Below are 288,358 nucleotides of genomic sequence, written 5' to 3' on the forward strand. Positions count from 1 at the left end.
TGAACAATTTCGGCACAAAGTGGAGAGAGAGAGGATCCTGTGCTGTGGAAAGAACACTGCATCTTGATCTCTGAATTCTGGATTCTCATACTGCCTCCAACTCTGAGGCCTTGCATGAAGACTTGCACTTCTGTGAGCCTGGGGTTCTTAATTTGTGAAATCATTATTTTAATAAATTTTATAACAAATGAAAAGTATGTAGCACAAGGCTTGTCCCATAGTTCAATGAATGATGGATAGTGTGGTTGTGGTTGTTAGGAATTCTTTGAGCTTAGGAGAGGGCAGAGCAGACACTCTGGCTCTCGTTAATCATTAACCTCTAGTTTACAGCAGATGCCTCTAGGCCACTTGCTTCTTGGGGACTCACTCCAGGTACATGTAGGGTAGGAACCTCCCCATTTCCTCTTTGGAGGCCTAATTTAACACTCTTAAGTCTTGCCAACTCATGTGCTCCAAAGAGAACATCACTGACTCAAAGGTGTTCCTCTCCAGAAGCCTTCTAGAGCTGGGGTCCACCAGCTGTGCGCTCTCGTCTCTCTCCAGCCAAGCTCACATGGCTGTCACTGTCGTTGCCCATGTGCCTGTCTCCCTGTTGGAATGCCAATGCCCTGAGAGCAGTAGTCTGCTTAAAGCAGTGTCCTCAGGACCTAGTCCAGAGCTAAGAAAAGAACAGTCATGCCATCTATGTTTAAAAATAAATTAATAAATGGATAAGCACATGTATGGCCTCCTGGAGGCCATGCTGACTTTTCTCCTCGGCATGCTCAACACTCAGTCCTCATTGTCCAGGCAGTGTTTGATGTCAGAGGGAGACAGGGCTGTGTGTGTGTGTGTGTGTGTGTGTGTGTGTGTGTGTGTGTGAGAGAGAGAGAGAGAGAGAGAGAGAGAGAGAGAGAGAGGAGACAGAGAGAGAGGAGAGAGATAGAGAGAGCGAGGAGAGAGAGAGAGAGGCAGTTACAATTGTAAGTATTTTGCGTCGGGCAAACAGGAACATTTCCAGCAGAGCTGATGCTATCTTATCACACCTGTTAATTTTCATACTGGTCATCAGGTGTGTATAAAGGACCTTTGACATGAGGGACCTGAAGTGCTCTGGCTTTTGCGCTCACCTCTAACACTCTTGTGTTCATTAGCATCTCTTTTATTTCCTTCCCTAAAAGAGAATCACAGCCTGGCTCCCAGCTTGGGTTCCTAGAGACTGTTGGCAGGGACCGACAGCAATGGCAAAGGATGCCTCTTTGGGAACGTCTACATTTTTCCAACGTCACAGAAGACATAGGCCATGCTGGTTGTGGTTGCTGGTGGGGAGCGTGGATCCAGGAGAGTCAAGTAAGGGAGAAGCAGCCTCTGCCTCCTCCTCTATCCCCTCTTCCCCCCTGAGCAAACACTGAGGTTTTGAATCCCAGCTCTGCCAGAATCTAGCCCCTGCTAGGATCTCTAGCTGTTGACTTGGTGCATAGAAGTCTGATCTTGAGTTTTTGAAGCTTTACAATGGGGACAGTAAGAGTCATTTTTACAGGGTTGGGGAGAAGCTTTATTCATCAATTCTGCAAGGCTCTACTAACTGCCAGCTGCATGCCAGGCACTGCTCTAAGTCACAGGAATGCATCAGGGAATAAATCAAACAGAAATTTCTGCTTTCATGGTCTTTACATTCTAGAAAAGGGAGACGGGCAATGAACAAGACGATAGGTGCTGTTGGTGAAAATTATGTCAGCAGGGACACCTGGTGCTGGGAGGAGGGGTGTGTGGCATTAAACCAAGTGCTCAATGACAGGAGGGCTCACTGAGATGACAGTAAAGCCAAGCCTGCAAGTTATAAGGAGGTGAGCCATTGGGATACCTGCGGGAAGGCATTCCAGGCAGAAGGGAAGATAAGTTCAAAAGCCATGGGTCTGGGGGGGGGGGGGCGCCTAATTTGTAAAGCTACAAGGAGGCTTACAGTTGCCCAGTGGACAATTATCTAACAACAACAACAACAACAAAACTGAAAAAAAAATTTTGTAAGTTAAATTTGAAACTTTATTTGCATATAGTTAGGGTACCCAACTTTATGCAATAAAAAGGCAGAGACAGGGCAGCAAGGGGAGAGAAGAGAGGTATGGGGTCGAGGGGGTGGGGGCAGAATCTGTAAGAGCGTTGTGAGCAGAAGACAGAACCGATCTGGCTCGAACTTTAAGAAGGCTCCTCTGATCACAACGTTGAAGGAGGCCATAGGGCTGATGAGTGAACCAGCAAGGAGGTCGCTCCACCAGGTAGGGTTGCAAACAACAACGTCGGGAACAGTGACCAGCAGGTGATGGAACATCCGCAAATGTTAGTGTTTCTATTACAGTGTTAGTGAGAGACCTCTGCTTGGTGCTCATGGCCCCGGTGATGGAGATCCTCAACCACCGTTTCTTGGCCATGCAAACCTGATATGCTCTTTAGGACAACAGTCTCCTGTGCAAGCAGGGGAAGAAGGTAAAATAAATCCATGACTTCTGTAGTGAGACAAGTCTATACTCAAATCCTGGCTCCACAACTTTCTCTATGACCTTGGGAAAATTCTTTCACATCTCCCTGAGCTATATAGTCTCCTCACTGGCAAACTGAATAATAACAGTCCCCTCCATGTAGGGTTATTGTGAGCACTTATTATAATGATACATATAAAATGTCTGGCAATAGTATGCACTCAAAATGCTAGTTCCATTCACCAACTCTCATGCTCATTCATGCTGGACTTATTTATAGTCTATATTTCTCTAAATGATGCTTATTTCTTTTAAGTATTTTCTGATTCAGAGTCTTTCTGAAATAAAAGGTCTTTAATGTTTACTAAACTTTCATGTTTAATAAAATAGCCTCTTTAATTTTAAAAGGACAATGTTAGAGGTATGTACTAATCACTCTTGGCCTAGTGCCGGTGGGAAGCTTGTTTGTTCAGATTACAAGGCTGACCCAGCACCTGAGTGCTGGGCACATATTCAGTGCTCAATAAATGTTTGTTGAATGAATGCATGAGGCTATAATCAAAGACCCATCACTCATGTAGCTGATGACATCTGACCCTAATGATAGGCAAAAAGGAAGCTAAGGGATAATTATACTAATGATATTTTATACTTCCAGAAGTTTTCAGTGTATTAGCTAGATTGATTCTTCCACAGTTTTAAATTTTGGTATTTTAAAATGTATTTCTACATTATACAATTTTGTACCCTCATGAGAGCACTGTACTTGGAGTCCAAAATTCTGGGCTGCCATTTGGATTCTCTCTTAGTGCTTGCTGTGTGGCCTTAAACATGTGACCTATAGTGTCTAGAAACATTGTAATTAAAATAGAATTGACCTTACATGACAATGAAGCTGACGATATCCCAGAAGCAGATGGTCCTGAAAGACCTTTATGGATCCAAACTATAGTGTCTGAGAAAGGGGCGGTGGGCAGGGGTGGGGGCTTCAGCGCACAGATCACTCTTTCCTTTTTCACTATCTAGCACTGAGGTGGAGAGTAAGTAACTTTGGGCAAAATATTTCTTTAGCATGAGTTGCTTTCTTCATTTGGTGCTTTCAAATTATGAGAGTAATACATCCTTGTCGTAATAAGACCAGTGATGCAAAGGTACAGAACCCCAAAGCTCTCTTTCCCCACCCCACTCCCTCTACCCCATCCCACACAGCCAAGGTCCACAAACTAACTTGAATCCTTCCACCATTTCCTCTTTTTTCATGCATGCATAATCAATTATAAAGACACATACATAGGGCTCTATTTTTTCCCTGAAATAGAAACATACTATGCTTATCATAAGTATAAGCATAAGTATATACATAAGTATATACATAAATATATACCCACATATACAGCTAAGAGGTTTGTTTCATTGGAAAAAATATGGGATCATATTATAGACACTTATCTGCATCTGGCTTTTGTCTCTCAACATGACCTCTAGAAAAAGGCTTTCCTAAGTCAACTGATATAGTTTGAATTTGTTCTTTGTGATGACAATTAGTTCATGGTTAAGAGAAATCATAATTTACTCAGCCATTTACCTACTGATGAGCATTCTTAGCTTCTAGCTTCAAGGCAAATTACTTCAATTCTCTAAGCCCTATCTTCTTCTAAAAAGTGGGGTTACTAATAGAACTTGTTTGATAAGGCTGTTTTAAGAACTAAATAAGAATACACATGTAAAACAGGAGAATTCTGGCATGTTCTAAGCACTCAAGAAATACTAGCTAATTTATTATTTCCCATGAAATGCTTTACTGGAGTGTACAATCCTTTCTTTTCTTTTTTCTTTTAGATTTAAACATTCAACAACCGTGATATTTTGGTTTCTTAGACTTTGCATACCCAATTACAGGTTTCTTTCTTCTTATGTTTCCCCTATCCTTTTAATGGAACTCCATCAAAGTCTTTCTCTGTGGCTAATTTAATCACCCATTTCCCCCGTTATCTTGGTTTCTCCCTAGGGCATGGCAAATCTTCAGCTCAAAACTTTCTATTTGTCCTCATTGAGTAAGGCTTCTTGGGAGAGAAAGAGGCTTCTTGGGCAATATGGAGGAGAGGCCTACCTTCCTAGTTGGAGGAAATATTGAAGGGAGTGAGTGTCCACAGTTCAAAGGGGCATGCTATTCCAGGAGAGAAGTTCAATTTAGCACGTAGGGAAGGAGGGCAAAGGACGCTCAGGTATGATGCTTCATTGAGCACATAGGTGAAAGAGCCCTTGGAACAGCCAATACAACATCAGTTGGGAGGTTTCTGGTCCCTAACATGTGGCAACCAGAACCCCAGTCACCATTGGGGTTCCCTGGAAAGTCTAGCCTTTGGAGTGAGAGTCTGGCATGAGCAGGTAGACTGGAAGGATCCACACAGCAGGGTGAACTCCAAGGCAATAGCAAAAAAGAATTGGGAAACTGAGACAGAAACCCAGTCATATGGACTGAATTAATGCACAAGGGATGAGGCCCAGGACTGGCAGGCAGTGGGCATGGAAGTATATGATCTTCCCCAGGGTTCTCTGAGGCTAGATCCGATTCTTCCCTTGTTGTAGACTGGACTCAGAGACAGAGGACACAGGTCATTCTAGCTGGATGGGTGTGGATAAAGAGGAAATGGTGCCACTGTCTTAACCAAACATTCCACATGGCTCTCTGTCGCCAGGCTGCACCTTCCAGACAGGTAAACAAACAATGATACCCAGAGTGACACTTGCTGTAATAGATGTAAGTGCAGGGGATTATGGGAGCACAGTGCAGAGTGTATACTAGGCGTTCAGCAAATGTTTGTGGATTGACTATTCAATGCAGCCACTGTGCTTTGAGAACAAATAGGAGAACGCCTCTGCTTCTTCCTGGAGGAGTCAGGAAGTCTTCCAGAAATAGTTGGGGTTGGGTGGGCCTTAGGGTAAAGAAGAAGGAAAGAGAATTTAGTGCAGAGGGAGCTATGCCCATGGGTAAGGAGATAAAAATGAATATGTATATTTAGAAAAAGCCTAAAATTTGATGTGGCTGGATCACAGTCGGAATGAGACCAGGAGGAAGCAGGAGATAGAGTTAGAGAAGCCAGTAAGGTCCTAACATAAAAGGCTTTAACTGGCATGCTAGACAGTGTGATTCTTAAAGCAAATAGAGAGCTAAGAGAAGAAAGTAAGAAAGTCAATGCCACTGCCAAACACATCAAGCATGTATTTCTGAGAAACTATGTACGAGTCAGATAGAGACATACCAAATTATTTTCCCATTCTGTTGTGGTGCAATGTTTTCATCTTTATGGCTACTTGAATAATTTGGGCTGCCAATGCTTTAGCCTTCCATGTCTGGGTCCTTGCCACTCTCAAATATTAACAAAATATCAGAGCAGTCATCATTTAATATAAGAAGGCTTACCAATGAGACCATCAGAAACAAAGAAAGTACTGAGTATTAGAAAGATACAGAACGTGCAATCAGGAGAGTTGTATCACCATTACTGGGAGCCCCTGAAAGATCTAGCACATCTATTGGTTATTAATACCTTTGGTAAAGGAGTTCCTTGAGGAGGTAGGAGAATGTTAAAGATACTTGCTAAAGAATCAGGAAATTAGAGTTACTGTCCTGCTTTAAATAACCCAAGAGTAATGTGGGACTTGGACCCCAGGCACTGAGAAACACATCCTGGAAGGTGTACTTATTGAATCCTACAGTTTTCTGGAAAAATGTGAACAGTTCCCCCATTTTCTGAGCAGAAGTGGTATATGGAATAGCATGACAGACTGAGTAGATCAGGAGATGTCTAGTGCCAGACCCCGAGCTGGTGGCCCATGAGACAACTTGCAAGCTACTAGTTAGGGTTCACTTTGCACATCAGGTAATATGGCTACTTAATGGAGAAACAGTTGCTGGTTCTTCTCTCTGCTAGGCTCAGGGAACTTTCATCTTCACTTTGTTTTCTTTGAGTATTTATTTGTATCTGCTTTTAAAAGTAATACGCTCTCACTATTTAGAAAAAACAAAACAAAATGGAAGATCATCAAAGTAGAAAGAAGCAGGAAGTGTTTTTATGCTTTGCAAACCAGAAACAACCATTGTTTCCAAACATTTTACAATATTTTCTTCTTGCGTTTTTCTATACAATCGTCCTATCGTTGAGTTTATAAAACTTCCATAAGCAACAAGAGGGCATCTAAAACGAATAAGCTCAATATAAGGAAAATTGTAATAACAGCATATTTTAAAAAAAAATTATGAAAACATGGGAATCAGGATAACAGTTGTGTCTAAACTAATAACCCATGTCTGGTGGGTTCCAACTCCTGTGGTCATTCCAGCTCACCCATCTACCCACTCTTTTTATGCTATATAGCTGCTTTTTGCTTCTAGAATTTAAAAACAAATCCTCTTAGGTGGACTATTGAAACAATCAAGTTCTATTAAGTTTTATTTTGAAATTCTATTATGTATATATAATTATACATATATATATACTAATATCTATCTATCTATCTATCTATCTATCTAGATATATTTGGTTTTTAGAGTTAATTTTAATATACATTTTTTCCCATTGGGCACTAATTTTAAAAATTTTAATTCCTGTGTAGTTAACATATAGATATTTTAATAGTGGATGTTTGTTATATTTGTGGCTGCCCACCATCTTTTTTTCTTAATAGACTATTCTTAGATCAGTTTTAAGTTCACAGCAAAATTGAGCAGAAGATACAGAGATTTCCCATGTACGCTCCTATGTTTAAGGAGATGTTATAAAATTTTCTTTCCATACCAGTAGATAGATTATCTCACCTGCCAGCTGCCTTACCAGCTGCCAAGACTTTTGCTCTTGCTTGGCTCTCTGTGCTGATGCCAGAGCGATCTCCACATTGCAGATCTCACCGGGTTGGTTCCCTGCTAGAGCCTTCTGAAGCTCTTAGGTGAAATGGACTTCTCATCATCTACCTAACTGCTTTCCCAGGTAGTGGGATATGAGCCCCTCTTCGGCTTTGTCTCAAGACAAAGTTACACAGGCTGGTTAGTTGGTTTCCCTGAATAAGGCGAGACAGTACATTCTCCAGCACTTGGTTCCTTTTCCGTCTCTCCCACCCTGGAGAGCCATCCCCATGGATCCGTACCTGAGCTCAATACACTCAGCTTCACCCACCAGAATGCAAAACCCATATAACTTTGTGCCAAATGCCTGGTGAGTTTCATTAAAACCTTTTAAAAGTATACTTATCGAAACTTCGAATCAAATGACTTTGACGTGTGTATTATATTTACATTTCTCAGACTATAAGTTATGGAGGTGGTAGGTATCGTCACCCTCCTTTCCAAAGGGAAAACTGAATTTCACCAAAGTTAAGGGACTTGCCCAAATTCACATAGCTATAGAAGCCAAGCTAGACCTGGTGTCCAGATTTGGCTCGTTCCAAGCTCATGCTTTCCTCACCATCCACTGCTCCTCTGGTAAAATAATGAGAAAAATGAGTCTACAATTTAGTCCAGCCCTGGGGCCTCCCCTCCCACCCCATACTAGTCACCAGCTAGAGCCCCTTTTCCCCTTAAATCCTAAGTTCCCAAATGAGGATAGACATCTACACCTTCCCACTTAACAAGGCTGCTGGCAGGATTAATGAGCTAATGTTTGCAAAACACTTTGAGCTTCAAGAAAAGCCAGGCGCCAAATAACTACAAAGGGTTATTAAGAGGGTAGACTTTAAATCCCCTTAACAAGCTCCCTCCCCTCAGAGCTAATCTGGGGTGGATCCTCCTTTTCCTTCTTAAAGCCTTGGAGAATTGCTCACCTCTGTATCTTGAAGGTGAGAGTGATTTCTCTTCTGTTCACTCTATTTCTAGGACTCTCACTGCTTATAAATCCTTGAGCCACAGGTATTTTAATATGGCACATAGAATCCTTATAATGTTCAGAATCCTATCTTGATAAGGGCCCTTTGAGATAGCATCTAGCCCAACTCTTCTTTGCATAGATGGGGACAAAAGGGGACAAAAAACCCAGAGACTAGTGGCAAGATGAGCATAGGGGCCATGAGCCTTGAGTTGCCCATTCCCATGCATTCAGGAGCAAGCCTGGAGAGGCTCATACAGCCTGCCCCTCACTCCTCCTGCAAGGTCAATGACATGCCTATGAACTGAGACTGGCTCTAGGCTGATAGGGTCCCCAAAGGTATTCAGCCAGTCCCAGCCCAGGTCTAGATCCCAGACTGGGGAAAGCAACATGGTGGAGGGAAAGAACACACACATAGGCTCACACCACCCTCAGTTCCACCCCCAGCCCCTTCCCTTTGTAACTGTGTGATCACAGACTGGAAATGGTCCACAGATTCTGGTTTCCTGACCCCTGTTCTAAAGCACAAATCTGGGCATGTCACTTCTATGTCCAATGCCCTTCAACTATCCTTCCATTGCCTGCAGGAATCAGAAGTTTTTGATACAGATGTTGTCTGCCTCATCTCTTGCTACTGGCATTCCTGCCAATGATTCCGTGAACCTGCCCTATTTTTTCCTCATCCCTGCTTCTTGTCTTGTCATGCGCCATTCCTTCTTTCCTCGCAGAATACTCTTTCTCATCTTATTGGCTTAGAGAACTCTTTTAGTCAACCCAAAGTTTGTAATTTCCCATCTCCATTTACCCTTCTTAAGATTCTCCCACCGAGTAGTTATTTCCGTAACATGCACCGTGTATGTACCGGTGCCAGGGACCCGATCAGAACCCAGGGAAGCAGGAGCGAGTGGGACTTGCTGTCCTCCAAGAGCCAAGCTGTAACCAGATAACTGTAAGAATTCCACAACAGAGGATAGGACAGACTGTTGGCAAAAACAGAGGAGGAGTTGGGCATAGGGTGGAGGTGAAGGAAAGCTTCCTGAGAGAGGTTCACGCGAAGCTGAGGTGTGAAAAACACACGGGATTTGGCCAGAGGTGGATGGGGGACGAGAAGTAGAGGAATTCAGGCAAAGCAGCAGCATGGGCATCGATGACAGGGTTCTTGAAAGGGTTTCAGGTTTACATGTCTTTTACCCTGTTTGCATATGTCGCCATTAGGATAACAATTCCTCCTTATTCACTAATGGAAAGAGCATAGCGTGGCTTAGGCCAGAGGTCAACAAATGATGGCCCAACACCATTTATTATATGGTTTATGAGGTAGGAATGGTTTTATATTTTTTAAATGGTTAAAAAAATTAACAAAATATTTTGTGACACATACACATTCTATAAAATTCAAATTTCAGCGTCCAAAAAGATAATTTTATTGGAACACGGCCATGCTTATTTGTTTTCATATTATCTATGGGCACTTTTATGCTACAATAGCAGAGCTGAGCATCTGAGACAGAGAACAGATGGCTGACCAAGCCTAAGCTCTTTCCTATCTGGCCCTTTACAGAAAACGTGTGTAGATTCCTGGCTCAGGCCATGGAATCAGAATGCCTGGGATCAAATCCTGACCCCTCTTCCTACTTCTTATGTGACGTTGGGCAAAATTCTTAACCTGTCTGTGTCTTCGTTTCCTCACCTGAGGATTAAAAATAGGGTTGTTATGCAAACTAAGTTAGCATGCTATTAAAATATGAAATATTTAGAATGGTGCCTTGCATGTAGTAAGTACTCAATAAATGGTAATTATTACTGTTGAGTCTCTAGAAACCAGCAGCGCGCTTGGCACACTCTATTATTCAAAGGGTATTTATCGAAAGAATGAATGAGTGAGTAAGTGCGTGGAGGTGTATTCTGCCTCACCTGGTTCCGTCTAGCCTTTTAAAAAAAGGCAGGGAAGGGAACCCTGGCCGCAAACTGCCTTATTCCACTTGGGTTTTCTCTTGCCAGCACCCTTCAAGCATCTGCTAGCAATCTGGGTCTTGTGGCATTTTCCTTCTTGTGCTGTTAATTTTTAAATAAATTTTCAGGCTGCGGATGATGGAGGGAAAAGCAGTGGGTGAGGGGAGGGAATCCATAAAATATGGACAGTGGGGAGCCGTAATTGTGGGGTTTATGCACAAGGGATCGTGTTTCCAGAGAGTAGGGAGCCCCCCAACATAAACAAATTCTCTAAGAAAAAGAGAAGAAATAACCATTTCCCAGAGCCCCCTTGAGTCCCATTGGGAAACGGTCTTTTTTCTCATTTGGAACTTGTTTCAGCCTTCCAGGGAAGCCCAAGGAACAGAAGGGCAGCGTCACTCATGTGTAAGCTGAAGCTTTTGTGGCTGCAAAGCTCCGTTGTGGTTTGGAATAAGGCTCCTGTCCCTGATGAGGCATTTGTCCTTTAAAAACCAGCCCAGAATGCTCTGAACCCCTCCAGTAGGTCTCTGAATTCATCCTTCAGGGAACATTTTGTCTACAAATTGACTGGCATGCCAATGATTCTGAGCCTCCCCGGGCTGGGTCACTACAAACTCTGCTTCTAACTAGCTTTAGTTTCTACATTCATCCTAGCCTTAGTGTGCGAGCCCCTCAAAGGACAAAGCCTTTGGATTCATGTCTGCCTGTCTACGTATTCCCGAAAGTTAGCACAGACCGGAAGTGTAGACGCAACAAGCGTAGACAGAAGTGTCAACACAAGCAAGTACGTGTTGACTTGGAAAACACACACACACACACACACACACACACACACACACACACAGAGCTAAAGAATCCTTTTCAATGTACTGAATCTCCAGAGGCTCAGACCTGTCAAGAGAAATACCGCAGCCTGTGGTTCGACTGGTGATCGTACTGTTTTTACTTCCACCTTCATTCCTTATTTTCAGCCCCACCGCCTATTCTGAGATGGGAAAGCATGTAGCGTGTGACTCTTACTCACTTACCTCCCAGTACATCGAGAACTGGAATCTAGCTTCAATAGTAATTACTATGATTATAGTTCCCTGTGGAACTCGTAGGGTGAGCTCCAAACACAATTCCTCAAGCTTTTCAAATCACTGCGTCGATTTGCTTATGAAAGGCAGTTCTAATCAAGAGGGGTAATTACAATATTAAGTGCCAAGCCTTGGTGTGCAAACTCTTGAGTCATAAGATATTAAGCCTAATTTAACTCCACTGAAGGAGGCGTGCAGCATCATGCACTCAGCTTTCTGAGTTGAGGTGAGCCCAGGCTGAAAACTTCACTCCAGGAAAGTGGACAAATTACTTATCTATTAGCCATTCAACTATCACATATTATACAAGCCAGAGCACCTGCCTTAGGGAGATGTTTCCTCTCTGAAATCCTAATGCTACAGGGGTTGGTGAGCAAGATCCCACCCTGCCTTACAGCGCTTTCAGTCTTTCTTGGCTATAACCACACATTCATTCATTCATTCAATATGTACTGAGATTCACAGTATGCCACGTCCCGTGCCAGGCACTCTGGATGCTGAGACAAGTAGATGAAACATGGGAAAGTTAGGTTCATAAACAAGTGATTAGCCCACAATGTAGAAGTTCTGTAGTAATAAAAATATTCAGGAGGAATAGAAAAAGGAATGCCCCAGCCAATCTTGAAGAAGTCAGGTAAGGTTCCACGGGGAGCTACCACCTGAGCTGGTTCTAGAAGGATGTGTGGGCATGACAGGCTATAGGGTATCTCAGTCAGAGGGACCACCTCTGTCATATGAGATGTGACAGAGTTGAAGAACTCTACCTATTTCAAGAAGCTATAAATGGTTCACTGAGATTTTTAAAAAATAATATGTACACATACAGGCCTGTACACACAGGCACTTGGATAGAGGCTGTGAAGAGGCCCAGGAGAGGGACGAAGGAGCTAGTAATAGGATGAGTCTTATTGGTCATATGAGGGTTATTCTAAGCCTTCTCTCAAGTGCTATATTTTGAGGAAATTACGCAAAAATATGGTGGCAATCAAGCAGACTGCACAGATTCAGACCCTGACACACACCCCACACATAGACGTAACTGCCTCGCCCCCACAAAGCACACAGGTGCTTCTGCTGGGTGTGGTAGCAACCAAATGGAGAGTACACTTTTACACATACAGAAAATGACCCGAGTGCTCTCGGGGACACACCCTCATCTTACGACCAAGTCTGATCTGGGGTTCATTAGCAGCAAAGAAAGTTTTCCCATAAAAGGAGCAGAGTGATCAATCATACTAGCTGATAGGGTGCCTAGCTGATGAATGTGCTTGTTGCTTATAATCACCTGTTTTCATTAACAATTGAGTCAGCCTTCAATTTGGCCAAGGCACCAAAAAGAAAGCACACATTTGAATCCATTTAGCTCAGGACTTTTGATTTTTGTTGTTTAAGAACATGAAACCAAAGATACTGGGAGAAGGAGAAGAAAAGAGACATTTATTACATACTCTTGATGTGCCATGCTCTTACTATTTTTTAAAATCTAATAATCAGAGCAACACTTGTGGTGGAGAAATTCCAATTCCTATTTTGAAAATGAAGACACGGAGGCTCAGAGAGATTAAATGATTAAGCAAAGTCACCCAGATAGTGAATCAAGCACGGGGACCTAAGGCAGTCTGATCCCTATACCTGGCCTCTCACAATAAAACCTTGCTTTCTCTTCTGATAAAAGTGGAGGAAGATAATTACATTGTTTTTCTCATCAAATAAATCATTTAAGTAAATCATTCAATATTTCATTAAATTAATGATTTGATTTTGTCAAAGTCAGCCGTGGGCCTGGTTGAGCCATGGCCCATAAGAATTGCAGAACAGTAGGTATGTGCCATTGCCCATTGCATTCCTTCCAGAAGAACCCAAATGAGACATGTTTAAACCAGCCGACATGTCTGCCACTGGTCCTGAGCCATACTGTTTGTCATGTTAACAGATACACAGCAACATTTAGAAAGGGGACATGCTGTGGATCCTCAGCTGAGGAGGTATTGGGGCTAAAGAGGCCAACTTCATGAGCCTGATCTTGTCTTGATCTATTAGCTTCACCATATTCTTCTCTTGCCAGACTGCAAGAGAGGCTGGACAGTGTGTTGTACCTAAATCCATCCATCATTAGAAATAATCATTCTGAGCTTGGATCTCAGTGTCCTGTACAGGCCTAATGATCTGAGCATCTGGACAGTCCTCAAGGCTCAAGGCTTCCAAAGTAAAGCTTGATAGGTAGTCCTTTGCCCCTCTGGGTCAGGAACAACCAGAGATATTTTTGGTTTGATCATGTTGGATGGATGAGAGTTTTTCTTTAAGCTGTTCAAGTGAATAAATAATTGCCCAGAATTCCTTTTGTTCCATTTGAGACTTTCTTTTGGTTACTGAATGAACAATGGCAATAATTAGCTGGTGCCTTGCTCATTACTTCCTAAGGTCATGAGTAATCTGTCCTTGTTTTGAGCCAGTTTGATTCCTTGGCAATGAGAAAACAAAAACAAAAACAAAAACAAACACAAAAACAATGAGCTTTCCTTTGATTTCTCTCCATTTCAATCCTAAGTGAGTTGCAATACAAGGAGAATATGTTCTTGCTCCTTCTGGCTCAACAGTTTAAAAGCCTAACTAACATTCCCATCCCAGGAATAAACCAATGGTGCTGAGCTCTTCCTTGGGAGGTTATCAGAGAGGCCTGGAGATTTAGCAACAAGGTTACACTCGGTCATACCATTCAGACTTTCTGATAGCAGATTTCCTGGGAAGCGGGTATCTTGGATTTGCCTGTCGTTTCCAGGCTTTAGTATCTAGTGGGGAAAGGGCAGTGAGAGATTCATCAAAGGACAATGTTTCTAGACTCAGTCTATTCCAGTCAGTAGCTCAGTGACCTTGCATCGTTCATGTCCACTCTCTGGACTTCAGCTGTCTTCTCTGTAAGGTAAAGGGTTGTGGCAGAAAGCTTCCAATAGTTAGGAAATCTTAAGTTTAATAACACAGCAAACATTTATTGAGCATCTACATTTTTGGGGACACTGTGCTAAGTGCTAGAAATAAAAAGGTGAATCATAAGTGGTCTTATCTTCTGAGTTTTCTGGATCTAGGGGGAGAGGCAGATACAGATACTGCCGACATAATGTGTATGTTGTATCAGAAATTTATATAATCTATTATCCTACAAAATGTTCCCTTTACACGGACAAAATGACTTTTGAATCAGTCGAGTAAAAGGAAATTACATTATAGAGGTGTCCGAATGACAGCTGGAATCAAAGCTTACGGGAAAATGGATTTATTTGGGGGAAACTCATTCAGCTCTCAATGTTGTTGTTTTTATCTTAACACAACAGAGTCTCCTGCATAAAGGCAATGACGAGCTATGAAGATGGACGCTCTGTAAACAAGCCTGTTATTAATCATTATCATAATGATCTGAACCAACCTGCTGAGCTTTTTGATGTTTGCTCAACTTCAAGGATTAAGATGCAAATCGGGGTGTGATTTCTATCATCGCTGCATTAGGATCTGTGGTCCATTAATCTCAGGCTACAAGTGACCAGAGGTAACCTCAAATAGACACATGGCATTTCACCGCCCACCCCGGGAGGCTCTGTGCACCACTCCTGCCCCCTACCCCCACACAAAACCTGGGGAAGGCTTTTCTGGATGGAATTTAGCCAGAATGGTGTACTTTGCCTCTACTCCAGAGTCATCAAAAATATTTTCCTAACGCTTCCCTTCAAGTTGAATCCCCAGTGGCCATGGGAACTTGCCAAACAAGATACTTTCCAAGAGGAATATCTTCACAACAAAATCTGTAAAAGATGAAAGAAAGTGGGGGAGGGGGGTGCTCAAACATAAAAACCCCAGGCATGAACCCAAGATCTAAACACATGGCAACAATGTCAGGTGGCTGCTGCTTTTAGTCCTTTAGGAGAGGAGATCTAGGTTCGAATCTCCACCCTGTTCCTGTTTCATGTATCACCTGAATGGTGGGGCAGTTAGGACCACAGGATTTAGAAACAGGTAAATGTTTGGGTTCTGTTAAGTGCTCTATGACCTAGCTCACATAACCTAATTTCTCTGTAAAACAAGAACATTAATGCATCCACACTGGGGGGGCCTGGATTGCTCGGTCAGTTAAGCGTCTGACTTCCGCTCACGTCATGATCTCATGGTTCCTGGGTTCGAGTCCCGTGTCAGGCTTTGTGCTGGCAGCTCAGGGCCTGGATCCTGCTTCGGATTCTATGTCTCCCTCTCCCTTAGCCTCTCTCTCGCTTGTGCTCTCTCTATCTCTCTCAAAAACAAACAAATAATAAATTGAAAAAGTATATATCCATTCCTCGTAGGCTGGTTGGGATACAGCGATATTTCTGTAACCATTAAGCATAAATTGAAAGGAAGGTGTCTCACAGACAGGAGCTGTCTGTGAGCTCAGAGCAAAGGTAGTGGAGGGTAAACAAACACACCACACATAATTAGAAGCCCCCTGTCACCTCTGCCCCATCTCCTGGCTCCCAGGAGAGTGCAGCGGGATTTCCTCCTTTCCAGAATCTATCACTCAGGTTAACTTGAATGGAGTTCTGACCATGCTGATGGGCTTGCCTGGGGAATGTGGTCTAGCCTGGAATGTGGGCTCCTCTGAAGGGGAAGGGATGATAATGTGGGAAGCTCAGATTGTGAACACTCTAAGGTTCTTTCCCCAAAGTAGATTCCTTGCCTTTTGCTATCTAGATCAAATTATTTGTGCACTTCAGCCACATGCCCTGCGAAATGCTTCCCTGATTGCTCTAGTTTCCTTTAGGCCAGACATCAACCAGTGGCCAACGGGCATCAGCGACGTTACAAAGGATCCTGGAATACCAGCCTTGTGCCTGACCTACAGTGACACTTTCCCATGTCAGGCTTTTGTTTCTGAGGCTGAGAAACAGACCACGACAATGAGAGAAGCCCCAAAAGGCTAACGGAATGGAAGTTAGCAGAGTGTAATGAGAAAATGATAGGAAAATGTAAAAGCTATACGGAACAAAAGTGTAGGGAATGCCCCACCTTTTAGTGGACAAGTTAAGAGCTTTATAAACTGTCAGGTGTCTGTGCAGATAGCTGTCTGGGGGGGCTGTTATACCACGTGAGGTCAGCAGTCTTGCTCTCCTACTTCGGCGGCCCGAACGAGTGGGCTCCTTGAGAAAACCCTGAACTCTAATGGACAGCCTGGTTGTAAGCTGTCTTAGAACTAACTGAAGGAAGATGACTCACTTCAGATAAGCAAACGGGATTTCCCCGAGGAAATTATCTCTTTGCATCTATCCCCACCTCTCCCCAGGCCTGATAGAGTGACTGACACAAAGTAGGTACCCTGTGAACTAAGAATTTTCTCTCATTCTGTCAGTTTATTGGGTATTCCAAAAGATCCTTCACATTATGTTTTATTCTTCTAAACACACTTAAACACTCCTTTTGTGATTCACCCCCCACCCCCACCCCCAGAGAACGCTACAGCTCACTTTTGAGAGACCACCGGCTGTGCAAATTATGCTATGCCCTGGTGGTTCCTTTAAGACAACCAGGAATTTACCTGCCAGGGCTGTTCCCTTAAAGGAAGTCTCCCTTTAAATCTCTCAGTATACACAGATTGCGTGTGTGAACATATGCTCGGGTCCCATGTTTTATGGAAACGACACTGAATCATTTTGCAACAAAGGAAGGGCTTTGGATGCTTTGGGGAGGTGTGGCTGAGTGGCAGGATCTGGGCAAACCAGTTGAATGGGTGTGCCCCGAAGCAGCCAATGGCCTACTCTGGAAGGAACTGGGTACAGAAACCAGAACGAGCTATGATTACAGACGACCTAAAGCATTCCTACCCATAATCCTGGGATGCTGTCTTCTTTCCAACACATGGAAAGAGGTTCCTAGCCAGTGAACGGCCTGTTGCTCACCAGACTGAGAGTTACTCACACCTTTCCACTTAGATTCTCCTAGCCAAAGAGCCCCTTACAGAGCTCCCCACCAGCAGTTTCAGGCTCCAAGGAGCCCCAGAGTTTCTCAGAGTTGCCTTTAGGTCAATTGTAGGAGCAAGGAGATGGGATGAGATCATTCTTGAAGTTTCTGCTTCAGCTATAGCAGCTCTGATTTTGTTTTGTTTCATGTCTTGGGGTTCTTTTAGTGAGTTAAGAAAAGAGTACTTCTGGGGCGCCTGGGTAGCTCAGTCGGTTGAGCGTCTGACTTCGGCTCAGGTCATGATCTCACAGTCCGTGAGTTCGAGCCCCACGTCAGGCTCTGTGCTGGCAGCTCAGAGCCTGGAGCCTGTTTCAGATTCTGTGTCTCCCTCTCTCTCTGAACCTCCCCCATTCATGCTCTCTCTCTCTCTCTCTGTCTCAAAAGTCAATAAAGGTTAAAAAAAATTATTTAAAATAATAAAAAAAAGAAAAAAGAAAAGAGTACTTCTGCTTTTAAAATGTTTGAAAACCATTCTTTTCCTTCCTTCCTCCCTTTCTTCCCCTTTCCTTCCTTCCTTCCTTCCTTCCTTCCTCCCTTTTTCTTTCGACACACGGAGTCCAAGAGATGAGATGTGAAGCTGAAAGGTCACCAAAGGATTTCCATGTTACCAAATCTAACCTTCTTCCTAATTCATCTCTTGGCAGCATTTGACCCAGTTTACCAATCCCTTTGTTTTGAAACATTTTCTTCTCTTGGCTTCCAAGAACATCTCTCCTGGAGTTCATGCTTTGATACTGGCTGCTTCCCTTTGGTATATTTTGCTGGACCGCAGTATGCCACCTTCAAATACTGCCCTTTCCAGGGTTCTGCTCCGGGATCCTTCTTCGACTATATACTCGTCCTAGGTGATCACACCTGCCCCCGTAGCTGTAAACGCTATGTGAGGCCAGTGATTCCTACTTACCTATCCGCAGTTCTGACCTCTTCCCCTGAACTCAAGACTTGGGTACGTAACTTCATGTCTTTTCCATTTGGATATCTACCAGGCATCTCAAATTTAACATTTTGAAGACAGATGTCTTGAATCTCCTACCTCTATTCTGTACTTGCCCAGCTGTCCCCATCCAATGACTGGGAGCCTTGTATGCCACCTGGAAGGTGAACTGGAGTAGTATTCCTAGGTGCGGAATGTATTGCCCACAGGATTTCCTCAAACACCATGGGCAAAAACTTAGGAACCGTTCTTGATTCTCCTCTGTCTTTACCCCTACATTCAATCCGTCAGCATCAGGACTCTGGTTCACCAAGTCCTACTCCACAGACACCACCTGAGCTTGTGTGCTATTCACCCCCGTTATAGGAATAGCCTCTTATCTGGTCTCACGGCTCATTCTCCCGCCTCTGCTTATCTCGTAATCCATTCTCCTTTAGGCTCTTCTAAAAGCGGATATCAAACCATATTACTGTCCGGCTCAAAACCTTCCAGTGACCACCTGTTGCACTTAGTATAAAATCCAGTTTCTTTCCCCCGCCTGTGGGGCCCCTGCCTTTCTTAATGACTTCAGGTGGTATTACTCTTACCCTCCCAAGTTCCAGGCACACGGAATTTCTTCTGATCCCTGGAGCACTCCGAGTTCAATTTTACATCAGACCCTTGCAGCAGCTGCCCCCTCTGCTTGGACTCTTCTTCCCCTAGGCCTCAACCTCAAGTCTAAATGTTACTGTTGGCCTTCAGAAAAGCCTTCCTTGACCTACTTTTTAAATGTAGCCTTTCCAGGCACTTTCTCACATGTTTTCTTATTTTATTTCAATCATAGCACTTAAAACTATCCAACTTTTTTTTCTTTCTCTTATTCATTACTTGATACACTGTTTCCCTCTACTCGGGGTCCTCGCGAATAGGAACCTTGCCTGTCTTGCGCAATGCTTTCTCTCTGGTCCCTAGAACTGACACATAACTCACGTTCGACAGGAACATTTTGAGCAAACGAATGAAAGTGACTTGTTCAAGGACACACAGTCCCTGGTAGAACAAAGACTCTGATCAGGATGCCATACTCCCGCTTCATGGAGGGACTCATGAGACGGACTTCAAGTGGCTCTGTGCAGGACAGAGTGCTTTACGGATTTATGTAATGTCTTCTTTTCCGTGGAGCAAAACAAAGAAATAAATAAAGTTCCCTGAGATAAAATCTCTGGAGTCATGGGGATATTTTACTGCCCAGAAAATAATCTACTTGTTCAATAAACATTTATTGCGGGCCTATTACATGGAACTGTCAGGCATCAGGAATATAGCCATGAGTAAGACACAGTCCCCACCCTCTTTTCTAGACAAGGAGACACCTAAGCAGATGATGACAGTACTCAATTTTTAGTGGACAGGATAATAGCGAGCACGCACTGAGCATTTATTATGAATGGAAACTCTTCTGAAAGTTTTAAGTGCTTAACACACTTATTTCCGACAGCAATCCTATGTGGTATTTACTATTATTACTCCCACGTTTTACAGCTGATGAAACTGAGGCATGGGTGAGGTACTTTGCTCAAGGTCAGAGAGGTAGCATGTACTGAGCCGGGCTTTGAACCCTGGCGATCTACTATGGAGTGCATCTTTGTGGCCACTATGCCATAGTGCTTCTCTCATGGAGGTGTGTGGAAAACTTCGCAGGAGCATAAGGAATTATCCCCTCTATCCTTGGTGGCAAGGGAGATGCAGTGAAGGCTTCACTGTGGAAATGACATTTGCGTTTGGCTCTTGAAGGAGGGAGGGGGTTCCCACAAGGGAGAATGCGAGGTAGACAGCACAGCTTGTGCAAAGCCACCAAGTTGGGAAGGACCGGACTGTCTCAGAAGTCTGGTGGAATTTTGTGCAGCTGGCACATAGTGAGCAGTCGGGAAGGGATGGCAGGTAAAACTGGAGAGAAATGCAGGGGCCAGGATGAGAGGCTCCTTCTACTGCAGGCTAAGGAGAAGAAGTTTTACAGCCTTGGCGATGGGGAGCAAGTGGAGACTGCCAGGCCAGTGAATTGCACATTCTAAGTCTGCTTTTAGAAATGCTGCAGGGTTCATGCCAAGGGTGGATGGGAGAAGCGGAGAAGATAGTAGAGGGACTAGGAAGTGCTCGCAGCGGTCCAGGCAGCAGATGCAGGGGGCCCGCGGGACATCGTGGCCCCTAAGTCTCAGGGAAGAAGGGGGTGTCTGATGCTCCATGTGGAAGGAGAGGAAAAGAACAGCTGCCTGGGTAAGCTAAATGTGCTTGCCTAAGGCATGTGTGGGCCATCTCTCCAAAGTCTCACTGGCCCCTGGCTCAGCTGCCCCACCCTCTGACTCTAGCCAGCTGTTGCAAGGGCTCTGGGGACATTGCCTCCTGGGCCCCGTTGTGGCTTCAGGACCTGCTAGGAAAAGGCTACTGTCTTCTCAGTAATGGCCGCACCTCAGCCCAGTGCAGAAGTGATGTCAATGCGTTTTTGTCCTGCCTGTCTGTCACTGTTCTTTCACAACAGGTTTTACAGACATGCTGAGGTCACACAGAATGTGTTAACGTGTTTGGGAGATTATTATCGTTTTGTCATTCCTGTGTTTGGTTATGGGGGATGAGTTCTTTTGGTATTTAGACAAGAAAGCATTGGAATTACCATGATCTCTCTCTACAGTTGATACATGGAAATGACCAGAGAAGAACATGTCAGTATCCACAGACCTCTGCAGACCACACTACGCCCCTCAGCAAGAACAGTAGCTAGAGATTTTTCCCATAGTACTCAAAATTAGTAGGAAGAAGGGTTTTGGGTTTTAATTTTGTTTTTATGGAGCTATTTCTGCCTCTCAAGTTTACACTATTAAACTGGCCACGATGAATTTTTTTATAAGAAAGAACTCCTAAATATAAAGAATTCCACTGACCTTCCCAGTGTGAGAGTTGTTCTCTGTGGTAAAGACTTGATTGGAGCCAGCTGTGACCAAGCTATTTCCTCATCGCTTGTCCTGCCATCAGTGAAAATTGTCCTTCCGTCAACTTCCCCTCGCCCCTCTTCACCTGAGCATTTCCACGAAGCTTACCTGTGTCACAGGTGCTGTCACGGTGAGATGTCTCAGAACAACATCCAGGAGTTTAGAGGAGTGGCTGATGGTGATTTGCTCCCAGGATACCCTGTTAGTTTTAAAGAAATGATACTTCTTTATATAAGAAGACGGGATATTTATTAGCTTTATGTCAATACCTAATCCCAATGCCTAAAAATCTAGTTACTATCGATACGGTGATTTTAACAAAATCTCACTGTCATCAATTTGTTGTTTTTGTGACTCGGTATATTTTGTGATTCAGCCTCCATAACACATGCCTGCAGAGAGCTGCAGATGTTTTCAGACTTAGGTATCTTTTACCAGCCTGGGGCTTCCACTGATCTTACCACATTAGGGAAGGGTGTGAGCTACGATGCTGGAGGACTCATTATGCCGAGGAACTGTTACAATAGATTAAACTACGGTTGGAATTGTTTAGGGCAGAACTTTTAAAAACCTTTAAAAAGTTTGAAACACAAGCTGTAGGAGATATTTTAAGGAAAAAAAAATTCCATTATGTACTAACTTGGAGATATGGTACATAATTTTTATTTTGTCTTAGAGACTCATAATAAACTGTTCTGTCTGATTTTCTTTAAACATGGCATTTGCTTATACTTGTAATAACCATAGAGCCATGGTGCATATGTGTGTATGTGTAACAGTGCAAGAAATCTGCAATGAATGATTTTCTAATGTTTGCCTAAAAAAATGCAAGATGCAAGCCCACAACTGACGTACTGTCCTACGTGTGGATGTTCCATTCAGGTTGTGCTGCCTATTAGCTCTTTTTCTGATGGATTTTTCAAAGCTCAGGTAGTCCCTTGTAAGTTCATCTTCACGACCTTGTCCAGTCTCGCTACCGCCCATACCGCGGCATTTTCCTTCCTCATCAAATTGGTGGGAAGAATGTTCTAGGTTTTTTCCTCCTAGTCACCTTCTACTTGCTAGTTAATTGCACTGCACCATCCAGCAGGTCCCTATCACTGCTCTCTTGTTCCACAGAAAAGAAGCTGAGATGCCAATTCCAAAGATTCTTTTCAGGTGCCTTTACCTTTCTGAGCCAGTTGATAATGCTACAAAACGATTTAACTCTGGGAATGGTGTCTTCCTCAAGCTGTTAGGATATTAACCTACCTTTTCTTAGTATCTCAGGCATCCCTTCTCTGCTTCTATACATCCCACCTTCTTTCTCCCTCATCCAAACAATAAACGAGCTGCCTATTAAACATCTGTTATTCCCTTTATATATTTTATCTCATTTGACCTTCACAATGGAGGTTGGCAGTAGTGGCCCAATTTTAGTGTTGAGAAACCAAAGTTCAGAGAGCTCAAGATACCTGCTTAAGGTCACACAGCTAATGAGTGGCAGGATAAGAAACTGCATTTGTATTTGTCAAATTCCCAATTCTGTATTATTTTCTCTACTCCTGTATCTCAAACAAGGGTATGAGTGCCCTGGATGAGGGGGTGGGCAAAACTGTTGGCCAGTAAAATTGAATCTACTAGACTATACTGCTTAAGCATTGTGGGGAGAAAGTAAATAAATACTTTAAAATATTTTCATGGCAAAGCAAACCAACCCATAATATGTGCTAAGCTACATATTTCAAAAGAATTTTAAAGATGAAACTTGCAATTGCAATGAAAACTGCTTTTTGAGATAGCTTTGAGCCGAGCATCTGGATTCCCAAGGAGCTCAGTTTATTCTTCTTTACCAACCGGGCTACACCATGGAAAATATGCTTTGCTTGTACCTTGTTACTCTTCATTGCAAGAACCACTACATAGGGTTCTAAACTCAGCTCTCATCTCTAGATCTTCTTGTCGTGATTCTGTTCATCACCATGATTCTGTCTCTAGCTTCCATTCTCTTTCGACAGATGCCACCGATCCACCTATTCTTTGCTCCATGAGAGTTTTTCTGTACATCTATTAACTTATAGGACATCTCTATCTCTACACGTGTCCAGAAATAGCAAGCAAAGCATTTAAAAAATGAAATTCCTTGGGGAGCCTGGTTGGCTCGTTCGGTTAAACACCTGACTCTTGATTTCAGCTCAGGTCTTGATCTCATGGCTTGTGAGTTCAAGCCCCATGTCAAGCTCTGTGCTGACAGGGCAGAGCCTACTTAGGATTTTCTCTCCCCCTCTCTCTATGCTCATTCTCCATGAATTTTACTGCCGTTTTCCCAACCATTCATACTTGAAACACATTTGCCTTATCCTCACATTTGTAAAGTTTAAAACATCAGCTGTCTGGTGGCTGTCCTCCTTTTCCTTTGTGGCCACCCTGGGTCAGTCCCTCTTTAGTCCTTGTTTAGCTCAGTTGTTCTCAAACGGGCAATTTTGTCCCCCAAGGAACACTGGCAATGTCTGGAGACATTTTTGGTTGTCCCAGTTGGCATCTAGTAGGTAGAGGTCAGAGATGCCACTAAACGTCTTACAATGCACAGGACTGCCCCTCCCCCCCAACATTGAGCTCCAACAGTCAAAAGTGTGGTTGGGAAATGTGGTCCTGGTCTATGAGAAAACTTTGCTCCTTGGGTTCCTTCTACCTGCTCCTGCTTCACTCTCCATTCAGCTGCCAGTACGGATCACTCCACCAGTGAATGACCAGTCCATGACTCCTAGTAAATCTTTAATCCTGTCATTCAAGAATCTCCAAGAGTTCTAGTCTTACTTGCCACTCCTTCCCGTCATAGCAGACACCGTCACACCAGATATTCCCCTGGCCGCATCCTCTACTCTTGATGCCTTTATTTTCCTCCCCTCAGCCTCACCCTTCCTATCACTGCCTATCAAAGCCCTGTCCCTCTTTCCAGCCCAAATCCAAAGGCTACTTTACTTTCTGCAGCCTCTCCAGATTCTCCCAAAGGGGTTATGCCTTTCTCAACTCTTCTCTGGGTGGAATTCTGTCATCAGCAAGTTGTATGTCCTTGAGGACGGCACCTGGGCCCGGATGCTCACACTCGGATCACACACCATTGAGCCTCATCTGGCATGTTTCAGGATGGCAGTTGAGGAGGGAGAAGTGGAAGAAATGAGAAGGGAACAGACATTCATACAGAGAGGAACAGAGAGGAATATGAGGAGCAGAGGTGGCCCCATCACAATGCTGACAACTGGTGGCTTGGCTTCATCGGCTTCTCCCGCCATCATCTTCCATTAAGGCATCTCTACAGCTCCTCCAATTTACTCTTCCTTCCCTCCCTCCCTCCCTCCGTTTCTTCTTCCCTTTCTCCTTTCCTCTTTCATTTCTTTTAGGACATTTGTTCTTGAATGGAGGATATTACTGCCAAAGGGATAAAAATTGCATCTTGGATGTGAAAGAAAAAAAAAAAAGAACTTAGGTATTCCCATGGTTTGTGGCCCCCCAAAGCTCTACTCTACCCAAAGAAATCTTAAGAATTTTTCTCATTAGGGAAAATTTACATCTTAATTTATGTTTTCTCTTTGTTGGGGATTGGTGGTGATAATTTTTGTTTTAAGTGGAGAAATGATGATTTAGTATAAAGTAAAGGGTGGGGCACCTGGGGTGGTTCAGTCAGTTAAGCGTCTGACTCTTGACCTTGGCTTAGGTCATGGTCTCGGGATTTACGGTTTCAAGCCCAGCATCGGGTTCTGTACTGGCAGCATGGAGCCTGCTTGGGATTCTGTCTCTCCTTCTCCCTGCCCCTCCCTCTCTTTCTCCCTCTCTCTAAATAAATAAATAAACTTAAAAAATTTAAAAAAATTAAAAAATAAAGTAAAAGTGGCTTTATATACACATGCTTATAATTTTTAAAACCCATGGAAAAATTAAAAAAAAATAGAACTATGCTATGACCCAGCAATTGCACCACTAGGAATTTATCCAAAGGATACAAAAAAAATGTTTATTCAAAGGGGCATATGCATCCCAATGTTTATAGCAGCACTATCAACAGCCAAATTACGGAAAGAGACCAAATGTCCGTTGACTGATGAGTGGATAAAGATGTGGTATATACATATAATGGAATACTACTCAGTGATGAAAAAGAATGAAGTCTTGCCATTTGCAACAATGTGGATGTAACTAGAGGGTATTATGCTAAGTGAAATAAGTCATCAGAGAAAGACAGATATCATATAATATCACTCATATGTGGAATTTGAGCAACTCAACAGATGGAACACAGGTGAAGGGAAGGAAAAATAAGATAAAAACAGAGAGGGAGGCAAACCCTAAGAGACTCTTAAATACAGAGAACAAACTGAGGGTTGCTGGAGGAGTTAAATGGGTGATGGGCATTAAGGAGGGCGCTTCTCGGGATGAGCACTGGACGTCATACGTCAGAGATGAATCACTGGGTTCTACTCCTGAAGCCAAGACTATACTGTATATTAACTAACTCGAATTTAAGTAAATAGCAATAAAATAAAATATTAAATCCTTTCATTTGTGAATCGTTAAAGAAAATACAAAGTACTTCAAATTTGGTTGTGATTTTCTCACATGTTACTTTCTCCATTTTGTCTATAAGGAAAATGATGCTCAGAGAAATTAGGTACATTAATTCATCCCAGGTTGTTCAGGTTTAAGAGAACCGGTTCAAGAAAGCACTTAAGAGCAAGACTGGCACATGCTTCACACAATGACATTAGCTACTGGTATAAGCTGCACCAGCACCAGCTCCACTGTTACTGTTTTTACAATGTCCCATTTCTGTAATCAGGTACTAAGAGTGAGTTCACACTCTATAGATGAGGTAGGAAGTCACCACAGGCTGCATAATTGCAAACTATGGTAAGTGCAGCGAACTAGGAGAGTGTGTAACAGGAGGAACTGAGTTAGTGGTAGGGAAGAGGGGGCAGGAGGAATGAGGAAGGCCCTCAAGGGCAAAGATAATGAGCTAAGATCTGAAGCATGAGTTGAGTTCAGTGGGTGAATTAGGATGTGAGAAGTATTCCCTGGGGAGGACCAAAGTCTCTCAAGGCTTCAGAGCAGAAAGAAACATGGAGTATTTGAAAGATAGAAACACCAGTGTGACCGGAGCCCAGACAGCAAAGCAACAAGTGGCTCAGGATGAGTCTGTGGAGGTATGCTGGACCCTGGAGGCCGTAGCAAGAGATTCCATTTTATCCCAAGATAAATTGGAGCTGTTGAAGGGTTTTAAGTAAGGGACTGACATGCTGTGACTTCTAAGGTGATATCGGTGGGGATGAAGAGTGTGCAAACTTGAAGATATTCAGAAGGCAAAATCTGTAAGGGTGGATTACATGAAGAGTGAGAGGGAGGTGTTGAGGACAAGCCATGGGCTTTGCGTTTGGACAACTGCATGGATGGTGGTAACATATCAGAGGTCACCTAGTTAGTAAGCAGCAAAGGCAGGCCTATGACCCAACCTATGATCCAAGGCTTAGGTCAATGACCTATAACAGCATATCTCAGCCTGTTCGCAGTGGCTGTGGTTGACCTACATCTGCCCCATTTCCTGTTGAAGCATTATACCCTTGGATATGGACCTTATAGAAATGTTCTTCCCAAAGTGGAAGCTTCTAATAACCTTGGACTTGGAGTTAGGGGAGCTGGATTAAAATTTCTGTAGCATGGACAGGCCACTCAGAATTGTTGAGCTGACACCCTCATTTTGTGAAACACAGATGGTCAAAGTACCCACTTCAAAGGTTAGTGCTGGGGACCAGGTGGTGGAAGGGAGCCAGTCTAATGTGTACATTTGAACTTAAAGTCTGGGCACTGAATTCCATTCTACTCCTCAAGTTATGGTTGTATCTTTTTCTCTATGGTTTGTTCTTGTGACATATGGGCCAAGAAGAGCTTTTGGTTGGGCCAAGATATTTTTGTTCCGGAGTCCCAGGTGAAGTCAGTTGCAATTTCCTGCATGTTAGAGGCTCAAGAAATGTGTGCTGCAAATGTGGTGTGGTGGCCGCCATCACCAGGTGGGCCACCAAGTTGTGTTTGAGGTCCAGAAATAAAACACCATAGTTGGTTAGGAGCCAAAGTAAGGCAGATAATCTCAAAGTTACAATGTGTCAGAGTCACCTGTGATGGCTTTTTAAGAACACAGATTCCTGGGTCCTACCACACTAGATATCATAATTTTGTAAGCCAGCAGGTGGCCAAAGAATTGAATTTTCATAAACTCGTGAGGTGAAACTAAGCCTGGTCACGTGAGTGCTGCCCTGAAAGAAACATGAGCCTGGAGTGTACCGATTTGGTTGGGATTCTTTGGGGCAGAAACCCTGTCTGGTTCCCCACACCATGGTCTAGTAGGGTGTTAAACAAACATTTGAGCTAAGTTGAATAAACATTGAGTTTTGTCAAATTGAATTACTGTACCCTGCTTTATTTTTCTTCCCATCCATCCCAAGTCAAATGTTGACAAATCTGCTATGATTTTAGGAACAATGGATTTTAGACAGAGGGGTAAAGTTCAGGAAAATGTGTGTGTGTGTGTGTGTGTGTGTGTGTGTGTGTGTGTGTGTGTGTGTCTAGTTATGGAAATTCCACAGTGCTACCAAGCAAGTTAAAAGGATTTGGGATTCCCGTCCATGAGGACCTGCTGCTGATGGGACTCCATTCCCATTCCATCTCTACCATTCACTGGAAGTTTTCATGGAGACACAGAATTAAAAGTAAATGAGGCCAGGTCCAGGTTGAACAAGGCACATATCTCACCTGTGATGCATTCTTCCTGGGAGCAGGTGGCCAAACCCTGGAGCCCCCCTTATGCCCTGAGGGCAGCATTGTGGGGGCTGTCTGGCTTCTTCCTGACCACATAGGATTCCATTCTCTCCCCTGTGCAGCAGCCCATCCTCACATCTCCCTCCCTCCAGTATTGAAATATTTTACAAATTGTGAAGTTAAATGTTTTAATAGCTGGGACAGAACAACCCACCGGGCTTGCTTTACTGCCACCACAGGCATGGCCTCTGACCAGCTTTCCTATATAACACAAGTCCTCATACATATTTGAAAAGCAAAACTTAAATCATGTACTTGGTAGACATATGATTTCAAAATACCATGTACAAGAGGATGTACTTACAGGAAACACAGGGTAAAGAGCAAAAGGGTCTTGGAAAGGACAAGGCAGGTAACTGTAGTGACTAGTTGTTTTTTTTTTTTTTTCTTTATCACAACTAAGCTACCCACTAATGTTGATTCCTGTCACCTAACCCTTTATTCTCACAATCGCTGTCCCACTTCTTTCTTCCAGACTGGTTCATGCTTTCTGAAGGAACCTGATTTTGCCTGTAACTTTTAATTGATCATGGGGTCAATGTCAGCCTTTGGAAGGCCACCGGATGGACAGGAAGAAATTGGGAGCAGATGGAAGAACAAGGTTTGAATCCTGGATTCCCTACATGAGTGATCGTGGGTGAAATCTTCCACCCTAAAAAATACCTATGTCATGCTCTATGCCCTCCTAGAAGTGGAGTGAACATCAGGGCAAGAAGAGTTTAGAACTAAGTCCATGATGCAGAGGGCATTATAGGCCTGTCTTTTATTAGGGCAGGCCTTATGAGCAGGATGTAGCCTTGCTGGCTTAAAGGAGATGCTTGCTAAGCTTTATTTTAGCACCCGAATTCCTCTTCCCCCTTTAAACATGTTGAGTTTTAAAAACGTGTTTGTTTTTCTTATTTGTATTCTGTAACTTTATAATGTACTCCACTGTATCTCTGAAAGCTCTTTATAAAGAGATTGTTGGATGGGCAACTCATATATATGTGGAAAGCCACTTCATGCAGTTGACAGTTAGTGAGTCCTAGCCTAAATGGAAGGCACACCAATGATAATAATTTTTTTTATATGATGTCACCCCTTGCATTCTGAGAGAGACTTGGTTCCCCAAACAGTTACTCAGCAGAAATCTCCTGTTGTTCTAAAATATGATCAGTTTCTGGATGAATATCAAGCAGTTCTGAGATGCCATGGAGACAACAAGGCCATCAACCACTTTTCTTGAAAGTACAGTCCATCTCCATCTGCCCACCTCCCCAGATTCCTTGTCTGAATCGAGTCTATGCTCAGAACACACGCTCTCTTTTTTTTAGAATGTGCTTTGGAACATCAATGCTTTAGGAAAAGAATAACTGATCTCCCAAAGGTCCAGGCTATTACTCAGTGGTCCTATTTGCCAGAGAGTTTAGGTTGAAGAACATTCTGGGCTCCACCCAACCCCACATAGTAAGAAATGCATTCTCATACAGGACAAAGGGAAGGTATGTTATCAGACCAGATTTTACCATTTAGGAGGAAACCAATGATTTAACCCAGACAGTGTGACCAAAGGAAAGAAACTACTACTCTATCAACCTATAAACCCTATTTCTGACATTCCAGCACCAGCCATATTATTCAAACATCCAGATTCCTAAGAGTGCTCAAGTTTGGCCTAGAATATGAGTCATTTATTGAGAAGTACTGCGTACCTTATGCTGCATTAGGCACAAAGAAAAATGAGAAAACATATATGAAGTGCCTTTGAATAGTTTCAGGTTCTGAGGAGCCTAGCTGGCTCAGTTGGTTGAGTGTCCCACTCTTGATCTCGGTCCAGGTTGTGATCTCATGGTTCGTGAGTTCGAGCCCTGCATTGGGCTCTGTGCTCGCTCTCGCTCTCTCTCTCTCTCTCTCTCTCTCCAAAAATAAATAAGTAAACATTAAAAAAAAGAATGGTTTCAGGTTCTGGAACACAGCAATTGTTTAAAAGTGGTATTATTGTTGTTGTCGTCATTGTTGTTTATTGTCATTGTTGCTGTTAGGTGTCATTGTCCCTGGGCAAGTTCTGTATCTTGTACCAGTAGTGTTTGACATCACTGATTACCCCCTTCTTAAACCTCTGTCCTCTTAGATTCTCCTCCTACTTCTTGAACCATAACTTGTTTCATTTGCTTTTATAAGAGATATGTTATCTAATTTATCCATTGATCTATCTATCTCCCACATATTATTCCCATCTTTTCTCTCTGGCTTTGCTGTGAGCTAGTCTGGTGAAGAGCAGAGACTTCTTTAATCTTCCCTTCTCTCTAGTCTATAAGACCCTTAGGGCAGGGACTAAGACCTATATGCCTGCATATGCCCAGAGTCTGAAAGGAGCTCGGTAAGTATCTGCCAAGTACATATGTGACCAATGGATCAATAAATGAATGAATGAACTTAATCTTTTCACCATTAGTCTTTCCCTCTCCAGCTAGTCATGCCCACTGCAGGCAAAGCTACCTCCTGAAAATTCCATCTTTACCCATTTATTTCTTGCTCAAAAATATAAGTGTCTCTCCTTTACTCTACAGGCCAGCTTTCAAGCCACCCCCTTCCTGTTATCTTGCTCTAATGTCCTGTCCAATGTCACCTCCTACTCTTGATTGCCTAAATCCTGGGGCCAGGCAGGTAGGGGTCCTCTCAGGCACTGAATTTTTGTGTACGCACTCTTTCCAGATCCCTGCTTATGGCTTTATAGCCTTTTTCTCTGCCTATCAAAATGTGGCCCATCCTTCAATGCCCACTTATCAGGTCTTTGTAACGATAGAGCCCACACAGATACAGCCCCTTCTCAGAACTTCCCACATCCACACTGCCTCTGGTTGGCTTCTCATCAAATGCTGCCCTGTATTATTAGTGGCAGTCAATTCATAAGGCGTTGATAGTAGATGCCTTATGTTTCTTTTGCATCTGGACCATTGTTAAGGAGTCTTGTCAAGGTAGTCCTATCAGAGTGCACCAAATGCAGCATGAATTTTACAGAAGAGAATTCTATAAAGCGTAAAGCTGAGCTTGGCCCTTCTGTTCCCATTGAATCACTAAATTTACTACTTTGGATATGGAGCAGAACATAGTGAAGTCTTTGGGTCTCCAGTGTATCTTGCATAACACATAGATCCTAATGACGGTGATAGAAGTGGTAACAGGTAACATATTTGAGTACTTGTTCTGTGTGCAAGGCCCCGTGCCGAGGATCTTAATATTTTAATTTCATCATAAAAAATCCTTAGAAATATATTCTATTATCCCACTCTACAGATGAGGCAATGAACCAAAGCTTCAAACATTTCTCAAGCCCATTTTTCAAGTCTCAGTCATAGACTTGGGCTCATGCCCAGTGCTAGATTCTGAAGATAAAGAGATGAATCAGGCTCAGTCTCTATCCTCAAAGAGTTTACAGACTAGAAGGGAAGAGGAAAAAAAACAACAACTATGATTCGGTTTAATAACTGCAATATCAGAATTAGTATTAACCTTTCCTCTATTAAACGAAGGCAGTGACCAACCCTGTCCAATGTCCAAACAATGCTTTACAAATAATGTCAGTACTTAACTTCTGTAGTGTTTATCCTAATAACCTATAACCCTATTTTAGTATGAGAAAACATCAGCAAATTTCAGTAGGATATTATAGAATATACCTGACCACCAGTAGTCTAACCTATTAAGCTAATTAAAAACAAAGAAAGCCTGAGGGATTCACAGCTGAGAGGAAACTAAGGAGACATGATTACAAAATGTAATGTGGTGTCCTGGATGGGGTCCTGGACAGAAAATGGATATTTTATTTTATTTTATTTTATTTTATTTTATTTTATTTTTTAACATTTATTTACTTGAAAGGGAGAGGGCTAGAGAGAGAGAGAGAGAGGGAGAGAGAGAGAGTGGGGAAGGGGTAGAGAAAAAGGGAGAGAGAGAATCCCAAGCAGACTCCACATTGTAAGTGCAGAGCCTGATGCAGGGATCAATCTCACAAAATCATGACCTGAGCTGAAATCAAGAGTCAGATGCTTAACCAACTGAGCCACCCAAATGGCCTAAAAATGGATATTTGAGGTAAAATCTGAATAAGGTACGGACCTTAGTTAACAATGCACCAATACTGGTTTATGACATGTAACAAATGAACCACGCTAATATAAGATGCTCACAAGGAAACTAACTATGGGGTATATAGGCACTCTCTGCACTATCTTCCCAATTTTTCCGTAAATCCAAAACTGTTCTCAAACATAAAGTCTACCAAAAAATAATAATGTTAACCCTTACAATAAGGGTCGTGAGCGACTGTCAGGATAGTGGGGCTGGTCAGGCGGGGAATCTGAGCGAAGGAGCGCGTTTGTGCTGGGAGGCGAAGAGGGGAAGAGGGTGAGCTTGGTTTTGGAGACATTGTCCTGGAGAGTATTGGTAGCAAGTCTGCATGTCCAACAGCAGCTGAGGAACTTGATTCGGAGTCTAGGGGAATGGGAGAGGAAGACCTGGGTTGAAGACACACACTTGGGAGTCATCATGCAAGGAGGTGGTAGTGGAAGCATTTGATGCCCTAAACACCATTTTGGAGATCGGCAGCCACAGCAAGTCTGTTATTACCGTGTGATGGATGAGCAGGGGGAGACTGAGGGGGGAGTCAGTTTGATTATAAGTGCAGAGCAGCTGGAGCCTTTCATCGTCGGGGGAGCCAAATCATCCTTGTGGGCACAGACGCTGTGTTTTTTTGTTTTTGTTTTTGTTTTTTTTTTTAATTCTGGAAGGCATTTCCTGAGGCGAACTCTGGATATGATGATTATGCTTGTTAGTAAGTTGATCTAGCCTCAACTGCATGGACAGGGATCCCACCACAGAATGCTTCCTTGTTATTCGATACATTGGCTTTCTTTAGGAAAGAAACATTTTAATTCTTTCTTCTAGAGTAGGTGTAGCGTAATTGTGTGAGATGAAACTATTCTGATAACCATCTCTCTTGAGGACACAGCACCTCAGTCGTTTTAAAACCTAAGTTAATTAGATATCTGATGTTAACAAAAGCTTCCATTAAAAAAAAAATGCTGCACCCCCCCAGACTCCTGCTATAGCAGAGGAATCAATGTTAAGTACAGCTTTTATCATCAAACTGGCACTTTTGTATAGTTAATCATAGATGTCTGCGGCCTCTGAGATGAAGGAGGCAACCCCCCCACCCCAGTTCTTACCCCCAAGGATGAAAGACCCATCACTGTGGTAAAATCTGTGTTTTTCACATGGCAATCCTAGTGGGCTGGGTCTTTCGTGCACTAAGATTAACTTTGCTTGGCATTCAAGGATGGTCTAGTTTGTAGAAAAAGGAAAAGAAACATAAGAGAGATAGTCTGAATTAAATCTAAGGTAAGAATGAAAGAACGTGCAGAATGTTTTATCTAGAAACTTGGCAAAATGAGCAGTCTCCTAGAAATGCTCCTAGCAATGGATTCTCAGAAATTTAGAGTCTCCTGACTAAAAGCAAATGAAGTAGAAAGGACTGCCATATACTCTATAAATCCTCCCCGAACACCCAAGCATGTACAAGCACGTGTGCATGCTGACATACACACCCCCTTTGGACATCCAAGTTGGGCAAATAAATGCAAGGGCAATTTTGTTAACTCTCTTTAGTTCAGAGAAAGAGTTGGTAGCTGGAAAGGCTGCTGGGCAGCTTCAGCTCCAGGCAGAGGACAGACTGGGATCTGTGGCCACCAGCAGCCTATGTCTGAGCTCCTGCTCTGCTACTCACAGGCCCTATAATCTCAAGTGTGCTGGCTAGCTCCTCAGAGTCTTGGGCTCCTTCTTTAAGAAATGGGGATAAAGATGAGCATCTCAGTTCAACTGAATGCCTTCCAGTGTCAGGCACTGTGCTGGGGATATAGTGGTGAACAAGAAAAACGTAATCGCCCCACCCCGAGACAGGCAACTTTCAAGGGAGGTTGCTGTATCCTGACATATTCAGTGTGCATGTGGCTTGGTGCCTGGTCATTGAGTACACAAGGTTGCCGTACTTTTCTCCCACCCCAAACTGAGTGGTTGCATTTGAGTAAAAGGACAGCCTAACTACAGGACATTTAGGAGCACTAGGACTTAAGTGTATTAGTTTATGGAGCCTCAAAAGGCTTTGATAGCAAACACGTTGAAAAGGCAATGGGCTTTGGAGCCATAAAGAGCTGGCCCCCAAATCTTTGTGTTGTCCTTCACTATCTGTACGACATCGTGAAATCTGTATCATCTCTTCGAAGCTAAATTTCCCCATTTGTAAACTAGAGTTATCGTTAGAGATGCTTACCTGAGGCTTATGTAATAGGTGATAAAGGAAATCTTATATATGAAAATGGCTTGTTTCAGGGCAAAGTGATACCCACGTGTTGGTTACTATGGAGTACTTTCATTATTATTAATGAGAAAACACCAGCTACGACAGCCTCTGCCATGTGGTGCCTTTGGGGCTGGTGTTCTGGACTGAGATACTACAGCAGTGACGTCAACACATTTCACAGGCATTAGAATGACATCCCATCACTGGAAGGGTTTGTAAATAAAGCCTTGACCTAATTAGGAGCAGATCCAAGGACTGCGACTTTCTTCTGAGTAACAGCAGCACAGACCATGGCGCAGGGAGAAAGCTTGGGAATGGCTTTTCCAAAGAGCCCATGAGCTCTGTTGGTAGTGCTTCACATCCACTGTGGCTCCCACTTGCTCTCCTTCTCAGTTGACTCGCTCCCTCTCCATTTCAAGGATTGAGGGGAAAGCATTTATTTATTTTTTTTTTTTTTAATTTTTTTATTTTTTTAAATTTTATTTTTTATTTTTATTTTTATTTTTTTTTCAACGTTTTTTATTTATTTTTGGGACAGAGAGAGACAGAGCATGAACGGGGGAGGGGCAGAGAGAGAGGGAGACACAGAATCGGAAACAGGCTCCAGGCTCCGAGCCATCAGCCCAGAGCCTGACGCGGGGCTCGAACTCACGGACCGCGAGATCGTGACCTGGCTGAAGTCGGACGCTTAACCGACTGCGCCACCCAGGCGCCCCGAGGGGAAAGCATTTAAGAAACACAAGTGTATATCATTCTCAGAAACTGGTCCCCCTCACCAGTAGTCAACCAGTGCATTCCAATCGGAGGCCAATTTCTCTTGGGTCTTATATTCCAAGATGAATTCCAGGCTCGAGTGAGGACCCACTTGAAGAACATTCGTGATCTCTGCAAACTAGCATTTTAATCCTGATAGTCCTGGAGACGTGAGCCAGTCAGGAAGGTCAGCTTTGCATTTTCCTTCAAGAGGCTATGGAATTCTCATGCCAACATACTCTTGGAGAGTATCTCAGATGTTCCAGAGTTTTCAGTGAGCTTGCAGGAATCCTCCTGTACTAAAAGGATATAGTAGATCTCACCAGTTTGTTATGCCAAACTACCATAGTTTTATGAACTCATCGGTTTCATACCCCCATACTTTTGCACATGTTTTCACTTTGTGTGGAGGGCCTATTTCACCTGTGTCTGCCTATCCATTTCTGTTAAGCCTTTAAAACCTAATTCAAGAGTCCCTCTGTGAAGACAGCCCTGATTCTCACCCTCTCTCCACTCCACCAACAGACCTGGCTTCAAATCCCAGGACTTGGCCCATTTAGTGAGTTCGTAAGAACTGATTATTGTTTTCTCAAATTCTTGGAGTTGACCTGGTTTCTTCTCTAGTCTCTGATAATTACACTAAGTGCAATATGGGATGCTGGAAATCAACTATGCAGTTGTGAAACCTTTGATTTGAAGCAAGATTCTAGGTTGCTCAAAGCGAGTTATGTAAGATTTGCATTATGCAACAGGCAGGAGGACCTCACCGTGAGCAGAGATTTGGAGGCATTTCTGGTATAGCAGCACCTCTGCCTCATTTCCACGGAGGCCATCACATCTCCCAGCCTCAGCACAGTCCCTGACCCAAAGCGGGCACTCAACACAAATGTGCCATTTCTGGGGGCCAAGAAAGCAAGCTCAGAGAGGGAGGGAGGATCCTGGGACTCCTCTCTATGAGGCTTAGTGACCCACTTACAGATCCCATCTTGGCTGCCCTGGAAACATTTCCCCACTTTAAGATAGTAATCAGGACAGGGAGGCAGTCTCCTTATTGATGATGAGGCTGCCTTGATTGTGAGGTAGGCGTTTGGGTGAAAGATGCCACCAGAGCTCGAAGTAGTCATTATTACTAATCAAAGGTGGGTTTTTTGATAGTATGCAAAACATTGTGTAATATTCTTGGAAAACTATAACCATTCCATAATAATTCCTTCTACTTTTTCTATTTGGATATCCTTCTGCCAAAGATTTCTGCCAGAAGATTTCTGAACCAAAAGAGAGAGAGAGAGAGAGAGAGAGAGATTGAGAACTAAGACCCCCACACAGCAAGCCAGGCTAAGGCCATCATTGCTGCTTGGAGATGTGGAGCAGTTGTTGGGCCATGGTTTTTAATCCCTCTCAGCCCCTCCCAGTGCTTCCCTCCCCAGGAGGCCTTTCTTTACCTTCAACCAGAGATGGCCTCTCTTCCTCCACACCTTGTCTTCCTGAAGACGCTCCATAGCTGTTTATATGTCTTAATATTCTTAGTAAATGAAGGGATCCTTAATTTTGGAGAATGTGGCCACATGAGTTGGTGGAAAGAACATACACTCTGGAGATAAACAAGCTTGTGTTCAAATTTTCATGTCACTGGTTAGCTGTGGGATATTAAATAAGCTACTTAACCTTTCTGACTCGGTTTCATCATCTCTGAAACAGGGATGACACAGCCTACTTTGCAAGTTAGTTGTGACAACAGAGTAAGACAATGTGAATGAAGGGCTCTGCACACAGCTTAGTGCTCTGGGATCAGACAGCCTCCCCACTAACTAGCTGGTCATTCCTGTCAAGGTATTTAACTTCTAAGCCTCAGGTTCCCCTTCTGTAATAGAGGGCCAACAGAGCCCTCCTCATAAAGTTTTGAAAGGATTAAATGAGTGAATAAATAGAAAAAGCTTAGCACAGAAAGTGACATGAAGAGAATGCTTGTTAAGCGCTGGCTATTATCAGTGCATCCATTTCGTATCCTTCCGTCCCACCTTGATCTTCTGAAGCATCTGGCACAATGCCTGGCAGAGGCGATAGATATGGCTGAACGGAAATGATGTCACGTTGCATGGCTCACCACGTGATCACTTGAGCGTTCATTTCCCCTGTTCCAGTGTTTTATAGTGTCAAGGATTTTTCTTAGTTTTTCCTTGAAATCAATTTCCATATCTAAAAGGAAGTCCTCAGCTAAAATGTCAAGATTTAGAAAGTTTAGAAAAGAAGGGAAATAAAGGTTATGATTGAACACACAGGAGAGAGACAGAAAAGTAGAGAGAGGAGGAAGAGGAGGAGGAGGAGGAGGAGGAGGAGGAGGAGGAGGAGGAGGAGGAGGAAGAGGAGGAGAAGGGAAGTGGCTAAAAGGTGAAGGAACAGAGACCATTCTGGAAGAGTAATAAACATTTGGCAAGATGACTGCTAGATTAATCCTGCCCAGATCACTATGCTCCTCTTACACTCATATGTCTCGGATTTTGAAGATATGGTCACTGCCCCTAGGCTGTGATGGTGGTTAGAAGATGGTTGGCAGCTGGCACATTCCTTACCAGGAGGGTTTGGCATCCAGGAATCTTCCACCAGGATGGATCCAGCCCCACAAGCATTGCTTGTAAGAAGCCCAGTGAAGTCCCTGCTAGCCCCTCAACTCGGCGGCCACAATGGCTCAGAGCACGCTTCTTCAGAAACGAAGTGTGGAATTCTTAGTCAAAATCGTTGGGGGACATGGCCCGGCTCCTTCACACTCAGTCTGGCAGCAGAGTCCAATCAAAGGCAATTGCCAGGCCGCGGCCACACTGGTCTTGGCCAGCTCCCTCTGCTTCCAATGAGTCAAGCACACAGGCTGCAGACTGACTTAGAGCCCTGGGTCTTTGTTGCAATTAGAGCATGTAATTGGAAAATCCAAGATGATTCTATTCGGGAGAATTCTCTTTTCACCAAATCCCCAAGCAATTCTTAGAAACCATCAAAAAATCCAGAAATCCATGCCTGCAGCTGTTTGCTTGTTTGTTTGTCATCTGAGAACAGTCTCTGGGGAGCATGGGCTAGGAAGAGAACAATGCCACTCTACAGAGCTTTTATTCCTGGATGTAAAGAGAAATCTGCACCTACCCTGGAAGGGTCTTCATGGTCAGGGACATAAAACATTCACCCAGGAGGTTTCATCATACCAGAGCTTTCTACCAAAATGTTAGGTAACTCCTTTGGCCCACCACCAGACCACATACCATTTCCTCGAGGATCCCACAGGAGATATGACCTACTCATCCACACGTGATGGCTCCAGATTTTTGGAAATCATGCTTTAGAGTAAAAAGCAGTTTCGCTTTTCCAAACCTTGCTAGTACAATAGGTCATGTTTCACTTCATTCTTTGACTTGTAAATCTCCTAAGAAAATGTGGGGCTTTGCATTCACCCCTTCCCCAAGATGTTCGGGAGATAGCATATTTGTGATTTCATTGTGTTAAGCAGAATTTCCCAACTTCCTTTCTTCCTTCCATCCCATCCCGGAGTTGGGCTTTGCTCTGCAAGCTTCTACTGAAAAAGGTGCTAGTCCTATGGTCTTGCTGCCTCCCTTGACTCTGCCACAAATGTCCACCTGGTATGTCCCCCCACACCCTTTTTAATGTTTATTTATTTTTTAAAGAGAGAGAAGAAAGAGAGACAGACAGAGAGAGAGAGAGAGAGAGAGAGAGGGAGAGAGCACGTGTGGGGGAGGGGCAGAGAGAGAAGGGGACAGAGGATCTGAGCAGGCTCTGCCCTGGCAGCTTTGGTGCTGATGGCAGACAGCCCGATGTGGGGCACGAACTTCTGAATTGTGAGATCATGACCTGAGCCAAAGCTGGACGCTCAACCAACTAAGCCACCCCTGTGTCCCTGTTATGTTCTTATTTTGCTCATGGTTCCACTTACCAGCGCAATGCTGGAAATGAACACTTCCCGATGCTGATTTGTTTTTTGTCCCCCTGCCCCAACTATTCTTCTGTTTTTCTTCTAAGATAACATTTCTTTTTAAAATTTAAAAAGCTGTGCTGACAGCTCCGAGCCTGGAGCCTGCTTCAGATTCTGTGTCTCCCTCTCTCTCTGCCCCTCCCCCGCTCGCACTCTGTGTGTGTCTCTCTCTCTCTCAAAAATAAATAAACATTACAAATTAATACAATTTAGATATACCATACAGGCAATAAAGCTCACAAATCTCAGGTGTAAAAGCTCGGTGATTTTTCGCTTACATATACGTCTGTGTTAACAACTATTCTGATCAAGATATGGACCATTTCCAACACCCAGAAGCCTCCTGTGTGTCTCCAGCCTGCCCACCAAAGGTACTCACTATTCTGAGTTTCTTGAATATTCTATCTGTTCTTGAACTTCATCTAAATGGAATCATACAGCATGTACACTTTTGTGTCTCGTGTCCAGTGCTTTACTACTGGGGATTTACCTTCTTCCTTGGCATATGAGGGACACTGAACAAACAAGTCACTGGAATGAATATATAAAAGCTTCATGTAAGAAACTGATTTTTAAAAGGACATCTGGTTTTTTTAACTTTATTTATTTTTTTATTTGGAGAGAGTGAGAGAGAGAGAGTGAGCAGGGGAGGGGCAGAGAGAAAGGGAGAGAGAGAATCCCAAGCAGGCTCCCACACTAACAGTCCAGAGTCCAACGTGGGGCTTGATCTCATGAACCAGGAGATCATGACCTGAGCTGAAATCAAGTCAGATGCTTAACTGATGAAGCTACCCAGGTGCCCCTAAAAAGACATCTGTTTTAAAGAAAATACCTTCAAGGTTGGACCAGATCTTCTCTAATAAGGAAAAGAGGGTATTAGTAAAACCATTGGTCATAGGTAACATTACAAACGAAGAATATGAGAGGTATTCCTCAGTCTTATGCCCTCCTCTTTGGCACCCACAATAATAAATTCTTTTGGCTGATAGGTTCACATCAGTCTTTCTTTTTGGATTATTATTTTCAAAGACGAGTCTGACCCCAGGGAAGGGGCACAGCTCTGGAGTCTGGCTGTGTTGGCACCACTGTGAAATGGGTCAGAGAACCTGGTCAAGACGCTTCCTAGTTGTGTCTGGGGGGTTACTCAGCATTTCGACCTCAATTTGCTAATCCACAAAAAAATGTATGGAGTGGATTAAAAGAAAGAATAAATAAAGGCTAAAAATTTGCACTGAAATTACAAAGCACTACACAAAGACTACTGCCATAAATTAGTTGTGATGGTTTGCTTTATGTGTCAGATTGGCTGGGCCATCGTGTTCAGGTATTTGGTCGAGACGTTATCCTGGATGTTTCTGTAAAAGTGAGCTTTGGAATTCATTAACATAAATCAGTGGACTTCTGAGCAAAGCAAATTACCCTCCGTAATATGGGTGGGCCTCATCCAATTAATTGAAAGCCTTAATAGAACAAACACTGACCTCCCCAGAGCAAGAATGAATTCTTTCAGTAGCTAGCGTTTGACTTTGAACTGCAACTCTTCCCTGGGTCTCCAGCCTGAAGGTCTATCCTGTAGATCTGGGACTTGCCAAGTCCAGCCTCCACAATATATGCACCAGTTTTTCATCTAGTTTACTGATACTAATGTTTACTTATTTTGTTTCCACTGTTATTTCAGATGACATCTGGTTTATTATTTCTTTTCCAAATCACTGAGGGATAGATTTGAATCACATTTTTGTTTGCTTTTCATTGACGATATTTCAAGCAATAATTTTTCTTTCCACTATTGCCTTGGCCACCCTCCATGAGAAAGGAAAGGGAGATAACTTTTTTGTAGACACACTGTACTGTCCTCTGAGTTAGGTTGTTAGTGACATTCAGGAACATTACTTCTCGCCACCCCGTGGATTTTGGCATGCTTTGCTTATTGGTCACGTTTCTAGACCTGTTGGGTCCCCGCTGGACATACTCTACCCTCCATGATACCAGAGTCATGCTTAAATTTCCCTGGAAGATTCAGTGTATACTCAGGACTCTGGTTCTATTTGAACGGAGAACACTCAGTTTTGTCTGGTGCCTACAACCCCTCTCCCTTCCTACTGTAATGAACTGATCAGGTCAAAATGTGAAACTTCCTGACATCTCTGTGGTCCTCCCCTAACACAAAGTTTCAATCCAAACTTATTTCCTCCAACTGCCCCCTCACTTTTTCTTGGTCATCTCAATCTGACAGCCTCCCAGGCAAAGGCTACACCCAGTCCTGCCTTCCCACTCTATGGGGCCTGTGGAAAGGGAACTAATGGGCTTTGGAGGAGAAATTCTGTCTTCTTACCTTCTAGTGAAGGCCCCACCCCTACGTGAAGGCCAGTTGTGTCTCCGATGACCGCAAAGCAGGTCAGGGTTCTGTCAGACAAAAGGAAGTGGGGCCACTGTGGTCAGTGTCCTTTGTCATAAAAACTACCGTTCATGTTCTGGGATTGCTCACTCAGACATGAATGATTTTAGATTAGAAAAAAATTCCCGTATGATCAGAATTCGGTAGCTTTATTATTTTCATCTAACTTCTTTTGGGATTATGAGTTGGGAACATCATGGATAGAATTTCAGCTTACACTGCAGTTCATCTCAGGCCTCCACGAGCTCTCTTCCTCCTCTTCCTCCTCTCTTCTTATCCCTTTCTTCTTTTAAAGAAGGTGTAGTGGGATAGGACACAATTTCCCAGATTTTAAACGTAGTTTTTCCTGATGTCAATCAGATCTATATAAATATTTCCTTTTGTATTTGTAGCAGGTGTTTTTCAGTTCTTTGATGACTGTGTTGCTCTGATATCTGTAGATTTTGAAGCATGCTAATCTAAGCCACTCAAGCAAATGTTAATCGCCTAAAATGGCGTCATGTGTTGTGTGGCCTCGGATGGTGACTTATACTCTCCATGCCTCACTTTCCTCATTTGTAAAGAAAGGACAATAATATTTATCTTTCAGCGGAGTTGTGGTGAGGATTACAATTAATGTTTTTTTTTAATGTCTTATTTACTTTTTAAAATGTTTCTGGGTTTGTTTTTTGTTTTGTTTTTTTTTTTTTGACGGAGAAAGAGAGACAGAGTGCGAGCGAGGGTGGGCCACTGAGAGAGGGGGAGACACAGAATCCGAAGCAGGCTCCAGGGTCTGAGCTGTCTGCACAGAGCCCGACGCGGGGCTCAAACTCACGAACGGTGAGATCGTGACCTGAGCCAAAGTTGGACGCTTAACCGACTGAGCCACCCAGGTGCCCCAATTAATGTTGTTTTTTTTAATGGCTCCTTATATCATTAGCTTTCATACTTACAGATATATATTTTTGTGTTTATCAAATACTTTATTTAAAAAATAAATAATGTTTGTAAGCACTTAGTGGTTACCAAGCCAGGTATAAATTCAAACTGTCTGGCTTTTACGCCCTCTTTACCATGTCCTATCCATGTGACCCTGGGGAAGTTACTTAACCTCTAAGCCTCAGCTTTATCAGCTGTAAAATAGAAACACTTTGACTTACTGCTTTAGTCTGTATCAGCTTTGGCCTTAGTGACCTTTGACAGCAGGTTAATTCCTTGTTGTGGGGGCTGTCTTGAGCCTTGCAGGAGGTTTAAGAGTCTAGTAGTCTCTACACCAGAAACAACAGTTCCTCCTTCCCTCGTTGTGAGAACCAAACCATCTCCGGGCATTGCCACATGTCCCCGGAGGGGAAAATCACCCCTGGTTGAGAACCACTACTCTATGGAGACATCTGGAAGGCATCCGCCTGGCACATTAGCACTGTGATTATGCCTTGGGCTCAGACCCATCTTTGCCATTTCGGAAAAGCCACTCAAACTCTCTGAGCATCATTTCTTCATTTAAAAACGGGAACATCATTCCTATTGGGTCTGCCTCACTGAGCAAAAGTTAAACAACAGCTCTGAAATACAAATGCCACGTCAGCCATCGAAGCTGCCGACGGCTGCTTTGACACACTTAGTACCATGGGCGGGAGGGTGGGGGGATGGTTTGGTAAGGAGGCTGCACGGCTGAGTTTAAATCCCTCCTAACACTCAAAGTGCCTGGCAACATTGAAGCACTCAATACATTTTAGCTTCTATTGTTATGGCTTCTGTCTTGCAGGTGAAGAAGCTGAGGCTCAGAGAGGTAAAGGAATTTGCCCAATGTTACCCAGCACGGGGCATGGAGTCAGGGTTGAACTCAGAAAACATCAGCTCGAAAGTTGGTGCCATAGCCACAACATTTGTGTGCTTCCCAACGGTCACAAGTGCCATGATTTAAATGACAGCAGCCCCTTCTGCTAGCGAAGGGAGCTGTCATTTATAAAATAGGCCTCTGTCTTATGGTTGGGCTTGTACCACAGGACAAAAGACTAAGATAATTCAGATACTCTTCTCCTGCTTTCAATTCAGAAGAGACATCTCCCTCGGAACCTCTTGAAGGAAGCTGAAAATGAAAGGGCAGAGCCAGCCCCACCTCCATGCTATGAATCACTCAGTTGGAGGGCTGAGCTATGCCTTCCACATCTAAGCTCTTATTTTTAACTTTGCAAGCCTTGGTTATTCTGGCTTCCTAGGGAAAACCCCCCTGGTGCCTGCAGCCTCACTCAAAGTCCAGGCGAGCCTCTAGTGGGCAGAAGGGGAGCACGGAGCACGCTTGTCCTCTGAGCCAGCTTCTACTGGGGGAAGTTCCTCATCTCTGGGAGTGCTAAAGCCTCAGCTCAACAGCCACCATCACCCCTACCTCTTGTCCCCAGACATGCTCAGTTCATACTCACTCAGAACTTATACCTGGCATTCGAGAGGGAATCCCCCTCTGGGTCTGGTCTGGACTTGGAAATTGTGTGGAGCCAAGGGAGCTTTTTCGAGCTTCCGAGTTTTGGTTACGTAACCCTAAGAAGGGCAGCCTACCCAGGGCACAGGGTTCCGTACCGGCACACGCCGCTTCTGTCCTAAGACTCCACTCTGGACCCAGGACTCCGGGGCTCCATGCAGCGGAGAGCGTGGGCAGCATTTGACGTGCAGCCACAGCCCCCTTTCCGACAGACCCCGTCACGTGGAAAAAGAGGAAGTGTCCGTGAGCTCGTGTCAGTGCCTCCAGGAAGACGCCCGGCAAAGTCCTGAATGTGTCGGGGAGTGGAGTGTGGGGAGGGGAGGCGTGAACTCTGGAGTCGGAGAAACCTGGGTTGGGAATCTCTGATCCAGCCACACACGAGCTGTCTGACCTTTACTAATCCTTAGGAAGAGTTAGCTTTGTCTTTTTTTTTTTTTCCTTGTTTTTGCTGAAGCATATTGAGAAAGTTATTTACCCTCTCCAGCTGTCTGTACCATCAGGTAATGCTACCAAACTCAGATGAGGTGAGAGCGTACAAACATAGCACAGCACACGGGGGCGCTCAGTAAGTGCTGTTTCCTGTCCTTCCCCTGGCAAATCTTTGTGGAGCACCTGCTGGATGCCACTGTCCTGGGCCCAGGCTCCGGAAGGTCACCACTCTGCACGTTATAACGCCACAAGGATGGGATGTGCGGACGGTACTCACCTCAGCATTAGTCCCTCCTCCCACAAGCACGCCACACTAGGCAGGTCATCTGCCTTCTCCGAGTCCAGGTCTCCTTGCTGTGACACGGGCAGAACATTCCCAGGGTGGTGGTGACTCTGTGACATCGCATACCTAACGCAGTGCCCGGCGCGGCGAATGAGTTAATACATCTGTGCTTTGCTTCTTCCTTTCTACCATCTGCCAAGAACTTGAAACCGCTCAGAGATGGGGAACTTTTGAAACTCTTCCCATTGTTGCCTAAACCAGGACAAATACTGCTCCTCCTCCCAGCAAAGTTCATTAGTAAGATCAGGGGCTCCTCACAACAGCTGATACAGGTCACCATGTCTGTCTTCGATCTTAGAGGCGCTCAACTCTGGCCATCAGATCACCTAGGGGACCTTTAAGAAGTATCAATGCTCAAGCCTTTCCACAGAAGGCTTTAATGGACAGCCAGGAATGAAAACCACTGGCTCTCTTCCAGGGGTTCATTTTTCATTTGAAGGCATGAAAGCTCAGAGAAGTTAACTGTCCTTGAGGACAGTCAGCTACTACGGACCCTGGATTGGAGTCCAGGCCGGTTGTCCCCAGCAAAACAATCTTCCCAGTATCGTATGTTCTCTGTCACTGTCTTGGCAACTTTTAAGCATTTGATTGGTTTGTCTGATTCAAACAATGAATGGGACTTGAGGAGGGGGTCCCTGGAGTTGGCCTCCATGGAAAAGAGAGAACAGGTCTCTCTGACTGGCTCAGAATTCCCTGGAGTATCTTCATTCCACAGATAATTCCTGAGACATCTGCCATGACCCATGCTCTGGGCCAGATCTGATGATGTAGCATGAAGGAGACATAGGGCCTGTTCTCAAGAAGCCCAGGGCTGGTTGTTAGGAGCCGAATTGTATCCCCATCCAGAATTCATATGTTGAAGTCTTAAACCCTAGTGTACTTAGAGATAGGACTTTTATTTTATTTATTTGGAGATAGGACTTTAAAAAGTAATTAAGTTAAAACGAGGTCATTAGGGTGGGCCCTGATCCAACACAACCGGTGTCCTTGCAAGAAGAGGATATAGCTCACAGAGAGAAGGCCATGTGGACACGCATGGAGGAGAAGATGACCGTCTACAAAAGCCAGGAAGAGGCCTCAGAAGAAACCAAGCCCGCTAACACCTTGATTGTCGACTTCCAGTCTCCAGAACTGTGAGAAAATAAATTCATGTGGTTTTAAGCCACCCAGCTTATGGCGCTCTGTTATGGCAGCCCCAGCAAACTCTGTACCCTGGTTCTAAAAGGGAGACAGACCAGTAAGGAATTGGCCGATGAAAATACCCCACAATAAACATCAGGATGGTCATGAGCTAGGGTTCATGGGAGCCCAAAGGAAGTCTCCAACCCTGGAGGGAGGGCTTGGGAGGCTGGCAGAGAAGACTCCATGGAGAGGAAAGACTTAAGCTGAGCTTTGGAGAAGCCTTGGAGAAGGAGGAATTTGCTGGGGGAAGAGGGAGAGTGGAAGTCAGGAAAGCAGACTAGGGAATGTGACGTTGCAGAAATGTGAGAGAGGATGGCCTGCTGAGCCTGTACGGTGGGTCAGGGGATGGGGAGCGTCATGCGGAGGCGACAAATGAGGCTTTGAGGTAGGCAGAGGCAGGTTATCTGAAGCCTTGTTGTGTCCAGGTAACGGGCCAAGCTTGGATGAACGGGAACCCACGAGGGGCATTACGCAGGGCAGTGCCAGCTCAGGTTTTGTAACTGGTCACTCGGAGGCTGGATTGGGATGGAAAGAGCAAAGGCAGGAGACCATCGAGAGGCTGCTGCTGCAGTCCTAGGGAGAAATGCTAGGGGTAGGAACTAGTGCACAGGTCCAGGGCGTGCAGAGGACCTGGTGAGTCCTCTGGTGGAGCTCCAGCAGAGAACCAGGCAGGTTGGAGAAATGTGTTTTTTTAAGACACTGTGGTTGATTAGGTGAGGCAGGTAGAAGGAGGAGGGGCGTCAAGGACGACTCTCGGGGCTCTGGCTGGGACATGCGGGTGGACGATGGTGTCAACGCTAGAGAAGAATCGTCTTTCCCTCCTGTGTTAGGCAGCTCAGGCCGCCATACCAAAAGTCCCTAGAATGGGAGGGTAGGCAACTGTAATTTATTTTCTCACAGCCCTGGAGGTGGCAAGTCCAAGGTCAAGGAGGCAGTATGGTTGGTTTCTGATGAGGGCTTCCTTTCTGGTCTGCAGATGGCTGCCTTCTCACTGTATGCCCACATCACCTTTCCTCAATGTGTGCTTACAGAAAGACAGAGAACAAGCTCTCATCACACCCTAATTACTCAAGATCTCATCTCACCCTAATTACTTCCCAAAGGCCGTATCTCCATCACTTTGGAGTTAGGACTTCAACATATGAATTTTGGGGGATACAGTCAATTCATAAAACCTCCCCACTAGAAAGAGAGAAATAATAGTGCCACATATCCCAGTGAGCTCCCTGTTGCACCTCTTTGATGATTTCAGGACGAGGTCTGCAAGCACATTTGTGTCTCTTCGTTCATTTATCCTTCCATCCATAAGGGGAGGTGGTAGAAAAGGAGCCTCCACAGGCAAGTTGTGGGTAAGCTAAGAGTTAATAGTGAAGACTTTTTTCTGACACAAGCATGGAAAGCCAGATTCCTGAGGACTCAATATTTGACCTAGAAATGGGATGTTGGCTGGATCAGATGGCCGCCTGCTCTCATGGATCTCGCTGTTTCATAGATCAAGGGGCAACTCATCTGGGAGGCTGGGCTCAGGTCACGAATATCTTGCTTCTGGACAGGAAGATCCCTAGGGATGACCCCATCACTCTCCTCTTTAGGACAGGCGTTCATCTAATTCACCAGGCAGGGGATGGTTTGCTTGCCTGACGCCTAAGCTCCTGGGTCTAAGTGAGCCCAGCTCAGTTTCTCAGGCTGCCAGAAATTGTAATCCAAGTGAACCAAAAGCATTTAACCTGTCTGACATAGCATTTGCTAAGTCCAAAGACATGCAGGCTGAAGGTCATCGAACAGGAAGACATTTTTTCTGAAAAATGAAAGCATAGGGCAAAGGCTTTCACCTCAGACTCTGCTCTCCCTTCCTGCCATCCCCTGGGACCTGTGCTTGCCCAGGGTTATCTATGGAGTCACCAGGTCCATATGGAGTCACTGCTGGTCAGAGCAGTGAAAGGGAGAGAAGCCAGGGATTACTACAGTTCAGGTCCTCGCTTGCTCTGTCTCACTCAATTTCCTCCTAACTCTTCCTTTACGAAGTGGCTGTGGGAGCCCATCTTACAGTGGAGGAAACTGAGGCTCTGAGAGGTGCAGGACTTTGCCTAAAGGCAACAGGCTAAACTTGCATTTGAGCCTGAAATCTGTTCGGCTGCTAACTCTGTGCTCCTTTCACCATCCCGTATCACCCATTGGCACACACATAGCACTTTCTATGTTTCCTATTCTCCTGTAAGTCATGGCTATTAAGATCTAGACTTTTCCTCTCCAGTAGAAATGAACAGTTTGGGGGCAATGACCTTCTTGCTCAACTCTTCATTCCCCACCAGATTCAGCAAGGGACCCTATAAATAGTAGGCACCTGAAAATAGTTTTCTTTTATTGATTTAAACATCTAGATGCGCATATACCCCATGGTTGGTTCTGTCCAAAGGCCAAAACCCAGAAACTCTGGGTGGCATTTTCCTGTACCCTGAGCTGATTGACTGTCACCATCCCAGCTGTATTTCTTGCCCCTCCTCTTGGGTAACAGGAGCATCTTTCAAGCAGTGAATTCTTCTACCCAACAAAGCTCTAATCAGAGGTACAAAGGGATGCTATGTTATCTGGGGCAGGTTATATAGGACAGTGGTGCTTTGGACTCTACAAATTCCCAAATCTATGTTACAAGGTCTGTTTTCAATCTTCAGGCATTGTAGGCATCTCCTGGGGCTATAAGAAGAATGCTCTCATTTCAGGACACAGTATAGCCAAGAGCCAACTTGGCAAGGGCCAGAGGGATATAAATTCAGAGTGACAACCTAAGGAACATGGTTTTAATAGAAACATACTTCTATTTCTTCTCCAATCACATGTCGACTGTCTGTTTGCATGGGGAGACCTGAGCTAAAATGAGGATTGTCAGAATTGGTAATTGAGGGGCTCTGCTTTTCCCCTAATGCTCCCCTGTCCTCCAGATGACAACTATGAGAGATCACTTGGGTGGCTGGGGACTTAGTGAAGTCAGAATTACAGAGCAGCCAGGGCAAATGTAGGTATGATTTCCTTTATGCCATGGGGTACAATTCTGACAAAGTTTATTTGAGAAAATGCTAAGGAATCCCTGGACTATAGTGGTCATGTGCTAGGTGGCAATGTTTCAAAGGTGAATAGGATACCTTTTTAAGGAGCTCGTGGTCCAATGGAGGACATGTAATTTACAGACATGTAAAGAATTACCTTCATTAGCATTGTGAATGTCTCACAAGTGACATCTTTGGGCATAAGCTGGGGAGTAGAGAAAAGACAACAGAGAATGCCTGGAAAGGCTGAACGGGAGTCTTCAGGATGAACAAGGGAGAAAAAGCATTGTGGGAAGATGGAAGAATTAAAAAAGAATGGAGTGTTTGGGGGTAACTAATGTAATAGAGCTTGGCTGGAACCAACGTTGTGTTTTCAGGCATGGTGGGGAAGTAGGAGATGTCCCTGGAGAACTGGATGGAGGCTAGATTACTCACGGCCTCATGCACCACACCAAGAAGCTTGGACTTTCCCCCTTGGCAACAGCATGGGTAACATGGTCAGAGGCACACAGTGGAACAATCCCTGTGGCTGCAGCGTGAGGGCTGAAGGAGACCAGGATCCAGGAGAGAAAAGGAGCAAAAACAGGGCTGATGTGGTGGTACAGGAAGGGGGTGATGGTGATCGGAACCAGGACAGGACAGTGGGACTGGAGAGACAGGAAGGACCAGGGAGATAGATAACCAAGAGGCATCCTTCAGAGACTGTTAATAAATCCTCTGTAGCCTACCAAAAACTTTCCAGGGCACCAGGACCTCAACATGGACATCCTTCTTACTGCAAGATGACTTCATACAAGGAAATGCAGAGGTTCAGAAAGGAATACATTCTCATGTACATACAGGGTTTACTGTTTATAGTGCTCCTTCATGTGTACTATCTTATTCGTCATTACAGGAGTCCTGAGAGGCATACATTATTAGTAATGTATTTAAAATTATGTTCTGATTTTTCTGATCATAAAAAAATTACAGAGGGGTGCCTGAGTGCCTCAGTCAGTTCAGAGTCTGACTCTTGATTTCAGCTCAGGTCACAATCTCATGGTTGGTGAGTTTGAGCCCTGCGTCAGGCTCTGTGCTGACAGTGAGGAGTCTGCTTGGGATTCTCTCTCTCTCTCACTCTCTCTGTGCTCCTCCCCTGCTCGCTGTTTCTCTTTCAAAATAAATAAACATTTTTTAAAAATTATGGAAGCAATAATGGTGGAATGCTTAAAATAGTTTTACAAAAAAGGAGGAGGAAATTAGAATTGCCCTAGTCCCCCAGATTAATAATGAGTTCATTTGTTGGTAACCAGTTGCTTATAACACAACATTCAGTGAAAACATACAAAATGACATTTCAATCACAATTTTATAACAATAACAACAAAAGAGATTTTTCTAGTTTTTATTGTGGTTATAAAATTGGGATTGGAATATAAATAAGTTTTATTCTTTTTTCTTAGCATTAGATTGCAACCCTTTTTAATGTTAGTAAATCAAATTTGCAAGTCTAATTTTGCATTGCTGCATAGTAGCCAAACATATCCAAACACAAGGGTGTGCTGTAATTTATTAACACAATTATCTGCTAATAGATGTTGAGGGACATGTAGGTTATTTCCATACATGGAAATTTTTGCTTTCATAAATAAGCTTTGCTAAACACCATTTAACATACATTTTCCTGCCGTTTATGTCTCAATTATTTTCTTACAGTCAATTCCTAGAAGTGTAATCTCTGGGTAAAAGGATATGTGAATTTCAAAGACTTGATGCTTAATTGTTGACTTCAATCCACCACACCCACCCACAGTCAATGAGCCAGCTTCTATTATCTACCTTCATCAGCACTGATCATTATCTTTTATTTATGTATTTATGTATGTATGTATGTATGTATGTATTTGTTTATTTATTTTGATGTTTATTTATTTTTGAGAGAGACAGAGACAGAACGTGAGTGAGTTGGGGCAGAGAGAGAGGGAGGCACAGAATCTGAAGCAGGCTCCAGGCTCCCAGCTGTCAGCACAGAGCTGGACGCGGGGCTCAGACTCACAAGCTGCGAGATCATGACCTGAGCTGACGTTGGACGCTCAACCGACTGAGCCACCCAGGCGCCCCTGATCATTATCTTTTAAAAAGCTTTGTCAATCTGATACACATAAAACCATATCTCATCATCGGGTTACCTGGAGTGTCCTTATTAGTGTGGTTCAACGCTTTTTCTCATTTTACAGATGAGGGGATTGAGGGTTCGTGACTTGCCCCTACCAGGGATCCAGTAAGCAGCCCAGAGTGGATGTAAGCCAGCCCACGCGGACTCCCTGAGCAGTTGACTCCCCGCTGTGTGATACTGCTCCTTTGGTGTAGGAAGAGTCGCCTCGACTTCTCTGTGTTGACTGGGTTTCCTTTCATTGAGGTCATACCCTCAGGAGCTCCTGGCCTGCATGTCAAGGCAAGAACACACCCTTCCTTCCGAGGGGCAGTGGCTCCCGCAACCTGTCAGGGGACTCAGCAGTGGGGACAGTTCACACTGTGCTCTGGGTGGAGGCCATGGGTATGGTATGTGCTTAGGTGGCTGGTTCCTATGGAACTCCTGGAGAGAAAATGACATGAGGAACGGAACCCCATGTCCCTCGGAGAAAACCGGGCTGTCGGCCCTCTGCCTAAACCCTTCTTCGCTGCCTCGGTGCAGGCTCTGCGGTCTGGCACATAAGGCCCTGAGAGCTGGCCTGGCCTGCCTCCACCACAGGGTCCACGTGGGCTGTCAGGTCAGCGCTGTTGGTTTCCACTGTGCGTTTGCCTAGTCTTCCTGTTTCTTGTCCTTCCGGCCTCTGTTCCAATGTCTCCTTCTTCAAGAAGCTGTCTGCCTTGTCTGTGCTATCACAGCCTTCTGAGCTCAGTCACCTTAAATTCCGCTCCTGGGGGACGCCTGGTTGGCTGAGTTGCTTCAGTGTCTGACTCCTGATCTCTGTTCAGCTCATGATCTCACAGTTTGTGAGTTCAAACCCTGCGTGGGGCTCTGTGCTGACAGTGCGGAGCCTGCTTGGGATTCTGTCTCTCCCTCTCTCTGCCTCTCTTTCTCTCTCAAAATAGGTGAACTTAAAAAAAATTAAAAAAATTTTTTTTTTAACCTTTATTTATTTTTGAGACAGAGAGAGAGACAGCATGAACAGGGGAGGGTCAGAGAAAGAGGGAGACACAGCATCCAAAACAGGCTCCAGGCTCCGAGCTGTCAGCACAGAGCCCAACGCGGGGCTTGAACCCATGGACCGTGAGATCATGACCTGAGCCGAAGTCGGCCGCTTAACCGACTGAGCCACCCAGGCGCCCCCCAAAAAAATTTTTTTAAATAAATAAATAAAGTCCTCCCCGGGAGGTAGGACTGGTTATGCGTCTGCTTTTCTTCTCAAGGGGAGAGAACACGTCCGACTCATCCCTGAGCCAAGCACCCACACAGCCTTGGCCAGGGGGTCATACGTTCTAGAGGTGCATGGACTGCATGGGTGTTGGAAGTGCCACAGGGAACATACAGGATTCCACCAGAGACTGGCTGCAGATTCTTTCATTCACTCGCTGTGTGTTCACCGAGGGCCACGGTAGGCCAGACACGATCGGGCACAGCGACATGGCACACAGACACTCCCTGTTCTGGCACCTAGGCTGTCGTGTTTCCAGCAGCTGTGAGTGTTGGCAGACCCTCAGCTGTGTCCCTCTCTGGGAACGTCCTAGGCTGGAGAGAAGTGCCTGGCCCCAGGTTTCACTCCCTCCCTGAGGCAGCCTTCATCCAAGACAGGTCGATGGGAGGGTCTTGTCTCAGACAAGACAACTCTGAAGGGCCTTCCCCAGCTCACAGTTTCCACAGGACCAGCTGAGTCCTTTGTTGCTAGTGCATTGCAATTTGGCTTCTCCATCGGCCCAGACCTGCTCCCCCCACGATCCCAGAGGGCTTGATCCCAAAGACGCTCCCCAGTAAAGTCCTTGCATGGCCATCTCCATCTCAGAGTCTACTTGCTGGGGGTCCCAACCTGTGACAGTGGTAACAAAACAGACATGCTACCTGTTCTCACAGAGCTTCGAAGCTGGCTTTGTCATCAGATCCGCCTTCGTTTCTCCCCAAGGATAAACCAAGAACATCCAGCCCCATTATAGGTGTGCTCACGGTGACACTTGCCATTGGCCCGAGAGCAAAAACCCTTGCCACCACACCTCTCCCTGCAGTCATAATTAATGCAAGAACAGGGCTGACTTTGCAGCTTACGATCATTCATATTTGTTCCATAATAGAGTGTCCTCTGTGTCCCAGGTCCCTGCACTGGTGCCAGGGACAAAGATACATAAGGTGTAGCTCTTGACTTTTAAGACCATCTGCTGGACGGGAAGATGGACAAGTAACCAGACAGCTGGGGACATACAAGGGATAAGGGCCCCAGTGAAGTCGGCAGATGCTGTGGGAGCTCAGAGGATGTGGTGATGGCCTACCTAGGGTAGGGTAGGGTTCCCAGAGGGTGCCAAGGAAGGGTTCCCAGAAAAACAGAAGGAGGGGAGCAGGGTGAGGGTGGTGTTGATGAGATAAAGAAGGAGAAATAAATTTCAGATTGAAGAAATGTGTCATAAAAGCACAACTAGGTAGGGGTGGGTGAACAAGCACGTTCGTGCCCGTTATTCATTGAGCTCCACCACATCTGAATGAGGCTGTCTGTAGGGATCCTTATCCCTACTTTATAGACAGAGAAACTGAGGCCTGGAAGGATAACAAGCTTACATGCAGCCGCTGGACTTGAACCTCAGTCTTCCGACACCAAATCAATGGCTCTGTTTATTACCCTGCCCAGCAAACACTGGGTCTTTTTTGCAGTGGCCAGCATTGTGCCCAAAGAGGATTAAAAGGCATATAATATCAAGGCTCAACTCCTGATGTGCTTGCATATAGCATCAAAAAAAAAAACCAAACCACGATAAGGTCATGGGACATATTCTGGAATAAAGGTTCATGCAAATGCCCTGGGATCATGGCAGAGGTAGGCCCCAGAGAACAGTGCTTAGCCCTGTTTAATATTTGGTACCAGTGATTTGGACAAAGACATATAAAGTCCGCTTATCACATCTGTGGCTGACACGCAGCTGGGAGGGATAGAAAAAAATGATTGATGACAAAATCAAACTTCTAAATGATCTCAGTTGGCTGGAACGATGAGCCAAATCCAGTGAGATGAAGTGCAGCAGGGGTCCATGTGAGGGCCAGCATTTCCCTTCGAACAATCAATTGTGAGAGAACAGAAGGGAGCCCGGCCCAGCCCCCGGCCATAAGGGAGAGATCTAGGGACTTCCCCAGGTCTCAAATCGAACTTACACCAAGTATTTAAATTAAAAGTGTAACAAGCTAGCACACCCTTAGTCTGTGTGAAGATTATGGTCAGAGCTGTGGCTCACATTTAATGGGACATTTCCTGAATCACTTTGGAGGTGGCCTGATTGGGGAACAGCATCTTCAGATGGAGAAGGAAGCTACTTTTGTATTTCTTCATCTGAGCAATTCTCAATTCTCCCTGTGCACCTGCCATACAGCCGGTCCTGGACAACATGGAATGTTGGTCTAGGATACATTGGGATCTGGCAGAAGGACTTGCACTTACATTCTGCCATTCATCTGTTGTGTGACTCTGGGAAAGTCATAGAAGCTTGCTAGGCTTCGATGTCCTTATAGAATGGGCACATTCATCTCAATTTCACAGGGTCTTGTGAGTAATGAATGAGGTCATGTATGTAGAACGCTAGACACAGGGCTTAGCCTGAAGGTGGTATTAAATAGCACATACTATTTACTATCCAGATAGATCCAGAGACATCTACAATAGGCAGTAGGACCCCAGGTCCCTTAGACTTAGGTTTAGGGTGAGGCCTTTAGTCTTCAGATAAGTTTCAGGAAAAGATGATTTTTCTTTCTGTAATTATGCCTTTCTGCTCTGGGCGTGTGTGTGTGCATGCGTGCGTGCGTGCGTGCGTGTGTGTGTGTGTGTGTGTTCAAGTGCAATAAAGTTCAAGATTGTGGAAGGATCCAGCTTTGGAATCCCTGGGGCATTTAACACATTTAACACATGAGAGAGGCAGTCATTCACTTACCAGAATGGCGCTCCACGGCGGGCACAGTGCCTCAGGCATGAGAACATATCTGAATGAGGGTAAAAGTCAGAGCTATATTGGCAGTCAGGGAGATGTGGGCCTGATTTCCATAATTCTGACTGGAGCATCCTCAATCCACTTTGATTCAAGTTGATCTCTGGGCCCTGGACCCCAGCTTCCTCATCTGAAAAGTAAGAGGATTGGACTAGATTAGTGGTTTCAGATATGCACGTCTGGAAAAGTGCTGTCTGTGTCGAAGTCAAGTCCATGGCACTCCACTCAGATACATTCCAATGGCTCCACGTTAGGCTACAGATAAAGTGCTCCTAACTGTGGGTAGCCAGGCAGAAAACAAAAACAAAAACGAAAACAGCCTGGCAGGTCCTTCCCTGCCAGCCTCAGCAGTCAGACTCCTGGGCCACCGTCATGAGTTTTGTTCCCTGATCTGGGGGAAGAAAAGAGAAGTTGCGGAAAATATGGTAAGCGGAGTTGCTCACACATTTCTCTGAGTGTGCTCAGGATATTACAAATTGAATGAAGTAGCGAGAATGTATGCTTTCCATCAATAAACCTCTTGGCGATTTTATTTTTGATGACAGTATTAATAATGAAGTGACAAAAAGGGCTGGGGAGACTCAAGCTCACTTTGTATTGCAGTGTAGCCCATATATACTTACCTTGATTGACAACTTGTGTCAAGAAAAATATTATCTGCAGCATAGATAATTAAATGCAACTTTACATTGTATTTTTATTTTAAAGTTTTAAAAAATGTCCTTTAAAATGAAAGTGTTAGATGGCCAACTGTCCTTTCCTGGAAAAGATGGTTTTTCTTTCCAAGATTATGCCTTTCTCTTTTGAGGGGGTAGGGTGTTAAAACTATCATCCTTTTATGAAATGATGTCACAACTGATGGGAGATGTTTTATTTTTATTTTAAATTAGTTTTAATTGAATTACTTGGAAGAATAAAAGGTTAATAACCTCATGATGATTTCCCTCTTTAAAAAAAAATATTTCCCTGTCCCTGAAATACCAAAAAAAAAAAAGCCTGAAAACAATTTTAGAAAGAATTTATGCATTATATTCCTAAAGAAAGGGGGTATATTTAAAACTATTAAATAAAATACATGATTGTGATGGTTAATTTTGTGTCAACTTGCCTGGGCCACAGGGTGCCCAGATATTTGGTTGAACACTATTCTAGGTGTTTGGGGGATGAAATTAACATTTAAATCAGTAGACTGAATAAAGCAAATTGCCTGCCTTCCATGATAGGGGTGGGCCTCATTCAATCAATTGAAGGCCCACCTGCATAGAAAAAAGAAGGTTGGCCATCCCCAGAGTAAGGAGAATTTTTCCCACCTGACTACTTTCAAACTTGGATATTGGCTTTTTTGCTGACTTTGGACTTGAACTAAAGCATTAGCTCTTCCTGGGTCTTGAGACTACCTGCCTTCAGACTAGAACGAACCATCAGCTTTCCTGGTTTTCAGGACTTTGGACTGAGACTAGAACTAAACCATCAGCCACCCCTGGTTTTCCAGCTTGCTGACTCACCCTGCTTGATCCTGGGATTTGTCAATCTCCATAATCATTACATGAGCCAATTCCATATATACACACAATAATATATACATTTATACATTTATAATATATGCATTTACACACACACACACACACGCGCGCGCGTGCGTGATTTATCCCTAACTCCCAAACCCAGTGTATTTAGAATCAACCAGGCTTCATTTCTTTTAATATAAGGCTTAAAAACATCACCAGAGGTCCCTAAATAGCTCATGTTAAATAAAAATAGCAACTGTTCTCTGAATCTACTTCCTTGGGATCTTTTGCCTCCTTCATTTAACCTCTCTGTTCTTTCTAACTAGAATGACCTCTTTCCCATTCCATCTTTCTATGTCAAAATCTTAAATGTTCTGGAGGGCCAATTTCGAATATCATTGCCAAAGGAAGCCTCTGTCCAGTCCGGCCTCCCCTAACTGCATGTGATCTGTAAGTCCATAGAGACATGAGCATCACTTCCTAGCATCACAGTCTGCTTTACTGTGTGCTTATCTGCATATTTCCCTTTCTTCCCTTCCCATTGATCAGACAGATGCACGAGAGCAAGAGCTAATGTCTTTCTCTTATTAGCACAGCTAATAAATATACGATGAGTTGAACAGAATTAAAGAGTTCTCCCTAGTTCACCCAACCCACATAGAATGCCTGGGCTATAAATTTGAACAGGAAATTTCAACACATCAAATGTCATCTCCTACTTGCTATTTCCCTACTTTGGACTCAGCACAAGCCTGAAATGGCCCTGTAGGAATTAGTTGCCTTTGTCTGGAGTCCTGAAAAGACCTGAGGTGTGAGTAGGAAGAAAAAAAAATAAAAGTTTTCAAATCTGAAAAACAGTAAGAAGTGTCGGGATGGGTTTTTCTGAGGTTTATGAGGAAGACGTGTTCACCACCACTTTATTTACTCAGGAAGCTCCTTCTTTCTGTAAGACAACCCTCAGTGGACATTCAGAACCTGGGGGCTACTCAAGGCGGTGGCCCTGGCAACCCACTAATTATAGACAGATATGCATACAGCTTAGCTTGGCATTCAAGGCTCTTTGTAGTCTCACCCTAACCTACAGTTACAATCTTTATTCCTCTTCCCCTTCGGCTTACCAACTTCAGCTCAGTGCAGCCGAGCCAACATCTACCATATCCTGCACTGTGTCAGGAGAACAGAAAGGCTTTGGGGATAACAGGATGGAGAAGGTCCAGGCCATATCTTCAAGAAATCAACATTAGGTGTTTCTCAAGAAGGAATGATGTTAACCAAACGGGAAAGGGGGAAAGCAGATGCTGTTAGGACTCAGTCACAGTGCAGAACACAGTGACTCCAGACAGAACTGGACCTGATTGTCCTAAGTCCTATAGACGCCAAATGTCATGCTTTTAAAAATAGATTGATATTTACCTTCTAGGGATTATATTAACTTTTTAAAAATTATGTCTTTTTGTTTTACAGTAACCTTGGTCAAATTATTTCATATTTTCAAGCCACATCTATTCAACTTCACGATGAATGTTAATAAACATAGTAGCTGCTCAAAAAGTGTTTTACCAATAGTGGGTAAGAGTGCTCCAAAATTACCAAACATTACTTCATTTCCACCAGCTTGTGTACACATGGGGTAAAGCAGTGTTTGACAGGCCGTATTCCTACCGAGGGAAAAGGAGGCATATGCATAAGAACCAAGACCTCCTCCAAGTCACGTTCGTGAATTGCTTGGTGACCCCACATGGATCACTTTGTCTTTCTATCTGTCCCTCCTGCCTGATTTAGAAGACAAGCGATATTGTCTCTGCCTTATATCTACCTCCTCCAAAGACAGAGAAGATGATTTAGAGTCCAGGAGAAAGTGAGTACCTTTGGGAACATGGAAGGCAAGATTTTTTTGTCATTCTCTATCTCTCATTCCTTTTGTTTTTGTTATTCTTTGCCAAGGCCAGTTTTTCATGATGTGTTTTTGTTTTTTAAGGCTGGTAAGACCTCCAGCTTGGGAAGCGAAAGTACTTAACTGTTAGGATGACCTGGTTTAGATTTCGAACTTGGAGAAGCTTGACAAATACGTTGAGGACAAAAGATGTATGTCTACCTTAGAAGTAAGGACAGCACTGGCAGACAGCTGTCGTGGAAAAGACCCTGGGGTCAGGACACCTGGGTTTGAATTCCTGTGCTGCTTTTCATCAGCTATTTGACAGTGTGCAGATTAATTCACCACTCTGGTTCTTACTTTTTGTACCTAAAATAATATTTTGTCTATCTATCTATCTATCTATCTATCTATCTATCTATCTATCATCTATCTATCTATCATCTATCTATCTTATAAGGTTTCACATCCACATCAGCTCTCAGTGTACCTGCTCTTGTAGTTCATGCTCTTGGAAGATGACATTATGTTGAAGGCTTTACTAAAGCTCTATACATCTTTGAGGCCCCGTGGAGAAACATCTCTATCTTCTCTGCCATCACTCACTCCCATGGTGATCTAGTGTTTCATGGTCTCAAATACCGTCTACATGTTTGTGATTCTCATCTACCTGGATACTCTGCACCTCCCCCTGAATGTCTAACAAGCCTCTCAAACTTAACCTGCTTCATCTGGAATTATCCCCATCTCTGCACGTGGCCGCTTCTTCCAGTTGTTTATACTCAGAACCTTGGAATCTCTCTTGACTCCTCTCTCTGAAATCCATATTCAAGCTATCAGCAAATCCCGGGGGCTCTCTTTATTTTCATAATACATTCCAGAACCCCACCACTTCTAATCACCTCTCCTCTTATCATTCTGGTCCAAGACACCATTTGCCTTCACCAGGATTCTTGCAACAGTCCCCTGACTAGTCTCTGCTTCTGTACTTGCAAAAATAGAAACTCTTCTCAACGTGACAGCCAGTGCCATCCTACTTAAGAACAACTAACTAACTAACTAACTAACTAACTAACTAACTAACTAACGTCCAATCTTGTCACTCTTCTGTCCAAAACCTTGCCAAGATGCTCCACTTGTACAGAGTCAAGCCAAAGTTTTACCATAGCCCCCCATGCCTCTCTGACTTCTGGCTCCTTCCAGTCCAGCTACACTAGTCTCTTTGCTGCCCTGAGTACTCTAGGCTCTCTCCTGCTCAGTGTCTGCACTCCAGTGGTTTTTTTCTGCTTTCAGTACTAGCCTCCAAATAGTTCCATGTCTCACTCTCTCACTTCATTCAGCTTTTGTTCAAATGTCACCTTCTCAGCAAAGCCTTCCCTGACTACCCCGTTTAAAACTGCACCCCAGTACTGGCCCTCCTGAACCCCTTCCCTATGTTTTTTTTTGTATCCATAACACTTTTGACCTCCCAACATTCTATGTTTTACTTACAGCTAGAGTGAAAACTCTATGAGAACAGGTTGTTTTGTTTTTTAGTCACTGATTTATTCCTCTGAACCATGCCTGGCCCCTCATAGGTACTTAATAAATATTTGTTGAATGACTGAACAGTGTATTCTATCCTGTAAATAAAGGTAAGGAGCATCAGTTCATGTACTCTGTTTTAAGAAAAAAATTTTAAGTTTATTTTTGAGAGAGAGCAAGCATGAGTGGGGGAGGGGCAGAGAGAGAGGGAGAGAGAGAAAATCCCAAGCGGTCTCCGTGCTGTCAGCACAGGGCCCGACGTGGGGCTGGAACTCACAAACCGTGAGATCGTGACCTGAGCCGAAACCAAGAGTCTGACACTTAACTGACTGAGCCACCCAGGTGTTCCAGTTCATGTACTCTTAAAAACAACCACTGGGTACATTATCTTCCATTTACAGACTAATGAATGGAAGCTCTGAAGAGATAAAACAGCTTGCTTATGTTTATACAAAGAGTGTGTGCATGGACAGATTAAATCAGGTCTCACAACTTTCAATCCATGCTCTTTCTATTATGTTATAAAGCAGAAAAGATTTGAAAAGCATCCTAAAATTTATGCTTAATTTTTTTTTTTTGATTTCTGGCCTTACCTCCTTGTGTATAGTTCCTTCAGGCTCCAGCATCTATCAGGATGTTTAGGTAAGAAAGGATTCTGTGCCCCAGCACACATCCTACAGAGATCTGTATGTGTGCTGAGCCTTGGCTCTGTTCCCAGACAGAGTCTTCTCTGTCCCTTCTCAACTGGACCATCAGAGCGTAGAAAACCAGGCTGGGGAGGGCTGGGCTTTCATGCAAACGTTGACAAGTCCCTTGGCTTCATGTCCCAGTGCCCGACACCTCATCCCCCTGTCAGGCAGGCTCCTGTCTCTAGGCTTCTGAAACAGCTTTTTCCTTCCTTCACACAGCTTTTGTCTTCCTGCTCTTAGCTTGATGTTGTGTCTGGCCACACAGGCCATGTTGGCTATTTTTACTGACAGCAGCCACCAGCACATATGGTTCCCATTACCGCAAACTGTTACCTTCATTGAAACCAGTTTGCAAATGAGTGGACTGCAGACAACGGGGAGGTCAAGTCCACGTGGCCACTCACAGGGCCCCCAGGATTGGCCTGGACAGGTACGTTGGTCTTCATGAATGTCCTTTAAAACCAAATTGGGTTGGACAAAATGCTGATTAATTACACAGATAGTTTTTTTTCCTTCTCCTTTTCCTCCATGCTCAATTCAGGAGGTTTTCGACAGGGTCAAGTTTCAAAGACAGGCCACTTTTTATAGAGAGACAAATGCGAGTTTTGTTTCTTTCCATCTTGGGAACTCACTCCAGGATGATATCTAGATGGGACATGATGCACGTTAACCCCTTGGGGAGTGACAACGACACGCAGCTGTCAGCGCCGAGGACACGAGCAGATGGCGGGATGTGGTGGATCCTGAGCACCTCCTGTCTCCAGAAAGATGGTTAGAGATACCCAGAGCTTCAGACAGCACCTCCTCCGGTGTGTAAAACACCCTCTCACTCACAAAACGTTCTCGAACGCATGATCTCACGGAGTCTTACAGCCTTGCTTCGAGATTGGGTTTTTCATTTCTATCTTAGAGGTGAAGCTTTGAGGAGCTAGATGGCTTTCCAAGGCTCTCTGGCTAGTAAGAAACTTCAGCCTGGAGCTCATGCCCCAACACCACAGTTGCCTGAGTGGCCTGAAACAAAACCAGGCAAAGCTTGTTCAAAGACATAAAGCTAGTAGCTTACAGCAGGGCCTGATGGGGCTTGTTTCATCGAAACTGGAAGTTGGCATTGAGACCCAGGCTCACTATGCCACTATAAAGCTGCTGCCACTCTAGCTGGATGACATCAAATGGATGTAAACAAAGGGCTTCTTCCCACAGGTGTTGTATGTCATCTTATGAAGGGCCAGGAGTTACGGTAATGCCCTGTGCACAAGCCCTCCAGAGCGGTGGGGAGGTGAAAAGGAGAGCTCTGGAGAAGAGACTGAGTCTGGAGGCAGGGGCCAGTCATTATAAGACTGCTTCCACGCTGATAAGCTGTGATTTGAGACCTTCCTACCAGGACTTCCAAGGTCTTCTGGGCTCCACTCCCCCTTGCCGACCAGGTTCCAGATCCGCTGTGTCCTTTTGGCTTCTCAGACACACACAGCTTTTTCCCAATTCCAGGTCTTTGAGCATGTTATTCTCTTCACCTGGAACACTCATCCCCTGTTCTTTGCAAGTCCGTTTCCCACATAAATGTCCCCATCTCAGAAAGTCCTTCCTTGGCCACTCCATTGGGTTGAATAGTGACCCTTCCCCTACCCCCAAATATGTGCATATCCCAATACCTAGAAACTGTGAAGGTGACCCTATTTGGAAAAAGGGTCTTTGCAGATTTAATTAAATTCAGGATCTTGGGATGACATCATCCTGTATTTAGGGTGGGCCCTAACTCCGATGACAGGTGTCCTTAGTCCTTATAAGAAGAGGAGAGAATGTGGAGACACACAGAGAGAAGGCGATATGAAGACAAAGGCAGGGACTGGAGTAATGCAGGTCCAAGCCAAGAAATGCTGATAGCCACCAGAAGCTGGATGAAGCAAGGGACGATTACCCTCTGGAGACTCGAGAGTGCAGTCCTGCTGACGCTTCTGTTCTTTTGAAGCCATCAAGTATGTGCTAATTTGCTACAGCAGCCCTACCCGTGGAGTAAGTAAGTTCTGACTTTTCTGGCTTCATGTCACTCCCCAGGTCCCTCCACATTTCACGTCTGCCACGCTCCTCTCCCCACCGTCCCCTCCCTCCTCAGTTCCTTTACACATGCAGCTCGCTCTGCCCAGATGCCGCCAGCCCCTTCTCCACTCGGCAAACCCTAACTAGTTCTTTGAGACTGTGATACAGCCTTCCAATGGAAGCATAGCCTAGTTTCCGTCCCCGTGGCCTATTGGTCCCGTGTCTGCTGTAGCATGTAAAGGAGGGCGTGCGATGCCTGAGCACTTGGCTGGCTTCCCAATAGGCTCCAAGCTCTTTGGGAGGCCAGGGCCAGGCCTCATTCCTGTCTGCAACCCAGCACCCGACACAAGGCCTAGGACTGAGAGTGTACTCCACACAAGGGCGTTAAATAATGACTTTTTGCAGAAAATGGCTATTATAATCCACTTTTTAAAATAGACTTTATTTTTTCGAGAACAGCCTAAATTTACAGAAAAATTAAAAAGACTGTACAGTTTCCATATATTTTGCACCCCCGTTATTAACATCTCACATTGGTATGGTACATTTGCTTCAATTAATGAACCAAAATTGATGTCTTGATATTAACTATAGTCCATGTTTTGTTCAGATTTCCTTAGCTTTTACCTCATTTGTAGTTTTTGTTGTTCCAGGATCCCATCTAGGGCACCGCATTACATTTAGCAGTTGTGTCTCCTTAGGCTCTTCTTGGCCGTAACAGTTTCAGACTTGGCTTTTGATGACCTTGACAGTTTTGAGGAGTACTGCTCAGGTATCTTATAGAATATACTCCTATTGTAATTAAATGTTTTTCTCATGATTAGACTGGGGTGATGTGTTAGTAAGAGGAAGGTCTTACACACGTACAGTGCCACATCACATCATCACAAAATATCAAGGGTACATACTATCAACATGATTTATTACCATTGATACTGACCTTGATTACATCACTGAGGTAGTATCTGAAAGGTTTCTCCATTGTAAAGTTATTTTTTCCCCCTTTTCCATACTCTGCACCCTGGAAGGAAATCACTACCAGCAGTTGCAATTTGTTCTTTAAGCTGTAATTATGCTTTGATTTACTAAGTGGTGCTCTAAATAAGGTCCACCATTGATTAATTGTCACAGCACTCTAAATGGGAAACTGAGGGTCAGAGGAGTTACATTATATTCCCAAGGTCGTACAGCTAGTAGGAATGGAGACAAATTCAGTTAGATCAGACTCCAAATGCCTTTTCTATACTGCTTCCCTAGAGTACTAATCAACTAAATCCTTAGCATGACCTTCCAAGTGTCCTGGGTCTTGCTTTGCAGAGAGTGAAATGGAAACCTGGATTGGGAGCAATAATTTACCATCTATGCTGTCTTTGGAAGCAGTTTAACATGCAGATCCATTCCGTGTACCAACATAAACCTCTTTATTGCCGCTCCTTCCCCCCACCCAGTACCATGAACAAGAGTCATAAACTCATGTCAGCTCTGCCCGGAACGGTGCAAGGATGTCAGACAATGGCTCTGGAAATCTAGCTCAGGTATGTAACACATTCAAAGCTGAGAGAAGTGGAGGGCAGAAAGTGCTTTAGGATTGTTGTCAAGGGTATAGGGAAGATAGGCAGTATTACATCCCAGAAAATCAGTAGTTAAGGGAGTTGGAGGCCCAGAGAGTGGTAGTGACTACCATAGGCTGGATCCATAGGGAGATATTGGCAGAGCTGGTACCAGAAACAGTGTCTTCAGTGTGGCTCAGGACTCTTTTTATTTGAGAAAAGTGGCCTCCAAGAAGCAAAGTCATGGTCGATCATTGTTCACACTCAGCAGGTTCCATTGGTAAGAACAGGGTCTAAGAAATGGGCTTTCCATGACCAGTGAGCTACTGTGTTCAGAGCACTTTGGCACCATTTGGGGAGCCAAACTATCCCTTATGAGCCTCCTTTGGGACATATAACTATCCCTTATGAGCCTCCTCTGTCCTCTGTGAGTAACTCCTTAGCCTCTAGGTTAACCAGGACTAAAAGTGTAGGACCCAGAATAGAGTATATAAAAAGATTGGAAACACTAAAGAAAAAGGGGGAGACTCAATGATCCAAGATCTGTTATCTTCCCTTCTAACAGGGAAAACATCTTACTTCTCCCTGAGGCCATTTCCAGAGCTTGGATGAGGACCAGTGACAGGATTGCAGGTCCACTGGTCTATATGACCATGAGCAGAAATCAGGTGACACAGATTGGATCCTTTTGTTTTTATAGGGTTTATGGGCTAACAAAATCAAGGGCTACAATTATAAGTCAGGGGCATCCAGAAATGTTCAGAAAAAATTCCTTTTAAGATATTTGTATAATAATAACCTTCATAGTACCAAACACGTGTAGAGAAATTTCTCTCTTATATCATCTCCTGTGTGTCTTCCAATGAATTTGACATGATTGTCTTCATTTCACAGAGGAATAAATTAAACCTTAAAGAAGTTAAGTCTCTTACTTAAGACTATGGAGGTAAAACTAGACTCTAGATTTCAATCCTGATTTTTTGACAATTTGATAGTGATCATCTCGGTCTCTTATTTCTGCTTGTAACACACACCTATTGATTCTAAATATCCCACGATTCAGTCTAAGCCCAGATATTCTAATCAGTAACAACTGAAGAGGCAGTTTCAGCAGATGGATGACATGTTCTATTTCTACAAATTGAATACTAAAAGTAGGAGCAGGAAGCTGAGGGGCTTGGGGGTGGGGGGTGGATTCGAAAGAGATCTTGTTGCTCCAGGGAAGGCTGAAGATGCCAGATGCACTAGGGAACTGGCTGAGGAGGAGGCAGAGATGAATATAGTATAAGTAAAGCTACCAAAAGAGCTGCAGTGAGTTTTAAGATGGGGAATGGAGTGGGCAGGGGTTTGATTCATTTCCACTAACCTATGAGTGCCCTGCAGCTAACCTGACACATGTGGATGTCAGACTAGTGCTAGTTGAAAGAAAGAGAGAGAGAGAAAGAAGAGGAAAGGAAAGGAAAGGAAGGGAAGGGAAGGGAAGGGAAGGGGAGGGAAAGGAAAGGAGGGAGGAAGGAGGAAGTAAAGAAAGAAAGGCAACTGAAGAGATAGGATGAAGCAGTCCCTAGTTTACCATCTTGGGACTTTCCTTTCTGGGACATATTTCAAACAAAGTTTTCTTCAAGTGTAAATATAAAGGCCAATCAATGCAGAAGGAATGTCCAGCAACAACGATAGACAGACACAAAGGGTAACTAGCTCAGTGGGCTAAGAGTGGGTGGGGAACTTCTTTAGATAATGGATCAAATGGATACAGCAAAAAGACAATGACATTGTGACAATAAAGTTTTGGAGACAATGACTGGACAACTGAACTTGTCAGTTCAGAGTGTCTTGAAGAGAAAACTCATAAGACTATAGGGATAGATAGAGATAACACACAAAAATGCAAATAATTGTGTAGAAGTCTAAGTTCCAAGTAATAATTGAACTTCAAAGTGAGAAACCTAAGAACAGGGAGGATTGTACAAGGGGTTTATAGGAAGAGGCATTTTACTCCCCCTCCCAGGAGGTTGTGGTGCAGGCGTTGAGTCAAGGAGCACTTGGAAAAGGCTCCCTGTTCACTAAAGGGAAGATGTGGAATACAAGGAAAATGAGGGTGGTTTCCAGATGACAAGCAAATTCCACCAGCCAGTAAATGAAGCCATTCACACTCCCTTTTTCAAGATTCCTTTTTGTTTAAAAACAAACTAAAGTAGCTCTCCTAATATACTGTTTCTGGTTACAGACGTGACAATAGACTCTGCTCACCTTCCCCACTTAGGTCCTTTCTCCCGTGCCTGGGACTCAGGGATGAGGAGGCTGTGGAGGGAAGAGAGCTGAGGTTCTTTGAAGAATACTGAGGGAGAAAAAACTGGTAAAGAAAACTAACTTTCCATGTGCTGGGCACCGTACGTCAGATTTTCACATGGATCATTTCATTTGATCCTTACCACTACTCTGTGACACGGGTGCATATATTTTGGGCGTAGAGTCGAAGAAACTAATGAAGTAATTTATCCAAGCTCACGTAACTCATTACTGATGGAGTGAGGATTCGACTCCAGGTTCTACGTTCGTAATTGCTGTGGTGATCTCAACCCTCTAGTCTTCACTGAATATCAGTGCAATAATGACTGATGTCAGTGAAGCACGTGTCACTTTGGAAATAAAAATCACTCAAACAAGAGATACCTAAAAACAACTGGAGAATACAATGCCTAGCACATTGCCGTACATACAGTAGATTTAAATCAGTTACTTCCCTCCCTTTGCTCCATCCCATACACAATGCCCTAATATTAGCACTTCCATTGACAAATGGAGGGGTAGATTTAATGGATGTTGTTTCCTAAGGTTCCCTTAGCGTAGATAGAGGCCAGCGTTCCAGTGTCCATTACACAGACAAACCAGGAGAGCTCTCTGAGACAGGGGTACTGGCTTGGTGTATGTGACCTCAGACCCATGGTGGGGCCCAAGTACCGGCCATCTGCATGCTTCCTTCTTGTTCTGTGTCAGTCTTCCATAGATATATGATTTAGTAAACGGACTAGGAATTTTGCCTCTAAGATGAGTTGCTCTACTACACAGTTCTCATATACACAAGATTACGTACGAGTAAGATTTGAGCACTTATGGGACTCTAGACTTCAGTGTACAGAATGTATCTATGATAAACCACTTGAAAAAGGAACTGGTAGTAAAAATGGATAAGGGAGGTAAGCAGCTGGGAGAGCAGAAGTCAAGGTGTTTGCTATTGCTTTACATATAGTAGGTGATGCAAAAAGATATTAGGGACCACAAGGAAAAGAAGCGAATTATAAATGTTCACCATCCTACTTTCTTTCCCTTTTACTCGGCCCATTAAAGGCGATTCTTTCCCAATTCAGCTTCTTCTCTTTTCCCAGTTTATACCATGCACGGAAGTGTTCAGCTGCAGGAAACTGATATTGAAACACAGTGGCTTAAATACTCAGAGGGTGATTTTCTCACATATGTTAAGTCTGGCTTTTGGAATTGGTTCAATGTTTCATCAATGTCAAGACCAGGGTTCATGCAGTTCCTCTGGCCTTTAATTCATTCTCAGCACCTCATAGTCAAAAAATGGCTGCAATAGCTCCAGATATCACAATTTTTTCAAGACAGGGGGAAGGGAAGAGGGACAGCATATACCCCTTTTATCAGAAACTTTAATATTTCTACACAAGTTAAAAGAAATATGAACAGAGATTGACCTATAGTATGATCCACTGTGGCACCATTTATGAAATGAAGTAACTAGAAACAAATTTAATGCCCAAAGAGAAAGGGACTGCTTAGACATGTTATAACATCTTTACAATAAAAAATTAGGCGGACAATAAAATATTTTTAAAGAGTCCTTAGAGATATTGGAAAACGCTCATTTAAATTTTTAAGTGAAAAAAAGCAGGACATGAAGTATATGGTTTCAATTACGTATTTAAAAATAGGTATATAGAAAGAAGATCGAAAAGGACTATTGTAGGGGCACCTGAGTGGCTCAGTTGGTTAAGCATTTGACTTCGGCTAAGGTGGTGATCTCATAGCTTGTGAGTTCGAATTCCACGTCAGGCTCTGGGGTGACAGCTCAGAACCTGGAGCCTGCTTTGGATGCTGTGTCTCCCTCTCTCTCTCTGCCCCACCCCCACTTGCACTTTGTCTCTCTCTCTCTCTCTCTCTCTCTCTCAAAAGTAAATAATAAAACATAAAAAAAAAATAGAAAAAGAAAAGGACTATTCTGGGATCATCAGAATTGTTCCTTTTCTTTATTTCTGTATTCTTTGCCTCTTCCACATCTTCTCCAACAAACATATTTAATAACCAGGAATTATTTAATTAAAAAAGAGCTCACCCCTACCAGATCTCCACTTTGTCCACTCCTTGATTCCCATTCCTCTCCTGCTAATAAAGGCTCACTCCCACATCTAATTCTCAACCCTTGACCAATACAGAGAGCTTTGGATTGTCAGCTACTAGGGCAAATCCGATATTCACTCTCCAGGCTGATTTTTGTAGGACTACCATATGTCCCAACTTTTACCTGCTGCACAGGTGTAATTATTAATATACAATTCAACACTTTCCTTTCAGAAATCTCCAGTAAGGATGATAAATTGTATGTTCTCCTTGGATTTTAGGGATGAATAGGGTCTCAAAGCGAGGCTGGGGATACAAATTGACCCATCAAGGCCTTCCAATTTGCTAAGTTTACAATACCCACTAGGTGCCATGGGACATTGAACAAAGCACAGAGCCTTGGAGGGATGGAGATACAGATTCAAATTTGAGCTCCATCTGACAAGCTGCATAGCCTTTGGGTCTCCAAACTTGGGTGTCCTTTCCTACAAACCAACCATTGTAACGCCCATCTCACTGAGCCATGGCCTGGAGTGAGTGAGAGAGTCCACATTAAATGCCAGGGGTCTGGCCTCCTGCCTGGCAGGCAGAAGCCAGCTCTCACCCTCTCTCCTGTCTTAACCAACTCAAGTCAGTAACCTCAAATGAATCCCAAGGATCCCCTAGGCTCTCCTTGGTGCAGACACAATGAGGAGGTGTCCTAGAATCAATGTCAGGGTGATTCAGAGAAGCAGAGTGGTGAATGGCATACTCATATCTGATTTATAGTCATGAACATGCAAGAAAGAATGTGGGGGGATTAGCGACAGGAATTAAAAGGCTTTAAAAAACATGGGTGTCACTTCCATCAGTCAACAGTTCCCCATGCATGTGGGCTATCTGCTAGGGGGTTCTGATATGCTCTTGATGTCTTTTTGAGACTGTCCTTTTGGGAAAGGCCCAGGGGAAATTCAGAGGGGTCACTGAGAAGCCCTGTGTAAAGGGATGCCCCATCCCAAACCTGTGAAGAGCAAAGAGCCTGCGTTGACTCTTCCTGGGTTCAGCTTTTGGACCTAAAACCCTGGCATCCATTTCCCTGGGAAAGAATTAAACAATTTCTGAGCAACAATCCAAAGAGAAGAACAGCATTGTACCTGACTTCTTCCCCTTGGTTGCAGTAAGTCAAGAGTCTTAGAATCCAGATTTTGTTGAGAAGAGAATAAAAAAGACTTCAAAATCCCCGAAGCTTCCTTATTTATCAAGGGCCACTTCTACTGCATTACCCTGAGCAACTTGGAAGATAGGGTGGGATAGGTTCCTGAGAACACAAAGAGGAAGAAGAAATGATTCCACTGGAGGGTTCGTGGAGAAGTCAGAACAAGGTCTCCAAGTCAGTGTTCTTACTACCTGCTCCTTTTGAGGGAGTCAACACTGGGGAGAGGGATAAAATATTCCAGTATGAGAGAATCAGAACATCGCCTTATTTCCTTGATAATGATGGGAACAGCACTGACAGTAACATTAATAGCAAAGAGATGGGCTTGCCTATGGGCACGTCACGAGGGCCAGGTGGTGGTCTAAGTCCACTCCATACAGGAGCCATTGAACTCTCATTTCTAGTACTAGTACTAGCCCCATTTCGGAGATGAGGGAATGAAAATACAGATTTTTAAATATATTCTCCCAGGCCATTGGCTAGAAAGTGACCAAGCTTCGTTCCAAGCACAGAAAGAATGATCCAGAGTCTATGCTCTAAATCACAAAACACCACTGCTTCTTGGTCATGACATGAAATTATACTTCTTTGGAGGCTTATTATGAGCCACAGCCTGTATTAGGCGTATGACAAATATTATCTCATTTAACACTCAAAACCCCTAAGACATAGGTGCCATTGTCATCCCACTTTACATGTGAAACAGAGGCAAAGAGCAGCTTCAAAACTTTCACAAAATCATAGAGCCAGCACGTGCCACAGAAGGATTTAAACCCAGACTGTCTGGATCTGAGTCCCTGCTGATGTGGCTGAGCCTCGGGGTTCCGCAGTGCCAGAGAGAATGGACATTGGGAAGACACTGGGCCCTAATGAACCAGCGAAGGGCACTCAAGCCCATCAGCCCCCAGGAGGCAGCAGCCTTTGAAAAGACTTGGTCTTCTGGTTCAAAGATAGCACTTATCTACATTTCTCTGTTCTTCTCCATCACCATCAGGGCTCATCCAGACTAATGAAGGCAGAGCTAATATGCCCCTCCTCCCCCATCATCATCAAAACTCAGCTGGAGTAACAGAAGGAGAGCACTCATGCCCCATCCCCTCCTCTTCTGCGTCCTTACCAAGGTTCAGAAGGGTTAACAGAAAGGCCTCCCAAATGACTTATCTATGATCTCTTCCCACACAGCCGGACCCTCACGTGTCACTTGAAACATAAATCTGACCCTCGTCCTTCTCAGGTTACAAACCTTCGATAGTTCCTATTGTCTACAGCAGTGTTGTCCAATGGAACTTTTTGAGATGACAGAGATGGCCTGTATCTGACCTGCCCAATGTAATAGCCACTAGACATGTGACTGTTGAGCACCTGAAATATTACCTGTGCCGTCAAGGAATTGAATTTTTAATTGTGTTTGATTTAAACTTATTTAAAGAGCCTCATGTGGCTAGTAAGTACCACATTGGACAATCTAGGTCTAGAGGATGAAACCCTACATCCTTAGATTGATAATGGGGCCACTTCTGACCTGGGCATTGCCTTCTCACTCAGCCTAGAGTGTTCCGATCCCCCATCCTTCACCTGCAGCTGCTTGTAGTGTCGTGATTCAGCGGAGCTAGTTTGGGCCTCCATGCTTTTGCACAGCACTGGGACTAGGGCAAGAAAAGCCAGGCACTCACTCTCAATGTCGTGAAATGCAGAGTTGGGAAAGTCCTTCAGTGCTTTCCCTTCTCCATCAGTCCCCACTTGATCTTCAACCCCCCTCTCAAGCGCCTCCCCCACCAGAGAGCCTTTCCCAGCATCCCCAGCCAGAGCTGGGTCCCTTCCCATCCAGGTCACCAAAGCTTACACAAAACTTGGCCATTTTTCTTCTGACACCAAGCCCCCTGTTTTCCTATCTGCCTGTCTTCTGGCTGGTCAGTTCTTGAACACCTGGGACCACGGGTCATTCACTCCTATGTCATTGCATCCTAGACAGAAAAGGGCTCATTCGGCAAATGTAAATTGAATGATCACAATGGATTTTTGTGTCAATAGAGGTATTCCATTGATTGGGCCTGACCCACAGTGACAGCTGCCCCCCCAAGTTCTCAGATGTGTTAGAATTGGGGGTTAAGCCAAGACGTGATGTCAGCAAATGGAAGGGAGGGGACGAGAGGTTATCTTCTTGCATTCTCTTCTAAGTCTAGCTAGACTTCTCCCCTGAAAACCACCCCATTCCCCCCATGCCTGGCCCCTCCACAACCCATCTAGCTACCTTTTCTCCCCTCCCTGCCACAACATGTCCTTGCTCTGTTGGCCTCTGCCAGACTTTGGACTCTGTCCCACCCCCTCTTACCTCCAGTGGAATTGGATGCCATTCGTCTTGGCAACAACCTGGAGGCTATACTTGTCCTTCTACCAGCACTAATTAGTTACTGAACAAACAGCAAGAGAGCCTCAGGATAGGCCCATATGCAGGACTTTCAGACTGGGTGGAAAATGTCAACATGTAATGCAACTTCTGCTCTGAATCATGTCTGGAGAATGAAATGTGAGAGAGAGCCAAGTCCTGAAACACATGAGAAAAATAGGAGAGTGGAGCACAGTCCTCCCAGAGTGTCAGTGCCTTCGGAACATGATTGGGAGGGGGAACAATTCATGTGGCCGGGCAGAGCCAGGACGCTGCTTTGCTAAGCCTCCCCTTGCTCTGGGTCGCGCTGCATGAATGCACGGTGTTGACTGAAGTTTCGTGTCTGTGGATGGTTCAAAAGAAGTAAAAGGGTTGAAGATGCTTTTAAAATGTGGAACACCTGATATGGGATGGGAAGTTACAGCCAGGTAGGTTTTGCTTGGGGTCAGGGCTCATCTCAAACACACTCACTTATGATCAGAGGAACCACAGCCCACAGAGGGGAGGTGACTTTTCTGAGTGCACACAGCATGTTAGTAGCAAGGGATTCTGGGCCTTGAACCCACTTTCCTTGGTTCCTGGCAAGTGCCTTTTCTGCTGAAGCTCACAGAGGGATGTGGGCTCAGGGAAACACAAGCTGACTTTCTTTTTAAAGTGTCTCCCCTTCCATCCTCACAAAGGAGGATGTGGTACACGACTGTGTGAGCCCTGCGGGAGCAGTCTCCGGCATCACAAGCTCCTTGTCCCCAGAAGAGAGGAGAGCTGAGCCCCGTTGGCTCTCAGCTCTGATGTGGCCACACCGTCTGGGCGGGGTGGTCCGGACAAACTCAGAAGCTAGGGGTAAACGACGTTGGGTCAAGTCCTGGGTCTTCCACTTGTTTGCTCCTTCCTGGGAACATCATTTCACTTTCTGGGCTTCCGCTTTTCATCTGGGAAGTGGGGTGGGAAACCTGATCTCATAGACAATTTCTGAGATAAATGAGATGATGGTTACTAAGGTACCTAATTCAACAGCTCTATTTAGCAAACTGAGAAGCCACCCTGTGCCTCCTCTGGGGATTCAGGGGTGGCAGCCAGATGCCCAGGAGGTGGCGGGCATCCATCATGGCCCACGGGTAGAGGCAGGGCAGGGGTGGGGGTGGGGATGCGGGTGAATGTGGCCCCACTGGCTGCAGACTCTCAAACCTGAGGAGTTGTTCCCACCCCCTGTGTACCCTGCTGCAGCTCCACTCTCCTGCTGGCTCTGCAGCACCCCCTCCCCATCTCCCCAAGCATCTGGAGCAGCTGACTCAAGCACCAATGAGATCATGTTTTTATTTGCTCTGTTTGTTTTTTGTTTATAAAGCTGGGCTCCTGGGAGAAGCCCGATCCAAAGGCAGGTCTGAGAAGTGAAGGTCAGCCCTGAGGCTGACCACAGGACCACAGGGCCCGGGCCCAGCTGGGGAAAACACCAGGCCACCACACCTAATGGGCCTGTCCCAACTTGCACTGTGACAGCACTTCTCCTCTGCGCCCAGCCTGGGGCAGGAGGCTGGGGAGGTAGAGGCAAAGCCAGCAAGGACCCTGTCCTGGAGACCCTCAGGGGCTCACAAGAAAAGTGTAGAGACTATTGCATAACGCAATATGATCAAGCTGTGATGACAACAAAAGCTCATCAGCTCATTTGAGGATTAAATTAGTTGTAGCAAGTCCTTGAAAAAAGTTAACAATTATTCTTACAAAAACTTTAGTGCTTTAGAGTTCTGCCTTGGGGGTGGGACCGTGTGTGGTGGGGATTCTGTGAGGCATGTTGATTGAGACCAGGGAGCCTTCTTCTTCTAGGCTGGTGTATAGCCTCGTCACATAAAAAAAAATACTTAGTTCTACCTGCTGTGTGCTGGGATCTATGCTAGGTTCTGCTTTGAGGAGATGCCAGAGATGTGTAAGACTCGATCCCTGCCCTCCAAAAGCTCTTAGGTCTGGTGAGAAAGAGGACACATGAATAAACACACGACCGTGTGAACCCTGCAGGAGCACTCTCCAGCATCACAAGCTCCTGAACCTCCCATAGCTTGTTGCCCCAGCTGAACCCATATCCTTGGTATCATAATTATGCTTATCCTACAAGGCTTTTGTGAGGATGAAATAAAACAGGGGCGCCTGAGTGGCTCAGTCGGTTAAGCATCCAACTTCCAACTTCAGCTCAGGTCATGATCTCACAGTGCATGAGTTCGAGCTCCGCCTTGTGATCTGTGCTGACAGCTCAGAGCCTGGAGCTCGCTTCGGATTCTGTGTCTCCCTCTCTCTCTGCCCCTCCCTGCTTGCACCCTGTATCTTTCTCTCTAAACAAACAAACAAACAAACAAACAAACAAACAAAAAAAGAAAGAAAGAAAACAGTTGATGCAAAGTAGTTATTAGAGCTCCTGGCCCATTGTAAGAGCTCAGTAAGTGGGTGGATATGTGATGGGCACGGGGGTGCACTTGGAAGCATCACAGGGATGGGGATATTTGGGTTGGGGCATGAGAGATGATTAAGAGTCCAAAAGACAGAAAAACCAATAGGAAAAAGACACAGAAGGTATGAGATGACACGACATTCTTGGAAGGGAGTGGAGTGTTAGTGGAATGTTTAGAGATAGTTGGAAAGTTAAGGAGTCACTTCATGGGTTTCAAGGACCTTGAATGCCAACGGAAGTAGTAAGGCTTTTGTCTTATTGGCCTGTGGTTTTCAGTTCTCCATCCCTCTTCCTCCTCCTCCCACCCTCCCTTCTTTCCTGCCTCCTTCTTCCCTCTCTTCCTTTCCTCCTTCCTTCTTGCCTGCCTGTTGCCTCCTTCTTTCCAGCTCTCTCTCCTTTTTCCTTTTGGCATGGAATCCTTTGTTTAAAAGCAATCTTACACAGAAGCCCAATATAAAGAACAGAATGTGGTGGAATTACTCTGTTTGAAAAATGGCTAGGGAGCTGTCATAGCGTGGGTCACCCTCTAAGAAAGCAGAGTTTGGGCAGGTAGTTGTTTTTTGGACATAATCTCAGGGAAAAGTAGTAAGGGGGCTGGAAAGCAGGGGCACGAGGAATAAAACAAGGCAATACAAGTGTGCTGTATATAGCTGACCATCACTATGGGCAGTGGGGACTGGAATCTGCCCTCTGAAGAGCATATAGGAAGTATATGCTTCCTATATGCTTCCTAGCATAGATCCCAGTACACAGCAGGTAGAGCATAACTGTCTGAGGATGAAAATGGGGTCACAGGAATCCAACTGCTTCCCTTCCCCATTGGTTAAGGGGGATGTTAACCCCCTTTTCAGATTTGCCCAAGCATTAAGTGCTGAGCAGGAACCCATGGATGTCCTACTTCACGACATTAGAGAAACCCTAGGGTGGCAAGCGAGAGAGGTGGCGGTATAGGTGGGGGACCCCACCAGCAATGGCTGCAGTGAAAGGTGGGTGGGAAGGCCGTGAGTTGGGACACAAGCAATGTGAATGCAGGATCTGTCCCACAGCACAGGTGTGCAGAGAGGAGAGTTAGGAGAGGTGACAGAGCAGGTGAACACCAGTGAGGAAGGAAACCAAATCACTCGGAGTGGAAGGGACGGGGCGGAGGGGCACTGTTTTGGAGAGTGCTTGGAGGCAGAATCCACAGTGCTTGGTCTGGACATGCAAGATGAGGGAGAGATGGTGACTGGGAGATAGCCAGGCTTCCAGCTGGGGCTGCTAGATAAATGGCGATGCTCCCCACCCAAATAAGGAAATGAAAAGGGGGAGGAGGTTTCTTCATTTGTTTGAAATGGGGCAGGGGTTTCCCCTTTGCCAGATGAAGAGACAATGAGTCCTCAGCTTTCCTATGAGGCTTTACCTGCACGAATCAGAACACAATGCCAAAATCCAGCTAATGGGGCTGGGGCAGGGGTGTTTGCCCAGGGCTTGGTATTGATTTCTTTTCTTCACCACTTTCTCTTGCATCTACAGAGCTTTCACCTTCTTGTAGACTTAGAGCTTCCCTGCCTTGTAGACTTATAGACATTTGAAGCTGGAGAGACCTTGGTTTTTTACGCATGATGAAGCTGGCCACGATGAAGAGATATACCTGTGTATCAAAATGCCAACTGTAACCCAGACCCAATTCCTGTTCCTGTGCCTCTCCTCTGTACCTCCCCTGGACCCCGTTTTTGTATGCTGTCAGCTTTCTCATCTTAGAATGAGCCAAGGGACAGTCTGAGGCTTCGGATCAGCATCGCTCACTGAAACAAGCACACAAATGAAAAGCTTTGCCTGTGTACACCCTTTAGCATGGCCAGCGCCATTTCCCACTTATTACCTTTCTCAAGCCCCAGTTCTCTCCTTGTTTCATCCAGGAAGAAAATAAAGCAGTTTCCCCCAAAGTCTCATGGGCAGAGGTGAGACCTAGGCCTGAAACCAGGTCTCTTCCTGGATCTTCCCTTAGTTCTAACATGGGGTCAAAATCATGTGCATATAGGAAGCACACTAGTGCATAGCGGGTACCCTTACATGCTGTTTTCCTCTTCCTTCTCAGGTGATCTCTTACATCAAACCATGCTGTTCTCCTACCTCCTCTGGCCAGTGCATTCTGGAGGATTTTCTGGATCATTTTGTCCCTTTATAAAAGGACAAAAATGGGATAGAGACTCCCTGCTTCTCTAATTGCTCCCTGCCTTGGTCTCACAGCCCCTAGGATAAAGTCCGGATCCCTCACCCTGACGTGGAGGTATCCCATGTGTACTTCAGCCCCCCTGAATTTTGCCTTCACTTTTGAAACAATCCTGACCACTCTGGGCACAGTGCCCTGCCCTCTCAGTTATAGTTCTATGGTGAGAGCACTCAGTACCCAGGAAGTCACTGCCTCTTTGGGGAGTTGTACCCATCACTAGCCCGTGCCTCTTGACAGTTAGACAAGTCTTATGCATATCATGTTCCTCTGTTGATTAGTACAGAGCGTGGCACGGGCTAGGTAATCAGTAAATATTCATTGAATTAGTGCAGCAACAGATAAATGTAAAAATCAGTGAAGCAACAAATGGGGATAATGATAGCCGCCCTTAACGAGCTTGCAGATCTATCGTGGTAAAGATACAAGATGAGTGAGAGCAGAACAAAGTATGAGGTGCCAGACAAATATGGACCATTATTCCCATGGGTTTAGAAAACAGGCCCTGAAGAGTTAGCTTGTGTGCTCACATGGGCTGTGTGCATTGCTGTTTGGGCAGCAGGGATTGAACAGAACCTTGTAAAGTAACTGTGTTTATTGTTATGGAAGGAACCATGTTGTAGTTTCCGAATAGAGGTTGGCATAGAAAAGCATTCAGAACATATTCAGATCAACAGGGAAGTTTCACGCCAAAGGGCAGTCTGCCATCCTCACTTAGTACGTCACCTGGAAATTCCAAAGGGCTCAAGATGATCTTAATTTCTTAACTTCACTCAATTTCTCCGAGTCCCAACTTTTCAACGATAAGTGGAGACATAATAGCAACTGCCTCCCAGAGTGGTTGTGCTAGGGTTATGCAGATTAGACAATGCATGGCTGGAAGGCACCTGTCCTGGTGCCTGCCCCCTAGGAAATGCTAAGTAATCGGCAGTGATGCTGGTGATAATGATGTTGACGAGGCTGAGGCTGGAGATCTATCCCTCTCAGAACCCAGTGCAGCACCTGGCTTGTAGATCAAGCTAAGTAATATTTGTTGAAGAACAAATAAAGCCAGATCCTCCAGGAGAAGTGAATCAGGCAAGAGGGACAAACATGTGGAGTGAGTTACTCAGGAAAGCAATTGAAGCCAAGACTCTAAATGAGTTCATGAGAAATCAGGTTTGTTTCTTTATAAGAGATGGATGAAAAATATGGTGAAAAAACAGGAAACCGGGATCCTGATGAACCAGAAAGAAGGGCAGTAATTGAAAAAAGCCAGATGGTTTCTTCTTTTTCTTAGCGTTAGGTCCATCCCACAACAAATAGGGAACTGCTTCATATGAATGATATTATGATCATTTAACTGGGCTGGGCTGCAAGGCATGCTGGGATCTCAGTGATCTTTTGGGATCCTTTGAGATCTTTCGGCTGGGTAACTAACCAAGAGGTGAGATAAGGTCAATCCTTGATGAAGTATGGCACAGATGAATGCAGGGGATTGTAAGTACCCATCTGAGTATCTAGTGCTTTGGGTATAACTTGTCATGCTCTTTGCACTGTGACTACCCTGCTCCAGAGACAACTGATGAGACCAAGATTCACTCTCTGGCTAGAGTCTAGATATCAGGTAATGAGCAGCAGCCTTGAGAATCTGGCTTGACCACCTACCCTCCAGGAATAATCCATATTATATGCTGATAAAGGGACATGATTATGTTCTCTCCAGCAAAATTATGAATATGACACATAGAGAAAAATCAGTGAAAAAGAGTAGAAATAGCAGAGTAACCAATGAGTAGAGGCAGAAACGTAAAGAAAGAGACAGAGAGGAAGCCCTGGAAGAGGAGTACCAGAACAGGGAGTCCAATGACTGCTTCTAAAGACAAAAATTCCAGGCTGCTATTGTTTCTTATGCCACAGGGCATTGTGAGAGTCATTCTTCTTGAAGCCTGGCAGAGCAACTGCCAGTTTCTGGGACTTCCTTACTTCCCTGAGTATCTTTCCACAAAACCTCTGTACCTGAGGCAACCTGGATTTTTGTTATTTGCAACCTAAAAGAGACACCTGTCTACGTGTTCTGTTTCAGGCTTGGGGAACACCTACACTGAGTTCTATAGAGAAGGTCTGCAGATGAGAGCCCTGGGCCAGGTATCTTCATCCCCCCAATCTGCCTTCATGATTCACTCTGGGTTCGCCTAGCTTAGGAAATATCCCCATCCATTGACAGAGTCCTGGGGTGGTGGGGAGGTCCCAGGACTCAGAAAGAGGTCAATATGAAAGACATAGGCTCTTAGGACCCCAGCTGATAGGTCTAAGATGTCAGAGCAGAAATTTGTCCAAGCAGGAGATGGGATTCATGTCAGGAGTGAGAGGGATGCCTGCGATATCAGTGGGTATCCCTTGTCCTAGATGGGGGTGTGCTCTAAGCAGCCCATGGGCACAGAGATGCCCAATGGCTACAGTCAGGCTCACCAGACATGAGACACTGTTGGCAGTGACCAGTGGCAGATCATTGCTCTTGGAGAGGGGTGTCAGCACTTGTTGTACCATGCTCAATTATGAATACTACTGCTAAGTTGACTAAGGCAGGATAGGGATAAAGCTGAAGCTTCATGGGTTGTTGGAGAGTTGGCCTGGGAGGGCAGGAGCTAACAGCTGCACTTGGGTTTATCCATTTGGTGCAGACTCTGGCTAGATATATTCTCTGCTCTTCTCTAAGCTGCGGTACTGGTAAAGACCTGTCCCATTCTTCTCTCTATTTCCAGCATCCAGCATGGTGCATGGTACATGGGAGGTACTCAATAAATCACTGCTGAATTTATGAATAAATCATTTAGGGTTGGGATTGCTGTCCTAAGAAAAGCATAAATCTAAGATTCCAAATATTATAATACTCTCCAGTGTGAGACCTTCTCGGGTAATCGTAGGCAGGATTCATTAATACACTTCGTGCTTGAAGTAGAAGTAGCTGTGACATGGGAAAAAAACAATTTTTTATCTGGAGACGCTGGTTCAAATCCTGCCTTTGGCAGTTACTAGCTGGGGGGCCTAACAGAGGGCTACCCAACACCTCTGTGTCTGTTTTCTCATCTGTAGAATGAGGAGAGGATGCCTATTCATGAGGTAACTGAGGATTTGGTGGGATGACATGTGAGAAAATAGCCCACAGCATAGCTTGATAAATAAATGTTTGTTGGATGGCAAATGCCATTCTGGTGACTAAAGTTCACCATGGCTCAGTTCTGCTTTTTGCCTTGACTCATCTCCCTGTTGTCTGCCAGGAACCATGCTGTGCTCAGCCTGTTTTTTTCTTAAACTAAGAGGGACATTCATAGGGCTGGCTGGCATCTGGTAGAAAGCCACTCTTGATCATCTACTGCCCATGCTTGCAGTGATAGACAGACTCTAAAAGGGGAGTCTTGGACACTGAACATGTGAATCTGTCACTGAAGCCACTTCTTGAGGACAGTATGGACACAATCAGAGAGGGAAGGATTCAGCAGCGTCAGCTGGCTGGCACCCCATGGCAGCAGGGGATTCTTATTTTAGAAATGCCTCTGAGCTTATGGAGGTATCCTGTGGGTTAGAGAAGCCATGAGTTCAGTTTGCTAAATACATAATTAAATAAGGCAGAATGTCAAGAGACAGGCAGAGATGAATGTTATGTATTTATGGAGTGATATGTTGGGAAAAGGCCATGATAACTATCTTATAATCTTTCTTGACAAATCTTTCCTGCTTTGTAGACAAAGCAGCAGATTTCAACTGCAGAGAGCATGAGGATTCACATGGAGGACCAGAGGAAGATTGCAGGTTGGGATGCGTCTCTGAAGAATGGGATACAACACCACATTCATTGACTGGACAATCTGAGCCAGGCTCTTTCTATATCTTATCTCTCATCCACACTGTGGTCCTACACAGTAGAGGTTATTATCTCTACTTTAGTGAAATGGAAACTGATGCCCACAGTTGTGAAGTGGCTCATCTGAACTCATGACGCTAATGAATGTCAGAGATGGGACTTGAACATCCAAAGGGTATTGTTCTATTGAATCACACTGCCCAGGGATCATTCTGGTTTATAAATTACATTTGAATGTAAATGTTATGCACTTATTCCATCAAAAGGTGGAGAAGCAGGACTTCAAGGTGAACCTTTTATTTAAAGAGGGTGTTAAGAATACTCTAACCAATTTTCTGTTGTACCTTACTACTCTGTGTATTTGGCATGTCATCACCACAACACAGTTGTCCAATCCGTGGTGCAACTGAGAGTTCTTGATCTCTTTGAAGCATAAAATTCTGTTGACCGCATCTCTCCTCTTGGTTGGCTCCACCAGCCATGGATTAAGTAATAACTGTCTAGTTGTTCTACCTGCTCCAGGGTGTCTCGGCTCTAGTCCATCTTCCAACATGGAAGCCAAGGTGATCCTCCCAAAGTCTGACTCGGTTCATGTCTCAGCTTTGCGCTCAGATCTAGAAGGGCTGTCTCTTGCTAATCACATCTTGTCCAGTTTTGAGGTCTGGCATGTGAGATACTCTCAATCTCCAACCTTTCTGATTCAGCCCATCAAAACTACTGGTTACTGATCCCTATACTCTGTCTGCTCTTCCTCATCCCTATTCTTTAGCTTATTCCATCCCTAGATATTTTTCCTAGGGATAAGTATGAAAATCATACCAATCATTCAAGCTTGAAGATAAATACTGCCTCTTTCCCTAATTCCACATCCCTTCCCCTTTGCACTGAATATGCTTGGAAAATGACTTATGTTCGAGAAATTCCTAAGCGTTCATAAGAATATTAATAAAACCCCTATTATGCACCAGGCACTGTGCTAGGCAATGGAGAACTGTTGGCCTGAATTGCAGGAAACGGAACAGTTATTATCTGCATAGACATGTTAATGTTTAGAGTCTATTCTTGGGTTGTATTAGCTAACATTTGTAGTGAACATTGTGATTCAAAAAGCATCTTCACACTCATACACTCATTTGATCTTCAGCATAATCTGGCAAAGATATACAGGTCACAGAGTGTTACGTTTAGGTCAGGGTTCAGAGACAGTGGAATGACTAGTTTCAGGTCATTACACCCAGGAAGTAAGGAATTAACTTTTCTATCTCTTAAATCTCTTAAAGTTGAATTGTTTGTGGTTTTGAATCTCAATTTCTACAAAGCTTGAGATACATGTTTTTATTTTCCTTTTTTAAAATCAATTTTCATTTTTTCAACTAGATAATGTATGAATATAGTTTTTTAAAAAAATGAATACTACTAAATGTCTTATAACAAAGAATGGTAGTCACTTTTCTCTCTGTCCCTATCTACCGGTTCTGATGCCATATTCAGACATTTCAACTAGTTTGACTGGTTTTAAGTATATGTTTCTAAGTAAAATTTGTATGCTGTTTTTTAACCTAACATTTTGAGACTTCTGTTGAGCTCAACATGATTTGCTGCCATTATCCTGATATGGTAATTGAATAATTAGTTTTCATACACCATCATCCTGACGGGTGTAAAGCAGTATTTCGTCGTGGTTTTGATTCACATGTTCTGTAACGGCTAATGAGGTTAGGCACATTTGCATGTGCTTATTGGCTACATGTAGAGTTTATTCAGAGAAATGTCTATTCACTGAGAAATGTCATTATTTCACTGGTTGTCCTTTTATTATTGAGTTGTAAGAATTATTCATATATTCTGGATACAAGTCCCTTGTCAGATACATGAATTGTGAATATGTTCCCCTTATCTGTGGGTTATTTTATCACTTTCTTGATAGTGTTCTTTGAAGTACAAAAGTTTTAAATTTTGATCGTTCAAATTATTTTTATTTTCTTCTGTTACTTACATTTTGGCATCATATATAAGACTTTGCCTAACCCATGGTAATTAAAATTTATTATCATAATGTCTTCCAAGAGTTATATAGTTATAGCTCTTAAATTTAGGTATATATAAATGCTGAGTTATATTTTGTATATGGTGCTATTGAATTTATTTTCAATTGTTTCTTTCATTTGATTTATAAAATGAATTTTTTCCTATTAATATTTCAATTGCCTATAGCAGTTATATAGAAAACATATTGATTTTTATATATTTATTTGCAAGCAGTAACCTTTCTAAACTCTATTAATAAAGTGTTTAGTTTTTTTTTTCTTTTGGGGTTAAGAAACAGAAAATAATAACTGGGTTTTAAATATCCTTTTTTCTTTTTTTTAAGTTTTTATTTATTTATTTTGAGGGGGGAGGGGCAGTGAGAGAGAGAGAGAGAGAGAGAGAGAGAGAGGGAGAGGAGAGAATCCCAAGCAGGCTCCACACTGACAGCAATGACAGGGATTCAGTCTCACAAACCATGAGATCATGACCTCAGCCAAAATCAAGAGTGGGACACTTAACTGACTGAGCCACGCAGGTGCCCCTGAAATATCTTTTTTAATACATATATCTCTTTCTATGTTATTTCACAGACTCAAACTTCCACAACAGTGTTAAATCATAACAGACGAGATAGTAAATGTCTGTTTTGTTCTTGAATTTAATGATAATGCACCTGCTGTTTCATTAACTTTTAAATTTTTTATTTTTTATTTTTTTTAACGTTTTTTTTTAATTTATTTTTGAGACAGAGAGAGCATGAACGGGGTAGGGGCAGAGAGAGAGGGAGACACAGAATCGGAAGCAGGCTCCAGGCTCTGAGCCATCAGCCCAGAGCTCGACGCGGGGCTCAAACTCACGGACCGCGAGATCGTGACCTGAGCTGAAGTCGGACGCTTAACCGACTGAGCCACCCAGGCACCCCTCATTATTAACTTTTAAATTGACTTTTCACATTCTTTACCATGTAAGAACTATCCTTCTATTCCTTCTGTACTATTTCTAGTTTAATCAGGACAGTATGGTAAATGTCATCAAGATGACCACATTTTTTCTCCTTTATGACCATGTTTTTTTCTCCTTTAATCTGTTGTAATAATGTAATGTGGTTATCGACATATTTTAATGTCAAGCAGGGGAGGAGCAGAGAGATGAGAGAATCTGAAGCAGGCTTTTGGCTCCAAGCTGTCAGCACAGAGCCTGATGCAAGGCTGGAACTCAGGAGCAGTGAGATCATGACCTGAGCTAAAGTCAGATGCTTAACCAACTGAGCCACCCAGGTGCCCCCAACATATTTTTTTTTTTCAGTATCAAACCATCCTTGCATTTCTGGACTGAATCTTGCTTGGTCAGATGTGTTATTTTTTTGAGATACTGCTGGTTTGAATCTACTCACATTTTATTTATTATACTTGCACAAATGATATTGTTCAACATGAATCAATGCCAATTTCCCTTTCTTGAGCCAAGCCAAACAACATTAAGAAAGTAAGGGGGGAGGTTACCAAGAAAAGGCCTAGATGAGATTTCAAGATCTCATTTCTATTCACTTTTGGACAACCTAGTCATTGCCCATCTGACAAAGTGCTTGTTCTATATCACAGTTTCTCACTCCAAGGTTCTGCCCCTATTTTAATAAAGCACAGAAAGAAAAGGGCCGAAACATCCCAGGACAGTCTCAGTAACATAAAAGTGCAATTGCTCAATAGTTATGCTACCATTTATTAAGATTTTTCAACATGTCATCCTGTACTTGATACTGTATATATTATTTCTTCCTCTCTTTATTCTCCCCCACCCTTCTTCTTCTTCTTCTTCTTTCCTCTCCTTCTCCCTTTCCCCTTCACCTTCTTATTCTTATTTTTGGCAGGAAAACACATTGTCACATCAATTTGTGTTTTCTATTTGACAGGAGATTGGAAACCTGTCTGAAGTACACATTCCCTCACCTTGGCAAATTTATTAAAAGCTTTTGTGTTGCGTCTCTGCAGAGAGAGGGCTTCTAAAAGATACCCTCATATCTATTCACACCCTCAAGGCTTTGTTTGAGATACTTATTGAGGGAAGTTAATATTTGGGGTGGAGAAGGAGGCAGAACTAGAACTAGCCCCACAAGGTGAACAAAGGTTATCATCTCCGAGTTGGGGGGATGGGGGAGATGCTGTGGCATCACATGTGGCATCCTGAGAAGTGCCAGAGTCTCTGATGGGGCGGTGCATGGATGCCACAGAATTGACCACTGAGAGTTAACACCTTGGGATCCTCGCAAAACAGCCCAGTGCTCATGCTTAGCATGATGGCAGAGAGTCTCCTGTTTGAAAATGGATACATTTTCATTTTTACATCTCAGTGAAGAGCTATAGAGTTGAGAACAGAGGACATTCTGCCATTTTTCAGGTCCCATGAAAGACCCCTCAATCTTTATACATTGCCTAGAAAGAAGCTAAGAGATCCCCCCAATTCCAGCTTACCAGAGTAGTGGCTTGCTTCTTTCAACTCAGTGTTGGGGAGAAAATTCCTGTCTTCTATCTATAGATCTATAGATCTATTCTATCTTCTAGATATATTCTATATCTAGAATATCTATCTAGATATTCTATCTAGATATCTATATAGATATCTAGAAGATATCTATATCTTCTATACTCTCATTCAAACCTCAGGAAGTATTTTGGGTTTAAAAAAAAAAATCATTATTCCCATTTGCAGGTGAAGAAACTAATACCCAGAGAGGTTAAGTCACTTGTCTAAGGTCCTGATATCATTTTAAGTTGTCCGGAGTTCAGAAACCATGGCTCAATAATTACACTAGTTTGCCTTACTTAAAAAAAAAAAAGATATTTCTTACTGAAGGGACTACTTTGTGCCAGCAAAATGCTAAATGCCATATCTATGTACCTAGAGTACATACCCATAAATGGATATATAAATATCTACATTGATTAATTAATGTATTTAATCTCCAATCCCTACAAGAAGGTCTTCCTATTATATTAATCATCTCATCTTATCATAAGGCAAAAGGTGGAGAATCATGCTGGTAGTGTCCAGCTCCAGTCCTGCTGCTGACTCTGCACTCTAGTTTCTTCATTTATGAACGTGAGAATAGCAAAACTTGCCTTTCCATGATTATTATGGGCACTGAGTGAGGTATTGGAAATAGCAGATCTTGTTAACTGTAAAAAGATGTGCACATGTGGACCTCGCCTTCTATCGAGATTGCAGCCTGTGTTGCTCATCTTGACTGAGAGCCTCTCTCAGCAGTTACCAGGATACTGAGACATACATTACAATGCAGAGGGGACCAAGACACCGGGAGTTGGACACCGGCCTTGGAAACTGATTGTTTACATTTGTTTGCAGTCTCCCTGAAGCAGAGGTTAGGTCATAGTTCTTTGGGCCTGGCAAAGTCAGCTGGAAACTGCTCGTGGTCCGGCACCCCTTCTGATCGCTTCTTTCCAGTCCTTCCCTGCATTCAAGGAAGACAGACAGCAAGATGCGCTCTCATCACCACACCGAGGAATCTCCTCTTGGCGGCCTTTCCAAACAGCAGAGGTGCTGAAGATCCGATGTATGCAGTGCATCCACGGGGCCCAGAAGGTGATCTTCCAGTAGAAATCAAGCCGTCACGACGAAGGTCTAAAGAGACTTGCTCCGCAGGTGTCTGCACTCAGGATGACATCAAGGCACACGTCTATGCTCTGAGGTTGCTGCTTAGTGTTGGCTACAGTGAGTCGCTCAGGACAAGCGGTCAATCCTGGGTAGTGAGGGAGGGGTCTAAAGTGTCTGTGAAAAAGTTACTACAGTCAGCCTCATTGGGGTGAGAGTTCTGAGGCACCCCAAAAAGGCAGCCGTACTATGTCAAAGGCAAAGGGGGGTTCCAGGAGAAAAGCAGTAGAACACCACTGGGAAAGAAGGCATCTGGGAGACAACAATAACCACCCTGAGGATACAGACCCATGATTCGCTCTGCTCATGCTGCACTCCAAGGGACCTGACAATGCCCGGGGCGTACTTGATATGCTATCAATATTGGTCGGTCACTGAGTGAATGAGTATGTTGGCAGTGAGTGGGGTTGACCCCACTTAACGTAAGTCTTTTTATAAATTAACAATTTCTACTTGTGTAGGAATAAATTCCTCATGAACCCACAATTTCTTTCTCATCAAGAATTATAATGTGAGGTATGAAAGGAGAAACAGTCCTAGGCGCAGAATCAAAAGTTCTGGGCCTGAATCTTGACTCTTCCTCTGACCAGCTGGGGGGCCATGGAGAAGTCACAGAAAGATTTTAAACTTCAATTTCCTTATCAGAGAGTTGAACATAATAATTCCTACCTCATGAGGCCCCCACCGCCCCCCCCCCCATTTTTAAATAATTCGGTGACAAAATGTGTGTCATCTGCCAGTACCGTCTCTGGGAAGTGGCACTTAAGGGTAAGAGCCCGTGCTCTGGTATCAGCATGTGCTTGGCCGCTTATCAGCTGAGTGTCCTTGGGCTGGCTATTTCACTTTTCTGTCTCCTCTTCTTCATCTTTAAAAAGAGGACAGTGATATCGCTCCATGGGGTTGAAGGGATAATTAATGCAAAGTAGTTAACATGCTGCCTAGACTATGACAAACATATTATTATTATTAATATTATTATTATTACTACTTCTATTGGAAAAAGAAGCAATTTTCATTTGCAGATCAGCTTTTGATACGATAAAGATGCTTATTGTTTCTAAGGATTTTTCTTGAAAAAAATATATACTTTCAGGGGCGCCTGGGTGGCTCAGTTGGTTAAGCGTCCTACTTTGGCTCAGGTCATGATCTCATGGTTCCTGAGTTCAAGGCCTGCTCTGTGCTGACTGCTCTGTGCTGACTGCTCAGAGCCTGGAGCCTGCCTCAGATTCTGTGTGTCCCTTGCTCTCTGCCCCTCCCGTACTTGTGCTCTCTCTCCTTCTCTCTCTCTCTCTCTCTCTCTCTCAAAAATAAACATTAATATATATACACTTTCAGGGGCACCCGGGTAGCTCAGTCAGTTAAGCAACGACTTTTGATTTCAGCTCAGGTCATGATCCCAGTGTTGCGGGATCAAGCCCTGCCTGGAGCTCCATGCTGAGCATGGAGCCTTCTTGGGATTCTCTCCTTCCCGCTCTCTCTCTGTCCCTGTACCTGCTCATTTTCCCTCCCTCCCTCCCTCTCTCTCAAAAATAAAATTAAAATAAAAAAATATATCAAATATAATAAAAAATAAAAAAAATTTTTAAATATGTACTTTAAGAACATAGCCACCTCATACTTCTGAGTTTCAATGCAGCGTGTCATTTTTTTGCATTTTTATTCTTTTGGAATAGAACCATGAAAACATGCAAGGACTTTACAAAGTGGACAACATCCTCTGCCTTTCCCCAGATCTTCAGGATATAATCCAAGTTTGTGATGCAATTAAGAAAGAAGTGTAAACCAGGGGACACCTATCACACTGAGACAGCACGTGGCTGTTTTCCAGCGTGATCTCACAGAGAATCCTTAGGTCATACCTGGTTTCTGCGCCCCAAGTCTCATCTCTCAAACGGGGATCCCTGATTCACAGTGTTAGGGAGTGGCTCAGAATATACCTTCTGTATGGAAAAGCTCTTTAACCGGCAGAAGACTGATGTACGTGCTATGATGCTGTCCTCAGGGCAAACCCCTCCTGCTCCCTCCTTCTGGGTCCCTGCTGGTTGAAACACCCCCTAAGGACCCTCCTCTTTCCTACTCACTGAATTTTCCACAGCTCTCAGAAAACATGATTTCTCTTTCTACCGTGGTCTCTGCCCAGGGGGAAATGGTAGCATTTTCATGACAGCTTCCTAATAGCTGACATCTCCCTTCTTTCTAATGCAAAGGGGCTGCTCACAGAAATTCTGAAGGTCAGAATCTTCAGTCACACAGTCCTGCTGCTTTGCAATCTTAATGACTTACAAATGGCATTCCCATAGGGAAGACTGTTCTTGCAAGAGCTGGCTGGAACCCCAGAGCCACCTCCCTTCCCTACCTTTTTTTCATTTTCCTCTCGCTTCCTGTGAGGCCCTGGGTGTTTGAATCAATCTTCAGGTTAAGGGGTTCGGGAGAGGAGCACGGCCCAGAGGACCCAGAACTAGAGCAGGTTCCTGTCTGGGCCACACAGAGCTCAAGACCCAGAGGCTTCGGCAAGCCAGGCTCCGTACCCTACTGTTTTACCGGATGCTATGCTATAGCTAACTTGATTCTCACAACATTGTAAGGTAGGAATGATCTGCCAAGTTTTCCAGATTAGAGAACGGAGAGACAGAGAGGTTGAGCAACCTATCTGAAATCACACAGCTGGTAAGTGGCAGAGCTGGAATTCAAATGCGAATCTGCCAGACACTCGACCTCAGGTTTTTTGCCCCCATGACAAACTACCTCCTGACGGTAAGACAAGGTAAGTCTGTGGGCTGAATCCCAGGAGTATTTTGCCTTGGTAGCAAAGACTTTTTCCAAATGCAAGTAGAGTATTAATGAATGATTTCCCAAGGAGATTTGCATACAGGGAGGGCTGGAATACCAGTGAGGGCACTCATGAATATCAGCAATTGCATCAGCTGGGCAGTGTTCCTCCTGAACCTTCTGGTCTCAAAGACCCAGAGGTTATTTCTGATTACATCAGCAGCTGCACAGATCCAGTTTAGGAATCTTGAAACCACATATGTGACTCACATGTCGTTGTTATAACAGTAGGAAACACATTAACTCAGCTTTAAAGAGCGTTCAATGAAAATTTGGGCTTCCAGAAACCAGTTTCTCGGTTTGTGAAGCACACAATCTGAGCCTGTCTCCTGATGACAGTGTCGTAGTGTTAGCCTGTACATTATGTGACCTGACAGCTTAACAAGACTATATTTGCTTTTGGAGACTCTGTGTTCCAGCACATTCCACTGAACTTATAGCAGGTGACTAATGAGTATTTCACCACCATGACATTTTGAGTTTCAAGCCATAGGGATGGTCATTCGATTGAATAATATATTAAAAATGTTTCTAAAAACTTGTATTACAAAATCATTCTGTGGAAACCATAAACAAAGGCTCTTTCAGTCTCGTTCAAGACCAACGATACTGCTGGTCTGTTACAGACATTTCTGAATGAAGGAAGGTGTCACTTCTGTTTTCCAAGTAAATGCTGTTGATTCTTTTCATAGACTTTGTGTGCTTAAAATCAGAGTTTTCCCATAGTCGGATCACCAGTGTGGGGTCTCAGAAATACATGACATTCTGAAGTGTTCGCGTGGGAGTTAAAGACCCGAAGCATATTCTAGAGAACAGGAACTGAGGCAGGACAGAAATGATTAGATACAGCCCAACACGAGTTCACTGTCAAGTTCTGCTCCTGTCCCGGCTGTGTGATCTTAGAAGGGTCACTGGACTTCTTTGTACCTCAGTTTCCTTGTATCTAAAATGAGGAAACTAATTTTACTTCACGGGGAGCCCTGTGAGGATGGATGGAAAGTGCCTGGTATATAGGAAGTGCTCAGGTATGTGGTTTTATTCATTTCTTTGTCTCTGTGGGAGGAGGGGACAACCGGATAAATAGTGAAACTGCGTCTCAAGTCAAGACATAGGGGTTGCTACAGAGCCTACGGGATGGGAGGGAATTTGGTAGAGCCAGAGTTACAGGAGGGGAAGGAGGGAGGAACCAGCAGCACACCCGTACTGAATGACTGCCACCATGCGCCAGGGATTAGAGTGGGTGTCAGACGAAACAGGATAAGTTCTGTTAAAAGACATGAGAGTCTAACTTGTGCAGACTGGTTTGACTTAAGAGCTTTGCTCTTTGGGGTTTTCTGTCTCCTGCTTTTTTAGGTGATGTAGAGAGAAGGGCAAAGGAACATATGCTTTTATTTACTTGAGAAGGGGAAAAAAAGGGAGAGAGAGAAAACAGAAACTAATGTTGGGCCATTAAAACTCTGGTAAAAACTGAAATCGTGGTGCGTTGAGATTTCCTTGTCATGTTAATAGGTTCTTGGGTATAAAATGATGGAGTACCAGGGGTCTAGTAGTTATTATTGGAAAATTAAATAAAAATATATCCACAAAGATAAAGACCTGATGTGATAGTTCTCTAGATTTTGGTTTGTTTACGGTAAAGAAAGTAAAAGCAGCTTGATTTGAGTTTGTATTTGGCTTTGTAAGGAGTTTTATGTGGGTGATTTTGCATATACACATGCACTGCCTTCCAAGAAATGTCAGCATCTGCACAACTGGGAGACAAGCTTTGGTTTGCTCATAAAAGTCTTTATCGTCTTTTGGGAAGTGATTCAACTGGACTTGATGGGCAGCTGGATAGAAATTCTAGTGAAAAAGGGGACAAGACCAAGCTCATATGCACACAGAGGCTCAGCAAACATGGCTTTGCAACAGCCTCTATAAAGCAGCTTCAAAAGATTTATTTGAGCAGTGTCCATCAAAATGTGAATGCATGCCAAAGAACCCGTGTGGACCTAGACTGCATTATATCTACTCAGTGGGGTGTATGATGAGGCAGAACTTTTTCAGTCCCACCCTACCCTGAGAACTCCATTAAAAGTTTGTTGAGCATTTTCTCACTGTAGAGATACCACATTAGACATACATAAAGCCTAGGGCCAATCAAACTCACTGGTGGTGACATGAATGAATGAGTGGACATGTTGATGCTCTGTCCAGATCCCCTCAGATTCCTTTTACGTTTCTACACACTTTCTCTGGCTTCTGGTGCCTTTGTTTCTAACAGATGGCACCCTTGGGATACTGGAGCCATTCTGCCCAACAGCACAGAGAACTGGATATACTCAGGATTTTACAATGTGCTGGGTGGCCCTCTGCCAATGATGAATTGTAGTGAAGAATTTGAACACTTAGCTCCATTGCCTTGAATCTGAATGAACTCAGGTGTCATTTCTACTTCAGAGCCTCCTGTGAGATCAGGCTGACATTGGACTTTCCCTGGAATCGTACCCTTGTTTGCCTTCTTCCCCTTCACTCACTCCGTTTTCTTTAGGTTCTTCTGGGGACATTTCCCTGATAAATCACTTACATTTGAATTGTGCATCTGCATCTAGGCAAACTGACTTAAGGCAATTTATTAATCCAAATGCTTCATGTTGAAATGATGTGTCTGTATGTGTCCGAGTGTGCAATTTTAACTCTTTTAAGTTCTTCTCCTGGCATAAAAGGGGTCTGGCTGGTAGGGGGATGTTATGGCTCCCCCATGAAGGAAAAAGTTTATTCTTGCCATCCATATGTTGGGAGTGAGACAGAGATCCCTAGAATGGGATTACGGACTGTGGGTGCTGAGAATAATCTCTACTAGGAGCTATGAAGAAGGTGGTACTTTGACTCACAGTGAATCAGGAGAGAGAAAGAGAGAGAGAGAGAGAGAGAGAGAGAGAGAGATTTTGAAAGAGAGAGCGAGAGCGTGTGCGAGCACGCCAGCAGGGTGGAGTAGCACAGGTGATGTAAAGTGTCCTGAGACCCCGACAGCAGCTACTGTTTCAAGCAGTGATGGATGGAAGAATTCACACGTGTCTACCTTCACAAACGTGTGGAGCATACAGTTTTCCTTGGGAATTCTGAGGAAATAACGGGGACCATGAGATCCTGATATTTTCCGAGAGACAGCTACCAGCTCAAAAGGCATTCAGGCCATATCATCACAGGTTTCTAATAATACAAATGGTCCAAAGGAATATCATGCATGTCTATAGACTCAGCTGCCTCTGGAAGTCAGGGGCTCACTATCAGTGGAAACCCCCAAACAGAGATGGAAAGAGCAGCCAATAGGCACATTATAGCTGGGATTCCAGTGTCAACGGGGTGACAGGGGGAATCAATGAGGTGGTCCAGTCCCCTCCCTCACTTTTTTAACTCCCCGATTGATGACTGAATCTTTGAAAGAAGAATGCCTATTTGGGCCCAGATCTTATTCAAGAAAATGAAACTTCACATACATGATTCATTTTCTTTTAATATGAATGCTCACTCTGGGCTCTGAGCTGAGGTATCTGGTGCCTCCTCATAGTGTAGTGACTGGGACCCGTTCTTTCTTTTGGAAATTGCCAAAAAAGCTAAGAACTCAAGGAGAGGTGGAAGGTAGGGAAGACATCGCTCCTCACTTGGCTAGTACTGTCAAAGTTGAAGAAAGGATAACTCTTTCTTTAATTTTTTACAAATGTTTGTTTTGGGGGAGGGGGGAGGGGCAAAGAGAGAAGGGGACATAGAAACCCAAGCAGGCTCCAGGCTCTGAGCTGGAGCCCAACATGGGGCTCGAACCCACAAACTATAAGATCATGACCTAAGCCGAAGTCGGAGGCTTAACCGACTGAGCCACCCAGGCACCCCAAGAAAAGGATACTCTTGACGGAGGTGATAAATGGTCCAGGAGAGAGCAAGCAAATAGTTTCATGGAAAATGCCCAGCTCTAAACTGCGGTAACTTTTCACAAAACAGGGTGGTTACAGGAAGGAGAAAAAGACGGGTCCATGCCCTTGACCTTCCCGCGTAGACAATGCGGTCTGGAGAAGAGAGGGTTACACTGTGTGCAGAGGACTCACTGCTTTCCCTCTCCATTCACCCAAAATCCCACTGGGATATTCTAATCTCCTTGGAACAAGCTGCATTATCTGTACTCTCAGCACAGCTCACGTTTCAAATGGCAGGCTGCGGAGCGATCTGATTGTTTTATAGGCACAGCCAAGAGGGGAGCTCCGATTCCTGTCTCTTGGCCAGGTGCCCTCTTTGAGGGAGAAGACCTGTGGTGTATAGAGACCAGCCAAGTGCTTAAAGATTTCAGGAACTTCAAAGGCAGGGGAGGGGCCAGAAACAATAAAATGGAAAATGATAAACATTCAGCTTCAAGACGAGCCGAGTTAAAATCCCTGAGAAATTACTCTGAGCAGAGTGAGGGGCTGATTCTCAGAGGCCCGTGGCAACATTCCACAGCATTACACAACGTTCCAAGAAGCAATTATTAGCTTTGTTTTAGTAGTGATTAGCACAGTTAATGACTCGTAGAGGCGGAAGACAATGCAAGTGGGAAGGTGAGCCCAGAAAGGGGTTTCTGCTCCAGTCCCACACTCTCCAAATAAGGGGAGCTCATCTCACCTTTCAGGGGTCTATGACACCTTCACCCATTTCGAAATTTCAGTTCTGAAACTATTGTATAAGGAGAAACCATATAAATATAGTATATATTTTAGGTCAAAAGCCATTGCTGTAGAATGGCTGGATGAGATATGCATTATTAAAGGATTCAGCACTTCCTGTGAGCAAAGCTATGCCTCAGGACTCTATGTCATTAGATCCGGGGAGAGTCAAAGTGATCAGCTGAATGTTTAGGTCCAAAACATTGGAAGAACTCAGCCTGACTGTCCTGAGGGACTTCAAATAGCTCAAGCAGCATCAAAAAAAAAAAAAAAAAAAAAAAAGTTGATGGATGTAATTCAATTAAGCAACTGTATGTGAACATTTATTATGTGCCTGCCATTTATCAAGGAACATGGGGTACACCAGTGACCAGAACATAGAGCCCTTCTCTCATGCCGCTTACATTCTAGGGAAGGAGACAGACAATAAATGAACGTCACAGTCATGAACAGTGTGCTCTAAGTTGATAGCGCTGTGGGAGAGAAGAAATGGTGAGCACGGGTAGGAGTATCGGCAGGGCTCAGACGTAGGCTGCAAAATTAAGCAGGTGGTCAATTTGGAGTCATTAAGATGGTGAGATGGAAGCAAAGACAAGAAGGAGGTGATGAAGTTAGCCTACAGGCTTCCGCAGGAGGAGCATTCCAGAAAAAGAGAAGAGTTCCTTCAAAGAGCCAGGCCAGGAATTGTGGTCTGTGTGTGCTGGAATGGAGGGGAAGCCTACGGGGCTACCATGGAATGAGTGATGTGGAGAGAGGAGGGAGACTCAGAGAGGTGAGGGAGCAAGGGAGGTCCTGCCACGTCTTTGAGACCATTATGAAGATACCGTTAAGGTACAATGTTGCAAACACTAAGTCTGAATGCCTAGGGGACTTGAATAGCTCAGACAGAAAATTAGAGACAAAAAATCCTACAGTCCGTCCCTGCCTTCAAGAAGTCGAGTAGGAGAGATAGAGAAGTAAAAATATAATAGTAACAATCCATGAGATAAGCAGATAATGCAGTCAATAAAGTCTATGATGTAGGGATACAGAGCAAGGTCCATGACCCTGTTTGGAAGAGGCAGGGAGGATTTCTTAGAGGAGAAGATTGGTTGAAGAAGGGGAAGACACACTGACAGGTTAAAGTCAAGGCTAAGTTTGTCAGGCCTTACTTTACAGATGTGCCCATGGGGACACTGAGATTTAGGTGGCTTGCCCGGAGGTGGCCAGCTAAAGTCGGCCTTCAGTCCAGGCTGCTTTGTACCAAGGTAGCTGCCTCGCCCATGCATGGAGCCAGTGGGAGTTCTGTCTGAACTGATTCTTTTCCAGCTTCCTGCTGAGGTCCCGGGATGCAGAGCTTTTGCTTGGCTTGTTGTTGGTGACGTTACCAGCTGCATTCCATAACGGTGTCTCTCTCTTCTCCTTCAATAAAGGCTAGACAGGGGATATTGTTAAGATGATCCTGTGCAAGTGAATCTTCCATGCTGGTAAATCTTAGAGCAGAACAAGGAAGAACTAATCAAACAGAAAATATGTGGGTAATTTAGTTAAGGATTCACTAGAAACTTACAGTCTTCAAAGGTCAGCAACCAGAGCATTGAAATGTATTCTTCTTGGTGGAGTAGACAGTTAGCAAAAGTAGATGTTAAGAAGACCTGGGTTCATGTGCACGTCCAATCACTGGCTAGCTGTGTGACCATGGGACTGTTCTCCTTCTCTGTGACATGGGATCATAATACTTGCCTTCCCCACCTCCCAGGACTATTCTGAGGATCATGGATATGAAAGCTTGTGGTAAACTGTAACATGCTATACTCACGTTGCATGTGTTCATTTCTAGAGGTGACACTTTTACAAATTTTATTGGCCTATTTGGATGATATGACACGCTTCTGCAATCTTTTGAATCCACAGCACCTTTGTACTAGGAATTTAAAATCTCACAAAGCTTCTCTTCTAAACCCTTCCTGTCACAGATGGACAAATGGGCACCCATTTAAATTGCACAGCAAATTTGAGGCAAAGGCAGGCCTGGGTCCCCTGACTCATCCTTCAGTGTTCTTTCAGATAGGTTACAGAATGTAGCTGGTAGAGCATGTGAATGAATGTTCTTCCTGCTTCTGGCTGAGTCAGAGAGACAGGAAGTACCATTTCCTCCTGGGGCTCTTCCACTGGAAGCACCTTGCATTTCCTTCCCTGACAAGCACTTTCACTGGTTTTAAAAGCATGCCTTTTTAAACTAAAAGACTATTTATCACACATCTGTTGAGCACTAGACTGATGTAAATGCTTGTGTGAAAAGTGTTCTCTCTCTCTCTTTTTTAATTGTTTAATGTTTATGTATTTTTGAGAGAGAGACAGACAGAGCATGAGTGGGGAAGGGGCAGAGGGAGAAGGAGACACAGAATCTGAAGCAGGTTCCAGGCTCTGAGCTGTCAGCACAGAACCCAACGCAGGGCTCGAACTCATGAACCATGAGATCATGAGCTGAGCCGAAGTTGGATGCTTGACTGACTGAGCCACCCAGGCACCCCGGAAAGTGTTCTCTTTAATCCCAGTAACCCAGTGAGTTATTTGTAACCAATCCCAGTTTGTAGAAGAAGAAACTGAGGCTCTGAGCTGGTGTGACTTTTCCAAGGCCACATGGTTAAGATGCAACAAAGCTAGAGCTGGAGACCGCCTTTGGAGGCACAGTGCCCAATATCTTTCCACTTTACCAAGACTGTAGATGCTACTTTCTCTTTTCTGTGGCAGAAGTGAGGAGTCTGGATTAGAAAGAACCTACGAAAAGGAAGCAACTGAAAACGTGAAATTGTCTTCATGGACAGACCTCATTAGTAGAACTAACATCACAAATTAGACTTTGGGGATGACTTGAGGGTTTTTTTTTTCTTTATGAAGATGCAAAAACAGAGCTAACAATATATTCTGCGTACACAGTGACTTATCCAAAGCAGTTGCATAAACACAATGTAGATGAATCATAGGTAGAATTTACGAGTGAGTCCAACATGTAGCAATGTGGGAGGCCTATTAGAGACTGTGTCTATGTCATAACAGAAGCACTGAAATCACAACTGCTTAAGTCACAGACACATGGCAGACGGGATAAATTCATTGCTATTGTAAATACATCCACCTATAAACAAAAGAGTGAAAATCATCCCAATTTCGTTATCTAGAAGCAATCACTTGTGACATTGCAATGTATTTTTTTCCTTTCTGTCCCTGAATGTTGCTTTTCAAAAACACTAGCTGGAATTAGACTGTATGTGAATTTGTGTTTATGCTTTTTTTACTTGGTGTTATTAGTATTATTTACTGTGATAGAAAACATGCTTCAAAAGTAATGTTTAGTGGATAAATCATACTCTGTTACTAGAATGGAAGAAAAAAAATATTGAAGAAATACTTTGGAGAGGTGAAAAATGAGGATAAAAACCAAATGTGGGAAAAGAAAAGGTTAGATGAGTTCCAGGTTTTTGAAGCAAAAGATAATAAGGTCTTTATGAGAGAAGACAGAAGAAGGGACTCTCTCATTTCAGTGACAGACTGGGCTGCCTAATTCTAGTTAACATTCGTGTGGCAACATTTTGACTGACTTTGTTAAACTGGCTGGGTGTCACAGTGCAGGGCAGGTAAAAGTTTTCTGTCGAGGGCCAGATAGTGAATAGTTTAGGTTTTGAGGGTCATATGTTCTCTCTTGCAACTACTCAACTCTGCCCTTGTAGCAGGAAAGCAGCCATAGATGATACATAAACAAACGAGCATGACTGCATACCAATAAAACTTTATTTACAAAAGGAGCGGAAGGGATTCAGCCCTCCATAGGGACTTTATTTTATTTTACTTTGGGGGAAAATGGGTGATGGGCATTGAGGAGGGCACTTGCTGAGATGACCACTGGGTGTCGTATGTAAGGGATGAACCACGGGAATCTACTCCCAAGACCAACAGCACACTGTATACACTGTATGTTAGCCAATTTGACAATAAATTGTGTTTCAAAAAAAGCAGTTTTTGTCTGGGCTGGGCTCTGTGCTAGACTCTGAATAGATACAGAGAAAGATAAACTTTTTGTCTTTGCCTTCAAGGAATGGGGAGCGATAAGAAAAGGGATCATTACAATGTGGTATACTAAGAGAAATAAACAAGGTGCATAGGAAATGCGGTGAGATCAAAGGGAGGAAGCCAAGTGGCCTTCTCTGAGCAGTAAGAAGCCTCACCGACAGCATGATGTGCCTCCTGGATTCCAAAAGCAGAGTGGGAACGCGCCTATGTGTGCCCATTCACTTGCCTGTGTTTTAGGTGTGGGGGTGTCCCTATGAAAATGCCCAAGTCCTGGCCCTGGCCCAGACCGGTAAAATTTCCCAAGAAACTGGTGGGCACTTTCCAGAGAAAACTTTACTAAACCATCGCCCTGGCTTATTTTCCGCCCTTGTTTGATCAACCTACAAAAAAGTAAACACCAGTGCCTCTTTGAAATCCTTCTGTGTTGTGTTTGTTTGGTGTGCATACATGTTCTACAAGGTACTAAAGATTAAATCATGGGGAGTTGTTTCAGGATACAAATTCCACCCCCAGGTATGGAGCAACTATGGCCTCCATTCAATCCCATAATGAGTGCCTACTATGTGCAAAAGGTGGTTTTCCAGGGCTCCTGTCCAAGGTAATTATCAGCTCTCAATTTCCAGCACTCCATCCACCAGCAGCTGAAGGACAATTGTCAAGGAGACAGTGGGTCCCACCATGCTTGGAGAGGGAGCACAAGGAATGAGGAAGTAGAAGGAAAGGGCAGTTGTGTTGGGGTTGGGTGATGACTGTTTCTCTTTTACCAGGAATTCAGCTGCGGTGAGTGTTAATGCTTCTATTTCTAGTCTTGTTAAGAATAACCAATCTCTCCAGAGATTCTTGAAACAACAGTGCTATCTAAATAGCCAGTGTTTTTCACATACTTGCACATGAATTCCCGCCACCCACCCCCCCCCAGCTCTGCCTAAACAAGCTGCTAAGAAAAACTTAGCACAACCCCAACAGATAATCTGTGAGGGCACCAATGAGGGAAAGACACGAAGTTGGAGAATGAGTCGATGTGCTGGAAATCCTTCTTCTTAGGGGTTAGGAAAATTTTAAAATTTATGTCTAACTAAAACAATTAAAATATAAAAAGACATTTAATTAAGTGTTCAGGTCTTCTGCTTTGAAAATTAATAGGGAACATAATGTTTAAAAAAAAAACAAGTGAATATTAGATATGTACTGAGAAGTTAAGAGAGACCTATGGAGAGGTAGAGAAGACGACCACGATCCAGAGAGGAGTTGAAAGGAAAGCAGGGAGTGGAATCCATAATAAAAGAGCTAAATTTTCTGTAAATGGTGAAGGGAAGAGGGTTCAGCTTGAGCAGACAGAATCAACTCGTAGTAAAGAAAGAAAAAGAGGGGGCGCCTGGGTGGCTCAGTCGGTTAAGTGGCCGACTTCGGCTTGGGTCATGATCTCGCGGTCCGTGAGTTCGAGCCCCGCGTCGGGCTCTGTGCTGACAGCTCAGAGCCTGGAGCCTGTTTCGGATTCTGTGTCTCCGTCTCCCTCTCTCTGACCCTCCCCCGTTCATGCTCTGTCTCTCTCTGTCTCAAAAATAAAATAAACGTTAAAAAAAAAAATTAAAAAAAAAAAAAAGAAAGAAAAAGAGGTAGAAGGAAGAGCAAACGATGGGAAAAGAGTTACAGACATATAAAATGTTACAGGAAATTCCCATCTGGAATCTCCATGGGTAGAATGAAGGCCCAATGTTTTCAGCTCTTTACCTTCTCATCCTGAATACTCCAGAGGCTCTAATCTTGACAGAATTGCCACAGCAGCCCGTCCAGGGTTTATTCTGGGTCACTGTGGCATTTCTCAGAACAATATCATTTCAGATGCTGATGTGGACGTGGCTCTCTCAAGTGGACTGGTGATGAGCTTGTACCCGAGGTTACTGGCTATCAGCTTAACATCCTTCATGTGACTCATACAAAAAAAAAAAAAAAAAAAAAAAAAAAGGAGCAAGATGCTAAGTCCTAGAATTTAGGTTGAGCTGAAGAGTGGGCATTTTAAAGCATTTTTCTGCACAGATAAAAGCCTCTCTTTGAATCGAGAAAAACTACATTGGAGCGATGAGGATACTTACATCTAAGTCCCCACATATTTATTGAGCAACTGTAGCGTGCCAAGCACTGCATTTGTCTTCTCACACACATGTTATCTCATCTAATCTCCAAAACAATCCTATGAAGTAGTCATCATTACCTTCATTTTCTTGGAAAGGACACTGACGCTGAGCAAGCTTGTATGTGATTTGTCCAAGGGTCTGAAGCTACTAAGTAGCGGGGCTGGGTTGCTGCCCAACGCTGAAGTCCAAGAGCTGTCCACCATCTCAACATCACTAGCCTTTCGGGCCTGCCACCAGTCCACTGAGAGAGAGAGCTTGGCTCAAGGGCCCACTAGACAAGGGATTCTCCAGGGATTCTCGGATATTCTTAGTAGTATCTGAAAACATGTTTGGTGTCACAACTGGTTGGAGGATGCTAGTGACATCTAGTTCATGGAGGCCAGGGATGCTACTCTACATCATTGCACAGGACAGCCTCCACAACCAAGAACTATCTGGCCCCAGATGTCAATAGTGCCAACGCTGAGAACCCTGAATAAGACAGAGGCCATGGCCAGCACTACTCTCCTCTTTAGAAGACTGTCTGTTGCAAGAACACTCAGACTGCACAAATTATAGCACTTGCAGCACTTGGAGGCCTCTCATGGGAGAAACAAGTGGGAGAGTTGCCTTTTGTTCTTTGTTTGTTGCATAAATAGAAGACTTTTGGCCCTGCAATCCCCAATACATTCCTTGTAATATAGTGTATTAGGAACAAAAGAGAAAATGCTGACCAAAATAGTTCTGAAGCTTTCCTTCGACTACAACCTCCCTATGCCTATTAATCTTCTGCTGAAAATCTCTGCCACAGTGACTTGACTGTTCTCCCTCTCTCCCTGTCTGGCTTCCCTGGAATCAACTCCCCACCCATCATCTTTCTAAAATCCAGGCAAGGTCATGCCATGGCTAATGCCTTCCAGGGCTCCTTCCTAGGCCCAGAATCAAGATAGTCCATCCTGGCTAACCCAACATTTGGGGATTCTATGATGCTGACCCAATCTGATTCTCTCAACGTTATTCCATTATCTTTCCTTTCCAACTGTTCTTTATTAAAAAGTTTTTTTAACACTTATTTATTTTTGAGAGACAGAGAAAGAGCATGAGCAGGAGAGTGGGGAAAGAAACAGGGAGATACAGAATCTGAAGCAGGCTCCAGGCTCTGGGCTGTCAGCACAGAGCCCGACGTGGGGATCAAACCCATGATCCATGAGATCATGACCTGAGCTGAAGTCAGATGCCTAACCGACGGAGCCATCCAGGTGCCCCTCAAACATTCTTTATATTCTGATCAAGTTACAACACTTACTCTTATGGGTTGGTGATGGATGAGTCATAACCTGTATTTTCTTGTCTCTGTCATTTGGCTAAAGCAATTCTTTTTTCTTGGAATGCACTCTGATTTGTCATTCATGACCAATCCTACCTCAAGACCAGCTCAAATGCCACCTCCTCATCAAATTGTTCTCTGATTTCCCAAACTACAAATAAATTCTTTTACCTCTGAAATCCCATCACCTTTTCTCAGTACCTCCAAATTTGAATGTGTGTTCAGGTATGTGGATTACATGTGAAATATATAATATGTAATATATGTATAATATTATACAATATATCACATATGTTATAGTAATTAAGATAGTTTTTGGTACTGATGCAAGAACATCTATTTAACTCAATGGAAGAGAAAAGAGAACCAAAAAATAACTCGAGTGTAGAATCTAGTAAGAATTTAGTATATAGTAAGAGGGACATTTTAAATCAGCAACTGACTATTTATTAAATGTGTACAGCACTTTCTACTGGTTCAAAACTAAATTCAGATGGATTGGCAGCCCAAATATTTAAAAACTGCTATAATAATATTTAGGAAAATATATTTGGGATAGGTAAGACTTAAAGTACAAAAAAAAAAAAAAAAAAAAACCAAAAAGGAAAAGGAAAAGGGGAAAAATGACAAATGTGACTTAATTTAAAATAAAAAAAATTTTCATTTGAAAAAGAACCTGAATAAGATTAAAAGATAGGAGACACACTGGTAAAAAAAAAAAAAATATTTGTTGCTCAGGACACAAAGGGTTAGTATGAGTTATATATAAAGAGCTTCAATAGTTCGATGAATAAAAAATGTTCCAATCAAAATAACAGGTAAATGACATAAGAAGGTAGTTAGTTCACAGACTAGAAAAGACAAATGGCTACTGAACACAAGAAAAGATAGTGATCCTCACTAGTAATTAACAAAACAGAAAACCATCTACGACATCCTCTTTTAGTCCATATGGTTTGCAAAACATGAAAAAGGCTAATCACATCAAGTTATGGTAAGGGTGTGGAGAAGTAGCAAACTCATATACCATGGATATGAATATAATTGATAATTCTTATTTTCAATAAACAGTAATTTATTAAGATTTACTACAATGTAAAATGTGGAGACTCTGGTCTAGCAATATCATCCTAGGAGCGAATCATTCAGAATTTTATATGCATATACATAACTAGATAAAGTATAACTTTTGTAATTTTGTAAATGATAAAATCAATACTTAAAAAGACAATTACAACAGCCACCATCTGTCAATCACCTAGTTCAAAGTATCATGACAATTTTCTTAAACCCATTATACCATGCAATTTATAAGCAGCCTTGCTAAAGGTAGGCATTATGTCATATTGTGGATCAAGAAACTGAATTTCAGAGAGTTAAAGCATTTGCTCCCTGGAAACATGAAGAGTAAGCCTTGGAGCCAGGTTGGAACAAGATCTATATCTAATGGCAAAGCCAACAGCCACGATGAAAGAAAGAATGAGAGTATTTGGGGAGAAGGGTGCCCTGGCAGCAGTATTGGGAGAGGTGGGCTGAAGTACATGAACCAGTCAAGGGTGGGAGAGCCAGGGAGAAATACAGGTACAAACCTTAGAAAGCACCAAAAAGCCACAAGTGTAGGGGTATGTGTGGGCAGCAGTGTGAGTCCTGCCCAGTGAGAGGCATTGTACCTGTAGTGGCCATGTGGTGGGGAGAGATGGGTCAGGTAGTTTGAAAGGCATCAAGTCAAGGCTCAGAGATGTCCTATGGAAGAAACTAACTTGTTCCAGGATGGGGAGGGGAGTTGAAACGGGTAAAAGCTTTTGGAAGGCAGATTTCAATTCTATAAAAAGAACAGATAGATGAAGAATAGATTGCTAGATGGACAGATGGATGGATAGATGATGATAGATAGATAGATAGATAGATAGATAGATAGATAGATAAGATACATAGATACATAGATAGATACATAGATATATAGATAGATAGGTATTTTTAACATCCAGAGGATATGGAGAAAAAATGAAAAGGCTGGGCTGACTGGGTAAGGAAGGCAATCCCTGTTACTGGAGAAATCCTATCTTGGTCAAAGATGCTGTATGAAAACTGAAGCATGACCTTGCAGAATACCTCCAGGTGTCCGAAGTCTATATAAATAGAACAGTGGGATATACTTTCTCATGAAAATGAGCTGGTGTAAAAAGCTGCTTTGCTTTTTCCTGCCTAGCAGTCCTCTGTCCACTTCCCTTTTTTGTTTGGGGAACTACTTTTACTCCACTGGCTGCAGTCCTGGTAAGTCTATCAAGATGTCCCCACGTCTCCTAAAGTCCATGAGGCCAATCCTTCATTTTCCCTGGAATTTGAATCTTAAGCAGAGTCACCAAAGGACTGAATAAAGAGGTTAAGAGTCACCCAAAAGACAGTGACTTGACCAGGCTATCTAGTTATCTAGCCTGTTCCCTGGAGTCTCTCAAAGTCACCCAATTGCAGTTCTCTGAGAAATTCTCTCATTCCAATAAATCTCATGTTTGACTTAGGGTGGCCTCAGTTGGTTTCCATAGCATCTTACCAAAGAATTTAATACAAGAGGATTTATAAGTTACTAGTGCCTGGAATTGGTCATTCATTCATCCAGAATCTGAGAGATATTAGGTTCTGTTCTTGGCAGTGGGGATATAGCACCCAAGGATCCTAGACTGATGAGAAAAACCACCTCAAGAAGCTGAAGGGGTCCACCAATGAGGTCCATAACCCATCCTGGGAGGTATGAGGAAATATCTCCTGGATGAGTTGACACTTGAATTAAGTCAAGGAATAAACCTGCTCCGTCTCTGCTTCTTTTTCCACCCTGCTGCCATTTCTATATTAGCAAGCATGTTTCCATCAGCTACTCAGTGCCACTGAACGTGTGTCCCTAAAAGCCCTGGTGAGAATAAAGGAGTTAAATAGATTTTCACAGGAAAGTTTGGGAAGCTACTCATTTGAAAAGTTTCTTTGGGTTTGAGTTTCAAAAAAATAACCAGAAAATGAACTCCTGGAGTCCAGCCCAATTCTGATTTAGTGAGGCAAGGGTCACTACTCTTTTATTACAAAGATAACTGAATCCTAAGCTATAAAGCACACTGGTAAAAGTTACAGATATGACCCAAATGTGCCCACAAAGAGTAGCTTTGTGTCAACGACATGGAGAGGGGTGTGGTACCTCCCTGACTTCAAGATTGTCGATCCTGCATGTTTTATACATTGTATATTTGTGTCTCATTAATGATGACTTGATGAAATTCCATGACACAGTGGGAGATATAAGTGCGAATTTGTGTTTATACAAACAGTCATTGAAGGTAAGCAGGGTTCAGGGCAGGCCTTTGGAATGATAATGTTAAACTATAATATAAGTCATTTGAGCAAAAATCTATTAAACACCTTCTTTGGGTGCCTGGATGACTGTCGGTTATGTGTCTGACTGGCTCAGGTCATGATCTCACGATTCGTGGGTTCGAGCCCCACACTGAGCTCTCTGCCCTCAGCTGGAGCCCACTTCAGATCCTCTGTCTCCCTTTCGCAGCCCCTCTCCTGCTCACGTGTGCAGGTGTGTGTGCACTCTCTCTCTCAAAAATAACTTAAAAAAAAACACCACACCTTCTTTATGTCATGCTCTATTGCCACCATCAGAGGATTCAAAAATGAGAAGGGCATTCTGCCTTTGAGAAACTCTCTGTCTAGTGGGGAAGACAGATTCAAAAAGAGCTAACAATGCGATTGAAATGAGCTCAGGACTATAAGATAAAAGCAGTTTATTTCACCGAGGCTACCAAGAAGGCTTTACAGAGGAAGTAACATTTGAGGAAAGGCAAAGATCCTTGAAAGTGAATGAGCTCAGAGGACTTGCCTGTCACTGTGTGAGATGCAGAGAGGGAGTCAGGGGGCTTTACGTGCACCTGTGATGGTTTTCCCTGTCCTATTCTTTATTATGAGATTGTCACCGTTATGCTTAGCACTGTGTGAGTGCTTTGCTTCAATGCTTCATTCCTTTCTTACATAAGAGCACATCTTCACTTAACAGTGTCTATAAATTGGTGGGTTGAAAATGTTGAGTTTTTAGGGGCACCTGGGTGGCTCAGTCGGTTGGGCTTCCGACTTGGGCTCAGGTCATGATCTCACGGTCCGTGAGTGTGCTGACAGCTCAGAGCCTGGAGCCTGCTTGGGATTCGGTGTCTCCCTCTCTCTGCCCCTCCCCCACTCATGCTCCATTTCTCTCAAAAATAAATAAAAATTAAAAAAAAATTATTTACAAAAAAATGTTTAGTCTTTAAATAAACATCCTCCATATACACCGCCACATGGGTTTTCAGAATATTGTTCTTCAGGCCCAGTTACAGTTTTATATTAAGCAGATCACTTAGGTGATCACTGAAAGGTAGTCATTAGAACACAGAGGAAACAATGTTTGCAAAACATCGTTCATTTGAGGGCCACTGTTTTGAAATTTCCTGTTACAGTCAGTGACTGAAGATTTTATTTTGCCTTATCTATGAGAAAAAATTATGAAGAAGCAAATAATGATAACATGCACAATTATTAGATTGGTCTTCCATCTGATTGAGGGAAGAAGCTTTTTGAATGGCCAAAGGAACTATTTCCAAATAATTAGACCAAAAAAAATTTATTCCCTTTCACTTCTTATCCACTCCTGAAGCTGGTACATGAAAGACTTTTTATAACATGTGTTCTAGTTCCTGCAGCTAGACTTGGATAGTCATTTAAGCATGCACAGACCCACATCATGCCTCATTATGGCACATCACACACTACCTTGGGCTGTGGATGCTCAAATGCATCTGAACTTTTCTATTCTCCTATGATTTCTAATAGAGAAGAACTTAGATCTGGTTTGGCTGTGCTAGAACTTTAAGTTATTCTATAATTTAATAATTTTTCATACATAGAGCTCTCTGAAACAGACCCATTATTTTTGTAATTACTGTAAGTTTTTACTCTTTCAGTTTATTATTATTATTATTATTATTATTATTATTATTTTACTACCCCCGTCATCCAATTGCTCCAAATTAATGGGTCTTTAGCCAGAAGAGGTTCCAATTGCAAAGTGTCTCCTGGTATAAATACCTCAGGAGTATTTATCTGCCTAAAAAAACCCGACGTGGTTTATAATTTAGATTTGAAGATTCTCCACTTTGCCAATAAACAGCTGTATGAAAGACTTTGGACGAGGTATTTGACCTCTCTGAGGTTCAGTCTTCTTAACGGCTAAGTGGCAACCTATTTGCCTTCTTTGCAGGGCTGTAGTAAAGACGAAGACAAGGATGGATATGAAAAGTCTGACAGAGGAAACTTATGAGTTACTGTCACGAAATAGTAAACCAGATCGTATGCTTCAAGTTTGGGTAGTATTTCCATGGGCAGAGACGCATTAGGTCTTAAGACTGAAGGTCCTTCGATTTAACAAGCATTACCAAGGCTCCTATCAGGCATTGGGAACAAAACAGTGTGAACAAAACCCAGTCTCTGCTCTTAAAATTCTGTGGGCTCAGCAATTATCTAAGCCAATTACTGCAAAATATTGTGGTAAAGCCTACAAAAGCAGCATATTTTCAAAGTACTAGGAGCACAAACAAAGCCCTTGTTCTGCCTGAGAAATTGGAAAATGCTCAGAGAGGTGATGTTTGAGATGAGGCCTGAAAATGTGAGGATTTAATAGGGGTTGGAGGCAGAATAATGCTCTCCCCCCCCCCCCCCTCAAAAGATGTTCATGTCCTAATCCCTAACCTCACATAGAAGAAAAGGGAATTTGCACTGTGACTAAGATTAAGGACCCCAGGTGGGGAGATTGGCCTGGATTGCCCGGGTGAACGCTGTCTAGTCACGGGAGTCCTTAAAAATGGGGAACCTCCTTTTCCTCGATACTGTCCGGGGGAGATGCAATGAAAGAAGTATGGTCAGAGGGATGCGGTGTGAGGACTCAAAGCCACTGCTGCTGCCTCTGAAGGTGGAGGAAGGGGCTGCGAGCCAAGGAATGCAGATGGCCTAGGAAAAAGGTAAGGAAGGATTGTGCCCTAGAGCCCCCAGAAAGGAACGCGGCCCTATGTTGGACTTCTGACCTCCAGAGCTATAACGTAATACATTTGTGTTTTTTCCACCCACTAAGCTTGTGGGAATTTGTTACAACAATAGAAAACTTACAAAATGGGGAAGGTTTACCAAAATGGAAGCCTGATCAACTGCCCAGAGGCACATGAGAGAACGGTAACTTCCAACAACTCCAAGTAGTCCACACGGCTTGAATGCAAACTGTATGTAGGGGGAAAAGACAGGAGAGGGGCTGGGAAGAATCAGACCCTTAGTGATAACAGCAGCAGTAACAAATAGCAGCAACAACATAGTTATGGGAACGTTGGTTGGGCACCTGATGCGTGCCACACACACGTCCAATGTTACGTGTATTAACTCTAAAACTCAAAACCATCCTATAACACAGTGACTATCATTATCTGTCCGAAACCGAGTCATCGAGAAGGCTAATGTCTCACTCAAGCCAACACAATACCGCAGGGCCAAGCTAGGATTCAAACCCGGGTTCCAGCCGCCTCCCTAAACACAGCACCCTAAGGGGCAGGACAGAGGCCCGGAGGGGTTTAGGCAGGCAACAGACCATTAGAACTGAGGCTTGGGGAGTGCAGGGGAGAGAAATCAGACCTTCATTTCCGTATTATTTGTGCGCACTCTCTGTGTGTTTATTGTAGATCCTTGAGAGTCAGCAACCCATGAGCAGAGAGGAAACTAGCAAAAGCTACGGGAGAAAAAGGGAGTTGAGGAAAATGAAACAGGGCCAGAGAGATATTTCTCAAGGATGGACAAATCTGTTGCAGATATTTCCAGTGAAATTTGCTGTTTATTTCACAACTCCCAGGACCTCTGTCCTTCCTGCTTTTTGACAAGAATCAGGAACTACTTCCTTTGTCCACACTTCCTGTCACTCAGGCAGTTGGAGTGTGTGTGTGTGTGTGTGTGTGTGTGTGTGTGTGTGTGTGCATGCGCCAGAACACTTAATTCTTAAAGACAAAAATATCTGCAGATATATATTGCAACACCGTTAGATTATTTTAAAAGGAGCAGTATTGGGGCACCTGGGTGGCTCAGTCAGTTGGGCGTCTGGCTCTTGATTTCTGCTCAGGTCACGATCTTGCGGTTTGTGGGTTCGAGCCCCGCTTTGGGGCTTGCACTGACAACACGGATCCTCCTTGGGATTCTGTCCCCCTCTTGCTCTGCCCCTCCCTGGCTCTCTCTTTCTCTCTCTCACTTTCTCTCAAAATAAATAAACACTAAAAATATTTTTTAAAGAAGCAGTATCATTTTCTTATCTAGTGGGCCCCATTAGATGTCCTATTTGGACATCCATCATGCCACATGTGCAGACGAAATACCACAGGTCAAGGGTCTTCCACTTGCTTCTGACCCTTGTCTGCTCAGTGGTACTTTCAATGAGTAAGTGAATAAATGAATGAATGAATCCTTCTGGAAGCAGACTTTATGCTAGCTCCAGATGAACTAGGAACTCCTCTGAACACTGTAACAAAACCAAACCAAATAAATAGGATCCATCTTAGAATCATCTGGAGATTTTAAGGTATTTCAGTGCCCACGCCCCATTCCAGACCCATGAAAACAGAGCCGTTAGGGGTGGGGCTTGAGTATGGTTACTTTTTATTTTTTTAACATTTATTTATTTTTGAGAGACAGGGAGAGACAGAGCACGAGCAGAGGAGGGGCAGAAAGGGAGGGAGACACAGAATCCAAAGCAGGCTCCAAGGCTCTGAGCTCTCAGCACAGAGCCCAACATAGGGCTCGAACCCAAGAATGGTGAGATCATGATCTTCATCAAAGCCAGACGCTTAACCAACTAAGCCACCCAGGGGCCCTGAGTGTGGATACTTTTTAAATGTCCTACTCCCCAGGTGATTCCAATATTCTCTGTGATCAGGAAACCACCTCTCTAAGCCTGTGAGAGGTCTTTTACCTTCACGAAGAAACACTATGCCTTTCGAATCAGAAACACAGGTTAGATTTCTTTCTCTCTCCTTCAAGTAACTTGAGGAAGTTGTTCAGTCTTCCTGAGCTTCAGACCTTCATCTCTAAATTGTCATTTAATACTTCTCTTACAGAGTTTGCAGAAGAATTAAATGCCATCAAATACGGGAAGCCACTGGCACAGCCTGACACACAGTAGGTGCTTAGTACGTTGGAATTCTCATCTGCTTTCCTCACATTTCCTCCCAGATATCCAGGTAGGACATCTGTGGGGAAACAAACAGTGATGGCCCTGATCATCTCAGTGCCTCCCTCTAGCCAGAAGACCTGTGCACCAACTCTGTTATTCACCACATCTCCAAGGGAGGTTCCCAGCACTGGCCCACACCTTTCCCGGGCAGCTGGTGCCCAGACTTGGACACACTGTCCCTCGTCTTGTAAGGGTACGCTCCCTCTGACCCTGTAACAGAGGGGAACAGTGGAGGTTGGGTCCAATCACCTGGGGCCAGTGATCTAATTACTCTGTTGGAATGCAATTCCACGGTATGTTTAACTGTGTCCCTGTCCAGATCACCTCTGCACTGGGCATTCGTGCAGCTTGCTGAGCCTTCTGCCCGTGAGTTCCAGCCTGTACCAAGTGATGCTACCGGGCATTTGCCAGAACCCTTTACTCAATACCATCTTCTCCAAGAGCTTGCCAGAGGCCACTGTTTGAAAATCTGGGCTACACAGATGAGCTCTGAGGCACACCTGTTCAACAGCTCTCACTACTCCAGTCTCCTGTGGACATCACGCCTCTGGTTTTCTGCCACATGCCCTATCTGTAAAAACTGCTGGAGACGCTCTATTTCTACTCCCAATTCCCTGGTGTGGGTTTCTCTCCATACTGAGCAATTCTCCGACACCAGCCGGGTGTCCTAAACTTCAACTCAATTCTGACACCGTCTCCCTGGCAATGTCATCCCATGCTTCAGGCAATGCATTGTGCATTTTGTTTATATACAGGCATGTTGAGGGACTTTTACTCTCAACGCAAATGAGACAGGAAACATCACTCAGCAGACAGGTGTCATCATTGCTCTTGGAAAATGAAAAGTGCCAAACTGCATTGATGCAACTGGAAGGCAAGTGAAGCAAGGTCCTAGACCCATTTGTTGACAAAAGTTCCTGAAAACTGATGGACACAGTCATTCTTTATTTGCATGACAGGAAGAATACCTTTTCTGCAGTAACTCCTTCCCTGGCTGGACTCTGGGACTCAAATCCCCTCCCATTTAGAGCTGCCCAGTGGCTTTCCTGGGATATATCTGTGTCTGGCATGGTAGAGCAGATCAGGGCTTTCTTCCCTAAGCCCCAGCTTTGCATGCCCAAAACCACAGACTTCTTTTCGGTAAGACCAATGAGCAGGAATTCCTAGGGCCCTGAGAAGTACTTCTTTTTCCAGTTCTAACTACTGGTGGATTTGGGCTGGCTCTCTGGGTCATGCATTAGCCAAAAGAGAGAGACAGAGACAGAGACAGAGACAATCCATCCCTTTGGGGAGTCCTGAACACCCGCCCGATTAGCTGTTTGCTGACAGTAGATCCTGCAGAGGAAACATTCAGATCTGAGAGATGCCCAGCTTCCCCGTGTCCCCATGCCACAGCCCACCTAGAAAGCCAGGTCTGACAGGTGAGGGAATCAATGACACTCCAGCTGCCTCTGAGGCAATCCTTGAGGAGAGATTTGCCAGGTGGACACTGATAAAGAAGAAAGATGACTGAGTGCCTGACTCCACAGTCATCAATAAACGCTGACAGTTGGTGCAGAAAAACCAAGTTGCCAGAGAAAGAGGAGCTGCGGGGGGAGGTCTGCAGCTAACTGTGCAGGCACAGGCCAGTCACTTGCGTGTTTACCTGGTGTCACTGACGTCATGCGTCCTCAGAAGGAGGGCATGGCGTCCCCACGCCTCCAATACTGACCGGGAAGTCAAAACTAAGCAAAATAAAACTTGCTTCATATTTTTAGCTCCCAAAGCCACCGAAGGCTGGAACATTGAAATGACTCCAGTTTATACCCCTTGGCAAAAAGTGTGCTGCATATTTTAGAAAATCCCTTATTGTTTGCAGAAATTGTGAAAGAACACCCAATTTGTGGCTATTTCTAAATGTGCTCCATTGCCATAGTTAGAGACATCCTCCGGAGTAAGCTGCCCGATGCCAATCAGGAGTAGACCTGAAGCATTTTTCTTAATTTTAGCAATAACTGATACAAAAGCTCAAACAACACTCTCAATATTTTATCATCAGTTGGTAAAGCATCCACAAGACAAGGCATTCTTGTTATCTCTTCTCCCACTCACCGTTGTCGGTTGCCCGCCTCTTGGCCTGTGGGGAAACGTATGGCAGGAGGAAAGTGAGGGTCCTCGCTGAATGTGCTTCCCAGGCTGCGGTGTGCATCGAACAAGGTGACAGATTCACACTGGAGGCCATAAGCTCCAGTGTCCTACCCATGCTGTTCGTTAGCAGTAGGAGTGCTTTTTCTATCATGCCAAAACTGGAATGTCTTTCCTGAGCTCCCCAGCCTGGGTGAACCTATTCTAGAATGTTCTGTGTGCCCCTCCATCAGAGCACTGTTCTCACTGCATTATCATTGTCTGCCCCCGCCCCCACCCCGAAGGAAAACAACATAACTTACAGATCCTTTGAGCCACAGTGCCAGGAAAGGGTGGGTGTTTTAAGTGCTTTAGATAAAGACAGACTGGAGGAATGAGCAAAGGAAACATACAAATGTGAAGAGACCCTCCTGTTTCCTAGTCCAGGGGGGCAAGCGGGCAGACTGTTGTTCTCATCAGACTTTGTCAGTGGAGATTCAGCTGTCCTTCCCTGCGGAAGGCCCTCCCATATCAACATCACTGTGGAAAAGGGACTTGCTCGTTCCTGCAGATTCCCTCACATGCACAGCACAGGGGAGGATTACTCTCTCGGGGTATCCCTTACTGCTTTAGTCAATCCGGGTGCTCTGTTTGAAATCCAGCACGTGAGAAGGTCTGGGTAAAGTTGCTGGGATGGAAGAAAACCTTGGTATTGACTTAAGATGGTGGTGTGCCAGAGCCAGCTCATACTGGAGGGAGAGTGAGACAGAGAGAGACACAGACAGAGAGAATTGCTAAATTCCCAGGAATTTCACTAACCAGTTGATATCATGCTGATATCTTGACATTGGCAATGGTTGGCAGTACTCACCCCCTGAAAATTGGTCACTGCTGCAACTGAGACCTCTTCTTTCCTTCCAGGGTGCTTGTTGTTAAATATTTACCAACACACCCCTAAATTAAGGTTGCATTCAAGTGTGGAATTCACGATTTTACTGGTGCTTTCTGAATTATATTCTTTTCTCCTCCTCCCAAGGTGCCTTTGAATTCCACCCCATCTGCTCTTTGTGTGTACTTCTGGAGAAATCCTAGTGTTAGGTTCACAGAAGTCAAAGCAATAGATTGTTTGTTTGTACAAAGCCTTTCTATTGTTTGAAGTGATTTCACAGCCGGTTCTTCATTTTGATCTGTACCACAACCCTGAGAAGGGCAGAGTTCATACTCTTATTTCCATTTTGCAGATGGGAAACCTGTAGTTCTGAGTGGATCTATGGGAATGATGGGGCAAGGTAAGGGACAGGACCCAGGGATTTTCCCACCACTTTGCTGCCTCCTGAAGTCACTAGACAAAGCAGCCACTATTCCTAGGACAGACTGTGGCCGGGGAGAGCCAAACTGCAGTGAGAGCAGAAACAGCTTTTATGTGGTTTGGGGCTGCATTCTGTGATTCTTTATGTAGAAGCAAATTGTCCTTTTAATTATTGTGTGGGCTGTACTGAAATAGAGGCACATTCCTTGAGCCACTGGCAGCAGCCAGAATGGCCCAGGTGTTCAGCCTGAAGATCCGCCAAGTTTCAAACTTGATGCTTATAATCGCGAGTGGTATCTGGGTTTCTAGGCAGAATGTTTTGTTTTTTCAACTAGGACTTTGGAATATTATAAATGGGAAGCACAATGGAATCACCAAGCCATTCACAGTGTATTCTATTATGAGAAGGAGCTGGGGACACGGTAGTAGGGGACGGTGAGCAGAGGGTGTTCACTGAGACATTGAGGGACCCCATCCTGTCCACCCTGATCCATTTCAGACCTGGGAACCTGATCACTGTTTCAAAGGGTAAGCTCACTTGGTTGAATGGCTGGGACTTATTTTTTGAAAATGCCCTATTTTCTCACATAAGGTTGAGGCAAGGAAGCATGTTGGCCTATACAGAACTGGGCTCTCCAGACAATCAAAGCAAAGAAAAAGCCAGACCCCTATCACATATTCTTCTTTATCCTTCTACCTTGGGGCCGGGGTGGTCCTTGCCTACTTGCCACTGCATATGAATGACCTACCAACAAGATTTCATCTCACCCTCCTGGAAGATGAAGAAGGGCCACACAATTCCCAGAGTGGGGGTTGCTGTCTCCCTTGTGCCCCTTCTCTCCTTTTTCATAATGTCACTCAAATTCCTCATTGGGGAACTTCTGCTCTTTCTTGTCATGTTGTATTTGTGGGGCTAAGAGTCAGTCTTAGTGGGATTTTTAACCAAGAGCTTCTCCCCTCTCTCGGCTAAAGGGAGACCCCGGACCTCCCTCCGTCACTCAGACTCTCTGGCCTGAGATCCGAACACAGTTCCACGAGGGGAATCGATCAGTGCTAGCTCATCCCACAGGCCGAGACGTGAGCTGCCCATCCACAGGTTCCTGAAACCTCGCCCTGGATCCTGGTTTATCTATGGACTGACTATCCTTCCTGTGAAGTCACTTAATACTTTTCCAATAAATTCTTTTTTGGTTTGGTCTTCTCAAGTTACCCAGTTGGCCTATCGTTCTAGTCTAACTGGTAGAATCCTAAGTGGATGAAAACCTTGCCTGCTGAGGCAGGGGGCTGTAGGCACAGACCACTGGCATCCCTGGGCAGGTCCCAGTGCACCTAGGAATGGCATATCCCCGTTGAGCTACAACAAACCAAAGTCAGTGACATGGGGAGTTGAGAATAAACCTGAAAATACTGTAAAACTTTGGGTTACAGATGACCAAGACCTTTTTCTGTTATCGAATGAGCACAAACTGGGAACTTGTATATCTTCCCTCAATTTGTTTCTGAGCTCACTCAGCTGGGGTATGATGGAAATGGGCCAGGTGGACAAATCCTGAAAAAATGTATGATGTCACCATGCTGCTGTTCTCATTTATTCAGTAACTCCAAACTGAGCACCTTCTCTGTGCTAGGAACTGGCCCAGAGAGACGGGTAGGATGCCCTCTTGCCCTCAGGTGACATGGTTAGAAAAGTGTCTGAGGAAAACAGCCCAGGCTGATGCCCTGGCATGGAATAATCAGGGCTATAGTGAGCCATGGAGGCATAGAGGGCTCCAGTGACCTACTGAGTAACATAGGGGGAGAAGCCCACATGACCCTGTTTCCTGACTCAGGTGACAGTATGTCCCTGAGATATTAATGGGCCACCTTTTTTCCCCTGTGGTGGGTGGTTGGAAGAGAATTGGTCTATGAAGGCTCAGAAGTCAATGCCTTTTTGTTTTGTTTCTCAGGAGAGCTGCATTTCTCCTGGCCCCCCGAGAAGAAGAGCCCCTCCACTCCGGAGTACTCAGAGACCACACAGCAGACCTCCCTGCCACCTGCTTTTCTCATAGTCCTTGGACTTCTCAAGACCACAAGAAGCACACACAGCAGGAAACTGCTTAGCAACTGCACGTAGGAAATTAGGAATCCAAAACATTACTGCGAGTTTCTTCTTCCTTACTTAGTTCTCCTATGTCGTTCTCGGTTGTTCTCGATTCAGTCATTGTTCCATCACACGACACACTAACTGGTTCTGCAGGGTCCGGGATGGGAGCTGCACGGAGGCCCTGCTTGCCTTCCTGGGGGGCTGCAGGCAGAGGTCCTAGGGCATGGCCCTAAAGGGCTGGCTGGCTGGGGGAGGGGGATGCAGGGGCTCGGGCTTGGGCAGCCCTAGAGTGAGGCTGTTCTCAGGCCCCTGGGGTTCCGTGGAGCTGACCCTGCTAGGGTTCCCCTCACTCTCATCCCTTCACCTCTGCAATCTGGCCGCCACCCAGTGCTTCTGTGCTTTCTCTCCTGGCAAGATGGGTCCCTCATCCCTCAACCTCTGTCTTTGTCCCTCTGAATATGTGTCACCATCTCTGCATCTCTCTTGCTCTTCCCTTCTCTGCGTCTAAGTTACTGCCCTCTCTGTATTCGCTCTCTGTATCTCTAGCTGTGTCTCTCTCTGCTCCTTTTTATTTCTGATTCTCTCTTTGTGTATCTCTGACTTTGTCTCTTTCTGTCTCTGAGTTTCTGTCTCTGTCTCACACTTCTCTCTGTACCTCTTGGTTTTTCATTTTCTTTCCCCCTTTTCTCCGTTTGCTCCCCGTTCTTTCTCTGACTCCATCTCTGCCTCTGTTCTCTTTTTCTCTCTACCTCCCTTCCCGCCACTGACACTCTCTCTTTTTGAAGCTCAGCAGCTTGGCCCACGTCCCAGACAAAATGGGCTCAGTTAGTAGGATGGCTAATATTGCACATCGAGGGTTAATTTTTCTCCCTCATCATCAACTCCCCTTCCATTTCAGAATCCCTGAGTCTGGCCCAACGGGCTTCCTGGGAAAGTGCCCACGTGCCGTGGCAGAAGCCACCCAGCCACACTGCACCCCAGAGAGTGCTGAAGGAGGTGAGATTGACGACCACAGTGTGCAGCGTGCAGGGATCTCTCTGGCAGTGCTCCAACCAGTCAGAGCCAATTAATATGAAATCAATAGGCCAAATCGACGTTTTCAGAAGTTAGCTCAAAAAAATCCCTGAAGATTAACCAGCCTGTGGCCTTTGCTATGAAATTGTTACCACACCACTTTCTTTTCTTTTGAAAGTCCATATGGGCAGATAAATCCAAAGTGGATCAACCACATCTGTCATTCCTCCACACAAATTACACCCCTCCCACCACTTCCCTCTTTCCTCTCCAACATGCGACAACACTCAGGGTCTGGGCTGGATTGATATTTTATGCCGTACTGTATGGTTTGAATTCCCCATTGTATTAAGAGGAACCGCATCATGACCCCTCTGAGCCAAAGAGCTGGAACATTCTGAAATCTGCCTTTTCCAAAGGCGAGAACTGCAGGGGCAGAGGGGGCCGCTTTCTTCCAGGTTCAAAACTGGCCAACAGCGAAACCCAGCCACATCGGCTTCCTTCCACACTGTTCTGAACCAGGACTCAAACCAGAGAAGCTTTGGTGGCTATTCTCCATTTACAAAGCCCCCTTTTCTATAATTGCCAGGTAATGTGGTACCATGCCCAATTGACATGAGGTTACTACTAAGGTCATTCTCTGAGAGGAGAGTGGGGAGGGGGGTTGGGAGGAGGCTACAGGGCTCCTTGGGTGAGAGTGGCTCTTATGCAGAATGGCCCGTGCTGTTTGAATTAGGGTAGTGGGGCAGGGGGAGTTGAGCCAAGCCTGAAGAGTTAAGACTGGTACCTCAGGATGCCTATCTAAATGGGTCCTTGGAAGAAGGTACACTTGAAGCAGGTGTCAGAAACTGAAAGGTTTGGGAAGACTCAAATCAAGACGGTACTGGGAGCACAGGGTTGAGAAATGCTTAAGAAACTGATGTCCACGCTGGTTGGTGGGTGGGACACACAGGGGTGTGAAAAGGTTGAGGACAGATAGACGGAATCTCCAGCCAAAGTCAGGAGGCTTTTCAAGCCCAAGTCCTCCAATTCCAGAACATGTGCTCCTCAAGTACAGCAGTGTTTGCCAGTTTCTTTAGGAACAAAGCAGCCAAGTGAATACACATGGTTTCAGGTCAGGGGCACCTATTAGAAGCTTACTTTCCCTTTAGAATTATTAAGAAAATTATAGGAATATGTTCTATTGTGTGTGAGCTAGGACTGTTAGCACGAAAACAGAGGTTTCACGTAAAAAAAAACAAAACTAAAATTGTAGAGTCCCAGAGTTGGAAAATGACTTAAAGATTGATTGATCCATCCTCCTGGTTTGACAGACGAGGAAACAGAAGCCAGGAGATGAAATGACCCACACTCTTCAACTCCAGCATTGCAAGTTGATTGTGTGGTTGTGATGCTTCTTCATGCCGTGCTCTGAGGACTCAGGGGATGGAAAGGGTGTTATTTGCATAGGTTGGCCATCTTGGGGTTTGAGGCTATACAAGATGGTTGTTTGAAAGGTTAAGAGAGCCTAGACTTACAGAAAAGTCTGGGTCTGTACGGCTGTGTCATGACAAGCAGCAGCCCTGGTATGGTTCTGAGGTTCCAACACTGGTGACCTTCAGAGCAAACCTGCTCTGAGCCCCACTTTGCTCCTGACAAGAGCATGGCTTGGGTAGCGTCCTGCTCCCTGCTCTCCTGCTCACCTCCACATTGGACCCTGAGAAGCCCTGGCTGTGTCAGCAGCTGGCTTGACCCTGCAGACCACTTCCCCGAGAGATGGTGAGACACAGAATCGGAAGTAGGCTCCAGGGTCTGAGCTGTCAGCACAGAGCCCGATGCAGGGCTCGAACTCACAACCGCGAGATCATGACCTGAGCCGAAGTCGGACGCTTAACTGACTGAGCCACCCAGGCACCCTGCCTGCTACTTGGTCCTTATCTTGATGTTGGGCTTGAACTGGACAGTCTCTGTTGGTGTCCCTGACACGTGTTCAAGGATACATTGGGAATCCACACCTTTTGCTACGTGCCAGACGTCTGACCTTAAAGTGCTGAGAGGTGTGACCTCAGTGTCCCCCCACCCCTCCTGTCACCCACCAGTTGATGCATGCACGCACACACCTGGGTGCACATTTCATAGATTAGTAAGTAGAATATCACGAAGAGAAGTGACTTGCCCAGAAGGACACTGCCTATTGTGTGAGCATATTGGCTCAAGGGAAAGACCTCACTATGCTAAGGCTCCTGTCCATTTTCCTTTTTCACTTCTCATGAAGAGAATCCCATTGGGTTGTTGTTTCAGACCTACAATTTATGGAATCACATTCTTAGCTCCAGTCTAAATGTTCAGTGATATCAGCAGAAGAACAGCAAGGCCAGGTCTGGGTCATTTCCTATAACCACAAAGTAACTGGTATACAAATATATTTTTGAGGGTGCCTGAGTGGCTCAGTTGAGCAAACAATTCTTTTTTTTTTTTTTTTAATTTTTTTTAACGTTTATTTATTTTTGAGACAGAGAGAGACAGAGCATGAACAGGGGAGGGTCAGAGAGAGGGAGACACAGAATCTGAAACAGGCTCCAGGCTCTGAGCTGTCAGCACAGAGCCCGACGTGGGGCTCAAACTCACGGACCGCGAGATCATGACCTGAGCCGAAGTCGGACGCTTAACCGATTGAGCCACCCAGGCGCCCCAACAATTCTTTTTTTAAAAAAAACTTTTGTCAACGTTTATTCACTCTTAAGAGACAGGGAGACACAGAGCACGAGCTGGGGAGGTGCGGAGAGAGGGAGACACAGAATCTGAAGCAGCTCCAGGCTCTGAGCTCTCAGCACGCGGCCAGACTTGGAGCTCAAACACAGACCGTGAGATCATGGCCTGAGCCAAAGTCAGAGGCTCAACTGACTGAGCCACCCAGGCGCCCCTAAGCAACTGATTCTTGATTTTGGCTCAGGTCATGATCTCACACTTTGTGAGACTGAGGCCTGAGTTGAGCTCTGCGCTAAGTGTGGAGCCTGTTTGGGATTCTCTCTTTCTCTCTCTTTCTCTCTGCGCACCCCCCCCCCCAAAGTAAATAAATAAACTTTAAATGGTTTAAAACATATACTTCAAAAATGGTAAATGTTAAAAAGCCAATACTCATTAAGTGTTCCCTAGCACTGGGTCCTGCGATAAGCACATTGTATGTACTAACTCATTTAATCCCCACAAGAGACCCATGAGGTATCTATAGACGATCCCTGACTTATGGTGGTTTAATTTATGAGTTTTTGACTACACAGTGATGTAAAAGCGAGACACATTCAGTAGAAACCACACATTGAATGTTTAATTTCCCCCAGGCTGATGATATGCGGTGCGATCCTTTCTCCTGAGGCTGGGCAGTGGCAGTTAGCCATGGCTCCCAGCCAGCCACACAATCACAACGGCAAATAACCAACACACTCACAACCATTCTGCTTATCACTTTCACTACAGGATTCAATAAATTCAAATAAATTTTAAAAAAATGTATCACCCTGTTATAAAATCGGCTTGGTGTTAGATGACTCTGCCCAAGTATCGGCGAACGTTAAGTGTTCTCAGCACATTTACAGTAGGTGAGGATAAGCTATGACATTCAGCAGTCTAGGTGTATGCGATGCGTTTTTGACTTACGATATTTTCAACGTACAATGGGTCTAGTGGGACATAACCCCGTCGTGAGTCAAGGAAGATCCGTACGAGCATTTTCCAGCTTTATGGATGAGGAAACCAAGGGACGTGGAGATTAGGTTACTTGCCCAAGACCACACTGCTAGTAAATAACAGAGCTGGAATTCAACCCGGGAGGTCTGGCTCCAGAGCCATACTTTTAAGTGCTATGCTGGGCTGTCAAAAATATCGCGGCAGCTGAAGAAATAATCCAAATCAAATACGACTCGATTTGTTGAGAATAGTCACTGACCTCTGCACAGCTCCCTGCACGTGGCTTTTATCTACTCTTTCAGTGAACAGTCTCTCCCCGGTGCTCCGACCCCACAGAGGATGTGGGAGACTCAGAGAGGGAAAGTGACTTATGCAGTAAATGGCAGCATCAAAATTTGAGCCTAGTCCAAATTAGGGACTCTTATTTTACTTCCATTTTATCGAAGGGAAATTGAGGCCCAACGGGGTTAAGTGAGATACACTCTCTCTCTCTGCAGGAAGCCTGGCACAGCCATTCGCATGGGGCTAAACACGTGTGAACTCCCAAGTCAAACCCTGTCTCTGGACTGAATGATCTCAGGTTACTAGACTCCTCAGACTCTTGGGGGAGCCTGGGGTCTCTGCTGCACTCACGTCGGGGAGAGGAGATTTACCCACGACTCGGGCAAACACTGCAGGAGAATGAGAAGAGAATTAGGGAGAGGAGTGAGGTACAGAGTGAGCAGGGCTGAGGCTGTCTGAGAATTTGGGGTCCAGGCTCCTGTGTGCAGGGGTGGCTATGGACCCATGATCGGGACACCTTTGGAGAGGAGCCAAAAGAACACCGACTTAGTCCTGCAGGACATAGCATTTGCTATTAGTCAGTGTGGTTCCAATCCTAGATCAGCTACTCTGGAGTCTTGTTTGCTTCATTTATAAAATAGGGTTGAAATGCTACCAATCATGCTAAATTGTTCAGTGAGTACGATAATATAGTATTTTCTTATTTTTTTTAGTTTGTTTGTTTAGAGAGAGAGCACGAGCAGGGGAGGGGCAGAGAGAGAAGGAGAGAGAGAGAATCCCAAGCGATGCAGCACTTGATCTCATGAACCTTGAGATCATGACCTGAACTGAGATCGAGAGTCAGACACTTAACCAACCAAGTCATCCAGGTGCCCCTATAGTATTTTCTTATTGATGACACAGGGTGGATCGTCCAAATGTTTTTCCCCATCTTCTCTGTTAAACTCTATCCTCCTTGATAGTGATCTAGAGAGGCACGGAGGGGATTTTATTTCCTTATGAGGATGAAATGGAATGAAAAGCAATTTTTAATGGTTTGTGGGTGTTAGGGGTTTTCCACTGCCATGTACAGCAAAGGTGACTTAGACAACGTGTTAGTTTTCTAGGGCTGCTATACAAAACTTACCACAAACTAGTTGTCTTGAAACAACGGAAGTGTATCCTCTTACAGTTCCAGAGGCCAGAAATCCAAAATCAAGATGTTGTCAGGGTTTGGTTCCTTGTGGAGGCTCTGAGGGAGAATGCACTCTGAGCCTGTCCTCGTTTCTGGTGCCGACTGGTACGCCTTGGCGTTCTTTGGCTTCAACACGCCAACCAGTCTCTGCCTCCATCTTCCCAGGGCTGACTTCTCTGTGTGTCTTTTCCTTTTCTGTCTTGTGTAAGGACACCCATCATGGGATTTAAGCCCCCCCCCCACCCCAATCTCATTTTGAGATCCTTATCTTAATTGCATCTGTAAAGATCCTTATACAAAAAGAAAAGGTACATTCTGAGATTCAGGGTGGAATGAACTTTTGGGAAGTGGTCACTATTCCACCCACGACAGACCAATTCAACAAGAGAAGAGGCTATAAACAGACAGGACTGGCTGTGGATCTTATCTTTGCCACTCACCACTCATTTGCTGGGTAACTCTGGCCACATTGCTCCCCACCTCACCTTTAATGGGACCTTGTGGGAAAGAGAGCTTTGTAAAGTGTTGCCTGAGACTGAACAGTTTTATGACTGGACAGTGCAGGAATAGGAACCCAAGGCAAAGAGTAACCCCTGGCGGAGTGGGGTTTTGCTGGCATCCTGTAAGAAGCAGCTGGAATTATTTCCCCAATGTCTCTACACAGTTGGACAGTCCTTTACAAAGCTGGCCATCTTGACCTCCTCTTGAGTCGGTTGCTCTTTCTGGAACTCGCATCTCTGAGGCTTAGGCCAGAAGATGATGCCCGAGCTCCTTGCCTGCTTGTCTTCAGTCCCTCAGACAAGCATGCAGACATCATATAACTGCATTGACAAACAGCCCTGTGACCTGAAACCCATTTCTGTGACTGTCGGCAGGCTCTCAGTATAGACCAGAACTGCTGAAATGCATGTGCTCCAGATGTTTATCTCCTAATTACAAGTCTCTGATGTGCCACTTACAGTAATGTACTTGTCCATGCTGATATTTTCTCTACCTCCAGAGGATCTGCCAAGGCAGATTTGATACAAGGAGAGACAGAGTGTCTCTAGCGTGTTTTAATTAGGCAATTGCACCCCAGTCATGGCCAGCACCAGGTGCCAGACATATTGCAAAGTAGTTCAGACCAACAACCATCCACTGAACTGAAATGAATGAGGCAGAATTAACTTTTGAGGGGCACTCAGCCTCTACGGACATGACAGGCATGGGCCACTAATTAGCATGGAAGGTGATGAGGGCTCCAAACCAGTCCTGGGAGCAGGCTGTGGGCTAAGGACTCCGTCAGAGGCATGGGTGAGGATGACATTTTAGCTGGGCTTTTCGAATGGGACATGGAGGAAATGATCAGGTAGACACAGAGGAGGACAGCATTCTTGGCAGAGGACACAATTTGAACAAAGACATGGAAGTGTAAAAGGCACAGATATTTGACACGTGGCTGGTGCTTGAGCTATGTGGAGAGAAGAAGAAGGCATGAGGCCAGAGAGGGAGGCTGGGGCAGATCACACAGTGCCTTGAAAGTCAGGCCAAGGAGTTGTTCCTATAAACACCAAAGGAGGCATGGCCAGGTTTAGTTGGGAGAGAACACAGAACAGTACTGTAGGTAAGTCACCTGCTGCCGCCCAGGAGACTGATGAGGGGAGGCCAAGGGAAGGACAGAAGGAGAGAAGCTGCCACAATACTCTAAGTTCAAGATGGTGGCGGCCTGAATGGAACAGTGCCTGGGGAATGAGCAGGTAGAGCTGAGGAAAGGGAACTGTCCGTGGGAGGGTGAGGCAGGTGGGAGTAAAGGATGAGGCTGACACTTCTGGTTGGGATGAGGGCTTCAGGAGGAGGTGCGAGTCTGGGGAAGTAGAAAAGGTGCAGGGGAGATGAGGTAGGTCACGTTTGGAGCCACCGGTCGTAAGAATGTAAGCTCCCTCCAGGCTGGGTGGGCCATTTCAGGTGCCTAAGGAGGAGAATCTCAGTTTGCATGTTCCAGAAAGCCTGGTCTGACCATCGACTGGAAGGACTGCAGCTGGTATGCCAACCCACAGCTCAGCTTTGCCCTCACCAGCCCTCACCAGCCCTCTCCACATCTTCCTAAGTGTTGGGGGGAGTTGTTCTCCAGCCCTGGACTCCATCCTCAGATCTCAGCCTCCACTCCTCCCCCTCACCACAGGTCGTTTGCACAAACCCCTTTGAGAGTCCGCCTCCACCTCTGTCCCTTCAGCCTTCTCTCCTGACTCTGCCTCTCCCTCTTGTTCTACTTCCACGTCCGGGGACGCCCTGAGCCTTCCACTATGTGGGGCCCATGGTTGGGGTTTGGTGGATGGTGGAGAGGCCCTGGGCAGGAAAAGGATAGCCCTCTTTCACTTCTTGCCCCGACCTTTCTCACCACCCCCTTCCCCGTTTTTCCCTTTGCACCTTTCGGAGGAAGACCTTGTGGTTAGTCGGGGCTACAGGCTGAGGCTTGCGGAGAAACAGTGAAGATCCTTGATGGGCCTGGGTGATTTAAGGTGTTGAAAAGTTGGCGTCACTGTAAGAGGCAACTCCACAGTGAACCAATTGCCTGGTAGACTCAGCACCTTATCAAGTCTTCCCTATCTGCAGTCACTCAATTTCATTTTCTCTATTTCTCCTGTCTTCCTCCTTCCCTCTTTCATTGTAAACAGAGCACATCCTCTGTTCCAGCATGGGGCCAGTCCCTGGGGACATGGCGGTGGGTGTGGCTTTAGAGGAGTGCCCACCAGGAGCACTGAGTCTAGTGGCGGAAAAGAAAGCAGATGCTCACGGTCCCCATCCTGAGGTCCATGACAGAGGAAAGCCAGAGGAAGGGAACACGTGGTTTCAGAAGACAGCTCCTTCCCTGGAAGAAATGACACTGGAGCTGGAACCTAGGGGATAATCCTTCCCAGGGATAAGGGGAAAAGAGTGTTCTGTCCTTTTTTCTACTTTCCCTCCCTCCTTTCCTCACCTTCCTCACACCCCTCTTCCATAGTCTCTTCCCAACAAACTGCTAATGAAATACTCTGACTCTAGTGTGCCAGGTTTTGTGCTAAACCCTTTACGTGTTTTTTTTATCCAGTGTTGCCTATGATGTGAAGACGACCCCACTCTCTTATTCCCACTCTAGAGTTGAGGGAAATGTGGCCCAGAGATATTAGGTGGCATCCTAGTCAGTGGCTAGAGGGACACAGACCGTGGAATTGGATGACAGACGCTATTCTCCCCCTACCATGTATATTGCCCCCTTCTAAGACACTCGGAAAGGACGTTTCATCTAATCTGTGTAAGTAAATGCCTTCTTGCCTTGAAATGAGAAAATAATGCAATTTGGAGTAAGAAGTGCACTAAAGAGAAAGCCAGGAGACCTGGTCCCTTTACTTTTCCATAGTGGGCATGAGGAAAGGTGTTTCCCTGCACTTCCTGACCTACACAGCTTGGGGTTCCCCCTAGCAGAACAAACAGGACTGACCATACAGCCTGAGGTTTGGTGTAGCTCTTACATTTGCCCAGGGCCCGCACGTGGTAGAACGCTCTGCTGACGCCATCTTAAAACTCTTAATAATTTTAACAAGTGGCTCACATTTTCCTTTTGCACCCAGCCCCGCAAATTATGTAGCCAGTCGTTCCTGGGAAACCCACTTTCCTGCCCATTCCCTGTCACTCTCTGGCTGCCGCCCTTCAAGCGATTCCCCAGCAGCTCCCCTGCGGCCCAGACTGCTCCTTTGATCTGAGACACGGGCTGGTTCCTGGGTCCACACAGAACAGCAGAATGATGGTGTCCAGCACCAGACGTGATTATCCAAATCATTTCCTCCTGTGACCAGGACCTGGTTTAATACTTCCCAGGTACCAGGTGTTCCCCAAATATCTGCATGTGGAAGGGTTTGGGTGGCTCCATTCTTTTCTCTTTCGATAAAACAATTAGGTCATTTAGAATATGAAAAGCTTTGAAATCATGAAAGTACTTTATTTGAAGTTTGGGGAAGAAAGGACTTTGATGGTGAAAGAAAAGACAGCTATTTCCATTTTAAACAAGGAAACAGCAGGACAGATTTCTGTAAGAAGGTAATAGCCCAGGCTCCATTGTCCAGGATACTAGTTAGGGATTCTACAGAACCACTCTTTTAGTCACCTGGGACTAGGCCCAAAGGTAGAAAGTATGGAAAGAAATCTTTGGACTCAGAGTGATGAGATTCTAGCATTCAAAAATTTCTGGATGGCGATTTGACCAATTGCTAAGGGAGTGAAGGGCTTGTCTCTGGAGACGTCAAGCACACTGCATGTTCATGGCCATTCCACAGAGGGTTGGAGGACGAGCTCCAAGCATCGAATGGGCACTTGGACCAGATGGGGTTTAAGGGTCCTAACAACCCTGGCAATATGTGCTTAGTTGATTATAATGACTTTGGGACACAGAGATTTTCTGACCTGATGGTTCTAGCATTCTTCATGTTTATACCTAAAGGCTAAGGTCACTAACCATTTTTCCCCCATTTCTGCAGGAGATGAATGTAGAGTGTACATTCTTGTACCTACTATCTGAGACATAAACAGGAGAATATCGATTGCTTCAAATTCTGTCAGGATTTCTTGAAGCTGGGGACGTTCTCTGAAGTGGATGAATGAATACATGAGCAGAGGGAATGGCAAACAATGCAGAGATGGGCAGCGTGGCTCCTTTTAAGAGTAACAAAGCCAGAAAGAGTGCACTCTGGGTAGTGGTTCCCCCAGAACATGGGGCCCCACAATCTTGGCCAATCCTCCTGACCCAGCTGCTGCAAGGGCCCACTGGCCTCTGGGGTGTCTAGCTCCTCCCTGGGTGGCGCTAACAGCATTAGCACACAGCGGGCCGAGGACCTGGGGAGACCATATTCCTGAAACCTTAAGAGACATGTTCTAGCAGCATTTGCTCAGGTGTCAGTCACGTCCTGGAAACAAGCCGTGTAAACGTACGTGAAGATGCAGCGTTTATTCAGTTGAAAGCACGGAAAACACAGGTCCGCGGGTCCCGAGGCCTGGGTGCTCATCCTGGCTCTACCTTTGAAGACAAAGGTGGCTTTGGCCAAGTCCCTCCCTGCCTTGGGGCCTCACCTTTCCCATTTTTAAAATGTAGATAATAATGGTTACCCACACAACAGTTATAAGGGTTGAATTAGTTAACATTTGTAAAGTGCTTAGCCAAGTGCCTGCAGCATTGTAAACACTATATACATCATGAAAACAGAAGGATCACTAGTCTTTTCAGCAACCTGTTCAAATAGCCGTTCCCACCACCCTTTCACATGAGGAATCTGAGGCTCAGGTAGCTAGTGATGTGCCCAAGGTTATATAGCTGGACCCACTCTTCCACTGCCACCAGGGCTAGAACAGCTTTGTGATGACTTCCAATTCTGCAGTGGTTCTGTCTTTATAAACCGAAAATTCTGCCTTTATTTCATGTGTCCCTTGGACACCAGCTGGATGCATAAAAGGTTCACTTTCAAGCACTTTTAAGCATCTCCTTCCTGTTGCTGTAGAAAGTCATTTTCAGCATCAACATTTTGCTCGGTGTTAAATTTGGCCTTGGAGGTTCTGACAGGCCCTGGCTCTGAAACCCAGGACAGCTGGGTCCACTTCACCTCAGTGATATGGAGCTCAGGTCTTCCAGCTCAGCAGCAAACTGAAGACCTTCCAGGGTTGCCCAAATAAATGTTAAATCTTGTTTCCCCCCATGTAGTCCCTACGTAGGTCAATGGCATCAGTGGCATCAACATCCCACAGCCTTCCAGGACACTAGATTGTCAGTGCCATTCTCTTCCCTCAGCTCTCGTGGGCAATTGGTCAATCGGTCACAATCCAGTCTGAAAGGAAAGTCCCATCCTGCCACTTGAAACCCCTGGACGAATCTCCGTTGTACACCAGATATGGACTCAACCCATCATTCCAGGCCCTTCAAGTGTGAGCCCCTCCCTGCCTTTCCTACTCTTCCATTCTCCTCCCTCATCTTCTTCCAGCCAATCTGCCAGCCAGGAGAACCTCTCACTATAACCAGAATACACCCAGCCCTGCCCAGCCTTCCCGTTCTACGCCAGACACTTCTGGGGAAAGGCCCATCCTTTCCTCCTCGGCTGTTAAGTACCCCTCCTTCTCTCTGACATTGAATCCCATCCTCCTTTGCTTTCTTAGACACTTCATCTTGTCTCTGATTTCTTCCTTTTTCACTTGTTCCTTTCTATAAGTCTAAAAAAGGCTCACTCTCTCACTTTAACAAAACTTCTCAATACCCACGTTCCCCTCCAGCTGCCACTCTTCACAGCCAATACTTTCTGTCTGTAATTCTTTTCTTCCTATCTATGTCTCCACCCATTTTAATCTGCTTCTGATCTTTCTGTTCTCCTTCCCATGGTTTCCCTAAACCATCTTTCTCTTAATCTAAAAGTCTAATTGCTCCCATAATTTGACCTCTCAAAGGTATTTTTCACTGTTGATTACTCCACACTTCTTGGAAGACTCTCTTTAATTTTAAGTTGGTTAGTGTTCCTTCTAACTCGCTGGCTACCTGTCAGTTTCCATTGCAGGTTTCTCTGCCTTCCCTTTAAATTCCTTTCCCCTGCCTGATAACTCTCCTGGTCAGGATGGGCTAGGTTACACTGCACTAAAAAGCAACCCTTAAAATCCAGCAACATACATTTATTTTCTGTTTGGGTTACATGCCCAATGCAAGGCAGTAGGGCAGATCCAAGAACCATGGAGAGTCAAGAACTATTCCTTGGCATGAGTAAGACTGAGTACTAATAAAGGAAATTCCAAGATTTAACCAGCTAGATTTCAGAATTTCTCTGGTGATCTTTTTTGAATAAGAATATCTACAACAGTTACCCTATGCCTGTCCCACCCTTGAGTCAGGGGCAGATAATTTGTCTCTTTAGTTCGATAGGGGTACAGATCAAGAGGACCTGCACTCCCTGGAGATTCCCTTAAGGAATATACCCAAGACTTTTATCTCCACCTAAACCAGATTTAGATGATTAGATTCTGGACTCCAATCTGATGTTGTAATAGAAAGAGATTTGGGAGAGCCTCAGGGAAGGGTAAGTATATTTTTCATGTGTGAAGGACGTGAACCATTGGGGACTGAGGGGACTGAGGTCAGATTGTCATCGCCAGACTCCAAGATAGCCTTCAAGGATCCCAGCCTTCTGGTATTTATATTCTTGTATAGTATGACCTCCTGCTCCATTGGATAGGACTGCATGCCCAATAGGATATTTCAGAAATGATGGAGTGTGACTTTTGAGGCTAGGTTGTAATACAGAATCTTGTGTTTTATTCTCTCTCCCCCACCTCTCTCTTGGATCACTCACTCTGGAGGAAGCCAGATGCCGTGTCACAAGGGCATCAACAGCCTGTGGAGAGGTGCACATGCCAGGAAATTGAGACCTCCTGCCAACAGCCATGTGAATGAGCCATGTTGGAAGAACCTGCAGCCCAGTCAAGCCTTCAGATGACAGCAGTCCTCGTCAACTTCCCGTGACAAGCTCATGAGAAACCCTGAGCCAGAACCTCCAGATATGCTGTTCCTGAATTCTCGACCCACAAGAACTATGTGAAATGTGGATGTTTATTATTAAGGCTTCATTATCGCTACTTTTGTCCTGTCCGTGTTAACTCTTGTCTAAACTACAGTAGCTGATTCTCTAATGTGCCACTTTGCTTTCAACTACCTTTCTTTTCCCAAATTCACTTTCCTTACAGGGACCTGAGGATTCATGTCAAAACATGAATCTTGTGAAACCCCCCAAAGGATTTCCCACTGCTCTCAGGATAAAGTTCAGAATCCTCAATATGGCCTATAGGGCCTGCAAGATCTTACATCGTCCAACACTTCCAGACTAACCTCTCAAGACTCTTTCTTTTCTTTCTTTCTTTCTTTCTTTCTTTCTTTCTTCTTTCTTTCTTTCTTTCTTTCTTTCTTTTTTCTTTTCTTTCTTTCTTTTCCTTCCTTCCTTCCTTCCTTCCTTCCTTCCTCTCTCCCTCTCTCCCTTCTTCTTTGCCTCCCTTCCTCCTTCCCTCCCTTCCTTTCTTTTTTTTAAATAGAATAAGCCTTCCTTGGTTGTATCTCTCACACAAGCTACTCTCTGCCTGAATTACTCATTTGTTTTTTCTCCCCAAATCTTTATTTATCTCCCATTGACCCCCTATCTCTGATAAGCCTGTCCAAACTTACTTGTCCAAATGTGAAAGATGACCCTCACTGTATTCTAAGACAAGCTATAACATATCCCTTTCATGGTATTAATCATTCTGTAATATTGTTAACTCATTTAACAAGTAATGTTAATAATAGCTACTTGTAACAGCTGTCTGGGCCTGCCTCTGAGCCATTTGCAGACATTTCCCTTATTCAAGAGCTCCTTGTGCCTCTATCTAAAAATGTTCTTTGGTCACAGAGCCCGTTTGATCCATGCCCAGGGCAGGCTGGAAGCTCTGCAAGGATGACCTCAGTCACAGAGGCATATGAGTTGGTAGATAAGTCCTCATAGCTCTATTGGGAAAATCTTGAGGTGCTCTCCACTGCATCTCAGAGTCCCCAGTGCAAATGAGTACCGGTATCACGCAGAAAGTAACCTGCTCAGTCATTAGCTTTATACTCCACTATCCTCTCACAGTGTCTTGCACTCTTTCCCAAATAAAGTGCTTGCACATGTAATCTTGTCTCAAGGTCTGATTTTGGAGTAACCCACACTAAGTCAGCACTTACCATGAGCTGGACGCTGGGTCAAGCTCTTTATTGGGGATTATATGTTTTAATTCTCTTAGCAACCCAATGAGATAGGTGCTAATCTATTCAATTGGGGTAATACTACTTACTCAAAGGATTGTTGTGAGGATGAAATTGGATAATGCATGTAAAGAGCTTAGTTCTGGAAGAGAAGATGAATTTGAAGAAGTTTGCACAGTCCTCTGCGTAGTAAGCAATTGGTCATCTGCCTGAGATCACACACATGCTAAGTCCAGTGGATTCTTACCAAATTCAGCCAGACTCCAGAGCTCTCAATTATTATTCTGACTGTCTTATCAGTTATAATGTCTTACTGAACTACCTTCCACCGGAGATTGTAAGCTCCATGGGAACAGGAACCATGCCGGTTATCTTCAGTTTTATCCACAGAACCTGGCATTTAGTAGATTGCAAGACATTTGTATAAAAGGAATTGATTCTTCCTTTCCTCTCGACTAAGTGTGTTTTATGTTCAGTTTAGGGTCCTCTTTGCTCAAAATAATTCTTTGAGGCCTCAGTGAGAGTAATCCTACGAATTATATATGAAAAGTATGTCTTCCCTAAAAAGCCTAATTTTTATGTTTATTTTTTCCTCTTTAAGAAAAGAGTACATTTCTATCATGGGAAGGCAGCTTATTCAGTGTAAGATCATGATAGTTTTGAAGTAAAAAAGATCTAGTTCAAATCTAGTATTTTCAACGGTCTGACCTTGGGGTGGGGGGGGTGGGGCAGGAATGTAGCTTCTCTGATTTGTGGATTTCTCATCTATCAAAGAGGAATGATCATACCTCCTATACTTGTTATCTATTGTTGCACAACAAATTATCTCAAAACGTTGTAGCTAAAGACAACCAACATGTATTCTCTCACATAATTTCTGAGAATCAGGACTCTAGGAGTAGCTTAGCTGTATGGTTCTAGTTCAAGAGCTCTCTTGAGGTTGCAATCAAGTCATATCCTGGGGCTGGAGTCATCTCAAGGCTTGACCGGAGCTGGAAGATCCACTTCCAAGTTCACTCACATGGTTGTTGGAAGGAGTCTCAGTTCCTCTGTGTCAGCCTCTCGGCATGGCAGCTGATTCCTCCCAAAGCACAAGATCTGAGAGGAATAAAGAGCACCCAAGATGGCAGCCACAGGGTCTTTTATAATCTAATTGGGAAGTGACATACCATCACTTCCACCATATTCTGTTGGTCACAGAGAGCAATGCTGGCATAGTGTGGGATGAGGCTACAAAAGGATGGGAATAGCAGGTGACAGGACCCTGGGGGGCCATCTTGGAGGCTGAGTATAACACCTCCCATATATAGTTGTAGTGGAGGGCTTCATGTGCCTGGTATGTGGTTGTCTCTCAGAAAGCATTAGTTCTACTTTGTGGATTCGAGGGAAGATATATTATAAGTTCTGGGACTTGAAGAATACATTCAGCAACCCAGAGTTGAGCAGTCACCCCAGAACAATTAGCTTCAAAGAAACCTAGTTACTACAGCTAACATTCTGCTGAGGATTAAGCCAGTGATATTGGTGACAACCAACATCTATATGCAAAGCTCCTCATAGTCTCCAACATTTATTTACATTTAACACCCAGTTGTTTTATTTAAGTTTATTTATTTTGAGAGGGAGAGCAAGCACGAGCAGGGGAGGGAGGGGCAGAGAGAGAGAATCCTAAGCAGGCTCCACACCGGCTGTGTGAAACCTGACACAGGGCTCAAACTCATGAACCGTGAGATCATGACCTGAGCAAAACCAAGAGTTGGACAGACGTTTAACTGACTGAGCCACCCAGACGTACCACTTTTTTTTTTTTTAATTTTATTTTTTTTTATCACCTAGTTTTAATTTTCTGTCATCCTATGTTTATCCTAACAACTCTCTGGCATATAATTATTATTGTCACACTTTCCAAGTAAGGACCATGAGGAAGATCGCATGATTTGTTTAAGGGCAAATAGCTGCTCAGTGATGAAGTCAGGATTCAAACCCAGGACTTCTGACCAGAAAGTCTATTCTCATTAGTTCTCTTGTGCTGCAATAGCAGCAAGTAACTCTTATTATTATTTTTTTTAAAAAAGAAGATGAGACAATTTTGTTATTTTTACCCTTTAGAGCAACTTCTGCATGAGCACACAGCAGTTTCCTTAGGGTTCTCTTGACTGTGACTGTCAGTGGTTCAGAGGCCCAGCATCTCCCAGAGCACAACCAGGGTAGCGCACAGATCCCTGCAGTGCTGATAGGATTGCCTTAGGGAGTTGTTTTCATTTTGCAGCACCACAGGTGGCAGCTGGTGCGTTTTGCTTGAACCTTCTCCCCATTTCGCCACTTAACTACCTGCCACACATACAAACCCAGGGAGAAGAGGGCATGTGGATAAAAGCTCTCAGCCTGCAGACTCCCAGTAATTAATAGTAGGCAAATGCTTTCTGTCGAGGGCCTGCTGAGATGCGGTATGGTGAATGAGGGCTGTGTGTGTAAGCAGCATGGGCCTCCAGCCAGCAAAGAACCTGCATCGCCAGGCCTCAGGGTCCCGAGAGCAGGTAAGGACAAGATGCAGACCTGAGGGTGTGGCACCTGTTCCTGGGACTGGGACTCGCTACACTCACGGGTCATGACGACAGCTCTGGTGCTGCTACAGGGGTAGGCCTGCCATTCAACCGGCCAAGTGAAGAATCAGGGAAGCAAGGGCAGGAAGATATGGCGGCGTACTAGGCCGAGAGACTGAAAGCGCAGCCCGCATCGTGCGGGCCTCTTCCTGAGCACCCTCTCACCCGGTCTCACTGCGGCCTCACCGGTAAACACACATGGCGGCCTGGGAAGGCTGTTCTTCTCCCTCCACCTGACAGATGAGGAGGCTCTGACTCGGAGATGTAAATGACCTGGCTGAAGTCTAACAACTAATAGTAACCACGGAGCAATGGTTTCGAAGCTATTGATTAACTTTCTAACCATTTACACGTAGGAGACTAGTCTCTTGGTTGGAACTCATTTCTGAGTCTCTGTACTTCATTTACCAAGGATTGCTATGCAAAGCCTCTGCACCCTGGGCCAGATGCTGTCAGTCTTTCCCTCCTCTCATAAGTTAGAGCACCATCTGAGGCCTACAACTCACCCACAGCAGCTGGAAGAGGCCTGTCACTTAAAGGAACATGGCAGAGCCACAGTGATGATATGAAGGAGCAGTCTCAGGAGGGGAGAGACTGAAGTAGACCAGATAACCAGTTATCCTGTCCTCCCTCCCCTATCTCCTCTCTCTGCAGGGCCTCTGTACTGCAATTTAAAGAAGCGGTCTTCTCCCACTGCTCCTTTGGCAAAAAATAAATCAAATAAAGGAAGAAAGTGCTTAATCGAAGGAGGTGCTTGGAGCAAACACAGACAATCTGCTCTGGAGGTCAACCACTCCTTTCTTTCTTTTTTTCTTTTCTTTTTTAAAAATCTTTTTATGTTTATTTATTTTTGAGAGACAGACAGACAGACAGACAGACAGAGCATGAGCTGGGGAGGGCAGAGAGAGAGGGAGACACGGAATCTGAAGCAGGTCCAGGTTCTGAGCTGTCAGCCCAGAGCCCGACATGGGGCTCGAACTCACAAACCGCGAGACCATGACCTGAGCTGAAGTCGGACACTTAACCGACTGAGCTACCCAAGGGCCCCAACCACTCCTTTCTTTAACTCACCAGGAGGGACACCCATTTGGATGGAGGTCTCAACTATCCCCTCAAAACACCATGTCAGACTGACTAGTGATTATCTAGGGGAACATGAACACACAGGCCAAAGTAACTAGACAGGTATAAGCAGTATGAAAGAAAGACAACATTCATTATACGTCAAGTAGAAATGCAGAAAGGACAAGAATTGGAGGGTATTATGTTAAGTGAAATAAGTCAGCCAGAGAAAGACAGATATCATATGATTCCACTCACATGTGGAATTTGAGCAACTTAACAGAAGACCATAGGGGAAGGGAAGGAAAAATAAGTTACAAACAGAGAGGGAGGCAAACCATAAGAGATTCTTAAATACAGAGAACCAAATGAAGTTGATGGGGGTAAGGGGTGAGGGGTGGGGGAGGTGGGTGATAGGCATTGAGGAGGGCATTTGTGGGGATTAGCACTGGGTGTTGTATGTAAGTAAGGAATCAGGAATCTACTCCTGAAGCCAAGACTACACTGTATGTTAGCTAACTTGACAATAAATTAAAAATAAATAAATAAATAAATAAATAAATAAATAAATAAATAAAATAAAGGTAATGCTATGATAGCCTATCAAAAAAATAAAATATGCATTAAAATACCCTAAAAGATAAAAAGAATGTTGATAACACAAAATACAAATAAGTTAAAAAATTCCAAGTAATAATTTTAGGAATAAAAAATATAATAGCTAAAATAAAGAAAGTAAGATATGGGACAAATCTACTGGGGGAAAATACCAGAATGATATAGGAGAAGAAGGATTTAGAGGATGTGAGGATTAGATTCCCTTTAAAATAAGTCACCAAGGGGAGGTGGGGAACCATAAAAGAAAAGCTAAAGGATGTGGAAATTGGAAATAGAATTGCCAGTATTTGAATAATAAATAGCAGCTTGAGAAACAGGGAAGTAGAAAAAAAAATTAAGGAAAAAAAGAATGCTTTCTGAAAATCAGCAGACCATTTCTAAGAAGGCCCCGCCTCTGTTCTGAAGTTCTATTCTGTCTGAAACAGTAACAAGGAAGAGTAAATATTCTGGATCTACAGCTCATTTTTGAGATAATGTATCTAAAGTTTCTCCATTATGTGTAATATTTACAGTTGATTTCTGGTATAATCCTCCAGTCCCTGGTTTGCTAAGAGTTGGGTTTGTTTTTGTTTTCTCTTGTTTTGTTATCATAAGCAGACACCGGACTTCACCAAATGATTTTTGAAGAAATAACTGTAATTCTTCGTCCATGAGGTAATGGTACAAAATTTTTCTTTGGTCTATTAATATGGATAAATTATATACATAATAATGGGGAGACTTGTTTCCATTCCCCCAAAGCCTTACTTAATTGTAAAATATATTTTTTAACCCACATTTGATTTGTATCATTCAGATCATTTATTATCTGTTCTGTTTTGACAGGATGTGTTAAAAAGTCTATAATTATAATTGCTGATGTATCTACTTTTCACTACAGTTTTATAAGCTGCTGTGGTAAATATTTGGAGGCTATATTGTTAGGGGACATGTGCTTATGATGTGTCTTTCTTCTTGCTCTGTTGTTCTAGAATATGATATCCCTCTATTTCCTCTGAGATGCTGTTTCCTGCAGCTTAAAAAAATACTTGTTTTTTTTTTTACTGTGGCAAAATACAGATAACATAAAACTTACCATTTTAACTATGTTCAAGAATATGATTCAGTGTATTAAACACATTCATAATGCTGAACAACCATCACCACTAACCATCTCTAGAACTTTGTCATCATCTCAAAAAGAATCCTTCAGTTTTCAAGACTGCTTTTCCAGGGGCACCTGGGTGGCTCAGTTGGTTAAGCATCCAACTTCAGCTCAGGTCATGATCTCACAGTTTGTGGGTTCAAGCCCTGTGTCGGGCTCTGTGCTGACAGCTCAGAGCCTGAAGCCTGCTTTGGAATCTGTGTGTGTGTCTCTCTCTGCCTCTCCCCTGCTCACACTCTGTCTCTGCATTTCAAAAGTGAATAAATGTTAAAAAAAATTTTTTTTTAGGGGCTCTGGGTGGCTCAGTTGGTTGAGCGTCCGACTTTGGATCTCACGGTTCTTGAGTTCGAGACCTGCGTTGGGCTCTGTACTGACAGCTCAGAGCCTTGGAGCCTGCTTCGGATTCTGTATCTTCCTCTCTCTCTGCCCCTCCCCTGCTCACGCTCTGTCTCTCTCTGTGTCTCAAAAATAAATAAACATTACAAAAAATTAAAAAAAAAATTTAAGACTGTTTTTCCATATTTCATTTGGTTTATATTTGCCTGATATATCTTTTTCCATCACAAGATTTTGAAAATCTCTTTCTATTTAAGGGTGTATATTGACAACACAATTTGTATTTTTTAAAATCTAAACCGAGGCTCTTCTAGTTAGTGAGTTTAGCCATTTATATCTACTATTATGTTAATACTTTCTTGCCATTTTATTGTGCTTTCCATTTATTAAAATTGTTTATTAAAATTGTAACTGAAACTCATAAATCAGTATATAAAATTTGATTTATCCAATAGAAAAATAACTTGGTTCTTTTTTTCTTTTCTCTTTTCCAGTTTTCACTAGGTTAATATCAGTACTTTATTACATTGATAGTATCTTTGGTGAATTAGTATTTATGCCTTCCATGAAGGAGAAAGATTGCCTAGCACATTCTTATGTTAATTTTGTCCCTATCCACTACTCTTACCCTCATATCAGTTGTAATTCATTGTCTAAAACTGTAATTCTCAATTTTTTTTAAACGACAACTTTATTAAGTAACTTGATTGTTCTTCCATTCCATACCTCTGAATTGATTTTTTTTAATGTTTTATTTATTTTTGAGTGAGACAGAGAGAGAGACAGAGCATGAGCAGGTGAGGGACAGAGATAGAGGGACAGAATCTGAAGTAGGCTCCAGGCTCTGAGTTGTCAGCACAGAGCTTGAACTCACGAACTACAAGATCATGAACTGAGCCAAAGTCAGATGCTTAACCCACTGAGCGACCCGGGCACCCCCTGAATTTATTTTCTGTCCTTATGTGGGAATTTATACCAGAAGTGTTTTGAAAATGAGGTTTTGTGGACTAGAACTCTTGAGGCTGCTGCAGAGATTTTGTTCCTTGATTTTTGTTTCCTACCCTACTCTTAAGAGTGCTGGTGGGATGATGTCTTCTCTGCTCTGGCATCAAAGGCCCAGTAGGCCCTCACTGTTCACTTCCCTATGGGTCAGAGCGCAATGGGCCCTTATTTTGAAATCACAATCTCAACTCCAAAATCCTAACGTGTCCACTTTCAGAAATGGGCCTTGATGTTAAATTTCCATGTCACACCTTCTCCCTGCCCCGTTTTGAGCCATTTGGGCCTGACGCCTGCAGTGGAATGAAGGGCATGTTGGCCTCCTCATGTCTCTGCCTTATACTTCTCCAACAGTCCCGGACCTCTACCCCTGCCATCCATCGGTCTCCTCTCTTGCTCGCTCTCCCTCTTGCTCTCTTTGCTTTTTACCAAGATCCCAGGTTGAGGAGGAACAGGAAGGAGAGAAGAGGACAAGTAAGTTGCAGGGCGCCTGGGTGGCTCAGTCGGTTAAGCGTCCGACTTCAGCTCAGGTCACGGTCTCGCGGTCCGCGGGTTCGAGCCCCACGTCGGGCTCTGGGCTGATGGCTCAGAGCCTGGAGCCTGCTTCCGATTCTGTGTCTCCCTCTCTCTCTGCCCCTCCCCCATTCATGCTGTGTCTCTCTCTGTCTCAAAAATAAATAAACGTTAAAAAAAAAAAAGGGGGGACAAGTAAGTTGTTACTTATAGCTATCTCTGGGCTCTCTGGACCAGGTAGATGTCTACATTTCCATAGATCTTTAAGAGGGTCCTTCTTGGGCCCCTCTATTTTTCTGTTTCTAGACAGGAATGGACGTAGCACACTTCTAGCTGGGCTGTTTCAGGTCTTTTCTCAGTCCTAGGATTCTAGTGATCCCAGTCTCCCAGCCACCATCACCAGTTTCTTCAGCCACTCAAAATGATACCATTCAGTAGATGGAAAGATACATGCCACTGCTAACCACCCCCCTCCCCACCGCCATTCATACACACTACAGAGTTTTCCTTCCCACATGGCCCACAACTGGGGCATGGAAAATACCCACAAATACCTTACTCCAACAACCCAGGAAATCAGACTGATGTCAAAGCAAACATGCTCTCCTGGCTTTGGTCCCAAAGCTCTTGGTCGCTCTTTTCCCTAGAGACACTGATCTCTGCATCAACCAACCACAGGTACTACGCTTAAAGGTTCTCCAAGTGGCCCTACTGACATTCTATCATTTGTGTCTTCTTCTGGTCTAGCTCCAGGGTATCTGGTTTTTGCCTGGCTTTATGGCCCTGTTGGATTGAACCCTCTGCCCTTATCTTAGCACTAGACAGTTCTCACCAAAGAATTCTCTTAACAAAATCCACCCACTCATATTCCAAAGTGGTTGGGGGACTGAACTAAGACAAACAACAGTTTGGGCTCTTAGTGTCAATTTGCCTAAAGTCAAATGATTGTGCCAAATGGTCTTGGGGGAGTTATTATTTTCTCTATGCCTCAGCTTCATTATCTATAAAATATGGGTGATAGTGTGACTTAGCTTTAGATTTTCTATGAGGATTAAATAAGATAATGCAAGGAGAACACTCACAAAATACACGAAAAGTGACAGCTGTTATTCTCATAACACACTAAATCTCTGTATAAATAGTAAGATGCTATCATTATAACAGAATGATCCAATAGGTTCCTCATTATGATTTTGGAATCAGAGTTTATGAATTTCCCTGAATCTGTGAGCATGAGTATGAATCAGCTTCAAGAAATACCTAGCTAATGTTATCATTATTTCCATATAATTTGCTGACAAATTGCAAATGATGATCAAAATTGCAAATTGTAGTGATAACATTTCCGCGGAAAATGAACAAGGCTGCTACTCCCTCACCCTCTGGTGTGATCATTCATCTCCTTGGCTGCTAGGAACGCTGATGACAAGGGCTTGGGGATACCCTGTTTTCCTTTGGAGACTGACAAGTACACATTCATCAAAAGTCAGTTCAAGTTTCATCTCCTCAGAAAAAGCTGACCTTGACCACCCCCTACAAATAGAATTATTTCCTCCTCACCTGGATTCCCATAGTATTTGGTACAGCTCCCTCTTCTTGTCTAGTTCCAGGATGTCTGGGGTTCCTGCCTATTTAGATTGAACCTTTTGCCCTTACCTTAAATACAACTTTGAGTCTGGGTGCTGTCCTTCACACCTCCATGTCATCCATACTCAGTGGCTGCTGTGACCATACACTTTGGTTTGTCTCCTCTGCCTATCCTGGTGACTTAATTTTGGCTTTCAGACTCCCTACCTGTATCTGATACCTCAGGGTGTCCTTGTCACTAATGAAAATTTAGAAACTCAACAGAGGTGGAATCAGAAGCTAAGAGAGCATAGAAAACCGTTCTTACATCTGGGAGTGAAGAGGGCGGGGAAGAGAGGAAGGCAAATGGCCCAAGACCTGTGTCTTGAAGGCAGAAGTATTTTCCAGGTGGAGATGTATGAGTGTAAGTTTACTTAAGGCAGATGGAACAGCAGTGGCAAAGCGTAGAGAGGCGTAGAAAAGGTTGTCATAACAGGAGCCGGGAAGACAATTGATGTGTGGGAGTATAAGACAGGAGGGTTGGAGAGAATGACAGAAGGTGACACTGGGAAGAAAGGATGAAGGTCAATGAATGCTGGCTTTAAGAGTTTAGGCCTTGTTATTTATACATTGTGATGACATCTAAAGCTGTTAAAAGGGAAAGGGTAGGGGTACAAAGTAGGAGACGTATTTCAGAAAGATCACTCTGTCATGAGGTTGGTTTGGAGGGTATACTCAATAGCATCAGCCTGGAAGGTCTAGTCCTTCAATCTGTTACAGCACAATGGGTGTCTCCTCTCCCTTTAACACCCATCTGTTATGGATGAGGAATGTCTCTAGAAATCAAATCTAATGAGGAGGATTCTTTGCATGGTTGTGGGTATGTGGGGGTTGGGGGAGGCAACAGGGGTGGCAGGGAAGAATGCACAGGATGTTTGATCCTGACGAATATTGGAGAATGTACACAGCCAAGTCTGTGGGCTTTAATCAGGAGGAAGACAACATCCAGGAGGATACTGCTGTGAGGTAAGAGATAGCAAGGGCCCAGGGGCAGCAGATGGGCAGGAGAGATACAGAAGATGTTATCCTGGGTTTTTGTGGCATGAGGAGGAACTGCGCTTCATCAGTCTGCTTATTTGTTCTGAGTTTGGCATTTCCCTGGGCCCTCTTCCTGCTGCTTTGCTGGCAGGAGGGTAGTCGCTGTGCCCCTCCTTCTGGCCAGAATCCTCTGGTCTTGGTTGAAGGCCGCAGCCCCCGTCTAGCCTCCTCTGCTCTTTGCAAAGATGAGATGGTCAATGATAAGGGTTTGCTCAGCAGCCTGAGTGGAGAACTGAACCCTGGCTTCCTAAATTTTTCACTTCTTCCTCTGGCCCAGGACCTTTAAGGGACTTTACAGAGAGGTGGGGCCCTTGGTATGCTGCTAGTTTTTTTGGCTGATACTGCATTTTGCTTTCAAGTTTGGAAATCCGTACAACCAGACCTGGTCTTAATAACTGAAAATTCATTCTCTGGTCTCCAGAGAAAAGGACTTAGCAGAAAGCATTTCATCAGTATGGAATCCTAATTGTGGCCCCAGGTCATTAGGTTTTAATAAATCGGTGTAGCTGCCTGATGGCTTAAGACACTTTCTATTTCCAGGAGAACTGACAGGATTACGAGAAAAGCTACTAATGACCAGTATCTCATGGTAGAATCTTAATTACCACCAAATTCATAGGAAGCACCTGATAGATAGCTCCACAGATGATTCAATTAGAAACCACATTTTTAAATCTCTCCTGGATGAGTCAGTGATAGCATCCTTTGAGAGCCAACTCTGTGTGTAAGGTCTCATGCATGCAATAAATCTCAACACTGAAGAAAAACAAAATTCCCTCAAAACCTCCATTTTCGATTTCTAGCCTAAAAAAATATTACTACTTTTTTTTTTCATGACCAGAACTTTCTAGGCTAAGGATAGGTTGGAGTTAAAATGCTAATGTACTCAATATTTCTTGTCATTTTTCAATCATTGTAGGTAGAGATCACGTAACCCCCATTGCATGACATATGAGGAATCACACTGGTATGAACCCAACCTATTCATTCATGTATATATTTAGCAACCGATACCACTAAGCCCCTGGGACAGCTACATCCTGAATGCAGGAGCAGCAATGATGGTGAGGGAAACCAAGCACAGTATCTTGCCTTCTTGAGCTTATAATGTATTGGAGCAGTTATACCTAATCAAAAAGGTATCCCCCCAAAGCTACCCAAATATACATAAAGGAGCAGAAACTGATGCCATGAAACCAACAATGCATAGAATTGATCTATATAAATCAGAGAAGCCTGGCTTTCAGAGATAATGATCATTTAGCTGAGATCTAGAAGAATAGTAGGGGGTGATCTGGTGCAGGGAGGGCAGGAGAACGGTTGAGTGGCAGAGGTGGTTAGGAATTGCATTCTGAAAACAGGGAAAAGAAGGCACAAAGGCCGTGGGGCAGGAAGGAACTGGAAGATGGTCAGCATGGTTAGAGAGCCACGGGGGGGGGGGGGGGGGGTGGGGTATGTGTAAGATGTAGATATATAGAAAAGAAAGTGATTGTAACAACCATGTGTGCTATGCAGCCAGATGAATAATTCCAACAATAAATGTTAAAAAGAGAAAAAGGGTTGAAGTAGTTTAAAAGAGTATCAAGATATGGGCTTGGGTGTGGATTGAAAGAAATTGGGATGGGAATGGGGAGTGATAGGTAAATGACCTGTAATTTCTATTGGAGGCTCAGGGAGGACCTCCCAGAGGAGGTGGTTTGTGAATTGGACTCGAATAGCCAGGAATTCGTGGTGAAGGTCAGGCAGAGAGAAGCAAAACTAAATGGTGCAGCTCAGGATGGTTGTGGTGAAGGTACATGAAGCCACCTTCAAAAGATGAGGCTAGGAAGGAGGTGGAGGTTTGATAAAAAGAGGGCTTGAAGGTCAGGCAGAGGAGTTTCACTCCCAAAAGTGCCAAATAAAAGAGACAATGGTGACATTAGGAAGTGGTGGGGCCTCTGGCAGGGGACCTGCTTGATCTATTCACAAATTTAATTTAAATGAGTCACAGTGGTAGCTAAATAAAATCTACCTGGAAGTCTTTAAGTTCTCCCCTTGAACTGGAAAATGGTTCCCATGAGAATAAGTGAGCAAAGGATAATGTACTTGGGAAAGGGAAGGGGAGAAGTGTGTGAATGTGTGTGTGTGTGTGTGTGTGTGTGTGTATGTGTGTGTGTGTGTGCAAGTGTGTGCTTCTGTGTGGAGAACAGGAGTGGGGGGTGGTGGGGAGAAACCTGAGAAATGGTTTCAAGGATGGGGCAGCCTCTAGATCTGGATAAATATGCCCTCGGAGATCCTCTCAATAGCCAACAGAATGGAAACTAAACTTCTCAAGAGTGCAAGCCCTTTATCCTCATGTTTCCAGATATCTTTCCCACATTCCCATGTTCTCCCTTGTCACCCCAGTCAAGGTGGGTCACCTGCCATCTCACTTCTCCACCTGGGTTTTTCTACCCTAGGCATCACCAATCCCTAGCTACCCAAATCCTTCCAAGTATCACCTGAAACATTACTTCCAGGAAACTTCCAGATCCCCACAAGGAAAGATGTCCTTTCCCTCTGTGCTCACATGGTATTTGCACTCCATTCTGTCTTATACACATGGGACAGTGTCTGAGTCATAGGCCCCAGGGCAGGGTAAACAGGGTAAACATATTTTCAAATGAATGGACAAACATTACAACAGTAATGCTCATCTTTTCTTTGTACTTGGAATAAGATCTCAGTAGGTGTCTTATTCTTCTCTGAAGCCTTCACAGCATGTGGACACTTAAAGGTGCACGATACGATTTACGCTTTGTTTTTGTAAGGTTTACATGAATGAATCAATAATTGAGACTCAAAACCAAACCGGTGACATCATCCAATGGTTCTCAATTGGGGATGGAACTGTTGCCTTGTGGGTGGGTATTTAGGAAAGTGTGTGGCATTCCCGGTCATCTCATGACTGGTAGTGGTGCCACTCACAACAGCGGCAGGGAGCAAGAAGGATCAACACACTGGCAATCAAGGGAGAGTCCATTATGACAAGAAAATGGTTCTGTCCCAAGTGCCATCTGCACCACTTAGGAAGAACTATCTGCTTTAAATGTTGAGAGACTAGAAAATGTTTTGAAGAAAGTTGTAGATCCTTTGCCTCTGGGGTAATTAAAAGAAAACAAGAGAATGTTGTCCTGATGGCCTTTCTCAACCCTGTCCAGTCCTGTGATACTAAACTCCTAGGGAATGTAAAATCCAGGCCAAATGGTCCAGACAGAGAAGACCCACCCCTCTGGCTCATTCACGGGCAGCCTCAGAGATTCCAGCTCCCAGAAGAAAGGCTTCAAGCTGGACAGCACTCCCTCTGCCCAGGAGAGAGGCTGCCCCCTGCATGTATTTGACTACTGGACAAATAGCTCAGGGGAAGTGCATACATTTATATTTGGCACACAGGTCATATCACAACTCATGCTACCAGCTCATCCTAGGGCTTTTTCTTTTTCTTTTCTCCTAACTCAGCAAAGAGGAGTCAGCTAGAAGAAGCAAGGTACAGAATGTGGGGAGGAATTGGAGATGGTGGCAGAGATAAGGGTGGAAGAATGTTTGAAAGGAGAAATGACAGGCCTTGCAGGACTTTGTGAAGCCCTCTTTCCCTTTCACCATGGTGGAACCAATCATTCCCTTCCTTTATCATGTACATGCAGTTTTATATGAATACATTTATTAGAGACATAAATATTATACTTACATAATAAATTTATCAATACAAATAATATATAATAGTTATATTCTCAATAACCAATAATTTTATTACAAAATTTTATCTTGATGTTATATTTTATATAATAATATGTTAATATTGTTAAGAATATAGTGATAATATTAAACTAATTTTATGCTCCCTTCTAGTCCTGGAGCTCCCTGAGAACAATGGTAATATTTTTCATTCCTGTATTGCCTGTAGCTAGAAGAACACTTGACCACTACCTCCCTCATACTTCATATGCATTTCTGTTTTATTCCAAAGCACATATGATTTTAAAAAAATTACATCCTTGCCACAATCTATAGCATAAAATCATGAGAGCCTTGACTATATTATACTCACTTCTGTGTCCCCAGAACCCAGCTGAATTCCACATACTCAGGAGGTACTCAGCAAATTTTGGCTGAATCAAAGCAAAATGAATCAGAATAAACTTCATATTGAAAGGCCTAGTCTGAATGATCTGAATGATGCATGATAGTACTATTGAAGAAAAGGGACTGATTGGGCTGATGGAATAAAGGGCCCCTAACAAATATGTCAGGAAATAAATTTAGCTACCTTGGAAGGAAATGAGTTTTGTTTTTTGTTTGTTTGTTTGTTTGTTTGTTTGTTTGTTTTTGACAAAGCAAATGCCCAGGCAGAGGGGTGGAAACCTTGGCCAAAATATTGAGAGACTCAACAATCGGTCATAGCAGGTGTACTCATTGTCTAGAGACATGGGATTGAAAACATCCCAGGAGCTGATGGAAACATAAAGGTGGTTGTTCTACAAATACAGATTAATTCACAGAGTTTCAATAATATCCTGCTCTATTAGCCCAGTTCAGCTCAACACACTTTGGAAGATACTAGGGATAAATAGGAAAAGAAAATATATTCTATACTTTCAAGCCATTCCTAAGTCGTCTCTTCCTCATGATTATATAAGCCAAGAAAGTCTTTCACTTAAACTCTTTAGATTTCTGTGACTTAAAGTCAAGACAATACGGGCTAAGAAGAGCACCTACCATTACTTTCCCCAACATGCCATTTTTAATTTTTTTTTTTAACGTTTATTTATTTTTGAGACAGGGAGAGACAGAGCATGAACAGGGGAGGGCCAGAGAGAGAGAGAGACACAGAATCTGAAACAGGCTCCAGGCTCTGAGCTGTCAGCACCGAGCCCGACGCGGGGCTTGAACTCACGGACCGCGAGATCATGACCTGAGCTGAAGTGGGACACTTAACCGACTGAGCCACCCAGGCGCCCCCCCAACATACCATTTTTAAAAAACATCTTTTGATTTCTTGAATGAAATATAAACATAATCCATTTGTTGAAGAGAAGGGTCCAAAATATTGTTTCCCTTCCTTTTCCCTATAAGCAGCTAGTTGGAGGGCTAGCAATTCCTGAGTGTGTTTGAGAAAGGTTGATTGGTTTAGAAGTCAGACTTTCTTAACAGAGACATTATTGATTGTCCATTGATTCTTCTTAATCAACAAGGAGCAAGGAGAGCTGCAGGCAGAAGGCCAGTGAGGAATTTTCCCTCTCTCCTGCCACAAGTGGGCCTGTTCTGCCTCTTTGAGACGGGTATCAAAACTTGATTGGACTCTCCTGGGTTTTCATTCTGAGTGAAGGAAACAGTCAGTGAGCATAGAAACCAACCAGTCCTTTCTTCACTCCATAGGAGAAAAGATAATGATATTACTTTACTGGTTAATGTCTCTGCGTTTTATCGTCTGTCCCTCTAAAGATACAGGTTCTTTGCGGCAGCAGTATCTCTTCCCTGTTTTGACCAACACTTTAAACATCAGTAACCACCTTCTGCAGTCAGAATAACACTAACTCCCTATTCGCTTAATGATGACAAAAATATTCATAACCATGATCTGGGTAGACATGTGCTTTCCATGGAGAGTATCGACATACTGTTTTCAATACATTTCTATGGCCCCTGTAGAATTTTGTGTCTTCATGAATCTGTTTACAATGAAAGCTTGTAAAAAAAATGGTTCACCAATTCTAGCCCCAAACAGTTACAATTCTCTCACGCCTCATGTATTTTTGTCTTACAGAAAAGGGAAAGACAGACTGAACTTGTTTGATCTTCTGGAAGCCAAATCTAGGAGAACGTGCAATAGAAAGGTCTCTGGTCAAAGGCTGCATCATCTAAAATATGTTATTGGAGACATCTCACCACCTGCAGTGGCTGCACGTTCTTCAAAGCACTCAGTCACATTCACCTCCAACAAAGAGGAGTTGGAAGCAGTCCTGATCATTTATGTTGACAAATACGAAGGCCTGAACAATAACATCCATGGAGCACTTACTCTATTCCAGACGCTGCACCACCACTTTTGTAAATATTATCCCATTTCCCACCCCGCTCCCCCCCAAAAGCTCTGTCATTTTTAAAGAGACAAATTACCCGAGGCCCACCGGCTAGCGATAGTGGAGCCAGGGTCTGAACTCCAGTGTCTGTGCTTCTCACATAACAGAGCAAAGGCTCTCCCTGATTTCCTTCACTTACACCCGGTACAGCCTTCCAGCAGGGCAGTTCCCACAGTGGACTGTCATTATTTACTTAAAGCCTTGACTACTGCACCGTTTCCAAACTCTTAACTTTACCAATCTCTCTCTGTCTTCAACATTGCTTGGCCATCAGTAGGGACTCAGTAAATGTCTGTGCAGTAATGGAACGAACACATGACCGGATAAATGCATGAAGAAATGATAAAACAAAAACACCTAAAATAAATGGATACTTTCTTCCTTAGATTCTTATTTGAAGTCTTTCCTAGACCTTTTCTGATTTGCTTTACCCCAGATGTACAGAAGACTAGGAATCATAATTTGTACAATTTAGTGAAACTTTATAAAATGGAATTCTGGGCAGGTCCTTTGGTGCAAACATGACTTAGGCCAAATCCTGCTCAGAAATCCTACTCAGATATGCTCATTATGGGGGTGTCTGGGTGACTCAGTCGGTTAAGGGTCCAACTCTTGATTTTGGCTCAGGTCATGATCTCACAGTTCATGAGATTGAGGCCCACGTTGGGTTCTGCACTGACAGAGTGGAGCCTGCTTGGGATTCATTCATTCGGATTCATATTCTCTCTCTCTCTCTCTCTCTCTCTCTCTCTCTCTCTTCCCCACCCCTGCTTGCGTACACATGTGTGCTTGTTCTCTCTCTCTCTCTCTTTCTCAAAAAACAAAATTAAATTAAAAAAAATAAAGAAATGCTCATTATGTAGGGAAGCAGGCAGGAGTATAATCCTACTACCATTGGTGGGTGCCAAACAGGTTTGTAGGAAGAATCCATTTGAGCAGGAATAGGTCGGTATCTGAAGGTTTCACAGAGCAATTAATGGTTGAGGTAGGCCTTGAAGGATGCATAGCATCAAAAAACTAACGCTGTCAGAGAATTTCTCTCTTTTTCTAGGCATTGCATTTGTCCCAATTGCTCTACAACATTTCTCATGGGAAAGGGAAAGGATTGCCAGAACCGTTTCTGATGTAAGAAGCTGGACCAGGGTAACATGGCTGAGAAGAGTCCATATTGAAGCCCTGAATTCTGGGGTGTGAGTAAACTTTCCATAGCACTAGACTGTCTCTGAGAGCATTGTTACATTCCTAAGAAATAGTCTACATTCCTCACCACAGTGTACTCAGCAACTCCCCCTGCAGAGTGCAGCTCTTCCTCCTGTCAATTGTGAATGGAAGTAATTTGTTTATGGTTAGCAGAGATCCTATCAGGCAGGGAGGAGACAAGGAACCACATCTTATCATCCAATCTGCCACTGCCTTTCTGCGGTATCTACAACCCTGTTATACCCATAGAACCCAGACACTGGGAGCAAAACAGATGAGTGGGCTGGCCATATAATCCTCCTTTTCCATATTTCAGTTGCCATGCGTGGAGAAGGGGCCAAATGAGATATACATCTGATTGAGCCCTAATGGCATGACAAAACAGGCTGGCAGGGGCAGGGAGACTACAGAGAGCTCACATGCACTTGGGGATTTGCTCACACCCTCAGAGCCAGGGGAGAGGCTTGAGGATTGAGGTTTTAAGCCCAACGGTGCTCATAACTGGAGGTGAGACTGATTTTTTTCCCCAACTCCCATTAGATCACAACGGAAAAACTGCTTGATAACCATGATCTTTGGTCTTTTGATACTTCATGAGCTACAAGAATGTCTCGGTTCCCTCCTGCATAGTGACAGCCCATGCTCCAGTTCTGATTCTCATCATCTCTTTCTAGAATATCACAATAACCTCCTCACAATTTTCCCTGTCTCTGCATTACCCACCCCAAATCTATTCTACACACATTACAGACAAATCTACCCATGACCATACTCTTGAAATCCATCACTCCTTTACATCATATATAATAGCACTATCCATAGACTTTTCTGTCATAATGGAAATGCTCTGCATCAGTGCAGTCCAATGTGGCAGCCACCAGCCATGTGAACCTATTGAGCATTGAAATATAGTTAGCAGAATGGAATATTACACAGCCATGAAAGGATGAGATCTTGCCATTTGAAACAACATGGGTGGTCTAAGAGGGCATTATGCTAAGAGAAATAAGTCAGACTGAGAAAGACAACTATCGTATGATTTTACTTATAAGTGAAATAAATCTTTTAAAACAAGAATAAAAATAAAAGTGAGAGTCAGACCTGTAAATACAGAGAACGGACTGATGGTTGCCAGCAGGGAGGGGAATGGGGTGTTGGACAAAATGGGTGAAGGGGAGAGGGAGATACAGGCTTCCAGTTACGGAATGAGTAAGTCACAGGAATAAAAAGCACAGCATAAGGAATATAGTCAATGATATTGTAATAGTGATGTAATGGGGGCAGATAGTAGCTACATTTGTGGTGAACGTAGCATAACATATAAACTTGTCGAATCACGGGGTACCTGGGTGGCTCGGTTAGTTAAACGACTGACTTCAGCTCAGGTCACAATCTCACAGTTTGTGGGTTCAAGCCCCGTGTCAAGCTCTGCGCTGACAGCTTGGAGCCTGGAGCCTGCTTCAGATTCTGTGTCTCCCCCTCTCCCCCCACCCTCTCTGCCCCTCCCCCACTTGTGCTCTCTCTCCCTCTCTCTCAAAAGTAAATAAATAAACATTAAAAAAAAAACTAACTTGTGGAATCACTACCTTAAACACCCGAAACTAATGTAACATTGTGCATCAACTATACTCGGGTTAAAAAACAAAAGAAATATCATTAGTACAATTGAGGAACTGAATTTTTAATTTTGTTTAGTTTTCACTAATTTATATTTAAAGAGATACACATGTCTAGTGGCTACCATAATAGACATTGTAAATCTGTAGGATGGTGTCCAAGCTTCTTAGCCCGGCATTGAAAGCCCTTAATGATCTAGCCCCAATCACCATTACCCACCCCATTTCCTATCACGATTCCTATCTGATTTTCCCCCCAAAATAATCTAGACTGTTTATTTTAAGCCTAGCTATTCCCTCTATTTGAGAATCCTTTTCTTCAACATTTCCTTAACACATTTCTATTCAGGTTTCAAGATCTAAATTAAATGCCACAGAGTTGCCTGGATGGCTCAGTTGGTTAAGCATCTGACTTCAGCTCAGGTCATGATCTCACAGTTTGTAAGTTCCAGCCTCAAATCTTTAGATCTTCTGTCCCCCTCTGTCTCTGCCCCTACCCCGCTCTCTCTCAACAGTAAATAAACAATAAAAAAAATTTCTTTACAAAAATTAAATAATTAGTTAAATGCCACATCCTCTGGGAAGCCTGTCTCAACTTCTCCTCCCTGATATAATGAGTCCCTCCCTCCCCTGTGCTCCCAAAGCTCACCGTATCTGCTTCTACTATAGTACCTATCACACTGTCTTGTAATTATGTATTTACTGGGGCCTCTCATCCACTAGTCTGGGAACTCCAAAGGGCAGGGACTAACTCTTCTTCATCCCAGTAACCTTATCACCCAGGGAAGCCACGGTGCTAAATGTGTGGTGAACAGATGCAAACCCACAGAATGAATTCATCATTTAATCAATCAGCGTTTAGCTCAAAGAGCTCCCTGAACTGACAGAGACATTAGTAAACTGTTGGAACATCAAAGCCGCTGGGGCCAACCGTGATATCAGGGACAGATTTGTATCCGTGAAATGGTGCCTCTAGTTATGTGAAGGGTCAGCACAGAACTCTCAAATCCACTTTAAATCTGAAAACACTTGGGCTTGGGTGGATGGTGCTCAGGGCGGGGAGGTTAAACTGGAAGATGTTGGAAACTGCAGACGCCTATGGTAAGAAACAAGAATCTTCAGGCCCCTGGGTACTCAGGATCTTTGAACAATTATTTAGAGCTGCTTTAAGAAGCCAGACACAGAAAGAAAATCCTGCATGATCTCACTTGTATGTGCAGTATCACAAATAAACAAAAAATAACTCATTATTCTTTACTAAAGAATGGGAGGAGGATCTGTTGTAACAGACAGCTAGAGTTAACAGCATCGTATTGTGCACTATAAAATATATTAAAAGGACAGATCTTGGTAAATGCTCTCACAGCACACATAAAAAGAACACAAGGAAATTTTTGGAGGTGATGGATATATTTAGTACCTAGACTGTGGTGATGATATCATAGGTGTATATATATATGTTCAAATTCATCAAGATGTATGTATACATGAAATGTGTACAATTTTTTGTATTTCAATTATATCTCAATCAACTATAGATATATGTGTGTGTGTGTGTGTGTGTGTGTATATATATATATATATATATATATATATATATATATATATATAATCATATACTTAAAAAAAGATGAGAGGAAGGGAAGCATTGCATTTTCCTCTGTAAAGAGAACTACTATTTATTGAGCTCCTACTTTGCACTATGTTTTATATATGTTACTTCACTGGACCTTTAAAAAACCCCTGTCACATCAATATCTACCTTCTGTGGAGGAGGAAACCAGAGCTCAGAAAAGAGAAATGATTCTGCATGACCTCCCATACAGTAAATAGTAAAGATAGGATTAACACCCAAGCTGACCTCTTAAAGGAGATTTCCCATCTCCTTCCATATGTAACTGGAGATCTCATGTGTAAACTTCTCTAATTTATGTTCTGAGCCACCTACTGCCTAAAGAGGTTTTATATTCTCCCAGAGTGTCAAGGAAAACTAGGATTGAAAAAGCCAACACGATCATCTGTTCTGCCCCTACATTTCACACTTGAGAAAACTAAGACCCAGAGAGAGGTGAGCACTGCCCCCGTGCCACACAGGGCCAACGGCAGAGCGGGGACCAGGTTTCTAATCTCAGGCCAGGGTTTTTCTGGCTTGTTTTCAGGTTCACTGAAAAGATGAGCTTCTGATACCCTCTTGGCTGTGCATCACTGTATTAGCAAGGCTCTGAGACACCAGCAAGCACGTGCACTAGTCCTCAGGTACACTGGTGCCAAACTTCTAGAAAGCACTTTTGCAATATACATCAAGGGCCTTAAAAATGGTCAGAAGAATTGACTGAGTAACTGGTCTCATTTCCTGGAAGTCGTCTTAAGGCAATTATCTGCAATGTGGGCAAAACTAATCATTTCAGCTTTACCTATACTGGCAAAAACAAACCAGAACCCCCCCCCCACCCTCCCCCCCAAAAAAGGAGCAAACCTAAATGTCCTCAAATTAGAATATGAATAGTTCCTACCATATGGGAGTGTTAGAAGAAATACTGATATAAAATATACTTAACCCAATGCTCAGCCCACAGTTAGTGCTGGTTAAATTAGATCTTGTGGGCCTTCACAGTTGTCACTTCCCCCAGATAATAATGAATACAGGGACAAAAGCATGTGAACTGAGCCAGACTAAAGAGATAAATTCCAGGTTTGAAGATCGCCAAAAATGGAAATTCAGACTTGGCCAAGTTTCCTTTCACCAGGTAAGGAGGAATGCTCAAATACACCAGGGAGTAAGTCTGCTTCTGGGAGCCTCCCTTTACTCTTTGTAAAGATATGCCCAAGTTCTTGGTCTCCCGAGATGGTGCAGAGTGAAAACTAGGCCAAGCCAGAGGAGCCCAGGCCAAGGCCTTACTGCTGTTTTTTATGCCATTTTCAAAGGAGCAAGCACTTGAAAGTCCACCTTATTACCTTAATGAGAAGGAATTTCATCCATGCCCCTGTTACTATCCCCATTTTCTTCCATGATTTCTTTCTTCCACTGTCTTGAGGTTTGCTGATAGTGAGCCTATCCATGGCTTAACTCTTTGTGATACATTAGAGAAGCCACTGGCTTTGAAGTGTTATAAATGTCCCTCTTCATTAAGAGCTGCATTTAATCTCATGGAGTCTCTTTCTCTTTTCTGCAAAGCAGGGATAATACTAACTATCTGGTGGTTGTCTTCGGATGGTACACGTGTGAATGTGTCTGCACACAGCCTGGCACCTAATGGGGAATCTAACAAAGGGAACTGAACCCATTTTGATCCTTAACAGCTTATGCAAAAGAGAGGAAGGATAAGGAAATGTAGGGTTGGCGCACATGATGGGGAAGCGGACACAAGGCATGAGTGGTGTGCCAAGATACCTAGTGCCCTGGGTATCCAGGTAAATGTGGTGGCAGAATTAGACCAACTGGTTAATATTCGCCTACCTCACAAACCATTTGCACTTCTGTATTATTGAAGTGTCCTTTCTTAGTTGGTCCTGCACGGTTCATCTTTTGCAAATAAGAAGTCCCAGGCTTTAAGAGGCTACCCAGGTCATGGTGAGTGCAGAGCAAAGCCAGGACTCACGCTGGGTGTCCTGGCATCACCAGCTGTTGTCTTTCTTCCACACTGAGTTGCTTCTGCATTAAACATGTCCAGGAGGAGGGTGCGTCAGGAATAAGGTACATTCGAGGTTAATAATTAAAAACCAAGGGTCTATTGGAGGTGGCTTTGTGTTTTCTCTGGCAGCACTTACACAGAAAGGAGCCCAGCTAAACCCAGGAAAAAGCAAACAATTGCATATTGTATATTCACATGTATACATATATATTCATCTATCCACAGACATGTGTCAGAATATAAAAATGCCTGTCATGGTTGAGCTGTCTTCATTTTTCAACTATGTGCTTTACAGTAGTCACTGTATGTTACAAGAGCAAGAATTTAAGACAAAACGTGACTGTCTGAGTAGGAACTAAGTTATTTGATTATTCATTTGTGCATTCCATTATTCAGCATCACTTTACTGAGCACTTACTCAACGTCATGCTCTATGCTGGCAACTGCAGATAGAAATGGATAAGAAAGTAAAAAGAAAATCTCATTATTCTAGAGGTCCTCCCAGTTCTTATTTATTTATTTATGAAATGAAATAAACATTTCTTGTCTCTTTGTATGGTAGGTCCAATAAACAATAAGCCATAATTTTTTTGGCCCCGAAATGGGCCAGGTGACTCTTCCAATACATTAATATTCTCCAGTCAACGAAGTCTTAGCTCATAAAACAGTGTGGAAAAAAGGAAGGAAGAGGTCAGAGAAGAAGACAGAAATGAACAAAGAAGACTCCATTTCTCAAAGATACAAGAACCAGAATTTCTTTTCCTTGGGCCAAACAAAAGCCATGACAATAAGCCAAATATTTTTATTTAAAAAACGCAGGGGCTGGGGGGTAAGGGTAGAGAGATGAGTAGGTAGAAAATAGAGGATTTTTAGGACAGTGAGAATACTGTGTATGATACCTTCTTGATAGATACATGCCACTATACATTCGTCTAAACTCAAAGAATGCACAACACCAAGGCTGAACCCTAGTGGAAACTATGGACTTTGGGTGATTACGATGTCATGTAGGTTCATCGACTGTGACAAATGTACCATTCTGGTGGGGGGTGTTGATGATGGGGTTGTCTATCATGTCTAGAGGCAGGGGGTATACGGGAAATCTCTGCACCTTCCTGTCAATTTCGCTGTGGACCGAAAACTGCCTCTAAAAAACTCAAGTCTTAAAAAATGCGTTTATACATTTATATCATTTTAGGCTCTATACAATAAGGATTTGAGTCCATTTACAATAAGGGCCAGACATATGGAAATTCACTAAAAAATAAACACTAAAGTTGAGCCAAAAGCAGGAGAGGAAAGGAAAGTTTGGGAACTTTAAGGGATAACATAATTCACTTGAACATGGTGAGGCATCACACTGGGATCTGCATCTCCCAACAGCAGGGAATACAGAAGTATGAAATTCTGTAACTTTTAATCTGAGCAGCAAAAAAGCATAAAAGTTGCTTAAGGAAGATAAAAGGGCTTGTTTTGGGAATTGTGGTAGTTCTGCTTTTTTGTTTTTGTTTTTGTTTCTTAATTTTCCTTTTCCCTTTTCCCCAAGGGTTGCATTTTTAAAGAAACACCTTATTTAGAACTTCGTGTAAGGAGCACTGAAGAACAGAATGGATAGCTTCTCACACTTGGAGTGTGAGCTTTTGGGGGAAGGGACCACATTATTCCTCGTCTTTAGATTCCTGGAGGCCAGAGGGGTTGCTGGCTCTGAGGATAAGCAAAACAGAGGACTGCTGATCACAGACTGGTGACTGTAGTCTTACCATGAATACAAAGCAAATTTCATACAGACAATGCTAGTAACAACGTTTGTAAAATCACAGCATGGGGTCCCACAGAGCAAACTGAGGAAGGTAAGGGATGTGACCTAAGTTTACAGAGATCCATCCATCTAGTTTTGAATGAATAAAATGTAGAATATACTAGAGGCAGTACCAATATTCAGACTGAACCCGCCAGTATGGCAGACCTTCTTGCTTTCAATCAGAGTCCACTGGGAGTCACTGATGGATGTTCAATGTTCTGAATACCCCTGCAGTGGGGAAGGGGCACACCACTCTTTGCGTGAACTCTTCTTGAATTCACTTCTTTCACTTGAAAAACTTGCATAATAGAAACCTTGAATGCCACTGTATGATGCCACTATACTGCTTTATAGTGTGAGATACATTATCAAGTGGGATGGAGGCTTGTGTTTGTCTAACAGCCCAATGTCTACACAGACAGCTCTCCTACCTGGGCAGTCAGAATACCAGAAAACTGCCCAATGACTCTGGAATCAGAGTAGGTACAGTTTGCTGAATTTTCTAATTTATTGGCAGTGCCTTTGGGTTTGACTGCTGATGTTCCTCTCCAATGCATTAGAAAACTTCCAGCCACGAAGACGTGGCTCGTATGACTGGGTCAAGATATCCTCTCCCTTGGAGCCTCACTTCTCAGGCCAAGGTTTTTGGACAAAGTGCATGGAGATTATTCCAGATCACTTAATAGGCACTTAATAGGCCACCTATGTAGGCCTTTTTTATGAGTAATAGAAAACCTACCTGCCCCAATCTTCCAGAGTTGGTAATAGCAATAGAGGATACCCATGCTCCACTGAAGCTCCTGGTTACTGTTATTTGCTTCTCTCTGAGTTTCCACCTAAGCAATATCAAGGAGAAGAGAAGGAGTATAAGATTTGGCTAAGGGACTCACCAATAAACTATTTCACAAGAAAGAGGAGAAACCATAAAATCTTTAAAAAGCTTTTACAGACAAAGGGTTTCTAAGCACGGTGGCACTCCTGAAACATTCGATGGTCTTGAGATGCAGGGTGCTACTGGAGTTTATCCAAGACTTCAGATTCTCTGAAGATTGGCCTTTATCCTTGCCAGACAGCCTTGTCCATCTTCCCATCAGTTGCAAGACATTTAATAAAAACAGGCTGCATTAATTCATGCTTGTTTTATGGACTGCTCCACGGGGCCTCAACTCGGTAAGTCTGCAAGACCCAGCCGTGCATGGCAAATGGCTAAGCAGATGGTTTCAGTTTAGATAGTGGCTGTCAATGGTTTGGTGTGAACAGCTCTTGCAAACCAGCATGAAGTGAACAGATTGCATGGTGGCTGGGAGAAGCATATGTAATTGGAAACAGTAGCCACTTACAATGGGGGCACATTTTCAATCTTGATCAGAGTGGCTCCAGTTTAGAAAAAAAAGGTTGATTAACCAAATGTGTTTTTGGCTGTGATAAACCCAATACTAGGAAAGTTTGGGTAGCGTCTTAGGCGTGTGCTGGGCATGGCTGGTCTGCTGCATGAATCAAGGACATCGGGGTCCCAGAACTAATCCTGTCCCCTGGAGCCTGGGAGGCACTGAGAGAAACAGGAAGCAGGCTCAGAGGAGCCCAACTGGCAAGATTAACATTGCAATAGCTGAAATTGTGGTGGTCGAAGAGGTCAGCTAGCTTGGGCAAACTGGCTGCATGGGCATGAAAGACCAGAAGAGGTAGAGATCCACGTGGGTCCCCTGGGGAAAGAGAGCAAGGTGGGGTAATTTGGGGAGACCTCACAGGGAGAGGACAGGTGAAAGTCTGCAGCAGGTGATCTGGCAGCAGGCTCCTGGCCAGGGTTAGATCAAAGACTGTGGATCTTGAGGGAAAGTACTACGAGCAAGACAGGGAAACTTCCCAGAATGACAGTGACATAAAAATATTTGCTGGAACAGTTACAAGGCGAATGGACCAAGGTGGGGACTAGATCCTGGCCTCAGAGCCAACCGTAGAAAATACAGCCTCGGTATTTATAAACGTTTATGGAGATATCTCAGGGATACAAGGATAAATGAGACATGGGTGATCCTCCTTGGTCTTTGCCCTGTACCTGCAGCTCATCCTCAGCTCTGTCAGCTCTTCTCTAGGGAGGCTTCCACTGCCCTCCCTGACTGTATCAAAGTCTCCTGCCATTCCGTGTGCCGAGTGGTCGCGTAGCTGTTGTTCCTAGACCCTGTGGGTTTGAGTTCCTCCCATATCAGATAAGGGATGTCAGATACTGGACTGTATATACCATGACACTGAGGACAATTTCTGGGGTTGTTTTCTTCAATATTTTGTGTCTCTCAGGGAATAAGCACACAAGAATATTTGCTTAATTGTTGCACAGATGAGTGACGGGAAAAAATAATTTCTTTTCTCAAGGTTCTCAGAACCCAGGAAATAAACAGAGTGATGACGTCAAGGTAGAAGGAAGAACCAGGCTCGGTGCCCAGCCCAGACTATGGAAAGTCAGGGGAGGCTTCCTGGAGGAGGTGTACCCGTGAGCTAAAGTTTGAAGCTTCAGGTGAAGCTGGCCCAGCAAAGGTGACGGGAAGACCTGGGGAAACCTGATCCAGCACCTGATGATGGGCTAAAGCTGCTTCCACGCTTTCTATCCCATGCTCCCTGATTCTGAGAAATGGAAGGCAGAACGGAGTGAGTATGGGGTGGCCCCTGGCTCAGCAATGAAGTGTCCAGGGTATAAGGACAGCGGTCCAGGTAAGGTCTGGACAGGACAGAGAACCTATAGGTTTAGCAGAGTTTTTCTTGGGGGAAATACTGCCCTTCTCTGTCACAGTAACTAAGAAATGGCAGAGCTGGGGGGAGGGGGGGTGGGGATCTGGTTGTCATGGTGGGGCACAGGAAGCGACCCATGCCTGCCAGAGCTCTCAGAATCACCAAGGTCTGACTCTGGTCTGCGCTTTCCCACAGTGGCCTGTCCTGCGCCTGGCACCGCCTCTGGCATGTGTCAGGAAGGCCAGCTGCTCAGGCACCCTTGGCAAGGAGAGCTGGGCTCACGGGGGCTGCCCACCAATAGCCTGGCTTTCTCTGATACCACAGTGCTATCTCCTTGAGTCAATTTCCTCTGGCGATAATGCCAGCTACCCCCACACAAACGGCCCACGTGAAGGAGCCATTCTTTCCTCTGCCATTTGCAAAGCCTGGCTCTGCCCTTTTGGCAAAGCTTGGGTTGTTGACATGACAAGGTCACCCAGGCATTGTGAGCCACACGTACACACTGGACCTAATCAAAGGAGGCTTCATGACATCTGGCCCAACACCCTCACTGACAGATGAGAAAACTGAGGCCCAGAGAGAAGGAGGGACTAGCTGAAGGTCTCACATACAGCAACCAGTAAAAAGGCGAGAATCCAGGGCCTTTTGAGATTCTCCCTTCAGCTGCTGAGTCACCAAAGGAAAAAGTTGGTGAAAGAAACAAGCCACCATCTGAAACCCCAGTCTCAGAAAACCAAATAGTTGGGTTGGACCCTTTATCACACCAGGAGACCCAGCTGTGTGCCTTTGGGCAAGTTACTCTACCTCTCTGAATCTGTGATAGAGGGATAAAAATGACCATTCTTCTCACATTGTTCTGCCCTTTAGAAGTTCACAGTTTGTTGGAAGGACAGATGCTCCAAACCCATCACAATATAAGATACAAAGTGCACAATTAGTCTAAGGGATGAGAGTTTCTGGGAGTCCCAGGGAGGGCTTCCCAGAGGAGGAGACACTTTAGCAGAGTATTTTTTTTTTTTTTTTACCAGTTCATCATGTGTACATGATGGATGAACACTAAAGGCATAAGAAACAGTGGATAGCCAAAGGCATGTTGTGGGACTCCCTACCATGTGTTATGACTAGAGTACCAAGTGTAAGAAGTGGGCAGGGGCTAGGGCATGGGGCTGAAGTAGGAGTCAGAGTCCAGATATGGAGGATGGTGGTCAGATCTGAGATGAAGCAATCATTTTGGTTTGTCAAGTTCAACATCGAAATAATCAACCCAACAGTGAGTGAAATGTACTCCTCTGAAATTTGCTGGGGAAAGTAAACTCAATTATTCATTTTTAACACATCTTCTATCTCATTACATCCAAGTTATTGGTTTCAATTGTATTGCTTCCATAGTTTGTTAGTTTCAAATGAGCTACAAATGCAAGGAGTTTTTAACTACTTTTATGATTGCATATATGTATTTTTTTATGTTTATATTTGAGAGAGATAGAGAGACACAGTGTGAGCAGGGGAGGGGCAGAGAGAGAGGGAGACACAGAATCTCAAGCAAGTTCCAGGCTCTGAGCTGTCAGCACAGAGCCTGACGCAGGGCTCAAACTCACAAACCACGAGACTGTGACCTGAGGTGAACTGACCTGACGCTTAACCAACTGAACCACCCAGGTGCCCCCATGTTTGCATGTATTTAAAGAACACTAATTCAAGTTTTGTAAAAGCTCATCTGGAGGTTGCTATGGAGGGTGGAATATTTGGAACTGGACTGGATTCAAGAAGGCCAGCCAGAAGGATGTTGCAATTGTCCAGGTAAGAAATAGTCCCTGAGACAGAATATAGCACATGGCTTTAAAATGTGGGGCCCTGTGTCACACTCTCTAGGGATGACTTCAGTTTCTAACTCATGTAAAATCACTCCTGTAAGCCTCAGTCTCCTCTTCTGCAAAATGGAGATAATATAATGTAACTGTTTCATTGGATGAAAGGTTAATAATAATCCAAAGTACTTCGCACAGAATTTGGCTCAAGTATATGCTTAATAACAATTAAAAGGAAGGTTCACGGCAAATAATACCAACAAAAGATAAGGACTGCTCCAAGGGCAATATAAACTAGACCATCTTACTACATGTTGACATATAGTTTTGTTGAGGAAGGAGAGTATGGAAAATGGGGGAAGGAAATCTCCGGGACGTTGAGAGCACCATGTGTGGCCAACAGAGCCCTGTGGTCATTTCCTTTCTGGGTATTTCTCTGGTGCTCTGTGTGCTCTGCGAGGAGGACCCTAGCACTCACAACCACCACTGGGTGAAAAACGACGCCTTCACATCTGTAACTGGGCCCCCCTCCAGAGCATCATTTACTGCCTGCTGGAGAGTTTCGATGAGAACACTGAGAGCGGAGGCTCCTTTGCCTTCTATTGAAATGTAAGATTCATTTAAAAGTGTGCACTCCACATGGCACTGCTTTTGTCAAAGTAAGACACTTCTAAAAGCTATTCCCACAAATCTTCAGATCTCCTAGGCCGGGACTTGATATTTTCCATCCGGTATCTGTCTTTAGTTCCTCTCCCTCTGCTCTATACCAGAAGGTAAAGACTGTTAAAAATGTAAATGATACATTTGGAAGTTCCTTTCATAATCACATTTTAACATTTTAGGGAAAAATATTCAAGGGTTGCCTTCACTCTTACCCAGATTTTATGTTTTAAATCTTCCTTTTTTTTTTGGTCATAAATTCTACTTCCTGTAATTTCAATGGGGGAAATGTTACAGTTTCTTAGCTTAAGTGAGGAGGAAAGGTAAATTGTTTGAACTTTAATATTCCTTTGTTTTGGAGCAACACTGTGCCCCTCGTGGCCTTAAACAGTTTCCAAAGAACCAACAAAGTGCAGGCTAGCAGGATTTGGAAACCTTCCAGATCTGATTCAGAAATTAGAGAGATGCCTGGCGTGCATTCATTCATTCATTCATTCATGTATTCAACAAATACTTATATATCTTTAACTTTTTGTCATACCCTGTGATCTGTGCTGGGGATACAATAGTTACCTCAAATCTGAGTGGAGGACCTCAGGGAACTGTTCTATTCGGGAAGGTAGAGATTAGTCAAACTAATCGATTATTAGTCAAACATAGTCGATGACAATGAAATGGCACTTAATATGGCAGGTAGAATATGCGGAACTATGACAGCTATAAGAACGTTTGTTAGGGAAATTTGACCTTTTCTGAGGGGGGAGGGTATTGAATCACAGTCCTGCCACTTTCTAATTACATCAACTTGTCAAGGAATTAAACTTCCATTTCCCCATCTGCCTTTCAGGGGGCCCCGAGGATCATAGGAGGTAGAATGTGGATGCGCCAGCACAAGAACAGGCTGTAGAGACTGCTCAGTGAGTAATCTCTTCTGTTGTTCTTGCATCTTTGAGGTTATTAATATTTCAGGTAAAAACACAAGTTCTTTTCAAAAGTGTTTTAAAATTATAGAGGTAGGAATTAGTCTATATTTTCAGGTTGGTTGCATCACTAGCAGAATACTCTTTCTTGTCCTTCTCTCTCCCTCTCTTAAATTACTCTAGGCCTGTGCGTCAAGACCAACAGGGGAGGAAGACACAGTAGCACTTGGGCTCCTACATCTGGAGGCAAACCCTTGACACTATGGCAAAGGCACTTCACAGCACTCACGGTCCTGTTCATCTCTGCTCACTGTCCATTGGTGTGCCATATGCATTCTTGGTTTGTTTAAGGGCATCTTGGGCAAAAAACAGGAGTGGGGCACTGTTAATATTTCACTAAAGCACCTCCTCCCAGTCAACTGGCAACTCAGAAACGTCACAAGGGGAGAAGTCATCTTATGATAACCAGCCCTGAACTGAAATGGTGGCTATGAATCATATCTTTTGTAAAGTATGGACCTAACCAAATCAAAAAACACCAGGTGCAGAGAAAATAACTGAAAAGAAACACAGTAAAAGCATAAGAATTGGGAACATTTTATTTTTCTCTTCCTTTTACTTCTATATCTTTTCCTAAACATTATTAATATAACATATTACTTTTTAAATGTTGAGATATAGAATTAGTAAAGAAATGCAAATACAACGGTGAGCTCACAGGAAGACTAAATTAAGCACATCTTTAAAGCATGATATCCACTCTAGCACAGACACCCTACTCAGTTTGCCAAAACAAGGATGCCAACTCTGGGATATTGTCTAAGTGAGGGCTCCTTCGATGCTCCCCCCTTTTCCTCTCTCTTTCCTCTAAGTCTCCTTTTCTATGCCCTGGAAATGCATCTCTTATTGTGCTCATTGTATTGTTTGCATCTCTTTATTACTGGACTGTGAGTTCTCTACGGTTGACAATCTTGTCTTGTTCAATTTGTTTGTTTCTTTTAAACCCTAGGACAAAACATCTACAAAACAACATAAGAATAATGAGAATAATTATGATTACAACAGGAGAAAGAGGAAAAAGAGTGAAAAGGAACTCCTATTTACCATCGATGTGCTAGGTCCTTCCGTGGATCATCTCTTTTTGTTTTTAGAACAAGTTAGGTGCACACTGTTGTTATTTCTAACTTAGATGGCAGAGTTGGGCTCAGAGAGGCCGAGGGACCCGCCTCCTAAACCTCAGCATGAATGTGTGAGGCTGGGCTGCAAACCCAGGACCCGTGCTGCCATGTTATGCAGAACATGCGATGCTGAGCTGTACGTGGAGGACCAACGACACAATTTGGCATTAAACGCATTTATGTTAAAAATTTGAGCCATTATTAGATATCCTGCAGAACATACAAACATAGAGAGCAGATTATACAATGATAAAAGAGAGAAAGGTGAAATGCTTTGGGGGACTGAGGGGCAAAGCAGGGGAGCCATGCGATGAAGTCAAAACGGCATGTCTCATCCACAGGGGGCACCTATGAGCCTGTACTCACTTGTTTGACCTTTTCAAAAGAGGCTCATCAGGGCCTGATGGCACAAACAGAGAAATCCTGACAAAGCTTGAATAGACCTATTTTTCTCAAGCACACTTAATGGAGTGCTTCAAAATTCCTAGGAGGAATTAGAAGTTGACATCAGAATGCCATTGACTGATAATGATCATTTGCTCTAGACATTTATATTTAAATTAATAAGATAGTAACATACATCAATTCTGAGTCCAACCTCTACATTCAGTAATCCTTCCGTTGTCTTCATAAAATACAACGTACAAATGTGGATATAAATGAGCTTCATTCCAGATCAACAATTCCCTTTATAAACGAGTAACCTCAGCAGGTTTTTTCTGCCTGTATGTCTTATGTTAGCTAAGAAACCAGGGTTTCCAACTCTGTTTCTTCCTGAGTCACTGCAAACAAACCCAGAGAATGGGGACTTCTAGAGTTATTTTTAAGCCTTCTCACTGAGGTCAACTCTATCTTGGGTTAAAGCCCTAAACTGTTCTGTGTGCTGACTATAATTGAATTATTTTGGAGGAGGAGAAATGGTTGAATGTCTTACAGGGTTTTATCAAGTAAAGTATCCTCCAATCAAACTAGTGAACACATGCCAGGTAATTTTGGAAAGTAAAGATGGTTTTAAAGTATGTGTTGTTTCTTTAGAAAAGAATAAGGCAGTAAATAGCTACAGCTAGTTAAGTGAAATTGTTGGGGGAAAGTCAGGTATTCGTTGTATTTACTTATTTGTTTAATTCAGGGAAATTGCTGAGTGCAATATAGATGTAACTCAAATTTCGGCTCCTTCTAAATCTTTACATCATTCAGCATTTGCTGACCTTCTACCATGTGCCAGGCACTGCTCTCAGCACTAAATATTCAAATACTGGCCCTGCATTAATATGCTTACAACACAGTGAGGAAGTAACTTAGAAAAATGTCTTTAATGTTTATTTATTTTTGAGAGAAGAGACAGAGTATGAGTCGGGGAGGGAGGGGCAGAGAGAGAGGGAGAAACAGAATCTGTGGCAGACTCCAGGCTCCATGCTGTCAGCACAGAGCCTAACACAGGGCTCAAACCCACAAACTGTGAGATCACGCCCTGAATCGAGGTCGGACGCTTAACTGACTGAGCCCCCCAGGTGCCCCGTGAGGAAGTAACTTATAACCAGATTATCTATTATAGAAAGCACCTGGTCAAATCCTAATCATCCTTCAAAACAGCTCAGCTGCCATCATCCCCATGAAATTTTCCTTCATCAGAAGAATGAGTAATTAATTTCTAATTGCATCTGTTAGTGCACATGTTATGCTATCTTGAAATTTTTGGTTACATATCCATCTCTCTACTAAAGCAAGTACTTCCATCAAGTAGGGACCATCTCTTTTCAAAATCTGTTTGCAACAAAGGGATTGCAGATGTAAAGATGAAAAGAATAGACTTTTCTTAAATGTTGTATGCATGGCTGCTGCATGTCATGTGAAAAAAAAAAGCAGCAAGAAGATGCACTAAGTGTAGTCAATGGTAGGGATGAAGTAAAGACACACAAAACACGGCACAGAGGCTGATAAATGTTGGAGGCAAATACAAGAATATATAGAATATAAAAGCAAAGGACCTTATCTTCATGTTGTTGGCACTGGAAGACACAGAAAAATTATAAACATTTTGTCAATTTTAGATTAACCAAAAGGAAGATAGGAAAATTGAGAAGAAGCAAGAAGATGAATTTAACTTCAGAAGAATGTCTGTTTCAGAGTAAACTTTATGACTTTTTTATTATAATCACCAAAGTGCCTCAAGGGGAATTTTAATCTTGTATTTGTGTATCCATGACAATCAGTATAGTGCCTGACTCCTAGTAGCTCCTTTATACGTCATGTGGAATCAGACTCTAAGACAATGATATAGTGGACAGAGATGATTAAAATAAGATGGCAAGAAATTCAGTGAATACAACTGAGAAAAATTTACTCCGAAAAGTAAACATGGACTTCTAGTAAAGATTATTAATTGTACATACATTGTGCATTTCCCTCTACTTCTGTCTCAAAACTCTATTGGAACAATAGTTTAAGGACTAAGAAATAAAGAAGGAAATCCAGGAGGATAAAGAATACAAAAGAGAACAAAAACAGTTTTTCTGAAGATGAAAAGCAGATGTAACTGAATTAACAGACCCAGTAAAGCCGAATTATAAATCAGCAATAGAGAAAGCTGCAAAATCCCCAGGTTTGGTACCATTAGCTATCTCTAGAAATGGGGGCTGAAATAAGAGGACTGGTTGAAAGTATATCTAAAAATTAGTGAGACCCCCTACCTTTCATCACATAGCTAAGAAACTGCTACTATCATTCCTGGCAGAATACTGGAGGCTTTTTTTCTTTTAAGAGGGTAAAACAACACATCTCAAGAATAGAGAACATTGAACAGAGTTGAAAAGTGGGTGTCATACTGAAAAGGAGTTATTGAATAAAAGTACATATCGCATGTTATTCAGACTTTACCCTCACACAGCTTCTAGGATGAGGGATCTAGACTTACACTCTCCAGGCAGGATGCAAGAGGGAACTTTTCTGGGGAATCTGAGAGACAGAAACCTGTAAATTCTAACATTGAGGTATGAAATGGGCCAACCAGATAACTCCATACTGAAACCCATTGAACATCCCTCCATGTATACACAGCTTTTTAGTGTCCCACATTTAAATATGACACATCTGGGGAAAGCAGTTAATATGAAATATAGAGACCAAAATAAATAAGCAAACAACTAATATGGCCTAAACAGGGACATGATAATTTTAGGAAATTGTCATTAATATCTTCCCAGAGAGGAAAGAAATATTTGCATCAGTGGACAAGAACAGTATATAAGAAATGAGAACACAAAACACATAGGAAAAAAAAGTTAAATGAGAGCATAAACAAAAGTATTAAATGAGAGTGTTTCAAGGCAATCTGAGGAAATCATCCAGAAAGAAATATAATGAAGAGAGATGGAAAATAGAAGAGGAAAATAAATGAATCGTTCCAGAAGGTATAACATCTGAAAAACTGGGATTCAGGAAGAAAAAAAAAGATCTAAAACAGAAGGTTAAATATCATTACAGAAATAATTCAAGAAAAAACTTCAGAAATGAAGGATAAAATTTTCAGGTTGAGTGGGTGCAGCACAATGGACGAAAATAAATCCACATCAAAACACATCATCACAAAATTTTAGATCACTGGGAACAAAGAGAATGTTTAAATTCCTTCAGAGAGAGAAAAAAATGTTTTCATAGAAAGAATCAAGAATCAGGAAGAAACAGACTTTTCCACACATATCTAAAAGCTAGAAGAAAACTGAGCAATGTATTCAAAACTGATTTTTGACTGAGAATGTTATTATACCTACCCAAACTATACATTAAGTGAGATAATAAAGATATTTCCAAACTTAAAAGGCCTCAAAAAGTGACTGATGATATACCCTCATCTAGAAAGCCATTTAAGAATAGACAGAACCAAGAGAGAGACAAATAATAAAGAAGTTTAATTAGTAAACAGTGAATCCAACACAAGAGACGGGCAAAGAGGAGCGCCCAAGATAATGGCGAAAGAGAGCCCAAGGTATCAGTCATACGGGAGGACAATGTATCTACATAACAGAAGTTCAGAGGACTTGGGTATTTTTTCAAGATGAAATTAGTATTACCTACCATATTTGAATGTCTTAAAGATATAACATAAGTTGGGAAGGGTTTGGGGATAAATTAGTGACATGTATGTGAGAAACTAAACAAAAAGAAAAATCTAAGGAAACCAAAAGATTGTGCAGGAAAAGAAAAATACAACATGGATCAATTGTGAATGGCATTTATATAATCACTTAATGTAAATACTGAAAATTGACCAAACCACAAGTAAAGTGTGGTTATCTTCAGCCAAGTAGGGAATCAAAATGTGTCTGGATTAAATGGAACAGAAGGTGAAAGAGAGCTAAACCCTCATTTCCCAAAATGGGAAATTAATTTAAAATTCATAAACTAACATAAAAATTAAGGAGTATCATTATAAACATGTTATTTAGAGAACATGGAAGCAAATATAACAAAAATTAGCTAAAATAATGAGTGTACATAATTGCAAGTAAAATTATTTGATTCTTAAGCTATGTATGTTAATCACAATGATAAAAATGAAAACTACATTTTTGTTAATGAATAGATCAAGTTATAAAAAAAAGGTAAGACATTAACCTCTACCCTAGGTTCTCAGGGACCATTTTAATTTCTAAATATTTGTATTCCCCAATGCTCTTGCTCTTTCTTTAAGGATTTAAGATAACCCTTGGGACAATTTAACAATGTTTTATTTGCATCTTAGAGACTTATAAATCGTTGCTTTTGTGATTAAAATTGCTCTGGAAGGCCAAGCCTGGTGGCCATATTGTCTGTTTGCCTTAGTGAATTAGGTTACAAATGCTGAGCAAAGACTTTGCCTCTCCTTTCTGTATTTGTGTTTACTCAGGCAGGTACCATTTTGTGGCAAAGCAGATAAGATCTGTTCCCAGGCCTGTAAGGGGTGACAAGTATATTATTTGAACATGTGGGAAAATGATTTAAATAGAAAATGCACAAGATTTTCAACACCCCTATCACTCAGTTTAAACAGGAACCAAATAAATGTCACTCAGCCATCATGTACTTTGCAGCTTATTCCTGAGTGTCCACAGAGGACAGGGAGGAAAGGTGTTGATAGCACTGAGAATTAATTGAGGCGTGTACAGGGAAAATGAAAACTTCAACACATTTATTGGATGTTAACAAGTATTATACCTTTAGTATCTTATTTAATCCCTAGACCAACACTATCAGGTACTTATTAGTATTCCTAATTTACAGATAAGGAAACTGACACAAGCGTTTAAGCATTGTGCCTAAGTGAAAGGGCTGGGAATCAAATTTATGTTTATTTCATTATAAAGCCCAATATTTTAACATTTACACTACTTAGGTGGTGTAAGGCTTACAAATGTTGTTGATCCACGGGGGGTTTTATATTTTAAATATGGATACATACACACATGTTTGTTAAGAGAGAGAGATAAATATAAGAATACTAGAAGATTCTGGACATCCTATTTTAATCTATCACTCATATGTTCCTTTGTAGTTTATAAGGGAAAAAAATGTACCATGAATAAGTCCAATCCATGTGCTGTCTTTGTAACTGTGCAGCTTTGTTCTACATATTAATGTAGTCCCTGGTGATCTAGGCTGAGTGGTGTGGAAAACGCCTACTGCCTGGAAAAGACAAAGCTGTTGCCTATTCTCTTCTGGCCATTTTTCTTACCAGTTTGTTGTGCTGGAGAATCTTGTATTGGCTTGTGAGAGCTGACAGCTAAATTTTCAGGAATTCTGTGAGCCAGCTGATGTCAAGTTGGTTGCTTGAAATGGGCCATGGTGGGAGTATTTACACTGCAGAATTTGGCAAATGCTACAAATAAGGACTTCTTTTTCTTTTCTTTTCTCTTCCTTTTTTCCCTTTGTTATCGCTAAACTTTTAGTAGCACATCACTGCCTAAACCAATACCTTAGTTCCCTGAAATTTACCATTCTTTTTTTTCATGTTTATTTATTTATTTTGAGAGAGAGAGAGAGAGAGAGAAAGAGAGAGAGAGAGAGAGAGAGAGAGAGAGAGAGAGAGAGAGAGAGAGAGACCATGGTGGGGAGGGGCAGAGAGAGAGAATCCCAAGCAGGCTCCATACTGTCAGTGACGTGGGCCTGTATCTCATGAACCTGAGATCATGACCTGAGATCAAGAGTCAGATACTTAACAGATTGAGCCACCCATGTGCCCTCTGAATCTTACTATCCTTTGCAAAGGAAAAGTCAGTCCAGGAAGAGACAGCTGCCTGGTGCAAATGCAAAGAGCTTTTCCCAAAGCCTGGAGCAGAGCTGATCTAGGTCTACTGGCCTAGACCTTCTTAAAACAGGACAACAAGAGCTTCTAACCTTATATCTTTTGTAAAAGAAAGGATGAGAAAGTCAAGAGTGAGCCAAGACAGAGGCTAGATCACTGTCTGGAACAACAGCCTCTCTGCCTCTTCTTGCCTCACCTTCCCTTTCTGGCCTCACACTTAAATCTCTTTTCTCAGTCACAGAGACAGTCCTCCACTCAAGCACTATGACCAAATACTACCTTTGAAGTTTACCCACTGTAAAGGACCCCCTTTTAAGTGGGGGAGTTTCAGCTTTCCCAGGGCTACCGCAACTTACTGGCTGTACAGCAAACCATACCACCTATTTGACACAGTTGCTTATGCTGTAAAAGACAGAGCTTTCAACATCACCACTTGAGGGACGCTGTGAGAAACAATGTCAAGGTCCCTTATACACTGCCAATAAGACAAATATTAATGATTGTTATTGTCATTGCCACTATCAGTGTTATGATCATAGATTTTGGTATTTCTATCAGGGAAGATATCTGGAGATCACAAGGAATCTAACTGGAATCACGCCATCCTTTCAGAGACTACAACAGCTTTTAGGATGAGCTTATAATGAGCAACAAGCTCAGGAATCCATCAATGTTCCGGAGCCATCACAACAAAGATCAAATCAGCTCTTCCTTTCATCCCCAACAGTACAAAAAGATTGCACTATACTCAAAGGTGTGTTTTCTGATGGTGTCCCACCATGTAAGATGTCTCTGGGAGGCACATGTGAGTCGTGAGGATCTTATTTGCCAGCCTATCCATTCCCTTTGCTTAATCAATCTTTAATAGCTGGTTTCAAACCTGGGGCCCTTGAATCCTTGAGTGGTTTATTTCTCTAGGATACAATATGAGTTTACAGAGGTGTTGTCCTCACAGTGGGCATCAGGCAGAGGTGTCTTTCTAGGTATTTTCTTCAGGTAGCTAAGTTATGGGGAGTTGGGAGTAGAGATATCCTGATTTGGTTGCTCATAGATAGGTGGGCCCCTAGACTAGTGGGCATGGCCTGTATATTTCCAAGCCCCCTTGGTAATATGATGGCATCACAGGATGGCCGTGGTTTGGAATGCCTAAAGATTAGTTCCATAACCTCTATAACACATCTTCCTCTAAGTCAACACAAATAAATGCCAAGACGATGTCAGAACAGCATGCTTGGTACAGAAAGGTAGCATTAAAACCAGTCCTCCACAAACCATAAGAGACTCTTAAGTTCAGAGAACAAACTGAAGGTTGCTGGATGGTTAGGGGGATGGGCTAAGTGGGTGATGGGTATTAAGGAGGGCACGTGTGGCATGAACACTGGGTGTTATATGTAACTGATGAATCACTAAATTCTACTCCTGAAACCATTACTACACTACATATTAATTAACTTGGATTTAAAAATAAATACATAAATTTTAAAAAGCCAGCCTTCCAGTCCCTGAAGCAGCCAGAATGCTACCCCTCAACTCCTCCTACACAGAAATTCTAGAGCTGCCTCTTAGGACAGTCATCTTCAAACAGTTGAAAGGCTATGGTTTGCGGGAAGAAAAGGAATTGGCTGGTATGGCCCAGATTTACAGTTTCAACAAATGAGTGGAATCTCCAAGGAAGCAGCCATGGCTCTATTAAAACAGACCTTCTACATGATGAAGAGTTCAGCAAATCAGGTTGCTGGTGTTTGGGGAGCGGAGGTATATGCGCCCGAAGTGTTGAATACGGTTGGAAGTACACTTTGTGTTTTCTCAGTCATACCGAGATATGCTTGGAAACTTCTTCAGGGAAGGGAAATTCATTTAGGGAGCATGATCTCCTTTAACATGGAGAGTTCACCATTTAGAAGGCCTGGGAATGAAGCACAAATGACCTCCACTTCCCTGTAGCCAGTCACTACCCTTGGAAGTTCTGTGAGTAATGCATGAAGGAACGCCATTGCTCTTCTCATTTGTGTCACAGGTGGTTTTCATGGTTGTGTTGACAATGATGACTGTTACATAAGTGGTGCGTGTGTGTGCGTGTGTGTGTATGTGTGTGTGTGTGTGTACAGAACACAGTGGATGAATTTCTCTCTTAGCTCACTGCTTGGGGAAATTTTGCCTCTACCTATGAAACTTGTACGCTTCCTCTTATTCTGATCCTGACAGTAAGGCTACATTCTGCTTCCTCTTTTTTTTTTTTTTTTAATGCCTTGGCTACCAAAAAACTCAGTTCAATTTGGTCCTTGCCTGTAGAAATTGCATGTGAACAGAATTTTGTTAAAATTATTCATTTTTTTCCCTCTTTTCCAAAGGCTACCAAAAGGCAGCAAACTCCTACTGTAAATTCGGAAGAAACTGAATGAATAGATACATCAAGTAAATACTAAACGGATAAATTTACATATCAAATGTACTACGAGCTTGCCTCTCAGAACTCCAAGTTTAATGTTAGATAGCTTTTACCTGACTTGCCTATTACAGTTGCCTGAGAAGGTTGATATAGAAAAGGTTGATAAATATTTCAAATTTATTTTATCTTAGTTTTCCAATTAGTAAAATAAGAAAACAATAGCTGCACTTTTCTTAATGTATAAAAATACTGTCAGATTCAATAAGTATATATGAACATCCAGGTTATAGATATAATTTGTGTTATATGTTTTGCTTCTGGGGGGTAAAAAATAAACATCCCTGTTTCCTAAGAAAAGAAACAAAACACCTTTCTTTTTAATGATGAATAATAAGCATGTCAAATGTTCAATACATTTATACCTCCACAGTCTTTGCTGTCAACATAACATTTTGCAAGGCCGGATATGAATTTTTCAGTAGCTTTGTGAAAGAAGATGGGTGCCACTTTGTCAAACAAACCAACCTGTAATAAAACATTCTAGGTTTGATAAGCCTTTTGTCACCAACATATCATGATTGGATTATCATCATGCAAAACATGGACCTGGCAATGCCAATGCCAATATTGATACTGACCTCACCTTGGCCACCTAGCACAGAATTTTTTCCTTTTATTTGACTTGTTATTTTTTTTTTCATAAACATGGTCCTGTACATATTTACTCTCTCACACTCCAGCATCTCATACCTACAGATACTGGGAATAATCAAGCTATCACATTTCCTCAATACTCATCCAGCTCTGCCTAGTTTTATTGTTTATAAGATATGGCATCCAGGTGAACAAATCCACCGGTGACAAATAATCACACAAAAAAATTCACTTTCAAAATCACTTTCTACGGCATACATGATGTCTTCTAAGACTAAGTGTTTATTTTGGTGGATGATATTGATCAGACAATACACCCATACACACACACACACACATAATGTAAATTTGTAGGTAATTTTCTCATTAGGTTGCAGCGAAGTAATAATTGGTAAAAACTGCATGTATTATAAATTATAAAGGGAATAGTCTTTCTGAACAGGTTATTTCATTCAATTTCGAATAATTAAGATTAATACACATGGATAATATACTTATATGTATTTACGTATTTAAATCTAGAGAAATTATATATTAAGATGAATATCCAAGAAGAGATTGAGTTGTATTTCTCCCAATATAATTTCAGGACTCTATCAGCCAGAGGATTAATGCCAACTGCTATGACTGATGCCATGCACAGTTTGTACAACATGGAGAGGTGGAGGTTATTTCATGAGATGCTATGAAGGAACATCAGTGAGATGAAGATTGTCACATTATCCCTTGTCCTACCCCTAGAGGAACAACTATGAGACATTGACTCAAGGTGAAAGCTTGGAATGAATTGATCCTAAGTGAGCTTGAAGATGGAGGACCTCAGAGTCCACAGGTCTCAGGTCCCTCATTTGAAAACTGGATAAATTGCGTCTACTACAATATTGTGATGATCAGTGAGGATATGGTTGGCATATAGTAAAGGCGTTTAATACATGTTATTTTTCCTCCCTAATTAAAGATTAAATTAGCCTCAACACATCTCAGTTTTGACTTAGACAAAAGACCCCTTTTCACACATGATCTTAGCACAAAAGCCACTGAGCAAGGAGCCTTAAAGTCTGGGCCCAGGCCCCAAACATTAACCTCTGTGAGAATATGGTCACCTCATTTCCTCACTCTGAGTTTGTTTCCTTGCCCATAAAATGTGGCCTTGTGATTTCACATATCTATCTGGTTTGGTCATTCTGTCTAGTCTAAGTTCATGAGAGTGTTTCCTAGTAAAGGTGTTATTAAAGTAGATATTCTAGGATTATCCTGGTCCCAATAGAGTACTTTGAAAAAAGGATTATTTACTATGAGGAAGGACGAATATTCAAACCTCTTTATCCTCCCAGAATATTTTTCAGGAGATCTGAGAGGGAAATACACAAGTTCTGGGGGTGGGATGGCAGAAGCAAGAGAAGTACAAGTCTGTTATCTATTTAGACTCGTTGTCCATCACTCATCTCTCCTCTTCCTGGCACACTCCTTCCACACGCTGTCTGGCCAATTCCTTTAGGGTTAAACTCCAAATTGCATAATAAGGAAAGGAGATGTTTCTTTTTACTTCTCACAGGTTGTGTTTGATATTTTTCCTCTCCCCTCTCTGTGCTTGACCCTTTATAATCTTTCACTGAAGAATACTGAGGAGCATTGGGTAAGTAGTAGTTCAGGTTTACATATTAAAATGATCATTGGGGGGCGCCTGGGTGGCTCAGTCAGTTACATGTCCGACTTCAGCTCAGGTCATGATCTCACGGTTCATGAGTTCGAGCCCCACGTCGGGCTCTGTGCTGCCAGGTCTGAGCCTGGATCCTGCTTTGGCTTCTTTGTCTCCCTCCCTCTCTGCCCCTCCCCCATTCTCTCTCTCTCTCTCTCTCTCTCTCTCTCTCTCTCTCTTTCTCTTTCCCTCTGTCTCAAATAAACATTAAAAAAAAATCTTAAAATGATCATTTGGGTGGCAGTATTGAGTAGTACACGAGTAGCAACTGCTTGCCCAGTATTCCACTAAGCATTCAGGGTAAAATGATGAGTAGCCAGAGCTCCTGCTCTCAAGAAGCCCACAGTCTCTTGGGAAAACAGGTATCTTCAGATCCTCTGGGGAAAGGCACCGAAGAGGAAATTTGTAAAGCACAATGTGCTTCCTGTCTTCAGCTATGAAACTCGTTTTCCAAGAGCTGTCTTCCTACATAATATGCTGCAGTGGTTCACAAAGTCTTTACCCAGGAACTCTTTTATCAAGTAAAAGCTTAGGTGGAAGCAGTAACGAAATAGCTGAGGAGAATCAGAAGCAGAGGAAGTTCTGAGAGAAATAGGATAAGGAGGCAAACGTCTATCCTTCCACATTCTGCTCTGAATCCTGGCTTCCAGGCAGCCCATGATGGGCAGGGCCTATCCTTGCCCCTGACGGTCAGCTGCGGTCCTGTTGAGTAAGGTCTCGCTGAATGCAGCTACAGGCCACCACAAGCTGAATTCTTTGACAAGACTTGACACTTTTCACTCCTTCCATGGCAGCCTATGGCCTCTCCACCTCTAAGGGCAGGTCAGTCCGGTCACACTTCAAAGGGCCCCCGTCTCTAAGTTCTGGGAATATTTTATGCTGTCTTCCATATGCTGACATCACCCCTTGGATCCATGCCCCTTCTTCTGCAAGACCTTCTGTCATTTCGTAAACTGGCGTGAAAAGCCTACCTGGCTATACCCCTCACTTCCTGAATCTTCCACCCGCCACCATAAGACCCTGCATATTTGATCACTTAATTTTTTTCATCTGTGAGACAGACAAGGATGGGGCCGTGTCCTGAACATGTGTTTCTTTACTCCTAGCACCTAGTAAGTATACTACCTAAAATAGTAAAGTTACTGAAATGTTTTGAAATGTTTTTATTAAATGCAGACTGACTGAATGATGGATAAATGAAGAAGATACGGAGAGAGTATTTAGTGGTCATCCATACTGCTTTGAAATTTCCAGGCTAGATTTGGAATTTGGAATTCTGCATTGTTCTCATCGATCCTCTGCCACACATTTGTTTGGGAGTGAATCTCTTCCCTGCCATTTTGCAGGTGCAAAGACTGAGGTCAAGGTCACACTGCGAGTCCAAGGAGAAGCCCACACACCCCCTTGCAGCTCTTGGGCCTGGGCCTGTGTTCTTTCCACTCGTAGCATCGCACGGCCTCCCTCTTGGTGAGTGAAGCAGCAACAATACCCCATCCGCTGGTGGAGTTCTCAAGAGCAGCCAGGCACTTTCACAGCCAGAGCCTCTTTTGTGCTGGCATGGCAGCTGTCACTTGGGAGACACACTGAGCCCTCTGCTCTGTGATGGAGCCAGCTGCAGAAGGCACAGCCAACAGCTTCCAATCAAAGGAAATCCTGAAAAAACAGCTTGAGGGATCTACTGTGCATTCTCCCCGTCATAGTCCTTGGCAATAAATAATACATGAAAAGATGTCGGCTTATGCCAAGGTGGACTTCAAAGAGGGTGGAGTCACAACGTCGGAACCCTCCACTTGGCGCCGGTGCTGCCCGCCCTTTCCAGAAGTTAGTTCACCGGGAGCGGGATGAGGGGAAAGCCTGCCTCCCCTGCAGCTGATTCGTGGGAACTCTGTGTCTGCATCAACAGGAGGGAAGAACAGCTTGCTAGTCTTTAGAGAGCATTTTCCCAGCTCCAAGCCTTACAGCGAGGCCTTGAACTGCTGCTGCGACACGTGTTCTGAACGAGTCCCAAACAAGCGCAAACACAACAGCCTCCACTGATCAGTGCGGCAGGACTGAAGGATGGAATCCAAACCGTGAGCCCAGAGAACAGAAAGTCCCAGCGCTCGCTCTGTGCAAGTTGCCATGAGCTCCAGCCGTGTGTCCTGCGGCCAAGGATGGGTGGCCCCCGAGCAGGAAACTCTTTGGCAGCCTCTGCTGCGTGCTTTGCCTGCTGACAAGAGCACACCCTGGCCTCGGTTACTGCCTTTATAAAACAGCTCAGGGAGGACGCGAGCCAAATGTTTTAAATGTGCCTGGAAGAAAAATGTTAACTATGAATCCAGGCGGTAGAACAGTACAGTACAACGGCAACAACACGCGCGGCTCCCCGAGGAGGGGCTGGGGAGGAAAACGCAGCGGCTGCCAGGCTCCTCGCGGCCGCTCCCCCTTCCCTCTGCCGCAATCCCACTGGGCAAGGGCTGCCTGCACCAGAATCTGAGAAATGGGTGCTCCGGTGGCTGTGATTAGAGAGTCCCAGAATTTTCAGAATGTTCCGGATTTGGAGAGACTGTCCTAACCATTTAGTTTGCACATAGAGAAAGAAATTGAACTCCACAGAGGTCATTAGCAAGGCCTAGCATTTTTGTAATTAAAATTCGTTCTGCAGGCTTTTCAGTGGACAACTGATGGGGATAGAACGTCTTTCCTGACTGGTGCCTACTATCTACAAGGCACTGTCCTAGGTATTTTCCCCATATCTTCTTGAATCTATAATACAGTCTTACAAAGGAATATTATTGCTTACATTTTAAGATGAAATGAAAACTGAGTGTCCCAACTGTGTCAGGACTGAGTCTCCTGAGTGTCCCTGATTCCAAAGTGTATGTTCTTTTCATTGTACTAAAATGCCACTCAAACGACATACAAAGTGTCTGTTAAATTTCTGAGTTATTGGCATGCATTTTTTCCTAATAATTGTAACAAAGATATTCAGGGGAGGCAATTACAACAATCTCTGAGAGGGGCGCCTGGGTGGCTCAGTCGGTTACGCGGCCGACTTCGGCTCAGGTCATGATCTCGCGGTCCGTGAGTTCCAGCCCCGCATCGGGCTCTGTGCTGACAGCTCAGAGCCTGGAGCCTGTTTCGGATTCTGTGTCTCCCTCTCTCTCTGATCCTCCCCCGTTCATGCTCTGTCTCTCTCTGTCTCAAAAATAAATAAACGTTAAAAAAAAAATTAAAAAAAAAAAAGAACAATCTCTGAGTAACTCCATGAGAAAACCTAGTTTGCCCTGCTTTTTGGTGAAATGCCAGAAGCATTACAACTAATATAAAGAAAAAGATAATGGTAGCCACCAGTGACATTAATACTTATCTTTCTGGACATCTTACCAATACAATAAAGCAAGAGTCAGAAAAATGAAGCAAAAATTCCAGTGAAAGGATATAAAATTGCTATTTTTTAAAACAATTGATTATGTAGTCTAAAACTAAGGAAAAAAGGCTGACAAGACTCTAATAAGAGAGATCAGTAATTCAGCCAAATAAGATTAAGAATAAAATCAATAACTTTCTTTACGACAGCAACATCCATTGAAAAAACATAGTGGGAAAAGATTGGTCACACTCATCAAAATATATGCCTAGAGAAAATTGGCTCTATGGAAATGAAACCTCAAAATTTTATAGGGACTCAAAAGAAATCTTACAAAATCAAGGGAGATTTCAAGTTCCCAGATGAGATAAATGAACGAGGATGCCAGATGTTCCAAAATTAATAAGCAAGCTAATCATGATAATAGTGGGGTTCTTACATGAAGAAAATGGTTGCAAAATTATTCAGCAGAGGATGAAGAAATGAGTGAGATTGCTAAGAACAAGTTTGAAACAAGAGAAATGAGAGAAGTTTGCCGACCAAAACATAAATACTGCTATCATTAAAATAGAATCATGTTGTCAAAAGACTAGACAGCTGTATCAGTAGAACATGACAGAAAGTTCAATAACAATCTTAAAATACTATTGAGCTTAATATATGATAATAATGGAAGCAGAAAAATTCAGTGAAGAAAAAGTATAATATTCACCAAATTATATTGGGGAGTGTGGCTAAAATAGGGAGGGGAAATAAACTTTTACCTGAGCCTCTTCTCACATATCCAACAATTCAAATTTCATCTGCTTTACAGATGTGTGTGCAAACGAGGCAAACCATTGTTTAAAAAAATGAAAACAACGGTAAATATTTACACTATCTTGAAAATGGGTCATAGCTTCTCAATATAAAACAAAGGGAAGAAATCACAAATGACAACACACCGATCACAAGATATTAGACGTCTTTACACAATATAAATACAAAAGTAGATGAGAAATAAGAAATTGGAAAAGCAATTTCAACACTTATGAACAACAAGGGCTTAATCTTTTAATGCTTTTTTTTTATTGAAGTATAGTTGACACGCAATGTTATGTAAGTTTCATGTCCACAACATAGTGATTCAACAAGTCTGTACCTCTGTGCTCCCAAGAGCAGCTACCATCTGTCACCAGACAATACTACTACAATAACATTGACTATATTCTCCGTGCTGTGCCTTTTATCAAGGGTTTCACTATTTTTTAAAAAATACGTAAGAATACATTTTACAAATCCTGTTTCTCTAACACATGTTAGTATATCACAATAGCAGCAACACAACGGTCCGTTGTCACCAAGTGCAAACATTCATCTAGGTGCTTTGCATCTGTCATCCAAACCTCACTCTAGAGAGCTGGGGCTTTTATTCACGTGTACAAAGTGAGAATATTGAGATAAAGGGTAGTTGTGTGATATGCACAGGTCACACACAGCTAACTTGGGAGGGGGAATCAAAACCAGACACATTTGTCTTTAAAGATCCCAACATGACTCTGCATAAAAGTGGCCAAAGGCAATTTAACACCTATTTCAGAGAGGAAGAAATACATTTGGCCAATAAACATATGATAAATATCCAGCCCGCTAGTAATCAAAAACATGTAAGAGATATCATTTTTAGCTATTAAATTGACCCCAAAATGAGAAATCATATGAAGAACACCTAGTGCTGTAAGGATAGACTCCTTATAGCTTGTGGGGTCAAAATTTTATGAAATCTTTCTGGAAGGGAATTTGGCAAGATAAATCAAAAGTCTTCAATATGTTCTTACCGAATAACTCCCCTTCTAGGAATTTACACTGAGAAATCATCAGAGAAACTCATAAAGATGTTTTCATTTGTAAGGAAAGTCATTACACTACTGTTTACAATATTTAAAATAAAGAATGGAAAGTAAAATTTGTTAAATTGTGAAACATTCAAGAAATGGGTGTAGGAAGCAGCATAACGCCCTCGCAGCCCCTCCCTGCCACCAAACATCCAGGTCCTAATCCTCAGAACTGTTGAATATGGTACCTTACATGGTGAATGTGAACTTGCAGAAACGAGTAAATCACAGATCGAGAGATGGAGAGAGTATCCTGGATTATGAGAGTGGGTACAATGTAATCACCAGGGTCATTATAAGAGGGAGGCAAGAGGGTCAGAGTCAGAGCGGGCAATATGATGGTGAAAGCAGAGGGAGGGGAAGCAATATTACAATGGAAACAGAGGTTGGAGCCATGTAGGGTCATAAGCCAAAGAATGCGGGCCGCTGGAAAAGGCGAAGAAACAGATTGTCCCCTAAAGCTTTCAGAAGGAGCACAGCCCTGCTTTCTTTGATTTCAGCCCTCCGAGACTGATTTAGAGCTTCTGACCTCCAGAACTACAAGACAATAAATCTGTTGTTTTCAGCCACAAAGGCTGTGGTAATTTGTAATAGTGGCAATAGGAAAATAATTTTAGTACTAAAACGCCATTAAAATCATATTTTCTAAAATAAATGATGATATAGGATCCGTATCAGGATAAATACTATTTGAAAACACTGATTATAAAAGCTAGTATAAATATTAAGTCGTAAGTTTCGACTATTACCAAGATTCAACAAACATGACATTTCAAAGTGAGGTGTAAGATGCAAATTTCTAAAGGAAATGGATACGAAAAAGTTACGTGACTCTCTAATCTCTTGCCCACCTCTGGAGTATGAAAAGATCCCATTTTGGAAGTAAAGAAGGGGGTGTTTGAACAGAACGGTCACTGTGGTTGTGAGTACCTGCCGTAAACACAAAGTGTTTAAGTGTGTGTGTATGTTTTAGGGGTGGGGCCTGAACCTCATCTCAGACCACCTGAGAAGAGATTCAACAGGACTACCCAAAAACTTGGTCAGTGTCTGCACGGGGGCGTCATAGAGTGGAATATCTCAGTGAAGAGAGCCAGCTTAGCCAACCCTTCTGGTGGGGGCAGGCGAGAAGAGATGTTAGGGTGGATGGCAAGCACCCCTGCAGGAACAAAAGCTGTGTGTTTCCCATGGAGCAGACACAAAGGGCTAGTGAGAGAGAACCAGCATGGGGCTTGTCTTGAGGAAGAAAACCTGTCTTTCTCCTCCCATGTGTCTCCTATACTTTCACACTGCTGCCACACTCACAACACTTCTCATACTGGCTGTGTGTGCGTTTTTCCCACATCAAGCAATCCTGCAATACCAGCTGGGTGTCCCACAGTTTAACTCAATTCTGATACCATCTACCTGGAGATAACTTCAGATCCTACCGGTTAAGGGCTCAACCCCATGGGGCTGCCCCTCCGTCAACCTCAGATGCCAGTCTCAAGTCCAGGTTGCCCGTGTGCTTTTGCCAATCGGTTATAAATCAGAGATTCCCATGACTCCTCCTCAGGTTCCATTAATTTGCTATGGCAGCTCACAGAACACAGAGAAATGCTTATTTACATTTATCAGTTTATTAAAGGATACCACAAAAGACACAGATGAACAGCCAGATGAAGAGATACATAGGGTGAAGTCTGGGAGGGTCTTGAATGCAGTAGCTTCTGTCCCCATGGATTTAGGGTACATTACCCTTCCCATATGCGGAATATGTGTTCTCCAACTTGAAAGGTCTCTGAACTCCACATTGTCAGGATTTTTATGAAGGCTTCCTCACATAGATATGGTCAATTATTAAGTCCATTTCTAGCTCATGCCCCTCTCTGGAGGATGAGGGGTAAGCTGAAAATTCCAAGCTTCTACTCATGGCTTGCTCTTTCTAGCGACCAGCCCCCATCCAGGAGCCATCTGGGAGCTTACCCAGAGTCACCTCATCATAACAAAAGATGCTCCTAGTTCTCTTATCACTTAGGAATTTACAAGCGTTTCCGGAGCCCTGTGTCAGGGATGGACTCAAAGACCAATTATTAGAATAAGAGATGTTCCTGGCACTTTTATCACTTAGGAAAATTACGAGGGTTTTAGGACCTCTGTACCAGGAACTGGGGCAGAGAGCAATACACACTTTTTTTTTTCTGTTATCTCACAAGTCCTATCCAACAGGACTCCTGGAGGGTAGAGAGTCCCCACTACAGAAAAGCTGAAGTCGTGCTGAATTAAGGAGGGGCTGAGAAAGGAGTGAACGTGAGCTGTACGAGAAGAGTGGATCACCAACATCAAGAGAACTGAAGATAAAAGCTCTTGTGGAGGCAAGAGTGTCTTGAAGGACACATTACAGGCCAACGAGAGCACTGACTTTAGACATCTGCCTGGTCCAGGAAGTGGGAAGCCTGCCTTGGACAGTGCCAGTCACATAAGAAACTTCTGGCTCTTCCCTGGACTCCAACCCTGGAGGGATCAGAAATGGACAGAAGTGGGGGTGGAGGGCAAAAACTGAGAGTGGAAACAGACCACACCCTCTTGGCCTTCTTCAGGTTTTGGCAGCCAGCCCAGCTGGGAAAGTGCAGAAGACTATTTCAAACCAAAGTTTGGATTACTATAAGGGACTGAGAATTGCAATTTCTGAATGGTGACTGTGTTTGTTGAAAAAGGAACCATCCGTTTCATGAAGGCATGATCAGAAGAGTCAAGAGGCTGCCCAGTGTCTCATTTTAGGGCAAAGGAAGAATGATTCCTTCTAATTAATTTTTAAAAGACAATGAAAAAGATGAAATAATTTTGTTTTGTGATTGTATCTCAAGAGTTATTCTAAGAGACTGGCTACGGTATGTTTCTAAAAATACATAGAAAGAAAAGAGACAGGAAGGAAGGAGGGAGGGAGGGAGGGAGGGAGGGAAAAAGGGAAGAAGGAAAGGAAAGGAAAGGAAGGGAAGGGAAGGGAAGGGAAGGGAAGGGAAGGGAAGGGAAGGGAAGGGAAGGGAAGGGAAGGGAAATGAAGGGAAGGGAAGGGAAGGGAAGGGAAGGGAAGGGAAGGGAAGGGAAGGGAAATGAAGGGAAGGGAAGGGAAGAGAAGGGAAGGGAAGGGAAGGGAAGGGAAGGGAAGGGAAGGGAAGGGAAGGGAAGGGAAGGAAAGGAAAGGAAAGGAAAGGAAAGGAAAGGAAAGGAAAGGAAAGGAAAGGAAAGGAAAGGAAAGGAAGGGAAGGGAAAGGAAAGGAAAGGAAAGGAAAGGAAAGGAAAGGAAAGGAAAGGAAAGGAAAGACACTAAAATGTTAGTAGAGTTCTTTTGGGTTGGTTTGGTGATGCTTGAGCTTTATTTTCTATTGTCTCCCCCTTCTAATATTTTTATACCTTTATAATTCGATGAATAAATTTTATATGCATCTACCCTCCCATGCAAGACATCCCATTCTTGATGCCTACATAGCATAAGACTTTATGAAAGGAGAGTTCCAAAATGAAAAAGTCTTGGCCGTCGAGGGACTAGAGGAGCTTCTTTATTCCTAAGTATCACAGTTTCAGTTCAGTGTGTTTACAGGAACTTTCTATACCTGGCTTTGTAGAATCCTTGACTACTAGACTGGTACTTCATTATAGAAAGAACCCACACATAGTGGGCAGGAAACAATTGAACAATACAATACTGGTGGCCAAAAAAATGAGCTGGCAGTTTTTAGCTTCAGTTCATAAAACCAGGGTGGCATTTGTTAATGGGATACAGAAAACACCAAGAGAGACGAGAACTTCTGGGTAGCAGAGAGGGACAAAGAGAGAATCCTGTAAGTTAAGCCAGAGTGTTAGAGTAACATTTTGTATTCACCCCACTGCAACTACAGCATCCACCTTAGGGCACAAATGTGTAGGAATGCAAGCAGGAGCTGAAAAAAAATTGGGAAATCCCTACCTCCAAAAGAATTCTTGGGATGGTAAAGTATATAAGTGTCTCAAACCCAGGGCTTATCTTAATGTAGGTGCTTCATAAAAGTTAGCTCTCTTCTCTCCCCAAGTCTCCTCCTCCTTCCCAGCCCCCTTCCTAAACATATGGGCACCTCACTGGGGTGGTTTGGCACCAGATGTCTCCTCATCTCTGCTTTCTTTATTCCATTTCAGACTCTTGGGTGAATTGTCATGCCTGATATGGTTGATTTCAAAGCCAAGTTTAGACGATGTGAATAATTAAAATCATGAAACTTAAACTCTCAAGTGAAACATTTCTGAGTCCTGCATACGGAGGAAACTTGAACGTTGAATTGGAAAGGAGAAGCCAAACCGCAGCCAAACGAAAAAGGCTACAAATCCAGCATTTTAGGTACCACAGAAAATTAAGCACAGCAGGCAGAAAAGCAGCAAAGTTTATCTTGAGTCCAGGCCAAGAGCGAGCCAGGAAGAAAACAAACAGACAAACAAAAACTCTCTAGCAAAATGTATTCCTCAACTAAGGTTCAGCAGAAACCAGTTAAACCTCTGAGCTGAACCCCACTAGGTGATGGTCTGTTTTCCAAGGCCACTGAGCAGATGAGCATTTAGATACAACTCTGTAAGGCTGTGTGTTGTCTTTAAATATGATAGTAAATTAAAGGTCTTTGGGGAGACCCAGAATAGTTCACAGAGGGTTGTGTGGTTATCCTGATGTTCCACTCTTTAATTCTACAAAGGCATGTGCTGAAAAACGTAACAAAGATCCCTCCTGATAGACATGTGGCTCTTGTGGTATCTAAGAGCTCCTTCTGTCGGACTAGCGCACTCACAAGGAAAATACACCCACACTCATCTGCCTACACACACACACACACACACACACACACACACACACACACACATTCTGACATATCAACATACACACACACATGGCCACCTGGTAGCATACACAAGAAATTCAAAAGGGAGTATGGAAGTTCAATGTTAAAAATAAAATCCAACAATTTCCTACTGAGGTAAAAAAAATAAAATAAAAAAACGTGATCTGAGGAAAAATCTGATCATAGCTTTAAGTGTTCCTTTTCCCCCTTTGGTTCCACCCATTTTTCAATGTACTTTGCAGTATTTAGCATAATAGCCTCTGATGAAACTGGAAAAATTCAAACACTTAGGCTCTGAAACTGCATTTCCAGAAATACAACTCAGAATGTGTATTGGAGTTAGTTCAGGGCTATTAGCAGGGTTTCCCATCTAATAAGGTAAATCCATCAGAAAAATAAAAAACCAAATTCATGCATGAAGTTCATTCTCTCCAGTGGCTAATGAAAAAGGTAAAAAGAGGGAAGATCCTGGCACAATTGCCAACAGTCTTGCTTAAGACAGTCGGTGTCTGTTGTACGGGTCACCACGTTAGAAAGTCTATATAACTACATTTGGAGTAAATTATCCTTTGAGGACCTACTTATTCAATATCCTGGGCATCTACTCTTTGTTGGTCTCCACTGTGGAAACTGCAGTTCTTCCTACCAGGAGCTCACTATCCACATGGTTGCACACTCCCCATGTCATTCAAAATGTTTGTCCTTACAATGTTTACCAAGGATGAGAAAGGGGAGCTGCCATTTCCCTACTTGGCAAAATGGGAAATGGAAGTGATTCACTCTGGAAGTAAGAGGATTCAAAGGCATGTGGGAACTGGCCTAGAAACTCTGTTGGAACAAACTGTCCTTGCACTGGGCTGAGCTCTCTGTACCACGTGCAGTACAGAAATATTCACTTACCAGCTGGAGAACAGCCTGGAAAGTACATGAGTTGCCTTGTTAGGCTTAACCCTGATGGCTACAGCAGAAGTTCACGATCCTAGGACTGGCATCACTTTAGAACCATAACCAACATTTAGCTTTTCCTCCCCTTAATCAACCAATATGAGATGTTCTGTGGTTGGGCTGGCAAAACTGCATAGTAAAGCTGAAAGGGGTGCTTCTGATTTCAGCTGGGGGCCTACTGTGAGGACTTGCAGCAACACTGGTCACTCTGAAACAAATGGGTGATGGTGGCTGAAGGACTCTGGGCCTTGTGCTCAGTGGAACCCCTGCCCCACATTCTAGAAGATGAAGCCAAGGCACCCTACGTACCCCTATCCTTCTTCTTGTGCTTACACAAGATGAAGTCAAACATTGCTGATTCACCTCTTAAACTAGATCTCACTGAGTACTGTACATCACCAAGAGTATCTTTCATTTTAGATGCTTAGCCACCATGTTGCCTTAACATGGCCGCCAAAGCCACAACTTGACCACAAACTACTAAATCTATCTGTTCAGCCACAATTTCAGGCCTGAGTTCCGAGCTTGTATCTACAACTTCCTGTTGAACATCTTCACTGGAATGTTCTGCAATCACCACAGACTCAGCATATTAACAGATGGAAGCTATCTGCCCCAAAATCCTCCCCCAACAACAACAACAACAACAACAACAACAAAAATCTATTTTCTGTAGAGCAAGATTCAGCCAACAATTTTCTGTAAAGTGCCAGATAGTCAAATTTTTGTCTTTGTAGGCCATATGGTCTTTGCCACAACTCCCTGACTCTGCCATTGTAGTGTGAAAGGAACCACAGACCATGTGTAAATGAATGTGTATGGCTGAATTCCAATAAAGCTTTATTAAAATAAACAAGGTATAGACTTTTTGGAACAGTCCATGAACCACCCATTCATAGTCACTCAAACTGGAAATTCCTGAGTTATTCTAGGTTCCTTGTTTCCCCCATTCTTTTGCATCTTCCAATCATTCACTATCTTGCTGGTCTGTGCCTCTTAAAAATGTATCAAATCTCTTTTCTTCCACTCTACCACTAATGCCTTTTAGGTCAATTATGGTAATTTGTGCTCTTTTGAGCACAACCAACTGCTATGGGCAAAATCAAAGCATTATATATGGCCACTGACCTATGTTCTTCATTGTTTTTACTTTTTAACTCAACAACAACTGCTCACGGGTGAGTGAAGAATGAGAAAAAACATGGCCCCTCCCCCTCACAGGGCTTCCACAAAGTAGAAGATATATCATTTAAAGAGTATAAAATACTCCAGACAATTACTGAAAGTCGCCTGATTTTGTCTACATATCAGAAAGTTTCCCCTATTTATTCATTTTTAATATTTATTTATTTGGGGGAGAATGCAAGCAGGGGAGGGGCAGAGAGAGAGGGACAGGGGATCCGAAGAGGGCTCTGTGCTGACAGGCTGACAGCAGAGAGCCCGATGTGGGGCTCCAACTCACAAACCACGAGATCATGATCTGAGTCGAAGTAGGATGCTCAACTGACTGAGTCACCCGAGTGCCACAAAAGTTCTCCCATTTAAAAGCCAATTTAAAAAGAGAATTTGTCAAACATTTACTGAAGAGAAATAAACTACAGTTGACCCTTGAACAATGTGAGCGATTAGGGGCACCGAACCCCACCCATGGGTAGTCAAAAACTTGCATATAACTTTTGACTCCTCCCAAACTTAACTACTAATAGCCTACTGTTGACTAGAAACCTTATTGATAACCAATAGTCGATTAACACATATTTTTATGTTATAGGCATTATATACTGCATACTTACTATAAAGTAAGCTAGAGAAAAGAAACCATTATTAAGAAAATCATAAGGAAGAGAAAATATATTTGCAGTCCTGCACTTTATTTATGGGAAAAAATCCACTTATAAGTGGACCCATTCAGTTCAAACCCATGTTGTTCAAGGATCGATTGTATATATTTTCTATATTTGAATATACACCAGTTGTTTAAAGTAAATAAGTATGAAAGCAAAACTATCTTACTTATTGAAGAAATAAGGTACTTCTTATCCTGTAATAATTTCTTTTTTTATTAAAAAAAATTTTTTTTAATGTTTATTTATCTTTGAGACAGAGACAGACAGAGCATGAACAGGGGAGGGTCAGAGAGAGAGGGAGACACAGAATCGGAAGCAGGCTCCAGGCTCTGAGCTGTCAGCACAGAGCCCGACGCGGGGCTCAAACTCACGAACCATGAGATCATGACCTGAGCCTAAGTCGGAGGCTCAACCGACTGAGCCACCCAGGCGCCCCATCCTGTAATAATTTCTGAAGCATGTATTAAAGGATTTGGGGATATTCTCACCTCACCTGTCAGCATTTCTGAGTATTCTAAATATCAAACACGGTTTGTATTGATGGAAATTGCTGAATAAATTTAATTTATCATAGAAAAGATCATGCGTTATGTTAAATCTAAAATACATTCCCATTTGGGGAGTTACAACTCCAGTAGTATAAATACAAGGGGAGGGGTAAATAATCTTATACAAACCCCATTTTTTATTGCAGATAGACTAGAGTACCTTCAAAAATGGCAACTAGGATGTTTTGAGATGCAAAGTTATATCATATTAAGAGGAAATTGGGTCATTTGGGGCTACAGAAGGTAATAACAGGGGGAAGCATAATTTCTGCATTAAAATAAAAATCTGGGATAGATGGACACATGTGGATAGATAGATATAGAGTTTGATATTTGATATATAGTATTATATGTAGTATACAATATATAACACATAAATATCTACAAACATATAATTATAAATAGTATAAAAATTGAATATAATAAAAGATATGTATGCTTATATATTTCATATTTACACGCACATATACATGTATATGGGTTACATATACATACATGCGTACATATACAGGATTGCATTTACCTTAAGTTGTAGCCTCAAGAATGAAAGCTCTGGAAAGGAGATACAGCTCAAGGTAGACCCTTCCACAGTGATAGCTATCCATAAATGGCCTGGCCTTCCTTGGTTGGGAGGTGTTAGACAGAGTTGCCCATGAGAGGCTGCGTGGCTTCCTGGTAGAACTCCATAACAGGGATGCCATCCTTGGCAGGGGGCTGGCCTTGTAGTCCCTTGAGGCCCTGATTGCCCCCAAGACTCTATGAGGTCTTTGGAGAAATCTTTATGTATGGCAGCATTGCGTGACTGTACAGATCTCTTTCACCCAGAAAGAAATAGCATGCAAACTAATAACGTGCTAGTGCTCCGATAGAGGAAGCATTCATTCAGTGAATATTGCGAAATTTTGTGTTGGCTGGAAAAGTGTGAGCACATGCTAATGCTCACAGTGGCATTTTTCATGGAAGCAAAAGAATAGATTGTAAGTTTTCAACCTGGGTTCCAAGGACATTTCCTACCATCTGATCATTGAGAGAGCATAAAACAGATAATTGTGTTGACTTTGGAACAACACTGAGTTCAAATCCTGCCTCCAAAATTTACTTGATGTGGGAACTTGAGTAAGTTACTGTCAGTGATAGACTATATTCGTTCAATATATTCACTGGGCCTTCCCTGCTGGAGTATCTTACTACCTGTGTCATTAACGCTGGGCTTAGCTGAGTCATTTGTTTGGTCAACGAAGTTAAAAGGAAGGAGCATGTGTTCCTTCTCAGTCTGTAGCTTTAAGAGCCATTGTGTGTTGTACTTCACAATATTCCATCTGCCAGGACACAGCTAGATTGCAGATGAGGGCTACCCTTTCAATGTGGTTTCCCCCAAAAAAGAACTAACATTAAATTACAATGCAAACACAAGAGGGAAATAAAGCTTCACTGTTGTAAGTTAGTGAGATCTGGGGTTATTTGTTACTGCAGTATAATTTAGGTTATACTGTTTAATATGCTATTTTTAAAAACCATTCTCAGTTTACCTCTCTGTAAAAGGAGGATGATGAAAAATATGTTTTAGAAAAGTGTTGGAGTAAATGAGTTCATCTATGAAAATTACTTGGAACAGTGTCTGACATGATGAACACTAAATACATGTTAATTAATGATTGTAATTTACACAAAAATTCTGAGATTTATGCCTACAACTTCTTTGTGCATGTTTTGCAATTATTGCCTGATACACCAGGAACAACCACCAGTAATAAGGAAGATCCCACTGATAGTTAAATTTAGCAAGACAGTCCTGAACTAGCTTTTATGAAAGACATTTCATCACTGAGAAATAATGTGTGGAGGCAATGGGTGCCACCACTATGCTGAGAATGAAGAAACCTAGGCTTTAGAACTTTCCACTCACGCGGTGTCAGTTTCCTCTTCTTTGAATAAGGGGGTTGGACTAGATGGTTCCCAATGCCCTGGCAACTTGCAGTCCAATGGCATTCTAGCAGAATACATTTCAACATTACAAACGACACATTCAGGGAATGAAATCGTAGAAGGCAGCCCTGGGGTACATTTGTTTATTCCGGTTCAGCAGTGGTGGAAATTTGAATTCCAGGTGTCCAAGCAAAGTTCTGGAACCCAGAAAGGCTCTATAGCATACCCAGGAGATGCCCTTCCTTTCATGGGCTCCCAAGCCTTGCAGGGGATGGCAGGCAAAGAGCCAGGCCTTTGTATTCCAGCTTTGTCGACGTTTTGTGGCCAAGTCTTATGGGAACTCTAACTGACGTGTTTGACAAACATATTCCACTCATTTGTGTCCCCAAAGTACTGGCATGTGGGTAACAATCCAACACCTGCCACAGAGGGACAGAGCAAACTAAAAAGGCCTCTGACATCTCCAATTTTTATTGCTATGATTTCATAGTTAGTCTCTAAGAGTTCACACAATAGCTGAGTGGCAAGTTTTTAGCCACACTTCAATTGAGAGAAACCTTCCCTTAAGAACTTCAATTTAAAAGACATAAAATAACTTACACCACTAAGTTTGTAGTGAAAAACGGCTTATGCAAACACTGCTGGTGGTAGTGTAAATTGATAAAAACTTTTTTGGAAAGCGATTTTACAATATCTACCAAGAACAGCAAAATAGCTCATTTCATTAGACCTCATGACTCAGCTCCAGGAAATTTATTTTAAGGAACTGGTTCTCTAAAAGGGTAGGGGTGGAAGAAACTAAATACAAAACTGAGTTTATTGCGGTGACTTCCATCATAGTGAAAAATTAGAAACAACTTTCAAGCCTATCCCCCTGACTGAACTTGATGCAGCAAATAAAACTGTCTTTGAAAATAAGACATATTCACAGGAAATATGTGACATAGGGTTAGGGGAAGAAAGCCAGATATACCATGATTCTATGTGAAAAAGGAACAATTAATGTACTTGATTCACTAAAACGGTGAGATAATTAGTGATCTTTTTTTTTCTTTTATTCATTTGTTGATTGTTGACAGGCTTATCTTATTGAATATCCCAGAACTAAACCTCCATAGGTTAGAAAACATCTGAGAAGAGACACATCATCCTAGCTTTACATTCAATTTGCTCTTTTTTCCACCTCATTCAAAGCTTATGGTTTTTTTTTCCCTCTAGGGAGGAAAAATTTTTAGTACTATATGTAAAGTAGTACAGACCTATCGGGTTTTCTATGCATTTGGTGTTTTGGGAAGAGAATGCATATTGACTTTCATGAGTTTGTAAATAAATTGTGGTGTAATTGCAATGCAGTTTGAGTATTTTTTAAAATCCAAAGTCAAGGCAAAATGGTCATGATTTACAGGATGTGTAACAACTTCTTTCTTTTTCACTTATAAAGCCAATGCTTGTAGAAAACGCAGCCTGGGAAACATCACATAGGCAGAAGGAACCATCAAAGAAAAGCAAATTTGTGTCGTGTTATCCTGGGCTGACCATTACTTTCCATCTGTTACGAAGAAGGCAACTCTGGCCAAAAGCAATTTCACTGGCCAAGACATCCTCACAGGGCACTGCTTTTCCAGGCAGTCTTGTTCAGCCTGTGCTTGCCTCTTGCAATTCAAGACCCCCTTTTTCCCTTTTCTGCCAATCCCCACTTCCTGAAACAAATCCTCAGTTTCATTTTGGAGCTGAGGTTCCCATTCTCTCTGCCAAGAAACCTGTGAGAGCAATGCTTTTATCTTTGAAGGAATGTGCCTGTGCAGGAAGCCAGCGCCCCATCAGAGTCTCACGGACCCGGGTCTATTCAGATGTGCTAACACTCAGAGGAGGTGTGCCATTGGTGGAAGGACGCTTTAGGTTACACAGAGAGGAAGTTTAAGATCTCCGTTCAGCCCGTTGCTTGGTTTTACAACCTTCACCAAAGTCAGTCATGTTCTCCGAGCCTTCCTTTCTTCTTTTGCAAAATGGTGTTCATTCCAACCAGGCTGCCATGATGATTAAACAAGATAATGTACGCAAAGCATCTGACACATAGTAAACACTCAATAAATACTACCTATTATTATTATCTCAGGAATTTCACTTAGCAAGAATAACTAGCGCAATCTACCTGTTAGCCAGGTAGTGCAATCTACTGACTCTCATTTGGCAGTGCCCTGCTCCTCGTATAATGTACACACTGTTGTAAGTTGCAAGGGCAAATAGGTACAGAAGGAGGATAAGAAATAATAGGGGAGGTGTGGACAAGGAGGTTTGTAATTTGTCAATAAGTAGACATATAACTTGATTTTTAGTTTTTTAAATGATTATGAAACTACATAAATACCAGTTTGTGATGAAGAAATGCTTTTGTTGGTTTTGTGACACTTAATACTTTCAGATGACCATTTAATTTTGAAATTTGAATGTTACATCTCAAGGGACATGTTTGATGCATCCATTATTTTTATATGTGACTGTATTTAGGCTATCCTTATTCAACCCTCCTTCCACTGGAAGATGGAGGGGAGGTTTCCCAGTGTATGTTTTCTTGATGGTAAATGAAGGCAATCTGCCCTCACCCATCAACAGCCAGGGCACAGGCACATCCTAGACTGAGGCAAAGATACATTCCTAATTGGAGATTAGAATCAGAACTGAGAGATGCCAAAAAGAAGCAAAGTTGGAAGTGCCTGGGGTGCCATGCAGCAGCCATGGTGTCCGAGGTCAGTGTCCAGCAGTGGCCGTGATGACTCGTGGTGACCCACAGAGTGAAGCACGCTCTAAGAGCGGTGGTGTGGCCCTCGTCACACTGCTATTGTCGCCTGGCTTCCAGACTCTGAATCTTATTTGTCTGCCAACCTACCTCTTCAAGTTCCCATGAGTTACTAAAATTCTCTCTTATCCCAAGGGATTTGGGTGCTATTCCTTGCAAACAACAAGTCTGGTTGGCATACCATTTTCCTCCTTGAACCACTCCTAACACCTGTGTCTTCATTCTCTGTGGATCCGGTCTAACTCAGATTCTCTTTATATCATCCCCAGCCAGGTCTCAGATTTCAGTCTCCATTGGCCTCTCCCCTTGAAAATTGTTGGTGACAAGGGCCGTGCCTGAAACGTAAGGGGTGGGTGTTGAACAGGATAATTAGCTTTATATGTTGATCTTTAACTGTGTTTGTGCTTTCTGTAGACTTAATAGGCTGCTTGGCCCCATGTCTCTTCACTTGCACTGCTGTGTTTTGTCTCTGCTCATCTGTTTATGGTGCTTAATTTCTACTATCTGCACCGTTTAGTGTATACTAGGGTTTAACTGTGTACACTAAGTCTAAAGCTAAATTCTTTTAGGGTATTTATCGTATAATTTTGCTATACATTTGAAAACACAGGGCTCATAATTTGGGGGTCGGTTTTCTCTCATTTTTGTCGAATTCGGCCGTCATGTGGTATCCACCAAGTATAATCACCCTGCCAGAAGTGAACATAGGGCTTGTCTTAGTCAATAAACATAAAAACCACAGTTCAAAATGTCTGATTGACACGATGATCCAAGTGGAGCCTTTCACGAATGCAACTGGTTTTAATGTAGTGAAAAATGACTCTTAGGGACATTATCTAAATTTTCTACCCTGTTCTATATACTGGGACCTCTATTCATTCATGAGTATTAGGAAGTAGCTCCTCTACCCTTTACTCTATACCTCCCACCTCTAGCCACAACCCAATGGAGTAGGAAAGACTTCTCCGGGCAGGCTCAGCTTTTACCCTTCTTTTCACTGTGTGTGTGTGTATATGTGTGTGTTGTACTTTACATATCTTTCCAAGTGGACATATATCTGAATCAGAGCCCATAGTTGTCTCTGGAGACCCAAGTCTCTCTGTTCTTATTTTTAAGCCTTTCAAGTGCACAGTTGTCATATTCCCTACCCCAGGCTGGTTGGTTAAGTAAGCTTGCTCACTGAACTAAGGTAACTCTTTCCAGAGTCAAGATTTGTGGAAAAGGAGGAGGCAACTTGTTTAAACCACATTCTCTGATCCAGCATTACTAGCAAAACCAGTTATTTTTTAAATTTTTTCAAATGTTTTTATTTATTTTTGAGACAGAGACAGAGCATGAGCCGAGGAGGGGCAGAGAGAGAGGGAGACACAGAATCTGAAGCAGGCTCCAGGCTCTGAGCTGTCAGCACAGAGCCTGATGTGGGGTTCAAACTCACAAACCATGAGATCATGACCTGAGCTGAAGTCGGACGCTCAACCAAGTGAGCCACCCAGGCACCCCAAAACCAGTTATTTTTATCTCCATCTTTCTGACTTCTCTATCTCTCAACTGGTTTCAAACACACTATGCGTGTGTGTGTGTGTGCGCACGCGCGTGCACACACGTGCGCTTGTGCACATGCCCGGTGAGGTTGGAAGAGGTATAGTGAAAGATGCAACTAGTTTCCATGTATTAGACCCCAACTGTGGGTAGAACTTCATAGACGTCATTCTAAACTAAGAAAGAGAATATAAAAGTAAAGCTTCATTTGTTCTCTTTTCCTCTGTAATGCCAAAAATTTTATTCTATTTCCTTCCACCATTTCAGTTGCAAGATGACTTTCCTCAAATGACACTTATCCCATTGTTTATTTGACATTTGTTTAGTGCTTATCTACACCAGGCACTGAAGTGGGCACTAGGACCTTCCCTCAGAATACAAAGATAGTTGCAAGCAGCAAGGAATGGGGCTGGGAAGGAGAAGGGGCCACATTCCTTAGGACCTAAAATAAAATTAAGGAATGTTGGCATGATCCGGAAGTTACTTGCTACTTGTTGTCTCAGCCACCTACTTATCAGAGCAAGTCTGCAACCTATAGCATGGCTCCAAGCTGAGCCTGAGAGCCCTGGGACTTTACAGATGTCACTTACGGGCCAGTCAGTGTGAGGAATAGGCCAGTGGTAGGGTCCTGGGTCCCACCAACTCCAATCAGGACACTTCCAGATTCACCTGAATTGTATACTGATATGTTACATGAGCATTCTTCCGGGGTGCCTAAATGTCTCGGTTGAGCGTCCGACTTCAGCTCAGGTCATGATCTCATGGTTCATGAGTTCGAGCCCTGCATCAGGCTCTGTGCTGACAGCTCAGAGCCTGGATCCTGCTTCAGATTCTGTGTCTCCCTCTCTCTCTGCTCCTCCCCCACTCACGCTCTGTCTCTCTCTCTCTCTCTCTCTCTCTCTCTCTCTCTCTCTCTCTCTCAAAAATGAATAAACATTAAAAAAATTTTTTTAGGGGCACCTGGGGGGCTCAGTCAGTTAAGTATCCGACTTCGGCTCAGGTCATGATCTCACCATTCGTGAGTTGGAGCTCCATGGCAGGCTTTGTGCTGACAGTTCAGAGCCTGGAGCCTGCTTTGGATTCTGTGTCTCCCTTTCTCTCTGTTCCTCCCCAACTTGTACTCTGTCTCTCTCTCTCAAAAATAAAGATTACAAAAAATAAAAAAAATAAAGGCTAAAAAAATTTTTTTAAAAGAATTCTTCTGAAGAAAGGGCATTTCAGCTAAAACAAGATAAAAACCAAATTTTTATTTTTTAAGGATAAAACTACCAACTTGCAACACTCCTATTGAGGGCCCTGCTGAAAGTACCTAACACTAAAAATCCAGCTTATTTTTATGTGTGGAAGTGTGTGGTTGTCAATTTTCATCTCCAGGTGTATAAGAAATACCACACTTCTGTCTTCTTTTTAAATCAAATTGAATATAACTTTAAGTGGTCATTCTACCAGAGCAGCAAGACGTTATGAGGGGTAGCATAGAAGTCAGTTATGAGGGGTAACCCTTTCTTCCCACAAGGCCACATCAAAATCTAAGAGCATTCTTTAGTGCCCTCAAAAGAGGAGGGATCTCTAATTCCCAGTCCATCATGGTCATCATGAAAATCTTCACTAAGCCTGAAGCAGCCCTTTGATTTTTTTTACTGTTTATTTTTCCCGAGAGACAGAGCACAAACAGGGGAGGGGCAAAGAGAAAGGGAGACACAGTATCCGAAGCAGGATCCAGGCTCTGAGCTGTCAGCACAGAACCTGACATAGGGTCTGAACCCATGAACCATGAGATCATGACCTGAGCTGAATTCAGACGTGTAACTGACTGAACCACCTGGGCATCCCCTGAAGCAGCCCTTTGAAGTCCAGCTGCATCCATGTCATATGTGTGGAACTCTTCACCACTCTAGTGCCCAGAATCCTGCCTTCTACATACACCAAGAAGCCAACCATGCTCAGGTTTGATCAACTTCCTAGAGAACAAAACAGGGCAGGAGACTGAGGTAATCATTGTACCCATAGCCTTTCTTCATCTCTGAGATGCCTTACCCACTCCTCTGTTCACATTTCCATCTCTTCTCTCAAGCACACTTAGCATAATGCTTTCAGTTAGGCTTTAGCAAGAGGCTATTTTCTACATTGCAAAATTTCATGAAATGTGGAATTAATTAAAACTTGCTATCTGCTTAAAATAGGGGTCAAAGAAAACATAAGGAATATCATTATAGGTTGACACTTCAATAATACAAAATGCAGAGTTTTGTTTTTAAATCACTATATGAATTGCCATTTTTTTCTTTCTAATTGCTGACTCTTCTTCCTGGAAAATAACAATTCTGAATAACTGAAGAAATTACTTTGCTCTGCTTTTAGTACCCCGGGGACTTGGGACATTTTCTTTTTCATTTTAAACAGTAACAGAAATCATATACCCAAGGGCAGTCTTCACAGAGGCTCCCTGGAAGGGGGCAGAACGTAGCATTTACTTTGCAGTTTGGGAAGGGGTTTCTCTTTCTTTCTGATCCAGGTCTCTAGATAGGCACTGAGTGAGGCCAGGTCACTCTGAAAGTCTCTATTGTTATTCAGGCTCTTCAGAGTCTTGGTGGAAATTCAACCAGATTCACCAGTCATTAATCTCTTCTTCACTGGCATGGGGGGGGGGGGGGGGGGGGGGGGGGGGCTACAGTTATTGGCCCTGAAAAGGGGTGGACTAGGAATGGTCCATCTGCAAAAGCATAAACCTGAGGATGGTTCAAAAGCTCCATTAAGAGCCAAACCATAGAACCAGTACAAGCTGGGGAGACAGAAGGAAACCAGGTACAAGAAAAAGCCAGAGGTAACACCAGAACAGAATGAGCAGCTTCAGAGTGCTCATTGCCTTTCTGGGCAAGGGTGTGGGTTGGCTATAGTAAAAGGATCCTGTTTAGGGTGGGGAGAAAGCCAACAACTTCCATGACAGCTACAGTCTGGCTTTCGTTGGTGCCCAGCTGTCACAGTCCACCCCTTTCCACATCTCTTGGCCCTTGACCTAGCTTTCACCATATCTAATGGAGGTGAGGCAAATTACCTTGTTGGTAGTGCACAACCAGTAATCTCAACCAGTGGAGTAGATTCTCTCAATTATCTTAAAATTTTTAGATTGTCTCTTTCTCCTTCCATCTCTACATGGAGCAGTGGGAAGGAGGCCATTGGCCAGACAAATGCTCCTTAAAGATGTAGGCTCTAAGGGCACAATGACAGAAGAGTAGAGAATGAATCACCAGTGGTTTCCAGCAAATCCTACAGATTGATAGAAGTATCAAGATCATCAACAAATGGTAGCTGCAATATTGCCACTCTACATATGATCTGTTAGTCATTTTCAATGACAGGTTCCAAAGGCAACATTAGTACAAAAACACATGATTTCCAAAGAAACCCAGAAAATTCATACAAATTAACTATTTTCTATGTGCCAAGATCTCTATCTACATTGCCTCCTTTAAACCTTAGAATCTTCCTGTAAAAAAGCCTTATCTCCATAAGATGGGTGATTTGCCTAATGTCACCCTTTGGTAAATAGTAGAGCTAGAAATTGATGCCTAGTACTTCCAGCTCTTTCTAGTACATGATGCTCTGGAAGGAGACCATCTCAAGCGGGCTGGCTATCATTTTGATATCTACCTACAAATTTGTAGGGTAGAAAAAAAAAAAACAATCCTATTGTCTGTACTCTATAGTCACCCTTTATAGAAATGTTCTAATTATAGCCAAGAGCCTGGAAATGCATGGACAAAATGACTCATTATCAAATCAAAATGGGAGCTTAATATATTTCTCAAAAAGAGAGAGAGAGGGGCGCCTGGGTGGCGCAGTCGGTTAAGCGTCCGACTTCAGCCAGGTCACGATCTCGCGGTCCGTGAGTTCGAGCCCCACGTCAGGCTCTGGGCTGATGGCTCGGAGCCTGGAGCCTGTTTCCGATTCTGTGTCTCCCTCTCTCTCTGACCCTCCCCCGTTCATGCTCTGTCTCTCTCTGTCCCAAAAATAAATAAAAAAATAAAAAAAAAAAAAAAAAAGTTGAAAAAAAAAAAAAAAGAGAGAGAGAGAGAGAGAATGTGATTACATGGCTGCCTATTTATTCCCCAAACCCCATTTTGACAGTTGTCCTTGAAATTGGTACAGAGTACTTTTAGAAAAACCCTAAACTTGGTTCGAGGCTGACAACAGGACAGAAACAGGCAGCAAGGCAGGATTTTGGTGGTCAGCATTCCTCCCAGTAGGGGTGTATACAGCCCAGCAGGTCATATAGGGTCTGCTAGAATGATGGTGGCTCATGACATCAACACTTTATTTCAACCTCCAACAGATAAGGGAAGTGATATGCACATAGTCTAGAGATGGAAAACAAGACGGTTTGGGCGCCCACCAGCATCCCTGTGACGCAGGATTACACATGCGTCGGGGTGGACGAGGTATGTAGCGGTGAAAGCAGCAGGGGATACGTTGCTAAGCTAAACAGCCTGGGCTTATCTTATAGGCAATAGGTCAGGGAGCCATCCTGAGCAACATTATTTTTAGGAATGTAGCTTCAGAGCAAACAGGAATGACTCGGCACAATCTATTAGTGTTCCCAGGAGCCACGCTCAGCTGCCTTCTTGTGCTGGTGGGTGGGCATGATGTCTCTGGGCAGGAAGACCACCCGCCTGGTGGCACTGCACACACATCTGACTACCATGGGGAGTTTTCTAAGCCCCATGGCACGAGGAAAGCTTATTCAAAAATCTGGAAGGCAAAATTCTCCCATGCTTCTACTCACACTTTTGCTCTTTTTTTTTTTTTTCCATTTGGTTCACATTCTTTTATTATTATAGTCATAGAGTTACTTCTCTCTGCAGCTTTTTAAGTTCTGCAACAGAGAAACTGTCACCTTGAGCATCTTTTCTCTGATTGGCAGATAATTCCACTCATACTTCAAAGCCTAGTCAAATACCACCATGTATTTTGTTCAGCAAATGTTTAACAGTCGTTTACCTGACATTTTCTGACCCAAGCCCTGCAGCAAAAGTGAGCCATTTTCATCTGATTTTCATGTTGGATGCTCCCAACAGCTACTCTACACTCACTTCCCTCCAGACTCATGCAGGGATAATCTCCTCACCAAACCTCCTGGCTACCATTCACCTTGGCATACTGCATGCTGACTCAAACCCTGTTTAGACCTAGCAAAAAACATGAGCGGCAAGAAACACAAAGAATAGAATACAATAAAAAGTGCAAAAAGTAGCAACCATTGGGGTGTCTGGGTGGCTCAGTTGCTGAGCATCTGACTCTTGATTTCGGCTCAGGTCATGACCCCAGGGTCGTGGGATTGAGCCTCGTGTCAGGCTTCACACTCGAACTTGCTTAAGATTCTCTCCCTCTGCCCCTCTTCCCTGCTCATTATTTCTCTCTCTCTCTCTCTCTCAAAAAAAGTAGCAAACATTTATTCAGTGCTAACAGTGAGCCAGCAACTGCTCTAAGGATTTTCATATTTATTAACTCATGATGGAATAGACAGCAACAAAAAAGCTCCAGTCAGAGGGCCTGGACAGGAAGAGGAGGATAGAAGGAAGAGGGAGGATGCTGTCAAGAGATGTGTCAGCTCTCACCACTTGCTTTCACCACCACATAGCCTACTTGAGTCTCTGCCCTGTAATGGTATCCCACTGTCTCCCATCCACCAAAAATTTGGCTCCAGGGCTTCTATTCTCGGGTTCATTTTTCTTCCCTAACAGAATCTGCAAGGCAGGGGCGGGGCGGGGGGGGGGGGATCTCAACCTTCCTATTCAAGAAGGTTTATTCTGTTGGAAGGGCATCAAATACTCCTTGTAACTATTGTGTGAGAAGTTTTGAACAAGCCCCATCTATTTAAAATAAATCTTGAAGGCAAGAAGAAACCATTGAAGGTGATGGAACAGGGAATAACATAATCCAAGTGGTGTTTTAGGATTTGTGGCAGAGGGTTTTAGGCTCCCCCTGAACTTCTGGCTTCACATGCTGGTAGAACATTCTAAAGGGGAGCTGTAAAGGATAAGAAAGCCATCACAGCTGCTCAGGAGAAGAGCATTGTGCATAGAGTCAGAGAGCTGGCATTACGGCTGTTCTCCAGTGAGAGTTTAAAAGACTTTGAACAACTTGAACCAACACCAGTCTGCTCTATCCCGACCCTACAACCTTTCACCAGGCCAGTAAATATTGAGAGGGAATCAGCATTTTTTGCCAGCTTGCTGAATGCTTGACCTGGAACTGTAGTCATTTCCTTTGTGTCCTCTCCATTCTACCCTGAAAGTTCTTGTCTTCATATCCTACAGCCATGCTGCTGTCTTCCTGGGCACCCAATTTTAGTGACCCAATCAGGACCTATTGACTAGCCCTTCTTTTGCTCCCATTCTGACCATTCCTCCTCTCCTGGCCATTCCCTCTTCCTTTTTTTAGGTATTCATTCAACAAAAAATTATTTAGCACTTACTATGTACCAAGCACTCTACTAAGAAATGGGGATACAACCATGAAAGTGCTCTCCAGAATTTCTGACCTCACAGAGGTGAAGAAGAAGAAAGTAAATAAACAGAAATGTGAAAGGGATGGTGATGGCGAAGAACCAGGAGCTATGGAGGCAGAAAGCCATTCCAGCATGTTATCAACTGCCAAGAACAAAACGACCACAGAAATCACAAGGTTTATATGAAAACTCAGCAGATTCCACAAATAGAATTACACAAATGGGTGTAAATTTCATGGCAATTTCACTCAAAGAGGGACAAAGTTGTAACTTTATTTGAATGACATTTAATTAAAATCATGGAAAATTTAATAGTTTCTTTATCTAAATTTGGCCAATTCAAAATAAAAATTTGGTTACCCTAAGGTTTTCTCCTCCTCTCTTTTCTTTCCTCCCTCTCTCAGCATAATCTAGGTTGGAATAAAGATGGAGAAGTGGTAGAGAATTGCCCAGCACTGGTGTGGAGCCATATCTGAGCCCCAGCCATGCTTCTCTTCCTCCTCTACCTCTCCCATCACCTACCTGCCACCATGTTGCCAGGTCCACTCCTATGACACCTGAGTTCCTCCTCCGAGTCTTCTCTTCGCTCTTTTAGAGCCCCAGACTCTACATTTCTAGATTCTCTGCCCCCAGAGGCTATAATATATGGTTAACTCTCAATCTCTCTTCCTAAAGAGATTATGTTACACACAGAGAAACTGATCTTCCCTTTGTCTTAACATCTCCCCTCTATTCTACATCCAGTGCTTTATATTTGAATAACTAGTGGCATTGTCAAAATATTTTTATAACAAAACATCAATATTCCTTCAAAGGTGATGAACTCTGCTAAAATATATAAATAGTCACAGTTCTTTAAAAATGAACTTTCAGGGGCGCCTGGGTGGCTCAGTCGGTTGAGCGGCCGACTTCGGCTCAGGTCACAATCTCGCAGTCCATGAGTTCGAGCCCCACGTCGGGCTCTGTGCTGACAGCTCAGAGCCTGGAGCCTGTTTCGGATTCTGTGTCTCCCTCTCTCTCTGACCCTCCCCCGTTCATGCTCTGTCTCTGTCTCAAAAATAAATAAACGTTAAAAAAAAAAAATGAACTTTCATCCCTTTTGTCTTACTGCATGTAAAAAGGTTAAGTCCAAATCTATTCTCTTCCCCTGAACTGTATAGCCCTCTAAGCATCAAGCTCACTTTTCAGCCTTCTTGAATTTATTGAGACTTGTTTTGTGGTCTAACATGTGATCTATCCTGGAGAATGCTCCATGCACACTTGAAAAGAATTCTGCAGTTTTTGGATGAAATGTTCTGCATGTATCTATTAAGTCCATCTGGTCTACTGTGTCATTGAAGGCCAATGTTTTCTTATTGATTTGCTGTCTGGATGATCTGTCATTGATGTAGTGGGATATTAAAGTCCTCTACTATTATAGTATTACTGTCAATTTTGTCCCATTTTGTCTGTTAATATTTGCTTTATATATTTAGGTGCTTCTATGTTGGGTGCATAAATATCTCCAAATGTTATATCCTCTTTTTGGATGGATCCATTTATCATTATGTAATGCCCTTCTTTATCTCTTGTTACATTCTTTGTTTTAAAGTTTATTTTTTCTAATATGAGTATCATTACACTGGTTTTCTTTTCATGTCCATTTATATGAAATATCTTTTTCCATCCCTTCATTTCTGGTATATGTGTCTTTAGATATGAAGCAAGTCTCTTATAGGCACCATATAGGTGGGTCTTGTTTCCCCATCCAGTCAGCCACTCTGTATCTTTTGACTGGAGCATATAGTCTACTTATATTTAAAGTAATTATTGATAAGTATGTAATTATTGCCATTTTTTTCATTGTTTTCTGGTTGTTTTTGTAGTTCTTTCCTGTTCCTTTCTTCTTCTCTTGGTCTCTTCCCTTGTGGTTTGATGGTTTTCTTTAGTGTTATGTTTGGGTTCCCCTCTCTATTTTTTGTATATCTATTGTAGGTTTCTGGTTTGTGGTTATCTTGAGGTTCATATATATCAACCTACATATATAGCAATCTATTTTAAGCTGATAGTCATTAAGTTCAAACACATTCTAAAAGAACTACATTTTTACTCCCTCTTGCCATGTTTTATGCTTTTGACATCATATTTTACACATTTTTATTTTGGGTATCCCTTAATAACTTATTGTAGCTATAGCTGATCTATTTTTGTCTTTTAACCTTCATACTATCTTTCTTTCTTTTTTTTTTTTTTAAGATTTTTAAAGTAATCTCTATATTCAACACAGGGCTCAAACTCACAACTCTGAGATCAAGAGTCACATGCTGTACTGACTGAGCCAGCCAGGTGCCCCATAACTTTCTTTTAAGTGGCTGATCCACTGCCTTTACTGCATGTTTACCTTTGCCAGTGAGATTTTTCTCTTTCATATATTTTTCCAGGTATGGCCTTTTCACTTATAGAAGACCCTTTAACACTTCTTGTAGGGTCAAGAAATGTTGGCAATGAACTCTTTTAGTCTTCCTTGTCTAGGAAACTCTTGATTGCTCCTTTAATTCTGAACAATAACCTTGCTGTGTGGAGTACTCATGACTGTAAATTTTCTCTTTTAGTGCTTTAAATATATCCTGTCACTCCCTTCCAGCCTGCAAAGTTTCTGCTAAAAAATCAGTTGATAGTCTTACAAGGTTTTCTTGTAAGGAATTATTTGTTTTTCTCTTGCTTCTTTTAAGATTTACCCTTTATCTTTAACTTTTGCCATTTTAATTATATGTCTTGGTGTGGATCTCTTTGGGTTCATCTTGTTTGGAACACTCTAGGCTTCCTGGACCTGAATATCTCCTTCCTTCCCCAGATAAGGGAAGTTTCAGCCATTATTTATTCAAATAAGTTTTCTGTTCCCTTTGTTCTCTCTTCTTCTTCTAGGACCCCTATAATGTGAATGTTGGTATGCCTGAATTGGTCCCAGAGGTCCCTTATACTACCCTCATTTTTAAAAAATTCTTTTTTCTTTTTGCTCTTCTGACTGGGTGATTTTTTACTATTCTATCTTCCAGATTACTGACCTGTTCTTCTGTATCCTGTCTGCTATTGATTCCCTCTAGTGTATTTTTCAATTCAGTCTTTATATTCTTCAGTTCTGTGTTTTCTCATAGTTTATAACCCTTTGTTGAAATTCTCATTGTGTCCCTCCAATTCTTCTCTTGAGTTCAGTGAGCTTCTTTATGACCATTACTTTGAACTCTTTATCAGTCAAGTTGCTTATCTCCATTTCATTAGGGTTTTTTCCCCTGAAGTTTTATCTTGTTCTTTTGTTTGAAACATATTCCTTTGTCCTTATTTTGTTGGATTATCTGTGTTTGTTTCTATGAATTAGGTGGAAAAGCTACCTCTGCCAATCTTGAAGGATTGCATGGGCCTGGCAGACTGCATGGGCCTGGCAGCTTTGGCTGCCCAGCTGGAGCTGGAGAGGGTATAGGCCATGGGGGCCCCCGGGTATCTGCCTAGGATCCACCTTGGCAGGTTGGCTGGAGCTGGAGCAAGTGCCCAACAGAAGGTCCAGAGGCACTTTGTACTGGGGCCACCCTGGCAGGACAGCTGGATCTGGAGTGAAAGCCTACATTTCTACAGAAGGATTTTAATGTTGGTTGTTCAGTTTCCCCAAGTTCCAAGGTGATAAAAAATATTGCATGAATTATGGGAGTAAATTTGCCTACAGATCCTTAATAATGCTTATGAAAGCCCTTCATCCCACAAAGACTATTTTGCATTTTTCCAGAGGTGCATGTTCTGCCAGTTGTGCCATTATTATAATACATTCAAAATATAAATATCAAGGACTTGGGGGCTATAAGACCTTCTGGATTACCCATGCCTATGTTCCTTCTTTAGCACCGAAAATGGAAAGTAAGCTCTCTCCTTATTATTTTAAGAGAGGGTATTTCCAGGGGCTCATTTCTTTAAAAAGCTAAAGGTCAGTAACAGCATAAATAGAGAACTCAAGACATGTCTATGGTTAGTCCTATGGTTAATGTGAAAACAGAAGGGACTGTTCCTTTCCATAAATATCCTCTCACAACCACACTCAGGTTTCCAAATATATCCACTGATGGAGTTCCAAGAGAGATGTTCTATCTCCAGTCCCACCAATTCAATGTATACTCAATACGAACAGGTTATGCTGGACATGGATAATTTGAAGTGGAGAGAAGCTTATAAGGATGACTTTGGAGTGGAAAGAATCCTAAAGCCAAGGTCAAAGTAGGAGGGATGTTACACAAGGCAGCCTAAGGCAGCTTGGCCAGGTTATCAGGGTTTTCACCAAGAAGTCAAAAGGTCTTTGGGCATCAGGACAGGCAGAGAATAGCACAGCATGTAGTGAAATCATAGATATGTGCAAGGTATGAATTGCTGATGAGGATGATGCCAGGGTAAAAGCACTTTGCTGAGCTCCACAGGGCAATGGCATAATGCTGGTACTACTGAACGCATTCTGCTTAGGTGACCACCCTCTAGGATCCAGGTGGATAAATGGCCTCTCCTGAAGGCACACTGAAAGGTCAGTCCAGCTTTCCACTCAGGAACTAGGGAAAACACACCCTATATGTAGTAAGCATGAAGTCAGCTGCATTCTTAGGGCCATGTGGTCCTCATCACTTCTTGTCCCTCTTTTCCAGGCCTATGCTGAGCTATACATTTTTTTAGAGAAGATTCCAGATAAACACAGTACCCTTGTTATTGGTATAGGTTCAGAGCTCCTTTTAAAAATGATGAACAAATTATTTCCTTGTTCAGCTACACCAAACTCAGCAGTTGTGCTCACATTACAAGGTGTGCAGGCAGTGCAACTAGGCTTTGATGTCTTCCTTTTTTTAAAGTTTATTGATTGATTGATTGATTGATTGATAAAACAAGAAGGGGTGGGACAGAGAAAGGAAGAGGGAGAGGGAGAGGGAGAGAGAGGGAGAGAGAGTATTCCAAGCAGGCTCTGCACTGCCAGAGTGGAGCCCGATGAGGGGCTCAAACTCATGAACTGTGAGATCATGACCTGAGCCAAAATCAAGAGTTGGATGCTTAACTAACTGAGCCACCCATGTGCCCCTAATGTATGCCTTCTAAACAGTAAAAATTTATACTCCACCGACCCAGAGGTAACCTGGATTCTAGGTTGGAAGTAGAACATCCCTGATGGTCTATTCCTTGAGCTGTGGGCCCCAAAACATTTGGTTAACCTAATACCTATTTGCCCTGGGGCACCTGGGTGGCTCAGTTGGTTGAGGGTCCAACTTTGGCTCAGGTCACGATCTCACAGTTCGTGGGTCCAAGCCCCACACTGGGCTCTGTGTTGTCAGTGCAGAGCCTGCTTCAGATCCTCTGTCCCCCCCTCTCTCTGCCCCTCCCCTCGTCCACCCTCTCTCTCAAAAATAAACATTTTTAAAAAGTAAAATTAAAAACTAATACCAATTTGCCCTTTACCACTTAGGGAGAGGAAATGGAAAAGGGAAGGGAATTGTGTGACAGCCTCACATTCACAATCCTACCCATTCCTTTCAAAGACAGAAAATTGTAGCATTATAATGATAATTAAAAACCCATTTTATACATGATTCTTCCAAGATCACACAGCTGGCATCATGGATTTAGAATTTTAAACCCAAATCCCCAAACCAAATATCTACCATGCTTTATCTTCAACAAAGGACAGTTCCTGCCAAAAGGAAAGGGGGTAGGTTTGGGAGCATGACTTATTTGCCAGCGTCCTGGGATATCAGGGTTTCACAGATTTTCAAAGATGCTGCTAGAGTCTTCAGTAGGGTATGTGGTCCTTTTGAAGTAAAGCCAGGGTAATGGGAACACTGAATTTGCTTTGTTAGAATCCCCTTGTTTGGCTCTTCTAAAGTCCAGCTTTTTCAAATAAAATGGCATGCTAAAAGCATTTTTGCTTTCCTGAATCTGAATGGCCCCAATGTGGCAGCCTCCCAGAGCATGCTGGGAAGAGGCAGAACGCCAAGGCATGTCCAGTGACCCAGTATCGCCTCTTTCCTGACCAGAACCTGCTGCTGCTGAGGCTAAAGATGAGTCAGTCTCCTTCCAAACCAAACGGTAATTAAGAGAGGATGCATTTTTAGACTGCTGTGGTCTGGTACTCTGCTGGCAGCTTTTGAAAGCTGTCAGAGCTTTGCCAAGAAAAAAGGGAAGGGACTAGCATCTATTGGTTGAGTAGCTATGACAGACTAGGCACTGTGCTAAGTGATTTACATACTTGGTGACATTTCATCTTAACAGCATCCTTGTAAGATAGGACTTTCTTGCCTCATTTTTTAGGATGATGATAATAACGTTCAGAGAGAAAAAATGACTTGCTCAAGGTCACCCAGCTGGGACACACAGTTGTGAGAATTTAACCCCAGATCTGCCTGACTCAAGAGTATATTTTAATCTTACATACCAATTCTTTGGAGCCAAATTTTAATGCCCCTGGAATTTGCCATGTACTCTGGGATCTAGTTCCTCAAGAAAAGAGGTGAAAACAATGGGTGCCCAGGAATTTCATATCAACGGTGTCCAACTCACATTTGTTCTTCAAAATTCAATGTGTCTCCTTCCTTTAAGACTGAGCTTCTTCCTCAACATGTAACTTGTGGACCATGCTGTCTGTGCATGGTCACCGATCCATGATGAGACAAATACAGAAATCTAAAGTGAGTAAATATTTATAGCTATGGAATGGAGTAATTTTTTGCAGCAAATCAAATAACAAGGTATTTAGGGATGTACTGTATATGTCTTTTCTTTTATTTTTCTAGTAACTCATTTTTAATGTGCCTTACAAAAATAGCAGTGTGTAACGGGTTGTGAATTAAAGAAATAAAACGGATTCTTTGTCCGAAGTTTGAAAAGCACTGTCCCAAAGTTTGCGAGATCTTCAAAAGTGAGGACCATCTTTTAGTGTCTTTTAAATGAATGCTTTGATGTAGGTCTGGATAACTGAGTAAATCTATCACTTAAGGGACGGCTTCTTGCTGAGAACCATCTCTGATCTGTATCACTAGCCACTTTAAGCATTTCTAATCTGAAGGGTGGCAAACAAGTGAGGCAATTAAAAGTTTGGATGCTACGGTCCGTGGAAACCGGATTTGAATCCTGTGCCTACTACTTAACAGCAGTGTGATCTGGAGAAGGTACTGTTTTGCTGTGACTTAGTCTCCTCCTCTAAAGAGACAAACATTAGAGATGCAAACCAAAACCATGATGAGATATCAATTCACAGCCATTAGGATGCTACAATAAAAAAAAAAAAATGGAGAAGAGGGGCACCTGGGTGGCTCATGGTCATGAGATGAAGCCCCGTGTCAGGCTCCAGACTGAGCATAGAGCCTGTTTGGGATCCTCTCTTTCTGCCCCTCCCCCCTCAAAATAAATAAATAAACTTAAAAAAAAAAAAAGAAAAGAATGTGTTGATCGGTGTGAGGAGAATTGGAACCCTTCCTTGCACACTGCTGGTAGTAATGTAAAATGGTGCCACAGGTGTGGAAAACAGTTTTTTCCTTAAAAAGTTAAACAGAGAATCTTCGTGTGATTCAGCAATTCCACTCCTAGGTATGTACCCCCAAGAATTGAAAACAGGACCTCAAATAGATACTTGCCCCACCCATATTGAAAGCAGCATTATTCACAATACCCAAAAGGTAGAAAACCCCCTAATGCCCATCGATGGGTGAGTGGATAACCAAAGTGTGGTGTATACATACAGTGGAATATTATTTACCCCTATTAACAGATCAACTGAGGCATATTAAAAACTTTGAGAATTTAAGCAAAAATCATTATGAATCAGGCAGTGCCCAACAGGAAATGGTTAGGAGCGCTCCACCGACAGGAGCCAGGACAAAGATTTATAGAGAAAGTGACAAAGAAAAGCAAGGAAATCATGTGAATGGCTGTTGCTTGAGGGTTCGCTTTATTTGAGAAAGTCCAGTTGGCTGTCTCTGATTGGTTTTCCGTGGGTTCTGATTTCTTAACCTTGAGGCATTTATAGGGCCTAGATTTTGGTTGGCCGACACAGACTGCTAAGGTGTTAGAGCTACCTCAGTCTACTGGCTTCCTTGTTTCATCCACTTAATACCTTTAAAAAGGAGGAACATTCTGACACAAAATACAAAATGGATAAGCATCGAAAACATTACATTAAATGAAAGCCAGGCACAAAAGGACAAATACTCTAGGATTCCATTTACATGAGGCACCCAAAGTAGGCAAATTCATAGAGACAGAGGATAGAAAAAGAGGTTATCGGGGTCTGACGGGAAGGGGAAATGGGTAGTTATTGTCAAATGGGTAAGAGTTTCAGTTTGGGATGATGAAAACTTCTGGAAATTGATATTGTTGATGCTAGAACAACATTATGAATGTACTTTAATGCCACTAAATTGTATACTTAAAAATAGTTAAGACGATAAATTTTGTGTTATGTATATTTTGCCACAATACAAAGAGATAAATAAAGGTATTTTCCCTCTTATTCTACTTACTCCTAACTGCTGTCAGCATATGAGTTGTGTTGAGCGAGGCTGGCAGGAAATGTGCGAAAGCATTTGATGAGGGGCTTTGCAATTTTCTGTACTTTTCAAATGTTCTGCAGTAAGCAAGTATTTTTTTCATGACTGGGAAATAAAGAATATGTTTTAAAAACTGTTTGAAAAGCAAGATTTAAATAGCGATGCTCTCCCCCATCAGAACTGAGAGGGCTTTGCCTCTGCTATAGGATCAGGCCGTGGAGTGGCTATTTTTATCTAGAGGCATCACCACAACCAGCTCAACTCAGCCACATTTTGTGTGTGTTCAATGTCTTGGGCTGGTTTTCAGACATCTAGGTGATTGGTGAAACCCCAGTGGCGCTTGTCTGGAAGATATTGGCTCTTAATCTCGAAGGTAAATTTAAGGCACATATATTATTGTCTCTCTTCAGTCATCTGCCTTTGAAGTGGGCTTGCCACTGAGCTTAAACTTCAAGATTTACACTGACACTGCCTTGGTCTCCCTAAATGGCTTCCTGTGGTTGGTGGCAGAAATGCAGGCAGCGTTTGGAGGGTGCAGCTGGATGTACTCATTCAGCAAATTCTAATGAAGCAGCTACCGGGTTCCAGGCACAAGAGAGACGGGGAGCACTCAGTGAGGTTTCTGCTGATGAGGAGCTCACAGTCCACAGGGAGCACCAGATGAGTAAATAAATGAATAAATAAAGTGTGGCAGGGTTAAATACCACACTAGCCAAGTGCAGTGAGACCACAGCCAGAGATTGTACAACTCGGGAAATATTCTTGTGGCCACTCCATCTAAAGTGGAAATGCCTGGTGGCTCTGCCAGAGCTTTCTCTCCTACCTCCATCTGTCCCTGTCTGTCTTATCACCTTTGTTCGTAGCTCACGCCATCTTGTTTATTCACTTGCAATTTACATGGTGATGGAGCGTCTGGGACTGAGGACACCCTGTCTGTCTCAGTCACCACTGTATGTCCAGCATCTGCGCAGTGGCACCTATGGAATTTCTACCCAGAAGCTGTTTAGGGACAGCAACCTACACGGAATGAAAGTAGGGCCAAAGCTCCATTTTCCATCAGGCCCTATACTGCTTGTTACAGTGATCTCAAGTATGCTTGGCATGGCTTTGGTGGGGAGACTATTAGAGATTTGGGAAAAGTAACTCAAGATACCCCTCTCCCAGCTGCCCCCTTGTGATAATCACTGTCTCATAGCCTCTTAGAACTCCAGAGGGGCCCATATATATTTATTTTAAACTTCCAATATAATTAAAAATTAAGCAATGCCAGAAAGAAATTACAAAAATTATGCTGCTTTTAAAATGCTCACATGTAATAAGTGAAAGTTGTTGTTTCCTTAATTTAAATTTTAGTTAACATGCAGTGCAATATTGACTTCATGAGTAGAATTCAGTGATTCATCACTTACATACAACACCCAGTGCTCATCATAAGTGCCCTCCTTAGTACCCATCACCCATCTAACCCATCTCCCACCCACCTCCTTCTATCAACCCTCAGTTTGTTTTCTAACAAACTCAGTTGAGTCTCTTGTGGTTTGTTTCCCTCTCTTCTCTAAACAGAAAGCAATGTTATTCTCTTAGTCACAGAATAATTCAAGTATTTTTTTAAATTCAAAAAAAATTTTTTAAGAGAGAAAGAGAGGCAGAATGCAAGCAGGGGAGGGGCAGAGACAGAGTGAGACACAGAATCTGAAGCAGGCTCTAGGCTCTGAGATGTCAGCACAGAGCCTGATGCGGGGCTCGAACTCACAAGCTGTGACATCGTGACCTGAGCCAAAGTCAGACACTCAACCGACTGAGCCACCCAGGTGCCCCAATTCAAGTATTTTTTTAAATTTAATAATAATGTATCTTGAACTGAATTTGAGATGTTTTGGGGGTACAAATTTTAAATTACATGATAAATGCCTTTTCTTAATCCTATAGGTCATCTCATTTGGAGAAAATGCCTCAAACCCCAACCTATTCTGATGAGACCCATGCCAAACAGTCCCCAGGTCACACTCCCCATTTTCACCATGCTTGGTATACGCCTTTCCTGGAGCATAAATGCTGCTCACCAATTGGCTTATAAATAAATGCTTAATGAATACACAAATGAAGGAATGAAGTCAAGAAAAGACAGTATATGGGTTGTGTACAAAGATAAGCAGCATCCCCAGAAGCTTGGTGGTAGGAAGATAAACAGCCTTCTAGGCTGAGGGGACAGGCAAGCAAAGGTATGAAACTGACAAATAGAACCATATGTTCTGGGAACTGCAAACAAGACAGAGCTACAAACAATGCAGAGGGAATAATGCGATCTCCAGTGTAATAGGTAGCAAGAGGCCAGATCCGCTGTGCTTTGGGAAGAGCTTGGAGGTGATGGGGAAGCATTGAAGGTTTTTAAGCAAGACAGCAAACATGATCCTACTTACTTTTTAGAGAGATCTCATTGAGCCCAGTATAGAGCAGAGGTTAGCCAAGGCTGGCCTATGGGACGAATCTGGCCCTCCACCTGTTTTTGTAAATAATTTTTGTTGGAATACAGCCACGTCATTCATTTGTGTATTGTCTATGGCTGCTTTTGCATTGCAACTGCAGTGTTGAGTAGTTGCAGTGGAGACCATTGAGCTCATAAAGCCAAAAATATTCACCACCCATCCTTTTACAGAAAAGAAAAAAAAAAAAAAAAAAAAAAAGCTAAGCCCTGATCTGGAGGAAGGTGGCGGGAAGAAAGTGAGATCAGAGGCAAGGAGACTAATTGGGAGCCTGCTAGGAACAAGTAGAGTGAGGATGAAAAGGAAGGAGCAGAGCAGATCAAGAGATAGTGAGGGAACAGAATTGTCAGGACTCAGTGTTTGGCGGGGGAGAGAGAAAGGGTGTTTGGACCACTGTTTCTCTCTTGGGTCACCAGGTAGAGGTCGCATCATTCACTGAGAAAGGAAAATAGATTTGTGGACAAGGAAAAAAGATAGAGTTTGCACATGCTGGGTTTGAGGCTCTTCTGGAACATCTAGGTGGAGATGTCCTCTAGGCAATAGGATAACCGAGCCTGGGGCAGCGGGGAGACACAGATCTAGGAGTCCTCAGCATGTTAAAGGAGGCAGTTAAAGCAGCAGGGGAGAATATACATCAAGAGAAGGGCTGTGGACTGAAGATGAAGCTCTGGAAACCCCCCAGAGCTCAGTTAGGGGCAGACAGAGGCATGAGGAGCCCAGAGCTTTCGGGAAGGCCACTTTCTACCCAGAAGCCTGATGTCCTGCTTTCTCCACCCTCTACCACCAAGACAAAGTGGGGTTTGGGGCTCAGGGGAGCCCTCTCTGCCTCCCAGCTCTAGGGACACCATCATTCCCATGCTGAGAGGGCTAATCATTTTCTGTTTATCACCACAAGCATTGTTCTCAGTCCATGCCAAAGGGATGCCAAATGCCAGGATGAAAAGTGAACTGCTCTGTGAGATGCTTGGAAGCCTGAAGTGATGAACCAGCTTTCTCTCTTTTCATCTGGGCAAAGTAATCTCGGTGGTCATTTGTTCTACCGATGTTCACTTAAGGAACTGTCCATACGTTTCATCCAGAGACATTTCAGTCAGGCCTCTCTCCCCAGGATCATCACTTTAGCTCTGGGCTTAGAGGGACCATATATAAATATAACATACATACAACTCTATGTATAAGTGATGTATAGCATATATAAATACATATACACACAAATGTGTATGTACTTTGTCTCAGTCCAACTGACAAACTGACGCCCAGAAGGAAAAGGAGCTTGCAAGAAGGTCACCAAGTTTATGGCAAAGCCAAAAATATCCCACGTCTTCTGATTCCAATCCCAGTGTTCCCTCCCACCCAGTTTCCCATCAAAGTTCCATAGGCCTTCACTGTCTTGATTTGAAGGGTGTTCCTTTCTCCTTCCCACATTGCACTTGAGTGCCCCCCCAACCCAGGAAGCTGTCACATAGACACATGCAGGCAAAATATTTGGGTTCTAAGGGGGTGGAAAGCTTATTGTCCACACCTCTGAATTTCCTTGAGTACTTTGGCCTCCCGCCCTGCCCTGACTCTTTCTTCAGAGGTGCAGTCAGTCCCTTGGTTGGTGCAGATGGCTCTTGCTGCATGGCTCCCTATGTACATCTTCATCAAAAATCCTGGGACTGGGCATTCTCCTCTCCCACCCAGTGATTATGGCTCAGTGGGTCTGCTCTGCAGATTCCAGCCTTCTTATGGTTTAACTATCCCCAAGTCAGGCATATTTGGCTCTAACACGGAAACACACACTATAACAGGTTTTACCATATTGAAAGTCATCTCTTGGTATTCATTGTGCTGACTCTTACATCTGTCTTCCAATTGGTTCCCATTGGAGGTGGAAATTAGGGAGGTTGTTGACGTCTCAGAACAGAGAAGTGGGAATTTTCAAAACAAAACTTACAGTGTATCTCTGGAAGGTGTAGAGAAGGGGGAGGTTGTCTCTGATATTTTGTCCTGTGGTAATTTATGTGAGACTCACATGCTTTATCCCTCTGAGAAAGAGGGAGTCCAAGGCTGAAAATATTGTATTTGGCTTGGGAACGAGGCCTGTCACAATCTGGCCCCGGTCTGCCTATCCAGCCCCATTCACCATGGCTGGCCGCTCTGTGGCCAAATTCATTTTTTCCCTCAGACGTGATCCAAACCTTTCAGCCACTAGGCCTTTACTCGTATGGGTCTTCCCACAGCTACACTTTCAGCCTGAGCACGAAACTCTGTGAACCAGGTCTGCAGGAGACATGAAAAGGAATGAGGTATCTCAAGGCACAAACCCTCTGGTCCTGCATTAGTTTCCCAGCACTGCCAGAACAAAGTACAGCAAACTGGGTGACTTGAAATTTATCCTCTCACAGTTCTGGAATCAAGGGGTTTGAAATCAAGGTGTTAGCAGGGCTGTGCTTTCTCCAATAGGTAAACCCTCCCTGCTTCTTCCTGGCTTCTGGTGGTGGCCAGAAGTCCTTGGTGTTCTTTGGCTTATAGCTGTATCACTGAATCTCTGCCTCTGTCATCACATGGCATCCTTCCCTTCATGCCTGCATGTCTCTGGGCTTTCATATGGCATCCTTCTCTTCTTATAAGGACACCGGTCATACTGGATTAAGGGCTCACCCTAAGGACCTCATCTTAACTTGATTACAACTTCAAAGACCCTATTTCCAAATACAGTCACATTCACAGGTACTTGGGGTTGGTGTCTCTTTTTGGAAGACACAATTCAATCCACCCCAGGTACGCTTCATTCTCCAAGGCTCAGTCTAACATCCATGGGGAATGTTCCCTAATGCCCCAACCAGATGGGGCCCTTCCTTTCTCTGCCCTCCCAGGAACCAGTCTCCATCTTCTGGTACTCATCTTATATTGCTTCATAGACGTGGAGAAAATGTGCCTCATAATTTGGAGAAAATGCCCAAGAGAAATGGTCTGTGCAGGGAGAATAAAACATTAATCTGAGCCCAAGATACTATTTACATAGCCTCTCATAGACTGTTGAGTTTCTGCATTTATTCTTTGGCCTGACCCCAAATTCTGCATGGTGACCTGGCTCAAGGAAGCCTTTCACAGAATCCAGGGTTGAATGGAGGCACTGGCAAAAACTGACCACAGCTGGCCAGGAAAGCCTGGCTAACAGACACCCCATGGGCCCCTCAGCCTGCCTGCCAATCAACAGGCGTCCTCCCACTGCTCTCTCTGGATATTGCCGAATCCAGAAAGCAGGCTCTTCAAGAGCAGCGTGCGGCTTGGCTGACTCAGGCCCACTTCCTTTCCCCACCCTGGTATTCACAGCTCCCTGTAGCAGCCCAACTGGCACATCCAGGCTGCTTCCCCACCCACATTCCTAAGCCACTCCATTTGGCCAAGACGAATACCTTCAGTCTTGCCTCCAGGACTGGAAGGGGTGGCTTGCTGTCCCTTGGGAGCCCAATTGGTGACCTGGGTTGAATCCTAGATACCCACAAATCTCCAAGTTACAGCATTATTTAGCCCAGGTTACAGGGCAGGGGGACTTTGTAATATAGAAATCATCAAAACGGGATGACCCTGGGTTCTGAATCCCAGCTCTGTCCTTTAGGCAAAGCTCTGACCTCAGACAAAGTCATGTAAATCTCTATGTTTCTATGATCCATCTCATGTTGAAATGGGTTTAATGGCCATTTCTTTGCGGCATTATTGGAAGGCAGCTTAGTGGTTATGAACATGGGTTCTGAAGTAAGCCAGCCAAAATTCAAAAGCAAATCATCAACTTGGAGCATATCACTTACCCCATCAAGTTTTCATCTCCTCCACTGAGGCTGTTACTAGGACAACTGGACTAGTTTCCTATGGCTGCTCTAACAAATTATCACAAACTCAGTGGCTTCAAGAACATAAATCTATTTGCTTATAGTTCTGGAGGCCAGAAGTCTGAAGTCAGTCTCACTGTGCCAAAACCAAGGTACTCCCTCCAGAGCTCTAGGGAGGAACCCATTTCCTGTTCCTTTTCAGTCTCAAGAGTTTCATCCCATGGACGGTGGCTACCCCGTCCATCTTAAAATCCAGTGGCATGGCATCTTCAAATCTCCCTCAGCTTACATCATTATATCACCTTCAGGCTTCCGTGCCAAATCTCCCTTGGCCTCTCACTTATAAGGACACTTCTGATTGCGCTCAGGGCCCACCAGGATGATCTCCCTATCTCAAAGTCCTTAATTAAATCACATCTGCAAAGTCTCTTTGGCCGTATAAGGTAACATTCATAGATTCCAAGGTAACATTCAAGTTCCAAGCTGGAACTTAGATACCTGTAGGGGCCATTACTCAGTCTACTGTGCAACATTAAAAATATATACTTAGCAGTATATTGTGGCACAGACCCCTCAGAATGGCCCCCCTGCTTTCCTGCCTCGTGGGAGGAACAGAGGCATCCAGAGGGTGGAGAGCCACTCAGGGAGATCAGGTCAGTGGCTATTTACGAACTGGATTTGAACTACTCCAATATTTTAACACCCAAATGTACCAGCTAAAATATGAGCCCTGCTATTAGTAAATACCATGGAGAGGAATCATGATGTTTGGATTCCACAATCCATGTCAAGTTCCTAGTATAATTCCTGGCATACAGTAAGTGCTCAATAAATGTTAGCTGTTAATATTGTCATTAATAGTGACATGGTGCTTCCTAGGGGCCTGAACTCTATTCTGAGTAGACTAATTCCACTAAAAGATGAGAGCCTCCCTCCAACCCCCCAGACTGCCTCTCTGCTCTCCCTTCAGGCAGCACAGATACCCCTGCATACCTGGGCACCTGCTGTCTTGGATGCCAGTTTTCCCCATCTTTCTCAACTTCCTCTACTCTTCTAGACTTCCTGGACTCACTGTCAGCAACCCCAGTTCAGGACTTAATCTATCTTCTGCAGCTGGCACTCCAATGAGAAAGTTGGGTCAACATACCCATTCATCAGCCCCCAGTTTGCCCAAAGAATAAATTATGCTTCCCACTTCCTCATCTACATATTATGTGCCGTGGCCAAGAATGCACTGGATGCTTCCAACTGCCTGGGAGCTGGCCAGACATCCTGAGCCTGGAGTTTGTGCACTAGAGCCAGGCTCTGACAGTTGCAAGAAGTCTGCTGGAAGATCCATTAGTCTGAGCTGATTTGCCAAGCCTGAAAAAGGACTCCAGGCTATACCCATCCTTGCAAGCTGTCTGTGAACTTGCTCTAAGAGTCTAAGAGCTGGGATCTAAGGCAACTGCCTTCTCATGAAGCTGAAGAGATGCAGGTCTACTGTAGTCTTCTCTACAAGGAGGAAGGTTCCAGGCTTTCCTCGGTGCTAATGGCCAGCTAATCTTTGAAGTTTAGCTTTCCAAATACGTGTGTGTGTGTGTGTGTGTGTGTGTGTGTGTGTGTGTGTGTTTACATCTTTTTTTTCCATCTAATAATTAGAGCGCAAATCCTGAGTCATAACCCTTGCTTGCCAGACTCACCGATAATGGTTACCACTTATTAAGTGCTTGCTATGCGCTAGAGAGGGTTCTAGGAGCTTACATCAATCCTCCAATTGTAATAAGGATGAAGAAACTAAGACTTACACAGGCTAGGTAATTTGTAAATGGTATTGCCAAGTCTTCAACTCACGATGTCAAAATCTTGTTTTGTTTCGTTTTGTTTTTCCCTATAATACCATACTGCCTGTGAATAAAAAACAATCTTTGAAACCAGACAGTTCTATCTAGTGGGAACATGGTTTGTAATTAACCATCCCTCCTACCATCTGAACAAGGTGGTAGGCATAGAGAAAATATAAAACCTCTCTCCTATGCCAGAGGATGAGATCCAGTAACATCCTCAGGGACCACCTGATTTAACCCCCCTTGTGCACATGGGGAAACTGAATCACTGAGAGGGACAAAGACTCCACCAAGGTCACCATGAGTACACAGAAGAGCCAGGACTGGAGCAGGATCCTGTGGCTTATCCCTCTCAACCTCGCTTCCCTGCTTCTTCCCACTGCCTGGGCCCCTGGGAAAGGGAAGAGCTGGGATTAGGGTTGCCAGATTTAGCAAAAATCAAAACAGGAGGCCAAGTTCAATTTGGATTTAAATAAACAACAAATACATTTTTGTATATGCAATATACAAGCAATATTTGGGACATGCTTTTACCAAAAAAATATTCCCAATGTATATGAAATTCATGTTTAATTAGGCCTCCTGTATTGTATTTGGCAGCTCTGGTTGGGATGGATCCCTGAGCAGTCAGGGCTTTGGGAAGGGACGTGTTGAGAGTGAAGAGCATCCACCCCTGGGTTGATTTCCAGGGGATGATGTGAAATTGAGAGAAACGGCCTACAGAGACAGAGCAGGAGGAAGACAAGGGATGCACAACCAGAATCTGTACGTTCCAACCAACTGGAAGGTCCATACTCACATGAACACCCTCCAGAGAGAGGAAGGGACATGGAATGACTGACAGATGCAGCAACAGGAGCACGAAGGAGGCAGCAGAAGGGAAGACAGAGGGGCTCAGCCTGTGTGTAGAACTTCCAGGGAAGGGACAGTGCTCAGAAGAAGCAGAGCTCTTCCAAGAAATGGTGGTCAATAGGAAGAGCCTCTCTCTCAAAATAAATAAACTTAAAAAAAAACCTAGCTCTTACTGCAGTGAATGCTCACTAAGCGTCTATTGAACGAATGTTGTTTTTGTATTTCCTTGCTCTCCCATTAAAAAACACATCAGGATCTTAAAACAAATCCCATACGTGAATTGAGTCCTCTGCTGCTTTATCACTCCTTGCTCTTCCAGTTTAAGAAGAGGACAATTGAATGATTTGCAGCTATGAAGGGGCCCCGAGGCCCCTAGTTTCTATCATCATTTTGGGGAGTTGCTTTGGCTCTCAGCAGCACCCTGGGTACTATTAAATAATTTGCTGAGCAGTAGTTTGTAGGAAATGGTCCCTTGGTGCATCAGAGTTTTGAGAATGAGGTCAATGAGGATTATTGGTGTTAGAAAGTAATTATGTTTCAAGACAGAGGTGGTGGTTGAGACAATGGGGAGCTAAGAGGAGGAGAGAAGGAGAGACGAGGGAAAGCACACAGAGGAGAAGAGATAGGGCTGTGCTAGGATCTGGTTACTCTCTGCTCATAGGCTGGCACATTTGGAGACTGAGGCAAATGATTTAAACTCCCTGAACCATTTTCCTGATATCTAAAAAGAAAGACTATATTGACAGATGGATTGAGCTGATAATTACTGAAAAACATTGGCAATTTTACTAATATTTATGTAAGGCCTATGATACACACGGCACATCCAGACCTATCCTCCTACTTCAATCTCAAATGACTCTAAAGTGGGCAAGATAGTCCAGGTTTCATACTAAGATTCTGGGAGAGCCATGATTTTCCAATTATCAACAGGCGAGTAAATGGCATAGCTAACTGCTATCGGACCAACTGCTGTTCTTTATGACCCTGGTACCCACAGAGGACCTACTGTGGGATAGGCCTCGTGATATGTGCTGAGAGAGTGATGTCAGCCAAACGAACTGGGTTCCTACCTTCATGGATCAGTTGGGGAAGAAAGACATTGAGTAAACAACTATGCGGCTAAATATGTAATTACACAGCATGTTAAATGAGACAATGAAATAAAATAAGTAAGTCTCCTGGAGAGTAAACCAGAGGGCAGAAAACTGAAATGCAGGAGAAGGCCTTTCTGCTGAAGGCAAGTATGGGCTGAGATTTGAAGTGTGAGTGTAATTTAGCCCGACCCAGAATGAAGCATTCCAGGCACACAGAAGAGAATATTTGAAAGCCATAAAGTATAAAACTGCAAGGACTTACTGTGGTCAGAATGTGTTTTTTCTTTTATTCTTTTTTTTTTTTTAAGCGTGTGTTTTTTCAATGAGGGGCGAATGTTAGATTAGTTGCAGAATTAAATAAGGGGTAGCTCAATGGTCCTCAACCTTGGCTTCTTCTAAGAATTACTAGGGAAAGTTTGAAAAAGTGCCAGTACACATGTTCCACAGCAGAGATCATAATATTTGGTCTTAAGTAGGCTCTGGACAAAAGAATATTTATTTATTTATTTATTTATTTATTTATTTATTTATTTATCTGAGACAGAGAGAGAGAGAGAGAGAGAGAGCGAGTGAGCATGCAGGGGCATAGGGGCAGAGGGAGAGAAAGAGACAACTTCAAGCAGGCTCCACACTCAATGCAGAGACTGACTTGAGGTTTGATCCCACGACCATGGGATCATGACCTGAGCTGAAATCAAGAGTGGGACACTCAATTGACTGAGTCACCCAGGCTCCCCAGGACAAAAGAATTTTTAAATAGCTCCCCCAGTGATTCTAATGTACAACCAAAGCTGAGAACCACTTGAACCACCTCTGAGAACAAGATGAACATTTTAGAACAGGATGAGGTGTTTCAATTTCCTCCTAATGGAAGGGCATCGAACATTTTTAAGCTGTAGGCAGGGCAATATTAGAGTTTCATTTTTTGGTGATCACTAGGATGCTGTATGGAGATCAAGAGTAGGGAAACAATTGCGAGGACTTTCGATACTCTGGTAAGATAGGTGGAGGCCGGGACTGGGGTTTTCACAGTCGAGATGGAGAAAACCAGAAGGAATCAGATATATGGGGAAAGCAGAATCAATGGGCAACGTATTTGTGTAGGACCACCAGAAACATGATTTCCAAGACTGGCATTTCTTGGATAATCATCTGGGTTACTGGAAGTACCAGTTACTAAGATCAGGAAAATTGGAAGAGAAGCAGGGCTAGTGTGGTTTTGAATCTGTTAGGTTTGAGATCCTTCTGAGATACTCAAGCAGAGCTGTCTTACAGGCAGTTTGATGTATACTTCCAGAGCTCCAAAGAGGTCTGGGATGGAGATGAAATTTCAGAGTTGCCAGTGGGTAAATGATCTTTCAAGATCCACATACTGGAATAAGATGTTTAGGGAGCCCAAGATGAAAGGAGGGCAAAGGATCCTGAGTCCTGAGGATCTCCAATGGGGAAGGGGTAGAAAGATTTAGAGATGTGGACCAGGGGACTAAGAAAAGAGGGAGAGGGAAAATCCTTTGGAATGAAGTACAGCTGCAGACAAAAGAGAACTGTCTGAGGAAGGGGGCAATGATCAGAGGGGTCATTGAATGCTGCTGAGCTGGCAAGTTAGACCAAAGGCTGACACATTCTGGGTAAGGCAGCATGGGGGCTTCTGACAAGTTGTAAAGGAGCAGTTTTGGTTAAGTGATGGGGGCAGAAACCAGCACGCAGTGGCCTAGAGATTGAATGAGTACTCTAGGACTCAGCAATGACATTCATAGCATTAAAAGATAAACTGAGTCATGCTAAAAATGTATTTGAGCAAAAATCTGTTTGAATCAGGCAACACCCAAGTAATGTTAGGAGCGCTCTACCCACAGGAGCTGGGGAAAGACTTCTATAGAGAAGATGCAGAGGCAAAGGAAGGCGATCATACGATTGGCTAGAGCTTAAGGGTTTGCCATATTTGGGAAAGCGTAGTTGGCTGATTGTGATTGGTTATCCTTAGGTTTTGATTTCTTAAACTTGAGTCATTTACAGGCTTAGGTTGCGGTTTGGTTATGGAGGCTACCAAGGCTTTAAAACCACCTCAGTCTAATGGCCTCCTTAGTTAATTAATTTAACAATTGTCTGTGGAAGGAACTTGTGCGTGAAACCAAGGAGTTCCATAGAAGCATGTTTAATGAACTAGTGTTTGTATTTGCAAAAAAAAAAAAAAAAAAGAAAAGAAAAGAAAAGAAAAACAAGTTAAAAAGCCACCTAAGAGCTGAATGGAAAATTAAAGCAAGGCAAGGAATGCAGCTACAGAGTTCAGTGGTCAAGGGTAAAGACCCTGGAGCCAGACTATCCATTTCAAGTCTCCTATTTTCCATTTATTTGCAGCATGATCATGGGCAAGTTATTGAAATGCTTTGTGCCTTAATTTCCTCATCTGTAAAATAGGATTAATAATGGACGATCTACCTCATAGGAGGGCTTGAGGAATACAGTAAGTTAAAATATATAAACAAATGAACAACTCAAATTAATAAATACCACCTTATAACTCAAAGGGTGTCAAAATAGTTTTTACCACCCCAGTTACAGACAAGTAAAAGGCAGCCCAGTGAGGGGAAAGTGGCTTGTGAGCCTGACCCCCAGATGTTTCTGGTAACCAGCTCCTTTAGTTAGCATGCCTCTCTGCCCCAATCAAGAATCTCATGATTCTTGTTCAATGCCTTGATAAGGCAAATTGCTTAGGGGGCGACACAAATATAATTTTATATATATATATAGATTTAAAAACACAAACTAGCATCAAACTACACTAATAAATATATAATTACATGCACAGGTCCTAGACCTCATCTATGAAATAAAGGAGTTAAATCAGAAAAAAAAAAATCTTAGCCTGGAGATGTAATGCTGTTATGCTTTGTAGTTATTTAAGGCTTGAGAGCCTTCGCTTTGGTGACCTGCTTCCTTGCTTTTTTGTTAAAATATAAAATAATCCAGGTTCAGCCTAAATTTAATCCAGCCTCGCTTCCTTCTTTAGCTACTTTTCACATCCCCGGGGTTTATTCTACTTCCTGATTCCCTCTTTCCCAATCCCAGAGCCTCAATGTGCCTGTCTGGGGGCCCAGAAGTCTCCCACTCTCTCTCTCTGCCTCAGACGCTGGCCTTCAGCCTACCCTCCACACTAATAATAGATCTTTGTGAAAGGTCCATCTGTTCCCTCTTCTTACTGCTTGTTAGCTTCAAGGGCTCCCCACGGTCCTCAGAAGGAAGTCCTCAGCATGGCATGGCGGGCAAGGCCCTCTGTGACCCAGCAGATCCCACCTCACCTGTTGCTATGACTCTCCTCACCTCCTTCACAATCCCTCCACTGAGCTCTTTCTCACCTCCCAACCCTGGCCCTTCTCTGCCTTTCCCCTGTCTTTGTCCACACAGCTCCTGCTCACCCTGAAGGATTCTAGTCATGTCTCTCACAGCCAAGGAAGTTTTCCCCGGAATGCTTGCCTCCCCCTTACCTGCTGCCCTCTGGGCTCTGAGAGCAGCATCCTGAGTTTGTATCTACCTTTCACACTTACCAAAACCATTATTGGTCATTGGTTTCTCTCTCTCTCTCTCTCTTTCTCTCTCTCTCTCTCTCTCTCTCTCTCTCTCTCTCTCTCCACTGACCTAGGAACCTAGGACAGAGACTGGTTCTCCTTCCTCTGAATGTCCCTAGCAGGTCTGGAAAGTACCACACGCAGACATGATAGACGGGCATGACGGAATTTTATTTCAGGACCCTGAATTGCTTTTGCAACTGGGAAAAGACACAGAAGTCATGGCTTCCTGTTTTTCCAAGACTTCTAAACGTACCCGGGAAGGTGCTGCACATCTACTTCTAGATGTTTTCGAGGTACTAAGAAACTTGTTTTGTCTGTAACTGTACTGGGTGGGAAAAAAAAAGTCTGTGTTTATGTTTCTCAAGTAAGATAATTAGGTAGAAAAGCTTCACATTGTATAATTCCATAGATACTTATGCTGCTCACTAGTCACAAAAATAATTGAGTATGCCTCATAAAAATGACTTAATTTCACAAATGAGTTGTATTCAAGTAAATATTTACTTCTAAATGCAATTTTGTTGAAAAACCTCTCAGAACACTTTCATTAAGCTCACATAATGCACAGGCTGTGCAGTTATTAAATCATTATTCAGAGGGATGATAATTTTTAAATAAAGAGAAACATGTTTTCAATGCATCAAACATTCATTTAGGGCTGCTTACATGCCAGGTCTTGAGGTGACCACAATACCCTTGATTTCTTCCATTAGCCATTCTCTCTCTCTCTTTCTCTCTCTCTCTCTCTCTCTCTCTCTCTCTCTCTCTCTCTCTCTCTCACACACACACACACACACACACACACACACAAACACACACACACTTCATAAGCAAGTCCAACACAGAGCCATGATCTCTTACTTTCTCTCCATCCACTGCTCCAGCCCTGGCTGATGACCACTCACGCAATCATGCCTTTCAGTGGACTTCAACCTTTCCTAATTCCACTCATCATCTTTCAATCCATTTTCCGCACAGTGGCCGAGCAAACTTTGTACAATTTAAACCATATTGTAATGTTCATTTGTTTAATACCTTCTAACGGCCTCCCAAATTACCTAGAATAAACTCCAGACTCCTCACCATGGGTGACAAAGCCCCACAGGACCCGGTCACTACCTGCTCCTGATGCAACACTGTCCCCGAAAGCTCTAGGCCTCAACTGCACTGGGCAGTTCTCTCCACCTTGATCACCCAAGCCGGTTCAGTTCTCACCTGAGCAATTCTGCAATCACTGCTCCTTCTCCCTAGAATGACCTTTCCCCAGACCTTTGTATGGCTGACACCTCCTCATTGCCTCAGCTAGAACCACGTCCCCTGAGAGAGCTTTTCCTCCTTCCACTCACTCCTTCTACCACACGACTCTGTTTTATTTTCTTCACAGCACTTCCCTCTCGCTGAATGTGGCTTGCTTGTCTATTTTTTATGTTTGCCTCCCCTCCACAACCCCTCTGAATAAATATCTCCATGAGAATATGGATCTGGCTTAGCTTGTTCACAGCAGAGTCCCCAGGGCTTAGGATGGTTCCCAATCCAGTGTACATGTTCAATAACATTTGTTAAGACACGACCATTCCCATTCGTGAGCCATTTTCATTTCTCCTCCGGCTGTCTTAGGATATTCTGTAAAATTATTGATAAACAATGTATTCCCAACACTTTAGATAATGATACATAAAAAATAGAACACCTCTGGCAAACAAAAAAGAAAATGAAGACTTTCCTAGCTAAAGAGGGTCTTCTGATGGTGACGAAGTTCCCCCAAGCATAGCTCCACAAGGACCTCTGTTTTTCTAAGAAATTTCCTGTCAGTATATAGCTACTAAGTGGTCAGAGTATAGCTGAATTTTAACAATGCATTTGAAGATCCCTTCTATTTTTTTAGTCTTAATTTTCAGAGTACGAGAAAGAAAAATACAATTTAAACATTATCGCCTCCTCACCTGATGGAGGTCCTGGAAACTGAAATAGGCCAAAGGCAAACATAAAGCAGGAAGAAGAAAGATTATGCTAGACTAGCGACTACCTGCCAGTGGATTGGACCTGCAGAAATTCAGCCCGCTCATCACATTCCTAAGCATTCACCCAGATCGTGATGTAAATAAATACACTTTGGGCTGGGAGGGGGAAAAAAAAAAAAAGACATGACCTCTGCTGGAAAGATCATTTATTTGTAGAATTAACGTGAAAACAAGGCAATCTGAGACAAGTGCTGTAATGGGGTGAAGAAGCCCTAGCTCCTTCCCCTCCTCACCCCTTGACTACAAGGAGAGCATCCCAAAGGGTTCTGTTTTCCTCCAGGTCCTTCTCCAAAATGCACTGAGAGCTCTGTGCTATCCTCACCACCTTTAAGGATAAAGCATTAACTCATTAGCACCCATACAAGGTATTTCAAGTTCTGGCCCAGTGCAGCTCCAAAGCCTCGCTCTGGCCCTCTCCCTCCATGAATCCTTTGATCCTTTGAAACCAAACACTTGTAGGTGCCAATCACCCTTGCTTGGCCTTTCCTCCATGTTATGAACATCCTGTTCTCTCTGCCTCCAATTCCACTTCTCCATTTCTTAGCCCAGCTAACACATATTCCTCGTTCAAGGTTCACTCCAGATGATTTCCCTTCTAGAAGACTCATGCTGTTTCTTCCCTTCACCTTTACTTTCTACCACAGGCTGGGGTGGTGCCTCCTCGTTGTTTCTATAGATCCTTGTGCTCAGACCCATCCTAGGAGTCATCCCACCTGTCTCCAGATCCATGATCAAATGTCACTCCAAGGAAGGAGAGAGCACATCCTACTCAAACACAGCATGATGGGAAAAGCTCCTGGAGTTACTATTTAGAACACATTTAGCCAGCTTATTCTGGAGAAACGGTGAAAGCTGAGTGGGGTGGCCAAAGAAAGACAGAGGAGTGGGCAATGGAAGGATGGCTCAGAAATGCAACTTCTGGCTTTAGTTTGCTCTTTGAGTGTTTCTCTGTTAAGTGCCATGACACTGTTTTTTTTTTTTTTTATTAAAAAAATTACTAAGCTTTTAATTCCAGTATAGTTAACATACAGTGTTATATTAGTTTCATGTGTATGATATAGTGATTCAGCAATTGTGTGCATTACCCAGTATTCGTCGTGATAAATCCACTCTTAATCCTTTCCCCCTATCTCACCCATCCCCCCCACCTCCCTTCTAGGGACCATCAGTTTGCTGTCTATAGTTAAAGTCTGTTTCTTGGTTTCTCTCTCTTTTTCCTTTGCTTGTTTTGTCTTCAATTCCACAAGTGAGATCATATGGTATTCGTACTTCTCTGACTTATTTCACTCAGCATTATACTCCAGCCCCATACATCTTGTAAATGCCAAGATTTAATTCTTTTTTTCTGACTGAATAATATTCCGTTGTATAGCTACACCACTTCTTTACCCATTCATCTATCAATGGACATTTGGGCTGCTTCCATAATTTGACAATTGCAGATAATGTGGCAATAAATATAGGGGTGTACATATCCTTTTGAACTAGTGTTTTTGTATTCTTTGGGTAAATACCCAATAGTGAGATTACTGGATCATAGGATAATTCTATTTTTAATTTTTGGAGGAAACTCCCTACTGTTTTTCACAGTGGCTGCACCAGCTTGCATTTCCACCAACAGTGTATAAACTTCCTTTTCTCTCCACATCCTCGCCAACACTTGCTTCTCATGTGCCATGACACTGTTCTTAATGCAGCAGACCTTATGGAAGAAAGTAAACGGAAACCATCTATGTGTCTCTTCTCTCTCACCCAATCTCCTTTTCTTTTTTTTTTTTTTTTTAATTTTTTTTTTTAACGTTTATTTATTTTTGAGACAGAGAGAGACAGAGCATGAACAGGGGAGGAGCAGAGAGAGAGGGAGACACAGAATAGGAAGCAGGCTCCAGGCTCCGAGCCATCAGCCCAGAGCCCGACGCGGGGCTCGAACTCCCGGATCGTGAGATCGTGACCTGAGCTGAAGTCGGATGCTTAACCGACTGAGCCACCCAGGCGCACCCCAATCTCCTTTTCAAGCAATGATAGGAGAAACTCTTCTGCAGGTGGCTGGGGTGGTTGGAGTATACTCTTCAGGTTACACTTGGTTTCCAGTGCTGAAACCAGGCTGTTATTAGCACCATGTCTCCAAAAGCTGTGCCAGTTAGAGCGGCCCTGTCTGCCAAGTGTGTCTGTTTTCACATACTCTATACATGCCACCTGCTTCCACACACATTCTACACGTGTGTGTGTGTGTGTGTGTGTGTGTATGTATATGTATTTTCAGGTTGTATAATAAATCATTCATTCATGTATTCCGCCATATGCAATTTACTGAGACACACGGGGTACTGAGAATACAAAGTTGAGTAAGTCCAAGAGTAATATTTACTATGCAGCTTTTCCATTTTGAAGAATCTTGGGGGTTTTTTATTGTTGTTTGTTTTTGTTTTATGTGAATCGCCTTGAACGGACAGTGGAATTGCGCTCCTTACTACCGACTGCTCTTCATCTCTTAACTAGGAGTGTTCTTTGTGGCATTTCATAATTAGGCCCCTCACTTTTCCCAGAGAAGATTTCGTTGTACTTTTTCAAAATTGCTTTGGTGGGGCTCCAATGAATCTCCCTTCCTTCATGTGCATACCAGTCTCTTGAGAAGCTTTCTCTGCCCTTGCCCTTCTTGGTATTATTAGCAATTCCTTCTTCAGTGTCCCATAACACGCTGACAGTGCATTTCTCTCACTTGATTGAGATGCGTTCGGTCGCATGTCAATCGGGAAACTTCTTTTCCCTCTGAGCTCCAGCACCTCTGGCTTGGTACCCAGAGGCTGCTCAGTAAATGTGGCCCTGAATAAATCTCATCGGGCACAGATATATCTGCTCTGCTCTGGTGAAGTCATCGTCTCCTTCAAAAGAGCACATCGTGAAGTCTGGAAGACAGACGCGTCATGTCAGCCTGTTAATCACCCCAAATCGTGGAGCTGTGTTCTGCCTCGCTCTAACGACCTTGTGGAGATGTACGGCCTGGCAGCCATTGGTGTTGTGAGCTCCACTCATAGTCACCATGAGGAGGACCCCAAATGAGCCCCAGATCTGAGTGAATGGGAGGACGTTAATGAGTGGCCTGGATGAATTAGACAGGCCTGGTTTGCTTCACATTCGGCCTGATCCGGTTTCCATGCATCTTAGAAAAATAAGGACAAATATTTAGGCAATGTTGCAATCCAAATAAAACAAAAATGTTTTGTGATGTATGTGTGGGTCACTGAAGGAGCATATAGAGTGCATACCAAATGCCCGCCTGGGGAATTGTTGAAGGGAGAAGCTGGATGTCTTGAAGGATTTGGCAAGAAGACAGCCGGGAACTGTGTGCAGCCCATCAAAGCATCACGATTCCGTTTCTCAGCTTATATAACACAGTGGAAATGAGGCCCTTGGCTTCCTCACAGAGGAGAGGGAGACTGACAGGCATGAGCATGGATCACTTTGGCACTGCTTATTATTCCCGCCACTACTTACTGCCTCTAATAAAATCCACAGCCTGGCAGTGTGTTTACCGCCTCACAACATGAGGTCTCACCGAAGGAGAGCAGTACGTGGCCGAACTAGCATTTCATTATCTTTAATGTGGTAAATGTTAGGGACCTGAAATGCATCAGAGAGGCAACAGCTTAATTAGACACATATTTCTCCATCAACTCATTGTTTATTCAATGTGGCTCACTCACAGACAGGGGGAAAAGTCTAAAAGGCAACCAAACAAAGGAGATCCTCATTCTCCTCCTCACCCGTTCAGTTGTGCTTTAATGGGAGCCATAAGTGAAGCAGACAAGGGGCTACAAGGAGATTTTCTTTGCTTTGTGTTTTTTTTTTTTTTTTTTTTTTTTTGAGAGTGTGCAAGCAGGGGAGCAGCAGAGAGAGAGGGAGACAGAGGACCTGAAGCAGGCTGCGCACTGACAGCAGAGCCCGAGGTGGGGCTCGAACCCATGAGCCGTGAGATCATGACCTGAGCCTAAATCATGAATCAGACACTCAACTGACTGAGCCACTCAGGTGCCCCTAGAAGCATATTTTCTTCACTGCAAGGAAATACACGGAGTTGTTTTCAGTAGTGTACTTGAGCAGTAAGCATGTGGCAATTTATTTGTTCTCCGAACCACTATTCTTCTGAGATACTTTCTACTGTGAAATGGACACATGCAGATAAAGGAGTTAAACCCATAGACACAGAGTTTACAAAATGTTGTTGAATACCCATTTACCACTACCCATTTGAAGACATGGTCACCAGCACCTGAGAATATGCCCTTCCTATTCATGATGCCCATACCCCCTCCCATCTCCCATGGTCCCCACCCTCCTGACTCTTATGGTAATAGTTTTGTTTATCTTTCCTGTTTACATTTTTCTATACCTCCTGAAACAATATACTCCTGAAACAATATACTCTTCAGCTGTTTTAAAACATCACATAAATGGATTTGTTGTGTGTATTCTTTTGAGTGCAACTTCTTTTATCCTACATTATATTTTTCAGATTCATGCATGGTGTTGTACGTATCTGTAGTTCATTTCTTCTTTATTGCTACATAATATCCCATTATGTAGCTACTCTGTGACATATTGATCCATTCTACTGCTTAGTGAATATTTACACTGTTTCCAATTATTGGCAATTTGGACCAATGCTGATATAAATATCTGTGTTGGAATTTCCTAGTACATATATGCACATACTTCTCTATGGTTTACACTTAGGACAGAGATTTCTGGAGAAATGGTTATTCTTATCTTCAACTTTGATAGATATGGAAAGCATTCTAATATAACGAATATAATATGATAGTATCTTTGATTTTAAAAAAAGGCACTTTATTTTAATGGAGGTAAATATACTATGAAGCCCAAATGGTCAGATGACTGAAGCTTACTGTAGGAATTTATCATAAAAAGAAAAGACATCATAATGTCACTGTGCCTATTTTATCAAGAGGACAGTGGATTTCCTTTACTGTGACAATTCTCTTAGCTCCTTATTCCAGGGGTTCAAACTGGGAATGGGAGGTCATAAAATGGGAAATGTACCCATATTTGTTACTCAACCAAGAACATGTATTTTTTAGAAGTAGGGTGGTTTTCTGTAACACAACGGAAGATAAAATTGGCCTTCTGGTATTCATATATTCAAGGTTTGAGAAGAATAAATGAAGGCATTAAAAAAACTCGACAGGTAGAAAATGCTTGGAAGAAGCGAGATGAGCACATGCATTCTGAAGAAGAGACACATGATCTCAGCACCCCAGTCTCAGAACGGGCCTGGCAGGGAAGAGAAAACAGACCTACATAGCAAGACTTTAAAAGAAATATATGCATTTATTTCACAAACATTGTGCTAATTAGGTGCCAAGCACTCTTCTGGACCCAGGAGAGAGGTCTCAGGGAGTCATATGTCAGAAGAATTTCCCAGCAGGTGGAATGCCTCATCAGATGTAGACCCCTTGTCTCTGGAAGAACAGGGCTTCAGAGAATGCTTTATGAGCTGTGTCGGGTAATTCATACATGGAGCACAAGATCTGCTCTGTCCTTACTAACTGTGTGGCCATGGGCAAGTTACTTAACATTTCTGGGCCTCAGTTTTATCATCTAGAAAAGGAGAAGCGATAGTTAATAATATACCTTCCTCATAGGGTTGTTGTAAGAACTGCACGTGTATGGGGGCAGGTGCACGTTAACATGATGCTTGACACATAATATGCACTCAGTATATCAGCTTTTTCATTTGTTATTGTGGTTATTCCAGATGACCTCAAAGGTAACTTCAGATACCTACCTTCTGTATTTCCACTCATGTGGTAAGCAGAGCAGATGTTTTTGGTTTTGTTTTTTTTTTTACAATATTATCTACATTCTGTCTGCTCTATTTTGAGGTGCATGAGCTTTGGCAAGTCAAAACCACTTCTGAGCCTCAGTTGCTTCTGAGGAAAGAAGAAGAGGAATCATAGCTCACCAAAGGGTGGCTGGAGTGCTCAATGGGTAAGCGATGTAAAAGTGTACCATGTGCCTTGGGATCCAACTGGCCTGAATGCTCTCCCTGTTCCTAGGCAAGCTGCTTAATTCCCCTGAAATTCCATTTCTTTTTGGTAAAATCAGGATAATAATACCTGCCACAATTTAATACAGTAAAGCCTCTGGAATGGGCATAATCTATAGTAAGACCTTCACCTTTCTTTTTTTTTCTGGGTTGCTGTTCACTTTTCTATAAAATGGAGAAATGCTGCCAGTCTTTTACAACTTACAGGATTCTTGTGGGTATCAAATAAGATAATGTTAGTGAAATCACTTTTAAAAAAATGTTTATTTCTGAGAGAGAGTAAGCACAAGTTGGGGAGGGACAGAGAGAGAAGCAGGCTCCAGGCTCCGAGCTGTCAGCACAGAGCCCAATGGGGGGCTCGAACCCACGAACCATGAGATCATGACCTGAGCTGTAGTAGGATGCTTAACTGACTGAGCCACCCAGGTGCCCTGTGAAATCACTTTTTAAAATATAAAGTGGCATGACAAAAATAATTTAAATTTGCAGGAACCTAAATAGTACACCAGGATTTATATTGCTCAGCTTTTTTTTTTTAAAGTTTTTATTTATTTATTTTGATACAGGTGGGGAGCAGAGAGAGAGAGGGAGAGAGATAATCCCAAGTAGGCATCATACTCAGTACAGAGCACAACGCAGGGCTCAATCCCATGAACGTGAGATCATGACCTGAGCTGATATCAATTAATTGATCCACAAAGGCACCCCTATACTGCCTAGCTTTATTTGTGAATATGTGAATATGAAAAAAAATGCTTTTAACATTCAAGATCCTTATAAACATTGTATTCACTTATTTATTCAATGATTACTCAATGAACATATGCTACATCAGAGTATTTTCCTAGTAGAATTGTCTTTTGAAATTATTCTGATCTGGTTCAAAAGATAATCTTATAGCAATAATCAGAGAAAGATGGATTAAAAAAAAAAAGAAATTGGGATTAAGGAAAAAGTAAGAGCATATAAAAATAAAATGAAGCCAGAGGCAAGATTAATCTGTGAAATCTAAGATATGAATCTATATTCTGATAAGGATAGGCTACGTGTTTTATGCATAGGAGACAATGCAAAGAGAAAAGCAATTGGTTATTGGATGTTTTTCAAAGTCTCATCCATTGACCTTGCATCAGAATAACCAGGTACGCTTATTTCCTTCATGTGACCACCTGAAATTCCACACGTGTTCGCTTTATGAGCATTTCACAGAAGCCCTGATGCCTTAATGTATTGAGTTGTCAAATCATCATGTTGTACACCTGAAACTAATATAACACCATGTTACATCATTAAAAACATTTTTTTAATTAAAAAAAAAAAAGCCCTAATGCCTATGTAAAACTGCCCTGCTATGTGAAATTAAAGATACAAGGAATAATACCGATGGAACCCTTGGCAAAACTTTTGGAAAATAATTTGGCAAAAGTGCTAAAAATATTAACAGCCAATATTTGAAATGCTTACATTTTTTTTCCTAAATAGTGTTTCAATCAAAAGAAAAATAAAAGAACTAAGAAATAAAGATGATAATTGCAATTCTAAATGGGCTAAATTGAAAACAACCTAGTTGTGCAAAAATGGAGAAACACCCAGTTAAAACATTAGAATACCTTTTCCACTGATTACTCTGGAGACATAAAAAATGATAATCATGACTTTGGCCAAATTGGCTCAGTTTCCCCGATGAAACTTGGAGGGTGGAATTTAAAATGACTGCATTGATGTAAAATATATAAACTGAAGACTAGAAAATAAAAAATCAAAATAGTATGATGTTGTATTATGGATGTCCTAAGGATGATTTTATTTCCCATTTTTTAAATTGCTTCTCATTTTGGTTTGGTTTGGCACTGTGTGTGCTTTTTTACTCCAGATGGGCCAGTTTTCTATCTCCATCACCATGCATTATTAGAAAATTAAGAATCAAGCTTTAATTATTTCTACTCTTCCTGTTCTGGACAAGGTTATGGTGGAAATAAGCAGTGAGGGGAATAGGTAAAACTTAATATCACTGAGAGAATCAAAAACGTCCATGAAAATATAAATTCTGTTCACAACCCTCAACATCTCTTGAGTTTTCTTTTTTTTTTTAAAGCATGCTTTTCTTGGCAGCTGAGTTTATCAGCATATGTAAAAATATTATCCAGGGTGCATTCTGTATTTTCATAAATGTGACATGATAACATCCCTTAAAGAAAGGGATTTGGTGGTGAACTTCCATCAGTTTTCACTCGTGGGACTCCCTGAGGCACCTTCTATGCCATGTCAACATTGTCCCCCCACCAGCAAAGCTGGGAGATATAAGGAGAGATAGCATCTCAACATCTTGTCATCATTGCCTTCCTCACCCTCATTCCACCAACCTTCTTCCCCTGGTGCAGGCCAGAATGACAGGAGGAAAAATGTTGCTGTTATTGCCTTTTTTTAAAGGGAAATAATGTCAAAGATAAACAATGTTTACAGATTTAACCCAAATGTTAGTCATAAAATGATATTCCAATGCTTGGATGTGTAATAAGGCATCTAGCGCCAAGTTAATACTGTCAACAAAAACCCTGTCCAACTTTCTAAACTGTCTTCATCTGAACTAGGGGCAGCTCTCAAGATACTATGAGGGATAATCCCATAAAACAAGTCAAAGGGCACATTTGCCTAGGTTTTGTACCAGTAGAACCTAATTTTTCTCCCATTACAAGAGAGCATAGAGTTCTTTGGAGGATAATGTGGGTGGAAGGGGGCGGAATCTTCTTCAGCCCTTCTTTCCAGAAGAAATAAAACATTTGCACTGGACTGCTCTTTTCAAGATCAACACTACTATTTGAAAGGTATGTAAAACTCTCTTTTTTAGCCACTAAAACATTGCACTTAACAGTCATGTTCCACTCAGTGGTGGTGCAAAGAAAAGATACATGCTGAAAATTGTGTCATGAGCCAGGCATAAGATCCTTGGGTCTCATACTTCTGAATCTGGGGTGGACAATGGGATTCACAGAAACTGAAAAGTTTGCTCAGTTTCCTTGGGGCAGCAGCCTGAGCTGAAGTTACTACCCTTTCTCTAATTAACTTAGCGCCTATAACTTTCTTCTCCCCAAAGAAAATTTAAGTGGCTCAATTCGCTGTCACTCAGTATGGAACGTCTATGTTGGTCAAAGTTCCCACTGAGACATCTCAGAGGTAGCCAGCCTCCCTCCATTTTACCTGTCCAGTCGGCTGTGTCCAAGAGTAGAGTTGGTTTTTCTCAAAGCACGCTGGGACAGTCATAGTGAATTATGTAAAAAATATCAATTTAACACTCTCTCATCCAAAGGGTTTTGTCCATGTGGAATTTTTGGCTCTACAATTCTCCTGAAGTCCTCTTTGTTATAGGGAGATGGTTCCTTGGAGATGGTTCCAAGGGAGAAGGGTCCTTGGAAGATGGATTATATGGCACACCAGCCAATTCCACGCATACACGTGAGGCTTTCCTGTCCCCTTTGTTGCACTGCTTGTACTACAAGAAGGGGACAAGGCTTGTTTTCCCTGGAATAGTGTGGGACAACTCTTCTTAAAGTAATTTTAATAATCTTGCTCACTCCTTCTTGTTTTTTTCAGAGTCCACTAGAATAAAACAATTTAGCTACGACAGGGATGATATTTAAATGGTTTCCTCTACTTATTGTTGGTACTAAACTTAGGGATAGAGAGACTCTGAAAAGCTCTAAAGTCCTTCCTGATCTCCCCAAAATGTTTTTCATCGGTAGATGGAAATGCACACTACTTTGTCTTTATTCCCTTATAGCACTTAGCACCGTCTTAAAATACAAATATTAGCCAAAGATATCCATATAAGATGGTGACTTGAGAACAGGATTTAACTTCTCTTTTCTTACGTCCTTATTGAATTGTCACCAGATCATTTTATAAAAATTAATAAAAGTCTGTACTTGTGCATCCTAGGGAACGATCCCTCTAATAATAGGGACCTCTGCTAAATGAGACCAAAGACTGAAAGGAAGTTAATGAGAACTAACTTGTCAGTCCCATGTCTGAGAAAGCAAATAAGTGGAGGAAATCCATGACAGCCCCTGAAATTTCCAAAGAGAGAAAGGCAAGAAGAAGATACAGGGTACACGGGAGCTCTGCGTTCAAACACTGTTATGGTAATTATCATAGTTTTGACACAGCAGCTTTGCCAGAAAGTTAGTAAAGGAGCAGACTTTTGCTCTATTCACCAGGCTTTTGTACCTGGCTACGGTCATACTTTGCACGCAGACCAGAAACTGCATGGTCCTCTGACTACTTTATCAATCGACTGGACATAAACACTCACATCAACTTACCCTCCAGCCTGTGATGTGGGGGGACCAGATAAACAGTGAAGGGAAGCTTATTTGCATGCCTGGTAATTTTTAATTGAAGAAGGGGGTCGGGGATTGGAGGAGAGGAAAGCCATCTTTTTTTTTTCCCCCAAATGGTCATAGTCCTGGCAGAAGGCATAAATCACATAAATCAGCATAAAAGAAAGAAAGTTGGACAGAGACAGAAAGAAAGAGAAAACTCCCAAGAGTGGAATACAAATATTCCCTTCCTGGCTCCATATTCAGTGACCAGGTTGGCAACTAGAAATCAGCATGGTGGAAGTTTTTACACTACAGAAATAGGCAAATGCTACATATCAGGTCTTTCCCTCCTACCCTCTGGAGAGCCTGTTGTTAAATATTTACCACCACTGGATTAAAAGCAAGCTTTAAAAGGAAGATGAGGTCGCAAATTTATTAAGCACCTTTGGTGTGGTCCTTGACACCCATGCAACCTTGTGATATAGTTATTATCACCCAATTTTGCAGCATAAGTAGCTGGAAGTCATAAGAAGTTAAATTATTTGCTTAAGGTCCCACCCAGCGAGAAAGAGGCAGAACTTGGACTCAAACCCAGCTTTGTCTAGCTGACTCCAAAGTCCACGGTCTTTCCACCGCACTATGCGGTTTTGCTAAAATCCAAAGTCCGTGATTCTGAGATGGCTCACTGACAGCACTTGCTTATCACATTAATTCTCCTTAGCATTTTTATTTCCCCCAGTGACGTTCAGGCATCTGAAAGGCCACTGTAGCACTTCCAGCACATTCATCAGTCTTGTTCCCATGGCTCCAAAGTCAGCCTCCCCATTAAGATCCTTCTTCAAAGAAACCATCCCAGAGTCAAGCAAATCAGAGTTCAGTAACCACTCTGCATTTTCTGACATTGGGAAGATATATTGCTACACTCGGGTGACTGTAATGTTTAGAACAGCTTTGGAAGAGTATTGTATCAATTATATTATCCCTCTGGGAGCTCTATTAACATTAAAATGTCTTATGAGACTAGCTAAAGACTTGAACAAAGAAAACCTCTCCTACGAAGGCTTCCTCATATTTTATAGTTGTTAAGGAAAAAAGAAATCCACCTTGCCTCTCCCTTTGCACATGACACTAGGATAGATGGCTCTTCTTGGACTATTTTAATCAAATTATCTCAGAAAATGAGACCCCATCTCAGATTACCTCAGACCAAAAGCAATGCTGTATAGAGGCAATGTGAGCCAGTATGGATAGGAATTACACATACCTGGGTTTAAATTTTGGCTCTCCTACTTACAATCATCAACAAAGCAACAATCGTTGTAGTTATAATTTAGTGAGCAGTTACTATGGGCTAGGGGCTTTATATAGTCTATTTTGTTTAATTCCCACATCAGTGGACCAAAGAGGATCTTATTCTTTCTTTACACATGGGAGAACAAAGGTGAAAAGAAGCTAAGTGAAGTTAGCCATCTCAAACAGGTAGTGTGGAAGTCGGTGTCGCCTCCTTGTCTAATCTTCTCCCCTTACGTGGGGGCCAGGTCTAGTGACTTGCCACTAGTGAACAGAACACAGCAAATGAAATGTGCTGTGTCTTCCAAGATGAGATTATAGAAGGACTGACTTCCATCTTGTTTATACTCTCTTTTGCTTGCTTACTTTGATGGAGCCAGATGCCGTGTTGTGAGCCATTCTATGGAGAAACTCTTCTGGCAGGGAACAGAAGGCAGCCTCTCGTAAACATCCCATAAGGAGCTAAATCCTGACAGTGCCTTTTGAATGAGCGTGTAGAGGATCTCACCTCAGCTAGACCCTGTGATGACTATGGCCGTGGCCAACACCTTGACTGTAGTCTAAAGAGAGACCCTGAGCCGGAAGATCCAGCAAAGCCCTGCCAGGATTCCCGAGCCACAAAAACCATGAGCTAATAAATGTATGTTATTGTAAGCTGTGAAGTTAAGGGGTAATTTGTTATGCAGCAATGGATAACTAGTATAGGTGGTGAGATAGAGAGATGAGGTTTAAATCCAAATTTCCAACTTCAAAGCACAAGCGCCTTTCCCTTTTTCTGATTCCTTAAAAGCCATGTGGACTTTGGGAAATTACTAAAACCCTCAAAACTCATTATTTACGTGAATAAATTAGGGATGATGCCCATACCATAGTATTGTGGGGCAGCTTAAATAAGATAATGCATGTAATGTCTTTGCCTTCTCTGTCAGTTGAAATGTAAAAGTGGAAAAAACAGTGAAAGGTGACCAGAGGAAAATGTCTTAATAATGCCAGGCAGTATATGATGGTGGGGAGCCTAAAACATAGGTACAGCACAGACTTCAGGCCAGCAAGAGCACAGTGCAGGCAGCACATAGTAGTTACATGACCCGAGTCCAGCCATTTCACGTCTTGGATCCTGTTTCCCGTGGCTGCTGTGATAACAATGTACACCTACAGGAGTGCCCTTTGGATTAAATGAGGTTGTGTTTGCAGAATAACTGGGACAGAACCTGGCAGATAATGGACACTCAACTGATACTAGCCATTTGCCAGTCAATTTGCAAGATTTTGCTAGAAAATTTGCATGATGTTTACTAATAAAGATGGCACCTCAGGGACCTGTGCATAGGTGAGTAAAATTTCTGGATCAAGACCTTCTCAGCAATCCTCGTCATTTGGCAGTTCCTCTCCATTCCTTAGAGGCATCAGATAAGTCTAAACATTCATACTTTGGGGGCGCCTGGGTGGCTCAGTGAGTGGAGCGTCCGACTTCAGCTCAGATCATGATCTCGCGGTCTGTGAGCTCGAGCCCCACGTTGAGCTCTGTGCTGACAGCTCAGAGCCTGCAGCCTGCTTCGGATTCTGTGTCTCCCTCTCTCTCTGCCCTCCCCCACTCATGCTGTGTCTCTCTCTATCTCAGAAATAAATAAACATTAAAAAAAATTTTAACATTTATACTCTGGTTCTCTATCTCAATCTCTTTTTCCTCCTCTATTTGTTAGATCTTATAGCAGAGGTATAACCAATAGTTAAGCCCTAAAGCAAAGAAAGGCTCCATCTAAATTATGTGCTTGGTTTCCTATGCAGAGATTCTTCTGAGGGATCAATCAGCGGACATCTGGCCTTCTGCTAACATAGATAGGCGCTACTGATGTCTCCACAGAAAATATATATAGCACACAGTAGGCGCTCACAAAGACCTCCTTAGGATCTTCAAGAGTAGCAGGAGAAACCATATCGATCCTGTTTATTTTCATGTCCCCAGTGTCTCGCAAAGGGCCTCGCTTAGAGTAGGTGCTCAGATGTTTGCCAAATTAATGAAAGAACTGAAAAAACATGGTGGCTTTTTACTCTTCTTACACAATCTCAGCTTGATTTTCTAAACGTTGGTATGTTGACCAAAAACTTTGGTTTATAGAATTTGTCAACATACTGGATATACGTAGCAACACACATTTTTGTGTTTTGCTTTTCCTATAGTCTTCTCTTACATCCTGGCAAATCCGGTTGAAACACACAAGAGTTTGCTTCCCATATACAGATTCATGATCTACTCAGTTTCTTATGAAAATGAAATAAAAGAAGACAAAAAGGTGAACACCAATAATGACCATTATGTTTATTTTGTTCAGCTAAGTGTGGGAGTTTACTCAGACGCTGAAGCCACACAGGACTGTGCTAGCCACGATTCATTTCTACAGCCACACAGGACTGTGTCACTGGAGACATGCTGGGCCTAGTCACCTTTTTTTAAACCTCAAAGGTAATTCGGACACAGTTAAAGATTTAGAAGGTCACATAGTCAATCTGACACTAACTAGCCCTGTAAGTTTATGTAACTCACCACAGCCCGCTAGCCTCAAGGAATTTGATGAGAAACGCCAATGACATTGAATTTCATCCACTACCAAATCAAAACTATCACATATGTAGACCCAAAGAATATGCACAGATGATCTAGGAACAGTTATTTTATAAAGGTCACAATTTCACTTATCCCTGTTTTTTATGCATTTGTCCAATGGGATTGGGATGCTCAGGAGTTAAGAAAAGATGAGAAAAGATTTATTCAGTTAGAAAAATCAGCAAGATGTGAACCACATTTTAGAATTAGAAACAGCAGTTGTATTAAAAGGAAAAAAAAAACAACCCGCCCCTGACTTAGAATTTAACACGTGTGTGCGTATGTATATATGTGTGAACACATGTGCTCAAATATTTCGTCTCCTCTAACTGGCTGAGTAAACTCAAATCACTTCACCTCTGAGAGCCTCAGTTTCATTATCTGTCAAATGGACAAAATAATCATTCTGACCTCACTCTGGCCCAGTGGTAAGGTTTCAGGGAAACATTTAAATGAAACATCAAAGTACCTAGCATAGCTCCAGGCAGATAGCAGGCTAGCATTAAAAGTTTGTTAAATCTCCATATGAATGGGAATGGCTAGCCACAAATGAAGTCTAATTAGAAAATGATTACATAAACCAAACCTTTGAATGCTTAATGGTGAAAATAAAAATTTTTTTTTCTGTTTTCTATTTAACACTGGGCATACTGACACAATTAAGGGCCAGGACTTTGTGAAAGTTACTGCTGTAGAAACAGAGCCAGATTTATTATTATTAATAATAATAATAGTTATTATTATTTTTAAAGTTATTGCATTCACAATGTTCATGTCATTTAAATTAAACTCTAATTCTCTGGATTTTGCTAAGAAAAACGTCTGAAAAATGTGTACCTCTTTAGAAACAATTTTAACTTTTCAGAATACTTTAATATCCTCCATAGTCAGCCCACTTAGCCTCAGAACACTCAGAAAAATGATGGATTTACAATCATTTTCTCAGGTCTCCCTGACTACTGGTTTCATCCCCCAAGAGAAGCTGATTTCATTTCCTAGAAGACAGAGCAACTACAGGCTAGCTAGGTGACTGAGTCTCCGGGCCCTGCCTCCTTCAGAGTTCAAGTTTCTCTTGTGAGCTCCTCTTGTCTAGCACCCTGTAACCACTGGTGTGCCACATGGGTCTAAGGACTCTATTCTTCCCTCCTCACACACTTCATTGAAGCAACGGTTTTCACAACATCTCATATGCTTGTGTGTTCTCAGCCAACATCCTAGTTCTACCATCTCTCCAGCAGGATCGACACTTGTGCCGCCATGTCCTGTCAGGTACTAAATCAAGGGAGTTTATCCTTTTCTTCACTGATGATGGTTCCTGCTCTCCAAGAACGGCACCATCATCTACCCAGGGAACATGAGTCAGAAACCCGGGAGAATACCCAAACTCATCTGTCACTCTCCCCATCTCTCAAATCCAAGGCTTTCTGATCTTAACTTCCAATTCTTCATGAATTAGACCCATCCTCTCTTCGTCTACTGTCACCGTCCTGCTTTAGGCTCACAGCACCTTTTACCTGCCCTATTGCATGCATTCCTAGACAGTCTTCCATCTCCTAGGCTTGTCCTTCCCCAATCCATCCTCCTCAGGACAGCTATGATGATGTTCCTAACAGGCAAGTCTGACCATGCCACTCTGCTGCTTATGATTGTTCTACACTCCTTTCAAGATTGGGGGCAATGTAACTTGGCATTTTAGACCTTATATGTATTCCTACTAGATTCTCCAGCCTTAGTTCCTACCACTCTCTTTACTACAATAATACTCAAGCAATGCTTATCTCCTTAGAGTAGCTTTCTCTCTAATTCTTGCTATTTCACGATGATAGGCCATTTTGCCTGATGTTCCTCTACACAGAATATATTTTCCTCTTCCAGTACTCTTTCAACTCAAAACCCAGCTCAAGTTTGCTATTTTTCAGGAATCCTTCCATGAGTTCCCAGGTTCCTACAACATCCCACAAGCACCTCCATTCTGGAACTAGTTAGCAAGAACAAACTTTTTTCTGGACTAGTCGGAGATCCTTTTTAGAGCAGAGGACTAAACAGCATAATGCAATCTTTAAGAATATGGGCTCTGAATCTAGAACGGTGGGGTTGGAATCTTAGTTGGCTAGTTACTAGCCAGTAGACAAATTACCTAGACCCTTTGAGCCCTAGTTTCTTTATCTTTTAAGAGGTGCTAATAACACTGAACTCAATGAACGATTATCAGAATTAAATGATCTGAGTCCTAAAGGATGAGAAGGAGCTGGCCATGCAAAGACTTGGAGAACGCCTACTTCAGGGAGAGAGAACAGCAAGTACAAAGGTCCAGCTGATGAAACACTGGGCACTGAATAATTTACAGCCAATAACCCCATCCCTCCTCTAGCATGCACTCAGTCTAGGATTATGGTTTCTAAGAGAAAACAGTTAAAACCCCAGAATTAACACATGGTGCTTTGTAGAATCTTATTAGCTGTGATCTGCTTCATTTCTTTGGTCTCATTTGGATTCTTTCCATACTCTACTATCACACTTAAGCTTTGGGTGAAACTTGAAAGCCCTCAAAAGTGGTGAAAGGGCTACATTGGCAGGGCCCCAGTGGATGAGTGTAAATGCTGAGCACTCTGGCAAGAGCAGCTCAATGAGGGCATTACCCAAAATGGCGTGCCTCTGAATGAACATTGCAAAGTACACACATTCAGGGAATGCAGACTTCTTGTCAAACTTGACAGCAGGCTTATTTCAGCATGAGATGCATTTGCCAAATGAGCAGAGACTCAAAAGATCGCACTGGTTTTAAAAATGATTTTTGCTTTATAGCAGAAAAATAAAATGATTTATGAGTTTGTCAGGGAACGGATGTTGCCTTTTGAAAAAAAAAATCTCCCCTGTTCCAAAGTGTCATGAATTGCAAATGAACCAGTGGATGATGTATATGTGCATGTGTGTACGTGTGTACGCACACATGTATCGTAGTGCTTGTCCTCTCTCTTCTTTGCCTCCGTGGTTTGGAAGCCAACTCTACCGTGTGCCTTCACTGATGCTGCAAGCAAATTGTAATTATAATGCCGAACAGTCATTTCCAAGACAAACCAAATCTGTGTTCCATTAAAGTCATGGAATAGTTAAACATTTTTTTTTTTATTCCCAGCCATAATAAAAAGCAGGCTCCCCATTCAATCTAATGCTCCAGAAGTCAGAGGATTCCACATGGTCCCCTCTGTGATATTTGGAAATAGATTCTGATGGTGTCCCAGGCATATCAGCAGGAGGTCAGTTTAACTTATGGTTTATCTTGCTCGCTGTGGTTTGGACAGCGACTGCATGGAAGTCCTGAAATGGTAATCGATTTCCTCTCTGAGATGCTAAGCCTGCCTGCCAACTACTAAGCATATTCCCTCGGTGTGTCCTTTCGAGATTTTAGATGGAATCACAGAAATGAGAACTATACCTTCTTGTGGAACCAGGGGTGAGAAAATGCTGCTCTTCGGGAGTTGTCTCAAAAGGAAAAAATAAAGATTGAATCTTTCTATTCATCAGTTTGCAAGAATCATTATAATACGTTTTTGTAAAACTGTCTTTGAAATGAAATCTTCTATAACTCACCAGTTACTTTATCCCAATCCCCTAAATTTATGTGTATTCAGGATGCATTTTAAACATAAAAGTAACTCTTTTAAAGAATATTTGGATTAAAAATAATGTTCCAACACCCACCAACAACCATTTACCTCCTACAGAAAGTCTAGCTTACATGCACTTTCTGTATTCTCAATATTTTGCAACCATGCTGAAAATTACCAATAGATTTAAAATTTTAATTTAAAAAGATCATAAACTTCCAGCCAGTTCTTTACTTAGCAGATCCATGTTATACCTTTAAATAGAGTGACAGATCCTGCTCTGTTTTGACTTCTAAAGACCTCCCTAATTTTCTAATAAGTTCAACTATGCATTTAAACAGTGGGTTTCAAATTTTAAGAGTGACTCACAGAGAGATATACATTTACATTGTAAACCAATACCCACAAAAAACTTACATTCATGGAACAATACTTCCCCTTACCACCTACAGTCCACTCTGACATTTTCTTTCCTGTTCCATCCCATTCCACTGCATTTTTAAGATGCTGGTCACAACCCACTAAACTGATTTTCCTATACATCGATAGGACAAGGCCTGCAGTTTCAAAACACAAATGCACTAATTTAAAGGAATATTCCTCCTTCCCCTCCCCCTCCCCCTCCTCCTCCTATTCCTTTGTCAATATTTTACCCAGAAGTTTCATGGGTTTTGTACCATAAGGATCTTCAGGATATCTAAGTTATCATGTCAACTCTTGACATTTATAAATAGTCTCTTTATCCTCATCTCTAAAATGAGGATAAAGATAAATAGTATTGATAACACAGGATTAATGTAGGAATTAAATGAGATCATGTACATAAAGCACTTAGCTCAGCCCCTGGCACATAGAGTGTTCCCAATAAATGATAATGAATCCCTATGGCAGACTCCCACTTCTAATCCCATCTTTTTGCCCCACAAGATATGTCTCTAGATAGGATCAAAAGAGGAAAAAATTAATAGAATAAGCCTTCTAGTTCTCCAGTTGGTAGTTTCTTTTGAATAATAGCCTTACCTGTTTTGTACTCCAAATGGGGTATAGGCCTGTGACTATCAGAAACTACGGAGCTCCCTTCACCATTCTAAATAATGTCCATTACATCTTAACATGGAATAATTACACAGTGTATCCTGAGAGAAGTTTGACCAGTTATTTATTAAAGAGTTCTAATTAAGGGCCAAAAGCTGTGCTTTTGAGTTATTTAAATTCACCTCCTATATCACAAAGGAACAAGTCCCTGCTGTGTGGGTCTTGGCAGGATGCTCCACAGAGATTTTCTCTTCTATTTCTCACTTCCTTTCTCATTACCATCCTTCCCTTCATGACCTTCTCTATCTGCTGCTTCTTTCCACCCCCTTTCTCAGAATGTGATGAAATGTTTCCTTTTTATGTCTTTTAAACTCTGCAATTCTTTGGCCACTCAGTTCCTGCTAGATCAACAGATGGGGAGAAGATGGGGGCTGGGTGTGAGGGATGTTTTCCTTTTGGTCTGTGGCTCTTTTTCTCCAAATTCCTTTATGTTAAATACAATATATAACTGTGAGGGTTGAATTCCTTCTGTAAATCACCTTGTCTAGTCGACATGAGCCTTGGATGGTCCTTTTATTAACATGACTTTGATTATATTCCTTAAGAAATTGCAATCCTGGCCTTAGAATGCTAAAGGCCTGGGGCACCTGCATGGCTCAGTCAGTTAAGCATCCAGCTTTGGCTCAGGTCGTGATCTCATGGTTTGTGAGTTCAAGCCCTCCATCGGGCTCTCTGCTGTCAGCCCAGAGCCTGCTTCATATCCTCTATCCCCCTCTCTCTCTGCCCTTCACCAGCTCATGCTCTGTCTCTCTCAAAGATAAATAAACATTAAAAAAAAAAAAAGAATGCTAAAGGCCTATCTGTTCCTTTCTTTCTCTGAGCTGCATTGAAAGAGCAACAACATGAATGAATGTCTCTGTCTCTGCCACCCAGATAAATGACATACCCAAAGAATTTCCCTGTGGCTTCTTGATGCTTCCTGGAAAGACTGGAAGTTTCTCATCAGGACTTCCAAGGTATTTTATGACTTAGCTCTCACCTAACATTCCATCCTTATCTCTTGCCACGGTTGTTCTCCTCATCTACCATTTATTCTTTCTGCCTATCTCTGCCATATGGGATGATTTACCATTCTCCCAATTTTCTAGACTTTCTCATGCCTTTGCCCAGGCTGTCTTCCTCCACAGAACACTTTCCACCCTATTCCACCACTTTATCTGACCATTGTTTATTCACTCCTCAAAATTCCACCCATATTGTGACCCTTCCTTTCCTGACTCCCCAGGCTGTACTACGTCTCCCACATCATGCTATGCACTTCTCTTCACTATAGCACTTACACACACTATAACGAGCTGTCTCTTCAATACAGGAAGTTCCTTTTAATTTCATGTCTATATTTTCAGAAATAAAGGCAGAATGGGTATTTAGTGAGCACTGTTTGTGGGTTTAGTTAACTAACTCAAGTCTAGCCTCTTGTGCTGCTTCAAAGCTGAATTACTTGAATTCTCTAGAGCCAAGAGGATGAAAAGGGATGTTCCTTTCTTCTACCCCATGAAACTTGCTTGGCTTTTGCTTTGCCTAGTAGTCAGCCTCCTGTCCCATCTGGAGAAGCTTCTTTCAGTGCTTCAGTATGGTTTGATTTTGGATGGGTGTGTGTGTGTGTGTGTGTGTGTGTGTGTGTGTGTGTGTGTGTACATGTGATATAGTGGCTTATCTCATCTTCTATTTGCTTTTAGATTCCTCACTTTGAGTTTTCATCCAGTCAACTTATTGCCTCCTGAATTATTTATTGACATTTGAGACAATGGACTGTGGTCCAGATGGGGATTTCTATCTAATGGAGAAAGTGCTTCCTCACAAACTAGATGAGTTCCAGTTCCAGAACTGGAGCCTCTGGAGGGTGCAGAAATCATCAGGTGTCAGGGAGATTGCCTAACCATCAGTCAACAAATGGGGTCAGACTCACAGACTATACATTCATTCACCAGTCACTGAGTCCAGCACCTTCTTCCTCTGCCATGTCCTGTACCAGGCACTGTCCTGAAAGGATGGTCAGACTTACATCTTGGCATCAAAGAGCTCAAAGTCTGCTGAAGTGAAGAAGGGTGAAGTGAAGAAGCCCATAGTAGGATGGGCTATGATAAAGGTATGTATAAAAGTAGGTAAGACAGAATAGAGACTAATGGAGAAGGCATAACAAGATTTGACATGGGGAGAACAGAAATCACCAGGTCAATAAAGAAGCAAATACTTTTCCAGATGTGTCATATGAAAGCGATTTGGGAACGTCCAAAGTTGATGAGGACCCCAAATTCTGTCCCTATTGGTTTGAATGCCACTTGAAGCAAGACTCTTTGGTATATTCTGGGGAATCAGAGAAGACAGCTGAGTAGGGAGTGAGGGAAGAAAGCATAAAGGCATGAATGTAGAGACAAGAGACTGACACCTGGGAGACTTCCTTCTTCACTCTACTGGCTGCATGTTGAAGCAGGATAAAGGAGATAAGCAGAATTCAACTTATTTTGGAGCAGTAGCTAGAAACCATCCCCTATCACTTTAAATCCCCTGGTCTTCCCACTTTCACCATGAAGAAGTGGCCAATAGAATGGTGAAGATAAGCAAGGTGACTGCCAAAGTTGCTGCCACGTAGTTACACTATAGTGAGACCACTGGCTGACTTCCGTGATGATTAAAGGGAAACATCAAAAGGTAAAAAGTCAAGATGAAATGACCTATGCTTTTGATAGCCCTGCAGCTATACAGGGGTTGTCTCAAGTTGTCATTGACCTTGTTATTATCTCCTGAAGAGTCTCTAAACCTGGCTTAGTGAACCTTGGCCATAGGCCCTCTCTGTTCCTCCTTTTCTTTGATATGTGGCCTTTTCTTGTGATCATTTATATGACAACCGCTACATTGACTTGCAGGTTACCTGAGCGGGGTGCAACCCCTCACTGCACGTATGTGGAACCTTAAATCCAAAAAAGGGGAAGGGACTTCACCAAGACCACACAGTTAGGGGCAGGCAATGCAACTACATTGCCTTGTCTTTTGATGTCCAGCCTTCATGTGGGGAGATCTACTCTACCATCTTTAACATACTTGTCTCAAAAATGGCAGAAGAGAGGGGTGAATACCTTGCCTATGACTATGCAGATAATAAATAATGAAAGAAAGCATTTAAACCAGCAATGTTTGATTCTATTTTTTTTCTGTTATATCGTTTCGGGAGAACAAATCAATGTTAAGGATCACTCATGTCTCCTGAGAGAAACTCATCTTTCAAGTACCTTGAAGTATCCTTAAACATCTTGACATGTCCTTTAAACATGACTTGTAGCAAACTTTGTTCTTGAGAAAACAGGATCTTGAGAAAAAGATCCCCATGGATCTTTGTCTTCTCCAATCTTCAAAGGGTTTTATGTAACTAGATTGCATATATATGGCTGGAGTGCCTTAGGGGAAGTACTTGAACTGCTGTAGTGACTTATACTGTCTGTATTACATCCAGTGCCTTGATTCTTCACATAGCTGGGAAGATTTGTCACATGTTTATGCTATTTTGACAGTAGCTGGACTGAAATAATCCAGAGGCAAGCAATATTGCTTCTCTCTAACTGGCATACCCATGGAGCAGGGAGGTTCACGATTAGGCATTAAATGGCTGAACAATCGGCTTGGATGTCTCTCTTGACAGAGGCATGGAGCAAAGCCATAAGACAATCTTGTCTGAATGGTGACAAGGTCATAGGAAAGCTGAGACTGTTATCATTGATACATTCCAGGCACCCGTGAACTATTTCATATAGTGTCTGAAGAAGAAGGAACTTGGAAGTTCATTTAATCCTCAACACCTCTGAATTGAAGGAGGCTAAGGGCTGAAGAGGGTCTTCTCTCATGGTTATAAGAAACAGGTAGAATTTAGAACTTCTCTTATCCAAAGTTTGAGTCTCTGGTTTAAGAATTTGTTCAGGCTAAGTATGGGCGAGGTGAAATTATTATTTACACAAAGAAGTAACAGAGGCAATAATTTGATAAATTGTGCCCTCACAGGGTTTGCATACAGTTCTCCTAACTCAGGGATTCAGACACCGTTCACTACCTAATTCAACTGCCATCCCTTACTTCTTCCCTGGGGAACAAAACTCTGATTTTATTCATGTGGACATATGCACAGGTCCAGATAATCAATCATAATTGGCATGATCCAGTCATGCCAATCCCGTTTCATGTCATCAGTGATTTGCTTAGAGTTGAGCAGACAACCCAGTTCTGGCCAATGAGACATAAAGAGAAGTCACTGGGGACTTCATGACTCAGAGCTGCAGCACCTATCTTGCGACCACAAGAGGAGACACTGCATACAAACTGAAGATGGTAGAGACAAAGGACCAAAGGAACTAAAATCCTTGATAGTATTGTTTAGCTGGCAACCAAATCTGGGTCCTCACATCTCTAGGTAGTGTGCTAATCCAACAGCAAGTGGCCTTACAGTTTGAGCCCTTAATATTGTCACTTGCTGCTCCCCTTATTTTAAATATATATATAAAGGCAAATTCCAATGATGGCTAAAACCTTGAAAACTAATTTATTCATTAATGGACTAGTACATTCCCCAAAAGCAGAGATTGTTAGGCCTTTCATTCTTATATTCCCAAGGCATAGGTCAGGGTCTGCCATTGTGTGGATACTCACTAAATGCATGAAGCATAAATACATATAAACCTACATAGACAAATAAATTGCAGAGTAAAGTTTGGATGGGCATGACTAAACTTGAAAATCTAGCATTTGTTGAGAACCTAACACAAGCCAGCCCTTATCATAGTGGATTTCCCAAACCAGTATGGTACCAAGGACAAGATGGTATGAGCTGTCTACCCTGGGTGCAGGCAGTAAGGGGGGCACTATCCGTAAGGTACTTTAAAACAATGCCGCTAATTGGTCTGCTCTTTATTATCACCATGAGCCAGAAATCCTAAAGAATGTCTGTGATAAAATACTCCTCCCTAAGAAAAATGTTTTGTTAGTCTAAATTCTAAACAATTGTTGTGATTACTTGTGAGTTTTAATAATATGTATGTAAGGTTTAAATTAACACTTTTTTATTACTCATCCTTCAATAAACATATTCTACACAGAAGTGAATTCAGAGAACTCCCAGCTATACCGGCAGCACCCAACAGGCTATGGGCATGCATGTCAAGATTATGTTTGTGACAGTTTAGAACGATTCCAGTTCACATCTCTAGCCCTTGTGGTATTACCTATCCTTATATTTAAATGGGCGATTCTGAATGAACATCAACAACATAGTGATTGAAACTGGTGAAGAAACAAAACTAAAGTTATCACATATCTGACATTCTGGGTGACCAGTTGGGAGAATTATTTTGCATTTAAAACTTAAAACAGAGCGAAGGTATAGGATGTGATGTTACTGGCTAGTAAGTGCAAATTTGAGCTCATTAATGGAATACTGTTCTGAATTTGAATTTTCCTGAGGTTAATTAGACACCAAAAATACTACTTACAAAGAGCCAGAATCAGCCTGATCAATATACCTTAAAACACCATACTTTAAAATTCGTCCCTGAAGTTCAGCACAAAGCAATTGTGGAAAGGGTCATTAACTATACAACAAGGAAATTTATATTTTGCATGAGTCAAATTTCAAAGAAGAATGCAGAAGAAGCAATAAAAGATGTTGATTGGACATTGCTAGGACAAATCAAAAGGACAAAAGAATGTCTGCCTCAATCATTTTCTCAAGGAACTTGTTCTAAAGCACCTGATTGAATAATGAGTTGACATGGAATAATGTCAATATTAGTTATTATGTAGTCATTTTCTCTGAGTTTTCTATAAGATCTTATAAAATGTAAGATGGTTTTCATAAATTTTCTGGTAAAGTTATTTTAGTGGATTTTCTTTTTTAATTTCATAGGAGATTTTAAAAGTGGTTGTTTCGATTCCAAAGATACATAATCTGTGTAACAATTTCTGGAATTTATTGTGAAATGGGGTTTTATGAATCTGCCAAATTTATTCTATGCATAATATTTTCTTAACTATTTGTATACCTATTGGTTCTTATGAAAGACAATTTTTGAAATTAAATTAAAATAAAGAAATCTTGATCAATTACGTGAGAACATAGATTGATAAGTTGGCCATACTGTCTATTGAACGTAAACAAACAAGGAAGACCAAATGATAAAGTCATTGACATATCTGCACAAGGTACAAAAACAGAAACTCTATTATTATTACATAAATGTAGGTGTAACTTTTTCCCTTAAAAAAACACATTAATGTAATTTAAAAGTATTAATCTTATAATTTTTTTTCCTTTTTTATAATGTATTTTTATTGGCATGATTACATATGTGTGTATGTGTGTGTGTGTGTGTATGTGTGTGTGTGTTCATAGAAAAAATTTATTGTCTGTATTTCTTTTCTTGCTGCTATTATTACATGCACTTTAAGGTTATTACTGAAGATCACTTGGTTGCTTAGAGGAGGGGGGTATTCCAAAACCCCATCTTTATGTGTCAGATGTGCTAGGCTCACCACTTTTCAGCAGCTGTATTTTACAAATGAGAAAACCAAAATTAAAACACAGCAAAATTAAATGCACAAGGCCCCAAATTTAAGAACTTATCATGAAGATAGTCCTTCATGACGATTCAGATGGCTGCTATCCGTAGAGCCTATACAGCTCACCAATTCAGCTCATGCTTGAGTGCAGCATGGGGTAAAGTTAACTGTAAGCTGAAAGAGGGAACATTGTGGTCAACTTCATGTGTATTCATAAATTTTACTTGAATATAAGTCAACCCCATTCTAAAGCCTTTCACCCAGAGTCCTTTGCTTCACCCAAACAAATTTTCCACTAAAAAATAAATATCAACTGTGAAACAGCCTATTTATGTAAGCAAAAACATTATCTAATCCTCATTTATTATGATTCATACATATACAATGTGCTTGATTATACTTTTTGGTAATGTTACATTTCTAGTAAAGTTTATTAAAAACAGAACTCTTCACGGGATGCAAAGGGAATCACTGTGAAAATCCACAATAAACCCCATACTCCCAGCTTCATTCCTCTAGTTAATGTCGTTCTTGAAGATATACACAGGAAAGGCATATGGGGCCCCCTCTCAGTTGTGTTATACTATATGCAGTTTCCATGGGAATACATACCCAGGAGATGAAATCATGAAGTACTCTAGAAGGTGCTAATATCTCAATGGAGCATAATAACCCGCTGAAAATATCTACATTCACATAAAATATGGCAAAGGAGGACAATGGAAATTTGAGGGAGGAGAGAGAATGAGCATCTGATATGGCAGACCAAGTTGATACTAACACCACACTAGGTTTAAAGCTGTATTTAATAACTGTGAGTCACATGTAATATTAAAATGCCATTGGCTTCAACTTAATTTGGTCAGGGTCAGTATTTACCCTTTGAATATTCAAGTTTCTCTCTTTCTTTCAGTCCTTCTCTCTGAATCCTGTAGAATTTCAACCCAATGAACTTTTTTCATAATTTTTTCTATCACAGTTGTTATTCTCCATCTACAGATCTGTGTTCGTTTTCATGATGTAAGTAGTACCAGGTGATTTACAAAGATCATTTATATTTTAGAATACACTTATAATGTAGAAATTACTTTCTTTTCTATTCTCCTGCTGAGGAAATTCAGAGCCAGAGAGGTCAACATAGTTGATAAGCAGAATAAGGACTTGAACCCCGGTCTGTCTGATGCTACACCCCACTTCCTTGTTGATGCTGTGATGCGTGAGGCTCTGGATTCATTTATTTCAGGTTTGGTAGCTTACACACATCCTGTGAAATCAGACTGTGTCTCGCAGGTATAACAGGAATTCCAGTTCAGCTTCAAGCTATCCCAGTAGAGCCAATCAGTCAGGAAGAAAGTACATTAAGAGTTTTCTCTATGAGTCAGATGTCATGAAAGATTTGGTTAAAAAGACAGAAGGTTCAGAATATATGTATCTAAAGGGAAGGCAGAGGTAGGGAGAATACCACAGACAAGGTATCTCGGAATGTTCTCTGCTGGGCCCCAGGAACTCATGTCTAAGCCCCCTGGAGAGACACTGGGACACCAGCTGAAGGAGCTCTTCTCATGAAGGGCTCTGATACATGAATACTGGCTGGGCTGGACAGAGTACAAAATGTAGAGCTGGATAATGCACCCTGACCTAGCACTGCACAGAAAATTATATGGTTTGAGGATCAGGTGGGGTCAACTATCTGCAACTAACAAATAGACTCAAAAAAGCATAATGGCTCAGGGTGCCTGGGTGGCTCAGTGGGTTAAGGGCCCAACTTTGGCTCAGGTCATGATCTTGCAGTTTGTGGGTTCGAGCCCCACATCCAGCTCTGTGCTGACAGCTCAGAGCCTGGAGTCTGCTTCAGATTCTGTGTCTCCCTCTCTCTCTGCCCCTCTCCCACTCACACTCTGTCTCTCTCTCTCTCTCTCTCAAAAATACATAAAAAATTGTTTTTAAAATAAAAAAATTTAAAACATTTAAAAACTGCAAGGGCTCAAGCATAGAAGTATTTCTTGTTTGCTTGCTTTTGGTTTTATTTATATTTTTGGTGTGTGTGTGTGTGTGTGTGTGTGTGTGTGTGTGTGAGCACGCGTAAAATGCTGGCGGTCTAGGCTGGCAGAATAACTCTGGTCACGAATCATTTGAAGATCTAGGCTCTTTAACTTTCAACACATAGTTTTTAACATCGTCTCAGGCACCACCATCTAACCAGAGGACGAGAAGAACAGACAGAATCACCCAGGAAAAGTTCAATGAACCAGGCCTGAAAGTGACGGCCCTTACATCCACACATCCACTCACATCCACTAGTTTGAAATCAGCCAAGTGGCCAAATCAAACTGTGGGGATCCTGGGAAGGACAGTCTTGCTGGGTGCTCCCAAAGGGAAGAAATCAGGTTGGTGGCCAGTTAACACATTACAGAGAATGCAACCCCGCTGGCATGGGCAGCTTTGGGAACACCAGGTAACAACTCAGATATCAGCATTCTCAAAGAGGATTCCAGTCCTTGCAGTGGGAAAATAACCTCTTGTGGCTTCATAATCATCAAGAAAAGCCAGAGTTTAGTGGAAATCCACTGATAAGAGCCAGAAAGAAGATGGCTGTTGTTCTGAGGTAGCAGAGATCTTCTCAGGGCTCACAGGAAAGGAAGCTGGGTAACCATAGTTACTGTAAGAGTCAAAGATACCAAAAAGCTTAACTGTTAATTGTTTTTCAATTTTTTAATGTTTCTTTATTTTTGAGAGAGAGAGAGACAGAGTGTGAATGGTTAACTGCTGATTTTTAAATACCCTGACAGTAAAGAAGGAATAAAATAGAAATGAATGTTATTAATAATCAGTCCACTGGGAGATTAAAATTATTAACATTTTGGTGTATATTCTGCCCAAACCTCACTTGCTCACTATATATCTATACTGTTTTTCTATATGTGTGTGTGTGTGTGTATGTGTATGTATATGTATGTATATAAAATATTCTTTTTAATGACATGTACTTCTGTTTTCTGCTTTTTTCACTCAACCATTAAAGACTCTTGCTCTTGCATTAAATAGATGATCAAATATGATCAACTCAATTCTTCATAAATGAAATCTTAGTCTTTTTCTTTTTATCTATATTATTTTTGCTTATAAAAAAAGTTGCAGTGAAAATCCTTGTTCATATATCTTGAATCACTCATCTAATCATTTACATAGGAAAAATTCCTAGACAAAACAACTGATGCATCACACATCATCCATACCTACATACCTGGGTGCATAACCCTTAGAGCATGCACACTTAAAAATGTGAAATGCATTCTCAAATTTTTGTCAAGAAAATTATACTCACTTACCTTAAAAGTATCTGAGTTTTGATCCCTATAGTAAAAAACACTAGGTATCTTAATAATTTTTAACATCTGCCAAAAAAAGCAAAAGTGAAACTCCCACTTTTATTTTAATTTGTATTTCTTTAATTATTAGTGTAGTATGACATCTATTCAAATGCTCATGGGCCATCTTGCATTTATTGCATTTGAAATCTGGTAGCTCAGTGCTCCTCCCCACCCATGCTAGTTCTTTTCAGAAAATTTTTACTATGCTAACTTATTTTTGGATGAACATTAAAATAATTTAATAAAAAACTGTTTTTATCGAGATTGTGTTAAACATATGGGTTTGTTCAGTGAATGATGGCATCATTATTCACACAAGAACCAAGTGTAACTTTTCATTTATTCTCCCCTTATTATGATATTTGATGGACTTTTATAGCTTTTCATGTAAGTTCTGAATCTTTATTTTTTCAATTTATTTCTAAATATTTTATGTATCAAGCTATATTTTGTATCAGAATACTCACCATTGTATTTCCTATCTGCACCTTCTTGTTACATAAGAGTCTTGTAAACTAAGTTTTTAACCAGCTATATTATTGGTTTCTCTCTCTTACCCTCCCTCCCTCTCCCTCTCTCTCTCTTTTAGTTTTTCTTTTCATATGTAAGTTTTTAGTCAGTTTCTAGGGTTTTTTGAAATTAGAAATTTGACTTTTTTCTGAATTTATTTCTCTTATTTTCTTAACTACTTGTGTGGCGTATTTTTCCAAAACAGTGTGAAATAACTGTGGTGATAGCAGACATGTGTGACTTTGTGTGTGAATATATGTTTGTACATGTGTGAACATGTATGTATATGAATGCTTATCATATGGAGGAAATAGCATCTTAATTTGGTTCATTCTAGATTTTAACAAGGAGCAATGGATAAAAATCATTAAGTGCCTTTCAAGTATCTATCAAGAAAGTACTTCTTACAGCTAGGTTTTGCATTTGGCAGGGAGTTTCTAAGCAAAAATGTGGGAATAATTTTAGTATTGCATCGTATTTTTGTTGTATCATTGCCTATAACGGGGAAGAACCAATCTTTAATTCTATAAGCCAAATCTCCAATAATCTCAAGTTTAGCCATGTATTATAAAAACAGCTTCAGTGTACTTTCTAAAAAAATAAATGATGACATAAAAACTGCTTAAGGTGAGCAAAATAATTGTCATGAAACTGAACAAAGAGCAAGTAACTTTGTGGAAAACCTGGACCTTCATTGCCCCACGGCTTACCATGTGAAACCAAAATAAAGATGCTCACGGGCTGGTGAGAGGTAGGTATACAGTTGCTTCATGCCTCCCAAAGAAAGCAAATAGTTGCTTTTTAAAATAGACTTTTTTTTAACTGATGGGTTCCTTCAGCGGAATTAAGGAGTTGATCTTCAATGTCCCTTTCAGATCTGCTAAGCCAAAATGAGGGACCACTAGAAGTAGAGCCACTAACAGCCATCGGAAACATGGCTGAGACAAGACCGTCAGAGGCTTCAGAGGAAGGGGGGAGGGGTGGTTTTGGTTTGCGCTAAAGGACCCGGAAGGACCCACTTACCCAGTGAGGAGGGAAAACAGTCTTGTATTTTCTCTAGGAAGCCTTTCTGTATTTCATCTTTCACTCCCATTCCTAATAAAATTGGACTTTTCCTTCCATCTAAGCCTTCTGCTATTTAGTCTGCCTCTCTTTGGCACTTTCTCTTCTAATGATTTATGTACATATTTTTTTCAACTAGAAAATAAGACCATTGAAGGCAAAATGTATGTGCTGATATCACTCCCACCCACACCCTAGAGTACCCAACACAGCAGACATTGTGCAGTAAACACTAACTGAATGAACAAATGAGTGATGAGCATAAGCTTAACTTACATCCCTTAACAGAATTACTACTGATAATAAGAAGAATGGTAACAACAGCTAATTTTTACAAAGTGCCTCGTATGTGCCAAGACTTTAATATGTATTATCCCTTTAATCCTTATAATGGTCTTGGCAGGTACATGTCATTATCCCCACTCAAGAGATGAAGAAATGAGGCTCAAAGATGTCACCTAACTTGCCAAAGCTCACATAAAAGAGACTGGAAGGCCTTTCTGACATCAAAAACCATGTTCTTTCCAGTGTACCGGGTTGTCAGATGTCAATAGGAATTTCAACTTATTATATGAGCTGTTTGGTGTTACTATTCTGCAAAGATTACTTTGAAGAACTTTAGAAGAAAAAAACATGTTCAAATGTGGGTGGGATTTCCCATGAATTTTGAAATTGGAGAAAATGTATTGCCAAGCACTAAACAAACACTGAATCTGTTTTATGAGTTAATGGATTAAGTTGGATTTCAGTGGCATTCCTGTATTGTACACAGCATACACATGCTCATGCCTTTCTTCAAAGCTTCAGAGCAGTTGGTGTTGATCACAGACACTGCCAACGAGCTCCACTGTGTCAGAAGAATGCTACACACAGAGTTTGTGTCTGAGACTGTTGGTTTTCCACAAAAGTTTGTAAAGGCCTTTCGAAACCCAAACGGCCCTCCTGAAAACAGAATAAATGATTCCCTAAAACATCTTTCCTTAGTTCAAAATGTAAAGTTTTGAGGCAGGAACTCTGTCTTCTACTTTCTATATAGAGAATACACGGCTGTGTAATCGTTGTTCAATAGTCATTTGTTTAAAGAGAGGAACAATATTTAGCACTATGGAGTTTAAGTCAAGTACTGCCAAATCTGGTTTTCTGTCAACAATTCTAAAAGTCTTGAAAGGGAAGCTTCACAATGAGAGGTGTGAGCAAAAACAGAAAAGCAAATAAAATCTTTGGATGCCAACTCACGAAGGGCCTTATGTATCACGCACAGAGGGGGAAAAAATCCCAGTAGAATAAACACACTGCAAAACTAGACAGCTAGCTTTAAATATTGATCAGATTTAAAAGCAAGAATAGAAAACCGTTTTCAATTTGCATAATACTGATCAGTTGTTAATGAGATTTTTGGAGCTCCATGCCCAAAAGAGTCTGAGACCAGATGCAGGTTAGGAGGGGAAAGAGCGTCATGATCTACTCTTAATGTCTGGAAATCATAGTCACTGGTCATGGTGCCGATGCTCCTGCCATGCATGTATTTAATACCCTAGGCTTAAAAAGAAAAAGAAAGGTTATGCCTTTAAGAAATAGTTTGGTCTGCCAGTCATATATTCAGCTATAAGACTCCGCAAAAAACCAAAGCCGTTGTTTCTCCTATAAAATATATTCAAGGAACTGAATTGGTAAGGATAACTTTTCCTTTATTGAAAACTGATTGCCTAGGCCTAGGATACAGTCTGATTCTTTTACTAACCAAGTAAGAAGGTCTATATAGAAGGACTATGCAACTTTTTTGGCCGGCCCCTGCCCCTGACCAATACCTATGTGCAAATTTGCATGTGCATACAGGCAGAAATGGGACAAGCCAATTCACCAGATCTGAGTATTAGCATGAAGAAGCCAGACCATAAAGAACTCTAAGTAACACAGCCATAACTGCAAGGACTCCAAGTGCCAAACCACAAACAGTTGATGAAAAAGAACATTGGTACTTGGGTCTTCTGGTTTTCACACGCTTAGGAGCACTGGGAGTTGGAAGTTTCCCTAGAGGAGAAAGGAAACCCAAAATACTGGCTAATAGCAGTTGAACTTGGTGAAAGAAGATATTTGATTTTAACCTTGCTGTTTGCATGTCTTTAAGTTTTGCTGCAGATTTGATCTTAAGTCTGAAAATAATGGTAGATGCTTAATGATTGATTGATTGATTTTCATTTAAAAAAGTATTGGCGGGGCGCCTGGGTGGCTCAGTCAGTTAAGCGTCTGACTTCGGCTCAGGTCACCATCTCACAGCTCATGAGTTCAAGCCCCGTGTCAGGCTCTGTGCTGAAGCTCAGAGCCTTCAGCCTGTTTCAGATTCTGTGTCTCCTTCTCTCTCTGATACCCCCGCCCCCCACACCAGTCGTACTCTGTTCTCTCTCTCTCAAAAATAAATGAACATTTAAAAAATTGTAAAAAAATATTGGCTACAAACTGTCTTATCCCTCTTTCCTGCAGTCAGGCACAGCAGCAAGGAACATCTCTTTTAAATCTGATCAACTCTTTTTGCAAGTCAATTTTTTTTTTTCCTGGTGGCAAAAATTTTAAGTGGTACTGAAAACAGTAAAACTACAATGAATTAGGTCATACCTATACCTATAAGATGATTCTTTATGATCAGTTTAAGAAAGTATGCCCATTGTTCTAAGAAATAGAATACCAGGAAAGTTCACTAATGGAAAGAACTTCTCAGACTTGGAATTTTAAAAATACTCATCTGTGCCTCTTCATCATTGCTTCCAAGGTTTTGTTTGTTTGCTTACTGCCCAAGTTGTAAAAGGAAAAAAAAAAAATACCCTCCGTCATCCCCTCATCCTCCACTTTATTTAGACTGCTGTTGGGTTTTTCCTTTTCAATAGGTGGAAAAAAGCAAAGAACAAACGCAAACAAACAAATAAACAAGTAAACAAACAAACCCTAATCTTAGCCCACAACAGTATCTCATTTATTCACAATATCTGAGTATGAATGATTTTCTGTTTTACGGTATCTGAGCTTTCTACTGTAAAGTGCTCCAAGTCTGTTTTGAAAGTAGAGCGAGTGTGAAACAGACAAAAACCAAATAAATAAGCATTGCTAACACCTTCCAATTCCAATTCCAGAGCTCCTCCACCACACAATGGCTAATTCTGCTAGAAGATCTTGAATAATCTTGAAAAGAAATTTAAATGTTTTCTTGCTGCAGTATCTCGAGGAAGGAGCCCCTATTCCAGTTGTGTGTGTCTTCGGAAGTTGATGATCTTCTTTAGCAACTATTCCAGAGATACACTGACACATGGTGCCGTGGCACTGTGCCCAGTGAAACTGTGCTCTCCTGGCCACCAGCAACGTCCCAACTGTCTGCTCTTTGGCTCTCTCCAGTTCAGACTTGCCACATGGCCCCATCACACACATACCATCCCAACTCTTTCCCCAAGCATCATCTCATGAGTCATAAAAGTGAATTTTCTACTTAAATCCACCCTACCAACTATTTTATAACTTTGGAGGCCTTGATCCTGATAAAGGTATTATGCAGCCAACTCACTGATTTTACTCAGTTTTAATGGATGTTTTAATGGAACAGAGTGGCTGCAAACATTTTATGAGTAGTTCGACTTGTTGTTCTTCAAGTATCTTTTTTTTTTTTAATTAGAGAGAGAGAGAGAGAGAAAGAATCTTAATTCCTCATTCAAGAGGCTCAGTGCAGAGCCTGATGCAGCGCTTGATCCCACAACCCTGGGGTCATGACTTGAGCCTAAATCAAGAGTCAGACACTCAATGGACGGAGCCCCCCCGGGAACGCTCAAATATATCTTTGGTTACCGGTTCTGTCTTCGGGTTTATGTTGTACCTTCTACTGAGATGGTTTTCCTCTTGTGTCCAGCTTCTTTAAGGACAAACTTACTTTTCCTTCAATGTCTTCCATGCTCATCCCTGCTGAACGTGATTTCTCTTTCATTTGAATTTCTGTATGATTTATCTGTGCTTCTCCTCCTTTTTGTCCTATCATGTAAAATAGTTTTTAGCTGGATATCTTAACTTCCCTAAAATATGACAACTTCCTCCAAAGCAGGACCTTTGCCTAATTTGTTAGGTGTCAAGAACCTAATAAAGGTTCAATAAATTATTTTTTAACTATAAATAAGTCAAAGGACAGAATTTTACAATAGACTGCTATTAGATGCACATGCATTATGAGATTATACACTGCTATTAGGGCTGCCAGTCAAGTTACAGAATTTTGATGACAATTATGGTCCCCAATCTTCGAAGCACATGACATCCTCCCATCGCTTGATTTTGCAGCCATATTATCTCCCCAATCTGGAAAATGATTCATGGCGTGATTTTTGAAAACAATTTTAATTGGGTTTCTATTAAAATATGCCTTTGGATAACTGTTATGACGTAGGCTGGAGGATTATAAATTACGGTCAAGTAAAACAATGCTTACAGGCATGAATATACTCATTGCAGGCTGTATTTGCTTCTTAGGGCTTCCATAACAAAGTACCACAAACTGAGTGGCTTAAGACATTTATTCTCCCCCAGTTCTGGAGGCTGGAAGTCTGAAATCAAGGCGTTGGTAGGGCATACTTCTAACACCATCACACTGGGCATTAGTCTAAATAAAGTTCCATAACTAAACAGCAATAGGGTTGATAAAATCTTAGCTTCCTAGCTTCAGGACAGTGCTTTCTCCCACCTCAACTTATATGAAATTTTGCCCTATTTCATGTGGACGAGACGTTTCCTCTTCAACAATCCCTACCCCAAATGCTCACACTTCCTTCTCATGGTAGAGGCATTTTTCTCACTGAATGAGTGTTCTCTTCAATCTTAGCAAGGCACGGAAGTGTATACGGCCACAGAGAAACTGAAAAATAGTGTATTCGGTGGAGTTGGAAACCAGTGAATTATCAATAAAACCATCATATTTTTAAAGTTCCTTTCATTTCAACTTAATACTAGAATTGGTAAAAGGGATTGAAGTATGGTTTTGGACATTAAGGAATTAATTCCTCATTCAACAAGCAAATGCATGAAGAAATTACTATAATATATGGCAGATTCTAATGAGCATTACAACTTGAAATACATCTTTGACATAAACAATATGGCACTCAGTGAAGTTTACATGTAATTCCCTCTCATAAGCATTATAGTTTGAAAACCATCTTTGATGTAAGAAGCGTTCAGTGAAGTTTACACATAATTCCCTCTCATCATTTCTCTTTGAAGAAAATGAGTAAGTAATTCAAAATACTTTTCATAGAGATTAATTTACTCATCAGCTTTATTATGGGGTTGGTATTTTCACTGAAAAAGAACATATACCTCCATACAGAAGCATTCACACAGGCACATACTCAAATATTAAAAGACCAAGTCCTTGAATTTTATCTGTAATAGCATGGTTCACTTGTTGAGGGAAGAAGGAAGAGAGACAGGAAGGGAAGGAGAAAGGAGGAAAGGGAAGGAAGAAAAAGGAAACAAAAAGGAGGGAAAATCTTTTTTTAAAACAAGAACGAAGAAAGATGACTCGAAGTAAATAGCAGAATTCATCCAATTCATGTCAGTCTGTGTGATCTCTGAGTGAAAGTTTTGAGTTTCAAAGTCCTTATTTGTAAAATGATGGCTTTGCTACCCCCATAGGGTTGTGTAGATTTAAATTACAGAAACAATAAGAGACTCTTAAAGACACAGAACAAACTGAGGGTTGATGGGTGTGGGGATGTGGGGGTGATTGGGCAAATGGGTGATGGGCATTGAAGAAGGCACTTGTTGGAATGAGCACTGGGTGTTGTATATAAGTGATGAATCACAGGAATCTACTCCCGCAGCCAAGACTACGGGAGTCTATGTTAGCTAACTTGACAATAAATTATTTAAAAAAATAATAAAAAATAAGTTAATAAACTAAATTACAGAAGACAGGAACTGGAGACAGCTGGTACATGGCAAACACTTCAGGACCTGGCATAAGTTGTTACATTAATGGAGCACCTATTTTAAGGGAGCTGCCTCTCATCTCATTTAGTGTCTCTGTAGCATTAGCTGATTAAATGATTTCAACAAAAATCTGGTCACAATAACTCCCTGATGTTGCAGACACATACATAAAACATGATCGGTGATTGAAATTTTTACTTTTTTTTTTTTTTTTTAAATTTTTCTTTTTTTTTTTTTTTTAACATTTATTTATTTTTGAGACAGAGAGAGAGCATGAACGGGGCGGGGCAGAGAGAGAGAGGGAGACACAGAATGGGAAGAAGGCTCCAGGCTCTGAGCCATCAGCCCAGAGCCCGACGCGGGGCTCGAACTCACAGACCGCGAGATCGTGACCTGAGCTGAAGTCGGACGCTTAACCGACTGAGCCACCCAGGCGCCCCTTGAAATTTTTACTTTTTGACAAAGCCTTTCAAGAGACATTGACACACTTCCTTTTTGTTGCACCTCTAGACTCTCACATTTTCAGAGATTAACTCTTGTTGCTGAAATCACAAAGTAAATTCTAGTAAAAATGAAAGCTTCAATAAATCAACCCACCAAATCTTGTACTTTAAGAGAGATTCTATATATCATATGGGAAGTTAAAGACTTTGTCTTAAAGAACGTTCTACGTTCTTTCTGATCTAAAAAGATCAGAGAGATCTTTTTAAAGTGAATAATTTATGGCTAAAATAGGTCTTGAGTTAACTTTTCAAAACATATCCACTGCCTAAATTATCACAGTTATCTGGAAATGATTCAGGCTTCTACTTAGTAATGTCACTGAAAAGGTGCTACCTCTGAAAACTGCTTCATTTACGATGCTGCACAAAAAATGCAAAGCATTAGCCTATTAAGTGCCAGTCTCTTTTTGTAGATGTTCTATTGTCCTTGCTGTAGGAAGAAATTTTAATAGTTCTTTTTCCCCTCAAACAGATTTTCCCCATGTGTCCTCCCTTGCTGCCATGCTAAGAATTTAGTGAGAAAGCTGAATGCCAAATCATTATAATACTTTCTTAAATACTAGACTTTCATTTTTTAAAATGATACTTGGTTATTTACTATATATAAGCTGGGATTTGTACTAATAACTTTCATTTAGTTAGTTATTTGGTTTCAGGTGACTTTTGCATATGTTTTCTCATTTAATCATCCTAGCACCTCTGTGCATGGAAGGTACTGTTCTTAAAATCATCCTACAAGAAAAGACACCATGACCTAGAGAACTCAAGTAACTTAACCAAGTTTGTATAATAATGCAACCAGGACTCAAGCCCAAGAATTCAGAGGGCAGGAACCAAACTCTTAATAACCCCTGCCCTATATTATTACCTGGCTAGCCATGACATATTAAGGGGAAAAATGCAAATTTCAAAACAGCACATATACAATGATCTTTAGTGTGATATATATTTCCTTGGTGTATGTGGACATATGAGATATATATATATGCATATATATGTATATATATGCATATATGGGTATATGCATATATATACATATATAAGATATATGTGTATATATGTATGTATATTTTGATATAATATAAACATCAAATATGAGAGTTATGTAGTACTTTCTGTAGTAAGCACTTCCTTTTGCTAGATGTTTCATATGCATTATATCATTTCTTCTCACAATAACCCATTAACATGGGCACCATTATCTCCCCCATTTTACAGATGAAGACAAGCTCAGAAAAGTAAAGAAATTTAACCAAGGTCAGAAAGCTAGCAAGTGGTTAAGTATCAACAATATAATGATACACACACACACACACACACACACACACACACTATACATGGATGTATATACACATACATATACATGCATGCATACACATATGTATACATGCATATATACATTTTTTAATAAAAAAGGGACCTTCAACTAACATAGCTTGAAATATCCTTTCCCATTACAAAATGAGCTTCAAAAAATTAAGTTCCAATATGTGATCTTCACTGGCCAAGATTGCCCTTTCCTGAGTCACTTAGGAATGAGCACTGTCCCTGAATGCCTCATGAGACTCCTTTGTTTCCTTTGACCAGATCCTCTTCAGACAGGCACATACGTTTTTCACTACATGGTGATAGTACTTTCAGTTAGGTCACTATAAGGTCTTATGGACTGAGAGATATTTTATTTCTTTCTGGTGAACAACACACCTCTATTTCAGGGGTCAGCAAATTAGAGCTTTATGTGTTTGTTTTGTACAGTCCATGAAGTAAGAATGGTTTTTGCTTTTTTTAAATAGTTAAAAAATTAAAAGAACATATTTCATGACATATGAAAATGATATGAAATTCAAATTTCAATGTTCATAAATAAACGATCATTGGAACACAGCCATGCCCATTCATTTGTGTATTGTCTAAGGCTGCTTTTGTACTACAGTGGCAGAGTTGAGTAGCTGCAACAGAGACCATATGGCTTGCAAAGTCTAAAATATTTACTATCTGGCCCTTTACAGAAAATGCTTGCCAACCCATGCTCTAGTCTAATGCATTGTGTGTTTATTTAAAGTTCAACTTTCTGGAAGCTTCTCTTCTTTCCAGATTCATTCAGGACACCTCACTATTGCCCCATGTCCTCCTTTAATCCCTCAAGGATGAGCTACTTTCAAATAAGCCTTTTCTAAAAAAAATTTTTTTATGTTTTATTTATTTTTGAGAGCAAGAGCATGAGCAGGTGAGGAGCAGAGAGAGATGGGGAGACACAGAATCTGAAACAGGCTCCCCGCTCTCAGCTGTCAGCACAGAGCCTGATGCGGGGCTCAAACTCACAGACTGCAAGATCATGACCTGAGCCAAAGTTAGACCCTTAACCGACTGAGCCACTCAGGCACCCCTCCAACAAGCCTTTTCTAAATATGGCCACGGTCGATTGTTTTCTCATTACACAGGAACATTACTACAGTTACTAGTGGTCTCAGAAAACCTGGATATAGGGGCACCTGGGTGGCTTAGTCAGTTAAGTGTTGGACTTTGGCTCAAGTCATGATTGAGTGGTTCCTGAGTTCAAGGCCTGAGTCGGGCTCTGTGCTAACAGCACAGAGCCTGGAGCCTGCTTCGGATTCTGTGTCTCCCTCTCTCTCTGCCCCTTCCATGCTCATGCTCTCTCTCGCTCTCAAAATAATTTAACCCTCTCTCAAAAATAATTTTAAAAAATTAAAAAAAAGAAAAGAAAACCTGGATATAATACAGTAGGCCATAGGTGGAGAGCCCAATTACAATCTTCCACCTCTCTGGGCCTCTGTTTTCTCACCTGTACAATGAGTGCCTTGGACTAGATTACTGAGATGATTACTCAGCTGTTACTATGATATCCTGTATTGCAACAGTTCAAAAAATCAACACTGACTGAACATCAACCAAATGCAGGTAAGAAAAGTGAATGTAAACAGAGTCCCTGCTTTCAGTGACCTCACAGCCTAGCACCTGTCTGGACTGCCAAAATATTAGCTACCCAGGTATACTAGGTAGAATAATGCTTACCACCACCACCACCACCACCACCACCACCATACTGCTCCCAGATATCTATGCTCTAATTCCCAGAACCTGTGAATATATTATCAAAGTCACCATGTTGACTACTATCCTATATTATCCTACCCATCTGGCCCCTGTGCATATTTGGATGTGCCATTTCTGGTATTATCTAGTGCATTCAACTGAAAATTGTACTGAAGTCTGGGCACTTAGGTACTCAGAGATAGATATGGATCCAAGAGAAATATCCCATCTATTTAACGAACATTTATTGAGTAGCTATCATGTTCAAGGCTCTGCTGCTGCCCAGTGTGTGATTCTCCCATTCCACTCCATCAATTGTTGCTAATACCCGAGACTTGGCTCACTTGTCCCCATAGCATGGTAATGCTTTGAATGATTTCCTCTACCAGGGAAATAAATATGTAAAAATTCATCTTCCTCTTACTAACATCATACAAAAAATTCAGAACTACTGAACTGATAAATTCCCCTTCTAAGTATGGGAAAGCACACAATTCTGGGCAGTCATTTTGAAGTCTGAAAAGGATTTGTAGGTCAGCCCTTAGGGGCTTAGAAACCACAGACCAAGAACCACTGTTGTTCTGGGCTTGGATCACTTAATCGTGACCTCATAACTGCCCATCAGGACCAAAAAGCTAACAAGATATGCTGTTCAGTTGGGTCCTCAAAAGCCAGTACATTCTCTCCCTCTCCCCTTTCCTCTTTCTAATCTGGAGGGAATAGTCACAGCCTTGAACCCTTGTCTGGTGTTCTCAGGAGAACTAAACTACTTCCATGCTCATTAAGTTCTTTGTATTAAGAAGGAAACGGGAAAACTGTTTGTGATGAGAGATAAACTGCCCTTTGGAATCTGAGTTACTGTTTCCAGCCTACAAGAATGGAGATGAAAAAGGCTCAGAACATCAGGGTACATGTGACCAAAACAAGGGTGCCAAGGGCTAGGATGGATTGCTGAGAAGACATAAAGAACAGAGACATTGCTCAGTCCCATGTCACTCATGCCAGGGCTGATGCATGCAACTTAGAAGGCCAGATTTTCTTTTGAGAAGACAAACATGAAATTTGCTTGCTTTTGGGTAAATGCAATGGTTCAATTATACATTATTGAATAAATAAATGAATGGATAAGTGAACTAAGAGGTATCACTAATTGCTATCATTTTGCTAGTCTCTGTGATAGATATTTCTCATATATGATCTGTTCAAATCCTGTAACAGCACTATAAAACTATCGTTCATATCTTCACTGGTAGATAAGGATACCGATGGTCAGAGGGGTAGAAGGGATCCTGTTATTTGCTGGACATGATATGCTAAGGAATTTTTTAAAAACTTATCATTATTTAATCCTCATTAAAAAATGCTCAAGAGCCCCATACTATCTCCATTTTTTTTTTTTTGTATGCAGAGAATAGGGATTCAAAGAAGGAATATAAGTAAATAGTCAATAGCCATATGAATCCTGACTTCTTGTGACTATCTGGCTGTGTATCCCTGGGTCATCTAGTGGAGATACCCCACTGAAAATTGGAAATATATCCCAATTGGATATATATTGGAAATGTATATTGGAAATATATCCCAAAACACCTACAGATAGAGATATGGCATGCAGGCAAAATAAACAGGGGAATTTTTAATTAAAGCTGAGCCTACAGTTGAATTTGTTAGTGTAGTCAACCATGAGGAGAGAAGTGGCAATAATAAAATGTGACAAGGCCACAATAATGGAGAACGACCAGACATGAGCTTTCTTCTTTCCTGAGACTCCTGACAGAACTCACAAGCCCTTCACCTTTGCAAGTGTCATTTCCTGCAGCTCAATCAACTCTCTACCAGGAAACTGCAGCCTTTTCGAGTTATGGACACTTTGGTCACCATGGATTTCCAGTGAGCGTTCATGAAAGAATAATCTACACTCATCACCTCTACTTACTGACATCTCATTCATTCCTCAGCCTGAATGATTTTTTATTCCCATCCTGCATCTGACACTGCACTCACTGGGGTTTCCATGTGCAGTAACTGTCAACCACATGGGCACATTTCAGAACTGCATTTGCTTATTAACACTGCTGACTATCGATTCTTTTAAGAAACTACTTTAATTATGGGTTTGGGTGATACCATTTCTCCATGTTTTAACTTTCCGCCTGAGTTGTTCCTTTCTGGCTTTTTCAACATTTTTCTTCTGCCCATTCCTTAGGATTGGTGGATACCAGAGCCCAAAGGAGAAGACTCTCTACTCCTTCTTCCCTGTTGATATCTCATTTCCTTTGATGGCTTCAGCTATTACCTAACTACGAGCCTATAACTATGAAAGTTATATCTGCATATAAGCCCCTAGTTAGTTGTCTAATGCTCTAGCAGATATTTCAGCCAGACATCCTTTAGGCCTCTCAAACTCAACATGACCAAACTTAACTCTGCATTCTTCCCCTGTCTCCAAGCCTTCTTTATCATCTGTATTGGTTTCCTATTGTTGCTATAACAAATTACCACAAGTGTGATGGCCTAAATATAACAGATTTTTCATCTGACAGTTCTGAAGATTACAAGTCCTAAAATCAAGATGTTGGCCAGGTTTCATTTGTTCTGGAAATTCCTGGAGAGAATGTTTCCTTGCCCCTTCAGCTTCTAGAGGTTGCTTGCATTCCTTGGCTCATGGCCCCTTTCCTCCAACTTCAAGGCCAGCAGTACATCATCTTTAAATCTGTCTCTCCCTCTCTCCGACCTCCATGCCTGTCATCACATCTTCTTCTCTAACTGTGACACTCCTGTGTCCCTCTTACAAAGAAACTTGTGACTACATGGGGCCTACCTAGAGAAACCAGAATAATCTCCCTGTCTCAAAGTCTTTAATTTAATCACATCCACAAAGTCCTATTTGCCATGTAAGGTAAAATTCACAGGTTTGTGGGATTAGGACATGCATATCATGGGGGAGGGAAGCATTATTCTAGTTAGCACTCCATCTGTGCTTGCTTTTTCAGCAATGACACTATTCTTAATCTAGTCGTCCAAGCTAGTAACCTGCAGTCATCTCTGACGTTTTGTTCACCCCACCCCTCACATCTAAGTCGCCACCAAATTCTACAAACTCCCATCTCCTAAATCTCCCTCCATTACTCCTCTCCACACCCACTTTCTCTGTGCCATCTGAACCTTTCCTGCTCAGGTAGACGCCTACATAGTCTTCGATTCCAGTACTAAGCCCTGAGATGAAAATATATAAATCTTTAGATGTGCTTGAGACTTTTTTTTCTTGACATTTTAATAAGGAAAAAAAAAAGCATTGTCACAGAGATCTAGGTAAGTGTTCCATGGAGAGGATACTGTAGCAAAGCTGTAATCCCTATGGGTGAGGAACCAGAGGCTAATTTCGAGTTACAACTGGCTATTTCCTAACCCCATGACATGTGGCAAGTTGTTCAAGTGCTCTAATTCTTGGTTTCCTCATCTGTAATACCTAACTTGTAAGTTATTCAGAGACTCAAACTGTAATGACGTAGGGATTTATACTGTTCATATGTAAGTTGTTAGTAACACACTTTTGATTCAAAGGACAAGTCATTATATAAGCATGGTCAGCCAGAGCCTGGAAACATTTAAATATTCAAAAATTCAGCCTAGGCAGTCTCAGGCCAATAAACACCAACTTGTCTGTCCTTCAAATATTTATAACTACGCAAGGAGCAACTTTCTGCTCATTTTTGTCTAGGGGTCGATTCCATTGTTATTTTTATACGATTAGAGGGGCACTCTTTTAAAAAATAGCATTGTATTATGAATACAACATACATTATAAAAGCAGGGATTTATTCAGAATGAGAAATGAAATTATAAAAAAATAGAAAATCTTTCTTTGCAAATATTATAAAATCATATGACCATGTGAAAGAGGCTTGAGCAAGTGAACAGCCTTGAAGCTTAAATTTTAGCAGCTTCAGAGTAAATCTCTTTCTGCTTTTTCTATTCCTGTATGTAAAAAAATCCACAACTCTTATATTCTTAAACATTACGATTACCCTCAACCCTGATACATATAAAGAAAAAACTTTCCTATTTGCAAAATTAAGGTGCTAAATATACTACTAACAAATGTTACAAATGAATGTCACATGGATTTTGTGGCTTGCTAAGCATTAAACATTCTTGCTGCAAATTCGTTTCAGTCCCGCATTAACACAAATCTGACTGGTATGGGGATTCATTCTAAATTCCAAACAGAGCCATGAGGAACAACAGAAAAGGTTTGCTCCTTAAAGGACTAGATACACATACCAAGAGACAGCTGAACTTGTGTAATTGTTATACGTCCTGGGAAGCATAACTGAAATAAATGGATAATAAATAAGTCTAGTTTTGTTTTGTTTTGTTTTGTTTTGTTTAATGGAATTTGTGGAGCAAATGTCTCCTCTGCACCTTGTGCAGCAGTTTGGATGGATAGACACAGGGAAATGCTGTGGGTGGGTAGTGCACAGCCAAACACCAGTCCCTGGAAGATGGGGGTGTCAGCTGCACCCCTCACTGGGCAGTGCCCTCGGTTTCAGGAAACTGCCTCTGGTATGGCTACATCCTCTCCCGTTGGTCTGCTCCACTGCAAGGGTACAAATGCCCAGGTCCTTGCCTCAGTTTGGAATAACTCTGAAGAGCCATCCTAGCTCCAGAAATTCCCTAGGACCAGCTGAGGAGTCACTGGCAACCATATCGAGGGGCAGCTCCTCCCTCTTCCCAATCCTGCCTGCCTCGCTGTGTGATTACAAGTACAACTCCTGAGAGCATGCGCCAATCAACTCTTCTCTCAGAGTCTATTTTCAGGAAACCAGCCCTGATATATCCTCAGTAGATAGAATATATGGATCTAGAAACCAAGGGATGGAATCTAAAGTGGACTCAATTGCCATGATCCCCTATGACCCACTTGGAGGATTTATACTTCTTGTCTCTGAAGTCTTAGGCTCTACAGGTCTAGAGATCCTACTTCTCATAGGATAAACACTTCCACTTGGGAACACAATGGAAATCCCACTGAACTTTAAGCTCTGGCTACCATCTGGTCACTTTAAGATGCCCATACCAAGAGAACAGCAAATGAGGAAAGAAGTCACCACACTTACAGAAGTAGTTTATATTGATCAATAGCAGGAAGAGGCTGCTGAGAAGTCAGTTATCAATCTGTCAATTCTTGGTTGATGATCTCTTTGAAACTGCTTTTAAGATATTTTCTTCATGTTCTCTCTACTCTCAAAATTTAGGTGCAGATATTTTTTTACTTTACTTGATCTTGCTTGAAATTTATTGAATCTGACACTGACACTGAAATAGTTGTTGTTTTTTTCCACCAATTTTGGAAAATTCTCAGGTATTCTCTCTTCAACTTTGACTCTGTCGCTGTTCTCTCGTTCTAGAACCTCAATTAAACATATGTCGAATACTATACTGCTAGCCAGGTGCCACATTAAATTAAATTTATACTCTGGGGGTTTTGGGCCACAGAGGTAGAGCAAATTCTGGACACGTGGGTATAGGCAGACTTGTGGTTAGACATTCTCAAGGGAAACATACACCCTCGTCCCTCCAAATCTCTGCCTAGCCACTCCACCTAGAGTCAAGGCCAAAAAGGTCAAGGGTACTGCTCTCTCCCTCTGCAGAGCAGGTTTTACTTATATTACACATGTAGCACATCTTGGTGTATTCCTATTTCTTTGCAATAATTTCTATAATTACTTCTCACAATGTTCAAGTCCTAGACTTTGTCTCCTATGGTCTGCTTTCCTGACCTGTTAAAACCAAGGACCTAATATCTGCAGAGTCTTTCAGGGCAATCTGCACTTATTTACACCTCTGGCATCGCACTTTCTTGTATTTTTCTCCTCTGTTTTTCTTACTTTATCACAAGCTCGGTCATGCTTTTACAAAATGACTTGATCTAAGTCTCTAGGTTACCTCTACTAGTGGTGCTTCTCTGCATGTCTACTCTGCCATTTTGTTGCAAAAAACATGTCTAAAATTCCTTATTTTCAATAATTTCCAAAGTTACTCTTTTGATCCTCAGAAGACCTGATTTAGACCCTCTGTTTTACTACCTTCTAACTCCACAATGGGCCAAGTTACTTCACTGGCCCTTTTGTCAGCCCCCTAGAAATACCTGGAAGAGAAAATGACCTTACTTTGCAGGGCACTGTGAGAGCTAAATGACCCGGAATCTCTATGCTAGTTTAAACTAGGGGCCCAATCTTATTCACTCTGAGTTTGAGCTATGGGCTTCAATTAGAAGGAACTCATGTCTGCTCAAGGCTCATTGACTGATTCCTTTCTCTAGCTATTACAGAGCTGCTGGGCTGCGCTGCGTCCTCCCACACATTCACTAGAGCACGCAGTGGAGGAGTTACCATAGCAGACGGAGCTAGGACTCTAGCAGGCCACCGCTTGCAAGTTCTCTTAATTTTCCCTCGGGGGAAACGTATTAGGGCATTTGTTAAACATGTATGAACTTTTCGAAGTTTTCCTAAAAGTTGATTCTATTGCATTTTTTCCTTTCTTTTTAAACTTTGATGAAGCAGCTGAAGCTGCTCACATTCCTTGTATGTTTTCAGAACTGCTGAAGTTTCATTCTCATGTTGTGGCTTGCTGCTGCCAAAATGACCATGCTGTTCTTTGCAAGTCAGGCCAATCTATTCCCATATCAAGAACCTTCATGGAGTGATTAATGTTCCCCTTGCATCATCCTAACTTAGTTCAAATGCAGATGAACGGTAGGTACACGCAAGGGCTTTTCATTCCCTAAGACAAAGCTCTCTCCCTCGTTGCAACTTTCCCTGACCTTACCCTACCACTCCCTGACAGTCACTTTCTCCTCGGGACTCTCTCAGGACTTCATGCAAACTTTATCTTTAAAAAAAAAAACAAAAACCTTACCCTCTTGGCTGGGTGTCCTGTCCTTATTTGTGTGCGTGGCCCAGGAGATGTTCAGTCTCCTAAGAAAGGGCACCTAGCATCGTGTCTACCAGATAGAAGGTTCTCAATGAGAATTTATTGAGTCAAAACAAGAAGCTTTTAAAGTTAATATATATTACATGCCTATAATTATATAAGATGACTGCTTGAATTCAATGAAACTAATATGAAAAAATGTCAAAGCATAATTATCATACCCTAAGTAAGAGATAGTACTTTTTAAAATATACTTGAAGAGTTTTGAGGCATAATATTTTCTGAATGCTATTTGGTGTTATTTGGATGGCTTAACTGTGGGGTGTTTTTTCCAAAGGAAGAATTAACTGCATTGAGTCTACAAATGCCAGAGCAAGAAGGAGATTTTGAAATCATGCAACTCAACAGTGTCTATTTTTTTTCCTGCTTTATTTTCTTCAGAGTATTTATCATGAATTCAAAGTATATAAGTTTAACGTTTCCAGGCTCTTTTTCTATCTCAGTCGTTAGATTATAAGTTCCATGAAAGCTGGGCCCATACAATTAAGTTCACTGCTATGTTCCTACTTCCTAAAATAATGCTTGAGGCACAGCAGTTTCTTATAAAAATATTTGTTAGATGGATGGATGATGAGATGGGAGAGAATGGGTGGTTGGGGGATGGGGGGTCGATGAGAGGATGGATGGATGGAGGGATGAAGGGATGTGTGGTAAGGTAGGTGAAAAGGTAGGGGGGTGGGTAGATGGATGGACAGATAAATGACGTGCAGATGTGAAAAGAGAATTGCAGGCTTAGATTCAAGTATTCTCATTTCCAGTTCCCAGTCCAGCATCCTTTATACCTCAGAACACTGTACACCTTTATGTGAAATAGCTCAAATCCCCAGAACTGAACCTTAAAAGTCTCTATTTTATTCCTTTTTTGAAATTTCTGGTGGACTGTCATAGTCCAGGGTCTGAAATTCTCACCTATAAATACATTTCTCTGTCTTAGACACCCTTACTAGATGTCAGAGCAGGGCGGTGTCAGTCAAGTATTCAGAAACAAAAAAATAGGAGACCTTTTTTGCAGATGGCCCCAACCCATCCCTTCACTGACCCAACAAACATTTAGGGAAAGCTTATTATGCACCAAGAAATAGTTCTAAGTATTTGGTTACTTCAGTAAACAGACAAAAATCCATTTCCTGGTGGAGCTTAAGTTCTGTTGGGGGAGAGGGATGGGGAGATGGACAAAAAAATAAGCATAATGAGTAAATTAGTTTGGCTAGACTGTGATAAACACTATGGAAAATAATAAAACAAGGCCAGGGAGTTGAGAGTGCTGGGAAATTCCATTTTACTCAGGCCATTGTGTCAAGAATGATCTGTAGAGAAACAAAGGCACAGGCATGGAGACCTGCAGGAAAACCAGAGAAAGTTCCACTGCACATTGCACACTCCCCCCCGCCTGACACACAAACTAACAAATAATCCAACTATATAGGAAGCTGCCTTATGTTGAGTTCAAAAAGAAGCCCTGTAGATTGCAGAGACAAAACCTGCTCCCTAACCAATTAGCTGTGTATCTCCTCCAGTGATCAGATCCTTCGTAACATCCCGGCCACAGATATACACAGCTTTGTCTTACATTTCCAGGTACAGGGCACTTGCCCTTATCCAATGCAGCCAGCTTGACTTTCAGACATCTGGGACAGTTCTTACATGCTTGAGTTAATCTAACTGAAATCTAACTGAAATCATTGTTTCCATCTACTGCCCTGGTTTAGCAAACACAGTGGAGTAAGATGGACAGAACATAAGCTTTGGAGCAGTCAAGGCCAGTGTTTGAGCTATTAAGTGACTTTCTGCAAGGCATAATTTTTTCTGAGCCTCAGTTTTCTCACTTATAAAATAGGGGAAACAGTGACATAATAGGGACTCATTAAATGTTAGTTCCTCTATCTTGGCACTAATCTGAATATCGTATTTACCAAAATAAAAACAGCATGGGTTCTGCTTTCAAGGGGTAGAGACCTGCTCTTCTGAACGTCACCTATTCCTTCAGCCATTTCTCCTATATAATAGACTGAAGTATTCTTGCCTCCAGCCATGCCTAGCTTTGCCTGTATCTACTTGTCCCACTGTCTAGCCTTCCCCTATTTAGATTAATTGGGTTTAGGAAGCATCCTTTTGAAAAACTGTCTCTAACTTCAGGTTGGAAAGGAGCAGCCTGAGTGATGGAACAATCTAGACTGAGATTCAGGAGTCCACAGGGCCCTGGCCCAACTCTATATCCAATTCCTTGTGCAACATTGGTAAGTCATTTTCCTTCTTGAGGACTTGACTGCCCTATGTGTATAGTGGGGGGCGGGGGTTAGATGCAACGTTTGTACACTTGGAGTTGTAGCTCAGACACCCTATGATTACATAAATCAGAGGTGGAGGTAGAGACAGAGGAGAGGGGATCTATCCTGAACACTTGTGGTGACATACCAATTCTTTGATAATTACGGCTTCAAGCAGAGAAGTGTTCTTGGCACTTCTTAAGCATCCTCACTTTCTATTCTGAAACTTCAGCAAGATTTCCACATGGTAATGCAAATGGCCTCTGATTAATACCAGGGAATGTTCGTGAGCTTCCTGCTCAGTGCCATCTATAACTGTAACTGCCTATTCCAAAAAAACATTTACTTCTTAATTACAAGGTCATGAACTGAAAAATAAAATTAAATCTAGCACATGGAATGAGAGACGTGTGAGTGTCTGAGGGATGTGTGTGTGTGTGTGTGTGTGTGTGTGTGTGCCTATCATGTCTATTTGTCTAATTTTAAGAAAATGAGTCAGAAGTCATTTAAAATCTTTACCAAGATTACACAGCCTGAATGATCCTAAAACGTTTAATGAAAATCCCGATTTAAGATAACCAAGCAAGATCAATTTCCAAAAGCTGCCTTTTCGGTTGAAACATTTCAACATCTGTTTTTAGACCTCCAAATGCTCATGTCCACAGTGGTTGCTCAAGTGTTTCTTTCCCTGAGAAGTGAGGATGAGGGAATATGAGGTCCCTGGGGAAAGGGAAGCCACCTGGTTTGGGTGTTTTATCCATGAGGAAGTAAGAGAAAACCATCGTATTACAAGTCCTTCAAGGTGTTGATAGGAAAAAAACTGTAGAAGAATTTTGGTTTATAATCTTCTTCTGTATAATAGCCCCTCCAAAAATGAAGAGAGGAGAGGAGTAGGTCTGGGACTTAAACCATTTCTTGTTTCTGGCTCAATTACCTCAACTGTGGTGGCGGGCATGGTGGCGAGTGTTGTGAAGGCCAGGGCAGAGCTTAATCTGAGTATTAATGAAATGTGGGAGCAACTCCCAGCACCAGCAAAATTGGAGAAGACTGTGGAGGTGAAAGCAGGCATCATGAAGGGAGCAGGAGTCACATTCCTGGGCAAAGAAGAGAGGTGTCACCAATCAGAGGAAAGGTGCGTCGCCAACACATCTGAGAAACATCTGGGACCTGGGCAGGTTCATGGTGAATAATTCAGACCAGTGAAGGTTTGGACTCATCCACTGGCCCCCAAAACCTGACTCTCGCTTACTAAGCTCTAGCTTCCTACCTCCAAGCCCCAACAGGAGAGGAGCCTGGCTTATGGAAGACTTCTAGATCCCCAACAAGCCATCTGCCAAAATCAGGAAGACACACTGGTGCAAACCTAGGTGGGAGAATGGCAGGCGCCAGCGCAAGTTTGAGTTTGGTGAAAGAGGCGTACATGAGAGCTCCTTAGGGGAGTAAACACAATGGGAAGATGACAGGGTTTGCCCTCCATTCTCCCCCTTCTGATTCCTACTCCACGAAGGTTTGCTTTAATATGTCTCAAGTGACTGACTCAGCCTCTCCCACTCCTCCCTCATGGCTCGGTCTCCTCAGTAACAGCAGGGAGTCGAGGATCTTGATGTCCAGGTCTCCAGAACTGCCAGGAAGCAGAGCCAGGACTGAGGAACAATACATAGTTCTCATGGTGGGTGGCAGGCTTAGATGCCCACCCCCTTCGTGGGAGCTGTAAATCAGGCCTCTCCAGATCCACAAGTAACCCCAGAGCCACCTCCATGGTCTGTGTTCACACGGGGAAGCCTAGTTGTGAACATTCCAGAACAAGAGAAGGTGGCCTTAGCTAGAACTGAGAACTTTCCTATGAGAGTTCCTATGAACTTTCCACTTAGCCTATGAGAACTTGAACACTAGACTCTGATGCCTTTGGTTCTGAGCTTTTCCTTTAGTCCTGGGCTTCTACAACCAGCCCCCAGTCCAGAATATCTGTGAAAATGCCATAGGATTTACTGAGTGGACCTGGAAAGGAACCAAACTAAAATGACCAGATGAAAATGGTTTCTGGGCTCGATCCATGTGGTAGTTTTCCAACTAGTTTGTCTGAAATTTTTGTTGCATAATTCCCCACCTGTAAATGTTCCTTTGAAAGACAATTTTCCTATGCTTCAGATAATAGACATCCTACCTATGAGTGGCTCTAAAACTAATATCAACCAGGAATTAGGAATATCAGTTTTGATGAAACTGAGAATGGGGTGAGCCAGCCCAATAAAATACATGCTTAAAATGTATTTGACATTAGATTTGCAACAGTAATGGTATTTTAAATGTCTGTTGAACAACCTTGTACCCAGCATCATGGATTGAATGCTTATGTTCCCCACAAATGCATACATTGAAATCCTAACCCCTATTGTGACAAAATTAGGAGGTGAGGCCTTTGGGAGTAATTAGATCATGAAGGCAGAACTCTCATGAATGGGACCTTTGCTCTTATAAAAGACACCCCAGAGCTCTCTTACCCCTCTGTTCCATGTGAGGCTACAACAAAAATACTGGCCCATCTGCAGTCAGGAAGAGAGTTCTCACCCTGATCTCAGACTTCCAGCCTCCAGAACTGTGAGAAATAAATTGTTGTTGTGTATAAGCAGCCCAGTCTATGGTGTCCTGTTATTCTGAATAAGAAACCCCAGTAATAGGTTTATATAAGAAGTGGTAATTAAATGAATCAATGCAGTGACTTCCCAAGTCTCTCCATAGTCTACAAAGCCCTACTTGATCTGGCCCCTGGCTTCCTCCCCAACCTCCTCTATTGTCAATCTTACCTTCTCTTGCTCTGCGCAGCCACACTAGCCTTCTTGCTATAACTACAGCATCAGGTAGCATGACCTGACTTCAGACCCTCACCTCTTCCTCAGCCTGTATCACTCTCCAGGAGATCCACATAGCTCCATCCTCCTATCCCCAAGCGCTCAGCAAGTTCTTCCCTGGCAAGGCTACCTACAATAGTAGCTGTTTTCCCTCCATCTCTGGGTCTGGCTTCCTTCTTTATTATCACTTTAATCACTACCTGGCGTGATGTTCCAAAGCTTTTTGTTATTTTGCATCTGACTCTTCCACTTAGAATATAATCTTCATGAGGCCAAGGACTTCAGTTCTTGCTTGACCCTCAATGCCTGAAATGGTACCTGGCATAGAGAGTCCTCTTAATAAGTATCCACTAGATTAATTTTTAAAAAGTTAGCAAGTGAATTTTTTTAGTGTTTCAGACTTGTCAGATACCATGGTAAACATTTTCATTTATGTAATCTCAAAAATGCCCTCTCAAGGATTTTCTTTTCTCTACCTCCTCCATTTCCTTCCATCCATCTTGCCATCTCCTAATGGAGTTTGTTGCCTAACTACCTATGATTTCAAAGAGTGTTGTCTGGTTTTCACCCACAAAACTTAACACGTTTATTTCTTCTTGTCTATACCTGTCTCTCCCTAGATTTTATGCTCCTGGAAGATAGCAGCATGTTCTTGTTGATCTGTTTTCCCAGAGCTGAGCCAATTCCCAGGCACATCTCAGTGTTCTACAAATATTTACTGAGTGAACGAATAAATGAATGAATGACCTTCCACGTAAAGAGAAAAGAATAAGCAGAGACACAGAGAAGACAAGTAAGTATCTAACTCTTTTTTAGTTTTCAGAGGTAGAGTATTTGGAAATGGAATTTAGAATCAGTTAGATTTATATTTGAACCCATCTCTTACACTTACAAATTCTTTAGTCTTGAGCAATTTACATATTCTAAAATTTGATATTCCCTTCTGTAAGCCAGGAATAGATCTCCCTGCTCAAGGATTAAGTAACATAATATAGGTAAGTACCTGGCATGCTAGTTCCTTTTCTTCCATGTGATGCAAGATAGTTATACATTCTCAGAGTGTCATAACCAATCTAGTTGGATTACAGCTCTGGAGAGAAGTGAGAGAATGGAAACAGAGAAGCTGATTACCCATCTGTCTCTATAATGGCTTTCCCTATAGGTGGTTTTTGCCACTTGCATATTGGTGACGACAGGTGCAATTCTTAGGCCGGTGAGAGTTCCTCCATATTGCTTTAGCGCTGAGGGTCCCTTCAACCTGGAAGGGTACAGACATTCAAGATATTTCTATGGTCCTATGAGGAAAGCCTGCTCCTCACAGTCTTCCTGGAAGTAAGACATGTACACAAATCTCTTCATGGGCCTTTGCTTTGAATTTAATTACCTGTCAAATAACAGAATCTTAAGAGGCCTTGGGAGAGTCTATCTTCAGTGCAGCATTTAAAAATCCTTCCAACAGTCATTCGTTTTAGTTCAAATTTTTTGTCTCAAAAGAAGATTCTTCTCCGGAGTGATCTATTTCTCCTGTATCTCACAATCATAAGAGGAAAGCTTTCTCCAATACAAAGCAACAATTCTGCTTGCGGAGTTCTTTGGAGGCTGAGTAGGGAACCAATAAACACACCTCTCCCATTTGAGTTCTGAATCTATTTAAGAAAGAAACACTGGGGTCAAACAAAAGTCTAAATATTAGTGTTACTGATGGAAAAGTGGTATTGGAAAATGTGAGATGAGAGGTTTAGATGAACTTCTATTCTTTTTTCCTAAGTTCTAGATCTTGAGACAAGACTTGAAGCAAGTCGGGTCTGGCAGCTTCCAGCTACAAGAGCATCGTCACTTGCCTTATTGAGTATAGAAAAGCCAAGACACAAAGGCCACTCGTGAATAGCATTGTTTATCTTATCCAAAAGAGAACTCTCCACCAAAGTAGACTTTTACTTTCTCACCAGAGTCAGGAGCCAAGAAGCAGAGCAATGCTTTTAAATGGGAAGAAGTTCCTATGTTATGGGCTGGCAGGAAGATGGGGACACTGCTCTGGTTGTCCTGGTGCCTTTATCCCGCCTTAGTAAATCCCGGGCCCCTCATGTGTTATTCCCCCAGAGTATAACAGAGCACATGGCCTCCTACTGAGCCAAGGCTTATTTGCACTATGCCAGATTTCTTCTTCCTCACATTCTCTTTTTTAGAATCAGTGATTGTTTTTGTCACCTTATCCCTAGATCTTCTCTAAATTCCATATTTTTAAGTCAAAGGATCCTCAAAAATAACCGCTATGGCTAAGATCAACCATATGGGAATTAGGTTTTCCAACAATGGAAAAACTTTCTGCACACTGTCTGATGCCGACACTTGTGATTTATTGTGACTGAGTACTTCTTTCTTATTCAGTAAATAGTTTATTTCTCTCTCCTAAGTGACTATGCTGTACTTCCCCCAATGGTCTTCACCTACCCATTTGGCCAACCCCCAGGGTCAAGAACATTCCTAATTGTAGCCCAGCTTTCCCAAGGGCTTACTGTCATGCCAATTTATATAAGAGGCCAATTTAATGAGGATAGCTCCATTCATGTATCAAAGATGTTAATTAAATTGCCAAATACCCCAACTTCCTCCAATTCACTCAAAGGAGAAAAGAGCCCTTGAATAGCCACCAAGCACCTGATCGAATTCAGACCCTAATTTCTGGGAGCCACAGGAGCACATGAGCAATTCTAGAAATGAGTACTGTGGTCTCAAGGATCAAGAGAGAAAGGAAGGAAAGGTTTGACTAGCAGGAGGGAGACGGTGATCTGCTGAGGGTAAAGAGGACCAAACACATCACAATTGTCCTTTGGCAACTAATAACAAGTATGGCAACAATGATAATAGCCCCCTACATAATATTATACCATAAGTCCTTCCTTTTCATGGGGAACCGTGAGTCTGCTACAATTATCTGGTTAATTAAAGAGGCAGCTGCTGTTAGATAGACTATGCACTAGCCTTGGTATCAATTTTCTGGTGCTACCATACCATTCTTAGAGCTGTGACCTTGGGAAGATCACCTTCCTCATCTGGAAGATGGGTATGGTAATACCTATGTCACAAGGTTGTTGTATTGCTCAAATGGGAATGAGGATACAAAAGCACTTTGGAAACTGAAGGACTACATGAACTGAAAGTATTTTTATTGCTAATAACAGCTATTATTCCACCATCACTGAAAGGCCTATAAAGGGATGAATATTACATTACCCATTTTACAGACGAGAAGGCAGAGGTACAAAGGACCCAAGTGATTATAACATTGGAAAGTATCATGAGCTTCAGAATCAGGTGGATTCGAATCCCATATACTAGCTGTGTGACCTGGGGGTAGTTACTTAACTTCTCTGAACTTTAGTTTCTTGCATAAAATTGGTGTTTTTGTGGGAATTGCCCAAGATAATACCAGTAAAGTACATGATGCATTTATTTAACACCTAACAAGTATTTAAGAAATGGTAACTGTTATTGTTTAACCAAGCCTACTCTACATAGCAGGATTGTTTCAGCCATCCTTATCTTACTGAATCACTTTCATCACTTTTTGTTATTTCTGAAAGACCGAGATGTGCACAGCCCTTAACTACTTTTACTTCTTGACTCAATTTGTTTTCGCGGAATACACTGCCAAAAAAACAGGGAGGCAGTCACACAATAGAAAGTTTAGGAGAGACTGTGTTTTAGCTGGACAAGCATGAATGAACAGTTTCCCCTTTGGATATCCACAGGCTCTTACTGGTAGCAATGCTTAAAGGCCGAGTTAATTGGTATCAACTATGTACTATGTAAAACAAAAGGGTTTCCCCCACCACTTAAAGATAAGTTTTTCAATAAAGGAGAAAATGATGTAACAAGAAAGAGCCTTTGCAGCTGCAAATGGAAAGGCTTGGGACAAAGTGGCCGGTCACCCCAACCCCTCCTCCAGCCTTCCTAAATCACGAAAAGTAAAAGCTTAGCTGAGACTGGGTGAGGGTGAGCGTACCCCATAGTTCTGGGTACTGTGACTCTCAGCTCCCATCTGTTGGCTGTCCGGGTTCCCCACACCTCACCCACCTGCTATGATAGGGTCACACCGTGTCAGAGACTCTGGACAGCTGGTGAGAAAATCTCATTTAAAACTTGTTCTGTGCCTCCTAGAGAAAGGGGCCCTTGGGTATCAACATTTTAGGCTCAGCTCAAAGCAGAAAGTCCCACTCTAATCTGGACAAGAGAATAGCATGTGTGTGCCTCTGTGTGTGTGATGCATGTTTATGCAAGCGTGTGCTAGCATCTGTATGTATGCGCATTTATGCGTGTGTGTGCACACACATACAACTTCCATTTCTGTGGAGCCCACTTCCTGCCTCAAGAGAGCAGTGAAGAGAGAGGCTATGGTGAGGTGAACCCAGAGCCATGGGGTAAATGTTCTGGCTGCCTCCCATAGCCTCCTGTGCCTCAGACGCTCTGCCTTTTCCCCTTTGCGCAGTGAACATCTCATCCTTCCCTTCTCCAGTCAGTGGACCTCTTCCAATGAACCATCCTTGATCTCTAAAACTTAGTCAAACCCTCCCTTATTTCAAACTCCAAAACTGTGTCCCTTTCCCTGAGTAAATCACTCTCCTTCATGACATTTACCAGGAGCGCGTTTTGACATTTTTTGAGTGATCAGTTTGTCTCACCCACTAGGTGGAAATCTTCATGAGAGCAGGACAACATTTGTTTTTGTTTACTAGTGTGTCTAGGTACATGGCAGATCCTACAAAAATACTTGGTACTTCAGGGAACCTTGAGTGGAGTCATTCCTAGTCTCTGCCTTTAGTACCTCCTTCTAGTAGGCAGAGGAAACTTGCAAATAGAGCCTTACATTAGAATGTGCCAAGGACTAGGGTACAAGTTTGTACTTGCAGCTGTAAGACTAAATACAGATAAGGAAAACTTTCTCTGCTTGGGTAGATTGTTCAGGGAGGACTCTATAGGGGCCATGCATGAGTTCCACTTTGACACACAATTCAGAATCCACCAGGCAAGGGAAGTCTAGCCCAGAGAACTAACAGCATGTCCAAAGATGAGGGATGTGACAGCAAAAGCAGGCTTGGGACTTTTCCATATCTAAGAGCGGAAATGATGTAGGCTGCAAGACGATATGGAAAACGATGCCAGAGAGGGCAACCTGACTTGCATTCCTGCTTCAGAGGAGCAAGCCGCTCCCAAAATTCTTTGATGGAAGGAAAGATCAGAACAATGGCCACCTGAAAGAATGTGAAAAATGATCTTAAAGAATCGGCTACCGGCAGCTCCTTACACTGAAGCAGCTGGAGCAGATGGTTTAGACCAGTGGTTCCCTAAGTGTGGTCCCCCAATCGGCAGCATCTCTGGGGAGCTGGTTAGAAATGCAGATCTTCAGGTGCCCCTCCAGAACTGCTAAATCAGAAACTCTGGGTGTGCAGCTCAATCATCTGTGCTTTAACAGACCCTCCAGGTGATCCGACACAGTTGGAGAATTACTGGTTTATGGAGGTTCCCGGAGGGCTGTAGCTCTTTTTTTTTCTCCAGGATATAATTCACAGAGGTTGATATAAGAAGGAGTTCTTGAAAATAGCATTTTATTTATTGGCAAATAAACAAGGGCTTTGACATATCCAAGGGGCCTTCAGTCTTAAGGTACTTCCCCTTCAGGGAGACTGAGTTCTGCCAGCAAAAACAGTGCCTCCTGTTGCAAGACAGGTGCTTCTGCCTAACAGGGGAGAGGAGGAAGCCTTGCTCAGGGCATGAGGGCAAACCTGGGACCTCCTCTGGCCACAGCCTGCCAAGCCTGCCTATGGGTCTGGAAATCAGGACAAGACAAGATTCCCACGTACAAAATTAGAACTTGGAATCAGATTAGTTATCTTGGAGAGACTTAGCAGGGAGGAATGTTATCACTGTATACATCTACACACAGGTCTATATGAAACTGAACTGAAACCATACAGTCTTCCAAGAGAAAGCCACCAGCCAGAGACAGCAAAGGAGCTACAGGATGCCTGTGCTACCCCTTGCCTAGAAAATTCAGGAACTGGGTTTCTATGGATTGTCTCAGGTCAGCCTCATCCCCCTGCATTGCCATAGCCTGCATTCCCATCCAGTCTGGGTTGGATGCAGCCTTCAGGGGACACTTCTAGATGTGTAGGACTTTTGTAATCACCTGTCAAAAGGAAGTAACATAAAGTCCAAGATACAGCAGCCAGTTGCGGTGTTTTATTTTTTAGACAAAGACTGTAATTACCCCTCAAAATGACTGAATCACAAAGCACTATGGTGTGGCTTGATGACTGCGAAGGAAGCATTGGATGTGGTATAAATATTCTTTTCTCTCACCCAGGTCATTAACTTTTAGCACCTCATTCTTTGGCTGCCTCCCTTTCCACGGTGATCTGCCCACTTCTATGGCATCAGGGGGAAACACAAGGGGTTTAGAATGGGATGGACCCCGGCAGCTCCAACATTCACCAGCTGGGTGACCCTGGGTAGGTCATTTCACTTCTCTGAACCCCACTTATCTGTGAAATAGGGAAAATAAGAACCTGCCATTTTTGTGAGGATGGAAGGAGATGATGTTTATGAAAAGTCCAGGATAATGACTGGTCCACTCTAAGAGATCAGTACATGTGGTACCTCTCCCTTCCCGGGGGGTTGTTGTAAAGACTACCTGAGATCGTATGTGAGAGGCACTTAGTGTGCTGTGAACATGTTATGTAAGTGTTGGCTGTTGTTATTCCTCTTCTCCTCTTTCCTTCTAATTTTTACCTCCAAGCTTTTCTTTACCATGGTTTTAGTTTTCATGGCAATTACACAATGTTAGCTTTAAAAAGACACCCACTAAGTGTCATGCCCACAGCTACATGCGTCCCATACACTATCTCATTTAATCCACACAATGATTGGTTAATTCTCCCCCTTTTTTTTTAGAGCTAAGCAAATGCAACTCCAAGGAGTTACCTGTGGTTTAGGGGGCTCTGCAGTCAGGACTAGCTTTTGAGCCTGTCTCAGTCTGATGCTGCACATGGTCTCCCTGGGAGAGGCCTTGAAGGTCTTTGTCACCCAATCCCAATGCTGTAGCCACAAGGGACTTGTCCAGGGTCACATAACAAATTACAGGAAGCACCAGGGTTCAACTCACAGCTCCCAGTGCTCAGGCTCCAAGATCTCTGCTCCTATGTCTGTTTCAATCACACTCTCCAGACTCAGGAGAGGCAAGATCTAAATCATCCTTTCCCAAACTATCACCTAGGAGTCTCTAGTTTAACAAAGAATTCTCCTAGGGTGCTTTCTTTGTGGAGCTTCTAATCCCAGAGTGAGGTGGGGGGCAGGGGGGTAGAGGGAGATCTTCAGGAGCTTAGTTCCTGTTTATCCACGTGTCATTCTTCTAGTCCCTGGGGTTATAATATCCATTTAGAAAGATTAAATCAAACAGGATTGGGGACAGAGAAAAGGGAGCTAAGACAGAGGCAGAGAGAGAAGAAAGTGGAATTCTCTAAGCATTAAAATAAAGAACCTAAGACATTACTAATTCTCAAATAGGTATCACTTCTTAAAGGCAAGCTGCTCCTTGGGAAATCACAGGCAGGTGAAGGCAGTTTGGGTGATTATTTTTTGTCCATGAACCTGGCTTTTCTTTCCAGCATTCTCAGGTGCACTGGAGGCCCTGGGAAGAGAGAGGACTTTTTCAAAAGACACTTCCACCTCCTAATCCCTGTGCCTACAAACCAAATATTGATCTATTTAGTAAACCAGCCTGTGGGAGGAGAGATTGTAAAGCCCTGTTTACTCAGCAGTTGGGCCCCCCTGACAGCTGTTCAATGGGGGATTATGATGTCACAGTGGTAATTACACTATAAACAAGGGATGGGGAGAATAAAGCATGAAAGGAAACTGTAGGGCTAGTTACCAGGCAACGCAAAATATGTAACCTGAAACCCGACAAGCATGTTAATTTCCTTGCAAGCCTCCCAGATGTCCTCACTTTATGGCCAACGCTCAGTTTCAGTTTCAATTTGTTTATTTGCCCTTCTTCAGTCACAAATGTGGAGCTGAAAATACTGGAAGAGAGGAGAGAAAGCAAAGAAAAACGAGAAAAGGAGGGCTTGTGCTTTCCTCCTGGGATGTAAGCAGTCAGGAGAAAGCTAAGAGGCTTGGACTTCTTAGAAAGATATGGAGGTCATTGCCGGAGGAGGGAGCAGAACCAGGTAAAGCCGCAAAAGGCAACTGAGCAAGTGAGCCAGGGGAGAGAGGAGGAAGAGGGGAAAAAGGAACAAAAAGTGAGAAGATGAAAGTGATTAAATGAGAGAAAGAGAAGAAGACTCCACTTCAGGATCAGCTCCCAGAGGCTAGAAGGGGCCCCAGAGCCCCGCTGCACAGCCCCCCCTAGTGGTTGCCCCACATCTTCTTCCATCCCTTTGGGGCCGTAACACTCCTTATAACGCCCAGCAGTCCTGCAATCCTTTGGGCAGCTGCATCCACAAGTTCTTATGTTGAGCTGAAATCAGCTTCCCTGTTGTAGACACCTCCCCTCAGGCTCAGGAACAGTAACTCACAGCCCCACAGAGACTGGGAAACAGGAACGAGGTATATACCCTGTGTTTTCCTGCTCCTGGATTCTCATCCTGTCCACAGTTCTCCCTCCCAAAAGTGTTTTTGTTTTTGTTTTTTAAATCAAATTCTTCCTTCTGCACCCCCCCTCCCCGAGCAATTTTCAGTTTGTCAATGTTCCTCTTAGAATCCTGGCTTTGAAATTAGATACCCCCTCAGGCGAGGTCCGACCTCACAAAACTAAGTAGGATGGACCTCAGCCCCACCTTCAGGCCCCTCTCTTCAGACAGCTGCAGAGGTGTGCTGGCCAGGGCTGGAGCAGCCTCAGGAGAACTGTGAGGTTTCCAGCAATTCCGTGAGTTGGTTTTTAAATCACTGGTAGCTTGAAATCTACCATGGTGACAGTAGTTACACCGTAGATATTGGCAAACACGACAAATCATGGCTGCCCTTCCCCATCCTCGAGAGAGCTAATTTACCAGCTCACCGCTGTTCCTGGCCAATCACATTTGGCCTCTTTTGGGATTCAGTGATTCACAGGGGATTGACAGAAACCTGTAGCCGGGGACCCCTGCAAACCACAGACCTCCATACAAAAGCTACAGAAGAAGGATTTGTGCTAGGTAGATGTAAAGAATATGGAACAGGATTTTAATTCCCCTTGACTCTTTTCATCTATAGTGACCACCTTTGCTGACTGAGACCATTTCTCTTGGGACTGATTTCCACAGGCCACTTCCAGAGCCAGATGCCGAATGACCAAGTTGGGGGCCCAGAGGGAGGAGGGGAGTTCACTGAACTGAACTGTAGAGGCTGCAGTGCTCCTGGTATAGGCACAAAAACAGCAGCGGGTACGATCAACAGCTTTTCTGCAAACTTGAAGATTCTGTCACATTTCTCCTCCTCCTAAATTCTAATAATAACTGTCTAGAATGACAGTTTGGTGACAAGGCTAAATTCCAGTCCTGGCTCGGCCACTCCCTCGGTGTTTGATTGGAAGCCTATGCTTGTCCCTCTCTGGGCCTCAGTGTCCCTGTCTGTCAGCAGTGAGGATGGAGTCTGAGGACCTCTGAGTCCAAATGACTTTTGCAGCTGGCTCCAACATGGGCCACAGCACTGATATTCTCACAGGCACGGCAAGCTGAGCTCGGCACTGGGGGAGGAGCGTTTTTCCACACAGCAATTCTCACTGTGAGGACTTGTTTCTCGCCTCCACTCCTCCTGTTGTCCTGGGGATGCTTTGTTTGTTGTGGCTCTCCTCAGATGCACTACAAGTCGTCCTTGATATTGCAGCCTTGGGCCACGTTCTCTCCCAGGGAATCTCACCCGAGTCCAAGCTAACTTCCAGTCACTTCCTTAAACCCAGCAACCAAGCCTCAGATGGAGCGGAGACCTGGAGGAACTTGGCAGAGATCTTCCCTTTGGCTCTTACCTGAGCTGTTCACAAGGGAAGATGCACAATGTTTTCCTCTGCCAACATTATGACAACTTAGGAAGCATCCCAGTCCTGGTGCTCGGCATCCTCAAGCCGCCTTCCTCTCGAGAGTCCAGGTTTTGAAGTTAGAGTTCAACATCACTTGCCAGCCCATGCTGATTTCCTCTCCCGTTGCAGCCCCTGCTTCCTGCTCAGCATCTGTTTACCTCTTGCCCCCACTTCCCGATCACTCTTCACACACATGTCCCTGTGACCTGATTCCTTTGAGGGTCTGTTCAGATGTTACGTCCCAGGCTTGCCTCTGACAGCTCTGTATGAATAGCAACCCTCCACACATCCCTCCTTACCCCCCTCCCGGTTTGGTCTGTCAGACTGTCACCATCAGATTGATGTATTTACCTGCATTTAACCCTTTCTCAAACATTAGATCCATGAGCACAGGAGCTTTGTTTTGTTGACCTCTAAATCCCCAGTGCCTGGAACAGTGTCTGGCAGATGACAGATACACTATTAATACCTGCCAGATGACTGAATCTACAGTCCTCATTATTTGCAGATTCCATGTTTGTGAATTTGCCTTGTCCCTAAAATTTATTTGTAACCCCCCAAATCAATGTTTATGGCCATTTCATGGTCATTCACAGACTTGTGCGGAGGGGTGAAACATTTGATTTGCCTAACGCACCTGTCCCCAGTTGAAGTTGAGCAAAGTGATGCTCTGCCTTCTTATTTCAGCTCTCTTTTGTTTGCAGTCTATCTGGTGGCATGTTTTTCACACCTTTGTGCTTTTTGTCAGTGATTTCACCGTTTAAAATGGTCCAAGCACAGTGCTAAAGTGCTGTCTAATGATCCTAAATGCAATAAGTCTATAATCGACCTTACAGAGAAAATACATGTGTTAGATAAGTGTCATCCAGGCATGAATTATAGTGCTGTCAACCATGAATTCAGTATTAATGAATCAACAATATTAAATAATGTCCTTAAACAGAAATACACGTGAAACAAGGTTACGTACTGAATCTCCTGATGAAAATGTTTTGACCAGAGGCTCACAGGAGCCTAACCCTATATTTCCCCTAGAAGCAATGTTCATATTGTTTAATTCAGTGTCCACAGGCACTTTATAGCTATCATGAATAATGAAAATCATTTGTAGATGGGTTTGAATTTTGAGTGCTAACCCATTAAAAGCCATGATGATCTAGTGGGTGACTATGACTCTCTGAGCCTTAGATTCCTAACTGTCAGTTGGTCATAATAGTGCCTATCCTCATAGCTGTTCAAAAGAATAAGTTAGATGATTAAAGTAACTAAATGCCTAGTGTAGCACATGGCCCAATGAGAGTAGACCATAATCACCAACTCCTCTTACCTTTCTCTTGTTCATAAACATATTTGCAGTCCACAGGACAAATACATTTTGCTTTCCTGCTTATCAAAAGCATTTCTCCATGTAGTTCTCAGGACTTTGAAACAGCCTATCAGTTGCCCTGATCCTTTCTCTTACTGTTGGACAATGAGCTTACATCAAATTTTGAATTATGCGATGAACAACTTTTTTCGTTGTTAATGTAACTTTTCCTCTTTCTTAAGGAATTCATTTCTTTAGATGAAAGTTCTAGGAGTGGAATTACTAATTCAATGGGTACAAATAGCTATATAGTGCTGAGAGTAAGTTTTGATGGTGGTGATAAGAAGAGACTTCTTGGCAGATACTTGGTTGGGTGTGTGTGCGCAAGACTTAGAGGTTCACCAAGTGATTCACCCATTCTCCTGCAGCTTTCAGCTTCTTAAGAGAATACAGACCTGGGAGAAGCCTTAGCAACTACCTCATTATATCAAGAGGGAAACTGAGGTTATAGAAAAGAAATGGCTTGTCCAAGGTGATATGACCAGTCAGTGCCAGATAAGGACGGGGCCCCAGGTCCACTGACTTTCAGATCAGTCTTCTTCCTACCACCCCTTGGCCATAATGAAAAGTAAAGTTTTCCTACCAGGCATAGTAATGTTACTTTCTCAAGATTTTAGGACCTATCACTTTGAGGAAAGGAAATGTGATAGATAAAGTTTGTTTCCTACTGAGAAATTTAAATGTGATATTCTGTTCACTTCTTCCTTTAACTTCTGTGTTGACATAGTGACTAGCAGGATAGAAAAAGAGGCTTTGTGTTCAAGAACGTGGTTCAATTTCAGAAAGACCGAGGGAGAATCTAAAGCCAACCAACACAGTTCTGTCCCTGCACCTGTTGTGGAAACACTTTTCACTCAACTGTTTCCTGTAGGAGGTACCAAGACTACAACTTTTCTCACGAGACTGTGAAGCACAAACTAAGCAGCACTTTTCTGATATGAAGATAGCAGTATGCACATAAACCATCATGACAGTAATTAATGGTTCCTAGAAAATGACAAGGCCTTGAGGAGTCGTCTGCTCTATTAATACAATTTTCAAACCACTCTAAAACTCAGTTGTCTACTTTGCCTCAGAAAGTTCCCAGTGACATCAGAACAGAACAAAGCACAATTAGAACCGTTCAAGTTTCATATGGACCTTTTTTGATCTTAGAAAACAGTTCTTGTTCAATTTCAGTTAAGAAAGAAAATTCCCCAGACGTTCATGGAACCAGTCTTCCTGATGGGCCAAGTAAAGCCAATGACCCTCAGGTTGACACTGAGTATGAGAAGAGTTTCACAGACATGCGTGCCTCACTTAAAATCTTGGGATGAGGATGAGATGGGTTTATCTGCCATCAGAATAATTGCAATGACCTAAGAACAGACTTTGCACCTTTTCTCTATAGAAGCTAGCAGCGCCATGTATTTGCCTAAGGTTGCCTATCTTTATAGGAAGGAAGGAAGGAAGGAAGGAAGGAAGGCAAGCAGGCACAGAGGGAGGGAGGGAGGAGGGAAAGAAGAGAGGGCAAAAGGGAGAGAAGGAAGGAAAGGACAACCTTTGAATTCCACAGAAATTTCTCATACAAAAGAAAATATACATTGACCGTACAAAAAGAAATTCATATCCCATTTCCTTACTATTTAGTAAAAAATATTTTCTTTTAACCAGAACCAAAGACTTCTTCTCTTTCCATTTAGATATGATTAACTGTCTTATTTCAATCAGCAGCTGCCACATGCATCTTGGATAAAGGGTCAACTTCTTCTCCCTAAAGCCAGTTTTTTTTTTCCCATAAAGACAGGTGTCTA

At 42.7% G+C, this 288,358-nt stretch overlaps 1 long non-coding RNA gene across 1 annotated transcript; it reads right to left on the reverse strand.

Annotated features, from left to right (window-relative positions):
- Positions 1–21,336: 21,336 nt before the first annotated feature.
- On the reverse strand, positions 21,337–215,567 carry LOC122205420. Its single transcript, XR_006196043.1, has 4 exons — positions 215,474–215,567; positions 155,108–155,204; positions 55,079–55,262; positions 21,337–21,418 (listed from the first exon to the last, which is right to left on the reverse strand). It is a non-coding gene; the product is annotated as an uncharacterized LOC122205420 (long non-coding RNA).
- Positions 215,568–288,358: the final 72,791 nt, after the last annotated feature.

Source organism: Panthera leo, chromosome D4, assembly GCF_018350215.1.
Source record: "Panthera leo isolate Ple1 chromosome D4, P.leo_Ple1_pat1.1, whole genome shotgun sequence".
NCBI classification, from domain to species: Eukaryota; Metazoa; Chordata; class Mammalia; order Carnivora; family Felidae; genus Panthera; species Panthera leo.